We start from the raw sequence: 241957 nt of genomic DNA on the forward strand, positions 1-241957 counted from the left end.
GAAAATATGGAACATAATTCCAACTGTTACTGCTCAGGATAAATCAGTTACAGAGAATGAAATATAAACAGGATCATTCAGACATGCTTTGACTGATGAAACCTCAAGGGCCAAAACAAGTCTTAATATTCTAAATGAGATATACATTATACTCAGTATAAATAATTCTTATTTTTCAAATTGCATACTATATGCTGGAATTCACTAATGTTTTACAGCAAGCCTGTATTATGTAAAAACAACAAACAGCTCGTTGTGATGGTTTCGCTTCTTTTTAACTGAATACATCTTTTTGTCCTCAAAAACTGAATTACGTCTCTGCATGAACTTTAAGAACCGTTTAACCCGGTTATGTACTCTTTATTCATTAACTACGGCTAATTCCGTTGGTTGAACCGGTATTCTTCACTACATAGACCGGAAATGGCTTGTACTAGCGCTGTTCCGCTGTGATTGGCTGAAAGCTGAGCACGTGACCCTAGCAGAGAGTCTAGCTCTTTCTACATTTCCGAGCCCCTCTCTCCCCCTCCGGACACCAGGCTGTGTTTGTCCGTTTTGTTGTAAGCCACTTTCACGCAGTGGGAAATAACCGGCTAAAATCCCGCGCTGACTCACACTGGACTGGACCTGTTTTCATCATCCAGCTGTATTTCCCGAGGAATCGAGCGGAACTGCTGAACTTTGTCTCTGAGGGGAGGCCGAGTTTGCTGAGTTTAGGGAGGCGTCTCTTCAGGGGTGGGACCGTCCCGACTTCACGCATACACTCTATCTCTCTCCTGTCTCTCTTTCTATCCGCCCGTGTAGAAGACTCGGAGCTGAGGCGCTTCTCGTCGTTTCTTGTCCAGCGGTCGCTTTAGGATCGTCCCCCGTGTTTCACCATGTTCAGCTGGTCGAAAAGCAATGCGAAGAAAGACCCAGAGCTCTTCCAGGATGTGGCGGATGGACTGAGGCGTCTCTACCGCAATAAGCTCTTTCCTCTGGAGGACACCTACCGTTTCCACGATTTCCATTCCCCGGCGCTGGAGGACGCCGACTTCGACAACAAGCCCATGGTACTACTGGTGGGTCAGTACTCCACCGGGAAAACCACCTTCATCCGCCACCTGATGGAGCAGGATTTTCCCGGGATGCGCATCGGGCCCGAGCCCACCACCGACTCGTTCATCGCCGTGATGCACGGCGACCAGGAGGGGGTCGTCCCGGGAAACGCGCTGGTGGTCGACCCCAAAAAACCATTCAGAAAACTCAACGCCTTCGGAAACGCTTTCCTCAACAGGTAAAACTCCGACACACGCGGAAAAATATCAGGTATCTTCATGATACGTGTCACTATATGCTGAGAGACCGCACCAACTCAGGGTACAAAGATTTTCGTCCAGTATTACTCTCACAGCACTAAATCCAGCTAAACAGAATCAGTTACTGTCTCTTTATAATCATTTACCCACCTCGGATTAAACGCTATAGGTTTTTAATTTTGACATTCAGTAATGATTCTGAGTGTGTTTCGAAACCATGCCACTCCCATTCTCTTACAGTTTCCAGATGATACATTTCTTCTCCAAGTTGATTTACTCAAGTAGAGGAACAGCCTACACACACTCACACTCGAATAGAACTGTTGTTCTTTTACTTAAATGAAAAAGACTTGCTCAAACAATTATTTTTAACAAATCATTTCAAGGTTGAACAGGTGTTACAGAGAGTTTCTACATCATTATCAAGGACGATTTAAACTTCTAGTAGAAGTTACAAGTACCTCCAGTTCTCATCACATTTAGAAGCCCCTTAAGTTCAGTGAAGCTTCTTAATACATTCAGCAGCTATTAGCAAGGGATTCAAAGCTGCTCAGGCACTTTACTTACTTTTTAGACTCTTTATGCTTTAAAATAAAAAGCCAGAGCTCTAAAGTGAGTAGTGTGGGCAATGATAAATACAGTGAAACCAACAGAACAGGCAGAATTTAGAAGAAATGTAGAGCTTAGTGAGAATAAGATATAATGGTTTTGTGGAATCAGGAAATTTGTTTCCATATATACTTGAGTATAAGTAAAATTAATGTAATTGAAAATCCTCAATGTAGTATAAGTGAGTAAATGGAAGGAGTTACTAATCAGCTCTGGTGGTAACTTCAACTGGCCACCACCCTGCCTGGATTCTTCTGACTTTGAGGCCTATGACACCACCATAAGTCAGCGTTGACTAGTAGATCCACCTGATGTGGTTTTCACACTCCTGAATGTCGAAAGTTATTCAAGTGTGTCTTGTGCAGAATATTTTGATCTTTGATTCTATGTGTAAGAATTGTACAAAAAGTCTAGTTGGCCTTAAGGAATAGGTTTAAAGCACCATTTAGTGAGTAATATTTCACTCATTCATTTGAAACCATGCTGATTTTGTCCTTATAGCAGTCACACCAAGAAGGTCAGTTGATGACGCCCATTATTTGGAGTCACACACACACCGGAGTACTGTCATATCCTTGGAAGGTGTGGCCTATAAATATGGTCAAGTGTAGTAAGTGTGCATATACTATTCAACCTTCACTATAAAAAACTAAGGTTAATCAGTGGTGCTTGGTTGGACTTAGGTGTGTGGGTCCCACTTCTAATTGGTTTAGAACTTTTAGAAGAAATGGCCCTTCTATAAACTCATTTGCATTAACTTTTTTTTTAAAGAATCCTGCATTTAAATATTATGAATGTACTGCATATCAGGTGGTATGTCTATTTAGAAGATTTAATCTGGGCTGAGATTAGAGCCACTGCTTCATTATTTGCTAGTTTAGATTACAAAATATAAGGCTGACAATGCAAAATTTAATTGCGGGTGTCCTAACTCATAGCTGCACATCTAGAACAATGCAAAACACAAGGTGTTTCCTGTTTTCTTTGTCTTCTTACCAGACTTTTTTGGTATATCAGCATAAATTTAATTTCACAGGCTGTCTTAGGGTTTCATACTATAATGGGAACACTTTCCCAATTTAGGTTATGGTTCAAATAACCTCTTCCCTTTTATTTGGTTGCGTACTCAGCTGTTTGTCACGATCCAGAAGTAACTGAATATGACATGCCAAATAATTGTTTGGGAAGTTACACTGTAAAATATTACACGGACCTTCCGGGAAGACATGCTGAAGCTGTATTTCCCAAGCAGAGCAACCTTCATTGCGAGTAGTTGGTTCTTGTTTTCAGTGCTGATTCTCCCTTCCTCTGACCTTGCCGATGGCAGGCAACAAGAAGTCAAAGTAACTGAAAGCCTTTCAGAGGTTAATGGAGGTCAAAGTGAATTTAACAAACAACACTCGCAGTGAAATAAAGAGAAGCTGAAATGGTAGAACTGTACTTTCAGAAAAATTTATCTCCTGTAATTGCTGTTTAGCTGTCTGCCTGTTCCCTCCTGACTTTACCTTTTGCCTGCTACCTGAAGCATGACTGAACAAGAGCTAGCAGGCCTTTTTAATGAACACATACATTCAACCGTGGGAGAGATACTCATGGGCGCACACACACACACACACACACACATTCATCTTGTCATAACGAAATCTCATATGTCAGATAGGTTGACTTTACCGAAGAAAAACTTTCCTTATTTGTATTTATTTGAATGCACCAGAATTTTATTCAGACTATTTATTTGGACCATCAGTTATGAGCTGTTCACCCAACATGGAAGGGCAGTTGATATTTTCAAATGATAAAAGTAAAAAATGTTAAGACCTGAAGGGTTTTGTGTAAATGCCCCACATCTTATTTTCTTGATTTGTTTGTTCATTCTGGAGTTCTGTTTAAGATATTCATATGCGTTTAAGTATCAGAAACCTAAATCACATTTGCACTATTCCCCCAGCATCTGTCATCCCAAACAACCTAACAATGTCTTTGTCTTTTTTAAAAGCATAACTGTTATGACTATTTCAAAAACACTGCACATGTTGAAATACTCATTACTAGATTTGTGGACTATAGGTGGACTTCAGTTACAGGCTGAATAGGCAGAGAGATGATCTGAAATGCTTTTAAAAGCGTTCAGAATGCTTAGTTTACATATATAGATTGCTCAGACTGTTAAGTGTATGTTGTGTCCCGAAACTTTAAAAATGTCTCAGGACATTTGACTTATTTATAATCAAGGGAAATTCTTTTTTATAATTGTAATGGCTGTTCTTGCAGCGATTATGTACGATAAAGAATAACTATACACACAGGTTTGAGGAATAGTTGAAAGCGCCAGAATCAAAGCCTGGTTAGTGTTTTCTGGTCTGTCATGCAAATTTACTGCATATAAGTTGCATGGAATTTGTGAGTGATGTAACTATTGGTCAGGAATTCCCTGCTATGATCTCTGCTGTATAATGGCTGTGCTTTAGGGCTTTCAGTGGTTTCTCTAAAAGAATGCTCTGGCTGAGGTACAGATCTTGTGACTGAGATGATCTTATGCTTTCTGAACTTTAGTTCTTAATGAGTAGAGGGACAGAACACAATGAAAGCAGACATTGAGAGAGAGAGCAAAAGTGAAACGGAAAGTTAAGACTTAACTTGATGACAGCTTTGCCCATCAAGGCCATCTCTGAGTAATCCCACAAAACCTACAAGCAGGTTTTAGACACATGGAGAAAGTAAATTTTTCTAGTTTAAGCTTTACATTTTGGTTTGTTTGTTTTTATATTCTAGTCATGTATTATTTTTTTCATTATTTTATCTGACTTCCTTTTTGAATTTCCTGTAGGTCCAAGCTGACACGTGTTTGCAATGAACAGATGGCAAATGTTTATTGCACCAAGACAAATTCTAAAAAGGCTTTATGTTTCATATTTAAATATTTTCAAAGTTTCAGTCACATGAATCATTGTAAAACAGTTATCCGAAGCAGCTTGGAGGCATAAGCGTACACAATCTGCCCAAACCTGTTTTACATATTCTCTTTGTTCTAAATAGTCTCTCTCTTTCTCTCTAGGTTTATGTGTGCACAGTTGAAGAACCCAGTCTTGGAAAGTATAAGTATCATTGATACTCCAGGGATCCTGTCAGGGGAGAAACAGAGGATCAGCCGAGGTCAGAAACCTTAGGGTCTTTCTACTCTCCCTCATTCATACACTCTCTCACTGCACCCTTCCTTCCCCATCCCCCTTCTCTTCTACATATTTACTACTTGCTAAAGATGTTTTCCATAGACAAATCTATGCCATACCCTATTTCTTTGGAATATCTTAGGCATTAGGGCTGGGCAATAAGGCAGTGTTTTTATGATCATTTTGTATGAGAGAAATTTCACAGGGAATGTAAAGACCTTTTCTGAAAATGACTTTTGATATTTTACTGTCACATCGGACAGAGTTGGTGCTAGTTTAATGGCCTGCATACAGCAATAAAATCTTCCCTTTTTGTTTGGCAAAGTCCACATCATGTGTTTTGCATTTCTGCTTTTAGAAGAGAAAGTTCATTCTGAATTTTGTTACAGCACTGCAATATTTTCACCCCTCTTGGCAAAAATGAAATCCTACGCTAAAATGCAGCTATGCACCAAATAGAGATGAGGAAGTAGAAACAAAAACAAAGCAGAACAGGCCAAGCCCCTGATCCCTGTCAGGCGGCCACATATGACCAGGCTGTTTAACCACATCCTTGATATTTTCCCCAGTTTTATTATAGCTGCCAGTATAGTTTATGAGAAATAAGAGGTTTATTTAAAAGACCATGTTAATATACTGGATGCATTACACAGGTGCTGTCAGTAATTAAGTCTAACTTGGAGAGTTAAGATTACTCAAAGCAACTACATAACTACTTTATCAAATCTGTGTATCTTTTTCATTACAGTATTTTGGATTCATTGAAAGGCTATACATGCTTTATTATTGTTAGGTTCAGTTATTCAGTTAAATTTGTTTTTGATAGTTTCATGTTAATGATACTCAGAAGGAGCTGTTTAACATCTCAGAAATTGCATATTATATTGACAATAATATTAAAGGAAATGACACATTCAGAAGGTTTTGTGCCCCATGCTGTAGCCAATGTGGGATGGGTCCTTTCTTAACAACACTACCTTTGTAGCCAGCAGATCACAGTAACATTTTGTGGCGAGATTATAAGAAGGGATCTGCCTCATCTTTTTATGTTTAAAAAAAAAAAAAAACATTTATTTTACACTAGAGCAGTTCAAGTGCTTTAAAAACAGATGTCACAAAATGACTTTTTTTAATTAATCATATTTTTAATAATTCATATTAAATATGCTTAACTGTAGACCATCAAGGATACATCCTCAAAATCAATACAAGCATAGGTGGCTTTACTTTACAGTACTGGATGAATCCTTCAGGCTGTCACTGCCCTCTATGACTGAGCAACCATGAAGTGTAGCCTAGTCTTTGAGATGCAGCTGATGCACTTCTCACATTTAATCGGCACGTCAAAGCATCTGGGAAAAAGTAATTCGGTGTACATTAGGAGGGTTTATGAAAAGAGGTACAAATGCAGTAGACTCTCATCTAGCTGTGGAAAGTCAGTGATTCTATGGATACAGATTGAAGATTAGGATAATCAAGAATGATTTCAGAGATAAGACCATTAAAAAAAAAAAACCCAGAAACCTCTTATTAAACATAAGCTTCTCTGAAACAAAGTGGCTTTTTCAGAATGTGCAATAAAAAGATACTTCAACAGAAATACTGTGTGGTGAAGTTGATAGGAAAAAGGCATTTTTGCAACCATACTAAGAAACCAAATGGAGCCAAATACCATTGAGACCTCAAGACTTCTGGAAAGTAAGTTTGAGTGATGAGACAAAAATGCAACAATGTTTTTCCAGTCTTAAACTTTATATTTGGTGCAGAACAAAGGCTATGAAAAAAACATCTTAACATGGAGCTTGGAGGTGGATTTGTCTGGAGCTTGTTTGAGCAACAAAAGCACAAGACAGTTTGTCAGTGCTGGCAAGATGAATGCAACAGATCCAAGATGTCAAAGACAGTTGAAAATAAAATCTGGAGTTACCCTCCCTGTCCTGGACCTCAATATACTTATTCCATTTTGAGGTGAATTCAAACTTGTACTACATGCAGAGCAACCAAAGAATGTACAGATCAACGGGCAGGTCTAATGCCTGAAGGAAACAAGGCACTGAACTGAGACTATCTCAAAATTCAACAAGCTGTTGTTAATGCTCAGAGCCTGCACACAATACTGAGAACCAAGGGTATCTACAGTTTCTAATCCATGTGGGGGGGAAGCCCAGTTTCAGTTGCTTACTGGATGTAAGCAATTTGGATTTTATTATAAGGAAAAAAACTTGAAAAACAAGCCAAGACCAAGCCAGAGAAATACTCTGGAGCCCAGAAGGACAAAATCCAGAGGCAAAAATAGAGAAAAAAATAAGCGAGGATTACATGTGAAGACAAAATAGAAGAAAACACTCAGCTGAAGCAAAACATGGCTGTCCTGCGAATCATTACAGCCCTAAAATGAGGTTTAACAGCGCGCCGCCCCTCCTTCACCTACTGCTACGAGCACAGAGCTGCTGTGTGCACCTGCCCCAAGCGCTGTGCTGTTTTCACCTTTAGCCTTTATTCTATTATAATTGTAAGAGCACATAACTGATATTAAATTGACCTCTTCTAGTTTTTATTTCTTTCAAAACACTTATTGCCCATAAATTTGATATGTTCTCATAAATGTATAATTGTGTTTAAAACATGGTTTAGGCCTGGTTATTTGTTTTAGATAGTTTTGTTAAGCTTGCAAATTTCAAGTCAATAAAAAGCAAAAACATGCAAAAATTCAAGCAAGAACCAGGGCCGCACATGTTTTTGTGGAAAAACCCAAGGAGGTTTTGGTTTGATAATGGGTCGTACTTGGTCTAAAAGCTTGAGAACCACTGTCCTGGAGCAAATAAGCACTCATCCTCTACAAAGAACAACTTGTACATATTGAAATGCACAATTATTTACAATATTAACATATTAAAACAAGATATGGCCTTTGCAAAAATTTGGGCACAGTTTTAAAGATATGTAAAATTCTCAGGGAAAAAAACAGATTTAAGTTTTTCTTGTTGTGTGTGTGAAATAACTTTCCACTTAAGCAATAAATAAAACTTTTAAAATGATCAAAACGTGACTGAGATATTACAATAATTTAAAAATTATTAAAAAAAAAAACCAGCCACTCACAAATACAAGCACAGGCATTTTAACTTTTATTTAGTATTATTATTTTTTAAATCTATAGACACTACTAATACATAAAGGTTCCATTGTGTTGATCTTACGATTAATTGTACGTTATTCATGTTCAACCTTATAAATGCGATTAATTTCACAATTCATTTTTAAACTTTTTTTTTTTGGGTTCATGGCACAAGTTCAAATATTTGAAAATGATTGTATATTACTTAATCTGTGCCTGTCTTGTTGCTTCTCTAAGACTACTTTCATGTGTCAGTGTCATTTCCTCATTGCTGACCCTTGCTGACTGAGCTCTTCTTAACTTGGCAGATTGTAGTAGAGGTCATGAAACATGCTGAATGTCTCCTATTTACTGTAAAGTGTAAATGTGTACAGAATTAATCCTAGCTATGCACTCATCTCACTTCCACTCTAAAGGCATTTGTGTTTGTTTCCTGGGGTTATTGTTGATTATATGCTTTTGCTATATACGTATAAATATTGATATATGCTTGGCTCAAATTTTCTTCATTTAATTTTTTTATGAAGCTCTTAAACTCTCTTGATTTATGCTTATAAGAACATAAGAATTGTATAAACAATCTTTATTGGCTCTCTTTATCACAGCTACAGCTTGTACAATCCCAGTGTTCCTATTTACTGGTTCAGATTTGAGTGTTGAGTGTCAGGACCTAAAATTTAGTGGCAGGAATAGTATGTGTGACTATACAGAGGTGAAAGGACTGCACAAGTCCTGTCTTAAATTAAAACAAACGTTTGCAATTATTCACAATTCAGAAATATTATTTTAAAAGATAATATCCAATGTTGAAAATGTTTTCTTTTAAAAACATTACTGCTTTATATGCCTGTGCTGTTTCTTCATAAGTTAAAATTATTTATAGTGAGGACAGGTATTGATGTTAATTCTTTTAATGAAGAATTTGTTCCTTTTTGCTGCACTAACACCTGCAGAGGGTTTAAAGGCCTGCATCAGTTGAGTAAAACTCTCATGGGTGGTTTCCCAGATAGGGTTCAAGCCTAGTCCTAGATTATATCCTCCTTTCAATGGAAAAATCACCATTCAAAATGCTGTGTTAAAAAACGTAATGTCTGTCTGGGAATCCACCCCTCAGATTTATATAATCAAGTAACGTGCCAGTGATGGGGAAATAATGGAGTCTATTATGAGGAATGAGTATATTAGTGGGGACTTTTACACAACTCATGCTTGCACTCTGCAGTACTGGAATCAATCCATAAGTTGTCAAGAAACATTTGCCATTTGGTAGAAAGAATGTCAGCTGTTTCCCTGTGAGCCCTAGCTCTCCCTCCCGGAAAATCCAGTGGCTTTTACCCTTTGTTTTGCTTTTGCTTTCTATTATTTTAAGTTTCTGTTTTGGTAATCTATTGGTCTTCTGAATCAAGTTTTTGTGTCTTGTGTCGTCATAACAGGTTCAGTGTCTTTGTTAAATTCCAAATAGTCATCATTATGGCAAATGGGGGGGGGGGGGGAGTGAGATCCAACAATGAGGGAACCCTTTTTATGGTTTTAAATTTTCTCAGTTCCATATAAAAGTCATATCCTTGAGCTGTTCAAGCTAGAAAACCCCCCACCCCCCACATGCATATTTACAGTAAATGGAATCTCTGACTACGTGGCTGTGTCCTTGGCGTTTAAGGCCAGCTGCAGTCTCTTCAGATCAGATGACACTGCTCCTAATCAAAACCATAATTCCTTCCCTTGCTGTTTCCTTTTTTGTTTTTTACTGCATAGCTTGCTGCCTTCACTCCTGCTGGCTTCCTGTCACTGGTTTATTTTACATGGATTGCTTTGTTTAACAGAGCCCTGTTGGTTTTCTACATTGTACATCATTAAACTGTTCTATAAATATTGTAATTTTTACTCATGATGTTATATGGACTATTCATTGTTATATTGGCATTTAGCATCAAATCTACAGCCCACACTGCACCAGTGTCTGTGCTCGTTGTCATGACACTGCATTTTATGCTAGCTTGAAGAACAGAAAGAACAAAAACAGCTGTGTATGGATGTTTCAGCATCAGTTTTTGCTTTTTAAAATTTGACCAAGTGTTAGGACTGTATCCTCGAGTTATCAGGGTGTCATGCCTTGGATTAAATCTTTATTTTTGTTCTGTGTTCCTGCAGGCTATGATTTTGCAGCTGTGCTAGAGTGGTTTGCTGAACGAGTGGACCGCATTATCCTGCTCTTTGACGCCCACAAACTGGACATCTCTGATGAGTTCTCAGAGGTGATCAAGGCCTTAAAAAACCATGAGGACAAAATGCGAGTGGTGTTGAATAAAGCAGACCAGATCAGCACGCAGCAGTTGATGAGAGTGTACGGTGCCCTCATGTGGTCACTAGGGAAGATCATTAACACCCCAGAGGTCGTGCGGGTCTACATCGGTTCCTTCTGGGCACAGCCCCTTCTTGTGCCGGACAACAGGAAGCTGTTTGAAGCAGAGGAGCAGGACCTCTTCCGAGACATCCAGAGTCTTCCACGAAATGCTGCCCTGAGAAAGCTGAATGATCTGATCAAGAGGGCACGTCTTGCCAAGGTAAAAAAATAACTTTGGGTAATTTCCAAATAAGTGTTGGCATCCGGTTGGGGGATGGGGGACAAGCATTTCCTGTTTTCTTGAAGTGAGATCAGGAAAAGGTGCCAAAATGATTGCTTAAGCGTTCACTGTATTTGTCACTTGAAGTGGTAAAATATCCTGATGTCATTCTGTCCCTCAAATGTTGGCACAGGAAAGAAAATGTGGGTTGTAAAATGTACCTTTAATCTGCTGACATCTCTCTTTCCAGGTTCATGCTTACATTATTACCTCACTGAAGAAGGAAATGCCCAGTGTCTTTGGAAAAGATTCCAAAAAGAAGGAGCTCATTTCTAACCTGGGTGCAATCTATGAAAAGATTGAGAAGGAACACAACATCTCTCCTGGGGACTTCCCTAACCTCAAGAAGATGCAGGTAAAAATATTAAAGATATTCACAGAAGGACTTTTCCAACATAAATGGGAATGTCTTTAATGGAGAAAATTATCACTGGACTAATCTTTAATTGGTTTTTAATTTTGTTTTGATTTTTGTTCTTCAGTAAAAACAAAAACTAGTTCTTACTGAAGAACTTGACTGGACTGGAACTGGTGTTGCCACCTGTCCCGTAAAATACGGAATCAGGCTAAGGCATGCATTCCGTTTTGAACCGATACGAGACGCGTTTTGTTCCATATTATTGAGGTCACACTGATGGCGATGGTTTGAGACAAAAAAAAACTCAGCTCTTTCTCAGCCGGAGCAACGTGCAGATACTCCACAGCTCCTAAACAGAGAACGCGCTTCTCATTGGTCTTCAACGTTATTCAGCCGGTCAGCAGCCAATAGAGTCACAGTCCCTCCTACAGGGTCTTGTTTTGCTGCGGTGCTGAGAGCAGCAGGTCAGTGCTGGAAAACTGGGAACTTAAATTCCACATAAGCATTGCACATAAGTAGAGCTTTATGTGCACCATGTATCCTTTTTGTTTTATATCTTTTTATATTTCTATGAACATTTCTGGTACCAGTTATCATTTCCAAATATACTGGTATGTTTGTATTGGCCTCTTTGACCTCTACATCGAAAAATAAAAGGGAAATTATCATATACTTTCACCATGTTGTATTGAAAATGTATCGTATCATGGAGCAAAAACAGCAATATTCAGTTTTGTCAGATACAGTTTTGACAAGAAAATTTAAATTAATAATTGCTAATGTAATTCAGTGTTGTGCATTCTGTCCTGTTCTGGTATTTAAGTATACATAACATTTAATGGTCAGATACTCAAACAACATGGTGGAAATGATGCAAAAAAAAAAAGATTCAGTGAATGGTGGTATGACTTTCTAGATGATATCAGTGTCTTAATATGTTGAAAAACCTGTAGCACAGAGATTTAGCTGTGTACATGGGGTGAACATATGAAAACATTTAGTTTCCTTGGTAACTTGCATAAGCATTTATATAATGTTAAAAATGTACTATTTTGTTTGAATCAGTCATGCTGAAATATAAATAAAATGTTTTACTGGAATTTTGGCCAAACAGGTATTTAATATTAAAGTTCTGACACTGATATCGCAATTGTCTGTAAAATATGATATAAATATACATGCTTTTTAATGTTTTTGGGGGTTTCTTTTTGCTTCTCAGGAGCTCCTGGCTGGCCAAGACTTCAACAAATTCCCTGCTTTGAAGCCTAAACTCATGGAGTCTGTTGAGGACATGCTGGCTAATGATATCGCCAAGCTCATGACACTTGTGCGCCAGGAGGAGGCGTCCATGCCAGACCAGGTGGTGAAGGGTGGTGCATTTGATGGAACCATGAATGGGCCATTCGGTCACGGCTATGGTGAGGGGGCTGGAGAGGGCATTGATGAGCTGGAGTGGGTGGTGGGCCGTGACAAGCCCTCCTACGACGAGATATTCTACACACTCTCTCCTGTTAATGGTAAGGTGTCGGGTGCTGCGGCCAAGAAAGAGATGTTGAAGTCCAAGCTTCCCAATACGGTGCTCGGCAAGATCTGGACCCTGGCTGATGTGGACAAAGATGGTTTCTTGGATGATGAGGAGTTCGCTCTGGCCAACCATCTGATCAAAGTGAAGTTGGAGGGATATGAGCTGCCTGCGAAGCTGCCTGCTCACCTGGTGCCCCCTTCCAAGCGTGGTCAGGAGCAGCAGTGAGTCGATGGGCTGCTCCAGCAGCTTTAACGCTGTGGCTGTTGCCTTGGGCTTCCACTCTTGCAGCCATTCCACTTATTTGTTTCAAGACCAGCCTCGTCAACCCTCAACATTTCAGCATGCCTTTTACATTGTTAAAGGTACAGTTATGGGTTGTGCGGGGACATTGAAGTAGCTGTAGATTGACTTTTTCCATCTTTCTTTTGTGTAGCAAATTTTCTTCAGTATGTTTTTGGTTTTTGTTAATAGGCTTTATAGCCATTATACACCCGAGAGCTGTTCAGATCTCTCTTTTGAATGGGGGGGGTTGTCTTTTTTTTTTGATGGCACATTGCATATTATCTCTTCACTAGGTTCTCAACATAGTATAAGTAGCAATGAATATCTGGAATGGCTTTAGAGATCCAGTGACTGTAATTAAATCCTGAGCTCTGGGATGGGAATCTAAAAAGATCTTAAGTGCCAGTGAGAGACTGGGTTTGGATTTGTGTAGATGCCACTTTCAACAAAGTTATTCAAAAACTGACTGCAAAGGGACTTTGGGACACAAGGCAGAGGATGAGAATTTACGTGGAGTATAGAAGGAAGTTTGTGTGCTGAGGCGTGACATACGAAAAAAACAAATGTGAAATAAACTCATCGTCCACTTTATTAGAAACACTTACATTGTACATCCACTCACTGGCAACTTTGAGATCCACCTTATCGCTCCACTGTGTAAATGTACAGTTGTAGACAGTAGTCTCTCTATTGTCGTGAACCCTTTATCTGTTACTTTGTACCTTGTTCATCACTTGTCAGTTTCTAACCATCAGCACAGCTGTGACACTGACATGGTAGTGACATGGGTGTGTGTGTCGGGGTGGGCAGTGCTGTAAGTGTATTAAGGACTGTATCGGTGTCACTGCTGCGTAAAGTGATGTCCTCCACCCAGAAACTGACCACTGATAAAGGAATAGAGCAGTGGTCACATGGTCCTGTAGATCTAGATTCTGCAGAAAGATGGTTCCAAATATTACACACCGCCTCTTGCTTCTCCAAAAGACCTTGATTGGCTGGATCATTAGAGTTAGTCCAAGAGAACATCACATGAGATGGAGAGTAGGCTGGAAAGTAGATATCTGGAAGTGAACTGGTGGCTGTTTGGTAAGAAAAAGAACAATATATGTTGCTCACAGATGAGTCACAGTCCCTAACTGTACCCTGACCTACAAGGTAAGTGTTTCTAACAAATTGGCCATTGAGTGTATATGTATATGATAATCCTCAATATATATATATATATATATCTAATCTTTTTTTTTTTTTTTTTTTTTTTGCAAAACTTAATTTATTCTTCTTAAAAATCTGTATTTTTATATCATAGAAATTTGACAGCTATTAATATTTCATGATTTATCAACCTACCTTTTAATGACTGTCATGCCAGATTTCAGTCTTTGCAGAGGTGATGGGATTTCATATACTTTAGCTCTTCTCACAAATTCTGATGTTACTCGTATGGAGAAATAAAAATATTACTGAATAAGCTATGTTATACAGCTTCTGGAACTTGTTTTACAATTGTTTGATGGGGAGGTTGTTTGCCTCGACCACACTTCACCATTCTGTGGAAAAAGCCAAATAACAAACACTACAGGAAAGTTCTTGAAAGAGAAAATACTTTTGTCAGTTCGCTAGAAAAAACAAACTTTCCCTCACACAGATCAAATGTATCCCTACCAATGAACTGGACTTCCCTTTGAGTTTCACCATTGCCTTTTTAAACCTAGACCTGAAACTTTTGCGATACTAGTCCTAAAACTGTACGTTTAAATGATTCTTATTTCAGCTCATTCTTCCTCAAATGCTTATCCTTTTTCACATACAGTGCTGAACTCAACAGGGAAGTGCCACGTCCTCTGCTTCAAAAGCCTCAGAATTAAACTCTTGCTGCACCAAATTACGGAGGCTTCTTTTGTGACCGTAAAAGCTCTCCTTTTGTTAAGACTGCACTTTCTTTGGCTGCTTTGTTCCTTTGAGTATTCCAGTAAGAACAAGGGCTTCTCTTTCTTTCTCGTTTTCTCTTGCTCTCACACTCCCTCACACATGTTGAGTCATGTTTAGATGCTATTCTGCTGTTTCATTAATTCACCTCCTGCATGCTGACTGTTTTTGGCAGCAGCTGAGTGTCACACTGTGACATTAGTTTTTCCCATGCTAGCACTGTTGTTTATTTGACTCTGTTACAATGAAAGAATACTCTACTGAATGGCAATATGCAATTTAACTGGAGTTTTTTTGTCATTTTCTTTCAGAGAATGTTTCGCAAACTATATTATAAACTTTTTTTTTTCTCTCTTTTCCTCACATGACCATCTGTGGAGTTTTACACCATCTACAGGTTGGTCACATGTTCTGGTTGTAATATGACAGGCTCCACTGTATTTAAGTGTCTATGCGGGATCTGATATGAACTCTGGATGCCTGTTTTGTTACAGCTCATTTAAGGCCTCAAAGCTCAAGGTACTGGGACCTAGTTTAAAGTTAATTTTCTGGTTTGTCGAGATCCAGGTGCAGTCACAGAAAATAACCGATTAATAAATCATTTTTTTGGCATATCTGGCTTGATTGTACTTCATGCATATTATTGACATTTTTAGTAGATCTGAAGCGACTTATGGGACTGACTTGTAACTCACTCGAGTGCTATATTACTGGCTTAATCAACAACAAATATAATGTGTGTAAATCAGGTGAATTATCAGCACTACTCATTCAGTTCTGGAGGGTCAAAGTGTTGCAGTTAAACATTGTCCTCACTCTAACAGCTCACTGACAATTATCAGGCCTCATATGGGCTAATGGGAGGGCACCTTGAGTGTGCTGTGCTTTAGCCTCCAGACACAGAGGAACAGAGTACAGATTGTTTTGCCCAATCAGACTGAAATTTTGCATACTAGATCTTTTATGGAAATTCCTGCATGTGCAAGGATGAGCTGACTACATACAAAGGAATTCAGTCAGCCACATTGGACTATCATTTAGCACAGATGGCTAGAGTACTATAAATCTGTGTGCTCATATACATATATTCTGGGTAAAAAATAATGACTTACAAACACAAAAACCAGGAAACATCCTTCAAGCTTACTTGTCACTGTGTATGGGAAATAAAATAAGTGGTTGCTGTGGATAGAAAGTTCCTACCATCACCACTGGGTCAGAAGGTTTATTTCTTTTTTTTTTTTACATGGACTTCTAAATGGAATTTATCTAGCTCTTGGAACCCTGGCCTTACGGTTCCAAGGTCCGTAAAAGCTTAAAACACTTTGTACACTAGCCTGCTCCTTAAAGCTGGGACACTTTCCCATCTTGCATTCAAAGCACTTTGTTGACAGTGATGCATTGTGTCATATTATCACTTTGAGGGAGCAAACCTCACACTCTGTCTAACTGGGTCTTCATGGACCCTGCACTTAGAAGCCTCTCATGACTCTTATGACATTCCAGGATCCTGATTCTAGAACATGGGGGTGGGGGTGGCGCTAGAACTCTCAGGGATGTGCTAAGTGGGAAAGCGAAAGCAAGAATGCATTTTACAGCATTATTAGCCTGCATCTAAACTCCCTTACTCCTTATTGAGTAACATCACACCTGAGCTCAAAGGCTTTCTCAGCCAACCAGCACACTGACCCCTTGGCCCTTATATAACACTCTAAGATTATATAAGGTGTGAGTGTAGGAAGGCGATAGATCTGTCAGTGAGGTGTAATACTGAGGAGTCTATTGGTTGCTGGAGAAGTACTTCAGGCCCTGGGGATTTTTATGTTGGCAACTTTTCAATATAAAATCATCTGAATAGGGTCAGAAAAGGTCAGAGCTTGAGTATATTGAGTTTCAGTGAGCTACATATGAAACTACAAATGCATTTAGATAACCTCCTCAGTAACTAATATATTTATTTGATGTGAATGTATTGTTTTTCTGGTTTATTGGTTCTAATAGTTTATTATTAGAGAACACACCCTCAATAAACAGACTCAGATGCTCAGTAAAATGGTCAGAACAGATTTATTTTTAGCATTTCCAATAACAGTGTAGGTCTGTCCAGTTCACTGTAAACATTCTCACTGTGGTATTTGTATTGGCTCAGTCTCTTCAGGCAAGTTCCATCAGGGCTGTTTCCAAGAGACAAGCGAACAGACTCAACAAAGAAAAACAAAAAAGAAGGAAAATGTTTGCCATCCCGACATGGCCCCTCTTCCTCTCTCCCTCTCTCTCTTCCTGTGACAGCTAGCTGAAGGATATGGAATCCCAGGACATCTTTGTTCAACAGTAGCCCCACAAACTCCAAACATCATGACCAGATGCCTGCATCTCCAAGATAAGTGCTTGTGTGACGTGATTCCTAAGGCATGTTCAACTCATGCTGACTTCTGACAAGGCACATGTCATACCTCCTTTCCATAAATTAGAAAGAACAAAACTGGAAACGAGATCAGAAAGTGGAATGTTCTGGACTAGAACTACATGGTGTGAAAAAGTCTGTTTTGGAGAACTGAGATAATGAAGTGGTCCCTAAAGAAGCTTGGAGGGCTTATCTCAGCCAAACATATCTTGAGAGCTGTAGGTCATATAGAGGAAGCCATCAGTATCTCTGTGCTGTGCGTAGATCTCTGCCATGCTGGCCGTCATACAACACATGTTCTTTCCCGAGATCAGCAGGAACAAAGTCTGAGAAGGCTCTAGTGCTATTTTACTCCTGAGAGGGAGAAAAGAGAGGGAGGATTCAGTAGGTCATATTTATAGAAACTACTATAGGGAATACTAAGGTTCATTAAGGTCCTGTGACATTTTTTTATGTAATTCATATTCAATCTGAATGTGTGTGAGTGAAATGAACATAACAGTGAATCCTGCTTTTGTTCAGAAATTGATGGAACAGGCTGTACAATTGTTGTAAACTAGTATGCCTTCCTTCACACACACTGTGTTTTGTCACTGATCATATAACTAATAGGTGGAGTGACAAATAGAGACTCTTTCAGAAGTGGTTGATCATTAGCAGAGCAAACAGGGCTGGTCAGCAGACACAGTAGTGTTGTGTAACCATTAACACAACACCAGCTACAAATATGGAGCGCATAGAGTTTCAAACATATATAGAGTGTTCATATAATCAAAATGCCAGTAGTAAAGGTACATATTTTAAAGGGACTCAAAACCAGTTTTAAACTGCTAAAGCACAATGTTAATTCAAAAAGTGCTGGACAACACCCACCTGAGTAGACACAGAAACTGACCCATTGTGAGTTCATGAGGGACTAAGAATTTTGTTTTGTCCAGTAGAGGAAGCTGTTTCTCCCTAATGTAACGCTCCACAATGACCTGAGTTCAAAACACAGAGGTCGGTCACAACATTAGTCACACAATTGTTGTTTTCAATTTCAAACAGTTCAGGTACCAAGAAATAGAAAATAACCCACCGGTAATTTATTTGGAAACTTGGAACGTATTGTGCAGACTTCATCTTTTCTTGTGGCTGAAGAAGGGTAGTAGATAATAATGAATAGATGAGCATAACAATCACTAAACGTCTTCAGAGAAACAGGTACACTGAGGAAACCCATGTTAAACACTTTTAAACTTTGCTTGTGGGAATAATAATATTCATGTGAAAGTTAAAAAAAAAAACAAGCAGCGTGAATTCAGGTAACATGTGATAAGCACATAATAAGACTTAACGCTTTACCCTTCTAAATAACAACAGGAAATTACAACAAAAAAATATATGATGTCCCAAACATAACAATATAAAAATGACACCACTAAAGATTGGTAGAGTGGCCTAAAACCTTATTACAAAAAATATGTATTGGCCCTTGGGCAGATTATTTACTACAGTAAAAATAAAACCATAGTTCTGAAAGATATTTGAAGATCAATTATAGCAGCAATGACTGAGGTTTTTAGATGCTGTTGTTCACACTTTGTTTCTTAATGCTTCAAAGGCAATGGTTTGAACAAATGGACAATACAGATATTTTCACATTTAAAGCATTACATTAAACACAAAAAATTAAGTGCAAACTAAATATGAATGATTATAATATAAGTGAAATATCTAAATATTTACTCTTTAATATGAGCAGATTTATATATATTTGGGTTTAAATTCACTCAAGTACATTAGAATTTTACAGTACATGCACTTGAGGAAATGTAACTAGTTCCTACCCATTCTTATAATTATGTTCTCATGAAAGTGAAGAAAAAACAACTTAATACAAATATTAATTCATGTAATAAGCCTTGTCATGCTTTAATTTTCCCTGCTTAAAATGACTTAAACCATGTAATGACAATATTTACCTAAGAATTTTTTTTTTACTTAATTTAGTAAACCATAAAGAGCTAATACCTGAATTCTTTTATACCATAAACAAAGTAATAATTTTACAGATTTTTTGTGACTGAAAAATAAAGAATATTCTTCCTAAGCTGCAGCTTACCAAGGCATTTTCTTTGCTTGAAAGGCATCATTTCCATAGACCTCTCGTAGGGCGCCATGTCTGCAAGTGAAGGCCGGTGCTGTGGTAGTGGCTGAAGTGCAGGAGTACGGGCTGACAATCAGTTCCCTCAGGAAGAAGAGCACTCTAACCCCGCCTAGAGCCAAACAAACTTTGGTTTATATAGGGAATGAGAGATGGATGTGTGAAAAGAGGGAGGAGGAAAGAAGGCTCTAATACGTGTAAATATGCGCATACACACAGACGAGCCAAATTGGTCTGACAAGTGGTAAGGACCAAAGTCAGAAGGCAATATTTTATGTCCAAATGGTTGTAGAGAATATTTATTTATTTATAATTTAGCTTAATTATATGAATTAAGCTACTTTATATTACATCAATTGTGGGCTCAGTGGAGCATGCACAGCTTGTTTAATCTCTGTAGAAAATTATGTAATATATGAGATACTCTGAATCATTTGCACACAAGCCTTATGCCACAATGTTCAATGAAAAACAATGGTGGAAAGGTATAAAGTCCTCCAAAAACATTGGAGTAGCTCAGGCTATGGAGTAGCCGTGTCTTTGGAGATGAGTTGTAGCTCTGAGGTTTGATCTAGTAATAAGTAATCCAAAATCTTCCCAAAAAGACGTCTCTATTGTTCTTATGACTACCATCATATCTTCAGAACTACGTTCCAACATTTAAATCTTAATCAGAAAGATGTTACTGTTAGTGCAGCAACAACTGAACCAAAGGTTAAAAGAGACCAGTTAACTGATTTAAATCTAGGGACATTATTCTATTTACCTTAAGTAAAAATCTCAAGTTTACAGTTTAATGCTAAAAGGTTGGAAAGGCAGGCAGCTACCAGCTAACTTCTGTATCAGCTCTATGTTACTGTTTACAATAGCTGAAAATAGTTAGCAATTTGATTTTTATGTAGCCCAAATGTACGCACAATGCATTGCCCACATCAAAAAAAGATGTGGGGTTGTTGACACCAACCAATAACATATGGATTCCTTAATGGTAGAAACAAAACTGAGAACTGGGTATTTTCTATATTTTTAATACATACCAAATTTTTACATGATAATGCAGACACTGAACTAGGGGTTGTGTATATCCTCCCTGTGCCAGTGCTCCCATTTAAAATAGTTACTAGCTGTGGGCTGATGATACTCTGCGACTAACCTCAGACCAGCATAATTCCCATCTGTAGCTGAACCTGAAACCGGAACCCTTCATTACCTACAGAAAATCCACAGAGATTCATTAACACACTCATTAACACCCAGAGTGATGAACAAACACTAAGTTAAATTAGCACATTCAATATTGAATTAACACCTACTCTGTTCATTTAAATCCCAGCTAGACACAAATGAACACTAAATTAATTCATTTTTATTTACTGCTTGGTTGTGTAGCCAGTAGATATTCTCACCCAGGCCAAACCTTTTTTAGAACTTGAATGCAAGCTGGTGTAGCACATGCCTTCCTCGTAATCAACATATTTCCTTTTAAATAATAAACACAACTTGTACTCATATTCAAGAAGCCTTGAGGTAATGCCCCTGGTAACTTAAATAAATGAGAAATGGAATGACTGTCACTTTCTAGGACATTAGCCTAATTCTGTGGCATATTATGTGGTATGCTGTCTTAGAAAACAAAAGTAATTGTAGCATTTTATAGTGGTGAGACATTCATTCATTCATTGTCTTTCTTATCCAGTTCAGTGCAGAAATAGTGCTAGAGCTGTGCCATGTTGTCTTTGCCTTATTAAACCAATTTGCTACAATGCAATTATCACTAGCTCTGTAAGATCTCACTATAAATAACAGGGTAATGTCCTGCCTGTTATTCAAAAAAGAGGAGAATCTTTTTAGTTTTCTTTTTCGGTTTTACCAGGAAAAACAGAAAAGGGAGTTTAATATTTGTTGGTTAACTTGCATTAACGTGCAAGAAGCTTTATTACTACATATTAAAAATACTTTAGCACCTTGCTGTTGTCGACGTTAGAACATGTTCACAGTACTGTATAATGTCAACATACATATACAGTATGTTGTACTTTTGTAAACATACATACTGTAAACGGCAATACTGGAGAAAACTTTATAATTTTTGCAGTGTAGAGACAAAGGCAGAAAAATGGAGCTCAGTTTAGTGGCTCCACTGTTGCCATGACATCATCACGTGTCCGACAGCGCCCTCTGCTGCCGGTACTCTCTCAGTACAGCCTGTCCGCACGTGTCGCAGAGCGGCGGCTCGCAGAGCAACGGGGTGTTGTTTCTGTGCCTTTATAATTTACTGATAATACTTTGTCTTTAGTTAAACCATGCGATTAATACAATCCAGAACATTAAGAACAGGGGCCGGTCCATATGCCAAATAGCTTTATACTGAGCTTTTGTAAACGTCCGCTCTATTCGAAAACTTCTCCATCCAATCATGCCCGAGTTTTCAGAGGGTGGCCCCGCCCACTGAACTCCTCTCTCCACCTCCAGTGTGCAGTGGGCTTTTTTTTCGCAGAATTGAATCGGCATCATCATGAGCGGCAATGAAAAGCGGACAGTGATCGAGGACGACCGTTCAACCTTCTCCACCGCGTTTCTGAGCGAGACTCAGAGATGTTCACCTTCAGCCAGCCTCTCTCACTCGGGAAAGTTAGCTCCTGAGTGAGCGTTTTGCTCAGGGTTCCGGAGGGAAAAAACAGTCACGGACTGAATTTCAATTAGAGGGTCGCCGATAGCGGGAGAATGTGCAGCGCAGCGCGGCGGTGTTGATGCGGCACTGGCAAGCGGAGCGGCGGAGAACCCGGTACCGTTTCACCATTTGTTTTCCCCGCGGCGCTGTGTGAGTTCTGGAGACGGTTCTGAGGAAAGATGTCGGGGCGCCGGAGCTGCGTGAACTCGCTGTGGACGGGCAGCGAGCGGGTTCGTATCGGAGAGCGGCTGAAAGCCACGCTGGCGGGGATCATGGAGCTGGAGCTGCTCCGGGAGCGGCACACGGAGCTGCTGGACACTGCTCTGGAAGAAATCGGGAAAAGCGCCCCTCCGCGTGGGGCGAGCCACAAGAGCAGCGCCGAAGAGAGCGCCTCTGCAGCCCGCAGGCAACAGGTCAGCTGGGCCGAGGGGGATGGACCACAATACAGGGGGACATTCACGGTCTGTCATAGGGGCGGGCGATTTCGGCCAAAATATTATATCACGATACTTAATGCATGAAATATATCGCGATATTTTCACACAGACACAACGCACATCCTACAACTTGCACTGCATTATCCTTGTAGTAAAAAGCAATTTTCTTTAGGTACAGTAGAAAAATCATAGTGATTATCACAGTATCCACATAAAGCACAGTGATTATCACAGCAACTTAATATACCTTTTTAATTGTCACTTAAATTCTTGAGCAAGAAACACATGTAACGCCTGTAATTGGGGCATTTGGCCAGTCTTTTGGTGACAGTGACGTCAACCAGTCTAACACTGCGCCATGACCTAGCCAGGGCACCACTGTTTACAAAGAGAGGGTGTAAGTTACACACCTTGCCTGTACCCAAACACTTATCCCCAGCCAGCATGTCAAGGTTGAATAAGGGTCCTCTGAGCCACCGTGTGCAGTGCATTCTAAATTTTCACACCTAGAATTATAGGTGTTAAACCACAGTGCTGAAGTTGGTGGACATGTTTATTAGGTTTTGATCAGGACTTTTTTTGTGTGGTCAGGTGCTGGGTGTGGATTATTGAAACATTCCCAAAGACACACATTATATTTTGACTTTGTTGAATGACAAGATTTCCCGCCCATCTTTATTCTTCACTATCAAACAATCTGTTGCTATGCCTTTAAGACTGTAAATTACCCCACCTCTGATTGGCTGCCATACATTCTAAAGGCATTCCAGGCTGAAATATTCAACTTCATTGTGAATGTGTTGGGTGTCTTAACTGCTGTAGACTGAATGTTTGCAAATCACAAAAAGCAATTAACTTAAACCAGCTTCAGTTGTATGTTTTCAAATTCAGTTTGCCATGTTATGGGATCTTCAGAGTATGGATGTAATCAGTGGCTGTGGAAAGGTGAGCTCTTGTTGAGGTTTGAAGGGCTTTTCGCTGGAGGCATAGGCCTATTCCAAGTAGAGTACAGGTATATGTGTGTGTAAGGAGAGAAGATGAGGGGGATGTGCTCGCTTGAATTCACAATAAGGTTAAGGATGGTTTATGCCCATATAATTGTCAGTGAGACACTGAAAATGAAACAGATGTCATATGGAAAAAGGCAGCAACAGTACACAATGAACAGATTCACCAGTGCTGGGCAGTTTCTCTCTCCACTGTCAGAAAATTTGTGTCTGTGGTGGTACCCTCAAGGGTACATATTTATACCTCAAATTAGAGAACATAATTGTACCATAGTCTATTATAATTGTAGATTTTAAAGTTGTTGATTTTATACACTCCATTTCATCTCCAGGACTTATATTATTTTTTGTTTATTTGACACAGTTCTATAATGAAAACTTACAAACATTCACCTCTCCTTCTAGAGAAGAAAATGTAATGTACCTTCAGGGAATACAACTGGACCTTTGAACACTGTTGTACCTTTTTAAAGGTACATTTACACTGTTTGAACCATGAGTGACCAATAATGTACCTCTACCGTACTTTTATTTCTGAGATTGTATAGGAAATATTTCTCCTTTTCCTTACAGTTCTGAAAATACAATAAACTGCAGCAAAACATTATTTTTGACACCATACATTGTTTTAACCCCTTCAGTTGAGAGACCATGCTGTAAACATAAGATGACTCATAGCTATTTCTGTATAAGCCACTAGCAAAATGACTGGTTTGATTTCATGCCTAAATCTAGGGGCATGTGTTTCCTAGTTTAAAAATAAAATTATATGTATCATATTGATCTGCAGGGTGAAATATCTATAGCTGCAAAAATACAGTAAAATAATGAGGCAAAATGTATTAGTCATGGCTCTGTTTGCTGCCTTTCAGCCAACGCATCTGCCATTTGCATAAACAGCACATGTTGACATGATTCTTCTGCTCGCGTCAGAGATATCACCTCTCGCCTGTTAACTGCAGAGAGGGAGAGACGAGACAGAGAGGGTAGGTGAGCTGGATAGAGAGGTGCAGGATGGAGGTGGAGAGCAGAGCACATGGCTCTGCAAGATTCTTAGTGAGTCAACCTTCTTGGAACAACTGGCTGCCATGCAGATATTTCAATTAATGCAGTTCCCTTAAGATTTTGCAATAACTATTGGTCAATGAATCACTAGTTAAAATAATTTTTCAATAGCATATTCCCAGATTACTTATTTTATTGGTTCATAAGACAGTCACTTTTAAAAACATTCTTTGAAAGCTTTAATGTGTTCAGTCTACCAAGGTATTTTGGGTTTCTAAACTTTAGTTTTGTGCTAAAACCAATATATACACTGCACTGTAACCTCTTACCTGATAGAGGACACACAGAAACCTGAGTATGCTGCAGGAAACCTGCACCTACCAGGCTACAACTAAATTTGTAAATTGAAGAGTCAAAAAAGGCTTAAAAAAGATGTATTCAAAACTCAAAAATAAAGTTAAAACCTTAAAACCTGGAGTAGGCGTTTTTCTAGAAAGGAGTAGTTTTTAAAAACCGTCCCTCTTATTTTTAGCCCTACCTAGAAATCCACTTTAACTGTAAACCACAGAAATGACTCACTTTGCAAAACTTTTATTTTGTCAGAGTGAAAAGATTGAATTGCGTTTTACTGTCCTGTGGACTATACAGGGTTAATTTATGTTGTCATATAAATTATTTTACCGATTTCTATAGGGATGTACATTTAAAAATATATAACAAAGTGTTTTTAAAAAATCAGCTACGCTACCTTTTTAATAGGACGTTTTTATTTGGTCACAACCATGAAGTGCTGAAGTTGGCTACTGTAAGTTCTAGCTCTAAAGGTTTTGAGTGATTCTCCACAATGTTTTGGACAAGTCCTCTTAAATGAGTTAATTAATTATATTAATATGTATTAATGTAACAGTACAATGTCACGCCATAATTATAATAAAACACTTAATCTACCAAGATGTGTGTTGTGTCAGAAATTTGCTTCTTTCGTTTTGCACTGAATGAAACTACATGAAACTAATGCGACTAAAAAGTAATGAAAATTTATTTTAGACCTTCTCATTATTCCTTATTAATTTACTTAATAAAACACCTATTCTACATTGGCAAAAGCTAATCCAACATAACCTTATCTAGTTGACTGCTTGTTAATAAATACTGCTAAGATATTTAGGGACTAAGGGTCTGTTTGTAATTGTAGTTCGGTTCCCTTGGTCCCGGTCCCAACAAGATAATGATACATTGCTATAATTTAGTCCTGGTTTGGTTAGCATTTACACTGACAAATGTACAATCAGACCTAAAAAAGTGATATATGATGCATATATGAAGTACATTTTGCGAGCCAGTATTGAGGGATTAATGAACTAATCGGGGCTGTGTACCTGGTGGTATTTTTATCAACTGGAAACACAGCAACAGGTGCTAAAAATAATTCCTGGATAAGGGAGTCAAAACAGTACTAAATTTTCCTCTACTGCACAAACCAAAGAATGTATGCTGTTTGTTTTTCGACACACTCTGCTCTTTTGCCAAGTGTTGTCATATCTTGAGATATCACATCCTCCGTTTGGTTTGTTTACATGCCTTTGGTTAGTTTTTTTTTTGTTAATGCTAGAAACAATCAGCACCAGAATTAGCACCCTTCTACTAGCGTGGTCCTGGTCCACTTGTTTTGGTGTGTTCCACAGGGAACCTTCACAGTTACTCTAATGAACCGCACTAACAGAGCAGTCACACCAGGGTTCACTTTAATGAAACCTAGGCTCTACACCTAACTGAAATCATGTATGTCCTTCACAAATCATAAGGCAATAGCAAAATGTCTGCCACAGTTGACTTAAACTTTACATTTAAGAAATGGTTATTAGCAGCTTATTGCAGCCAGGGTGAAGATGAGTGTTCAGTTTGAGTTGCTTCAGCACAATTAGATTTTGATTGAAGCAACTATCTGTGCTATACCACATGTCTATACCACCCCAATTGTCATGCTAACATATTATAAAAATAACTACCCTCTTGCCTCAGCGCTCAAACCAAGCACATTGTAGACTCTGATGGTCTCTTGATCAAAAACATTTGGGGTGAGGACAAATTTGTTTACATTTGATTTTTGAAGGACATCTTAAACTTTCCACTGAAAAAGGGTTGCTACAACTGTGAAATATCTGTTCCTTTGACACGTTCTGTGGGTGGTGCTTGGAAAAGAGAAGTTGATTCTCAGTGATTGTTTCCTGATTAAAAACATTAATGAGGGAATAAATGTCCACACGTTTCCTGTGGCATTGATATGAGTGTCTGGATAAGTGCCCTATCATTAGACAGGAGAGATCAGACTGAATCACCTCCCACGCCTCCTCCTTATTCTCATTTTCTGTCCATTTTCATCATTAGTCTTATATAATTCTCTTCCCATGCGCCACACTGCTCCATTGTGAATGGATTGGTGGCTGGAGAAGAGCCAGAGCTCTGTGTGACAGTGCTCTCAGACCTGGATCAGGTTCCTCTCACAGGCACAAGCCTGACCCTCATTCCTCCTGTAATCAAATAAAATGTAACTATATACTTTCACAATGCACAGCACATGCATTTCTTATATGGCAGCATAAAAAGACCCTGACTATTTCAAGTTACAATTACGGTGCTTCAGTAATTATATTTAAAGAACATAACTGTACCAAATTTTGTTGTAGTTATATTTTTTTATATAAATTCCAGCCTCTTCTATTTTTCTGGTTAATTAATGCAGCTTACCCCTGGGAAAGTTAGTGAGCCTTTTAAAACATCTTTCTTTCATATGTAACATCTTCTTGAATATTTGAAGGAAGAGTGGAGCTTGAAGGAAAATGAAAGATAGTTAATCTGTTTTGGTGCACTACCAGGTCGTATGCAGTTGTTCCCACTATCTCTGTCTTTTAAAGTATAATCTTCTTAGACCTAATCCTCTCAGATATATCTCCTGAAAAATGAATAACCTATTTTGGTTTTATTTTCTTTACACCCAAAAGATTTCTCCCACTGTAGGATTCATATATGACATATGACCTCACAACAGATAAATGCAAAAAATAAATAAATTTAAAAAAAAAAAAAAAAAAACCTGCAATATTTCTCACAGCAGAAATGTTTCTGTAACTGAGAGAGAGTTAAGTATTGCTGCTGAATCGGTTTGTGTGGGCGAAGTGAGAGAGAGAGAGCAGGAGAGCAGCTACACAGTATTCTGAAGTGGGGGTGGTAGTTATATCTATGAGTGCTCCTGTGTGTGTGTGTGCATGCACTGGGGGTTTAAAATGCCTCCCTCATGCTGTTTCTCTCACTAGGCAACCCATCCCCCGCTCTGTTTCTGTCTAACTTTTTCTCTCTCTCCCACTGACTCACTCTCTCTCTCTGCTATCAATCTCTATCTGTCCCCTCACTAAGTTTTCGACCTTCATCTCTCCCCAGAACTTAATCCCTTAATCACTCTCTCTGTCTCTCAGTTATTGTTTTCTGTGGTGTTTTTTTCCCCCCTTATATATATTTTTAGAGTGGGCAAGATGAATTATGGGTAAACTGCTGAAGCAGAGATAAGCCAGGTCAAAGTTTTCCTTTGAAAACCCCTCAAGTTTCCCCCCCTTCTCTGTCCATTTCTCCTTCACTGTTCTTTGTTTCGTCATCTGTCGCTCTCCATTCTTTCTTCATGAACCCTCCCATCCCCCGGGTTGGGTTCCTCATCGCCGTGAGTCACCTGCATTGTGTGTAAAAGTCAGAACACAGAAGTGGAGGATTGATCAGAGTTTTACGGGATGTAGACTGTGGGCCATTGTTTAAGATGATGTTGAAGGAGTGGCGTTCTTCTAGAAGGAAGCTTGAGCTGTGAAATAGCTCAGTTACATCTCAACAAAAGTGGATTCAAAACTTCGTGCTTCAGGTCAAAATCCCCAGCCCAATCTTAAAACTGTCCACTGAAACTAATCAAATATATATATATAATGGCCATACAAATTATTTTTGTATCATCTTCATCAATTTTTTTTAAAGTGACCATATATTCAGATTAGCTATAATGCCTTGCAGCTGTTGATACCCATGTGGCTAGAGCTAGTATATATCAGGAAACTATAAAGCAATTGTTTGAAAATGTACATTTTCAATGTTTAATGCTCAAATCATTGTTTTAAACACTGAAAATAAAGCATATAAATATTGTACTCATCATTTAATTGTATTTTTAAAACATGGCTTCACTGTTTATTTTCAATATCTTCATTTAGAAATTAGATAAGAAAAAAATCTGGACTCAGAAGTGATACTAAATGTGGCAACCTTTAGAGTACTCAGTTATTATGAGAAAGGCCTCACTTATATCAGTGACTGGCCTGAAGTGCTAGCATTGTCCTTGAACGCAACACTCCCTACATTTAGCAGGTGTAAGTAGTCAGTGATTTGCGGCTGAAGCACTATTTTGGGGCACTGCTGTATAAACATAAACATCTCCAATGTGTGCCCTGTAATTACCACCGCTCACTTGTTTTAACATGTGCTGTATCCCCTGCCATCTGCTTGCTCTCCTCAGACTCCTCCTCCAGTTGACCCAATGTTGCCAGGTCTTGGGAGTGGGGAGGGAATCAGCTCACGCTGGTCCACTCTGTCCTGGGACATCCCATCAGAAATTCTGTCACCTCCTACTCCAGAGCCCACTGGCACAGCTTCAGTGGACTGTGACTCCAGACCCAGCTCAGGTACTGCCTTTTCATTCTGAACTTCAAAAGAGTTCAAAGCCCTAAATGGAGCCCAGTGTTAGCTTCTGCAGGGGAAGCTTCTTAAAAAGGTGTCTCAAAATGTTCTTTGAAAATGGCTCTGTCAAAACAGTCTGTGAAGTATCCCACATGAATGTATAGAGAGGGCACATGGGTTTTTTTCTACTGTGCTGTTCCTCTTTTATTTATGTAGGGATTACCTCTTCACAGCTGGTGCACTCTAGTGTGGCTCTTCACTTAGTGTTGGTGAAAGCAAGTTAATTTAAGTGGTCAAAGGTCAAAAAGGGTAATGTTTGTTCACCTGATATGGAGTAATAATACAGTCCCCAGGTACACAATTGTTTAGCTTGGGGTTGTGTAAAATAAATACTTCTGTGTGTTCTGCAATTCTGTACCTTAGGCAAACATTTCAACTGGCCCTTTTTTTTGCTTATTTCTATATTCATATCCTCTGTCAGCCATGAAACATCTCTTTTGTTCTGTCCATGTTCCTACAAACCCTCCCCCACTTTCTCTACTTTCATTTCCACAGGTTTTTACTCGGTCAGTGGGAGTTCGCTGTCAGACTCCTGTTACTCTGTGGCCAGTGAAGCAGCCGCTGGAGGGCCAGCTAAAATGGGGGGACCATGCAGGCCTCACTCCCTGGACCACAGTACCACCCAGTGGAGGGAGGCCGAACAGCAGAGTGTCCAGGAATCAGGGGGAACTGTTGCAGTACAAAAAGGAGAGAGAAGGCCAGCTTCCACTGGTAAAATAAACTTTGTATACTTCTGCTTTTATAGTTATTAAAATTAATGATATAGTGAATAAAATATAGTACTGACAGTCATTTAAGGTTATGAATTATGTTTAGTTACACTTTAGAGCAAGAAAATTTGGTGATTTTCAAACACATCTGATTTAAGAGGTGATTAATCGCAAGGTTTAGGTAGTATTTTAGGTCAAGGAAATTATGAAATGATGCTGGAATCTGGCACTTAGCCTTTTAACAAGCTCTGTTTCATTCTTTATGAACAGGTGAACTAGAACTTGATGGGCTCATGTTTCTGACTGGCCTATGCTCCAACCTGGGAGGAGCAGAGCAGGGTTCAGTCTTTTCCTCTTCTGCCACCAACTTGCAGGTGCAACTAGATCCAAAATTCTGCTCTGACTTGGTTTCACGCAAAACAAAAGAGGTGTACCCTTATCCTAGCCCCCTCCATGCAGTGGCTTTGCAGAGTCCTCTATTCACCTCCTGCCAGGACCCTTCCCCCACTCGCCGCTCCCCCAGCCCAGGAGAAGATCAGACTGGGGAGCCAGAGTCTGAAGAGCCCCCTGTGAGGACACAACCTCCACCTTCTCCCTCTCTCACACAGCTGGAACAGTACATAACCAGATTAGTCCATCAGTATCACTGCAGGGTGAATGCTGAGAATTCCAGTCGAGCATCTCAAAAGGCAGCTGCATGCTCAAGCCATGAAGGAGTCCATCCAAGGTGTGCTTCATCCTCCAGCTTGACTGGGGGCAGTGTAACACCATGCAAGTCTTTCCCAGGCAACTCTGCTAGAGTTAATTTGAGAAGCATTGGTAAAAACGCCAGTCGGAATTCCATCAATCTTGGGAACTTGCCGTCTGTTACAGGGGAAGACTTCAACATTAGTTTTCACCTCAACTTGAATTTGAACCTGAATCCAAATTTGAATAAAGCACTGAGTGTTGATTCTAAAAATGTCAAAGAGCAGGTGTCTGGATCCTGTGGGCAGCTTAGTACAAACTTAATTACTCCAACTGCCTCCCCATCTTCATCCACAAGCACTGTCACCACCACCCCAAACTGGAGGAGCCGACCACGTATATCCACCTGCCCATCCACTGTCAGCCACCGCGGGTCACTGGAGATCACCGGAAAGTCCTTTGGACCACTACAGTTTTCTAAGTCGCTGGACTGGAGTGGGGCACCCCGAGAGGAGGCTGAAAGGTGTCCCCCCTCCAAAGCTTTAGGAAGTCCAGCTAAACTCAGTGAAGACTCGGCGGTGGTCTGTGAGATCTCACGTGTTTCTGGACTGCCCAAGTCAGTAGTGGTGGGTCTAATGGAGGAAGGTGTTGAGCTGGATGCGGAATGCTTCCGGAGTGAAAGAGAGAGAGGTGAAGGATCAGTATCTCCATGTAATGCTCCTACATCTCGCTCTTCTTGTGCCTCTCTTCAGTCAGGGTATGCAGCAGACCGGACTAGCTTGTATGCATCCTCAGCAGCCTTAAACCCTTGGACAGGAAGTGGCAGCATGGAACTGGACTATGTTTCTCACCAGAACCGGCTACTGGTGGCCCATTCAGATTCCCATTCAACACTTACAACACAGTCAAACAGCCCTCGTTCTGATCACTCCGGTCCAACTCCTTCTCGTACTTCCCCCATTTTGTCAATTCCTCACAGTCAGTCAGACCCTGCCTCTTCTCCTGGTTCTGCTTCCCACACAAGAGTACACTCCCCTCCACGACTGCTCACGAATTCGCCATTCACTCCAGCTCAGCTGTCTGTGTTCCGTCGAGATTCCCCATCCCAGTGCTCTCTCCCGCACTTTCACCCTGGTAGCTCCCCACTGGAAGGCCCCATCAGACCTCGTGGCGGTTCCCTCAGGCAGGATGCTGGAGCTGCGGCTGGGTGGAGGTCTCAGGAGAGAGGCTGGAGGAGGAGTGGGGATGCGGAGAGGCTCTATCAGGGCAAGCATGCCTCTAGAGAACTGGTGCGAGCGTCAACAGTCAGCAGTTACTCGGGTAGAGAGTATGGCAGCTGTTGGGAGGAAGAAGCAAGCACCCGAACACAAAAAAGGCCTGGAAAGTTCTGGAAAGGGTTTGAATCTAAGCTCTGGGGGAAAGAGGAGGACATGGTGAGGTACAGGGACGAAAGGGTTGGGACATTTGGCTGGAGACACACCTCTTTAAAAGAGACTTCATCAAGCAGGGTTCAGGAACCAACAGACAGCAACCCGTCTAGAAAGAAAGGGACAAGTTGGGACAGTCGCAGTTCCAGCCTCCGCTTATCCAGGAGAGCGCTGTTCCGGAGTGAATCTCAAGGGTTCTTGGAGCCACGTTCCCAAAAACGTGAAGCTCGTCTCCACAGCAGTCAGTGGTGCTCCTCCTTAGAAATCAGCCGAGAAGGACGAGGTACTGAATGTGGGCGACGTCTAGTGAGAAAAGAGGAGAAGCATCACTCTTCCACTGCCAGTCTTTTTCATCTCTCTCGCTCACAGAGCCTTGAGGGAAGCAGCCATTCTCTCTCTCCTCTTTCCTCCCCTTCCCTCTCTCCATCTCCTCCTCCATCAGCTCCTCTCACTCGCTCAAGATCATTCCGTGACCTTGGGAGGAAGGTTTTTGGCTCTATGAGGTCTCTCAGTTTCAGTAAGAACCACAAATCAAAAAAGAAAGACTAGTATGCACAGTGGACAATCATTTCACAGTCTATGGACTGCATTCCAGGATGAACATTAAGCCTTGTTTCAGACAAGGGGAGATATTCAAATGGACAGTCACCACTTATGGTGTAACACAACAGGACTACAATTATGGCAAATGTGATAATTGAAAATTGAGAGATACTGTGATAGCAATTATTTAATTCCTGAGTACATTTCTGACAGAAACCTCAGTGGGAACTCTTAAGATGGATCAGTGCACTTCAAGGGCAAATGAAAGTTATTGTAATTTCTTTCAAATGCTCATTTCATGCGCTGTGTATCTGTATCTAGAAAGACTGGTTTGACTAATGCACTATTTGGAGCGTTCAACATGTAATTCATTTGCAAAGAACAAAATCATGGTTCAATCTGATACCCGATTATCCTGCAGCCCCATTACATAGATTAGAACCAGGATTAACTTGTGTTTGCAGACACAATGGGGGTGCCAATACTGCCATGTTACACAATATGTAACAATTAAGAAAAACTCAAAACAGCTATTATTTCTGCACGTTTATGTGCCTCTGCATGCTGCTCTGTGCTGTGTCTCTGTGCACTGTTATATTCAGTGTGTGTCAGTATGCTTTTTATTCTATACATACTTTGCACTATACACAGTATAGTGTGTGTACAGTAGGTATTTAAGTACTTTGTGCATATACTGCACAGATGTTAAAAACATGTAGACCAAAATCAAAGAAAATACAGTATGTTGCATAATATGAACTGTGTGCTCAGGACTTTAAAACATGATTATGTAAAAATTAGAAATGATTAAGTCATTTCAGTGTTAAAAACGGCTCAGTGTTAATAAAGATTTAACATGAAATGTGATCCTCATTGGTTTGCACATTGCTATTACACGAGTTCAGTGAAATGGTTTGTAACACAACAATGGGATTAAATCTTGCAGTCTGCAGGGGCTTAAATCTCTTGCGCAAACATCTGCTTGCAGGGATTTATCATAACAATTGGTCCTAATCTTGTTAATCTAGCCACACATACAATGGGTTAATTTCACAGTTATAAATCACAACAGAATTCTAAACTACTTAGAGGAACGATTTAAAAAAATTGTTTATTAAACAACTGAACTGTGCTGAAAAAAAGAGACACAAACTTCTCAGCTAGAGACAGAAACACTTGAACACAATCCTGAACAGAATCTAACTGATATCAAATGCAGCCTAAAAAGGACTAAAAAAAGGCCTTTAGCTATTGACATTCATTGCTCATCAAACTGCCCACTCATAAGTCTTTCACATTCAGTGTTGGCACGATCGCTGTAATCTCAAACACTTGCTGGCACATTTTCATGAACCTAGTTAAGATTTGCTGAGCCTCTTTATGGTATATGAACTTTTTTGGTTATCATCCATCTCTTCCGTTTTATCTGTCACCTTTTTTGTTCTTTCAGATGGAAGTGTTTTCAGAATTCTTTCAGCTGTTTTCAAGACTCCTCTGTAGCTCCTTTCTCCTCAATTTGCTTCTGCTTACTGAACATGCCTTTGTAGAGGGCTTTTTCCTTCTGGTAGTCTTTGCTCAGCCTCTCCTCCACTCGCTGGAGCTGTTTCTTCACATTAGCATCTGAGGAACGTGCACATTTTGTAATAAATTTACTTTGCAAGCATTCAGCTAATCCTTTGCTAATTATAATAAAATGTATTATAAATTATTAGCTTTACACATTTTGTTACACAGATGCATTAGTAAAATTGGATGATACTCTTAATTTAAAGGGGACATATTACACCCTATTTCCACAAATGAGCAGTTCCCTATGGTTTTAATGGAAAAAGTGTGGCATGCTTTAGTCAAAATACCACTCTACGACTGAACGACTGTTTTAACCACACTGTACCAAGCAGTTAGGGGCAAGTGTCCAAAACACAGGTTATATTTACTTTTACTTTATTCTCATTTGTGGCATATTTCATCCATACTCATATTTCTGTGCAATTGTGTGTTTTGCTCCTTTGTGATCTCACATAAACATGGGACAATTACTGTTATTGCAGGGGCCCATTTAGGAGGCTGTACAAGTCTGAAATGCTTGTTATCATGATAAACAAGCACAAAATCCAAACAATTCCTTTTGGAATTTCCCAATGTTATCTACAGACTTTAAAATTTCCTTTTGACATGGACAAGTTATTAGTAGTGGCCATAATATGTGCATACACGTACATACATACATGCATGCAGTTAATAATTGCACAGTTGTGTATATATATTTTATTTTTTTTAATTTTTAATCTCTGACTCACACACTGAAAGATTACTGTAGGAGCAAGACTTAAACACTGCCAGGTTTTTTTCTTTCCTCTCCACTATCTAAAGTTTGTTCCATATAATGTCTCGTTTCTCAGGTCTATAATATGTGGGGGGAAAAAAGCCTAAGGACTGAAAAGCTGGAGTCCATTTTTTTTTTTTTTACCATTAGGTTTCCCTCTGCTGGCCTGAAGGAGGTACTGGCGGGCAGTCTCAGCATCACCCAGCTCTAGTGTGGCCACTCCAGCTCTGTACAGGGCTTTAACGTCTCCAGGTCTCCAGTGCAGCACTTTCAGACTGTACTCCTTCACACGGTTGAAGTCAACATCTTTACGTTGCAGTAAACATGCTGCGCAGTGAAAAACAAAGAGACAGGTTTGTCACTGCACATGAGACTATCATGTGAGACATAGAGAGTCATTGGGAGACCATGAACATTGACAAAACGGGTATGTTTCAAAACAATCATAAGAATAAGGCTGTGTTTCTATCAACTCCAGACAAAAAACATTAAAATTAATTGCAAAAAAAAAAATTAAGGCAAAATACAAATCAGTAAAATTTTCTTTAGCAGTAAAACAAGGAAAAGTTTTCATCTCTTCATTTGTACCTGCTGTAATGTCATGCTTTGTATTGTGAACTGTACTGTCATTTCTTGGACAGTGTTCAGATAGCTCCGAGGACTGGTAAACCCTGATGGCCATCAAGGCCTATGTATGATCAAATGTGTACTTTGTATGTAGACACACTGATTCCTACATTGTACCCACTGTGAGGTAGACATGAGTTATAAGCTCATTCAAATACCATGTACCTGCCAAGTTGTTGTAGCAGTCAACTTGTGTGCTCCTGAGAAGCTCCTCCTGCTGTGGTGTGAGGGTTGGTGACTGGGACCCTAAACTTTTAAGGACTGATGTCACTTCTGAGTCAAGGCCACGGAGAACCAACAAGGCATGGTGATAACGTCTAATAGCAAAACGCACATTCTTCTCCCGGTAAAATGCATTCCCTTCTGTTTTTAACCGCACAGCATCTGCCAGCTGTGCTTCCACTCGGGAACTGGAGCTGGAGTCAGAGCTCTTGGCCCCTGAGTATGACGCTGAGCAACTTTCTGCCTCTGGGCTTTCCTCTGCAGCAGCACCTTCTGAAACCTGAAAAGCAAACTTGTTAACAATACAGGACTCTGCACTAAAGCAGTGTTTCTCAATCCTGGTCCTGGAGGCACCTAGCATTAACACACCCACTGCAACTCTGAAGGCACTTGTAGAGAATCTGATTAGGTGAATCGTGAAGCGTGTTGGGAGAAAGAAAAGCAATAAATGTGTAGGGCAGGACACCTCCAGGACCAGGGTTCAAAAACACAGTACTCAAGAAACTAAAACCTTCAAATTTATAAGCCAAGCCTCATCTCAATCTATTACAAAAAATCTCTAGTAAATTACGAAATATAAAGTTTGATGAATATTAATGTGTTATCTTCTAATATAAACATTGTGTTGCGACCTGAACACCTCTTTAATGATGAACATGTGCTAAGCGGGGGTTTCAGGTCCTAACAAGACAATGCTTTATTAAGTTGAGGGAATAGTTCTGGCATTTCACTTTAATCACTGGGGAATTACTTTTCTTATAACGGGGTAACTCAATCGTGGAGAATGTTTTAAAAATACTTCAGCTTTACTATCTACCCCACCCTTACTGCTTTAATTCTGGAACATTCCGTTTATTCCGTTGGAGAAGTATCACTAGCTAACAACGTAGCACAAAACAAATCTTTTATAACCTGCCCTTTAAAAAAATATATAACTAGTGATACTATTATATTTCCCTAACATACACTGAGGAATAACACAATATCGTCAGAAGTTCATCCCAACACAGCGCCAATACCAGTCCGAAATAGTAATAAACACGCATGTTTTTGCTTATTAAGTTCTCATGTGCCAAGCTGTCGTTTGCTAACGTTACTTATAGACATTATTCGAGTTCACAAAAAACGTAAAACATCGTCCTTTAAAACATGTATTATGACAGATGTGTGGTGAGTGAATAGGGTTTGAATGACAGAAAGCTTCCTCCTCCAACTCTCCTCACACGCAACACAAAATCAGAGTAGACCACCGTCAACACAGAGTCAGTGCTGTTACACACGGTACCTGATTGTCCATTGGAGAAGAGTTAACGAGCAAGCTCTAAAAATGAACTGTCTCTGATACTTAAACTGCACTGGAGGATGTTTACTCTTCGGTGCTGCTGTAGTTCTGATCTCCCCCGGCTGCAGAGCTCCCCCAAGCGACCGGACTCTTCAATACTCCCTGCCTCAAAAGCAAGGGTTCCGTTCCAAAACACAGACAAGTACACTTTAATAACGAACGGCCGTCTAGTTGTGACATAATGTTTTGACACACTTTTTAGTGTGGCGATGTGTGGTTTGGAACGCACCTTACATCAAAACTAGAGCGTCTTTATCCAAGTTTACGGGATTCACTCCTTCCCTGTTTCTGGCAGCAGTATGCCAAAAACTCTAAAATCTAGAAAGATTGGTTTATTTTCTTTTTATTATCTGGAATGTTTAACTTTCATATATAATCAATGTGAGATTTGTTCAAATAATGAGAAATAAGTTAAAGGGGCAATATGTAATGCATTTCGTTTTTGTGCCAGTCCCAAAGCCGGGATAAATAGGGAGGGTTGTGTCAGGAAGGGCATCTGGAGTAAAACTGTGCCAAATAGATAATGTGGATTGGTTGATCCGCTGTGGCGGCCCCTGATGGGAGCAGCTGAAGGAAGAAGAAGAGGTTAAAGGGTCAATATGTAATATATTTACAGTACTAAATCATAAAATTACCAGGATGTGGCATCAGAGCTAAGGAAAGTAATTTCTGAGAACATATTGCAGTTCAGATGTATAAATGGATTAAAGGTATAAACACCGTGTTTTTTTTTTCAAACCAAGAAAGTGAGGAATAAAAATTGTGTTTCAAATCTAACCTCAGCCTCACAAAGTCACATATTTAAATTAAAACTCTATGGTTGAATAAAATTTGCTGATGAATTATGAGCCCATAGACTGACACTAAACATTTGAAAACGCGAATTGTGAATAAGAATAAAATATTTGCCTCTTAAAATTACATTTAATGTGGAAGGGAAATTTCAGTAAGGAAGATAACATCAGCCACGTCTAAGGAAAATTTAAGGTGGAAATGTAAAGTCAAATATGCAGCTATTAAATAAAGGAAAAATGGTGGTAGCGTGAAAAATTTTTTATGTGTCAATAGGTTGATGATGGCACAATCATTTAAACTATGAAGGTCCAACATTCTTGAACTTGCACTTGTCTTGCACTCATTTGAATAGGTTTCCCCAAACTGTCAACCCATCTGTGGAGGAGGGGGAGGGGAACAGACAACCCTCTCCAATGTTTTGAATTTGGGATGCAGTATACATTATAAATGCTTGTTGTCTGTATTAGAGACTGCACTATTAAAATATTTTTATTACCCAGACTGTACACTATGGGGCCAAGATGGGCTAGCTGGGTTCAAGTGTCAGGGGCTCTGAGTGGCACGTAATATATTAGTGGAACATGGATGGGCAGTCTTGTAAAATATTATCACTATTGGGTGATAAAATTGTTCTGATGTTTTTTGTTTTGTTAATTTATCTGGGGTTTGAAATGTGACATCTTTTGTGATCAATGTGACTCAGTCAAAAGGTTCAGCCCACATGACTCTGGTCCAGCATATTTACTGTTATGGCCTCTGACTCAATTATTTGTGACAGAGCTGATGGCAACAGACATTATTGCTTGATGGATGTCGCAAATGTATGATAAAAAAGCCATTTTACACTTTTGGTAAATAATACCCACTCTTTAAGGCCAGTCTACAGTTCCATCTCTATTTCTTAGCTCTGGCCCAGCTAACAAAATTACGTTCTCAGAACATTCCCCTAACGTTCCATTTTGGTTGTGGTGACGTTGCACTGGAATTTTCCCTCAACGTAAATTTGTCCAGTTTTTTAACGTTATGTTTTAAGTTTAACGTTTAAAGTTACAAAAACGTTCCGGGAACATTATCTCAACCTTACTTACACCAATAATTTATTTCCCAGATTATGACCTCTACCTCATTAACTCTGACAATTTAACATTCTAGGCACATTGTCTTTGAATGTTCTGAGTATGTGCAATTGTAAAAACATTCTCTTAACATTATATTATGGTTGTGGTAATATTGCTTTGGAAATGTTCCCTGAAAGTGAAAAAAGTTAATTTTTCTTAATGTTTCGCGAACATCTTACCTCATATTACCTCAACATTATTTACACTGACAATTTAATGTTCTTTGAAGGTTTATAGTTCCAGTTTTCCTGTTCTTTCTTATTCACTCTTTGGAAGTTAGTAGAATGTATACACTATAACATGTTTTGTGCGCTGCATTAATTATGAGAATTAATTATGAGAGAATCAATTTTGTTGTTTTTGTTTTTTTGCTCCTTGTGTCAGATACAAGGAATAGTCAGCAGTGCAGTGTTAAAACTTGAGATTTCTTAATTCCTTTTAATATTCCATTATTATTATTTTTCTCAGTATGTAGTTATGTTAATCCCACTTAACAGGGCTCAAACATTTCCATTTGTTAACAAATAAAAAACCTTTCTCCAAATAATTCTGATATACTATGGTGGTCTAATTCAATATAATATAAAAATGACATACTGAGGCATAATCAGTATAATGACTTAAAAATAAATTTAAACATGTTTATTTTTAACATCATCACATTTATCAAAATTCCAAACTTTTTAGGGGGTCTCTGTATGTTCCACCTGCAAAATACACAAACAGGTTTATTAAGTATTTCTTCTTATTTATCAGTTCATGTAAAGAATTGTTCCAGTCTACCCAAGCCATTCGGGGCAACTAAAACACAAAGTTTTCTTTAAGTTATATTGCAGTTTTTGACTTACACATAGTCAGATCTTCCATGGCCGATGTGCCCTTGAGCAAGGTACTGAAGCTCCAAACGCTCCCTGGGCACCGGGGATGGCTGCCTGACACTCTAGGTGTGTGTGTGTGTGTGTTTGTGTTTCACTGCCACAGATGGGCTAAATGCAGAAGACACATTTTGTTGTATGTTATACAGTGACAAATGATTGCACATTATTTATAAGTACACATTGACTCAAATCTGGCTCAGTGAAAGATCTGTCTATACTAGACTGCCACTAATATTTTTTTCAAAAATACCAACTAAATCCTTATTTGTCATGTGGAATGATATATATATATATAATGACATAATCTATGAAAAGCAGAGACTTAAAGCTTTAATTTGGTACCTTGACTGTCAATATTGGACCTGCAATACATGAGATATACTGACAGTTACACGCATGTTGAACACAATCAATGAATCAATACCTTTCAATGGTGTACCTTAATTTCAAAAATTGATGTAAAACAGATGACTCTTTCCTAATGTGTGTCTAAAGAATACCACATATATACTCTAGACTATTTATATAAAAACGTTAAAAGAACGTTCTTATAAATTACACCTGAAACGTTTTAGACTAACATTAGGAGAACATTTATCAAGGTTAAGTAACGTTTATGGAACGTTCCATTGACGTCACTGTAAGAATGGTTGCTTCTAACATTAGGGGAACCTTTACATAACGTTAGCCAAAGTTGTGGGAACGTTCCCTGTTAGCTGGAGGGATACCTATTAATTTTGAGAATTCTGATGCGGACTCATTTAAACCAGGAAAGACCAGTGACCACATGACCCACTTTGACTTGAAGCCAGGGTCTCTACTGCTGTGCTTACACAACCACTGAGCTACTGCCCCACTTTTTTTTACAGGAGAGAGAGAGAGAGAGAGAGAGAGAGAGAGAGAGAGAGAGAGAGAGAGAGAGAGAGAGAGAGAGAGAGAGAGAGAGAGAGAGAGAGAGAGAGAGAGAGAGCCCCACCCCTCTGTTAACACATTCTTCTCCAATTGCATTCAGTATGATGAGAAGCAATGACGCAGTTTTGGTTTACATGTAAACCTAGTTTAATTTTCAATATATTTAACATTTCTTGATTTATTGAAAGTTTGTAATCTCATTTAATCAAAGTGTGATACATACAAGATTAAGTGTTAAATGTCACTTTTAGCAATATACTTGGATTGTTTACAAATAGACAGCAGTTATACCAAAGTAAATGCACTATTTCAAATATGATACTTTTAGTTCCTCACAGACATAGAAGCTGATTTGACAAAAAATAATGAAATTTAGGTGTGTAATTATTTTTCATGGACTGCTCCGTGGAATTTTCCACAGCTTATTAAATATTTGAAAGAGCGGAGTGTGGCAGGATGGGCCAATCAGCTGCGAAAACGTCGCTATGGATACATGACGTGAGCTTGAGTGGGTGGAGCCAGTCGTGAGCAGGGAGCAGCTGTGAGAGAGAGATAGTGGACGTGCGGTGCGGGACCCTTCATTCTTGCGTTTATTTGCTTTATTTTCTGGTGGTGAATTAAACCTCAGGAGGCTGTGCCGAGGAGCGCTTTTTCCCGCAGGCGAATTGTGGAGATGGAGCTGGATCGGCGACTGTTGCTCGCGCACTGCGCCGCTCACGCGCTCTCGGTGGTCGCAGGGCTGCTTGTGGTCGTGCCGTTGGCGCTGAACGGCTCGGCGTTTAAAGGCCGCTGCGCGCTGTTTAGCCGCGGGTCCTGGCACATGGAGAAGCGCGCGGGCGAGAAGGGGGAGACGGAGGTGGTCTCTCTTCTTGTGCAGCAGTGGGGACCGCCCGCCGCCTGTCAGTTCGCCACGTTCGTGGGGGTCTTCACGGTTCTGTATGGAGCCACTCAGAGCTGGAGGAGTTTATTCTACCTCCACCGTAAACACGACGAGTGAGTTACTCACACAACTGAACGACACTGGAGTATCAGAGGCTGAGGATCAATGATAATAACACCAAGAATAGCCAAGCCAATAATAAACATAAATCTTGTTCCTAGTATTATTGTATTATTATTATTACTGTTATGTAAAAAAGTGTACGAATACTTTGAATAAAATTACTACTAATAATATTTATGACAACAATAGTCATGTGTGATGGGCTGCAATGGACTGTCACCCCATCTATGGTGCTTTCCTCCCTTGCAAAAATTGATTTCAGGCAGGCTCCAGACCCATCCTGGAAGCGATTACAGAAAATTAATGAATATTATTGCTGACAAAAAAAAAAGTTATTTCTTTAGAAAGTTAATTTAATTTAAGTTATTTCTATTCTTGTTTTACTTGTTGGATAATAAAACATGTTTATATACAAGACATTTATTATGTTTTATTATCATGTTATTTGTCATTATTATGGTTTATATTAGAACAGAAATATTTGTTATATTTATATTGAATCACAGTTCTTGTTATAATCCTCATCAACAGTATGTATCATCACTAGAAGCCAGTGTGCCACCTGTAGATTTATTAAACTAGTCAAAGCAGTTAAACCACCAACACAAGCACAATTAATCAATCCTAAGCGCTCAAGCCAGAGTCAACTTAATCATTTTCATTAGTCGAATTCCAGTTATTTAGTGATTGGTGATTTAGGTGAGGCAGGGAAAGTTGCACCATTATATACTCAACAACATTTTTATTTAGGCTTTTACTCTGATATTTGCCAAAGTATGTTTAGATGGTCCATTGTGTAAAGATAGATTTACACTGACCCAGATGGACCAGTCTCTTTTCATGGAGGCAGCGACATGTAAAGTGTTATTCATAATTCTCTCTGCAGCACCTTGTTCTCTGCATTTCTGACGCTGCTGCTGAGCCTGTGTCTGCTGTTCCTGTCTGGAGGAGCTAGTGTGACCCTCACCCTCGGCCTGGTATCCTGGTGCAACACCGTCACTGACCACAACACACGGCCATACAGGTCAGACAACTGGAAATTTGTACTGATTTCAGCAAGAAGGACTGAAAGTAGTAAACATGCTTTTAGGAATGGTACTTCATATGTGAGTGATAGGTTTAAATGTGGATTGAGTCAGATCAGATTGAGATATAATACGTTTGTAAATGTTGCAGTTTTGGAGCCGCCCTGCTCAGCTTGTGAACAGCAGAGGAAATGTAACTAAGAGCCTCGGCTATGACAAATGTGCATGGTGTTGCGCCAAACACAGCTGCAGAAACACACACAAACGGAGCGTGTTCCTGTTTTATTCCCCTTATATATTTTATTGAGATACTGACCTTGGCATGCCAATGGACGGTGTCATGGTTTGCACTAAAAAACAACTTGTTTGGTTCCAGCTGGCAACAAACTTTTCTGGTTCGTTGGTGGAAAAGCACCATTAGAGTCTGATACTTTAGTTCTGAAAGACTCAAGATGCTCCAGTCATCTTACTGACCATTACTTTTTATTTTTTAAAGGATTACACAATCTAACCAGTCTTTTGTTGCCCCTGTTTAATCTTAATTTAAAATGGGCATGCATACATTTTTCAAAAACTATAACTTTCTCAATTTCAACGGATATTTTCTTTGTGTTGTTTTCATGTAAAAATAGGGTTTAAATCAATGCATCAATTAATATTGTGCAAGAAAAAAATCTTTATGTATAATGAAGCATTTTTGTTGTAAGTAGTTTGGGGCAATATTGTTTTTTGATCAAGAGCTGGTATTTTCAAACAATAACAATTTTTTTTCTGACAGCAATCATTTTTATACAAAAACCTTTTATATTTATTAACATCTGTAATTGACTATCAGTGATAATTTCCTACACCAACCAGTAAAATCTGTTTGTAAAAATCTACTCTGTCGTCCAATGATATTGAATTTCACTGCTAATTATTTTTAGTCTGTATACAGTGTTTTAAAAATCAATGGATCCTGTTTTCATGTGACCCTTTTAAAACCTACCATAAATCTGCTCTATAAAACATGGTTTATTTTAGTTCCGATTTTTAGAACAATGAGATTTTAAGTCGCACAGGGGAATTACAGATAAACTCATGACTGCTAAACCTGTCTCAATGAGCTGCTCATTCCTGAATCATTCTCTCCTCAGTTGTGCTGAGTCCCAGTCTGTGCCTCTCTATCTGGATGTGGAAACGTCTTCCTTCTACGCAGAGCTTATGTGTGCAGAGGTAAAGGACTGCATTACTGCAGTTTCTGTTCTTGTAAAACTGTTAAAAAAAATGGCATAATGCCTTTTTTCATTTATGTTATTTCTATTTTCTAAAATTATGTACATTGTGAAATGAGTACTGATGCTCTCCACTAAACAAAATGTAGAATACAGTATACAGAATCAGATGTTTTTATTCAGTTAAACTCTTTACAGGTAAAGTAAAAAAAAAACTTAGAAATGAAAAACACCCCCTTAGATGTGTCCAATATTTCACTATTTAAATGATGGACATATTATACTTACACAGTTATGTTACATAAAGTTTTGTTGTAAACAATGTCTCAGGAAATGGTAAGTTAAAGATTTCAGCTATTAGTTTAAGGGTTTCTCTGACATCAGGCATCTGGTTCCTCTCCAAAATTATGAATAATTTTGTATTTATTTCTAGAATTTCACCACAAACAGCTCTCAATGAGTTTGTTTACATCTTAGCAAATCAGTTATGTAGATGTTTGGGAAAAGCTCATAGTTACTGGTGTAACCTGAAAGCAGTACTGAGGAACGTCAGTATAGATTTGTTACAGAATCAAAACTGATTTTTTTTTTTGTCATTAATCAAGTGCTTTTTTTCTTTGTAGATCGCTCTGTGGTGTGTGACGGCTTTGTGGTTGACTCACTCCATTCTGTCGTTCCTGAGGCTTTACCACTCCCACAGTCAGCAAATCAGTGGACCCTGTCTGGCCCGAGAAAAAGAGCTCCTCCTCGGTCAGGCTCATGTACATTGTCCACTGCCCTGCCAGCACACACTCCCTCCACAAACACCTGCCATATTCATTTAACTGCAGTGATTGCTTTCGTGCTGTTCTTCTGTTGGTCATTTGTTCTTCAGGTTAGGTTAGCAGCAGAGGGCTCTTCAGGCCAGAGCACACTGACACAACTAATATCATCAGCACCAGACTGTTGCCTCTTTAGAATAGGAGGGTCTGTAAAAGAATGCTAAATCAAATGAACCAGGTTGAAAGGGTGAGGACTTACTAAAATGGTGTAAATGAACCGGAACATTTTAGACAATGTAAATGAAAGGAAAAAACAGAAGAATGTGACAAATGTAGATCATTGTGATTGGGGAGCAGTGGTTAATGGCTAGAACTAAAAATGATAATGATAGAAACTTCCATTTGGTTTTGTTGATGTTAATGCGTCTGTGTGCTCCTGCCTATGGTAAAGTTTAAGCAAGTTTTTTTTACGCACATTGGGAATTCAAAATTTTCAGTATTTCTTTCACTCCCATGTTGCACTTAACTACTTATTTGGCTATGCATGTCTGTGAAGTATAGTGGAAATAACCACATACCCAAAAGAGACCTCATTACAAACAAGCTTTAAATATCCTTTACATGGTGTAGTTTAAACACAGTACATAACACATACATTTGTAATGGTGTTTGTAATCATATTGGCACTGAGTGCATTTACATTCACACCAGTATTGTGATCATGATCAGATTTTGGCAGGTAGGTCAGATTTAAACTGTTTACTGACTAACAGCCCTGGATTTTAGCTCAGTAATCAGATTTTTGGTTTACTCTGATATTTTTTTTTTCTAGATCTGCTCATGTACAGAAAAAGCCTCATAGGAAACGGTACACATGGAACATCCATTTCAACACAGTTGTTTCTGAACTTAGATTATTTAGTGTTAGTTTTAAGTGAACATGACTGCACCAGTCTTTAAAGCTAATACTTTTTACCTGTATTTTTAATATTTTAGTGTAAATGCCATTGAATGACTTCCGGTATTATGATTAGAGAATGAATTTTGCAGCAGTCTTGCAGTGTGCAAGAAAGACATTTTCACCAGTGGTGTATAATGTGAAGGAAATGGGAAGGAAGACTCATGTAATGTTGAGCTCAGACCTGTGCTGCTGTAGATGAACATTCAGCATTCTGCTGAAAGTTCAACTCTGTGAAACCTGCTCTCCATGGCGTGAAGGTTTTTCATATGACGCTGTTTGTGTGGATGCAGTAGCTCTGAATTCCCCTGGCTTCATTTCAGAGGGAGATGTCAAGCAGGGAGGAGTGTGAAAACCCCCGAAAAGGTATTTAAAGTATGACCCCATCCCTCTGACATTTGACCTCTGAGAGCTGTGGGTGGCTGTGGTGACACACAGAAAGCTGAGAGAGAAACTGGAGATAAACGGAGAGCAAAGGTGTGATGTAGGATTGTAAATTCATGCTTTTTCTCATGTTTTTTTTACTGCTATTTGTATCAGTTCTGCACTATTTATATCAGTGTCACCTTTTTATGAAATTAATAAAGCATGCCTTGCTATGTTTGCTTTTTTTCTTTCCTTTCTCCCTTCAGCCACTGTCAAAACTGAAATGTACAGTAAAATCCAGCTACATTTTCTTTTAAGAATGAAAGCCCCTCATGGAACTGGCTTATGACAAACTCACTCATGCTGAGCAACATGCTCCAGAAGTGCTATTTAGGGTTTGACATCAGCGACAGCATGTGTCTCGGCACCTCTTGTCCTGCCTTGTTTTCTACTGCCTGCATAAGTAGCTGTGTAGGTAAGCTGCATTTAATTCCAAATCAAATCAAACCTTTAAGAGAAGGTATGCGGTCACTATTCAGACTGTGATTAAATTATGCAATTAAAAAAAGCATGGAAAAAAGACACGAGTTGCAGCACTTTCTGTGTTTTGACCCTTAAATATATTTAGTAATATTCTGTTAGTAAATTATTAAATGTGTTATTTCATAAGAGGTGCAAAATAAATACAATAGGAAAAATATCACTCATCCTCAATTCACAGTTCTCAGAAAAGGTGATTTTAGACAAACTGGCATTGACATACAATATTAGTTGTAAAATTCACTCATTAATCACATCACAGGATTTTAAAATGCCAAAACCTCTGTTACATGGTTACCATGACTTAGGCATATATCCATATAAAGTTAAAATAAATAAAGGAGACACAAAACTACATTTGATATATTGTGGATAACCAGTACACTGTACAATTATCGACTGCACTGTGTAATCAGAAGAATCACAAATACTTTGTCCAAGTTTTAAAGGCCTGGGTGCACTAAGAAACTCTTATACTGAAATTATTTGGCACTTTTTTTTCAAATATTACTGACCTTTCTCACAAGATTAAGGTTCGATACTTTATAAACCAGCCAAGGCTTCAGAAAGGTCAAGCTATTGTTCAAAAAGCATCAGCATCTATTTTGTTTGATCTTCAGTCTTGATCTTTTTCGTCTTATTCTTTCTCTCATTAATGATGACTCCATATTCATCCACACCCATACGGTTGTACTCTTAAAGTGGAAGGTTGTTATATATTTTTGCATTTTATATATTTTATATAACTGCATTTTATATAATTGCATTTTATATATTTTATATATCTGGGGAAACTCTTGTAATCTGTTATCAGTATGAGGCAACAATGATGTGAGAGTAAAAGGCATAGAACAGCTTTGCTTGCCTCGTATGAATTAGAATTAAATTGGTTGTTGACACTAATGAGTTAATCGCAGTTTATTGCACATATTGAATTTCTAAAACTACTGCAGCTCAGTGTATCCAGGCCTTTAAATTACATCAGTACAAACCCATCTGCATACATTGTTTTTTTTTCCTAAGTGTAAGAAAAGTCATATTGCTAGTTGTGTTGTATAAACATAGTATTTTGAAATTATTTGTAAACAAGCCTATAATAAACTGCAATAAACTTGTGCAAGGTAAGGCCTTGATAAATGTTCATGTTAACACAATTGCAGGATTTACAGTCACTGATTATTAGTCTTAATGGCTTGATAGGTAAGGTAGTAAACGGGAAGTGAGTATTGCTCTGAGACTACAATTTCATTCTCTCTGGAATCCTCCTCTACTTCGTGGCCTTGGGAATGTGTTGACGGCAGCTGCTTAAACAGAATAATTTGCTTTCTGCTTCCCTCCCCTTTTGCTTGTCTCACAGTTCCTTTTTTCTATTTTTCCATCTTTCCATCCCTCCCTCTGTTTGTTTCTCTCTTTCATCACAGACCCTTGTTATAGGTCAGCACTTTGCAATCTGTTGCCATGGCGATTTCCGGCTCAAGGTGAGACGCCTTGATCTGTGTAGTGCAGAAAATTGATTAGCAAGCAGGTCTTCACAAAAACCTTCATTACTCATCTTGAAAATAACCACTCACTCACTCACTCACTCACTCACTCACAAAAATTAATATCAGGTAGGTCAGCTGTGGAAAATTAGCCTTACAGCATCACTGTTTCCTGTTTGTTTTCCGGTTTTAAATGACTTCATGTTGGAGTCGAAAGTGAGCTGAATCAGTGCAGTCAGCAGCAACCTAACACTATTTGAGCTAGGGCTTCAGATAGGGCCATAACTTCTATGCTAAATTTTTGGCCATTCAATGACATAGAAGCTTGTTGTGGAAACCTACAAACCAAAATGTATTTACCGCTTCTGTGTTCAACCAAAACTATGATCAACAGATTGTTTTAAAGTAATGTCTAAAGTAATGTTTTTAATACAACACTCATGATGGCTTAATTCAATAAAAATGAACAAATCCATGTGGAAAAGAAACAGACATTTGATTATGTATGAAACATTGTAACCCTCTATATATAAAGATTCATGGCCATATGGACAGTACCTCAGACATCTGTGGGAAGAGGCTTATAGCGAAAGGGAGAGACAAACCAAACACAACCAGACACACAAGACTGTGAACAGGCAGCAGGAGTCGGCGATGAGCCTGCAACAGAGAGCGTCTGAGAGAGAGGAAGAGATGAACACAACACACAGGTTTTGAAAACAACATTTTTACTTCCTGGACATAAATGTACCATAAAACATACACTACATTATCAAAAGAATTCACCTATACTTTACAGCTACCGAAACATTTATGACATCTCATTCTAAGTCCATATGTATTGATATGGAGTTGGTGCCCCTTTACAGCTTCTACTTTTCTGAGAAGGCTTTCTACAACTTTTGGAGTAGCTGTGTCTGTGGTAATTCCTGTCCACAATGAAGAGCTTTTGTGGGTCAAAACACTGATGTTGGATGAGAGGGCCTGGTTCTATTTCTGTTCTAGTTCAAATCAAAGGTATTGGATGGGGTGAGATCAGGGTTCTGTGTAGCCCAGTCAAGGACATTTCCAAAAAAAAGGGTTTTTTTTTTTTTTTTTTTTTTTTTTTTTTAGTTTTTGACATAAAAATGCTAGCCATTCTTAATATTTGTATAAATGTAAAGATAAATGGACAAATACTTTTCAATTCTTTTTTACTAACTTCTATAAAAAGAAAAATTGTTGTCCTCATACTAAGTATTGTGCTCTCAGATTACCAAGTGCCAAGAAACCCAGACATAGGCTGTAACAATAAATATCACAAATAATAATAATAATATGCTGGTAAAAATTCACTATCATTTCATTTCTAGCTGGATTTATGCATGATTAATAAAAATCTCTTACTTTTCCAGAAAGGCCATGATCACAGGAGGCAGGACAAAGATGGGCAGTGGCAGGACCACTCGTGTAAAGGCTGTCTCTATCAGCGCCTGTAAGGAGAGATAATATGCAGTAGTTATACTGTGCAGAAACAAAGCTAATCAGGGTATGCCTACACATGACCTTATTCCCACAGGTTCAGTGTAGTGCCCTGCATGCAGCAACTTCAAGTTTCACTTTCTGAAAATTTGTGTTTCAAATATTTTTTTCACAGCAATTTTTTAAATCAGTTTTCTAGTTAAACTGATAAATGAAAATAAAGGCCACTAGAATGACTTGATTAGTTAATATTCCTGTATCATTTGATGGTAAGACTTATATATTATATTATATTATATGTAGATGTGTAAATTATGTATATCTTTGCCTCACATGTTTGGCTGCTATCCGTGAAGAGCCCACCACATTCCCATTGTTGTCCAGTACATCAATCCCCTCAGAGAGCTCACTGTGCCTCATCAGCACCACATTACAAATGTTAGCGCTTGCTGTGAGGGAGAGGAGACTAAGTGACAGTGCTGTATTCACAGCCAACACAAAACTGGTTTATTTAGTTCTTGCTCTGGATGACAGAACATATCATATTTTACCTCAGTGCTGCCCTCATAGAGACCCACAAGACCTCACAACTAGATTTGTTTTTATTGCTCATAAAATGTAAATTTACAGAAACATATTGCAAACAGCACAGACAAAAAATCCACATTAGTTAGTATATGACTTGTTGTGGAGATCATATTAAAAATATAAAACAGGATAAGCAACATTTGCACAAAATCCTTTCCAACCTATGTTCATTCTTTTGTACTATGGCAGTGTTTCCAAACACAGGAAATGTATTTAGTCCTGTTTTTCACATTCATTGCTCCCAAATGAATGGATCTGACTAGACAGCTTAAAATCAAACCTATACTGAGCTGGACTGAATGTGTTAGAGCTGGAGAAACAGCAAAATGTGCATGACATGGGATTCTCTGGGCCCTGGGTTGGAAAACACAGTGCTCTGGCACCAGTCAGTCAGCAGAGGGAGCCCAACACAACGTGGAATGTTCTGAGAATAAAAACTGACTTAAATAAAGAAACTTAAATATCTCAGCACTGTACTCACCTACAGCAGGGAAAGGGACAAACCTCTGGATGATGAGTCTGGTGGCTGGATTAAATTTCCTGGATTTCTCAATGAGAACATTCAAACCCACCTACAGTAGAACAGAGGAGTCAAACTATGAACAATATAAGAATTTAGGATTATCGCATGTGTGTTTACATCTATTAAAATAAATACAGTTTGAAAAATATTGCTGTAATAAATTCTATTATATGAGGCTTATCTATCTCTCCTTTTCTCTCCTTCTATCTATCAATACTTTTAACTTAAATAAGAAACAGGCATAAAATTAGAGATTAAATCTGAAAATAAAAATTGCAGTTATTCTCAGAACAATTGACAGGCTGTCCCTTAGAATACTATGTGTTTGGTTGTAGGGGCTGGTTTAGTGTTAAATAGAGCCGACTACAGTGTGGCACACCTGTGTAAGCATGCACACCATACTACACCAATAACAGTCTTTCTAAAAAAACTCATAATGCTACAGTTGTCTACCTTGGTAACATCCTTATACGTCACTCTGGATAAGATCATTCACACGTGTGTGTGTGTGTGTGTGTGCGCACTCCCATATATAAGTCATAATTTATCTGGACCATAAGACTGAAATCACGCACCGCTATTGAGACTGCACTGGTGACTGCTCCCAGGTATCCCTGAATAAACCTGGAGGTTGGTGTGGGCTGTGAAGGGAAACAGTTACATCAGTATTACACTCAGGAGAATTTACACTCCTCCTCACTTTTGAACACACACAGCTCATGAAGGCTTGGGGTCAGGAGCAGATGCAGAACAGATGTCCTGCTCGAAGCGGCAGCTGAAATCCAGTCAAATGGAAACGACACAAAGCAACGCTTCACTGACACTCCATCTGCAATTGCACTAAAACTGCCTTAAAACAAAACACTGACCTGGGGGACGTGAGTAAAACCACCGTACCTTTGTGGCATTGCGGTTGGCGTAGTTCACACAGGCGTTATGACTCTGATTTAACCACTGCAGGATGTAGAAGAGAACATACATGAAACACTGGATTTTAACATTCTTTACAACAGAAAAAATGTGAATCCACACTTCACCCACAGTCTCTAATTAATGAACACATTTTTTTAAACAAGGCCTTTACCTGCCAAAACACAGTGGACAACAGAGTCTGGTTTGGGAGGAGAAGGCCGACCACCTGCAAAAAACGAGTAGAGATATATTTTGTTACTTACTCACTTCCATCATAATGCTTATAAATTCCAGGATTGGAAAATTATTAGAGTACATAGAGACTGTTGAATATGTGAATAGAGACTTGTTTGGTGGAAATAAAATCCTTGTATGGATATGTAACAAAAACATGATCTAGTAGTTTTTTAATGACTCTTAATATAAATAATTTCTTTTTTTCCATGTAATGTCTTTCAGAAATCTCTGTTTAGCTTCTGAGAGTGTCGTGATGTCTGCAGGCATTTGGGACACAGCTAAAACAACTGCTTCCTCATTTTAATCATTTGTAGCCTATCAAACATGATAAAAACTATCACAATGCAATGCAAGTCTATAATTGTGTGGTGGCAGGGCCTTTATTATTTTCCTAAAGAATTTTACATCCATTATCTTGGGCAGGATTTACATCACGGTGACCGGCAGAAGTTACACCCAGAAGCATGCGGGGTTGCTTTCAGCTGTTTTAATAACTAACCTCAATCATTGTCCTGATGTCAAAGTTACAAAAATGTTTCGTAGATTTTTATAGGACGCATTTTAATTTACGTAGAATATATTATTTAGTATTCATCCCTTCAGATATCTCAGTAATGTTTAGTTGATTTTGACTAAGCTAGGTTCTCTGGCCTAGTGCTGTCAAAACAAACAGTGACTTACGATTGGTGTTCCAAATGGGACATAACCTATTGAAAAAAACAGTAACACAAACATAAAGACTGAAGCCCTGTGAAAAACATATATTAAACCCTGTGAGATATATATATATATCAAAAAAAAATCCTATATATAAAGAGCAAAGTTCAAACACAATCCTCACAGTGTGGAGCAATTAACATTCCCTTCTCATCTCACACATGTCTCTAAGGGGATGTGAGGATATTAACATCAGGGTAAATGTAATAAACACATTATATGGAAATGTATTCCAACATTTCTTTTGAAATGAATGGTATTAAAACTATGTATAGCTGTATATATACAGCTTCATAACTCCACAGCCCAAAGCTGATGGGCTGATTGATTACGCCATTTTAGGCAACACTTGACACTGGCCATATTGACTCTATATGCAGAGCATATGTTGGTGATATATTTTCTGTGGAGATTAGCCAAACTGTAGATGTCCAACTGAATATTTGGGTCTAGGGATGAACCTTAAAGTAGCAGAATTCACTAATTACAAAGGGTGTCTATGAATCTTTTTTCCCCCATATATGCTCCAACACTGCACTCTACTAAACTGTCCCTGTCATTCAATTCACTGGGGTGCATCCATCATTGGCGCATGTTCATTAACATTATTTAGAAAACAGAACTGCACTTATGGAGTTATGATTCTTAAATTGACGATGCCATTTATCTTGCCTGACTCCAGACTTTTTATATTATCTTTCTTAGGTTATTAACATGTACTAATATGCCCTTTTTCCCTTGGTAAACCTTTGTTAGCAAACACAATTGGAAATTAAGACCAGTGTTGAAACTTAAGGGTGTAAATTTACATTGTGAACAACAATCTGTAAGCTGCACTGTTTCTGATGGTGAAGAAAACTAATATAATAGTTTTCTCTTGTTTTAGTCGTTAATGAACATGTGAAAGAAGACAGAAAAACTATTTTAAGAAAGACACAAAATATAAAAAATTCAACCCATTTCCCCAAAGTTCATGAAAGTTGATGAATGAAAAGTTCATTCAAAAAGGTAAGTTGTGTGTAAGTGATATAGTGTGATATGGAGTTTTATTTAGTTCTATTTACTAAGGTAGAATTTCACAGTGGTGATAAGAGAAAACATTTCTTCTCCAGAAGTTCAGGTGAATATATGTAAGTCCTAGCGATAAAATGGTAGATACTCTGACCCCTGGTTCCTATCAACATCTCTGCAAGCATAAAACAGCCAAAGAGAGTGCCATTTATTTCACTTGCATATATTCATTTCATTATATTTGTCGCTCATGTATGGAGATCTAAAGCCCGGTCAAACACTGTATAAGGCCATCGTACCTGACATGCGAAAAGGCATGAAGATCTTCTGTCCAGTGTCAGGGTGAATAATAGCCTGCAGTGGGGTGAATAAATCTTGCCTGTTTATTGTGTTGGCCTAGATCCAATTAACCTCAACAGTGAACATACATGTTTTGTCTCACCTGCTTCACTTTCTGAGCCTCCCACAGCTAAAAAAAGATATAAAACACACACTATATCAGTAACAGTAGTGCTTTTCCATTTACAGATATAAGAATATTTTATACACACACTGAAGACTTGTGCATTTCAAATTACTTAAATCAGTACGGCACATCACAAACCATTAGAAATGCAGTTTTTACCCTGCAGCTACAAGCTTTCATTTCATGCCAGTGACACATTAATTTCAGAACAAATCTCGGTTTATCAACCACGATATTAACTGCAGTAAATATGTTGTTAAAAGTAGAATGGTGCCTTTAATGCTTGTTATGTTTCTATTGCTTCACCTGCTGGTCTGTTGTTCCAAGAGGGAGAGTTCCATGTTTAAAATGGTCTAGCAGTGCAACACATTCCTTTAAACGAGCCTGAAACAATGATGAAGAAGTCATGACTAAAAAAAGACATATGATTTTCAGTTAATAAGTAGTGAGCTTTGGAATTTTTGGAATTTGAAAAATTTAACCATTGATCATTTTACGGACATTAAACAGACATTATTTATCGTTTGGAAAATTAAAGCATAATATAAAAGCACACTGTATTTCCAAAGATTTGGGGTCATCAAAAGTTTAACTGACATTTAGTATTTTATTGTACTCTCCAGTAACAGCTTCTAATATTTGGGTAGGCTTTAGTTTAAATGCTGGAACATTTCTGTGAAGATCTGACTGCAATTAGCCATGACAGCATTAAAAGTTAAATATTATACCACTTTCCAGAAGGGGTACAAAATAAATGTCTGCTATATGCTTTGTTCAAAATACCACAGGGTAAACAAAGCAATTGTCTTACCCTGTCTAAACAGCCCTGATCAGAACAACCTGTTTCAGGGTCTGTTCCAGTACTTCACAACAAGCCACTATTCATCTCACCCCTGAGTGAACAGCAGCAAGAAGTGAGCGAGCAGAAGCTCTTGTTCTTGCTATTTTTGTTCAGTTTTCTATTCTCTCATTTTTTATTTTTTTCTTTGAGTTATTTAATAAAATATCCACTTTAAAGAACCCAAGTTAATGATTAATTGTAGGTTACAAACTCTGTGGTACTTTACACCCCTCTGGACCTTACGTGGCATTAATCATGGTAACTATAGGTTCATGTCCCAGAATGTCCCATTTTGTTTTATGCTGCTCTATGCAAAAATTATAAGGGGTGTCTACAAACCTTTGGACATAAAGAATAACACGTTTCAGTGAAAGTATTTTACAGTAGGTATGAAAGTGAGTGTTTTTACCTCTGATACGAAGAGGGTTCTGGGATCTATGATGTCTACAAAATGTCTGAACCTGCCAAGGAATGTGCTCTGAAGGAAAAACAAATTCCATTAAAAAGGGCAATCACAAACTGCTGAGTCTGCACTAACCACCAGCAGAGTGCTAGCTCAGAGTCCACTCACATGCACATACAGCTATGCAGTTGTGTGTGTGTGTGTGTTGCTGTAGTTGTGGCTTTAATATTTCTGCTGTTTCAGGTCCAATCACAAGATGTGAAGTAATTCCTGATGCTTATTCCATTCATCATTCTGTTCAACACTGCATATAAAGCTGTTTCATTACTCTGGTGTATGTAAATTTTCCTGGTTATGATTGTCTGTGCTGTATATTTCCTCATTCAAAAAGCAGTCTGCGTTGACAAAATGTACTCACAGTGCTACTAATTAAATAGGGGGTTTTTGAGCCTTCTTTATTTTATATGGACAGAATGGACTGGGGAGGGGATAACAAGAGTGTAAGATTTCATTCTTAATATCAATTTTCCCGTTATATGCTCTTTTATATATATATCCTACTTTTTCACTTACTGCATTATTTTTAAAACTTTAAAGGCTTTAACGTTTATGGCTGAAATAAAAACAAACTAACAATATATTAATTGGTTGTGCAAAAACAAACTCATAAATTAACCATTTGGTCCACTCTCCACTGTTAAAATGAGGTTAGTCACAGACTCAGCTTGGTTACTGTTGCTACTGCTGTTCTCAACTCTCTGTTCCTGTCTGGTGGGAGAGCTGATGCCAGTGGCATCCTGAGTGCCAACTGTTTGAGAGGCCCGATGGTAGGGCATGCCAAGGGTTTCTTTGGTACAAATCATGAGAAAAGAGTGGCTTCAATCAGCTGAATCTAAGGCCTTTGCTTCTTGTGAGGTATCTGCAGAAGAAACAGAAATAGCTCTCAAGGTCTCGGGAGCCAGGAGTTCTCGCTACCTTTTATCTTTAAATATCAGCCAGCTCCAAAAATGTGCCAAGCTCACTCCCTTCCCTGCAAACACTGCTTCCGAGGTGCATGCGCCTGCATCAAAGCCCTGAATTCTCTTTGCAGTGGTATGTGTGCGGAAGTCTGCTGGAGAAGACGCTTGTTAATAATGCATATGTTTCTGCTCTCCGGAGAATATGCCTCGCAGATCTGAGAGATGCAGCAAGCTGTAGCCCTGCAAGAACAAAAAAATCTTGCTGTATCCTTCAGCTGCCCTCCATCCAACTAAAAACAGCAGCAAAGAGGCAGATCCCTGATACCTGTCCCATTATTACAGAAAATGGGCTACTGTGTGTCCTGCAATACAGAGAAAATCACACATTGATTCATACTGATTTACTGAGCACTAAAGAAAACACTGGCATTAAAAATGAGAACAAGCGCATACGGCTTGTTCCAATTACTCCTGCTAGTCATTAAATGACTATGAGTGCAGAGTCAGTAACTCAGCCAAGGCCATTCTCTATTCACAGTTCAGAACAAATCACCAATAAAGTAGGTAATATTTCATGTTCGAGATGAAGTCTTATCAGATAACAACACAGGGAGTGCAATCAACCTGAACATTGCACCTTGCTCAGTCCAAGAACAAAGTGATGCACACAGCAAATATAGTAAAATAAATTGTAGGACAGGAGATAAGTGACAGACCTGTGCTCTGGATTTAAATGTCTAAAAATAATTTTGTCTAGAGTTGCACATCTATGTCTAAGACACTTTTTACAACTGGTCATCATGTCTTGAGGATGACTGTATCTAGAAAAAAATGCATGTGAGAATGCACCTAAGACCTGCATGAAATTGTTTTAAACATGATCACACAAACCACTACCTGTTATACAAGTGTACATTTCACATTCAGCAACCAAAAACCCTCCATTTAGAACCAAAATCCTTCCAAATCCAACCAATACTTTACCTCTCAAACCTTTCCCAAAACAAATAAAACCCCAAATAGAACCCAACCTAATGCAGCTATACCCTCCCAAAAAATGACAAATCCTCCTGATACATAAAAAACACTACCTTACGCACCCACACCTTTCACAACTAAAGCCTTTCTCAACGTGAACAAACCCCTCCCAAAATAATAATAAAAGTTTCTCTCACTGCAACCAAAACCACAGCTAATTTAATCAAATCCCTCCCAAAACAAAGAAAACTCCTCCCACTGCAACCAAAACCCCACCTAAATTAATCAAACCCCTCCCAAAACAATGAACCCCCCCCCTCCACAGTTCAGTCAAAAACACACCTAAATCAATCAAACCCCTCCCAAAATAAATACCCCTCCCTTGCAACCCAAACACCACCTATATCTAATACATTACTCGGGAAAAAAAAAGCAACTCCCTCCCAATGCAAAGTCCCACCTACAACCAAACCCCTCCCAATGATTGTGATACAAGCTGATTTGAAAAATTCTCACCATACTGAAATCAGATTTCAACCCAAATAATTGGATATCCATTTTTGACAATCCTGTGTAAACACTCTGGTTAAAATCATGTTGTACTAGTCACATGAAATGAGCAGGTGTAGACAGGCTCCAAATATTATGACTTGTATAGCAAAATATCATGTAGTTACAATATTTCACACCATTATTCTTCATCCAGCTGTGAACATGTCTGAGTATGAAGAGAATGATGGGCATGTGTGATCAGGTCTGGCGTGGACTGAGTTTTAATCGGAGACCCCATTAATTAAAGCTGACCGTGGTGTTGCCATGGAGCCTGAGGGATTTAAATAGACAGTCATTCGTTTGTCCGACCACCACGACAGGACTTGAGAAGATGGAGGGTTAAGGAAAGAAGAAGACGAGCAATTACGTTGCATTCTTTGCCCTGATGTGACCCAGATTTCAGGAAACAGCTGAAAAACAAGCATCCACAGCACTGGTAACAGTCTGAAAATAATAACTAACAGATAGGACTTTCAACTCTGAACATGAAGAGAAAGGACCAGCAGCTGTGTGCACAACTTCACCCATCATTTCAGGCAGAAGTTTGAACACCCCTGATGTGAAGATATTTAATGACATTTAAGTGAAATTTAATGCATTCTCTATGAACAAATATGTCAATGTAGTGCAATTATACTAACACATGCAAAATCACACATACACAAAATTACACACTAACAAAAGACAATGAAGCATGCAATGGATAATGTGCATTCATTTCTACAAGGAACCTACTTCGATTACACAATCTGTTTGATTCAGCACAAAAACATGTAACTTTGTGTTTTCTTATTTTCAAAAACACAATCAACTAAACATGTCATGTGACCAGGGGTGTCAAAACTACTACTACACAGCGGTAACTGGAGCAAATAAACGTCCACGGGGGAAACCCAGGGACGGGGGAAAAAGTATTTAAACAATCTCGAAACCCCTCAACTCAATTTGGGGGTAAAGCAAGTGCAACAGGGCTCCGTTAACCCTGAGAACCCTCGCAGACCGGAGAACCCCGACAGCGCGTGGGGAGGCGGCAAACTCGAGTAAAACCGAGCTCGCGCTGATGGACGAACATCGATTAAACAGTTGTTTATCAGCGCCCCACGAGCCGACCGCTGACACAAAGATGCGATTCGCGGAAAATAACGGAACAAAACCTGGCTCCGAGGATTTTTACCTGATCATAGCGGGGTCTCCCCAGCCGGAAAACCGGATACACCGCAGACTCCAGCATTTCACCGCCTCCAACCCGCGTTTAATCACCGACCCGACCCGGAGAGCGAATTTAAAACAAGACTCAACTCTAGCACGAAACTAGTGAAGCAATGAGCCGCACAGGAGTGTGGGAAATGTAGTCTCCCCTCTGGTCAAATGGGACAGAAAACACTACAGGAATCCTGGAGTTAGTGTCTCCGACTTGAGAACAGATTATTGGTCACAAGAAACAGTCATAATTTCTCAAATACCCTTACCAGCCATAACATTTAAACTACCTTCTAGCTACATCAACTTTCTATTTTATCAGTGCCACCCACCATAGGCTATACGAGCTTTACAAGTTCTACAACGAGACTGCTTGTGCATACATTCTTTGACCCCATTCACCCTGTTTTTCAATGGAGAGTGGGTGATTATACCCAGACACTGAAGTGGTGATGACATAGTGTGTGTGTTTGTGTGCACGCGGTGGTATAGAGGGCACTGCCCACAGGACACTGTTAGAGTAATATTTTTGGTTGTTCAATCATTCTCAGACCAGCAGAGAAACCCGACGTTTTCATAACCTGAGAAGCATGAAGGTTTCCTGAGCATCTGAGAACATTTTGAAAGGGCAAGAACAACAGCAGAGCAACAGGACTATACTCCAACTGTAGAACTACAAAGTGCACCTGTAGCAGGGGTGAGAGCTCGCATGTCTTTACTTCAATTACTGTAAAGGGAAGAAGTGTGAAGATGGTGGAATGAATGTGTTTGTTAAATTCAGACTTATTTTTAAGTAAGCCGATACACTGAATAAGTAAATAACTGTGGTGCTTTGCATCAATAAAATCTTGGTCTTAATTTTTTTTACATGATATAAACAAAGAACAAACATATGCTACAGATTATGCAGATGTTAACACATCCAAACCCTGCTAATGTCTTAAAAAACTATTTGGCTTACCATTGTTTTTTACTATAATTTTTGGATACTTTTGTTAATGAATAAAAACCACAAGTAAACAAAGACATTGATATGAAGCACCAAAGCCTCTAATAAGGATCTCCAATAAGAAGGGTACGTTCTTTCGATGCTATCTTCCCATTGTTAAAATGATGGATTTTATTGGAAATCTTGAAATCTTAAAGTTTGTCACTGTGATATTACACTCTAAAAAGAGCTGGTGTAATAACCTGGCCTATCTTAAAACTGTGAGTTCATTTTTGCTTGGATATATGTTCAGAGATAAATGTAATGTTGACTTACATTTAGAGTTCAGTTCACTATAAGACAGTCCAGCTTCCTAATTTGAAAAACAACATTAAAAAGATTAAATAACAGAGACCTTTTTTTTCAGTGTGTATTCTCTACAAGGGAAATTGCCTGTTTTTACCTCTTGTATCACCATTAACAACCAACCTTATTCTTACAGAGTGGGACTGTGAACCAATGAAAGTTCCCTAGTATTTAAAACAACAATTGTTTTGTCAAATCAAATTACTTTAGTGACTTGCAATAACAGTTTATTACATGTGATCATCATAGGTATACCTCAGTATGCCAGTTGTATATATCCTGTTTGTACAGACTGCTGTCCTAATGTCAATACAATGTAAACCCAGAGCATCACACTGGGTTTAATATACTGCGGTTAATGTGTTCAGAAATAAATTAGAGCTCTGTCATGAAAAATCCGCTCTTATACACTCGATATTAGACACCACAGCACTGTTTATTCCTATTAGTGCTATTATACAGGCAGCAGATGGACTACAGCGCCACCATGTGGAAATCTACAGGTCTGTTCCTATTTTATTCCGTTGTAAGTGTCTGTTTCCTGGAAAGGGATTAAACCAGATGTCCCCGAACGGCCCATGGAAATCCCGAGAATCTCCACTGTTTAAATGTGTAATTTAAGGTCATTTCTATTGGATCAGAACAAAACGTTAACAACCTGCAAAGGTAAGTGGAGTAAAAAAAAAACAAAAACAAAACAAAAAAAAAACCCCAACAAGATACAAGTTTAGAAAGGCTGGTGTTCTGAAGTGTTTGTAACAGCTGAAAGTTTCTGTAACATTGTTGTTACATTCTGTAACTCTGCCTTGCCTTATTTACATTCATATTTTGACATTATACTTTACAGTGGAATTCAGTTTTTGTCTTAAAACAAAAATGTAAATCAAAGTGAGAGGGAATGGAAAGTGCCATAAAATAAAGACCCACCCCATGTAATGAGGTATTTACAACTTTATTTTCAAATAATTTTGAAAACGTAACTGCTTGAAATAAATATGACTCAATAAAACAAATGAAAATACCTTGTAAATTATATCTACAAGTGAAGAAACAAAATGCAGAGATTGAAGAATGAAACGAAGAATTTCACAGTGCTATCTGGCATCATTTCTAACACTGGACAAATAAACTTACTGAAGAAAAAAAAAAACACCTTCAACACTTCAACAAATCCTTACTGATATATTTAAAGGGGAAACCAGTCATTTTTTTCAATGGCTTTTTAAACAAAGTGACTGCCCTTATACTGGCATCTAGTGGCCTGGGTGGGTATTCTGTTGTTCTATTTTAAACAGGGCTGCCCTCGTGGGGACCTGTACCATGAACTGATTCACTTTGGGACCAAAAAGCAACTCGAGTTTTCATCCCATGTGAGTTGCAGATTATAGACAAAATGTAAAAGTGATAAATAATAATTTTTATAAATACTTTTTGCTACTTCTTTGGTGCTTAATATGACTGGTCAGTCCTTTAATGAAACCGTTAATCCTTACAGACAATGCCAGAGAAACACGAAGCATTAATTTCAATTTGGGTCATTCTCAAACATAAATAAAACTCGCTCAACCTCCTCAAGGCTCAGCAACACAGATATTGTCACCAACATCATCTCTTGATTCCACCTAAAATAATTTCAACAATTGTAAGGCAACAGAACAATGGTAATACTGCTTCTCAATAAAAAACTAAACAAAACAAACAAAAAACAACAACAACAATAATAATAATAATAATAATAATAATAATAATCTGTCAGACACTGTGTCAAAGTATAAAGTCCTTGGACTAATGCAGCTGTTACATTCAAACAACTAGAACACAGGCTACTGTCATTGCTTAAGAATAACAGCAAAAGCTGGGTTACTGTTTGCAGATCTGCAAAACTGGCTACTTTTGCTGCGACCAGCTGTGGAAGATTTCAGCTATGTGAGAAACACTGAGCAATGTCAGGCACAATGTAGAATATAATACTGCATAGCTTACATTTAGGCCTATTCAGAAAAAGGCTATTCTTTTGTGCAAGTGCTCTAAAGCAATGATTAGCATGCTTTCATCTGGGTTATTATGGCAAAGCTGACAAGTTTAAGCTTCAACCTATTGCATATGGAAGTATAAGGTGTCAAAGTGAATTAAAGCAATATTTACAGACATACAATTGCACACAAACCTTTATAAGTCATGGGTTCATAAGAGAATTCAAGGTTTTTTTTGTTATTACTAGACACTATTGACCAACCTGAGTAGTATTTCTCATGTACTCATATAAATGGAAGCACACCACTTAAGTATTTGAAATACAAGAAGACGTTTTTTCTTGGAATTATTTGTGCATAAGATCTTCAAACCGGATGTTGATAACAGAATTGATTTCTCTAAATTATTTCTGCACAAAGATCTGAGTTACAAGGTACAATACAAATGATTCTTGGTAAGTGTTTCCCAGGCTGGACTGAAAATGTTTATAATAGAAATGAGTGAGAAGTGTGAAATATATGGAGCTGTTCTAATGAGGTTCACTTACGTTTCCTTCGGTAACCCTTTATTTAAACCCTGCTACACAATATAACCTTAAGCAACATTAACTTAAGACACTTTGTTCATTTAAAAGGTTATTGATAATATTGAATTGGGTTAATTTGTCCAAAAAGTAATGTAACCCGTCATTGTACTTTATGATGTGTCCCCTGATATTACACAACACTGAATGTAATCTATCATGGCAACTCTTGACAGCATGAAGCATGTTCTTTGATGTGCATATGGCAAGTTAATGTCACTGTTATGTAGCAGCTTTTTAGTAGTTACTTTTAATTTTATTCAAATAACCCCTCCATTATAAATTCTACACGATATTTGTTCATGTGCTTGTGCCTGCACTGAATTGTATTTGAATGTAGGCAGTGTTTGATGTCTGTGGCAACAGACATTTTTGTAAGTTACACTATGGAAACACTTTTGATTCTACATCTGAACATGTAGACAACACTCCATAGGAAAGTACTCGTTTTAACATTTATGGCATTCTCCCTATGCACATCTCAGTGCAAATAAATATTAAAGATTTTTTACAGCTGTGCAAAAGCAACACAAAGGTGCAGGGTTTCTTTCTTATTTCAGTTTTGCATTAAGCGTGAAATAGAATAAGCTTCTTATGTTTTTGGACCTGTGAGTCTAGCATCATGCATGTGAAGCTTAAAGGAATACTCTAGCATTTTTCAACCTATTCATTATTTACAGCATGTGTAGCATACGGTAGATTTACCACTGTCATTGTCTTAAGCTGTCATTATCAAAGTGCTTAGAAAAGAACTGAAAACTGCCATCTGCCCACAACTATGTATTTTAAGTGAAATTCAAGGGAACAGGCTTTCAGTTCTTTACTAAGTACAATGAAACACATAGAAATTATTGTCTATGGTAATTAAATATCTGTTTGGCCTATGCAAATAAACCCAAAAACAACAACAACAAACCCAATCATTTTTACAGTCACAATTTTGAAATGGATTCTGGCTTTAAAGTTGACACCAAAAAGCTTTTACTTTTTGTAAAATACATAACATTAAAAAAGCATAGTGATAATTGTAGGATATTTGGGACTTTAATTTGGCAAAGGAAGCTGAATTAATCTTGTAATGAAGAACTGCCAATGTCATGTAGATTTTACTGTCTGACGCTGTTTATTTACGAGAGTGATAGCATGTCTTTATTTCCGAGAACTGAAGCATTTTTGCCTAAAACCTGTCTGAAACCTGATGCTGCAGTCTGAAAGGTACTCATAAACTCTAAATCCTACAGTAGGTGGATATTTGTACAGACATCTGCCCAGCACAATGGTTGCTTTCTACATCTACTTATTTTTTGGCAGATACAATAAATATGGTATTCATGCAGGACCTTAATGAACCCAGCATAATTAAGAGGTATGTTAATATGTTGGAATAAGAGTGTTTTACTAAACTGATGCTAAATGGGTTTTACTGTTAATGGGAAATGCTTCCCATTTAACATCACTGGGCATGGGCAGTAATTGAGATTTTTACTGTGAATGGGAGGTGTTACCATGGAATTACTATGAACATTTTCCAGGCCCAAGCCTACTGTATACATCAGATGTGCCAGACAGAGATTAGGCTAAAAATGAATGCTGGAGAATTCCTTTAACGGTGTCTTGGTGAAGAGGGCAGTAAAGTGACCACACTGACAGTTATGTGTTGGAACATAATGTCCACGGAAGCTTGCGTCACTTGGGCCGGGCGCGTACCTGCAGCAGGGTGGGTGTTTGCTCCATGATGCGCACCAGCAGCTTGTCAATATAGTCCTCCAGGTCCCTTACCTGGACCTTCAACTTTTTCAGCTCGGTCTCACGCTTCTCCAGCAAAGTGGCCTGCAGCTCCACCTCCTCCCGTTGCTGCTCCGCATCCATCTCCTGCTGCAGCAGCAGAGCTATCAACTCCATGTTCGTCAGTGTCTGGTAATGAGCCTGAGCCTCTGATACACAGATCTGTCACATGCAGACAAACCAGAGTGGGGCAGAATAAGAATGTAGTTCTACAAGGCACTATGAGCATATGAGTGTGGTATTATTCACCTATTTAGGGCCTGTTTTAGTGTTATTTTCTAATGTGTGAGATTTTCTTGGTTTCTGCTGAGTGTTTCAGCCTGGAGTACTTTATGAATGAGGCACAATACAGGGCACCGGTACCTGAGTTTTGTCAGGTTCAGCTGTGCTTAGCTGACTGGCGCGTCCAGGGTGGATGGAGGAGCGTAGTTTCTCCAACACTGATCGTCCATCTGATCTTTTCTCTCCCTGCACTGCTGCACTGTTCAGAGGCTTCACTGGGTGAGGACTGCATAAACAGCAACAACACTGCAAAATCAAGCACTTAAAAATGCAAGAACCCAAGTATTCTCCTAAAATCAGCAAAAGCAACAGGGTATTAGTAGATGTTTAAGCAAGCAACCTATAATTTGAGTACAGAAATGGAGTAACATTCACTTTTGACTTCATTTCAGTATTTTTAAAGCAGTAACATACAAGGGCCTGCTTTAATGAGGTCTTCTGCAAATCTGATGTCACAGAGTTCTGAAAACACAAGAGTCCCATTTTTCTCATTATGTGCAATAAAGCTGGGGGGACTTATGCCCCTCTTGCTGACTCCTGGTATTCAGCATAGAGACTCATGTGCAGATGCTCCAGAGGGGCCCTTTTTATTTCATGCTTTTCTATAGAGCTTATACAATCTATATGTGCACAAAGTCTGCATTCACAATGAGTGTGTCTTACATATGTTTAGTTCATTTATATGTTAACAAATGTTTGGACACACACGGCGACCCTGAACTGTATAAGCGGTTACAGGTAATGAATGAATGAATGAATGAATGAATGAATGCATGAATGTTTGGACATGTATATGTACCTATATGTACTTTTGTGCTAATTCTGTGTTACAAAAAATAGCCCAGTGTAATACTTATAGTGCAAATAATAAAAATAATAATGTTAATATTTCAAAATTTTTCAAATATCACTCTTTATCCCTTCTTATATTTTCACCATGTATGTTTTTTACCCATCACTTATCCCTTACCTACAATCTAATTGATAACAGTCTTTATAGCAAGTTTTTTTTTAATATGTTTATATATGTGAACAAGTTTTAAAAACTACTGTTGGAATCATTAGATTTAATGCCTGCTATGTTTACAATCCAGAAACCTCATTAAAACATCTCCCTAATGAACACTGAACTGCACATGTAGGTCAAGCTAAACTCTTCTGTTCTGAGGAAATTAAATGGAATGTTTCATCCTGCAGCAAAACAGATGCCTGAGAAGCAGAAAACAAAAGAGTGAAAACACAAAGAAGCAAATAAAAAGAAAATCAGCATCACATGAGTAAAGCAGAAGACAGCACTCTTGACAGGAGATGGACCAGAGTGAACCAGAAAAGAACAGAGCACAGAGAAGTGGCTGAATTCAACATGCTGAAGAAGCAAAAGCTATGTCTTGACACATTATACACCAGCATGTGTATGACCTCTCCTCCTGCACCTGGTCAACAGACTGAAAGTCTCTTTCTCAGGTAACGGAAGAAGGTGTGTAAACACTCTTGGATAGGGGTGGGAATCACTAGAGGCCCCACAATTTAATATTATCAAAATATATATACCATAGTATGATTCTGTTGCAATTACTAAAGAGGATATTGCAATATACTGCAACATTTATTTAAGAGCTAATTATTTATATATACACCGAAGCACTTGTCATTTTGCAATGTACAGTCTAGCCCTAGCACCTGTCACTGCTATGAAAACATACTATTATTATTAAGGATTCTGGTATAATAACATGTTAGTATGTATTATATAACTACATTACATAAATTGTAACAATACAATATTGAGACTTGGGCCTCTTAATATTGATACTATAAGTTCACACTGAATATTGCAATACTATGGATGTTTTTCTCCCACCCCTGCTCCTGGAGGCACTGTGGGCTCACCTGCTCTCCACAAGGGGAGGGGGGCTGCTAGCTGGCTGTGCCTCCTCAGGGGAAAGTGTGTGCCGTGCAGCAACCTGGGGGCGAGCTGTGGAGGTGGACGGGGCCAGGGCCAGGGTTGGAAGGCTTCCCAAGCCAGGTCTCAGGTTTGGGGGAAAGGCGAGGGAGGTCATTTCATTTTCAAAGTCAGGAACAGTGTTGGGCTCAGACAAAGTGCCAGTTGGTAGATAAGAGAATGAACAAGCAGAATCATGCAAAGGTGTGAATGAAACTGTGCTGGTGTTATCTTTGGGTGGGTTTGCATTGGAATATGTTCTAATCCGTGCAGATCTTACTTCAGTTTTGGTTCTGAAGGGACTTTTAGAGCTTCTTGGTGCTACTTGAGCATGTAACTCCTCAAAACTGATGCTATTTTCATGAGTCAATCCTGACTCTACTGTATTTGAAGAAGGAACCTCACAGTTGCTTTCTTTCACATTAAGTTCAGCTGTTTCAGTCTTAAGCTCATCATATGTCAGACAGCCTCCACCTTTGCAATCAACACCTAAGCCTGCATTGTCAGATGCTGCCTCAGGTTTGAATTGTGCCGCTGGGTTGCCGTCATCACTGTTGAGTGTAAAGGCAGACTGTGGACTCACAAAGCTATCTTTGTAAGCAGATTCGTCTGATTCAGCTCTCAGATTCCACTCACGTTCAGTTTGCTTGAAGACAGAAGAAAGATCTTTTAAATTGCTCACACTCTCTCTGGGTTGGGTCACACAAGTGTCATGTCCTTTTAAGCTGTTACAAGGACCCTCGATAAGCAAATCTTTCAAATGGGTACTGTTGGCCTGTTGCGATGTCACGTCTTTATGAACATAATTAGTGTTCAAAGTTTTAACTGGGGAAAACATCTCTAGCTCTGTAGTTATACTTTTTATCACATTTTCTGGGATCCCTGGGGAAGACCTGCAGTTTAAGAACATGTTTCCAGAGAAGTCATAGTCCTGCTGCTGCACTGATGATTTGTTGTTATGTATCGCTGCAAATGTGCCTTGAATTACATCTGAAAGTGAGTTGTCAGAATCAATGAAAGCAAACTGTGTAGGATCATTTGTATTATTATTGGAATCTCGAGTAGTGAGTGCACAGGCAGTGGTAATGTTCTCAACTTGTTGAGCAGAATTTGGTTCAGACTTAGAGTTCACCTCATATGAGGACTTTGGTAGAGTGCATAGTGACTCGCTTATAGTTGTGTCATAGTCTGAGAGGCAAGATGGTGTATTGGACACAGTGTTATCACTTTCTGTAAACACAAAGGTTTCCTGTATGTCTCTATTCATGCCTTTTGGACTCGAGTTTATGGTGACATACTCAGCAAGGCCAAACCTAGTGACATTCTGAACAGGACCACAACCATTGCTTCCTGTTAGATTAGGGCTGAGGCTGCTTTCAGCTAAAACCCTCTCTTCTCTTACTTGAAGAAGGTTGAGATTTCCATCTGTGGGCAGTTGTGCAGTATGTGGACATACATTAATATTCTGCTCCAGAGCAGCACAGTGGAAGTACATAAATGACTCTTTATTTCTGGGAGAGACTTGGGGGCTTCTCTCTCTAACATGCTTCAGTGAGGCTAAGCCTGTCTGGAAGAGCACACTTGCTTCTTTTTGGACAGCTAGCTCTTGTCCTCGGTCTAGCCAGCTGTCTGAGCACACTTCTTGCTCTGGAAATTGAGTCCTTGTTTGCATCCTTGGAGGTAAAGGTGGCAAGTCACAAAGCTTGGGGATTCTCTGGTTAACATTTTCAACCATAATGCCATTATTTGGTTGAGGACCATGTTGCTCCATTTGGTCACAGCTTGGAGGTGAGGGTGGGATTGAGCCTGAAGTTGGTCTAGTTGGAGTCCCCATTGGTGATTTCAGACGGCTAGTGGCAAATGCTTCAAAATCATCCAGTTCCCCTCCACTCTCAGATAAAGGGCGGCTTGCCTTGACATTAGCATTACTGGAATTCACAGTGACTGCCTCTTCTTTCCCAGGCATTAAGGTAGGGAGGGACCTCTGTCGGGCTACACTCCGAGGTCTCTCTCTCTTTATGGAGGCCATTCTGCTTGGTGTGACATTGCTGGCAGGGCTCGAGTGTCCAGGTCTGGCCACGCATGTTGAGTTGTTGCTATAGGGAAAGTTGGGGTAGCAGGACATTTCAGTAGGAGATTTCAAAGCCTCCTCGGCTATGAGCTCCTCAAAAAAGGGGTTCCTCTGCAATCGTGTGAGGAAAGGGTTGGAGGAGATGGAGGTTGCTGAGGGTGAGGACTGGGAGAATGGGTTAGTGTGATGGCTGACACTAGGGGGAGATACATGGCCAGTAGAAGAAGCAAGGGGGAGAGTGCTGGGTGGTGGACTGGGGAAGCAGGGAGGGAGTGGGGAGGATGAATCTGGGCAGTTTTCTACTTTAGGTGAGACTCCCAGCCTGTGGAGGGAAGAAGTAGTCCTCTTAGTCATATCTATGGGCCATTACCCCCTTCTACAGCCCATAATAATGTTCATAGAACATGTCTCCCCAACAGAGGCTTTAGGTTTTAAATGGTTCATACTATTGACTTTAACACAATATTCCTTTACTGGATTCTGACAATGTTTTAGACTAATAAAACTAACAGCAAAAAACGGAATCAGAATGCATCAAAATTTTCCACTGCTTTCTCAGAAACCGTTGACTAGAGAGGGGTGATATCCCGACTGATGAAATGGAGGAGTAAGCTTGAACAAAACAGCAAAAATGTGTCCAGTCTCCAAAAACATGCTGCTACACAAAAGAAAAAGAACATAGCAAAGTAAAAGCAGAATTTGTAAAAAAAAAAAAAAAAAGTGATAAAATTAATTTAATATAAATGATGTTTTAAACAACGGAAAGAATAAGCTTTTACATGATATATATAAACAGGTAGAATACAACAGAAAATATCTAAACAAGGCAATATAATGGAGCCCTTCATCTGTAAAAAAAACATGTGACTGGCAAAGTTTACAAGCCTCGAGCTCTGATCATGAGTAAAACATTGTAAACGGCTGAAATTGCAAAAAGAGAGATGACCAGGAAAGTGTTAGGGTTTTTATTTTTCTATAAGAATTTCATATAAAAACCTAATTACTGACAATTAGAATCTCAGCAGGAAACAGTGATTGGTGAGATCCAAAAAATACATTAAAGCTGTTAATTCTGAAACTTTAAAACAATAAGGGCCTGTATGTAGGGCTAGATCTCCACTGCTCACTGCAATAACATACTAACATATTACTCTAAATGATCACTGGATTAGAAATACTCATATTGTTCATTTTATATAGTCCACCTGTTTCTCTGCATACTTTCTTATCCCCAATTTACCCTGCTCTTTAATGGCCAGACCATCACAGATCAGATTTGATTTGGGTGATGATCATTTTCAGCGCTGCAGTGACACTGACATGCTGGTGTGTTAGTCTGTGTTGTGCTGGTACGAGTGACACTTCAGCAGCACTGCTCTGTCTGATCCACACGTACCAGCAGTGTTGAGAATGATCCACAGCCCAAATCATACCTGCACTGTTATGGTCCTGTCTGTTAAAGAGCAGGTTGAAATGGATATGAGAAAGTATGCAGAGAAACAGGTGGACTTACAGTCTGTAATTTTTGACCTCCTGTGTGGTCAGTGGAGCTGATGAAACGGACAATAAATGTAGCTACAAGGTAGGTGTTCCTAATCCAATGATCCTTTAGTGTTTCATAGTAGTAATTAAATAGATTATGGTAATGACCTATAAACAAGGCTTAATGTATCCTAATAATAATCCTTCAGCCAAAGCCTGGTCACTCACCTGGGCTTGTTCTGGGAGTCGCTAGAAACAAACCAGCCGCGTATACGTCCCTCCTGAGGTGCAGCAGCCTGCTCAGGCTTTGCTGGAAGAGAGTCACTCCTGCTACTGGAAAACAGAGTCTTCCTCGGCCTCTTCCCCTTATCTGACCCCTCTGTACCACCAGAGGTCACCACCAGTGGAGCAGTGGCTAAAATGGGCTTTCCTGCTGATGTGGTGGTTTCTTGAGCATGGTCCTCAGACCCCGCAGTCTCCTTCTTGCTCTTGTCAATGATCCAGCGCTTCCCCTCTGTTTTTTGGGGGTCCTCAGTGCGGCGTGTGAGGTTCTGTAATGATCGAGAGAGAGGAGAGCACTTCTCCAGCAGGCTGCGCCTGACCGGCACACTACTAGGGCCTTTAGAAAGGCTGGGATCAGAAGAATACACATGGCTGCCATTGATGCAGAGAGATGACTTTGACAGCAGCGTGTTCTGCCCTTTAAGATTCTCCACAGCTGGAGAGGGACGCGAGGTGAGCACAACTTTACTGGCCTCATCACTGTATGCACGCTTGTGAGTCATCACTTCAGGAGCAGTGGACACAAAAACACAGGTGAGAGAGGAAGTCACAACACTGGATAAAAAGACACTAAAGAACAAGCAGTGCAAAAAAAAAAAAAAAACAAACAAAAAAAAAACTAACTACTTTAGATAAACTAATGCATAATAGCAAAGCTAGAAAATGTTCATAAATCGCACAGATTAAAAACAAAATTCAGATTGTCCACTGCGATGTGAATAGAAGCCATATTTGTATTATAAACTTTGTATCTCCGTGGCATTTGTATTGGTCTCAGTGTGGACCACCTCCATTGAAAATGTCTTTGTATAACTATGGTCATACTCTCACATGAATCACATACAAATATTATACTTTAGTTTATAGAGAAATCATTGAGTTCACAATGAACAAAACTAAACGTAATCTAATAACTAGATTAATATTCTTATTAAATAAATTTTGAGCTATTCAAACTCTGAATATAAACTGGAATTAAAAACTAAGAAAATTAAGTATAAAGTAATGTGCAGTTAAAAAATATAATATTTCTGCTTGCTACAAAAAAGCCCTTCTACGGTTCACGTTCACTATCTTAATTTACCTATTTAACACAATGTTCCTCCCATATAAAAGCCAATTTTTTGTCTCTATACCATCAGAACAAGCTAAAATAACATCATTTACTGCCCACCTTTCCCTCCTCCATCCAGGTCTGTGTGGAAGGGCTCCATGACTCTGCTGCTGTAGATGGGTGTGCTGCAAATCTCTATGGGGACAAATGGATCTCCAGTTGAGGACGCCATGCTGCTCTCTGAGGCCAGAGAGGAGCAGGATCGTGTGTCTGAGTTCTTCCGCAACTTTCCCTTCAGAAAGAAATCTTTCACTTTGCTCCTGCGGTCCTCACTGTGCTCCTCTGGCCCAGGGTTCCCCTCGCTGCCATTCTCCTGAAGAGACTGAGTGGCCGAGCTGGACAGGGCAGCGTAGCGACCGGGCAGGATGGCTGAGGATGACTCCACATCTCCCCTCTTTTTGCCAGTGACACGATCCTTCAGCTTCCCAAAGGCCGAGCGAGGCTTATCCTTGATGGTGAGGTCATACATGCTGGCGGTCATGTTGTTGCGGGTGAACTGGACAGTGACCTGCAGCTCTCCTCGCTCCTTCTCTTTTCTCCCGGGTTTAGAGCGCAGCTTCAGCCACCTGCACAACACAGACACACACACACACTCTCTCTCTTAAGTACCAGTGCCATTGCTTGAAATTTAAAACCAAAGAGGACAATGCATCTAATTTACTTGATTTAAAGTCAGTAAACTGAAAGATCAAGAGTGAAAAAGACAACCCTTTATTAAAGTACAATGTATTCATTCTTCATCTTCAGGAAGAATAACCAAAAGTATATGTTTTACAGAAAAATATGCTGAACAGTCAACAACTACATTTAATATTTTATACCATTCACCAAACTTCCATAATTTCCAAGAGTCTAGCTTTGTGTTTTTCAAAGAAATCTGCAGAAATATATTTCCAGTTCTCCAAAGTTCTGCTAGTTACAGTCCAAGGAATCCATTGCAAACATTTTAAATGCCCATATTTGAATTCAGGGATGCCGAAGACGTGATCACTTTACTGGTTTAAAAAACAGCTTATTTGCCTGATTTGCTTATTTTCTTTACAAACCTTCCTTACAGCTCCACATCATATCAGATGCATGTTTAGTATATGAAAGAGAATGGTATTCAGTTCAGGCTTTAACTCAGCCTGTTCAACGATGATGCAAGCTAACGATTGTATAAAGTTGTTGTGTTGTTAACAATAACAGTGCTGGTGTTATAACAGTTATAATAAAGTCATTTAGGGCTGTGGTCAGTGTGCTACTGGCCTCAGTGTAATTACTGACTGTACTGCTGACAGCTACATTACTGCAGTGTACTACAGAGCACTTAAATACATCAGTGACTACCTAATTCAAGACAAGTGGAAATTTTTTTTCCTGTCTTCTCCTCAACACAGCGCTTACAATCTGACAGCAAAGAAACATACATGCCGTTCCTGCCCAGGAGCCAGTGAGGGGCTTCTTGGACACTGCCTTTATCCAGTACCAAGCCTTTGTTCAAGAGGGGATCAACATTCAAACAGTTTCCTCCATTTCCGCTCTTTCACTTACATACACCCCTCATAAGGGTATGGCAGACACAAGTGCACAAGGCCAAGGTAAACAACCAAATGAGAGAGGCAGAGCGCTAGGAGGAGAGAAACAGCAAGGCAGAGGGGTGTGTCTGCTGTGAGCAGAATTAAAGCCAGATGTGTTGGGTTGTTGCCTCACTCTGTTCGAGGATTAGGAGTGTATCCATGTGTTTGTGCACGTGACTGAGACTCTCAGAAGCATCACAGGCCTGGACGGATCCGGCTGACCATCCTGGAGCTGAGGCTCACGCATTCCTGCAGCTTCCTTCGAAACACAGCAGTCATTTTCACTATAGCCAACGTGGCATTGTCAGATATAGCGCAAATCACAGTCCAAATCATAACTCACAACTCATGAGAGATCAGACATGTCCAAAACCGCTGTTCCAGCTACTGCCAGAGCTATGCCTGAACTTGCTGCTTCACAAACACAACCCACTTGCACTCTCTAAGGCTTTTGTTTTCAGTCCCAGTTCCAGTGGAAATCCAGAGAGCGAGATAAAGAAAAGCATCTGCAGTTAAATATGACAATAACAATATTATTGTTGCTCAGCCTGGCTTACTGACTTCCTCCCTCGCTTTGTTTTTAAAGGCTTAATCCCAGAGGCCCCAGTGTCCTGTCCAGCTTTCAAGACTTTTCTTTCCTTAAATACATGCTCAGCCATCCTCATGTGGACAAACAACACTTGCATCAAAATGACCAGCACAACTGCACACATCTGTATTGATGAGAAACATATACAGACTTACTCTGATTACACACCAGATCCAATAACAGGAGTTGTCAGGAGTTGTGTGCGCGCGAGTTGTTTAGTCATTGCCTGATGCTGTAATGCTCCTGGAACACACTAGCACTGCCCCCTGCTGTGGCCAGCACTGCACCAGCTGATTTACTACACTCACAGCTGACTGCTTTACTGCGTGGATGTGTCAGAGACTGCACTAGGACGATTTTAAACATGGCCGCCCCCATGTGAGTAACCCATGATATATATATATATATATATATGTTCAGTTAGGGAAAGCAGTCTGAATTTTCATCTCATATGAATTACATTTTATATAAAAAATTTTAACATAAAAATGTATCACTTCTGTGAAAGCTTTTGGTAATAATATTTCTTAATGCTCCTTAAAGATTAATAACAATACAATAAACATGCAATTTAAGAGTTTATAACAAAGATACAAGCCTAGTAAAAATATCCTTTTATTACACATTTACCAAACAACTTTCCTTTTATTTGTGCCTTTCCCAACAAGGCTGTACAGCTCAGAGGATTTGAACCACTCATGTCAAATACCTCACTTCACTACCAGCAAGCCAAACTAGAGCTGCTTTATTCCCTGCTCAGACATGCAGTTCCTTCTGCTTGTTATGGTATTTAAGTCACCAAAACATTGAAAAGAAGTAGTAGCTGGCTCTACGTGTCTGGGAGGAAGCTTGTTTTAGATTTCCTCTCTTTCAGTTGAGTAGAATTATGTAATTTGGGAAAGAGCTAACTAATGTGTGGAACTGGCTATGATCTACATTGGTGAGAATGGGGAAACAAATGGTACATAAATTCAGAGCCCCATTATTATGCCATTCTATACAATTTTACACAACTTGAACATGCTGAAAGTCCAATGCAGCATTGTAAACAGCCACAGATGCTTCCATAATGGGTGTGACTGTTACTATGTAAGAATGAGAGACTGAGGGAGGAAACGTTTCCATGCACAGACTGTTTAATTCTCCAGGTCTAATAAACATGAACACTTACTCGTTTCTAGGACACATTCCATCCTGAAAAGCTTTATCCAGAGGGACCACAGTCTGGCCCAGGAACACGTCCAGTCCAATGAGGACCCTGTGCATGACGGTGAAGACCAGGTCACTGCTGCCGGGTGGGTAGGAGCCCATAAGACCCTCCAGAAGACCGGGTAGCAGCTCGAAACTGCATTCTTCCTTCCACTCTGGCTCTTCTGCCTTCTCCACCAGGCCTGTGGTGTACTTCTCCTTACCCACCTGGATGACTGTGTACACATAGCGGCTCCCTTGCTTGCCCCTGGACCGCAGGCCCCGAGCCCGGAGCACAGTCACATTCACATGAGTGGGAACCCATCGAGGGTCATCATCATCCAGACTGATCAGAGGCATCTCTTACACACTACAATAACCTGGGCATAGGCAATATAACCAAAAAAAAATATTTTAGCACCAAATATGGGTAGAACAGTCTAAATCCACAGTCAGGTAAAAGCCCTATTACTTGAATAGAAAGTTCCATCCAAATAAGACAACTTTACAGAAGAAGTAAAAAGTACCCAATCATATTACTCTAAAAATCCCTGTAGTGAAAATCAACTTTTTACTTTGATTGACCAACATACCAATATGGCGTGCTTTATATGTTAGAAAGTTGTCATGTGCAAAATAAGCAGTCTATCGTGACTGAGCCTCTTTTTGAAACTGCAGTGTTCCTAAGACAGACTCAAATGGATGGGTTCAGACATCTGGGGATATTTGTGTCAACAAACTTAAGGAACCAATCCCATCAACATAAAAGGTGATTTTTTTTAATACAATAACGTGATATTTTAAAATAATTTTTCAGGCAGAACTTAATTCTAAATGTTTATGTTAAAACGAGGTGAATTTTTTGTGGTTAAGTTATAACTGGAGGGGACTTATAATATTGTGTAACTGCAGTAGAATTTCTAAATTTAAACAGCAGAGGAACTGAGGTATGGTCAACTCTATTCCTTTTTTTTGTCACACAAATTTGGTGGTGTGACAAATCAAAGAGAAGAACTTAAATAAAACAGAAGGAAATTCCACACAGATGAATTAGTAATTAAATATGTACGGCTCCTGAAGTATTAGGATTTGAAAATGCTCAGAAATTACAACTTCTTTAGTAAATTCATGTGCTTCTGCATATCACAATACTTAAAGACTTTTTCACCATACTAAATGAATATATTCGGAAGCAAGCGCAACGCTTTATTCGTGCAAAGCTAAAAAAAACAATTAAACGTAAACGTCAGAGTTACTTGATAAGCATATGTTTCATGACGATAACAAATGGATCACGATAATGATAATATATCGTCATATTGCTCACCTCTACACGGACGCACGCAGATCGAAGAGAAATTTCTGGCCCAAGTGTGTGGGCCACTGCAGCCCCAGCTCAGAGTCACCGCGGAGAGCTGAGAAATTAACTCCCGCCTTAACCTCCTCACGGCGCCTACGTGAGCTCCAGTCCCCGCATGGTCTCCACGCACCGGCGGCTCAATTTCACAGAAAGACGTCTGGGTTCAGTTCACGTAAAATATCAACAAAATGAGCACAGATCAACACTGAGTGGACACTGCTCTGAGTCTGCAGCATCCAAACACAGCACGACCCTCCCTCCCTCTGCTCTGTGCTGCAGGGTTGCCAGGTGTTCGGATTCTAGACCCCCAGCCTCTTCTCTACACCAAACGCAAGTTCAAGTTGGTTTATGATTGATAAATAAATAAATAAATAATGTGATAGTAAAGAGTCCAGTAAAGAAATTACGGCAGAGAAGAAAAATTTTGCCAGGGCCTGTTAATGAAACTTCTCAGCTGGTCAATAAAAACATATAAATATCTATTTTTATACTTTATTTTTGTAAAAAAAATATCAGCGCTGATTTCTCAGTGATCTGTTATTGTGGCAAATAAAAGTCCCCTTGATGAATTCTAGGAGCTGAACATTTTAGCAGGATTGTTTAAAATGATCTGTACTAATGATAACAAAGCCCACTCATGTACTATGTGCATATGTGAGTTTAGATTAAAAACTAAATATCTTTACATTAAACATTTTAAAATGTCAACACAGATAACAACGATTTATATCGATCCTGTACATTTATTATTTAATCTATTATTATAATGTGGTGGAAACTGGTGCATAAACGATGCAATTTTACTGTGATTTTTTTCTATGGTAAAAATCTGGCAACCCGGCAGTACAGGCTTACATATAAAACTACTCTGTAGTTTTTTGGGAATGTGTTCACAGTAGGTGCGACCTGAATATTTCAACACACACAGAATATTTTAAATCGTGTTTTTGGATACTTAGCCTCGTTAAATTGGCGGAATTAAACGCATTGCGCACACACTAAGCTCGAGTTTTTTTCCCACCCGTTTTCGAACACGTCAACCGCTCTTGCTCTGTGATTGGTAGACTGCTTGAGGCTATGAACTTCTAGCCAATGGATGCGCTAAACACGGTGAATCTGTCGCCAATCAGAGCGAGAGGGGCCGTCTACCGGAGTAGAGGCGGTGTAAGTGGTGGGGTGGAGACGCAGTGAAGGCCGAGATGGACAAGATTAGTTTCATCTGGATAAGTTTCCTTCGAAATTCCCTACGCAATTCTTCAATTCTTCATTATGCAACATATTTACACGAGAGAAGAAAAGACACTATAACAGACTCTGGCAGTCGGACAAACAGAAAACGTGTTTCAGTTAAGAAATATCATTGAGAGAGACCAGAGGCGACAGAACCACAGCTAGGTCTAGTGACATTCTTTCAAAAATAAATCAAGGCCTGGGAACGGTATAAGATGTCCCTAGAAGAGCACCGTATAGAAACATTGCAGACTACAGTCGTGAATTCAAGCTAATTTTTTTCCATTATTATGATACTTTTTAAGTTAATATTTTTTTTAAAAAATGGATACAGTTCTTTCGGAGACGCGTTTCTTTCAAACAATACATTTCTGTACAATTCAGCATTCAGCATCCAGCACGGACAAGCACTCAACTCCACATTTGTTTTGTACTGCCATCTACTGGACTAGACATATATTTCACCTAAAGGGGAGTTTCACCTAGGTTTCTAAAGTCTGCACATTTCTGCTGAGTAGTTTTTTTTCGGACTCATCGTCTTAGACGAACAGCCATTCAGTAAACAATAAATATGTCACCTTTTATATATATATATATATATATATATATATATTTGTATATTATATACAGACTCACACCAATGATAAGAATAAAATATAAACATTTTGTATTGGCCCTATTTTACTACTTAATGTGAGGAACAAATAATAAAAAAAGAAACGTTTTAAGATGGTTTAAGAAATCTTGAAATTATGAAAACTTTTGAAAAATCTTCCTTTTAAAAGTGAACAGATCATTTTCATGTACTACATTTTGCCACATTTAAATGATAAAACATACTGATTTATATTTTTTGCATTGAAATTATTTTAAAAATTAAATTTACAAATAAAATGCATTCATGAAAGAACAACTGACATTAAGGACAAACAACAGTTTATGTTTTCACAGTGCCCACAGAATTCCTATAAGAGGGTAACTAACTGAGCTACCACAGATATACACAACCACAACAGAGTTGGCTACAGTACACAGCAACACAGGCTTAGTCTTTCGTGGCTAAGATCTCAGAAAGATGATATAGCTCATTGTGTACCCAATTATTTTGATGAGCTCTTTTTTTTAAATCAAAACAAAGTCACCCAGCAGCATCAGCATAGATAGAGTCCAGCAGACTGGCAACAGTCAGAGATTGGCAGTATTTGAAGTTCCAAATGATGGATAGTGTCTCTGTTTAAGGCATCTAAAACTGTTCTTACGCAATGAATGGCCTTTGTTCGCTGACCAACAAAAAAGTTCACATCATGTGTTTAGAATAAAGATCTGTGCAGTTCACCATGAGAAAGCTCAGCAGATATAATCAGTGTCCTCTCCCTCCACCACACATATGTATAACATGTAAGAACCAGCCTAAGTTTTATTGTGGATTTTCCCCTAAGGCTTATGTAAGGGCTGACCTAGCCATCCGAGCACATCAATATCCTAACCTCACTTCCATATTCACAAACATGGACAAACGATTCCATCAAATATTGACCATTAAACTGATTTAACCACAACATTCAACATCCGAGGAGAATAAAAGATGGCACTTTCAGTTTCCTCATCTATGAATAAATCATTGATATGTTATTGTCTATAATGATTTGTTATAATAGCACCTTGTTAATATGTGATGCGTATGCACACATAGACTCTGACACTGGGAAGACTCACTTCCTTATTTACAGTGAACATCATTACAATTAATACATTCATATTTATATTTCTCTATTACATACTTAACTAAAATATATTTTATCATAATATGGCCAATTTATTTAGTAAGAGATATAGCTGTTGTGATTTGATGACTGATGGAATTCTCCCTGTCATGTTCAACTATGTGATATTCAAAATCGCACTGCTCTCAACAATGACCTGCATAAGAAAACTCTTGACTTTTACAGTATGTACAATGCTACTATTAGCACAGCAAGCAGTAAGGAATAACAGAGTTATCACTGCAGACTGTAGAGGACTTGTAATGGTAAAAAAGGGCTACATCTGGAAAAATGAAATGATCAATTGCAGGGTGTGTAGGGAGGGTCTGAAGTAGTGCCATTGTTTTTTGTTTTTCTCCTTGATTTTCTGTCTGTTCAGGGGTTATTATTCACAAAGAAGTATTTCTCAGACAACCAAATAAATGAACCCAAAAGTCAAGTCTATCCTATAGGGCATATTTGATTTGATTTACACAGTGTTTACTTCCATAAGGGAAAAGAAGAAGAAAATAAAATAAAAAATAAAGCAGATTTATGTTTTAATCTTTGGAGAAGGGGGAAATCCCTGCAGATGTAGGTTTGAGCTGAGGTTTGAATGCTTTATTAGTATGTCAATTTCAGTTAAATATATTTCCCAATTTGAATTCATATGTTTCATGTGACCATGCAACAACTGCTTCAAAATGAAAATTAAAATGTTTTTCACTTAATATGAAACTGAACTGTAATTTCCAAACTATCCAGTATTAAATTTGAGTATTACATATTCATTTTGTTACTGATGTGCTTCCATGGTGTTAAGCTTCCATAGTTTGTTATATGTATTAGCCCCTTTTTTTAATAAGTCTAAATAAATATGTTTTAACTGATCAACTACAGTATGTTTGCAGTTAGGGGAAAATTGGGTACGTTTTATTGCTTGCTGAGAAATCATACTTTGTGGATCTTTCAGGTCATTGTTACATGAGTTCATCAATCAGTGACATGGATGAAGCCTTTAGTCCATGAAGCTACAACAGTAAGGCTGTACACTGCATTTCTATTCCTGCTCTGAGCTTCAGTCTCCGAGGCCATTCTGTGAGCTCTTCAGATAAATTTCATCCTGGGACAGTTGTCCATCGTAGCCATCCAAATACAGACTGCCGCTGCTACTGCTGCCACTCCCGCTGCCGCCTCCACCGGGCAGGAAGCTTCCCACAGCTCGTCCCTGACGTGCGTGACCCACCGCATCACTGAACACTTTATTAATCTGCTCCTCAGATGGCATCCACCAGTCTGGGTTAGACGCACAGTGCATTCGGATAAACTCTGGGGACAGACATATTTATATTTACACATCTCTGTTTAACAGATGCCCGCATGCTGGGTCAGTACAAGTAACAGTGAGGAGAGGCGGAATGAGTCAGCAAAGGATAAAAGGAGAGTGGGAGGACGAAGGACAGTGAGAGGGATGAGGGAAAGACAGTGGGCAAAAGAGATGAGGGAGGGGTAGTATAACAGCAAAAGACAGAGGGGGAGTCAGATCAAGAGATGGAAGGACAGAAGGAGCTTGGAATAACAATAATACACAATCTTAAATACATTCGTCAGTGTAGTTTCTAGGACGTAATAATATCTAAACAACTGAAAAACTACACAATTCAAAAACAGCATTAGTAGCCATTTTGAAAATTTTTTTTATTTTTGTGATGCAAGCTGTTAATACGCTTTGCTTGTTAGCTACTAGCTACAATGACCTTGTAGCTCCTAGGAAATGCTAAAGAAAAGTTCACCAAACATTTGAAGTAATTTGATATCCTTTTTTTTGCCAAAACAATCCTTTAAATCAGAGAGTGATCCAAAACCTAATCAAATTAATTAAACAAATGCACATCATTCATGCTGCACTTCCCCATGCATACCTAAAAGCAGTATTTCAGCAGATTTTGACTCAGTCATTGAGTGTGCTTTAACTACCCTGGTGCTGAAGTGCATGTACCTCTGAGGCAGGTGACTTTGATAGGGTTGAGTGGCCGTCTCTCTGGCCCTGTGTCGTTCATGATGGACCGCTTCCTCTTCCCCAAACCACATGAGTATTTCAGCTCGTCTGTAGTGAAGACAAAACGGATGAGGTACCGCAGTAGCCTCCGTCCGTCCTTCTTTGACGAGTTCACAGCCTCATCCCACTGTTTATTTGTGATGAAGAGAGGGTAGTTCCCCAGCAACTGTTTACTGCCCTGAGGAGTGAACATATTTATATTGGTACCTCTATAATAGCCAGGGATCAAAATTAATACCTATGCATATATATTTACATGATTTTCATGATTTTCAAACGTTACAGTAATTCTGATATAATCTATACCACAGTTTAAATAAAAAAATTACACTCAATAAAAGAGATCTTCACATTTCTCAATGAGAACATTATTTGATTGTAAAGCTTCAAAAACAACAGTCAGGCAGCATGCAGCGATGCCTTCATTTGCATAATTTTATGTAACATTGAGTCAAAGTGCTGTTTTCACAGCCTTAATTTAGCCCCGAATTTGAATGTCTGTCTCACTTCTGTTTTCAGTTTCTGGTGACAATTCTTGTAGTTTGAACAGTCCTGCAGAAATCTAGACCTAAGTTTCTTCTCCAAGTAGAAGATGAGACACTGATAGGGGACAGTGATGTGTCTAAAATGTCAAATCGCTATATTTTACACATTTTCTTAATGAAGGACCTGTAAACATTTTTATTCACTGCAGTTAAGACAGTCCTGATAATGCTCTCTTTGTAAAATATCATACAGTTGGTCAAAGTTTTATTCGGACTAGAAAAACTTCACAATGAAATGATGGAATGTAATTGATTATAATATCAATGAAATGCATGTTGTTTCATGTCCTTGATCTCTGTCAGTAATCAGGTTCAAACACTACTAAACACAAAATGGCAATGGCGTCCAGCATTTCCACCTTAAGAGACTGGGCACACAGAAACCCCTGCACACACAGTTGTCAGTTCTGCCTGGTTGCTCAGACTAAATGTGAAGTCAGAGCCTATTAGCCTTATGATTGGTCCGGGTTACACTGACTACTTTTAGGACAGTCCAGTCTACATCGTAACGAGAACAATACTGGTGAAAACAGCAGAAATGTACTGTGGGCCCTGATGAATCAAGTTAACTTCATTAGAAAGGCAACTCGCCCCCTCCAGGGTGTGTTCCCGCCTTGAGCCCAATGATTCCAGGTAGGCTCTGGACCCACCGCAACCCTGAACTGGATAAGCGGCTGCAGATAATGAATGAATGAATGAATGAATGAGAAAGGCAACTCAACATCACTGACACTGCAGTTTAGTCCAAGGCTATCTTTAACCCTCAGGTGTCACTTTTCATTCCACAAAGAAACGGGAAGGAGTTTGGAATCTACTGATTCTTTACTGCAAGCTGATTAAATTGTGGTGGAGGGACAAACTTGCTGGAAGAGAAAGAGAGCGAGCGAGATTGAGAGCAATAGTGAAGGAGAGACACAGAGACGGCTGAAAAAAAAAATCAGCTGTATACAAAAATGGCCAAAATAAGCCAAGACCCCTAAGCTCAACTCATAGACTACCCAGACCCATATTTTGTGCCAGAAGACAGGGCACAATTTAGGTGGAGATATTGGCCGTATGACTGATCATAATACATACAATTTATGAAAATTATGTGGCCTGTTTTGCAAAGAATTTATTTAGCCTGTGCCCGACATGAATTAGTGGTCATGTCTCAAATGTCTTGTTTGGAAACTTTAACAATGCCAACAGTCATAGTGGCTAGCAGCGTAGGCCTTATAGCTACTGGAGGAATGTTTTTCTAAGAGAATAAATGTATTTAAATCAAATGTACCGCACAAATGTTCCTCAATACAGGTGCAAAATCCAAAATACCACGTTCCATATTGCGGTAGAATTACAAAACTGTGAAACGTTTGGTATGCAAGAACCTGGCTAATATTACTACCGGTCAGGCATTGAGTATATATCATGCCACACCAGGTGCGCAAGGTCATATACATTTCAAATATTTTCAACTTTTGTGAGACATTCATCAGCAAAATCTCAACCAATTGCTTTAACCAATGTCTGGTAGTCCCCACATGCAGGAAAGAGAGCGCATCCTACTTTTGCGCCCAACTGGCAAGTGCAGTGCATACTGCAAGTAGTGTTGGCAGCACATACTGTGTTCAGTGTAAAAAAAAACAAAAACCTTATAAGCATAAATTAATTTAGGCTAATTGTAAACATATGGCAATCATATAATATACACATAATTTTAAATATATATTTATCCAAAATCCCTGTCTGCTGCCTGCTCTGAGATGAGAGGGCAGGACGAATCGCAGAATGATGACAAAGGACTCACCATGCCAGCGTAAAAATTACAGCATCAGTAGTGGAGCACTAGCACTAGCCAGGACCTTGGGGAACAACCCTAAGGTTAACCTGGGTCTGGATGCACCTGGATCAGATGAGAAAGGCGGCTGGTAGCAAAACTGTCTATGACATGGACCATAGAAACACACAGTACTGATCACCTGTGGTCTACACTTTCCCAGTGCATCCAATGCTGCCCAGCCAGCTGATACCCATTAGTGCTGGGCAGCGGGAGAGCCCAAGATCCGCTTCTAGAGGCTTGCATGCCGCCATAAGCCAACTCAGTCCCAGCCAACACAAATCTGACAGAACAGCAGGATTGATCATTTTAGAAAGTCTGGGGTAATTCTTTCAGAGCGATATCAGAGCCCATTCATCCCCAAAAGTATAAAAACGAGTATTATATATATAGTACAAATAGGAGTGGACATTGGCTTTAAAGTAATTCATCTTCCCAAGCAGAGTTAGTAGACATATTAACATGCAGTTGGTGTCAAATTGAAAGTGAACACATTATGAGCACATTTTGCAGCAGTTTTAAAGCACATTCTGTGCTGTGCCTTCTAGTTTACGTACTTCAGGCCCGGTGTCTGGTTCTCTAACCTCCGTGAGCTGCTCCTCAACTGGGGGTGGAGCAAACTGATTGTAGTGCTGCAGGACTGTCTTAAAGTAATCCAGCACAGTCTGGCACGGTGCTGCAGACACACACAAACATCCATCACCATCAGAATTCTTCTGTGATCACAATACACACATTCGCCATCATCCTGCTGAGAGGGTAAATAAACACTGACAATTTTTTTTAAAAGTTTAAGCAAAACTTTCGTTAAGAATGAAGAGCTGGTGTTGTTTTATGAATAGGAGACTGAGAGTTTGAATTATTTCCAAATAATATGATGACATCACTTTAAGAATGTTTCAATGAACAGATTCAGATATACAGTAGTTATTATGGAAATTATTCAACAAAACAAAAAACTTGATTTCTCAACAGCTTAATTTAATTTTCAGTTGAATATTTTATTTATTCTTGCATATTTATTTTAGCTGTGGTACCAGAAAAATTCTAGGGCAAACACAAAATAAGGCAAATATATCAATTCAATATAAGGCTGAGGATGCACAGAAACATGACTTGAACAATTTACAAAGCACAGGAAATGCAGACAATTAGTCAAAAATATGTGCATATTTTATGAATTATTATAAACAATTAAAATATTTCAAATCTGATTAAGCTGAAGTACCTGGGAAGGTCTCCAGTTTGTGCCGGAGCTCCTCATTTTCCTGCTGAAGGCTCAGTACCTCCTGCTCCAGCTCAATGCAGCGTGGACAGCAGCCTTCCTCCTCTTCCTCATCCTCAGGAAGTGTGGAGGACGGGTGTCCGTAGGATTCAGATGGTGTGGGGGAGTTCCAGCCCCCCAGGTTGTGCGGGGGGGACCCAGAAACAACAGGCTGACGCTCAGGCTGGAGCCGGGACTCCCCCTGTGAGTGAATATGTCAGTATAGCAGAACATAATTTCTAGAAAAGTTGCGAATTTTTGTATTATGCAAATTAATAAATAAATAGTTTGTACTGAATTCTTTTGAACCTTAAGAACAAACAAAATGTTAGTGTGAAATGTTAATAGATTATTCCAATTTAACATTTTAAAACATTCCACTATAAGCAGGTGCATAAAAAATGTATAAAGGGAGCATCCAACAAAGGTTCAGTCTTTGCAGCAGAGATGAGCTGTGTCTTCCCACTTCATCCCAGACTTGGTGAAAGTATTTTCAAACAATACAAAAAGCATGCCAAATTGCAAAAAAAAAATGCTTTTACCATCTACCATACACAATTACTGTGAAAAATCCAGGAAATCCAGTGAAAACCATGTCTTGTGTAAGGCCCGAATACACTGTTGAATGTGCATAATGTTTGGGTCTTGGACATGGGTAGCTTGCATATGTGTAAAGGTACCATTGATGCATAAGCTTATGTCTCTGTAAAATCCCAATATACGCTTCCACCCAAATAATGCATTTTCAATGGAGACTCATTCTGCTCATGCTAAAACAGCATGGCTTTGTAGACACATATTTTGCATGTATTCTCTGGTGCATCATGACAATGAGAATACAACAGCAACCATGAACTGTTGAGCAGCTAAAGTCTTGTTTTAAGCAAAAATTTGCAAAAATTCCACTTGCAAATATACAACAATTGGTATTGTCATTTCACAATTTAAAAGTGTAATTAAAGGAAAGATGCAGTAACACATCTTTTCCAACAGTTTTGGAATACAAAATACAAGGGCTTTTAGTCCTTTAGGTACATTTAGTCAATTAATATTTATTATTACACATATCATGAATGTGCAAAATGTCATTTCTTTACTGTTACCTGTGTGACCTGTGCTCCGGCAAGCAAGTAGTTCTGCAGGGACTCAGTGAAGACTTGCAGGAGTGAGGACGTCTGCTGCTGGCTGAACTGGTCTCCTCCTCTCTGGGGTGACTGCTGTGCCACTGAGGCTTCCAGATCCTCTGGCCTGGGCTTGGTCTCCAGAGGCTCGCACTCCGACTGGCAACCTACCTCCTGCTTGATGACGGTATTGATGGAGGATGATGGTGGGCTGATAGGTGGTGGAGGAGCCAAGAGCCTGCCATTACTGTTCAGCAGACTCAACACTCGACTACACTGCTGCGCAAATGCATCCAGGATCAGACGGTTTTCTGCAAGAAAAAAAAAATGAAGGCTTATTATTATGTAGTTATTTATTATGTCTGTGAGGAGTTTGGTGTGCTCTCCTTGTGTTTATGTGGGTTTCCTGGTTTCCTCTGTGTGCTCCAGTTTCCTCCCATGGTCCAAAAACACACATTGGTAGGTGCAACTCCAAAATGTCCACAGATGTGAAAGTGAAAGTGTGTGTCGCCCTGTGAAGGACTGGCGCCCTCTCCAGGGTGTATCCCCGCTTTGCGCCCAGTGACCAACTGCAACTCAGGAGTGGATAAGAGGTTACAGAAAATTAATGATTGAATGAATGAATGAATATTTGAAATTATTCAATGATTACAAATAATTTTTCAGCTACTTGGATGAATTGTTCAGGAAATACTATGGAATAAAAGCATAAACATAGAATTGATTTTTATGAGTGGAGGGGCCGGACAGAACATGACCAGACCATATTCTGACCTTTTTTTAAAAGGTCAGCTCTATATAATTAAGTTTTATCCATACATATTTTCTTGGTATTGATTTACTGTTCTACACTTTCTTTTGCAGAACATCATTAATGTACTATGTATGTTGGCTGGCTGTTAGAGAAGGTGCTGTTTTAAAATCAGGCTGTTCTCTACAGTGTCAAAATATCATAGGAGTGTGGGTGCAGATAAAATGCACTGTGTCATAGTGATGGCAATATAGGTTACAGTGAATGACTGCTATGAAATACAAAAATGAACTTCTGTGAAACAATAGCCACATTCATTTAGTGGTTGTGTGGGTGGAGGAAGCGGGTACTGATGACCTATTAAACACACAATCTATGACCCATGACGTAGGTTTTATATAGTTACTGAAATGAAGAGTGGGCACATCTGCAGATCCTGGTTAATAAAACTGATTACATTGAGCATGGCTAACATTCTCGTAGAGCTCTGAAAACACGGCAGTATCTAAATCATTACTGGTTTTCACTTAAGTCAAAGAGATTACATTTTAAATACGTTATGATATAATGAAACATCATATTTCTATTATGTAATACATTATATTGCAATGAACAATTGACAATTTATTAAATGTAGTCAGCAGGCCTCTGTCGCTACACCTGTTTCTCTGATCAAAAAGAGCTCCCTCTGGCCACCTGATGTTCTAAAAGAATTAAACACACAAACAAATTTTTTCACATGTTTTTTGGGAAGAATTTTTAATGAGGGTTTTCTTTTTGGCAGTACAAAAAATTGAATAAAAACAAAAAAACTTTTTTGGATGTTCTCATATGTTCTCATTCTCATATGTAATCATTAATTAATTCATTCATTATCTGTAAGCACTTATCCAGTTCAGAGTCGCGGTGGGTTCAGAGCCTACCTGGAATCATTGGGCGCAAGGCAGGAATACACCCTGGAGGGGGCACCAGTCCTTCACAAGGCAACACACACACACACAGTCACACCTACGGACACTTTTGAGTCACCAGTCCACCTACCAACATGTGTTTTTGGATCGTGGGAGGAAACTGGAGCACCCAGAGAAAACCTACTCGGACACGGGGAGAACACACCTCACTCCTCACAGACAGTCACCCGGAGGAAACCCATGCAGACACAGGGAGAACACACCAAACTCCTCACAGACAGTAAACCGAGTGGGGAACCCATAACTTCCAGGTCCCTGGAGCTGTGTAAATACGACACTACCTGCTGCACCCCTGTGTCACCCCATATGTAATCAATAAACAGCATTTGCATTTTTCTGTGAACAGCAAAAAAAATTTTATTTGGACTTAATACTGGGCTATATTAATATTATATAATATTATAATATTAATATTTGACTGAGAATAGTCCACCTGCCAAAAGTATCCAGTTTCCTGTGGCTGGATGTAGTTGTATCATACAGTGGATTGTGAGTGCTTAAAAACTCTTCACCGTCTAAGCACAACACACAGTAACACATCACTACAATCTGAACGTCACTACAGTGTTAAGAATGATATACTAAACAAATAATATGTGCTCTGTGGTGGACCTGTGAGGGTCCTGGCCGCTGAAGAACAGGGTGAAAGGGAGCTAACCATGTATGCAAATTAACAGATAGACTACTGTCTGAAATTGTTGAACTACAAAGTGCACATATATGGTCCGTGAAGCTAAAATAGTGAACTGTAGAAACAAGGTGGCTTTAATCTTGTGGCTGATTGATGTATAGTGTTACAATTACAGACTGCAGGCCATCTGTTGAAGCACTATTTGTCAGCAGGCCTCTACCCCATTCATCATTGTTCTGTTTCTGACCACAGGGCCACTATTGACCAGATGTTATTTTAGTGGTGGTCCATTTTCAACACAACAGTGACTTCAGTGCCATTGCTATGTTGTGAGCCATCCACAATGTACAGCAAAGAGCAGCTCTGTAAGTAGAAACTGACCAATGATTAAGTACTACAGATAGGGTAACACATATGGAGTATGGAAACATGTGGGTACAGCCTGAGAAACAAGGTGATATATGTGTGTGTGTGTGTGTGTGTGTGAGACAGAGAGAGAGAGAGAGAGAGAGAGAATAACACAGATAATGTGTCCAGAGACATTAGCTTAGGTTAAGAGTTTTTTTTAATATAGCTGGCTGTATGGTGTTTCCTGCAGTTCCAGGAACATGTGCAACCAACACAGCTCAATATCCACACTGCAACAATACAATATTTACTGTCTTAATTGAAGACATCACAAAAGATTCTGTGTCTCTAGCCTGCATAAGTGGTGAACAACAGTGAGCTACTTAAAAAAATAAATAACATAAATAAATAAATAAAAATAAGCCATCTTAAAAGTATGTCACATGGATTAAACCAATTTTGTCATGTTTAGGTAGTTATCCAAGCATGTAATCTAGAGTAGTATACAAAGCATGAATTATGGCTGGTAAGAGATTATTATCTTTTAGTTTCCAGCTTCACGTAACAAATGCATTACCTGCCAAAAGTTTGGACACACCTATAAGAGTGACACTGCCTCTTGTGTTGAGTCCACCACATCTGGCAAGTAATGATCGTTTATTATTAGAAACTGAACTGTGATAAAATGAATAGAGGACAGCTAGTGAACTGCGCATTACAACAGATGGCCTACTGCCTGTATTTGTACACCTCCATAGACAACCCATCAGGAAAGATAGATAACAAAACAAACAAAACCCAGGTGGTGTTTTATGAAGTTTCTAGTGTAAGGCAGGGTGATTCAAAACTGCTTCAAGGCAAAGCCTTTTAACCCTTTTTATTTATTGCATAACTACATAAGTTATGTCATGTTAGACAGTTGCATTATTACTTTACTAGTTCTGTACACTGTCATGTGCTGTATGTACATTGCATTGCCAATGTTATTTGTGGCTTCATGGAGAACCCTGTCTTCATTGGAAACTACACAGTTTCTGCCTCTGTGTTGACTCTTATGACTCTGGCCTCAGACCTGCGTGTAGCCTATCATCACACATGATCAATAATGTTCCACACCCTACTGATGGGTTCTAAATAATCTTAGTTCATTCAGCTAAATATTCCTGTTTAATGTCTCCACTTTCATTGATGGTCCTCATCCACCAACACTGAATTCTGTTCTCTTCACTGCTGCCCAGCACTAGCAATACCTCACGGTGGAAAAATGTGGTGTATGGGTTCATTTCTGTTCATCAAAGGGCAGAAACTATGTAAATGTATCCTCATAGATACAATAATGGTCTGAAGGTCCAGCTGTGTTCCTTAAAGATACATCACATTTCTCTTCTCAGGGGAAAGGGGCACATCTGCTTCCTTGCATAACTAATTTGTTTAGAGTCGTACAGGGTATACAGAATCATTTGCAAATGAATATGGAAAAATTAAGATCTCTAGCTACAAATTCTGAAAATCAATACACTGTCAGAAAAGCTGTCACTGTGGTGTATCTTTTGCTGTCACTGTGGTGGTACCCTCAAAGGTACCTGTCCTGTACATTTGGTTAGGGAACATTAAATTTGCCTTATTCTAAATGTTGATTTTAAAGTTGATTTCCTAAGCCCCTTCAGGAATTATATTATGTTCTTTTATTTTAGAAACATTACAAATATTCAGCTCTCCTTCTGGAGAAGAGAATGTAATGTAGTTCTTCCTGGTGCTGGTGGCTCAAAGGGGAGTCATCCTTTTTCTGTTTGAGACTCAGCGCTTCTCAGGTTTTCCTCCTCGGTTTATCTCACTGTAACACCATCGTCGCCCTTCGTCGCTTGCTCTGAAGGATCAGGTTGAGAATGTGAGCAGGTTGAAGCTGCAGGCGTGCTGTTCAGTTATTAATCTTAAGGCTTAATATTCAGGAACCAAGCTACTATGAATTATTAACTATGATGAATTATTCAGTATCTATGTTGAATTATTTACTACAATGAATTATTCAGTAGGCTTACTACGATGAATTATTCAGTATCTATAATTAATTATTCACCATTTTGAATTATTCAGTGACTATTATAAATTATTTACTAAGATGAGTCATGAGGTAACTATCATAAATTATTCAGTAACTACCGGGAAACTAAAGCACAAGTTTTAATGGTAGAAAAGTGTAGGGCAGACTGCTTATGGACCCTTGCAGAGACAGAGAGAGAGAGAGAGAGAGAGAGAGAGAGAGAGAGACTAAACATGCTTTTTGGCCCTATTCAAAATGAAGATCCACAACCACAACTGATCTGAAATATTAATTGATTCTGTAATCAAAACACTGCGGGTCCTCTACACTCCCCCCATCCCCCATGAACCCCCTCCTTTCCCCGGCCTCCGGCCACACTGCCGTCTCCAGTGTCTCTTGGAAGATGATTATGATTTTGTCGCTCTCACACAAAGGCACAGGGCAGGCAATTATGGGATGCGTGCAGTTGCCGTGGCAGCCGTGTGACAGGCGTCTGCAGTTGCTGAGACGTGTCTATCGGGCGCGAGCAGATGTGGCGATTTATTAATATGCACAGCGTCTCTGTTTACTCCCACCGAGATGTGTTTGATAATACCCTTCCCCTCACACTTCTCTTCTCCCTTCCCTGCTCACTCACTTCTTCCCTCTGCTCCCCCCCCCCCTCTCTCTCGCTCGCTCTTTTTGCCACCTTCTTTTCTTACTTTCTCTTTCCCTCTCCTCTTTCCTCCCTCCATCTCACCCTCTCTCTCCTCTATCCTCCTCCCTCTCCCTCTGTATCACGCCATGCAGAGAGAGCTCCCTGAAATTTCATTAAACACAACATGCTCCACAGAGCGAAATTTATGAGCCTCATTTGTTTTAATCACAATCTCTTGCGAGATTGGGCTCACTCTAAAATGTAATTTTGCTTTATTGCACTGTTTCCAGAGCCTTGTTACTGGCTCGCTGTGTCTCAAAGAAACGTCCGCGATTCTGTCAACATGTCCAAAAACCAGCTACTCCAGATTCACAGCAGAAGTGTTTTCATACATTACTGAACAAACACAAGGTGATTGCCCCATGGCATTTCTCACAGTTCACCAGCGCTGGCTTTCACTTTCATACACCTCTACACAGCTCACTCTCGATAAACTCACTATATCTTTAATTGCCTTGGACACAAACCCAAAGTTTTTTAAATCACCTACATCTACCATCTACAAGAACACACATTTGCATTTGACCTAGGACTTTATATTGCTGTCTCACGTTCTTGTTTTGATAGACATTAATGAGTTTAATCCTGTTGGCTGCTTTGCACAGAAATGCCATTTTGCTTGATCCCAAGTATGTCTGCATTAGAAAGATGCAAATTATTTATAAACAATGAAGTGAAACTGTGCGATGAGGCATGGCAGCATACATGACATTTATTCTTGAATGATCTCAAGGAAGGAGTTCCTCTTAATGCAGGTTTCACCATGATTATGCTGAAGAGGCTGAAACAGAAAACGGATCCAACTGAAGAAATGTAGCTTAGTTTTTATTTATTTACTTTTTACCTCAAAGATGTAATTCAACACACTTCTTTAAAAGCTTTAGTCCCTGGGCAAACGGTTCTTCTGTTGTAACAAACTTGACATCGTAACAATAGAAGAACCCTTTTTGGTGCCATACAGAACCCTTTTTCTAAAAGGTGCTATACAGAACCATCTATTGCACATTCTCCATCAACCTGAAGAACCCTTTCATGTTGCAAAAACACTTTAATCATGCCAAAGGTTCTACAAGTGTTCAGAGTCCTATAGAACCATTTTCTTTACCAAAGAACCTTTGTAGCACCATCATTTGACATTTATAGTTAATGTGTGGATGGGTTTTAAATATTTAGCCAAAAGATACATGTATAATTAATAGTAATAGTCAAAACGCACATGCTTTAGTAATGTCTGAAGTCACTAGGGATGAGTGTACTCATTTCTTCTCTGCTTCTGCCTTTTCTCAATCCTCTGCCAAATGTGCATTTGTGTGAATCATTAATGAGACACATAGGGCCTATCTGGAGACTAGAGAAGAGAAATTACACTGTGAACACTACTGTAAAGGAAAACGACATTGAGTATACTGAATTGAGGCAGTTTTCAGTGCTGTAAACTTCATTCAGGCTGAACGTTATTTCATCTAAACTTGTAAAATAACATGAATTTAGAAATGATATAATTTGCAGAGTTCTATCTGAAATCCTGCATGTGGCTTTAGAGTTTCAACCTATAGCTTATGTTCTAACTGATGCTAATATACTTCCCATACAATCACAAAAGGGGCTAGCTTCTAATAGATTTCATTACATTGTGCTAAATATGCACGGCAGATGGTACGTGACTGCACACAGAGGTTCTGTTGTTTGATTGGAAACCATTTGTCAACTGACACCAAATTTCCTATACTATCTGATTATATCAGTCAAACCAGGACTAATTTCATCCCTATTTTACCTGCTCATATGATTTAAGAAAGTAAATATTTTGGTTTGTTTGAGTGGGTTTTTGAAGTGAACAATAGTGCAAAATCACAATCAACAACCTTGTGTTTGTTTTCTTCCTGTTATAAATAACTGTTGAAAAATATATATATATTTTAATATTATGGAAATTATGTTTGATCAGTAAAATGCAGTACTTTATTTTTTCATTGTGTGTCCTAAATCAGCAGCCTGCCAGGCCTAAGTGAACCCACCTCGAGTTCAGATCTTTGTTTTGTGGAACACATAGCTACTGAGCAGGCGACCTTGTAGTTTATTAAAACAGCCCCTGATGTCAAGCTCGTAGCTTCAGATCTTTTATAGAACCTGCACTAAAAGTACAGACCATCAGCACTGCATGTAGTTATGAGGTGTAGCTCTTAATGGAAAATTTCCCCTATTCATTTATCTGGTTAATATAGCGGCAGTTAGGTTGGCTACAGATCTCACAGTAAACTCTGCTTGCCTCCATTACCGCTAGCTGTTTTGCCACACTGTAACAACTGCTTGCTCGTGTCATTTCCTCAAACTGACACATTTCTCACATCTATCGCTGTACGATATCTGAGAGCAGCTGTGTATACTTGCAGAAGAAACAACTAGCAGTAACTAATTCTGCTACCTCTCGCTTTCACACACACACACACACACATACACACACCATATGAGGCATATCTTTAAATACAGATATTACAAACCTGTATTTAAAATAAAAATTCCACTTGTCCTAAAAAAGTAAATAAAAAGTAAAATTAATTTAAAAATTAGCTTATTTGATTCAGTCATACACCATATTTCTAATACATGGCTTCTTAAATGCATTTACATGACTTAAAAATGTTACACTTCTACCCCAAACATTATATAAAAAATAAAGAATGTAAATTTAATACCCAGTTGTCCAGCAAAAACCACTCCACTCAGGCTAGAATACAGCTGCTGGACCTCTAAAATCAGCTATTACAATATCAGCCTAGGCGTATTTAAATTACTGTAAATACCAGTTACTACATTCACCGTAATCAAACCAGAAATCCTAAATGGTCTGTCCCTGCTAAACCTGAGAATATACCTCCTATGACCAGAAAGAAAAGAAGCAACATTTCTGCCATAATAGGAGCAGTCTGTGTATCTTTCACTAGATCAGGTTTTCTGCCAATGCTAGGCAATCGGATGTGCTAACAATCTGCTTGGTCTGTAGTGCTAACAAATAATTCATAGCAGCCTTTATAGCAGCAGTTGGTCCATATGTAGAAGAAACAAAATTGTATGTGTTCATGAAACCAAAAAACAAAACAGACAACAAAAAGCCACAGAAACAGGGCCTACATTCCTGTGAAATCAACCTGGGCCCTGAATTACTTAGCATCATAATGCATACCTAAGGCCTGCATTAGTTTGAATCCTTCTAAATAATAATCCTTAAGGCAGGGCGGCCCAGCCCTGCTGGAGAGTTTCCAAAGATCCTACAGAATATATTTCTAACTGTTTCTTAAAATATATACACCTGAACTTTTTATATTCTTAAACAGTCCTATTAGGAGGATTGAGGGAGTTTGAACTGTGAAAAGCCAGTGAACCTCTATTGTTTTTTATTGGCTCTCTTCTTCAGAATAATTTTATCATATTTAAAACATGGAATAAATCAGTGTTAGGACTCTCACCCAAACATGCTTTTGGTACAGCACGGTGTTCCTGCTAATGATGGGAATCAAACATTCGTCTGCTTTTTGGATGGCAGCAGTGTTGGTCACTACACTGAACTGGAAGTGTGTGAAGAAAATCTGAAGCAGGGTCAAGCAAACCTTATTTACTTTATTAGGACAAACGTTTATTAAGACAAACCCTGGCTTAATTTCAGCTTCAGTGTTATGCTAAATAACCAAGAACTCAATGTGAACATTTCTTAACAGCGTGACAACTCTTACCGCCAAAAGAATATGCAGCAATGCAATAGACTTCTCTTTTAAATTGAGGAAAATTGTAATAATTTCTGGGCACTTCAAATACAGAGTGACTGCAAATATAGACATGATGCAGGACAGGTCTCTTCCATATAACAGTCTGAGAACTTCTAGAAGCCGGAATGTTAGCCTTTGCTTTTAGAATGCATACGATTGTTCTTTTTCCACCTACAACGCAGCATCTTCCTGATGTCTACAGGCTCCTGCTATATCACTTTTTAAACCTCCAACACACCTCTAATGTCACTGAGCCACATGCTGCATGTGCAATTTCTATCTGCCACTATCCAGTCGCCCCTGCTTCAGCCCTGCACTTAACCTCTTCACCCCTATATGACTCACTCTGATTCAACCACATGTCTGTGAAGATCTCCACATCACACCGTCTCATTATTCTGGTAAACATTTCTGGCCAGAATCACTTGTCTCACTCGTACTTTAACAAGACATGATTCTGTGCAGAACATTATAGACTTTGCTTGAGTAGTTTTGAATAAGTGAGTTTGTCAATACTCTGATATAATGTTGCTCCATCAAAAATATGCTGCTGATTTTTTTAAACAGGTAAAGATCAGTTGATACGTCTGCTCAGCATCCTAGACACTGTTCTAAGTCCAAATCGCTTGCATTTGGCCCCATAGCATTTTTTGTAAATATTTTGTAAACAGAACCAAAAGACATGTGATGAACACATGCTATAACATGCTTAAGTGACCTGTAATTAGCTTGATTTGATTAAAATAAGTTTCCTTGAGTTAGACTTAACTTGCTTTGCTGGTGAACGAGAAACAGGATCCAAGACTTTGAAAGCTGCGTCAGGCTCACTTATACAAAGTACATTTTTTGTGTGGGAATAAATAATGGCAGTATTAAAGATTGTTCTTGACCCAGAACACATCTTACTTGCTAATTTGCTTTGCTAGCTGGGTAACTATGGTTCTGTGTGAGCAGTAGGAATATTTGTTATAAACCTTTTCAAAGTCTGTGAAACTGGTCTGATGTTCATAAATGTTTATTATCTACAGAAAAGGTTAGCTAACTAGTTGTCAATATCCAGTCCCTGTCTAACCATAAATATAAAACCTTTAAATCACCAAACCAAAACCCAGACACTTAAACCAAAAACAATTCAGACAGCAGAGACGTTTTAGACAGCGATGAACAAGTTCCTCGAGCACTTGCAACGCCATTATAAGGTAATTTTCACTTTGGGTTTATGACACACCAATTGTGTGAATAATATTTGTCATCAGCTCTGGTTTTGTAGCTGTGTCATGAACACTTACTGAATCTCTGATGAAAAGCAATAGACTAAATTATAAAATCAAAAGCTGAAATGGTGTTAGAGCTATAAAATTGTTATCAACTGTGTTGTTCAGTTGATTGATTCATAGACACTGCATAATGATCTTGTTGTAGCGCCTTTCACATTACTCTATAATAACTATTCCGAATATATTCGATGCTTATGTAGAAACAGGTTTCACACTGATGAATAACAACTACCGCCGTTCCTTTTAGGTTTGGCGCGAGTTTCTGCTGATGTATCTTTTCCATGTGAAATAAACGCGATTCCCGTGAATCTATTTCAACACTTGTGGAACTTGGAAATACACACTTTGAGTTTCACTGCCTCTGTTTTCATACTCATAGTTTTGTGGAAAACTGACTTGCAAACAGCAGATGGCACTTCCAGTGGGCATCCTCGAGGATTCAAAGCAGGCAACTCGACAAAGCCCAGGTATCGAAGTGCAGTGTGCTCCAGCGTTCCCTAACGGTCACTAACCCAAACTTCCCCGCGCACACCGGCTCTTTACCTGCGCTGATGCCGTAGCTGCAGTCCGGAGCTTGGCGGCTGAGCTCGGGGCGGGCCGCGGTGTGAGTGGTGCTCCTGCGGCCGCAGAAGAGCGGAGGGGGCACGGGGCTTCCCGGAGCTCCGCCGGCGCTGCTGGGCCTCTGGTCACAGGGGACCCGCTGCTGTAGCTGGTGTTGTGTGTACGACGGGCCACCGGTGAGCTGCTGCGGGAGCTCCACCATTGTGGGTCTGTCTCGCCTAGCCTTCATTATCGCGCGCTTGCTCGCGAGCGTCCTGAGCGCGCTGTACGGGCTCCGCTGCCGCGAACACACACCGAGACCCTCGTCCGCCGACAGCATCTCGTCATCCATGCCTTCAACTCTGGGCTCTGTAACTCTAGTCTGCTGAAGGCTGCTCGCGGTCCGGACGGATTGAACGCGTCTCTGTTTCTCACACACAAAAACAGACTCGCACGCACTCCTCAGGAGGAGGAGGGACTTTACTGACAGGTCACTGCTCCAATCCCCTGGCGGGATGGGTGGAGGGTGGTGAGGGGGGCTTTTTGTCTGCACACATAGGGAATTTGGGGGAGGTGGGGGCGGCAGCTGCTCGCGCCGTCTGGAACCAGTGTGGGGGTGTGTGGAGGGGGGCTGTTGGAGGGCATCTGCACCACAGTGGGAGTGTCGAACACAGGAGGAGGGGGGTTATGATATTAAGAGCAAGACTGGAGGGCGTCCATGTTTTGTCACATAGCCTTGAGACTCCTGCACTCGTCACCGAGTCCAACACCAAAAAGTCGCAATGTGTAGGGGCCCAGGCACCCCACCGCGCTCACTGTAACACACATGCACTCTCCATTCCATTAAACCCACCTACTGTATAAATACAGGTCATAGATTTACAAATTCAGCATTCAGTCCCTCTGTTTCATCAGGGGTTGATCAATCAGTGGTCAGGACCCCCGCTGGCTGGATATTCTTTGGGTGGTTATCATTCTCAGCACTGCAGAGGCACTGACATGGTGTGGTACTGGTTCAAGTACACACTCAGACCCAGCAGTGTTAAACACTCTGTTAAACACCTGCAAATCAGAGGCTGTATGTCATTTTAAGGTGCCCTATGAGAAGATTTTGCATTTGGACATTTGCAACAGAAATGTTAACCACAGTTTTAACTACAGTAAAGTAAATAACTGTAAAAAAAAAAACCATCAAAACTGCATTCATTCATTATCTGTAAGCACTTATCCAGTTCAGGGTCGCAGTGGGTACAGAGCCTACCTGGAATCATTGGGCGCAAGGAAGGAATACACCCTGGAGGGGGCGCCAGTCCTTCACAGGGCAACACACACCTTTACTCACACACTCACACCTACGGACACTTTTGAGTCAACAATCCTCTTACTAGTGTGTATTTGTGGACTGTGAGAGGAAACCAGAGCACCCGGAGGAAACCCACGCGGACACGGGGAGAACACACCAACTCCTCACAGACAGTCACCCGGAGCAGGACTCAAACCCACAACCACCAAGTCCCTGGAGCTGTGTGACTACAAGTTCCACACTTGCTTTAGATCTAGATAAATCTACAGGTGCATGGGCCAACAATGGACAGGCCACAACAGAACTCTTAACATTTTGGGATTACTTGGATTGTGTACCAAAATACAACTAACAGGTAAAGCATTTTAGATGCATTTTAAATTGTCGGCGTCCAAATGAAGAGGGGAGACCAGTCTGTATGCAATGAATTTCTTTATTGAGCGCTCAGGTTCCAGGATGTGGTCTTGGAGACCTAGAAGGTCTCAGAACTCTCAAAGTTCTCAAAGATGTCAAAGGTCTGCATTGAAAACTAGGAGGCATCTACTTAAATACCCAATTCTATTACCTTACATGGAAACAGTCATAAAACAAAGGCAAAGACAGGAACTGAAATAGATTCACCTGTTGTAAGACATATGATGTCTTAGAGTTGACCATATTTGTCTGAATATGTTTAGAGGTTAGGGAGCATGTGACCCTTCAAACTGTGTTAGATGTTAAGAAGAGTGGTTTAATTCAACTAAAGAGAAAAGTAATTAACAACACTATCCAAAGAAAAACATGTATCTCCATTTTGGTTGATTTTTACTTTACTGCAGCATTTGAAACTAGCAGCTGCCCTTCACATTGTGTGAACATTTCACGATGAATGAGCCAATAGAAATGTTCCAAAATGATGTGGAATTTGTTTTTACACTGATTTCCATTTAAAAGTTAAGACGTTTTTTCCTTCTCCTGTAAAGTTAATATTTTGAAGATACGTGTTTTTTCCTTGGACAGTGATCAAATCTATTTTGATTTATACTTAACACCTGAGGTAAGGTTTAATACCTGATTGCCAGGTATCAGCTGGAAGGAGCACCCAGTGGCCGCTGCCTGTGTGTCACTTGCATCTCTCAATGTTCAGTTTGTTATGTGGAAGCTCTCACTGACCAAGCAGTGGCAGCTACCAGTTTGACAGTAGCAGCACTGACCAGCAACTACCAGCTTACACTTACTGGCCGACTGGTGGCTACCACTGACCAACTATGCAGATAAACATACGGACTGCATTGATCTGAAATTGTAGAACTGCATGGCGGAACAAAGAAAGAAGACCTGTGTGCCTAATGAAGTGGCCAACAAGTGTCCTTAACAATAATATTTCACAACTGTAGCATTTTAATTGACATCTTGCACATTACAACTCGACTAGATGAACACGTTTATACTCTAGCAATACTTTTATAAAAGAATATAAAAATTGCCAAAGACCTCCCAGAACACCCAGTTAAAGTCTGAACAAGTGTTAAACTCAATCCAGTGTGCATGATGTAGGCTGGAGTGCCAAAATTTAGGCTACATAATAAGTGTCCTTGTCATACCACAAAGTCTAATGACGAATACTATAAAAATAAACGAATACTGCTACGATAACTAAATGCTGCTGAACACATAGCTATCGTAGACTGATTTTGTACGATCATTAGTTTACTGTGCTGTACTGATGCAAACAGCGAAGCGACCACCAGAGGGCGACAAAGCAACAACAATAGTAGGACTACAATAACACACTGCAGAAAGATCATTTTCTTATTTGTGTTTTCCTGCTGCAGCACAAGGACTACAACTTATGAAGGGCTGGTTATTTATTGAATCATTGGAGGAGGAGTGATGAGAAATAGAGAAATATAGAAAATGTTACACCTAATAGCACATTACGCCATATGTTCATAATATACATGAAAACATTAATATCGGAAATATTATAACCACATACTTGTTTCTACATTCCCTGTCCATTCTCTCAGCTCTACTGACCATACAGGAGCACTTTAGATTTCTACAATAACAGAAAGTAGTCATCCTGTTGCATTGTTGTGTCACTCATTCATTCATTCATTATCTGTAAGCGCTTATCCTATTCAGGGTCACGGTGGGTCCAGAGCCTACCTGGAATCATTGGGCGCAAGGCGGGAATACACCCTGGAGGGGGCGCCAGTCCTTCACAGGGCAACACAGACACACACACACACATTCACTCACACACTCACACCTACGGACACTTTTGAGTCACCAATCCACCTACCAACGTGTGTTTTTGGACTGTGGGAGGAAACCGGAGCACCCGGAGGAAACCCACACGGACACGGGGAGAACACACCAACTCCTCACAGACAGTCACCCGGAGCGGAAATCAAACCCACAACCTCCAGGTCCCTGGAGCTGTGTGACTGCGATACTACCTGCTGCGCCACCGTGCCGCCCTGTTGTGTCACTCTTTCACCTTATTTTTCAGTAGTCAGTACTCCCACATGACCACCATAGGGCAGTGACACTGAGATTTTAAAGCCTTTTGTCATTGCTGCACTGAGGCTGTGTCTGAAGGTAGCAGCATTTATGTCTTGATGCCTGCGCTGTCTTGTACAGTCATATGACTTTCTGTTGTGAAAAGGGCTACGCAAATAAGAATGACTGACGGATTGATTGATAGAATGATTGATTGACCCATGGGATTATGGGAAATGTAAGACAGTGAAGGACACATACATTGCCTCAGTACACTTGACTCAGACATGACTTGCTGCCTTTCTCCCTGGCTGAGAACATTAGAAGAGCCCTGACTTTAGACATTTTAAAATTAAGACTCCTGTTTGCGCAGCCTTACAGCTCAGTTTAAAGTACCCTTCACTTTTTATTCTGTAACAACACTTTAGTTTTTTCTTTCATTGTATCATTTTAATAGTTTAAATCATTTTCATTTACTTTTTATGTACATTATTTATTGCACTATTTTAATTATTTTAAATAACTTTTATGATTTTTATTCTATCTCTAAATTTAATTTTTTACTGTTTCATTTGACTCTGTAAAGCACTTTGAGTTGCACTTGTATGAAAGGTGCTTTATAAATAAATTTGCCTTGCCTCAAAATACTGCCTCAGCAGACAGCAGTAAATCATTATGTTTCAGACACAGTCAGTGATTGTGGGAGCAGTCACATGGAAGAGGTGCAAGAGGAGCAAAACTAAGCAACATGGAGCGCCAGGTCTACCCCAGAGAAAGGGAAAGTGTGATTTGGTGCTACATGTGTTTCTCAATGCCTTGCGACAGGAGGCCCTCCAGCATCAAGTGTGACTGACTGTGCCAAAGATGCTTGAGCAGGCATTTGTACAACCCCGATTCCACTGAAGCTGGGACGTTGAGTAAAACATAAATAAAAACAGAAAAGTGATGTGCAAATGTTTTCAGTCTATATTCAATTGAATTCACTACAAAGAGATGACATTTAATGTTCAAACGGATAAACTTAATTGTTTTTTTTTGCAAATATTCACTCATTTTGAATTTGAGGCCTGAAACATGTTCCAAAAAAGTAGGGACAGGGAGATGTTTACCACTGTGTTACATCACCTTTCCTTTTAACAACACTCAATAAGCATTTGGGAACTGAGGACACTGATTGCTGAAGCTTTGTAGGTGGAATTCTTTCCCATTCTTGCTTGATGTACAACTAAAGTTGCTCAACAGTCCAGGGTCTCTGTTGTCGTATATTGGCAGCATGTTTCTCCAAAACCTGTATGTACGTTTCAGTATTAATGATGCCTTCACAGATGTGCAAGTTATCCATGCCATGGGCCCTAACACACCCCCATACCATCAGAGATTTTGGCTTTTGAACTTTGCGCTGATAACAGTCTGGACAGCCCATGATTTCCAAAATAAATTTGAACGCAGTTGTTCACAAAATGGTGAACCTCGCACCATCCTTGCTTGTGAAAGTCTGAGTCCTTCGGGAATGCTCCCTTTATACCCAATTATGACACTCACCTGTTTCCAATTAACCTGTTCACCTGTGGAATGTTCCAAACAGGTGTATTTTGAGCTTTTCTCAACTTTCCCAGTCTTTTGTTGCCCCTGTCCCAGCTCTTTTGAAATGTGTTGCAGGCTGCAAATTCAAAATGAGTGAATATTTGCAAATAAAGAAAAACAAACAAACAAACAAACAAACAAAAATAATAATAAAGTTTATCCATTTGAACATTAAGTATATTGTCGTTGTAGTGTATTCAATTGTATATAGGTTGAAAATGATTTGCAAATCATCATATTCTGTTTTTATTTATTTTTTACACAACGTCCCAACTTCACTGGAATTGGGGTTGTAGATCAGGAATGTGTGGTGCTCATCCTGTGCAGGGTCATCATGTTGAATTGCCCTAGGTTGCATAGTCGGGGAGACTGCACACTGTGTGGACTGTTTGTTTTAACATTCTTTGTTGCATATGTGTGTTAATCACTGGACTGATTTTGAATTGCCATTCCCAGTAAAAGCATTCTGCATGAGTATGTTGTCCTCACATGCTGCAGTGCCTTTGCTGCAATATTTTGACACAGTAATACATGGTTTGATATGCAGCCTAAATGTCAACAGGAAGCAGGAGATAGACTGACCAGTCAGTGGAAGCTTTCACTGACATTATAACTGACCACAGGCCTGCACTAATGAGCTGATTGGTTCTTGACAAAAATCAAGTATGTAAAGAAGCTGTGTTGGGGTGTGTTGGGTCTGTGACTAAGAACAATGGATGGAAACTCCCCATTGAAAAAAAATGCAGAAATAGTCTTAAATTAAAACAAATGATGACTATTTTGGTTTCTCAGTACAGACAGAAGGACGTGTTTCCATGTTGACATATTTTTGTTAATGTATACGAAAAATGAATCTTAATGTCCAGCGCTACAGAAATACACAGATGAAAAATGATTCCTGGCGGAAAGTTTTAGAGTCTCACGTCGCTAAGCGACTCAGAGAGGCGTTACCCCCCGCCCCCCGCCACCACCCCGTTTTCCGAGTCAATCCCAGCGCAGGAGGCAGGGCCTACTGTGTCTGAAAACGGGTGAGGAAAAAAAGGCCTCTTTAACTACGTCGCCTAGCAACGAGCGATGCTCATGTCGGACTCATCAATTTCTTTAACTTCTGAGCTGTGTTCTTAACGGCTCCTTCCACACTATTCCATACATTCACTATGTAGTGCACTGAATTCAGGAGGGCAGTGAATGATTTCGGACACAACCTCACGCAGGCATTTTAACTGACATTACTCAAAGTGCAATATCACATATGGAGCTGAATTCAGGATGGTAGTGAACTACATGCGGGTTTTTACCAAACAAAGAATACAGGTATCTTACATCCACTGATGTACATGGGCCGTACACTACTTGTTGCAGTGTTTGTACTGTTTGAGCGCACTGAAAATGGTCTGTACTTTTTGACGCTATTATCAGACTACTTTACAAAATGGTGGAACGCCAAAATAGTGCACTGTAAAGTGAATCGCTTAGTTGCAGACACAGCACTGGACATGCAGTATTTAATAAATATGTGTACTGTCTGGTTGTGGTAAGTATAGTATCATATCCCCTTTTCCATATCTGTTGGCTGATTTTCCACTGAAAGCAGCACCATGTTTACCGGGGAGACAAGTTTGTGGTAGTTCTAAAGGGAAAGGCGGGGCTTTTGCTGAAAAGGGGTGGGAAATAAAGGCTCCAGAGCTCCCACGCGATGACGAACCCGCAGAACACACAAAAGCCACAGAACCGGAGAACGAGCACAGTCCAGCTGCAGCGAGCCGGAGAGCAGAGTGGTTTATACTCACTGGAAAAGTTCTGGAGCTGGAAACGGGTTAGGTTTGCGGTTAACTCGGACTGTGATGCATTTCGGAGCCTAAAACTGACCCACAGCAGATCATGAACCACTAAAGAGACTTGGACTTTAAGACCGAGGCCGCTAAAAATCACCATTATTATTTGTTCTTTTCTTTTTATTCGTTTTTTTTTTCAACCTGTTCGGACCCATTTTTAGTTTGATGCTTTTCCCCGTCTGTTTCGCGCAGCGGTGTGTTTCCATTCCCCGCGCGGCGGCCGGAGCTCGAGGCTGAAGTCTGGTGAAGGGGTTTCTTGACTGCGCGTTGCAGCCGAGGATGTAAAAGAGACAGACACCACGGTGCACCGCTCTGCGCGTGTTTAGTAACTCGACCTACTGTGTTATTATTACATCAGTGATGTCTCTCGTGCTGCAGTGTCTCGTGCTGGGCTCCGTGTGCTGGACCCTCGGTGTGTCCGGCGCGCGCGGGGAGTTCTGTCACGGCTGGCTGGACTCCAGCGGAGTTTACCACGAGGGCTTTCAGTGCCCCGAGCAGATGGACACGGCAGCCGCGCGCGTGTGCTGCGGGACGTGCGCGCTCAGATACTGCTGCGCTGCCGCGGGAGCGCGCCTAGACCAAGGCGCGTGCACGAACGACCGCGAGGTCGAGAACAGCGGATACACAGCACGTAAGAGACGTAAACTATTAAAGTCACGTGAAAACGGTTGGAATATCTCCAACATCTCTGTTGACATGAGTTTTGTTGATGTAAAGAAGTTAACACAGAGCACACCTCTCCACACCGGAATAGACAACACAACCCACTGTTTATTGGCTCAGTGTAACATACTGGAAATATATACTTCTGTTTCAGTGGAAGAATGAATCAGAGCAAAAGCAGCAATATTTTCAGGTTAAAAACCTCTGGAATTTCTCAGAATCTACTCAGAAAAAGAGTCAGAGCTGTCAGTGCTGTAGCTACCCGCAGGACCTCGGAAACACAGTATTCTGACACATTTATATATTTAAGTTACATTTACTAAAGTTTTTAACCGTTAGTCTATGAAAAAGTTTATGAAAAATCATCTCCTCTGAGAAAGTTGATGCAGTAAAATTAATAATAAAAAAAAGTTCATCCTGAACCTTTGAGAGAACCCAGTAAACAAGGAATGTCCCTGGACGTTCAAAATAGGTCTAAAAGTAGTCTGTCCGTCAAGGACATATTTTAAACGTCAATGGACGTCCAAAATCCATCTTAATAAGTTAGTTAAGTGGTGACCAATCGATAACGTCAGTGGACGTCCAAAACGCGTTTTATACAAGTAATTTATTTCGTCGTCTTTTCAATGTCTGTGTTTGAACGTCTTTTGAACTTTCATTTTCAACCTTAAGAGAACGTTGTTTAGACGGCAGTCATTACGTTATTTCAACGGCTAATTGTTTACTGGGTATATTTACATCGTTTCAGTTTTGTGAACGGGGCTTCTGAACAAAGTGAGAGGAGAATAGGTGCTGAACCAACAAAACGAAAAAGGAACACAACCACAAAATTAATTTGGAGCAGATAAAATAATCTCACCGATAAACAGCAGCAGACGGAGCACGTTCTTCAGAAAATGTGCTGAAAAACGCTTGGTTCAGAGAGGAACCATGGGTTCCTCTTCAGCTCAATATTCAACATTATCACAACTGTTTTTTAATATTTTAATCATATTTTAAAATAGTTATATTTTATAATCCATTGTTTTTAACATTTAAAAGACAACTTCGAAAAAAAATGATAAATCCTTGTATTTTAAACTTTTTAAACATTCCTTGCTAAAATAAAGACAATGTGGTGTCATTTATAGAAACAGAGATAGGAAATAACTTTTTAAACGGTGCAGTGCAGTTTAGAAACATTGAGATCCTATGCACAGAGGACTGGGCTTTATTCAGAATTCAGCACATGTGCAGAATTAATACTCATTATATCATTATCATAATTAAGTCATTTTAAACAGGCAGTGGACAAAACGTTCACCACCACTGACCTCGTGCTAAGTGCAGGCCTGTTAAAGTTTTTTTTACATTTTTTTCTGTATGTATTATTAAAAAATAAAAAGAAATGTGCACATATCTCTTTAGCTTACTGTTAAATGTTAAGAACAAACAAAAGACTAAACCATATGACTAGCCTCAAAAACTCATAAAGTACATTAATTCATTACGTATTGTCAAGTGGTGTTAAGTAGCTTGTAAATTGGAATAGATTTAAACATTTCACACACAACAGACTTGAGTAAATTCTAATTAAGTGAACTGATCAGTTTTAGCATGGTTATGTGTAGCTATGGATGATACAGAAAAAAAACACCTTTTTGGCTTTTTTGAGCTTATTAGGTTTTCTACTGGGTCTCGGGAAGACATTCAGCAGCAGGGATAAAAATCACTGAATATTATAGCCACCACTAACAAGGTTAAGCATTGAACGTGTATTGAAAATGCACATTACTGTAAAATGAGATGACAGTGGATCAACTGGACTGCTTCTCATTAACACTTATCTATGAGAATCAAAATCAGAGTTCTAATATGTTAGTATATCAGAATGTACTATATCAGCTAAATGAGTATCAGATATAAGACCATTTTAGGAACTTATTCACTTTTCACTTTAAATAAAGCTCTGAAAGGTCCAGCTCATAACTCATCAATCTGCCCTGTCCCTTCAGTCTCAGAGCAGATTAGAGCCCAGAACTCCACACCGACCCTCAGTGATACCAGACACTGGGACATAAACAAAAGGAGAGACAGAGGGAGAGATTCTGTTTGTTCTGGCGAGTCTTGTGCAGTAACCAAACTCCAGTCTGGGTCCTGGGCCTAAAGCAGAACATTATTCCCTCTGTATTAATGTAAACACTTCAGCAAAATGTCTGACAGATGAGTTAATAATATCTTCAAAAAACTGGCACCAATTCAAGCCCCATAAAGGGGTAATGAACACAGTTTATTGGTATGTATTAAAAAATGATAACATTGAAGTCTTTCTCTGGTATCACACACATTTTAGTCCCCCAAGCTACAAACTGTGTAAAGGTACTCTCCAAGGCATGGGGCCCTAAAGCTGTGTTCCTTCATTGAGTTTTACACGTTCCTCAATATATCACCTTTTAAATGATCCTGTTTTATAATTTAATATACCATTTCAAAATACCCATCATTTATATAAATTGAGATATTTTAAGAATTACCTATATATATATATACATATATTATCTAGATTAATATGCACGTCAATTAATAACAAATTATATTTTTTGTTTTTGCATTTTGAAATGTTGGAGTCTTCATTTTTTTTAAATTTATTTTAAAAATGCCTTCTAATTTTAAAAGCTTATTTCAGACCCACAAGTGTTAATTTGTTTTTTCAAAGAGGACAGATATACAAAAATACCTGTGTTTTTTTCCCCCATGTGAAACTACATTGAAATTTTTAACTCTATTTTTTTCTCTTCTTCTTTCTCAGAACCTATCTACATGCCGTTCCTGATGGTGGGCTCCATCTTTGTGGCATTTGTAGTGGTTGCCTCTTTAGTGGCTGTGTACTGCTGCACATGTTTGAGGCCCAAGCAGCCAGCTCAGCAGCCCATGCGTTTCTCTCTGCGGAGCTGCCAGGGCGAGACCATCCCCATGATCCTGACCCCCGGAGCAACGGTGGCGAGTAGCATGCGTACACCCTCGCGCCAATCCAGCACGGCCACCACCAGTTCTAGCAGCGCAGGAGGAGGCAGCTCACTGCGGCGCTTCTCACTGACCAGAGCTGAGCCCGGCCTCCAGCAGAATCCCCAGCAGCAGATCCTGTTGACCTCGTCCTCGTCCACCGTCACAGCCACCTCCCTGACCTCAGCGCAGCCAATACTGTCCCCACCCCCTCCACCACCTTACTTCTCTCCACAGTGCTTACAGACCAGCATCTCACACGCCCACACACACTCTCACCCACACTCACAATCGCACACACACTCACATGGCCACGGGCAGCTACAGCAGCATCACCAGGACTCCAGCTTCATCCTGTCCCAGCAGTACTTCTTTCCCCTGCAGCAGGAACCCTTCAGCGGGAGCAAGAACTTTGCTGATTTCAGTCAGAGTTGAACCAGAGCTGGGGTCCAGCTCCACTGTGAACAGAAACGAGCTGGACACTGGATTGTCCCTCTTTCAGCCAGTGCCTGGATTCAATTAAAATGCACCACGATGCTTCTTTCAGCAGTTCAAATATGCATCAGAATTATGGATCAAAAGAAAAGTGGTGACCCAACTGACCTGTGTTTCACCTACAAATAAGTTCTTTTTGTTGCACTTGTTGCAAGGTTGGACAGGTTTTACAGAAAATTGGCAAGTCTTCTATTCAATCTAATGAGGAAGTATAGGATGAAACAGGTTTTTGCCAATTTTCTGTAAATCAAGTCAAACCTCGACTCAGTTACAGGGAAAGAATGCATTTGTTGGAGGAGCGTAGATGGGTCAGCTGTTGACACGTCAGTAACTGAATCGCCACTTTTACCCCGTTACAGGATTTAAAGCTTTGCAGACTTCGACGACTGCCAGCCAACACAGAGCGATGCTTCCTTTGGCAAATAACAGTGTCGCTCTCTCACGCATCGGGACTTGAAGAAAAACGATGATGTGATTGTTGTTGACAGATCTGCTGAGAGCTGCTGAAATGGGCGGGACACAGAGAACTCAACACAGTTGATTTTTGGCTTCAGTCTAGAAGACCAGCTAACACTCCTGTCCGGTGCCAATTTTAAGTACACAGAACCCTTTTGCACCTCTTAATAACTTGTAGTAAATCAATGCACTTTCATGTGTTTTATATAGGCCTAAAATGTTTTCTATCTTATGTGTCAGAATGCAAAGTCTTTTGCCATTGTTGGGAAAGTTAGAAAAGACTGAAGAAAGAATGTAAGAGTAAAGAAGAAGATGGTCTGGACAATTATTTTCTTTGAATCTGAATGAAAAGGAAGCCAGGGATCAAATTCTCTTGACAATCGAAGGGGAAGTAGAAGTGAGCAGGGCTTTGTGGGAAAGAGGACCAGTTTTGTTTGGGTGGGGTGGGGACAGTAGGAGTGTTGTTATGCTACATAAGATTTCACATTTGCGTAAATTACGACATATTTTACATGATATTACATTTGTATATTTGCTCTGTCAAATAACTACTAATGTTGAGCCATATTTCCTAACCTTCCTCACTCAACTTCAACTAAGACACACAGCTACCTCTGGGATGGCTTTTTTTTTTGGAGTTTGGAGAACTGTCTCCTACTGTTTATTTTTCCATGACCTAGTTTGGGTTTTTATTTCATTTAGCATAATTCATAGAAAATGGAATAACTGCCATAATTGCTATGGTTTCATGTTACATTAACAGCTCATGTGTTACTGAAATATCTGACCAGCTGGAGCAGTGTGATGAGCCAGAGAACAGTTTGCAGCTTGTACACTTGCACACCACAGTTGGGTATTTAAGCACTATTTTCTGCAGTGTTTCCAATAAAAGTCAATGACATTCCGTTAAAGGCCATGGTTATATTATTTCACATCAGTGCAAACAACAGTCGCTTTTTGTCCGCCAATTGTCAATGGATTAACATTAGAAAACATGAATATATCTAAGTATGAATGATCCAGTCAGAATCATTTTGGAATCATATGTGCAGAACAGCATAAAAAATATTATCACTGTAAAAATGTTCAGGTTTGAGAGAAACCTCTGACCAATATTTGATGATTCACTGTAGGAGAGGATCAAGTCAGAATTTATCAGTGATTATAACAGGAAATGTCTCACACCTTTAATGATTACTAAGTTAAAAATAATATTCTAATGGATGAAATATATTTTATGATCAAGTCCAAGGTTTTCAATAAGGTTTAGACATTTTAAGAAGTCATACATACACGGCCCTGGCACTTCTTTCAGATCTATTTTATCTGTTTAGTTTGTCCTCTTGGCTCATAGATAAAATGGCTGTATTTTGTGGTGTATTCACGGCAACACCTGCTTTTTTTAAACACTATTGTAAAGAAACCTATCCATAATAAATCTCTGGTATAGAACACTTCATAAAACTATCCTAAATGACTTTTTAGATTGTCATCATAGAATAATGCAAATATCTGTGGAATTTCCCTTTAGTACAAAGCTGAAGAAACAGAATGATGGGATGGAAGGTGTGGGAAAGTCAAGTGAACAAGACTTACAGATTTACAGCAGAATCTCCAAACAGGAATAAATTGTTTTTAAAGCACTACTAAGAAAACAGCTTGGCCAGCCCCAGATGACCCCAGCGGGAGCTGAAACGGTCAGTAAAAACCAGAAATCTGATCATCAGATGGCATCTGTTTATTATGCGTGAAGTAGGCTGATGTGCTCAGAGTCTTCTCCACCTTTTCCTGTTTGGCTTCTCATAGCAGTGTGTTTGTGTGTGTGTGTATATATGGGTATGTGCGTGTCCTATTCTCTGTCACCTCAAGGGAAATGTGACCTATTGCGCCAAATGGGTTTTGAAGCAACAAGTTACAATTTACAGGTTTACAGATAAACAGTTTCATTTATTAGCCTTTAGACTTACAGTTAATGTATGTATTTGTATTAGGAGGCCAAATAAACACATTGAAAAATAAAAGTTTCTGTTATACTGAATGATTATGCATAATAACTCCATGAATTCTTGTAATTACTTGTGTGATGGAAATGTTTTTCATTTTCACTGCAGTATGTAATACGTGCAGATCCCTCAGGACTGTGTTTAGATGATGGAGCCGAGCGCAGAAACCAGGGCCAAACTCCAGTCAACATGATTCAATTCCAAATCTTCTCATAAACAGATTTAGTGTGGGACAGGGCTGAGGCTTGGGGAGGAAACACAGAGGAAACATAGAGTAACATCCTGCTCAAGAACACAGAACAGGCAAATAAAACAAGTGCAGACCAGAGAGGGTGGGACGTCCAGATGGATAGCATTTTTAAAAAGGAGCTGGAATCTGCAATATCTTCATCAGTGATAAACATGACAGGGTTCTGATGTTTAAGCTTGCGCATCTGGGGGTTTATTACATGAAATAATTTAGTGGTTTTGAAGTAATTGGTTGACACGTGCTGGTCTAGACAGGAAATGGGCCGCTGGAGAATAACTGTTCGGAATCAATGAAGATTAATGATAAATAATAGCTTTGAGTTCAAAGTGTCATTACGGTAACTTCTCTAATTTGTGCTGGAAGACCTTGAGTTGAACTTTTCTACAAAGTGTCAGTAGATCTGCAAGAATTAAACCACATGATAAGCAGAGAAATTAGTCATGGAGGAATAAAAGATACATGTGACATTTTTTTAAAAGATTTTTTTTAAAGAATTAATAAAGCTTTTGTTTCCATGTTCAAGTTGTAAAGTTTTATTTCCGTAGTCTTTTATGGCAGTAAAAGACAGAACACTTGAAATTTTGCAGTCCCAACATGCTGAACAATCATTGAACAATGAAGACAGAAAAAGAAAGAAAGAACAAAAAAAGAGTTAATACAAATAAAAAAAATAAAAGTGCAATTTTGTTTTTCAAAGTGACCAATACTAAAGGAAACGACTAACATTTAAATCATTCATGCAGTCAACCACTTCCACAGACGCTGAAACAACAGTCCAGTCTTCCACTGTGCTGAGATCAGTGTTTAGTTCAGCAACAACCAACAACAGCAAACGTTCACAACAGAAACGAGCCACAGAAAGCGATCAGGAGACAAATGCACAGAGGCTGTACTCTACACTAGCCCCAAAATAAAAACACAGATTTCCGTTCAGAGAAGAGGTACATCGATTGAAATTTTAAACAAAAGTACAAGCGTGTATGTACACCCAGATAAATAATACTGCAAACATAATAATACACAGTCCAGAAAGATTAGCAACCACTGGAGAGATTAACAGTGCAATGTGCAACATCAGTCAAGCTTTAGCTCAGCGTTACCAACACGGACTCTTCTGCCCAGTTAAAGGACTATACACTCTCTCTCTCTCTCTCTCTCTCTCTCTCTCTCTCTCTCTCTCTCTCTCTCTCTCTCTCTCTCACACACACACACACACACACACTTCTGCACAATCACTCTACACATGTACAGGGCCATGCAGCATCACAGATCACTGTGATTATGTGATTATACCTGGAGTCATGCAGACAAGAGGCAAGCAGCATTACAAAGCCACGGACATGGGGGTCACACACACACACACACACACACACACACACACACACACACACACACACACAGTAGGGATGCCACCCATTCAGGTTGTCTGCCCCCATAAATAATGAGAATATTCTATTCCTGGACACAAAATGATCAGAATCCAGTTGTTTTCACAGCTAAGCATTTATAAACATTAGATGACTTGTTTTCTACACATTCCTTTGTTTGACTTTTTCCAGTGAAACCAGTTCAAAAAACAGATTCAGATATATATGACCATTTATATGATCAATAAAAAGTATGCTGTTTTTGTCACTGTTTCTTTAAAACTAATGTATGTAAATGAGCTAAATTCTGATTGACGTGTCTAGAAGGCGACTCATTAAAAAAAACACTCACGGCTAAACGGACAGACCGAACAGACAGATACATATCAGTGGGTTGGTTTCATTCAAAAGAGAGTAAATGAAGGTTTTGTTCAGAGTAGGGGTTTTATATTTTTTCTTTCAATCCAGTAAAACAACTGGCAAACAAAGGCAGGATACCTATTAGATTCACCATAGTGACAACATTTTGAGAAAGGTACTGTGTTGGTAACATTTTTAGGCACTAGGCAGCACTGTGATGTACAAAATAAAGATGATTATGTTCTGCAGCTGAACTGATATCCATCTACCTCAGACCACATCCTGAAAATTATTTACTTATTAAAATTTCCAAGAGTTTAACAGAAGCAACCCTGACCCAAACACACTAGACTCATGCACAAAGGATTCCACAAATTAAATAGCAGTCTCCCAGAGGTCAGTTAACATACACACGCTCACACACATGCACACACACTCACAAATACATACAAAAGACCAGTTAGACCCACTCATATATACACTAACTCACATCCACTCAAGCATACAAACACATGCACATGCAGACAACACTCACCACACAACGTACAAAACTCACTCTCCCACAGGGAGAAAAAAAAAAAAATCCAAAGCTTCATTACATTAACAAGACAAGTTTTAGTCACAGGTTTAATTAGGCTCATTCTCCACCATTAGTTTGCTGAAGATAGACGACAAAAAAAAAGAAAAAACAAAACAAAACAAAACAAAAAAAAACGACGTCTCATTACAAAGCAGATCAATCCAAAAAGTGGTAGTTCTCCAATATAAAAATACAAACTCACAAAATAACTATGGAGACAAAGTCATTTTGATACTGGGTGGACCTCCAGGTTAAATCTTTTTTCCCACATACCCTCTAAGCTAATGGCACTTCAAGTTTTGAGAAATCAACTCTCTGTCTCTCCAAGAGAATGATCAAAATCAACCATTCGCATCATCTGAAAGACTTGCACAAAGCATCCAGAAATGTTTGACACAACAGCAGAAGTTGACAAAGAGCTCAAAACAAGCAGCCAGGCACTGCAGAGAAAACAACAGCTACTAGCTCCAATTTGTCAGCACACTAATCCTGTCTAAATAAGGAATCTGATCTACTCTCTAATGGGGACAAAAAAGTTCCTATTAGGCACCTTTGTGATCATTGCAACTGTGTATGATGAGGAATGCAAAAACTGACTGAAGGGACGTTTAAAACATCAAACAAATACCGGCCACATGTGACGTTAAAAAACCAGGCACAATAAACGGATTACATTTGAAACAAAATAAAATAAAACAATTTTAAAAATGATGAATGGTCTATGGCTGAAGGCATAGATGTAAAATCTAAGAGCATGGATAAAATGGGGGAAACATTTTAACTCTTGAAAGGCCAAATTAGATGGGAGACGCTTAGAAGAAATTTTTTGAATAACAATGGACTTTCCAAATTAAATTATTTTCTTTCTTTCAACAATAATTGTGTTGATGGCTGTGTTCTTTGGCGATCTCCATTTCCACAAGATCTGAGTAGAACTGCTCAATACTGCTGCTGCTACACACACAAAGGTTATTCAGAGCATTGCTCTTATTTCAAGAGGTTAAAACACTATCAATTTTAGGGAGATGCAATCAAAGACCATTACCACAAAGGGTTAACATCATCTATACCACCTCCTCCTACAATCGTCATTATCACCACCATATTTTTGGCTTTAACAGTAGAAGTTGTGATGACAGAAGAGAGATAAATCAAAGCGTGTTTTCAGCTTTTCACCTTGATGGTAAGTCATAGATCAGTCCTAACAGCAGTCCAGCTAAAGCCACTGGAACCAGAGTGACCACACAGCTACAGTGTTGCAGTGTGCCTGATTCAAATCTACAAAACTGCAAAATCTTAATTTTCTTCCTTAGTTTTTTTCCCCCTTTGGAAATATGACTCTCTCTTTCTCTCTCTTTCTCTTTTCTTTACCACAGTTCCAGTCAGACATCTCTGAGCTGGAGAAAGACAAACTGACAGGATTCAGCTTCTGCCAGTTACAAATGGTTCACTGACAGCTGAGGCTCAGAGGGACCGGGCCTGAGGGGCCGGATCTCACCACTCATTGGTCCGCTGCTTGGTGGTGTCGTAGGCTCTAATGACCTCTGACTGGGAGACCACTCCGTTCTCATCCTGAGAGAAGGCGTAGCCGTCTGGAGGAGAAGCACAGAGAAGAAATGTCAGAAAAAACAGTCCAAATATTGATAAATTAAACTACAGAAAAAACAGGGTAGGGACAAACAAACTGAAACATGCTGAATTATTCAGAGATGTGCTAAGGCAAGGAGCACATGAACACTGCCATGAATACACTTGTACTCTAAGACAGTGTTTCTATGAGTTTCTTTGACTATATCTATAATAAAATGTATATAGATTCAAATAAAGGGATGATGACATTTGTCCTAAAGAATAACACTCCTAAGATTATCCTAGTGCTCATAGCACTTCAGGACACTAAAGTTTCTACTGCACTGCACACTGGGGCTGACTTTCCACCCCTGACTCACCTTTATGTATCAACTGACTCGGCCTCTACCTGCTGATCTGGGGACGCATGCAAGAGGCCGAGGAGAACAGTGCATTGTGGGAGCAACAATGGAACATGAAAATGATTAAATGTGACTTTAGCCATAGGGCAACAGAGCAGCACAGTGGAACACACAAAGGCATACACACACACACATGCAGATGGGGAAAGGGCAAAAGCTGTGGGACATGGCACCATACGGTGTTGGGTTAAACTGTAGGTCAGCGATGTAAGGTTTTAAAAAAAAATAATAAAAAAAAGAAAAAAAGGCAAATAATATGTTTTTTTTTTCAGGGTAGAAATGCTTAAGGTAAAATCAGACTATGACCAAGCGCCTCCCATCCCCACCTAAAAACAAACAACAAAACAATGTGATAAGCAGATGAAGAGAAAGCAAAGAAAAAAAAAGCAAACAGAAAACAAGCAAACATCAACATAAATAAACTTGCAAACGCAAAACGGGACACAAACGTATGAAGCGTACGGATGCTTGAGCTCCAATGCCCCAGCTCTTCAGAGGGATATGTGTGTTAGTGATTAGTGATGCCTGGCATGTCTGTGTGTATGAGAGAACTGAAAGATTAAATGTCAGATGACAGCTATTACCAGCAGGTGTTTACATTGTGCCAGACACTAACATATGCCACTGCTTTGACTGAGAACAAACTGCCTCTCATGTTACTCTTTTGGCCACACAGTCCTAAATTCAGGCAAACGTCATATGCTCTCGTTTGCCCAACGGCTGCATGATGTCACTGCTTTGATTTCTGTTGTTTTATAGTGGGTCGATTTCTTCCCAACACGAAGAGTGCACTCAGGTTCTCTGGTCAATGAGTTTGTGCAAATGGGCATCAATGTGTGCTTGTGTGTATGTGTGCACCTGCATGTTTATTGAGCAGATGGGAATAGTGGGATGTACATTCATCAGACAGTCTTCCCGCGAGTGTGAATGTATATGTTCTGAACGTGTGCGTGTGTGTGTGTCTGTTGCGGAGCAGAGGTGAGTTGCTGACGTACGGAGTAGATTCTGCTGCATGGAGTCGGAGCGGTACAAGCTGACCGTGCTCTTCTTGAACACGTTCTTCAGAAGCTGGGCTCTCTCTGTCAGACTGTACACACACACACACCCACACACAAAACAGGGAAAAGGAGAGAAAGAGAGATAGGACAGTGAGATGCAGAGGTTACTCATAGAGCTCCGTCTCTCTATGGAAGAGTCAGCTCAGCTGACAAGATTGTTTGAAGTCTGTCTCCTGTTAAAAGCTTGGAAAACCCTGTGCAGATACAGGAGAGACATAAGCCCTTTTCACATGTGAACCCAGGGTATTATAAAGCCACTTCCACCAGGTTTTGCATCATTCACACATGCAGTTTTTAACCACATTGAAACATGTTCACATGTCACGAAATTCCCCAATAAATAGGATGTGACGTCCTCTGCATAAAAGCCAACAGCTCTTTCATATCTGGATCATGTGTAAAAATGAACTCACATACAAAGGCAAGAAGAGACTTCTACTGCCTCTCTCTAAAATCAAGTACAAAATATAGAGTGGTTTAAGTAATCATGAAATTAATGAAAAATTTCAATTTAAACTAAACAAAAAAATATATACAAAATGTCCAGAATTTTTTCAGCAGTAATTTAGACATCACTGCACTTCCCAGTGATGTACTGCTTCTGTTCACACATGAGCTCTCCTGGTTATTTCCTAGGCAGTGTGCTGGCTCTAGTGTGTGGTGTTAAATTTATCAGGATTTCCACTTTTGTCACATTCTTGAACTGTTGAATTACTGTTAAAAACCTGGGTGAACGTGCATGTGTGAAAGGGGCTGGAGAAAGAAGAGCAGATGTCCAGAATATAGAAAACGTCGAGGAGTCACGCATGCACTTACTGATTTTTTTTTGTGTAAATACCATCAGGATTGAGTAAAACAAAACTATTATTTGAGAACATGTGTCAGCTGACTCTTTATTAGAATATGGACTTCTGCCCACCTGCTGCAAATTTGCTCTCTCACTTACATAAAGTTCACGTGGCAGCAGCAAGGACCATGTTGACCTCTACAAAACAGAATCTTCAACAGAGCATGGGTTCAGGTCACACTGACCAGTTGGAAATAGGCATGAGCAAAATCTGAATGACCACAACTCATTGATCCACCCTCACTTTTCAAATCATTAAGACATTTCTTTTGACCCAAATTTCAGAAAGGGAGACGACAGAGCAGAGAGCTTGCCTCTCTCATATTTCACAGTAGACGTGCACTCATGCCTACTAATCAAACAGTGGAGTTTGTTTTACTCTGAGCTGAACTCTGAGAAGGTGGATCAGGGTGTGAATACTTCTCACCTCTTTCCATGAACCACAGCTCCAGGGTCCTTACACAGAGCCTCCAGTTCCTGCACCTCATCCACTAGAGTCTTAAAGCACACCTTCTTTATACTGACAACACACACACACACAAAGAAAGTGTTAGAAATATAGCAATACAGTCAGGCACATTATGGAGTAAATCCAAGTATCTACTTGACTGTACAACAATGTGTTGTTTACATTTTATAAATAAACATTAAATACTGTAATAATTCATTAATGTAAAGAAGCTACTTAACTACACTAAACTAAAGTTACTAACACAAACAATACATAAACAATATCCATGTGATCTATAAATGAAGTTACTCATATTGTCTATCTTATATTAAACATCAAGAGTGTCAAAATACAAAAATGAACAAATAATGTAAAGGCTAAGAGTTCCCCTTGTTCTCCACCACAGGTCACTAATTCTAAAACAATTCAAAAGCCATGAAACTCAGTCTTCACTCCAGTGTTCAATAACAAGTTCTTATTTTTAAAATAACTACTTTTTCTGCCATTCTCATTCAACAGCATATTTAAAAGTAAATGTATACCCATTCTACAGTGCGAACAGTGACCGGTATTTTGTTCATTATGAAATCTGACTTCTGTTTAGCTAAAATTTTCATTTTGGACGATTTCTGTGTTTAGCATTCCCTTATAAAGAGAAAGACACAAAATAAGACAGACTACTGTGCAGAGCATGAGGGAAAACAACAGTTTGATTTGTTTTTTTTTTAACTTGGATTGCTGGAGCATCCCCGGGATTGAACCAGTGATCTCCTGATGACAGGGACAATGCCTAGCTTAATTACTGTTAACACACTTAACACATAAGAATTGTCTAAGCCTAGAGATAAGCTGATAAAAAACTCACACTTTGTAAGCCACATCAAACACCAGAGAGGTGACAGGAATGAAGAACAGCCCCATCCAGAACACTCCAGAACTGAACATCATGTCTGCCTGAAACACATAATCATCAAGGGGTGATATGGGGTAACACAGTAAAGGAACATTATAATGCAAATAACAGAAACATATGTTTCTCATAATGCTCCAGGGTCCGGAGCCTACCCGGAATCATTGGGCGCAAGGTGGGAACACACCCTGGAGGGTAGCACCAGTCCTTCACAGGGCAACACACACACATTCACACCAACAAACACTTTTGAGTCTCCAATTCACCTACCAAGGTGTGTTTTTGGACTGTGGGAGGAAACTGGAGCACCCAGAGGAAACCCACACGGACACAGAGAGAACACACCAAACTCCTCACAGACAGTCACCCGGAGCAGGACTCGAACCGACAGCCTCCAGGTCCCTGGAGCTGTGCGACTGTGACACTACCTGCTGCACCACAATGCCGCCCTAATCCACTGCAGTGTTCACTATTTTACACAACACTTCAGTAAAGACAGTAACAAGGGAGTGATGGTGCATTGAATCATATTGTGATAAAAAGAAAAGGTTTGTGTGAAGAAACTGCGGAAAGGTGCTTGAACAAAGGTACCTGGAATTTTAGCATGTCATGCATAAATATGCCTAAAAGTTTGGTGTAGATGTAGTATCAGTAGATAAAGCATGAGTGTCCTTCTCTGACTGATTATTTACAACATAAAATCTAAATAATAAAGTGTCATATTACTTGTTTGGAGCTAAAATCTGTATACTGCCATCTTAGTCCATTTCAAACCAAAAGGTTCACTCCCCAAAAATACTAGGAAAAATGGGGGTTGGGGGAGTTCTCCAATATTGACTGCTGAAGTGCCCTTGAGCAAGGCACATAATCCCCAAGTACTCCATCGGCACAAAGGTGGCGGCCCACTTCTCATTGCCATAATCTCTATTGTGTGCATGTGTGTTCACTGCCATACATGGCTTATTTTATTTGTGTGTAAAGGTGTTTGTGTGTGAGAATTATACGACATGAAATGATACTGAACTACAGGTGGGAACTGCTTCTCTAGTAGACTACAGATGCAGTTAAGCACAATGCCACACTATTAGTCACAGAGAGTTTTTCAAATAGACCTCAAACCCACTAACCTCACCTGCTCCCACATACCTGTACACTCAACTGATCTCTGTTTATGCATATGTATGTGTGTATAACTAAGTGTGTGTGTGTGTGTGTGTGTGTGCACAAGAGAGGGGGAAATGCACTCCAGCCAGAGAAACCAAAGGACAAACAGTAGTATGAAGGCTTGTCTGTGTATTAGGTAAATGTTTGCACCACACTTTTCCAACTCAAAACTGTGGCTGGGAATTAGCAAGAAAAAGAATTACTCAGTCATCTCTAGTTTTTCAGCCTTCCTTTAATATTTTATACCTGTAGGTTTGGCACGTGATGAATTTTTACAGAAAAACTCAAAAGGCAATTTGTCTTTTACACTAAATTGCATGCCATAGTGCATGCTCACAATGCACGTTTAATTCAAATGTCTGTACGACGTTTAACGGTTAAACACTGGCAGACTTGGTGGAAAACTTTGTAAAAGTCCAAGCTGAAAAAGGAGTAACTTTTTATCTAAAAAAAATTAACTACAACATATTATCACATCGCTTTCAAATGATGGCCAAGGAAACGCTAGCATTAGGCACACGAGCCAAAGTACACCCATGAATTAAATCAACACAGACTGTGAAGGCACTGATGTGTTTGGATTGGGTGAGAAAAGGAGCAACAAAGCATTTCACTAATGAAGTAATTATATTTAAAATCCTCAAACCTCACAAATCTTTATTAGAACTAAAACAATATTTCATGATGAGAAACACTTTTCTGCTAAAAAATCCTGCATTACCCTGGATCAGTCCTGCTGATGGGCAAGGGAACAGTTGTTTTAACGCTGCAGAGAGATGAAAAACTCTTAAAATTAACAAAGTTATTTAAAGAACTCTTAAGTTATTCTAAAGAGTTATAGGAAAAAAAGACCAAAAATGTAGTAATAGTGTAAGAGAGAGAAAGAATGAGAAGAAAGTCAGAGAAAGGGAGAGAGCAATATTTGTGTGGTTCCATAGGGTCTAAGCAAGAAGAACAGAGATTGTGCTATAGGGTGGGCCGATGCGCTCGCCCTGTTTGCTTTGGCTCTGCTGCACTGAAACTATCTGTCATTAAATGTCAAAGAGCACCAGGCCGCCCCCTCACATCGCAATTCACACACTACATGCCTGTGCCACTTGTCCAAACTCGACAGCCCAGACAATGTTCTTCCTGTAACTGAAACCAGGCGAGGGCCTAAAACGGCGCCGTGAGGAACGCCTGCACACACCAATCAGTGTCAAAACTATCAAAGAATTCAGGTGTTCCCAAATTAGCTAAGCTGCTTGCTATTACAACCCAATACACTTTGATGTCTGACAAAGCATACGGGCGAAAAGGAAATCTCAAATGACTGGAAATCAAAATGGCCTTTTCCCTCCTAACATCTCTGCTGATCCCGACTCAACAACCGGCTCTGTGTTGCTAAGCGACACCTGAGAAAACTGCACTTGAAAATGTGTTGCTAAGCGACATCTGAGAAAATTGCACCAGACATTTTCATGTCATGTGGAAATTGAGCAGCCCCTAAGGAAATATTGTTTTCTCACCAGTAATGACACTTTAATCACTTCCATTTTTGTCTAATGTATCAGGAAATCAAATGCACTCTACTGACTCATAGCTATTTGAAATATAAACAAAACTAATACTGTGAATATTAGATCAAAGTCAGCAATCATAAAAATGACCTTGTAACAATAAACTTCTGAAATATTTTCCTGGAATTTTTCATTAGAGGAACGCTCCTACAAAGCAAACAAAAGAGGTGGAAAATTTACAAATTACTGCGGCAATAAATTTCTAGGTGAACGTAGAAATTTTTCACAAGCTAACCACATTTTCCCCCTGCCTTTGTTTTTAGAGTTATAAACGTATTGCTTAACGGGGATTTAATGGTGTGTTTATCTATGGAGAACTGTGGGTATACAGACAGTAAATCATTGCCTCTGAGAGTTTTGCGGTCTGTAGGTCTGCAGGCCACGGTGAGACCACAGCGAGCAGGCTGAGGGTTTGTCTTTTAGATTAGACCAATAAACAGCCCTCGATAGTCACACCATCAGTGTGTTTTGACAGAGCATCAGCGTACTCTATATGTAATACACACACACACACACACACATCAACAAACCCAAACATACATACATGCACATCGTTCAGGCAGATGAACTGTATCCTCATGGTTTCATCTGAACATTCTTATACACACATTAAAACCACACTTGGACAACACACCATTTGTTAATCATATTTAATACAAATATTACATGGAGCTGTGAAATACTAAGCCTCTAAACTTATAAATTAAATGTTAATTAAATGTTATTTATTATTAATATTTTCTTGTGTTCAGAGCAACCAGAACATTAATTAATTAATTAATTGTCTGTAACTGTTTAACCAGTTAAGGGTTGTGGTGGGTCTGGAGCCTACCCGGAATGCAAGAAGACCAATTGCTATAAATATTTTAATATTTATTTACATTTATTTTAGATGCTTAATAAGCATTAAGGCATTCATGTGATCTAACAATTGAAAATAAATCTGAAATTTGCATGTTCATACAGTAATCTGACAATAAGATATATTTAGTCTTTATTAATATATTATAAAGGCAACTAAAATTGTTAATGCAATTTAACAGCAGGAAAACAAAGTTTCTGGTGTGAAAAGTCTCCAGCTGTAAATGGGTGAGGGTTGAGCAGTCTTCCTGTGGACTGCATGCCAAAGCTAACAGAGGTTAACTCAAGTGTTTCATTCTGTACAATTCAACAGCTCAAACAACAGCTCAACAGTGAAGCCTTTTCTCTCTTCACACAGTCCACTGACATTAGATTGTGTAACATTACTGGACAATTAACTTGGCAAAATGTATACAACCTGGTCAAAAGCTTTTGATTAACCTTCCAGCATAACCTCATAACCTTGTAAATATAATAGATGACAATCTGTATAACATAATGGGTAGTATCACTGCTCTCCACACAGCAAACTAGGGTTTGATTTCAGGCTAGGGAAGATAATTATACTAAACCAATTCATCTCTCTGGGCTATATGTTTAACACTAAATTAGCCACTTTACCAGTGTAACAAGTGTAAAACTGCAAGGCAATCAGAACACCTGCCAAATACAATAAATGTACATATAAATGACTAATGAAGAGTTATTTAGGAATAGCTGTAGTTGAACAATGTTCACAGAAATGTTCTATTCTAACAGTCTAACAGTTTTAGCAAAACATTTTTGATGTTATTGGTCAAAATTAAGCATTTAAACTAGTCAGTGTCTGAATGTTTGTTAAGCTGTGCAGTGAGTGACTTTACTGCCGAATGACTGAATGTGTGGATTAGTTATGCCTTGCTGCACTAATCAGTAATACTGTGGAACAGCAGCATTTGGTTGCTCATGCCTGGCAGTGATAATGTAGGTCTAGGAATGTTAATGCAGGCCATTGAGATGGTAAATATAAGGCAAAATAAGACAGGCCTAACCTCTCCCCATTCGTCTGGCCCTGGAGATTCAACATTGATGACTGACACACACGTGTACACCCCTCCCTTCAGACTTGTCAAACACACACATGCTATGTATACAGAATGCTTAAGAAAAACAAGCTTTTATTCCAAGTAACTGGATAATTTCTATATGTTCATTCATCATGACATTTCAACACTTCAACACAATGTAAAAAGCAGCCGGTGTCTTTAAATTAAATGCAAAATAAAGACATGTGTTTATTCTAACTGCACTGATATACATGCATTGTTAATTGTAGGGAAATGTATGCATTTATTAGAGGGATAATTCAAATAATTTTTATACTGTAATATAATATAATAAAATAACAACCTTTTTACACCAAATATTACATCTAAATGACAGTTACCTGTACCTCTCTCTGTGTGTTTGTGTGTGTGATTATTAGTGAGTAGTACAAAAGGGAACAGAATTATCCAGAGGAGCTGACTGAGATTTTACAGACTGCTGTATCACTTAATGCCTGCTGTGCATCTGTGTGTGTGTGTGAGGGAGCGACAAAGAGAGAGAGAGAGATGGTGAAAGAAAGAACAGAATAGGCTAATTCCAAACAGAGCTTCTACAAATTCACCAATTCCCTGATGCTGTCATTGCGAGGCAAGAGAAAAGAGGCCTCTGACCCTTCATAACTTCCACAATGAAAAACAAACACTCGTTTTCTCTCATCCCTCCATCCCTCTGCACGCAGCATGTAGCCTTTGCACGCAGGGAGACAAAGTGCTGGACAAGAAACTGTGCAAAAACACAGATAACTCAACTAAACTATCTGTGACATACACACACTGCTCACAATGGAGTTATTGACTCTGTTGGAGGTGTGTGACAAGAGTACATAGTCAACACTTCTAAACTTAAACACACACACGCACAAGCACACACACACACACACACACATACACACACACACACACACACACACACACACACACACACAAAGCAGAGACCGCACACTTTTGGATATACACACACAATAATCAATGCTGAGGCTCTCTCCCTCTTTGATTTACAGAAGTCAAGAAAATACAGACAAGGGGCTCCCTATCTGTCTCTCGGGTGGAATGTTGTTGCTGTGCACACTCTATGAAGTCACAGAAGATGTAAATTTGAGTCAAATATTAGAGGGGTTGAACACGTAGTCATAGAAAAAACATGGCAAAAGCTATTAAATAGCTTTCAGATATATCAAAGAATTAAATGCATCATAAGACATTCTAACTGACTGAGCAAGATTTTTAAAAGTAAATTACTGTTAAGAGATCTAACTCTCTTAATGGTTACAGAAAACAAAATCAATGAATTAGTACAAGTACCAGCATTAACAATACTAATTAACATATAACAGAAAAAATGTGCCACATTAAATGATCATATAATTAATCAGCAATTCTTTTTTTATTTTTGGTGAATTATACAGATTATTATATGGCCGAGTAATAATTATTCCCACTTTACCCTTCTGAATATAACATATGGTATGCAGGCCACATACCAAACTGAGTCTGTCAAAAGTTTGACAGTGAAGTAAGCTTTAAAACCAGGCAGCAAATTCTTTTTTAATTTGTGTTTAACACTAGGATAAACACAACAATTCAAGTTTCTTGGCCGTTTTTAACCTTCACCCAGCACCCAGGGTACTTGTCATATTAATTTGGGTTTGAGCGTTAAAAACTAAATGAAAGTTGAAAAATATTATCCATTGATTATTAAAGTGCAATTGCTTATTTAGTGTAAAATATTTTCTGTCTGTAATATTTGATCACCGCTTCTAGAATATTAGGCATCATTTATTTTAACTACATTCTCAATATTATTATGTATTCTCTGTCAATTTAGAATTTTTTCCAGCTCTTTTCGAGAAACCTTTCTTCTCTTAATGAGTACTGGACTCTGTGACATTACACTGGACTAGCGTTTATATGGTTGAAAATACTGATATCAAACTTGTGTAATGCATTGTTTATTTAAGACCCACTAAAACGATCTTGGCCCTGCAAACCACAGCTTAATCAGAGGATACTTTACAGCAGAAAGCAATTCTGTCTGAACACAGCCGAAAATGTGAGTTGACAGCTTTTACGTGCAAACTAAGACTTCTAACTGCAGTTCTCACAGCAAAAAGCTATTTGATATACTTTATCTTTACATCATAATCCATTCCATCAGAGGACCATTCCTTTTTCTTTTCCTTTTCTTACCATGACTGTGCCTGATCTTAGCCTTTCTTCTTTTCATGGCTATCAAACGTAGAGAGTCAGGTAGAGCGATGAAGGGGAGCTGAATCGTGTCTCTTTGGAGGTGAACTGAGTGGACATGTTCAGAGAGGGTGTGTGTGTGTTTGTATGAGTGTGTGTATGTATGTATGTATATGTATATATGTATATATATCAGGTTTATTGGAGCAGTGATTCAGTGGCTTTTGAGATAGTACAGCACATCACCTCACTAAAGCCCTTAATATTCTTTCAATTCATACCTAATGTGTTTGTAAAATGTGTAGTAGTAGTGGAGATATTTTCTTCATGATTTAAGTCTAAATGGAAAAAAAAATCTTTAAAAGAATCCTTAATTTGTTGATCATAACTTACTGAAGAATGTTTTAATGGACATGAATACATAATACATTTAAATAATTTTATCAGGTGTGTGCTCTCAAAAAATTACACTCCTCTGTGGCCTTGTGTACTTCTGTTACCATGGCAATTGCCAGAATTATGTTACAGTGTTCCTGGGGGCATCATCTATTACAATGCTGTACACGCAGGCAAATACAGGGAGAAATGAACACACATACACAGTTTGGCATAAAGAACAAACACAAAACAAGACCAGACATCTGCAAGGTAGAGAAAATCAGAAAGAAAACATGAGAGGGAGAGCAAAAGAGGAAATGGAAGAAAGAGGTGTGGTGTTTCTGCAATGCCAGCTCAAACATAGCTGTGGTTGAATGAAACAATTTCAAGGATTAGCCAAACAGGCTGAAGTTGAGATGGTTTCCCTGGGTCTAATTTAAAGTGAGTGACCTTTAAGCAACAGTGAAGGTGTGCATTGTCAACCTCTGATTCAGCTCAACAAGAGCATGCAAGATAATATAGCGAAACTTTAGGCTGGATGCTTGTGATGCATTCCTAGAAGTTGATAGCACATTTTTATTTCTAAACACACTTCACCATGTGCTCCTGAAACCCTGCTGGAATGTGGAGATGCAGCAGATAACTCTTAAATTGTTCTTGTCCACACAGGTGACACTAACAAGGCTTCAGGGGATCCATTAGGTAACTGCGAGGTGAGAGTGTGGTGTAAAACCAGCACGACCTGGGGCCTAACGGAGGTATGCAGTTACCAAATCTCCTATTAGTCCTGATAAGCAGAAGTCTCACAACACCCTGATTAGTGTAAAGACAGTGTTAGGCCTGAGGGGACAGAGAGGGTGGTCTTTATGTGAATGTGTGGGCCATACCTCTTACAGGAGCCGGATGATGGCACCAGGAAAGACAGACAGTGTATGTTTAGGTGTGTGTGTGTGTGTGTGTGTGTGTGTGTGTCTTACCTCTCCTGACATATCTGGAGCCAGAGGGATGAGAGGCCATAGAGAGGAGTAGATGCCAAAGAACACTACCCACAATCCAATGCTGCCCCAAATGGCTATATGACTGAACTATTTGTGGAGAGAAAGAACAAAACACAAAGAGCAAAAACCTCAGTGTCTCTGAAGTTATTCCTCAAAGACACACCATTCATAAGACTATAAATACATATGATAAATTGCTTGCTTATGTTAAATGGGAATTCAATGGTTTTCAATATTTCTGCACAATATTTCAGATGTAAACAAAGTAATTCAGAGTGGTTAGATCTGAATGCTTCATTCTGGAAAAGCATTCAAGAAATATCAGAAGTCCTTACAGCAGTGGTTCATTTTAGCGTATTTAATACTCTCTTAGTCTCTATTATTTATTACATTAAATATTTAGAAATTAGGCTGAAATTTTTTACAGTTGTATTGAGATACAGTTTCAGTTGAAAGGTTTGTATATAATTCATTTTACAGGGTACATTAAATGGAATATATTATACTCTTTGCACTGGTCTCTGGGGTTATAATTACATGTCTGTGACATGGTTTGGTCAAAATACCACAAGTGTCCAACATCATAGCACCTTTCTTATCCTGTCTGAACAGCCCTATTCAGACCAACCGGTTTCTGTTGGGAACAAGACTCTGTTTACCTCAAATGCAAGGCACCCAGCAGTGAGGAACAAAGAGCAGAAACCATGATTTGTTTAGCCTCCATCACTTTGTTCTTAGTCCTCATTCTCGTGTCGCCATATTTGAACATATTTTGTTATGTTTGATAAACCTTGTCTTTGCACTCAAACATTAAATCAGGTGCAACACCAAGACTTCAGACACTGAGACAAGGAGGTGAGACAACCTTTAAATGTCTGCTACCTCTGTAATATGTAGCAGAATCAGTATGACTCATTTTATCCTCGCACTTAGACTCATAACACATCAAACCATTCTGTGACGTAAGCAAAGTCATGACTGACTTTGCTTACATCTTAACAATCAAAAATATTGAGGGCTGGCAGGGGTAGGAGAAGATATAAAGTCAAATAAGAGAGCGAAAATAGGAGAGAAAGAGGGAATACAGAGACATCCTTACCATGGTCCAAGAGGAAGTTTCTAACCCTGCCTTCAGACATACAGTGATCACCACAAACTGAAACACACACACACACACACACACACACACACACACACACACACACACACACACACACACACACACAAAGTCTTTCATTGTTACAAGATTGTCATATCTGTGTCAACATTTTCTTTGCAAAAAGAAAAACCCATATAAATGGTGAGTAATGTGAAATGTTAAAAATGATAATATCACAATATTTGATTTTTTCAGTCTACATGATAAAAATGGTGTCAGAACTGACTGAGATCCAAAGCTCTACTTGTTGCTATGCAGCTCATGCAGATACTACAATCGTTGTTGTTTACATGCCCTATATAATAGTTTTTATTTGATATATGCCAATGTTCAGAATAACGTACTGATAATACCTGTCATATATTTGGAAAAGGGTATCAGGATGCATTTTATCATAATAAGGGTATCTAATTGCCCTTCCATAATACTTAGAAATGTGTTTGTAAATGAAGTCAGATGCTGATGGCTGACATCTTTTCTGTTACATAAGATAAAGATAAACTTGTGTCTCACAATGCTGTAATACACAGGAACATTCCACAGTTAGAGACTGAGAACAGGTTGGACACAGAGTTGTTTTGTGAGGACTAGTGTTCTCTCCTCTGAGGTGTACAAGAAAATACAGGATACACACAGCCCCCTTCAATCCACACACACTTACTGTGTACACCATGTTCCCCAGCAGCAGATAGTCTGGAGTCTTTCCGTTCCCAAAGACTGTATCTGTGAGGAGGAACAACATGAAAGATTTTATTGCTCAATACAAGAAATTCAAACATGAACAATAAATATCATTTTACGATCAAAACAAAATGCCAGAACTCAATTTTAGGTTTTATAGCTTCATTGTCAGTTCCGATATGATTGTCAGTTCCCAAATGTATGCTCAGACAACATAAACGTAATCCAAGATTGTAGAATTTCACAAGTTTCACTAAACTATAAAACAGAAGCTTTATAAAATTTGTGTCTTAGCCCCAAGTTAGTAAACCAAGGTGACAGCTCCATCAGAATATGGCAAAGAAGCAACCAAAATTCAAACAGGGGACCATCCTCTTTCACACAATCTTATACCCACAGTTTAATATAAGACAGCATAAAAACTACTCAAGATGAACTCTTCACACTGAGTCAACTGTTGGAGGAAAAGAGGCTAAATAACAGGGTTGATGGACCATTCTTAAAGCCTTGTGTGGTATGTATGTGTGTCATATGTGTATGGAAGTGTGACTATAAATACATAAGGCTTAAACAATTCTGAGTCAGAAATTTACAATTCAGAGCCAGTAATGGCTCCATTAACAACACTGCCACCCTGGTGTTTAGATGAATCCTGTTATTAAACACATAAAAGATTAGACTGCTGCTTTCAGGGAGAAGAGGCTACTGCAGAAAGGAGAAAAGCAGACAATAGTCAGTGGGGTTTTACTCTCCACAGACATGCCTTATTGTTGTTGTGAAAATGTTTAAATATAATAATGTCAAAAAAACAAAAACAAAAACAAAGAAAATAAACAAACAAACAACCAAAAACATTTCCATAAACAGGGGATTTACTGGAGAAAGCAACAATATCCTTTACCTTTAATACAATTTAATTTTATTCCAAGTTTTTGGACAATTTCTAATGGCCCATTGAGCCTAATGAGCAGCTGATATGTTTAATGTTGTTTTGGACAGCTGCATATTTTTGAAAAAATAATAATGCAATAGTTTCTTGACAGAACTGTTAAATAATACAGATGTCTAGTCTTGTATGACTTTAAATCCTGCCCAAGGTGTTGATAAGGTGAGTGGAAAGATCTAAGGGCAGAAACACCAACAAGAGCCACCACTGTAACACTCTCACTGATTTCACTATTATACATAGCACAAACACACAGAGTGTACACTTTTTTAAACAGCAAGGTCTGCAGCATGCATTAATTTTTGTGTGACTTAATGACTATGATGTTGTTGCATTGATGTGATTGAATATTTCTGTGTATAAGCATGTGAAGTGCATAAATATTTGTGAGTATGTATGTGTGTTGAAAGGCTGTCAGTCAGACAGTGAGCACTCTGTTGCTTTGTTTAGAAAGAAGCTGATTCTGTGTGGTCCAGCAGCTTGTCGGCCAAACCAACCTCTCATCAACTTCATTCTCTCACACTCACATACACACTTATAGCATATTTATGCATGTGGGAAATAAGGAGAGTGAAAAACGTGTGGCTGCATCACATGAATAAGTGCAGATATGAACATAAAACTGTGAGTATGTGTGTGCTGTGTGTCACACACCCAGACACACACTACTACAAAGAAAAAACAGTTCAAATGATGTATATGTAAAATTTCATTTACTGACTGTATCTGAAAGATATTTTTATTATTTCAGTTCATGAAATATGTAGTAAGCCAAGCAATTTTCCTCTTTGGATTTATGCTGGGGTTTTGTGCATAAAGATTGATGGAAGCATTATCTCAACACGGTCAAGTTTATCTCAACAAGATTTCAAGTAACAAAACATGAGTTCTGATCATGAATGAAATTATTTTTTCCATGAATACGAACACAGTGGACCAAATCTGAATTGCAAGGTCAGAGTGTAGTCACATTTGCCACATTAACCACACTGGTTGTCACAGTAAGCGTGAGAGGGCAACAAGCAATCACAGTGCTGAATGATGGGGAAAAAAACAATACATCCGATCTGGCTGGTCAAACTGAATCTAGGTTTAAATGTGTTTTGTGTGTTTTTTTTTTGTGTGTTATGTGTGTTTTTTTTTACCAGTCAAACTGAAGAAAATCTGTCCTAATTCGCCCATTCAAAAAAAAATCAGATTTCAAATGCCTGTCTGAACAAGGCCATAAGCAAGTCTAATTGGGATTGCTTAACAACTTGACTCAGGTTGTTGAGGATGATTTTGGCAGGCCACATGCTAATTGGGAGGTTTTAGGTTTCCATTACATGTTAACAGCATCAGCCTCATAGCTCCAGTGCAAAATTAAATAAACAAACTTCAGACTGGATGACTTGGTTCACAGAGTATAATTAAAGTGAGAAGGAAACTGTAAACCACTGCTAGCAGACTGAGGACAGACATATGTGTGAGGTAGTGTATAATTATTTTAGTTAACAAGCAAGCTGAGGAGTGTGTCTTTGTGTGTATTTGTGTGCTCACCGTGCTGGAAGGCTTTCAGCGGGAACCAGAAGAGGATGACTGAGTGAAAGAGTCCGTTCAGACAATGAGCCCAAAAAACCTGCATTAGAGTGGAGGAGGGGAAAGAGAAAGAGAGACCGAGGGAAAGAGAGGGAGAGGCATGAGAAAAGCTGGGCTGGTGGCCACTGTAACCCTGTTGCTGACCCCTGGCCCACAGGCTTTGTGTACTCTCAGCACTGGGCTAAGTGGAGGGTTTGTTAGGCCTGTGTGTTCAATAGCCACCCTGCTGACAGACGCAGCGTATACCCTATATCCTGTGAGAGGAGGGGGAGAGGGGGAGAGAGAGAGAGAGAGAGCAAGAGAGAGAGACTCTGATAGGTTTCAGAAAAGAGATATTTCACTTTTCTCCCCTTTCGTTTTCTCCTCCACTTTGTTTCCTTATTAAATTACCACAAGCAGTCCTCTGTGAACTAAAGAGAGTGAAAAACAAGCCTAAGAGTATGCTTTTAATACAAACACAAAGAGGTTACCATAATTAAGATGGATTTACTTGTTTCTCCAGCACATAAGGCATGTGAAATTATGGAAAAAGTACTGCACATATTTTGCATAGGTGCATAGGTTTGTGTGTGTATGTGTGTATTTTTGGTGTTCTACTTGAATAAGTGATCCTCTCCAAAAGTACCTTGTTCTAAATTTACATTATGCACAAATGGAGGCAAACAAAGGGCTAATGGCGATGTAGCATGAAACAGGCATGAAATTAATCATGCCAGAAGACTTGAGAATGTTTTCTGACTGCCCTTTCCTTAGATGACCTCTGACCAGTCCTGTAAAATCCATCACAATGTTAGCACTCAAACATTACCCCAATACTATCTAAACTGCATATAAACATATTAGCCAAACATCACTAACACCCACAGAAAGGACATAATCTTGGGAAAACGTCACTTAAAAGCAAAAGGTAATGGATGTTGATGATGAAGCAAGCATGATATGATGACCATGTTTCGTGTTAAACAAAAGAATAAAAAAATTGGAAATGTTTAAAGTTTAATAGCAAATGTTCCATTGTTTGCAAAGAGTCAAGAAGCTTAAGTTTTCTTTTTCAGTAATTCAAAAATGAAACAGGATTAAATGGAGTAGAAATATGCTAGATGGATAGTCATATAGATCTTGCTTGACTATTCTCAGAATTTATTTATTTATTTATTGGCCATAAAGCTTAGATATCTGGTGATATTTATTTATTTGTTATTTTTTAAGCCAATGAGAACACCATCCAGAACTGAATCAAAAATCATCCACACCAACCCAAACCTTGCCAAATCAGATACAAATGATTAATGATCAGCATTTGTTGAAGTGGGAGGCAAGTGTATTTTTATGGGTGCTGGATGGAGAAAATTGAAAAACAGCAGTGAGAGTAACAGAGAAGAAAAGAGAGAAAAGGGAGGAGGATCCAGAGATTGTTTTCTTCAGTGTTGTTTCGATCTGGCCGTGTGTTCCAGCTTGCCCTCTGCAGCCTGACCCCTCTCACCTTTGCTACCGCCTAAGAAAACAATGCCAGAGATTCAGGCACCCCCACCCAACACACACACACCCCATCATCATCACTAGGGGTGGCTTAAAGCCCCCACTGTGTCTCTAACCAGCTCACACAGGGCAAATCATCTGCAATGCTTCAATTACACATTTAACCCAATTAGCCTCCCACCAGCTAAAGGTGCTCCCTCAAACTATGTCTCTCTCTCACACCCTCTCTACAAAAACATGTGCGCACACACATACACACACTTAGTACAACATAGAAAAATAAAACTGCCTGAATGGGCAGTCACTATGCAATGGTGCCCTCCAAATAATGAATGCTAATTAAATCAATAAACGTTCATAACACTTTGTCACTGAGAGGCCCCTCTCCTCAGGCTAGGGGCAGGTTGCTAAGCATCACGATGCAAGTGTGTGTGTTGTCCAGATGAGGGACTGAAGGGTTGCTCCTGATATTGTGTGTGTGTGTGTGTGTTTGTATGTGAAAAGGACTCTCTACAGATTTCTACTAAAATATTCTCAACCTCCTTTACCTCCCACAACAACAGTGGGCTAGTGATAAAGAAAGAGATGATAAAATAGGAACTCGAGCTAATGAGAGTGAGAATGAGAACGACACTCTGGTCTTATTTACTGCAGTCTATCCTTGTATTATTGTGGCTTACATTCGGTTGTTTTTCGGTGTTTAAAAACCTCTGCATAAATACTATTAATATCATATATAATATCATTAATATACGAAAACACATCAGGTTACAGACACACACACACACACACACACACACCTCAACAGTGGGCAGACCTGTGTTGCATAAACAAGCAGAGTAATCATTTTCCAGACTAAATACTGCAGATTTCCTGGCAACATTCTCAGTCTCTCAAACTTTCACTTCAAATCTGTCCACAGAATGCTGCACTCTTCTTCTGTCTTGAAAGATTTCTCTTTTTCCCTGGTCCTTTTTTTTATCAATTAGTAAAAAACATTTCTCTGTCTCTGGCTGTGTGTGTGTGTGTGTGTGTGTGTGTGTGTGTGTGTGTCTGTGTTGTGTTTAATCCATGTCTGTGGTGTATTCAACAGGTCTCCATGCCTGTGGAGCTGGAGTGTAGGGGGTACACAGGCCCACACTCTCAGGCTGGAGAAGAGACAGCTTCATTAACAGCAGGGACAAGCTAACACACAGGCAGACAGAGAGATACCCTGACACACACACACCACACAAACATATTAATGAACAGCACAGACTTGTGGAGACTAGGAGAGAGCTCTGGCCACTGATTAATGCAGCAGACAGTTCCAAAGGCTACTGAGAGAGACATGAGGTCAGACAGATACAGACACAAACAACTTCTACAATAAACTATTCATTTCTTCTCCAGACATTCAAGACATGGACTGAAAATCTGACATTGAATGACTGATGGTTTTTAAAGAAATTACATTACAGATAAACATTTATATAAATTTTTTATTTTTCCCTTGTAGTATACAGGTCTATCATTGCACATATTAGAGGGTGCACATGATCTACTTCTACTAATGGCTTGGAAGGTACCAACACAAAGTGTATTCATTATTTCTAATGATTTCAAATTGTTTTATGAACCCCACAATGGAAAGACTATAAGAACATGAGGAAAACAAAACTGTACGACTGAGGAATGCAAGGAACTGTCTATCCAAATTATACCTGAGCATATTAATATAGGTTACTTTTATAAAATTACTGAGGGCTTTTCTAATGTGTTGTGAAGTGTAGAAAAATCACAGTCTAGGAAAGTGTAAACAGAAAAAGAGGGTTTACCTTGGTGTTAAAGCCCATGGCATTCTGAGAGGTCTTGTACAGTTCTGGGTATTTGAGCATGTTCTCTTTCCTACAGGAGCGCTCAAAAATGCCCAGGGTCAGGGGTGGTAGAGCTGTAAAGATCTACAGAAAATAAAACCACAAAAAAAAAACATAAAGTTAACAATTACAAAAACACTGTATAAGTAATTACTTGGTTTGCAATGGAGCTATGAACCAACCATATTGAAGCAAAGCTAGTATTACTTTAGATGTGAATCTCTGCAATTTGGTGGACACTGGTGTTACCCATGAAATTATAGTTAAATAGATTATCATCCTGAAGCTATGTACAGTAAGCTGTATACAGAAAAAAAACATTAAATGATTAGTATAAACACTGTTTTAAAAACTGTGATAAATAACTTGAGAAAGCATCATACAGTGGTGATCTACTGTGGACAAGTAAATTGCACTGATTAATTCCTCGAAAACAAATTCCAATTATGATACAAATAAAATACACTACTGTACACTACTGTTATACAAATACATGCTGACATGTTATTTTCTATCTGTTATGTTTGAGACATACAGGACCATTTCACATTTCAAAATGAGGGGATTCAGAACATTAAGACGAATCTTTATAATTGGTAAACGTCCTCAGCAGAAGAGAGCCAGTCCTGTTCCAGACAGCTCACCCCACTTCATTTCCCTGTGTCTCCTCGCTCGCTGCACTCCAATGAGCATGAAACTTTCTGGCAAATAACTTATTTGGATACTCTCGCGCCATGTGCAAAAGTTATCTCACATGAACATCTGCCACGATGCCCGCAGCTCGTTAGCGGAGCCACTGTACAGTTTGTAGTATTTTTTTTTCCCTCTGTAAGGTTTGTGTGTGAGCAGCTGCTGAAAGAGAGAAGTGGTATAATGAAGCAGAGAGGGTCACAGGGTCAGTGTGGAATCTTTCCCACTGGCCCAGCTGCAGCTTTCTGGCTTTGGCCTGTAGGGTTGAAGGATATGCTCTGCTGGACTCTTCTCTCAGAGAGACGGATCCTTCATTCAGGGGTGGATTTGGGCCGCTGCGTCCAATAGACCCCCTCCAAAGCTGCGGAATTCCTCCTCTTTCAGATAAAGAGAGATTGCATCATGCCAAGTCGTTACTGCCTCACCATGCTATTCAACCATAACAGAGAGGCGATGTTAAGAGACTTTTTATATGCTGGTTTTTTTTTTTTTATTCAGGAATAAAAACAGGATTTAAATGAATAGAAGTCGACAGTGGATAATTTGTTTCTGTTCATTTTTGTTCCCCTGGAAACATGTCATTGTAACAAACAAACAGTAAAACCAAAAGTTTAACCTACACATAATACTAAGTAAGAATTTCATGGCACTCAATGTGACACATTAATTAATCTCACATGTGCCAGTATTGGTCCCTAAGGCAACCCAGAGTCATCAGCACTACATTCATACAGTTTGTATGTGTATATATTTGAGTGTGTTTTTGTGTATAAGAGGGAGTGTGTGTGTGGACAGCATCTAGTGCATATGAGAATGTGTGAATGTTACTGTGTGTGTGTGTGTGTGTGTGTGTGTGTGCACAAATTGAACCTGCTCCTTTATCATCCACTGCTGACCACTTTAAGGCAGCTCTTTCGGGGCACGAGCGGCTGTTGTTCTTGCACATTCAGGACATAGTTCTAGGCACTGGGGGAATATGGACTTGACAAGGGCTCATAAATAAGAGGGAGATTTTCAGGATGTCGATGACACAGGCCTGCAGTAAAGGAGTCGCCGGGGCTGCCGCGGCTAATGAGTTTCTTGCCTCAGCACGACAGGGGAGACGCTTTAACACATTTGCTCTCACAGTAAATTACACACACATGCAGTTAGACATAGACATACACACACACACACACACACACACACACACACACACACACACACACACACACACTTACCACATTATACAGGCCGATACACCACCGCTCAAACAGAATCTGACCAGAGAAGCCATTCACAAAGGCAAACCAGATCTGAAAGGCAGAGAAGACACATATCAATGGGAGTTGAACAAACAACAAATATTTACCTCATATTTTTTATTCCACAAGTGATCAATCAGAAATATATAGAAAACCTTAGATCTTGCAAAATCTGAAACATAAGTTATTTTTCAAGTGTTTGGAATCACATTATCTTAATTTGTGTTATTTTATATAAAATAGCAACATATACAAGACAACAAAATGTCATCTTTTGAGGCCATATGCAATCCAATAATCCAATGTAACACAATCTTAACACAATGTATCAGGCAGGGCAGTAATTTTTATTATACATTTTCTAATCTGTATAACTTTGAAAAAGCAACAAAATTATATTCAGCATGATACATGCAAAACATTTCATAGTAAAATTCTGCTTACACCACAAAGGAAAACAGAAATCTGATAAGGTCATTTTCTTTATTTTCATTATCTGAGGTCCGTGAGTAGACATGAGTGTGTGTGTGTGTTACATAAAAATGCGTAGTGAGATGACCTCTAGTCCCAGCAGCCCACTCTCTCATCACTGGTAATAGAGGACAGTGGTGTGGGCAGAGATAAAATCAGAGAGGCAGTATAGCTCTTTACTTGGACTTTGGTCAGATCATTTGTGAGCTTCAGCTTCATTTTAAGCAATCATTGTAAATTACAATTATTTGGCCAATTACGCCAACGCTAAATAGATTTTATATATAGAAAGTGAAACTAAAATAAAACAGAGTGAGCAGCAATTAGGTAATGATATGAGCTTTTAAATTTTTAGTAAAAGCTGCAACAGATGTTCAGAAGGTTCAAGAAGTGGCTGCTTTAGAAGATACAAAGACCTTGCTTCCTGTATCAAATCACTCATTAGGTCTTGAGCCTTAAGATTCGATTGAAGTTACAGCACAAGCTCAGCAGATCATCACTCAAAGAAGCAGTTCCATGCCAGAGGGAAGAAGGTGGAGAACATATATCCCAGAACGGGTTGCACTCAAGTGGGGTGTGGGGATGGGAAAGCAGGCTCTACACAGAAACTGTTCCCATGGCATTACACAGGAGGGAAAAGATCAGAAGAGCAGATCACTAGAGTTTCCCTCTAAGATCCAAATTATGAGGTCCTGAGTTAGGAACAGACTTCCCTGGAGGAGTGTTTCTTAAAAGAAACCACAAATACTGATCTCCTACCAGTGGAACATCTACTCCCAGTACACCAGTGGAGAGTTATGGGGTTGTAGAGAGGGGAATGTTTAAGGGATCAGAGAAAGCCTTGAATGAGCTGAGGTCCAGAAGACACTGGGAAAGATAAGGTGTATCTAAACCATATGCCACACAGACTAGGGTTACCACCTCATATGTCCATTAGAAAAGGCAAGCCATGACACTCCACTTCTTTAAGTAAAAGCTAGAGGCCGGAGACGCTGAAGGAAATCTGCTGAGTTTACTATTACATCTGTAATATAGTGTGTCAGGGATTAAATTGAATATATGATCTATGAAGCAACTGTGTAAACAGCTGTTTATGAAATGGTGCAGTACAAATATTTTGTGACCAGGCAACAACAGCCTTGTCATTTTTGGCATACTTTGAGAAAGAAGAAAACAAACAGCAGCAATTTCATGATTAATTTAAAAAAGAACTGCTTCAAGTTTACTTTTGGAAAACAAGTCTTGCTGCTGTAACTTCCATTCAATCAAACAAATCCTGAAGTTGCCATTTTGGAGATTTTGATCAGACAGCAATGATGTGTGTGCTCCATGATAAAATGAGGATTTAATAAGTGAAAACAATTCCAGCTTCAAATTTAATGTTATCAAGTGTCATTTCTGTAAAACTGGCTAGTAGTGTAGTAGGAGTGAAATGCCACAAGCTTCTCCACAGCTTCAAAACTACATCCACCCTGTGAAGCAAAGGGTGCATCCTAATAGACCATGCATGTGTGTGTCTGTGTGTGAGTGTATTGGCGTGAGTGTGTAAGGCACGGCTGTTGAGCAGACACCAGACTTGCTGTGTAGGGCCAGAGCCAGGCGGACATTTCTTCGCTTCATTTAACTCCATTATGAAAGCATGAATTGCTACAAATTCTTGATTTTGACAGAACACCCAACTGAGGCCCCAGCATGCAACAGCAGCCCCCTACACAGACACACATACATACAGGCCCTTTTCTTTCATTGGTGTGAGCCAATGCGTGAAAACGTTCCCAAAACAAATGTCTGTCGCCCCTTCTCTTCACAGCCTTGGGTGAGAGTGGGAGAGAGAAAGGACCCCCCTCAAACCACGCCCACCCATTCCAGCTCCACATCAGGTGCATTCTACCGTGATATTGTTTTTAAAAGAGAGCTGCTGTCCCTCAATCCTTTCTGCACTTTCCCTTTCACACATAAAATGCACACACAGATATATGTAAATCAGTCTAATGTTTTCTGATCAAAAATAAGCACCAAAACAATATTCTATCTATTCTAATGTTACATTTCTTTCTGAAAATACAAAAGGTATTGTTCCATTATTTTCCTTATAGATAATGAGCATGAATATGAGAATGAAAATTAAAGCTTAAGTTTATGTGGATATGTGTGTGTGTGTGTGTGTGTGTGTGTGTGTGTGTGTGTGTGTGTGTGTGTGTGTGCGCATGTGTGTGTGCGCGTGTGTGTGTGTGCATGTTGGAAATGAATTTGCAAATATCAGAGACTTCACATAATTCAGTTTAATTTCCAGTCAAAAAATAAATTTACTACAAGGTTACTACAACTAAACAATGGCAATAGGCAATTTAGAGAAAACTCCTAGCAACTTTGCAAGAACTGAGAGAGCACTGCAATTGTCAGTATACTCACAGCATGTAGTAAAGTGTCATCTTCATGCAGGCCTGATCACTAAAGTTCAAACACACCCCTGCAGATGCTGTAAAAAGGAGAGGCCTGGTGTGGGGAGGTGTTTGTTCATCAGCCAGTGGCCAGCAGGCTGCTGTGAAACCAGTCCTGGCCACCGGCCTACAGCGTATTGTTGTGCTAAATAAAAATCTCTCTATTCATAGGCAGCAGTTAAATACGTTTGTGTGACTGAGTGTTTTGGCCTGCTGCTCACTCTCTCTCTCTCTCTCTCTCTCTCTCTCTCTCTTGTTTTCTGGAGAGAGGCACACATTGATTTGCTCATTATGGTTGCAGCTTTTTCCTCTTTTTTTCCTTCCTTCTCTTATTCAGCTCAGCTCAGCGCTGGGGTGTGGCTGGCCTCTCCCCCACTGCACAATCCCTAAAGCCAAGTGTATGTATGTATATATATATATATATATATATGTGTGTGTGTGTGTGTGTGTGTGTGTGTCTCACATAAGATCTTTCCAGAACTGCTCCCGGAATATCTATCAGCATATCAAAAACCAACTGCTCTAAAGTCAAATCTCATTCAAAGGATCTGACCCTGGGACAGAGTTAAAAAAAGCCCAGAAGATAAAGTGAAAAAATAAAAAGAAAGACCGAAAGCAATCGGGGGAAAGGGATTTGTCCTCTGCTCCCCATCAGGCCCCTGTGCTCTTTCCCCGTGTTCCTTAAAATGCAGACGGGGCCCTATGCCTTTCTCCTGTACATAAAGAGTTTGAAAGAAAGAAAGCAGCCAAACAAGCCAAGGCTGGAGAAAGAGGGGCACTAAATGCTTTGGCAGAGTGTAGAGGAGCAGTGGAGAGAAGGAGGCTGAGACTGAAAGGTTGAGGAGTTGGATAATGAGGGCACCAGGCAGCCTCTCTCTGTGGGCCGTCCACTCAGGCTTAACCAGCCTCTTGTAATTACCTAATAAATGCCACTTGTCCATCAGCCTGAACCAGGTCTACTGACCACCTGTCAATCAAAGGCTCAACAGCCCTGCTCAACAATACTGACTGTGAGAGAAGACGCTTTTGTTTGTTAAAAGCAGACAATCTCAGACCATTCCTTTCACTGTTGTTGCTACAGCAATACAATCTATGTTTATACTTGATGTCTTATTAATCGTAGGTATTTTGTCATGAGATGAAAATATGGTAACAATCCAGTCATTTAAATGCCTTAATTACTGTCCATTCAATATATATGTTTTAGCAAGTGTAATCATATTGAATCTATTCTATTTTCAACGCAGTATATCAAGAAAAATGACAAATAATCGTAATCTTTTTAGTATAAGCCTTCAATGGCCAATTTTAGAGTTGCTCACTTGTCAATATAATTTTTTTGCAATCTAAGCATGATTATATGAGCGTCTATAGTTTCATAGCTTATTGGTATTAAAAGCATCGTCTTGGATATTTCTCATTCAAAATATATATAAGCAGGATATATCTAGCATCAAAACAATGGTTAATCAGGTTGATCTTGATTGGCAGTTTTAGATACTAGGCCTGGTTAGATGATGTTTGTAGATCAGACACTGATCTGTATTTTAGCTTTGAAAAACATCCTGATTGGAATATGAAAGACATTTCGGCTTAGCAACAGACCCTGAAATTTCCTTGGCATCATTTATTTCTTGATAAATGTTGCACAAAGACTTAATTTAGTGAGTAAATGCTCCCACAGCTTGTACTACTGTGTCACGCCTTCGTCCTGTCAGTCTGTTGTCCCCGCCATGTGCTTTATTTGCACATGGCTCTGTTTTGTTTATGTCCTGGTCTCCGCCTCCTCGTCCGTGTCATCTGTTAACCCGTCCTTCTCGTTATCTGTCTCAGGTGCGTCTCGTTTGTGTGAGTATTTAAGCCCTCTTGTCTCTCATCCGTTTGTCGTACATTTCCCCTTTATCCTGTGTTTAGTTGGTCATGTTATTTAGTCTGTCCGTCTGTCTCTAGAGTTTCCCCGTTTCTTCTCCTTTTTCGTCGTGTCGCTTTTCGTCCGTCTGTCCTGTTTTCCCTGTCCAGTTTCCTTTGTTTTATTTAGCTTGTTTGGCTCCTTGTTTGTTTGTGTCCTGTTTTAGTATCGTTGTTTTGTTTATATTAAATTATCCCGTGTTTTAGCGAATGCGTCCGCCTCCCTCAATTCGCCCCTCGCTCCTGACAGAATGTACGACCCTCAGGACGCAGCTAGCACGGACTATTACATCAAAGGTTGTGCCGTTCGCCGGACTCCATTCCGCACAGGCCACAAAGATCCTGTGGAGGAGGCTTTGAAAGCGGCCTCGGAATGGAGTCGCCGGCTCCAGCTCCTGCCTGGCGCTGTTCCGGATCCTATAGCGGTGGAGTCGACTCGGGAATCGAGTCGTTGCGCCAGCGGGAGTCGAAAGAGTCGGCGGAAGAACCGTGCTGGAGTTCCCCCCTCGCTGGAGGATTACCCCCTCAGGTCCGGGGAAATTTTTGGGGGGGCGTTAAGGGTAGGGGCTGTTAGCCTCACCTCCGTACCTCTGAGGCCTGAGGCTAACAGGGGCGCACCTCGAGGTGATCTAATGGGTGCGCCTGTGAAACCCCCTAAACCCTTTACAGCTCCAGCGCGAGCCCGGCGAGCAGCACAAACCCCTGTCCTCGAGAGCGCGGCGCGCGGCTCTCCTGTCTTCGTGAGCGCGACGCGCGCCTCTCCTGCCTCCTTGGACGTCGTCGCAGGTCCCCCTGCCTCCTTGGACGTCGTCGCAGGTCCCCCTGCCTCCTTGGACGTCGTCGCAGGTCCCCCTGCCTCCTTGGACGACGTCGCAGGTTCCCCTGCCTCCGTGGACGACGTCGCAGGTTCCCCTGCCTCCGTGGACGACGTCGCAGGTTCCCCTGCCTCCGTGGACGACGTCGCTGCAGGTTCCCCTGCCTCCGAGGACGACGTCGCTGCAGGTTCCCCTGCCTCCGAGGACGACGTCGCTGCAGGTTCCCCTGCCTCCGAGGACGACGTCGCTGCAGGTTCCCCTGCCTCCGAGGACGACGTCGCTGCAGGTTCCCCTGCCTCCGAGGACGACGTCGCTGCAGGTTCCCCTGCCTCCGAGGACGACGTCGCTGCAGGTTCCCCTGCCTCCGAGGACGACGTCGCTGCAGGTTCCCCTGCCTCCGAGGACGACGTCGCTGCAGGTTCCCCTGCCTCCGAGGACGACGTCGCTGCAGGTTCCCCTGCCTCCGAGGACGACGTCGCTGCAGGTTCCCCTGCCTCCGAGGACGACGTCGCTGCAGGTTCCCCTGCCTCCGAGGACGACGTCGCTGCAGGTTCCCCTGTCTCGGTGATGGCGGCACCCGCCGCTCCAGTGTCCGTGATGGCGGCACCCGCCGCTCCTGTCCCCGTGACTATGGCGGCTCCCGCCGCTCCTGTCCCCGTGACTATGGCGGCTCCCGCCGCTCCTGTCCCCGTGACTATGGCGGCTCCCGCCGCTCCTGTCCCCGTGACTATGGCGGCTCCCGCCGCTCCTGTCCCCGTGACGATGGCGGCACCCGCCGCTCCTGTCCATGTCCGTAGGTCGGCCCGTAGGACTTCAGGGCCGATCCCCAGAACTGTGCCCAGGCTGGTTCCTCAGACTACCCCACAGACATTAGCCAGTCCTGGGCACCCCCCTGTTATTTTGGTTCCCTTGTCTGTCCCTGTCCTGGTTCCCGTCTCTGTCCTTGTCCCTGTACCCGTGTCTGCCTTTGTGTCTGTCCCGGTCCCGGTCACTGTGTTGGTGTCAGTCCCTGTAAATGTTCTTGTACCTGTTCCCCTACCAAGTCCAGTCCAGTTTCCTGTTAGTCCTGTCCAGGCCCCATTTCAACCCTATGTCCCGTCTCCTGTCCAGTCCTTGTTTCAACCCCCTGTGCAGTCTCAAGTCTCGTCTCCTCTCCAGTCACCGTTTCAACCATCGGTCCTGTCTCAAGTCCCGTCTCCTGTCAAGTCCCCTGTTAGTCCTGTTCAGTCCCCGTTCCAACCCTCTGTCCTGTCTCATGTCCAGTCCCCAGTTGGTCATGTCCAGTCTCCGTATCAGTCTAGTGTAATGTCACCTGTCCTGTCTTCTGTCCAGTCTAATGTTCCTATCCTGTCCAGTGTCTTGTCACCAGTCTCTGCTCCCGTTCAGTCTCAGCACTCAGTCCTGTCATCAGTCCCGTCTCCATTCCAGTCCCCTGTCCTGTCACCTGTCCATGTCCAGTCTTCTGTCCCCAAACGTGTCCAGTCTCCGTATCCGTCCCACGTTCAGTCCCCTGTCTTGTCTCCAGTCCAGTCTCCCGTCAATTCCCATGTGTCCACTCCTGTCCTGTCCAGTCCGTTCTCGTCTCTTGTGGCTCCCCTTTGTCAGTCTCCTGTCATGTCCCATGTCCCGTCTAGTATATTCGGTCCTGTCGTGTCCCCAGCTCCTGTGTCTGTTCCCGTCCTGTCCTGAGTTCTGTCACCCGTTGGTTTGTTGTCTTGTTTTTCGTGCCCTCTCCTGTGCCAGCTCCTGGGGGGTTTAGGAGTACGCGCCCAGGAGTTGCGCGTTCTTGGGGGGGGCATCTGTCACGCCTTCGTCCTGTCAGTCTGTTGTCCCCGCCATGTGCTTTATTTGCACATGGCTCTGTTTTGTTTATGTCCTGGTCTCCGCCTCCTCGTCCGTGTCATCTGTTAACCCGTCCTTCTCGTTATCTGTCTCAGGTGCGTCTCGTTTGTGTGAGTATTTAAGCCCTCTTGTCTCTCATCCGTTTGTCGTACATTTCCCCTTTATCCTGTGTTTAGTTGGTCATGTTATTTAGTCTGTCCGTCTGTCTCTAGAGTTTCCCCGTTTCTTCTCCTTTTTCGTCGTGTCGCTTTTCGTCCGTCTGTCCTGTTTTCCCTGTCCAGTTTCCTTTGTTTTATTTAGCTTGTTTGGCTCCTTGTTTGTTTGTGTCCTGTTTTAGTATCGTTGTTTTGTTTATATTAAATTATCCCGTGTTTTAGCGAATGCGTCCGCCTCCCTCAATTCGCCCCTCGCTCCTGACATACTGTGTAATGCTAAGTTGTGTATTGGTCTGACTGGACATACAAAGACACAGACACACAGTAACTATGTTATTCCTGTAAGGTTAAATTTCAAATAAACATCCTCATTCTTGTGCTTCCAGGTTACAGCCTGTGAAATAAGGCAAAGAAAAAAAACACATGCATTCAAAGGTAAACCTATTAGTGCAACAAATGTATCTGTCTGGGCACCCCCTGGGAAGCGTGTGTCTTGGGTGTCAGGCTTTCACAAAGGCGAGGTGCTGGATACAGCAGGGGGCTGAGAAAGAGAACTGTGAGCCTCCATTATACTTACACACCCCCTGCAGCAGGCTGGGGCATACATTTCTCAACCACAACAAAAGGTGAGCTCAGAACAGGCTCGCCTCGCCATCAGCAGCCTCACAACACTCGACACGTTGTCATTCTTTCACTCTACAATTCAAGAGGAGGCTTGAAGCAGAAAAAAATGAAACATTCAGCGAGTCTGTGTAAAAGAGTGTGAGTTTGAGTATTTATATGGAAAGTGGGAAAAAGACAATTCAGAAAAAAATAACAAATTAAGACCAAGCTAGACATACCTGACTATTTAGAGCAAACTCTATATGATTACAAGATAAAAGATGAGAAAACATTACACGCCGGGCCCCATGCCGGTAGGAAGGGAGTGGGGCCCTATGTGAAGCTCTAATGAATTGGCATAGGGTATTTTACATCTTATCTTGTGTATGATTATAATTAAAAATAATATTTTTATAGCTTAAAGTTACAATTTACTCTTTTGTCTTAGAACTTAACAAAAAATAATAATAATAATAATAATGTTACAATACAGTTTTCCAAGCATACGTTATTTATAGTCAGTGCTGTCTTTATCTTTTTTCCATGTGATCTAATGGGGGCTAAAAAAGTACAGTGACAGGACAATTAGTTCCAACTTTATACAGGACATGTCCATGACACACATTTTCCCAGATATTTATACGAATGCTTTGTACCACTTATGAAGAACAGTGAAGTCAGTCTGTCCTAAGACTTACTCCAAATCAGTCAAAAAAAGAGGACAAAGCCAATCATTTTCTGACCACAAGCTTTCAGAGTAACATCCAAATTCAGTTCTGAGGAATTTCCAACTGCAGTTATAAAGAATTTAGCTTTCATTGCGAGGAACAACTGTAGCCATGGATGAACAGAAACCCATGAATCCTTTGAGAGATTTACTAGCACCCATAAAACAAAAAGAGAGAGAATAGAGGGAGACAAGGTTCAGAGGTCAAGTGGCATGCAAGAGCAAGATGGATGGAGAAAAAGGGGATTTTTCAGAAGCTCATGTTTCTTAGCTCTATGGCTAAATATCATTCTTTGTCTAAAGTGAATGATGTTTCTTCCCTGACAGAAGATCTGTGTATGAGATCAGCGCAGGTCAACCCTGGCATGGTGCATGGTGCAGTGCAGTGTCCAGTGTCTCTGGAGGCCAGTATTACAGTGCAACTGGAAATATGGTCAGTGGAGCGCACAGGTGTCTGCTTCTCTTTAACCTTTACCCGACAACCATGTGCTGGAGATTGCAGGAGGGCCTTAAAGTCCCTGTCTCGTAAGCATTTACTAGTACTTGCTAAACCAGAACACCTGGCACAATGCAAAAATAAAAAGTGCTGAGCTGTCTTTTACAGTACACTGATCTATGACCCCGCACCTCCCCAACCCCCAACATTGTCTCCCTAATTTAATCATTTTATACATACATATCTACCAAAACTGCTGTTAATTCAGTGGCATTAGAAAGCTCAAAAACGACAGAAACACTGTTCATTGAAACACCTGCTGACTGAAACATCCGTAAAATAAACATTGGGCAGTTCCTGAATGCAAGTAAAAATTGATCTGAATCTTAAACTTCAGCAGTTAATTCTTCACTAAATGTATATACTTCTTTCTTCTTCCGAGATGGGCATACTTTTGCATATTATTTATATGGTAATATGTTACTAGCAAAGTGTTTTACAGTTTTTACAAGCACACCACAAATAACACAAAACTTTCCAATATGCAACACTGTATAAACTTTCATTAGAACAGCTTTGGTAATAAATACTTTTCCAAAATGACTGTTTATGGTAGACGGAACTATTCAGATTCAACAGATACGGGTTTTTACTTTCAATGGATTTAGAAGAGCCTGATCCAAAACACCAGTTCAAAGTCTCCATATTTTCCTTGCCGAAAAGCCACACCATTTTCCTGAAGGCGTGATTCCTCTAAAACCTGTGTGTATAGAGCCACAGATCAAACCTCTCCAGCACTTTAGACTGATAAAGCTGCTGCTGATAGCAGCTCTTTCACTTGTCAGGTCACTCTTGGTTAAGCTTCTGAAGCTATTATCAGCACCGGTTCTGCAGAGTGTCAAATGCCATCAGAGATGGATCACCTATGAGCTTAACACCCAAAGACAGATGCATTCTCGCCTGTCCTGATACAGGTTACCCAATGCCCAGTGTAATTTGTGATATGAAGTAAAGCATAGCTACCTTTAAATTAGTTTTGAAAAAACTGATTACATAATTTGCCACAGCCTGCAGACTTTGTGGTTTACATTCACAGTCCTTTCTCATCCTTTCTTACCTCAATGATGTACAAAACAATGTTTTTGTAGAAGCAATAGAGGATGCATTTAGCAACACGGTTATAGTTCCAGGCGCCATGGACCAGCAGGAGGTTCTTCAAGTACTTGAACTGGAGCAGAGAGAGAGAGAGAGCAAGAGAGAGAGACAGACAGACAAAGGGGTTGAGCAAGGTAAACAATAATACAGTTTAAGGAACACTGCAACTGCAAATAATAATAAAAAAAAAGCCTTACAACTGATGAGGTGTTTCCATTTTTGCTTTATCATAGAAAAAAGCAACACATCTAGTGGGCTTATAAAAGAAATTTAAAAGTACCATTACAGCATTAAATGAAGAGTGGAAAGAAAAGAGGACATACGATTCCTGTACCTGATCTTTCCTGAACAGACTTCCAATGGAAATCAATGTAATCCTTTAACAGTGAAATTAAATAAAACTAAAAAGAGTTGCTCAGCATGTAAAGATTTTTGTGACATTTGAGTTGTTCATAAAACGAAGCAGCACATAAATGTAATGTACTTTCTGTTTTTCTGGGATGTAAAGGCTACTGTATGGATAACTAGCCATCTGCTGTAGCTTCCTGAATAGCGTATAGCAAACTATTTTATCTACAGATGAGTGCAAATGTCTGTGTGAGGACTCCTGTTGTATTAGTACAACAGTAATATTTATGCACCTTGATTCATTACATTTATTACACCTTTTAGGGCCTTTTTGCCGCTATGCTTCAGGTTATTCTAATTGGTGAATAAGACATTTAGAAGATCAGTAAGTCTCTGTACTCTATAATCATAAATTTCTAAACAATTACTCTTACCCTTGTCAGAACAGAGCCAGGGAGTGAATCTGAGTTCTTGCTTTCTAAATAAAGAAATAATCTTATCATTGTTTGCTTGTAGGATGCCAGAAACTGCAGAAAAGTATAGCATGGGGCCTTCCTGCACACATTCCAGAGCTTTTCAGGCCCTAAGAGACTGGTTGGGTCTTCATTTGAGCTAGGAGGTGTTGAAAAGCAGAGGAAGAAGGGCAGACTTTACTGCTCTCTGGGGGTGATGTGGACTGCAACAGGGGAGCTGATGATCCCTGTTTATGAACCAAGCTGTTCCCTTTCTATGTGGTTTTATGATACGCTGATAGTACTGAGGAAGTTGTGCAGGTGCAGGAGGCTCACTGAGATTAGTGACTGTAATGACCCTGGTTTGGAACATGGGAAGCCAATACGGTGCATGTGAGTAGAACCTAAGCATGAACAAAGACATTAGTCATTGGCTAAATAGCAGGGAAACAAGGGGAAAGGCTCTGTTTCTCCTTCTATTTCCAATACAACTTAAAATGTCAACAAGCAGTAAACATAGCTTGTGGCAAGCAAACAGAAGGCCAGCTGGACAGAGCCTGGATCAGCGGGGTCAGATGTACAGGGGAGAAAGGAAAATGGTTTTTGGGGAGAAAGAATTGGCTGGCTGACCTTTGGAAATCTTGGAAAAGAGCTGATGACAGACACAGAGCAGCAGAGCACAAGTGTACAACCTTGAGCTTAAATTGTGCTGATCTCTGTAGGGAAACAGAACAGGGTTGAAGTAGGAATTTCCACTGCTTCTACATTGATCTAGAACCTGATCAGCATAGCTAAAACTTTCTATCAAATATTGCAGGAGAAATAGCACTTCAGTTCTCAGACCATAAACAAGACTCTTACCATAACAAACTTGGGACAAAAACACCTTTGTAATATGGACGTGTGAACCCATATTGCTATACACCATACCCTTTAAAATAACCCTTTCTCTCACTACAAACAGACACAGCACAGCTCTGTAGATTGGAAATATGAGAAGCAGAGGCGGCCATTCAACTGTTTCAAATACAATGTTTGACTTGGGTACCTGATACCCATGTGCCACAAGCTCCTGCAATTGGGCTCCATAGTGAAGTAGAAAGTTAAAATGTGAATAAATGGATTAAAATAAACTTAATGCAAAATAATGCAGACGAATGGTACATTAAATGGAAAGGAACCTTAAGAGTTCCTCTGATCCATTACATCATGTAAAGTCATGAAGCCAGGCCAGATGAGCTGTGACCTAGCATCCACTATTTAGGACCCATTTTCATCTGCATGAGGAAATCAGCAGGACCCCTCCTAGAGTAATATGATGCACTGAGTTCACAAAAATACTATAGCATGACCTGTGACTAGACACACCGCTGGAGTCTGAGCATGAAACAAGAAATGAGGGGCAGAGTTTGAGAACAGTGTCGACAGATAGCTCTCTACGTTTGTTACGAGAATATCACCGCTTGCACAGTATCAAATTTGCATTATAAATTACAGCACATTGAGAGTAACTGTTAATGGATGCATTTCCTGTGAAGTTTTGATAATGGATAAAGGAGCTATGTAAACTGACCTCTTTGACCTCTTACAGCCTCCCAGATTCTCCCCACCTGTTCACCTCTGACCCCAAGATTTTAACCTTTGACCTAAACTATGGAATCAAGAATCTAGTCTCTGTCAAGAGGGATTTGTGTCATGTCAGCACAGATAAACGTGTGATAGACAGAGGGCAGATAGTTGAACAGGGACAAATCAAGTATATGGTTTGCCACGTCTAAATCACTAGTCCACATACAATTGGGAGATTTTTCTAGAAATTGTAAAACTTCTTGTTCTACTGTTCCAGTGTACAAGTTTGTACCCTACCTGTGCAATTGAGTAGTCAGAAGAGTTGGCAGCCTGCAGTCCCTCATTGCCTGAGATACCGACCCCCACATGAGCGGTTTGGATCATGCCCACATCGTTGGCGCCATCGCCAATGGCCAGAGTGATGACCTTCACCTGCTTCTTCACCATCTCCACCACCTCAGACTTCTGCAGAGGGGATACCCTGCACAAACACACACCCACACAGATAAAAAAACTGTACGTTAGACATTGCATTGCATTCAAGTCAGATTTGGCTAACCCTTAAACAGCCAGTACCTCACCCCTCTTTTAAATAATACTCATCACACAGCTACTGAGAAAAAGCCTTAGGATGTGTTAAATCTCATCATTTAAGTTAAGAATAATCAGAAGCGAATTTGAATCAAATGTGATGTGCACAAAAGAGTGATCCACTGTTGAGGTTAAAGGTGGCTGGAACACAATACAGGTTGGCCCAGCACTGTGGAGACTGGTGAGTAACAACATTTGATTTAAAGTTTAATACCCAAGTGAAACCTTCCTATGGCAATGCATAATGCTTAAATCCCTTTAAATTTCATTGTGATTATTACAAATTTACAAATATTTGCAATTGTACCTCCAATTAAGGTCAAATATGCTGTATGAAAAGACTGCATGTTTAGGTTACCGGAAAGACGTTTATATCAAGGGTTTCACAAATAAACTTAATGTTAACAACCAGAATATACTCCAAAATAAGAGCATGATATTTCTAGAAGCCACTTAATAAACTCTGAAAAGGGGATACATTTGAATGCACAAATGTTCCTTTGTATGTTTAAATGTTGGCTAACACTAACCCAAACCTTATTATTGGCATAAAGTAAATGTCTTATTCCCTTTTGGTGCTAAATAGATCCTTTTTATTAACATTTATATATTTAGCACCAAAAGAGTGTAGGACATTTACTCTATGCCCAGGTTCACATTTGCACCTTAATTGCAAAAGTTTCTTTAAATATGCATCCACTGAAATGTTTTCCTTATGTAAGTCAAAGTGGTTCTTAAATGGTATCTCACCAAATAAACAATACTTTACTTTTAAACGTTTATATTTAAGAGAGTAAAGAAACGTTTGCCTGGTATGTGAGGTTCATTAAAAGGTTGCACAGTAGCGATAGAGTTCAGACTTCAAAAGGAATTCTGCCCTCTTGCAGTCCATGAGCCTGGGGTTCCACTAGGTGTGGCTGAAATGACGATGGGGGGTTTGAACCCAACTCTTATAGAAGTCTTTGGGGTCACAGATGGGGGATGGGTTGTACAGTGGTGTCAGATTTGTGTTGGTGCTGGTGAAGAAGACTCAGCTTCGTGTTTCTTTTTATGCTGAGGACACAGGCCATCCTTCACATTGGGATCTGACTGCTGCTTCTCTGGCTGCCACTCTAATCCCTGCTGACAGCCATTTTGATTTCTCTGCAGTGTTTGGCTTTGGTCCCTGGAGAAGACTCTGGTCTATGACATGATGGATCTGTCTCATCCTCTAAGAGCTCCTGGATCTTTTACTGCACAAGTTCAAGTTAACCATGACTTATCTGCCATATAATCACTGATACATTCTGAGACTTTGACTTTGTTCCCTTAAACTTATTTAAACCTGATCCCACACTAGTGACCTCAGGTGTCAAGACATGTGCATCATTAAAGCATATGAAACTGGATTTTTTAAAATTTTTATTTTGTTTGTTTTTGAGCTACCTTAATTTAAATAGTTATAGTAAATAATAGCATTGTGTGGAATAAAATACCCAGAGGTTATTGTGTTTAATGTGAAATAACTATCACTAGTAACTTAATCTTCCATGGTATTCAACTTAAAACACCAGCAAATTAGTTCTGTGCAAAAGCTAGAAGAGTGCTAGTCTTCTTTTCTAGAAGAGATAAGTTAATAGAGCCTGTTTAGAGAACATGCATGTACTTATATACTGAATGTAACATTTGAAAATTAATTTTGCAGAAATGATTCATATAAACTAAACTCTCTGAGGAGGACTTAGAAAAGCAACAAAACATGGAATTTGAGCAGAGGGCATCCAAATCTTTACATAAGGTTTTTGTGTCTGCATATGGAGCTAAGACTACACTTGCAGCAAGGTTTATATATTTTTATTTCATGCCCACAAAAATGAAACACATTTTTCAGAATAAAAATCTGGTTTTGACCTAAAACATCCATTGCAACCCACTTAGTTTTGGCACCCTGGCCTGCTTACACAACCCCAGGAATGACATCACTTACAACTGCTGGGTGAGTCAGGGTTGCTGATGTCCTTGGGCAGTGTGAGTGTATGTGCCTGTGTGTGTGTGTGTGTGTGTGTGCGTGTGCATGTGTGCATTTGTGCATTTGTGTGCGTATAGAGTGAGTAAAAGCAGATCAGCATGATTACATCATGGGCCACATAATGACAGTGGCACCTGTGGTCTGTGTGCTGTTGTTGGAGAATGACACTGATTTTTGGCAGGAGCTTTTTTATGCTTGGCTGGTTACCTGAGTGCTTCCCGCTCAGTTTCTAATTCTCTGTCTCTTACTCACACACACACACACACACACACACACACACACACAATGTACCATCTATAGCTGTCTGATTCTGGGGTTAAACTACTGTTGTAAAAATAGTGCCTGCTGCTAAATATCTGCTTTGAGGGACTGTGTGGTTCTTGTGAGGTTCTCTGTGTTGTAAAGGTTGTGACCTGAAGTGGAGGTGATTTGTTCTTTAAATAAGGGGGCGACATTTCCCACTAATTGTCTGCCAGTCACTTGTTGTTTTTCCAGGCTGGAGTAATGGAGGCTGATGCAGTCAGCTCTCTGTGGAGCAATAAGGATTATTACCGTACAAAGCCCTGCCTCAATCACAGGTCTTTTAAACCCAGCCTGTAATTTTAACACCACTCACAACTCACTGGATGTGAGGGGAAGAAAGTGTGGTTATGATGGAAAAGCTTTTGCTACTTTAGGCTATTGCTGTGTGTCACAGTTTATTTTAAGCTAATGGAAATATGTTTATTATACATAAGAATTTAAAGAATGTATTGTGTTTTGCTGCTACAATTCTGAGCTCAAATATAATAAATATATTTTAAAAATCAAACATAAGACTTTGGCAATAATGTCTCTCATTCTTTCACTTTCAGTCTAAATCTTGAATTCTGGCATGAAGGATTAGCATGAGGGAAGGATCTAGTGAACCATTGGCTAAAGAACACATTATAGAAAATCAAACTAATGAGACCCACAACATTTTTTCAGCGTCTAACATCTGAGGGACAGCTTCAATTGAATTGCCTTAATAAATGACTGCATTTCAAACAGTATCCAAATCTATGTCAGTTATGTATGAGGCTAGTCTGAGTGTAAATCCACACAGTCTTTACTGTGGCCTTCAGAGGAGTTATTCACCTGCAGCATATGACAGCCTTGCAAGACAACGCCAGGTCTAGGAAGTACTGTCGTGCTCCAAAGGTCAGTGCATATTTCAGCGTCTTTCCATCGATGATCAGTGCACAGTCATTCTCCTTATGCAGAGCATCTCCAAGCATGCTGCAGTGGTGGCTCAGAGTCTCCCTCGTCCCCTGTACAAGCACATACACATATACAAAAACACCTCTTATTTCCAGCCACAGTAAAAATCCCTTTCAAATACATACAAAGTGTCACCAAATCTACAGTGTATATGTCATGCTTTCTGCAAGTTTCTTTGAAACTGAAACTTGGCTAGTCATGGATCCAGTGCCTACTTATGGTCTTAATGCCATAAATCTTGGTATATTGATGTGGTAGGTGTTTTTATGACTGCAAATCATGATTTTACTCTGTCTTGATGACAAAGCACAAATAAACATCAGACTAAGAGAGGGATCATTTACAGTTTTGCCCTATGCCAGTGTAATCAACCTAACTGCAAACATGAAGGTCATCTCATGTAGCCTAACGTCATTTTAGCAAGAGGCTGAGTTGGGTTTATTATTAATGTAATTATGTTCAAAGAGAGAGACTGATGAGAGGAAAGGATAAACATACATATGGCATGCTTCATTTGGCAGAAAGCAGCACTGAACCTTGGAGTGATGGTTCGTTTGAAAAAGCCCAACACTCAGAATGGCTCACACCATGAATTACAACAGCATGGGAATTTACCCTGAACAATTACACAGCTGAGAAATGTTCCCACTTTCTTACTTCCTTTAATCTATTCTTTCTATTTATGTGTGTGAGTATGCTCACAGCAAGCTGAAATGCACAGCTCTGGGTTTTTCATTAACTAAACTTGCTCAAATTAAGAAACAACAATTTCCCATATAGACACAATTCAGTTCTGATCCTCTGATAAAACATGCTCACAGGGTAATATATAAGACCAGTAGTATACACTTTAATTTGTCACACCTAAAATAAGAGTGTGTGACTGGTAAGAGTACTTTCATAGTAAAGAAAAAAGAATTTTCAACAGAATTAGAATTATCTGCAATATTATAATATTATACAGTATTGCAGGACATTACAAAAATACAGTCCAAAAATGTAATGTGCCTATTCTAAAATACAAAAATACAAACATGGGATTAGACTTCACAATCAAGATTTCTTTCACTGGCATGCAGAAAACATGCCTCAAATCCATTGCTGGTCTAGGGCTTAAATATCAAAAAGTGGTACTTTAGTGTTATTTGCCTTGAAGCATAAGCATGTGTCTCGAATTGTCTAGGAGCATGGTGCTTTGTTAGGTAGTGCCGCTACACTTTATTTACTTTCACACAAAAGAGACACATGATTCCTGCTCTTCACACTCTCAAATAATGAAATGCTCATAAATCAGGGAAAAAACTGGTAGAAGGAGAAGAACTGACAAAAATCTGATACAGTACAGAGACCCACAGAAAGAGAGAGAGAGAGAGAGAGAGAGAGAGAGAGAGAGAGAGACAGGGAGAGAGAGAATTCTTTTAATGCATGTGCAGGGAGTCAGTCACTAATAACACAGTAATACCTAACAGTTTCAGCAGACATCTCTGTTCAGCTCCTTCTACAAAGCAGTCAAAATAGAGCTCTCTTTATATCCCCCTCCATCCCTCTTCTCTCTTCCCCTATGAATGTGTGTGTGTGTTGGGGGACAGATGCCTTGGGGCAGTAAGATTGTGCCTCAGGGACTAACTGAGCCCCTCCTGGCATAACAAGACCCTGAAACCCAAGCACAAAGGAAATATTTGGAGAGAGCAGCTTCAAGTTTCAGAGAAAGAGAGAAAGAGAGAGAGAGAGAGAGAGAGAGAAAGATAACTGAATCTTGAATCTTAATAGAGTCAGTCACTGGTGCAGCTGTAAAGATTTCTCTACAAGAGTGCAGTCATTTCTGATGTAGGCCATAAAACACTGTGTGTGTGTGTGTGTGTGTGTGTGTGTATGTTGGGAGTAAATACCTTAGATTAATATATTAAATTTGATTCAATTTTGATACAATTCAGAATTGTTTTGAAAAAAAAATGCAGTAAATGCAGCAGGAAACACACAATAAATATTTTAAGAGGTATGTTTACATTAGGAAATAAATGACACATTCAACACATTGAGGACAGAGATTTACACTGTGTGTGTGTGTGTGTGTGTGTGTGTGTGTGCGTGCATGTGTCCTCTGAAGCAATGTGCTTGAATACAGATTCCAGACTCCATTTATGTATATTATTAAGTGTGTCAGGGTAAATTTAACAGGCGTAGAAAGATAACTATGCAGCGATGAAGACTGATAAGCAGCCAGATTAAACTATGCTTCCATTAGCTTAAGTATTCTGAGCACATTTCCTCAGTGAGGCTGTATATGCGCACGTGTGTATATCCTCCTAAGTGTCTGGGGGCTGTGCTCTAATGTCATCTGTCTCCTCCTCAGACCTCTTCACTGGTTTGTTTGGTTTGTGAGTGTGTGGAAGGCGTCTGTTGGAATACATAGACATGAGCTATAGAGTCACTGTCAGGATGTCTTTTACAGGTTGTTGATACTTGAGTGAGACATTTGGACTCGTGAAACATGACATTATATACAGTATGGACTACATGAGCTTATTAACGTGTATACAAATAAAATAGAAGGTAGCTAATGGAGTACAGGACAATTTTGTCATTGTTTCTCAATCAAGGCACTGTAATTCAGCAGGACAGTCACAGCCAATTAGTGGGTGATAAACTAGATTTTGGTGGGAGACAACTACAGACTTTACAGATATATTTTATCCTCAATATTGCTTGTTGTGCAGGGGTTATGTCAGGGTTTCCTGCGGTGCTTTACTCTTAGGGCGGCCGCCTTGACAAAGTCGTCCACCCACCTCCCCCACCCCCACAATTCATTTTGTGCAATTTGTTCATTTTCTTATCAAGGCTTCCATGTGTTTGCACGTGGTTTCTGCTATGTCCAGTGAAACACTCAATAATAAGAGAGCCTTCAAAATTCTAAAGTACTTTTGGTGAGTCGTTTAATGCGTTTTTCCTCAGTGTTCAGTCACAAATATGTGTTCTGAAGTATATTCATTCCATTGTTTAAAGTGAGCTGTGTGTCGTCTCTGAATTTCCCCACGGCTGTGTGTACACGAGGTCAGAGCATGTGCAACCCATGCTTGTAAACAGTGTTCTGAATGATTGATTTGGATTTGCACTGGATTGACATGTGAACTGATTCACTCAATGAGTCGACACTACACTCAACCCATCGTGTAAGTTCCTCAAAGCGCCCAAACACCACACAGAGCACATAATTCACAAAATATCAGTGGATTTTTATAACACTGAACGATGACTCGGTTCGTTTCTTGAGCTTTGATTCCCAACAGGAGTGCGCGTGGAGGCAGTTACAAGGTTGTTGCCCTGTTGTCCACCACCACCACCCAGTCACAAAAAAGAACCAGTGAATCACAACCACCACAACAACCAACCACCTTGACTAACCGATTTTCTGCGGGAAACCCTGGGTGCTCTAAGGTCAGTATTACACGCCCTGATGCAGAATGCTCTAACAAACTGCAAATGGGAATGTGAACATTAAGTTTGTCAATATAGACTTATCCGTTTATGTAGATCACTCACATATATCCCATTATTCAGCAATGCAGCTGCAGGCACTGAAGTCTTAGCAGTACTGAAGGGGGAGTGAATCAAGTTTCTGCTGCTGTGAGTGCTGCTGACCCACTGCTCAGACCTCCACAGCAGGGGGAGAATTTCTGCTTGTTTGCTTTAACAGCAGTGAAGAACCATGTGCCCCTGCCCAGAAAAGCGCAAGGCCACTGACGTTTCAGCCAGTGGCTCAAGGCTTCACAGGCTTCCCCCTCTTCTCTCTCCTCTTTTTCTCTCCTTCACTCCATCCATCATGCTAAATGACTGTTTGACAGACTGAGAGGCATCTGTCATCACTCAGGGTTCACTGCATGTATGTGTACGTGTGGATGTGTAATGTTTTCCTCCATTATGACTGTGCAGCCTTAGCATCCACAGAGAACAGAGAACACACGCAGCCCACCCTACAGGATAGACTAACCTATGCGTGTGTATGCGTGCCTGCGTGTGTGTCACGAATTTGAGGGTGTGAGCATATACGAGTGTTTAATTTTTGCTCTCTACCACTTCAATGGCCATTGGACAACATTTTCATTCAACACTCTGCAATGTGTAAATGGACCAAAGGGGATCAAAAAAGTTAATGTAATGAAAGGCAGAAACATCCAGATAGAAGAAGCTTAAGAAGAAACATAATGGTAACATCTAAGCAATGAAAAACGCACACTGGTAGGCCACAATTTTTTCACAGGTATTTTCCCCATGATAAAGGTTATTTAAAGCTTTTATCCTTGAGAGAAAGGACTAAAACAAGCTTCAATCTTGCTTCACACTGAAAACAAAGCCAGTAATGTTTTTTTGTTTTCCATTCTTACACATTTTTCATTCATTCATTGTCTGTAACTGTCCTGCTCCTCACACTCAATCACCCAGGGTGGGGCTCAAACCCACTACCCCAGGACCCTGTAGCTGTGTGACAGTGTCACTACTTGTTGTGCCACCGTGCCGCCCCATCCTATAGTCCCATAGTAAGACAATATCTCAATACTGGGACTGAAATATTACATCTTTACTGCTGTATTTTTCCGCTGTATTTAATAAACCAATTTATTTATTGCTTTAATCATCCATGAATGTTAAACCTTTAGAGCATTTGTGTTTTTAATTTTGCTAATAAGGCAACACTTTTTGTGGGATGTTTAAACTGCTTGTTTAAAATGTTGGGTATTAATTAGATGAGGGCAGCATGCTGGTGTAAAAATTAGTGTCACAGTTACACAGCACCAGGATTCTGACGTTTATGAATTCTCCCTGTGTCTGTGTGGGTTTCCTCTCACAATACCTAAACACATGACAATAGGTGGACTGGCTGTTCAAAAGTGTCCCCAAGTATAAATGAATGTGTGAGTGTGTAATGCCCTGTGATGGACTGGAGCCCTGTCCAGGGTGTTTCTGCCTTGGCCCAGTGATTGTGGGCAGGCTCAGACCCACTGTGACCCTGAACTGCATAAGTGGTTACAAAAAGCAAAAGAATGAATAATTAGAGGAGAAAAGAAGAATTGAGCATGTGACTCAAATGGAACACTAAACTATTCTTAAAAACCCACACAAAACCCCAGTTGTACGATTTATAAGGAATTGCATATTGTGCCACAGATATCTATTTGCTGAGTCAAAAGGCCAGCTGCAGTTGACTTCAATAGTTTGATTCACTGAACTACACCAGGCTATGATTTCTACTGTAGCTGCCACTGCAGACAACTCATAAAGACAGAACACCCCAGTACTCATCCTTACATCCAGCGTCTCCTCATTAATCACCAGCAGGCCCATGTTCTTGGTGAGCAGCTTGCAGGAGTGTCCTACAAAAGAAGAGAAAGCACAAGACAAATACATCAGTCCTTCACTCTTCACCTTAAACTTAATGTCTTGCAGAAATAGCAACGTGATAACAAAAAGAAGTGCATCACCTTCTACAATGACTAATGCACCAACAAAAACTGAAACAGGTTTTAATAATAAATACAATACTGTGGAAAGACAAATACGCAACTTCCAGAGATATTGGTTTGTAGGGGTCAGTAACCAAACAAGATCAACCAGGACATGACTAACAAGCTTACGGCCACAGGATTGCACTGGTCAAACAGCATACCTAAATCATATACTTGCCTCAAGCTACATCAAGTTGTTAAGAATTTTAAACTTAATTGTTTTCTGACAAACTTCATGGACAAACAACATTGCAAAACTAAAAACTGTAGCAAGCATCTTGAAGCAACTATTTTATTTCTGCTTTTGTCTGAGGAGTGTGTCATCGACATCCTGTAGCATCACAAAACATTTCTTGCATAGATTACTCTTGCATCAGCAGTGCAAATGTCAGACTATAAGCATACTTGGATTGAGCAACTAGATTTTGATTAATGAGAAAATGATTTAAGTTTGAATTTTGTCCGAATAATTATGGAGAACCAGACTGCACGGAGCCGTTTCAGTGCACGTGTGAGACTGGTTGTCCTCATTCTTCACCCTGTCACATTCCTCTTTACATCAGAATGAGAATCCCAGACCACAGCAAGAAGTGTGTTCTCTCTAAAAAAGCATGACTAATGCTGTGCTTTTATCAGGAGGAGTGTGAAGAGCTTAATGAGCAGAAGAAAATATCCGTCTACTGTTATACAGTCAATGACAGTTTTTAGAGCAGAGGAGTATCCATCAGAGACTGCTGGACTCGGAAAGTGTGAAGGTGTGTTTGTGCATGGGGACAAAGGGTGCTCCCAAAGGGACTATTGAAGTGAAAGGGCTCCTTCAGGTCAGCAGAGGTGAGGGGAAGAGGGAGATTAGAGCAGTGTGGCCTGCTTCCTTAGAGGTCAGCTATGTAAACATCCAACAGTATACTAATGTTGCCCCAAGGATTATAAAGTATGTAGTTTCACTGCAATTTCACTGTGTATTTAATGTAAACTGAGACCAAGAGATAAGAGTACAGTGTGTGTTATGTGTTTTTTTTTCCACAGGGCTCAAATCAGAAATGAGCAGGTTTAAAGTTGCAGATTTTGTAAAGCTTAGTTTTGGCTGGGCAAGTGCACTGATTCTAAATCGGTTTAACCTTAAAAAAGCTAGTCTTAAGAAGCCACAAGCAGGGTTATGACAAACTATATGTTGTATACCCATATTTATTTCTCTCTAAATCACTTTCACACAGGTGGAACTAAATGACACTTGCCTCAGAGAAATTAGGATTATTTTCATAAAGACACCTATGCAATTCAGCATGCCTTTTGTATGAGCAAGGGAAGGGGGAATGTAATTACGGTTACACACATGGTCACATTAGCTGCCCTGCTCAGCAGAGAGGATTAAACTGCCTGTAAATGCTGCAGTGTTGAGCTAGCGGAGGGCATGGAGAACTGTTTGTCTTGGCTGGAGGCTGTTTGTTTGCGCTTTTGCGTCTAAGAGGGCTTCAGTGGCAGCAAGGCCAAGAGCAACAGGCCCGCAGAGGCAAAGGGCAGCTAACTCACCCAGTCTCTCTCTCCCTCATCCAACACGGGGCTATTAATCCTGCAGTGAATGAGCATGCAGAACAACCTGAGCTCAGACTGAAAAAGCCAAACTGCTCTTAGCACCCACTAACCACAGTCAGATTGAAATCATAGACACAAGTCAGGCTCAATCACACCGCAAATACTAAACACTTACACCACTGGTTGGGCTCCTAATATTTGGAAGCAGTGTTTTTAATAATGTAAGATATTTCTGGCGGCAGAAATTTTTTAAAAAGTAATTCTAATATTATAGTCATATCCATTTTCACAAATATCAAAATGAATATTGTGAATCGATAATTGCAAAACATTATCAGCCATACAGCAGCATTATGTAACAGATGTACTTGCTTTGATAAAAATGAATATTCAACTAGTTATTTAAACTGATGTCTTTAAATAGTTTACTATAAACTGCTAGTTAAACAAGTGAATACGTTATACATGAGTGGGTGGCAAATCATAAATGTGGCGTTATCTGCCAGAGCAGAGAGAAATATTGGTTTTAAATCTACACTTACAACTTGAAAGCCTTGAATTGTATGGTGTTTGATGCATTTGCATTTATTATTCATTCATTCATTAATTGTCTGTGATAAACACTTATCCAGTTCAGGGTCATGGTGGGTCCGGAGCCTACCCAGAATCACTGGGTGCAAGGTGGGAACACACCTTGGAGGGGGTGCCAGTCCTTCACAGGGCGACAAACACTCAAACCTACGGACACGTTTGTGTCATCAACCAACATGTGATTGTGGACCATGGGAGGAAACCAGAGCACCCAGATGAAACCCACAAGAACATGTGGAGAACACACCAAACTTCTCTTAGTCACCCGGATTGGGGCTCAAACCTACAACCCCAGGACCTGGGATCTGTGTGACAGCAACACTACCTGTTGTGCCACTGTGCCACCTATTTATGTTAATAAAATGAATGGCAAAAATGTGTAGGTACCGGACCCACTATGACAATGAACAGGATAAAGTAGTCACAGAAAATGAACAAACTATTCATTCATTCACTGTAACCGCTTATCCAGTTCAGGGTCCAGAGCCTACCTGGAATCATTGGGCACAAGGCTGGAATACACCCTGGAGGGGGCGCCAGTCCTTCACAGACACACACACACATTCGCACCTACAGACAATTTTGAGTCGCCAATCCACCTAGCAACATGTGTTTTTGGACTGTGGGAGGAAACCCACAGAGCGCCCAGCGGAAACCCACGCGGACACGGGGAGAACACACCAACTCCTCACAGACAGTCACCCGGAGCGGGAATTGAACCCACAACCTCCAGGTCCCTGGAGCTGTGTGACTGCGACACTACCTGCTGCGCCACCGTGCCACCCATGAACAAACTAATGAATTAATAAATAATTTGAATTGTATTGTAGCATTCACAGCTGCCCATTTAACATGTGTCTTCTGATTTAGTTAACAGACATTCAGCTTTAATGCAAGCAATTCAGAAATTTCCCTCCTGGTTCTTCAGCCAAAACCAAAAGCTGTATTATTTGCATACATTTAAGTCAGTTGAAAGGCTTAAGTATCATGCCTGAAAGCTACTGGGTATAACAATGTCAGGATTTGTAAGGATCAGCATGAAGTGAAAGATGAGCGTCCACAGAAGAAATTTCTTCTGGCTACAAAATAGTAAAAAAGTTAAAATTACAGAGGGACACCTCGTGTAGGTTAGTGTTCTTTACAGAGCGTCTGAGGTGAGTGGAGAAGCTGTGAAAATACTCCTCAGAAGAGCAGTGTGTGAGAGGTAAAGAGCAACAGCTTACAGATGCCCAACATAAAGGACTGATTGAGGTCCAGCCTGCTAGGTGGTCACAGGGTGCACTCTGTTAGGGCTACTCTCAAGCCACTGGTTACTGGCAGAGGGAGGTTTGAAGCCCAAACTAACAGCAGGTCGCTGTTTAGGCTAATCACACTAGCCACATCAGAGAGAAAAGGGTCAGCCACTGTGGTTGAGAAGAGATGAGGGAAAGTAGGAGTGTCTGTTGTCTGACTCTTCAGGATCTGAATGAGGAAGTAAATAGTGTATATTTGTGGTTGATTTATTATTTGATAATAATTAAAATATGTTATCGTTATCGGGCTGATACCGAATTGATCATTTTTATAAGAATAGATATGCATTGACAGTACTGTGACACATATATTGACATTAATGTTCAATAACCAATGCATTTATTAACAAACCCCACCACTCTAAACAGTAGCCACGTTTAAATGCAACCTGATATTCCTTTAATAATCTGACTAAAAGCACAATCAGAATAGGATAACTCCATGAATATACCTAAAACCAAATAAGAGTAGTGTGATTGAGGTCATTCAGATTATAATTTCTATCCGATTGAATGAGGTGGGTAATCTTTGAAATAATCAGTTAAATAGAATTATAATAGCCATGTAAATACCTGTTTCTGATTACACACATAATTATCCAATCAGAATGCTTATGTACATTCTGCGCATGAGGTGAGCTTGTTCAAGGCATCAGCAGCACACATTATTACTGGACTAGGGATCTTATAGTGTGTTCTGCAGGGAGCTAAGATAATCGTATAACTTGCATTAAATCAAGAAAGACTGCCGTGTCATATGGAAATTCTGCTTCAGCTCAGAGTCTGTGATTTCCTTCAGTGCTCCTTTTTTCCACCGGTCTTATCTTTGAAGGGGTTTCAAGTCACAGAGGCGAAATTAATTTGTATAACTACAAAGGAGGGAAACTTTATTTTAGTGAAGAAGAAACACTAAACTGTTCACTGCCTGATACACATGCATAAGACCAGTCTCTCTCTCTCAGCCTTCTCTTAAAGGGCCAGGACACTCTGCAGGTCTGACTGCGTGTCCCTGTTTGAATTAGGCATGATGACTTCCTCTCATGGACAGTAAATTCCAGAAACACACTGCTGCTCCTCTCACTCTGACTGGACCCCTGCAGAGGCTTGTTGTCATGGTAACATGTACACTGGTACAGCACATTGTCATTTAGCTCAGATTACTTGTAGCATGCATATATAAACTGCAATTTTAATCAGATTGGTGAGTTGAGTATACATATAAAAAATAAATTCAACAGGTGAAATTCTTTGCACGTAAATACAGCCAGTGTCAGTAAGTACACAAGATAGGATAATGTTAGGTTTTTCTTATTGTATTATATTAACAACTCTGTCGACTTTGCTTACTGAATTACCGATATTTATGGCAGTCTCCTGTTTGTCGCCGGTCAATATCCAGATTTTAATGTCGGCTTTCATCAGAGTCTCGATGGTCTCAGGAACACGGTCCTGCAGCTTGTCCTCGATTGCTGTGGCACCCAACAGTTGCAGATTCTGCAACAGAGATTACAGAAATAACTTACCACATGAGAAGGAGTTGTCTGACCATTGGCTGATCATTAAATGTATCAGTTGAATATGAAGCCCTATATACAGTGGGTCAGGTATCTTAGACCAGGAAAACCACAACCTTTCTGGATTTTACTGCGAGGAGCTGTATGTGTGACTGCAAATATGTGTAGAAACGTGCCCCTATCCTGCCAGCCCCTAGCATTAAGTCTGGGTAAGTCAGAGTTAGCCCATGTTTGAATGGAGCTGGTAATTTTACGGTGAAGTCACATTGAATTCATGCCATGTCTCTTGCATGCGCTGCACAGGTGCCGCCCAATAACTAAGGCACGCAGAACATTTTCAACTTTGAGAACGTGTCCAATACGGAAAATTTCTGAATAATACCCTATGTGGGAAAGGGCAACTCCGGAATTCTGTAGTCCACAATAATTAGAAAACACCTCTTTAAATGTGTTTGTATTTCAATTTAAGCAGTACATGCTTTTTACAATAAATTTACAATGCATGAAAACAAGTAGTGTGCTAGTCAAATTATGCTACATGTTATCGACTAATTGGTCCCAAATATTGGCCACATTAGCGTATATGACTATTGAATGTATTTACATGAATGATTTAATACATGAACCAAGTACTAAAACAAAAATGAGTCGCTCACTCTCAGAGAAAATGTGTAGTGGTACAGATACTGTGATTTTTTTTTTTTTTTAGCAGTTTCCAAGTGGGATTTCACTTATTCCATTTAGGAAATGCCACCCACTGCTATGCTATGCATTAGCCAGCAGCGTTTCTCCTTTATTAGAATATGAAAGCCGTCCTTCCCCTCATACAGGGACGGAAAGCCTTCCCGTAATGAACAGTGCAGTGGGAACTAGGAGTGGGTGAGATTCAGAACCTAAGAAAAAACAGCTGCAACAGCCAATGCTGTAGTGTGTTTTTCTCTGGTCAGCTGAACCTGCGAACCCACATGAACTGGCTGAGGATGCAGGAGCAGGGAGAGAGGAGGACATTCTGACCACAAAGTGTATGTGTGTGTGTGTGTGTGTGTGTGAGAGAGAGAGAGAGAGAGAGAGAGAGAGAGAGAGAGAGAGAGAGAGAGAGAGAGAGAGAGAGACTGAGAGAGAGAGAGAGAGAGAGAGAGAGAAAGAGAGAGAGAGAGAGAGAGAGAGAGAGAGACTGAGAGAGAGAGAGAGAGAGAGAGAGAGAGAAAGAGAGAGAGAGAGAGAGAGAGAGAGAGAAAGAGAGAGAGAGAGAAAGAGAGAGAGAGAGAGAGAGAGAGAGAGAGAGAGAGAGAGAGACATGTGGTTGAAATTCCCCCAGTCTCTGGTCTTCTAACTGGCCAAAACTTTGAAATAGTCACAGCATATATATATATCACATTAAAATGGAGAGTAACTTACCACGTAAATGAGACAGTCAGAGACCTAAAGAGTCAAGCACTGACTCACATTCAGAAAATCATGAGCCCCAAGTAATGATTCTCATGATCAAATAAAAATTATCAAATTAAAATTCCGAACGTACAGTAACTGTACAACTCCCGATAGTGATCTAGTGGTTCTCAACACAACTCCCTAAACTTAGCAGCTGCTACCGCCCTCTGCTGGTCAAACTTTGGAAATACACAATGAGTCTCATGATTGATTACACCCATTTGCTGTGGGCAGCTCAACAGGTTTGGCAGTTGATTCTTCAGAGCATGATTAATGGTCAGCCATGTTTGTCTAGCCCTTACAGCCCTCCAGTCCTTAGGCATCTGGGCATCTGAGACTGAGAGTCTAATCTACATTAATCAAACTAAAGCTCAGAATAAGAGATCTGAAGGCCATTCTACAATATCGGACTGATCAAACAATATAGAACAGAGATTTATAAAAACCTGTGATGGTTACAGGTATTGTAAATAATAATAATAATAAAAAAAGTAAAATATTGGGCTACCAGGTTAGTTTAGATTCTGTTCATCAAGAAAAAAATAAGCTTAGCAGAGATTAAGATCCGTTAGTTATTCATTTTTTTCGGTATCACTTTTAAATTAAACTACACTTACAAAGGCTTGTAAATGGTGAATATCGGTTTAATACATGGTTATTAATTAGGTGGTAAACTCCTTAAAGATCATTAATAATCATTTGTAACACAGATTAAAATGGAAACAGTGACCTCTTTTACATCTAATAGTGAAAGTGTCAGAACTTAAACATATCAAGATAAAGAATAAGCCAATAATGACTTTTCATACATTTACAATGTAATTAATAACCACTTATAAACAAACAGATAGGAGACTACTTCTAACCTGTGCCTATGATCTTGGTGCGCTTGCAGATTCTTACAGTGAAACAACTTGGTCAGTGTGTGTAGTACACATCAGTAATTTTCAACTTCAACCGCGGAGAAAAAATTATGAGAACAAAAAAACCCCAGAGGTGCGTACTTAGAAATAGCCATTAAATTCGCAATTTTTAATTTGAACAAGCAACTGATTTAAGTTTCAACATTCAACAGTGAGAGCTAGAGCTGAATAAATCTGGAGTATTATTTTAACCTAGCTGGTGAAAAAAGTTGTTCAAAGCCATTTTTTTCAGAACAGCAAGCCAGGACCCAATATCCAGTCACTAGATCAGTTACAGTATGACCGCTGGGCCCACAGCCATCAGATCTGACTCACATTCACTGTGGTGTGTGTGTGTGTGTGTGTGTGTGTCTGTGTGTGTTTGTGCAGTACTGACCTTCTCGATGAGCTCGTAGCTCTCCTCCAGTTTGAGAGCTCTGTTTTGTAGAGAGGTGCAGGCTCGATGATGTACTTCCTGCCACTGCTGATAGAATGACTCTGATATGTCAGCTACAGCAAAACACAGCGTACGCAGACCTACGGAAAACATATCCCACAGTCCTTTCACTCATATATAAATGGCATTCATTAAGAAGGAACACAATGACATACCACCACAACAGCAGAAAGTCTTGTATTACTCACTTGGTGACTAACGAATACCATGTGTTTTATTAATGCCCTAACAGAGATGATGCTGCTCTTAAACAGTGTGTAAAATCATGGTGATTGGAAGCATTTACTCTCTGTTTCCATTTTTGTGTTAATTTTTTTTTGCACTATTAGACGCTGTGGTTACTCCTTGCAATTTAGTGAAATATTAAGAACTGTACAAAAACATTGCAATATGGCCTTGTCCCACAAGATGGCAGACTATTCACATTATTGTTATGTGCTATTCACTCAGAGGCCTTTACTGTTTAACTGGACATTTTAGACTATTCATACAGCTGTTCCTGATAACCAGCACTGATTTTTAACTCTTGCAAAAGAGATGTCAACTTTTATTGCATGTTCTAGAAAAAGCAAAAATCATATTGATGTTGTCTGCCCACTTATATCTCTAGGAAGAAAAAGACCAAAAATAGCTGAAAAGACGACAAAAAAAATCAAGTGTGTTCTCACCTTCTGTAGCAAACTGCTCCAGATGTTTGAGTGTGATATCTTTATATCTGGAATTGTCTGCCAAGCGGTCATAGACCACAGTGTCCTGTAAAAGAGATTTCACTCTCAGTTCCACTGACTATTTCTGTGTACAAATCACAAGGCATGGTTTAAAAAGAAAATATAACGCAAAAATAATTAGTGCAAGGTCCCACTCTTACTACAATTTCAAACTGGTTCACTGGTCATTTATGTACAGTTTGACCAGCATGACAAGTAAATAGTTAATGATGTTGTTAAATCAAAGGGAAGCACATTTTTCCTCTGGGAAACTTCCATAGCAAACAGCTGTTAATTAGCTATGGCTTTTGATTGCCTAAAATTTATATAGCAGCTTTAATATCAGGAGCTTTGAGCAATCTTATTGGGTTCCATGCCCTGCAACATCACTTTTGTCACAGCCTGCTTTATTGACATATACACAGTTTTTAACTGGCATCTAATTCTTTTATTTGGTGCTATTTTTGTACAATAATTAATAATAAGATCTGAATGAATCAGAATGAATTACAATCATATTTATAATATAGACTGGTGTTCAACACAGCTTTGGAGCTGAACTGACTGAAAGCACTCAGTGCTCATCTGGCTAATTTAAGTATTCTCAGACAGTTCATTCATTCATTCATTCATTGTCTGTAACCATTTATCCGCAGGGGACGCCAATCCTTCACAGGGCGACACACACTCAAATACTCAAACCTATGGACACTTTTGAGTCGCCAATCCATCTACCAATATGTGTTTTTGAACAATGGGGGAGGAAACCCACACGGATGCAGGGAGAACACAGTCACCTAGAGCAGGAATTGAACACACAAACCCATGTGTGACATCTCTGCTTTTAAAGGAGAAGAATAGATCAAAATTCACTCAGCATTATAGAGCGAAGAACACGCCACTAACAGTGTAAATTTCCAAGTTTATGAATGCAGAAAGCGATATTAAAGCATGCTATAATTGCCCAGACACAAAATAGACTGCTAACAAACAGTGAAACCCTTGAGAATAAATATCCATCATTAGAGAATCAAAAAAAAGTGTGAGTAGGTACGGCTATGAGTATGCGTGTATGTGTGAGTGTCCCTGTGATTGTACTGCTGACAGAAAGGTTGAAGAAAACACTCAAAACCTCCTCTACCACAGTCTCCACCATTTGGCACCACTCTGTTGCTATGGTGACAGACTGACAAGACACTTACGGCGCCTTTGCAGTAGAGGCGGATCTTTCCGGATGGAGTGCGCATGATGACTGACATCCTCTTCCTGGCACTGTGGGAGAAAATGACAGTCATCATCATCACCATCATCATCATCACTATAATGAGAAAAATGCTACATCAACAGCCAAACAGAGACATGCTTTTTTTAGTCACCCCTAAAATATTAACACAGTAATAGAGTTTAAAGGTCCAGAAATCAAATCAGTCACCTCAGATATATCAAAACAACCACCCACACATTTAAAATGTAAACATAAGAACTGTACCTTGTAAACTCCAAAACATGCAGTAGTTCATATCTCTCCTCTTCACCAAGCTGAGAAATAGGAAAAGAATAAAAAGTAAAATCAGAAAAAAATTCAGAAGGGTCTGCAGTTAATTAATGCAGGGTTATAGAGTTCATCACTGGCAGAGGAGTTTTGAAAGTTTTAATGAATTTGTTTTACATAGTCCACAACCTACAAACCACCAGGTACAACAGAAGAAACTAGACTTGAGGGAGAGGATATCCAATAAGCCTCCAAGGGGTGAAGAGTGAGGGTTTTCTTTAAAAGAGTGCCTTCTTGAAGTACTATTTGAGTCTGGCACTGATAGGTTAGTCTCTCTTTAGAACAACACTGTATCTCTGATCTTATAAAAGTAATTTAGTTCAGTCTGCACACATTAACAGCCTTGTGTGGAAAAGAGGCTAGAGCATATTAGCCTGATTCCATCCGCTGACTAACCATGGTTGTCGTCACACACAGAAAATTATATCAACTAGATACATCTGCAGGAATCAACGGATTGAAAGCAGGAAAGAAAAACTAAAATCAATGACACAAAGTAAGAAAATCTGAAAAGCCAGAGGAATGAAAGAGAGAGATAAAAAATTACAGTTTCAAAAATCTTCATTTATTCCATGTGGCATGGTAATAAAGGGGAATCCATCACTGTATAATTATAACTGTCTGTGTAGTACAGTAAAATTGCTTTTAATGAACAGTGGCAGAGATAAGAGAACTTGTTAGACAGACAGTAGCTGTATTCCGGTCCACAGGGTCCCTAAGCAATGCCCTTAGTCTTCCTACACACTAATCACATAATGTTGGCTAAGAGAATTTCAGATAAATCTCATTTAGTTGAATCTCCTCATTCAGAAGACCCTCCAATTTCACGTAGCAGAAATTATACATTGTGCATTTTTTTTGTGGACTGAAAATGATCAATAATTTAAAATCTGATCACACCAACACATCAATAAAATGTAATAAACACTGATTGCAATTTTTTTAAATAAACTTTTAAATAAACAAATTTTAACCAAACAGGCTGCTAGTCAATTTTTTAAAATAAAAATAAGTATCATCTGCTAGGCAAAAGTTAATGTTCTAAATTTATTATATTTGGCACTTTTTCTGGTCATTCATTTCTTACCTCATGGTTTTACATCTGAAAAATTTAAATTATTAATTTAATTGTACACATACTATATGTAAACTTCAGCATATTTCAGAATATATCATTTTTTGCTCTCAGAAAAACAATCTTCTAGCTCTTCCAACCCACAAGAGGTGCAGTCACTGATGGATAAACTTTCCAGTCAATTATCTGCATAGGGACAAACCAGCAATGCCTAGTTCATTGTGAAGATCCCTTAAACTGAATACTTTAATTTCCTGTGGTTTAAAATCACCTTATCAATGAAATTACTGATGTAGTGGGATCACAGGGGACTATTAGGGCAACTAGAATGAACCTAGTGTAAGGAGCAGTGAGCAGAGAAATAGAAGATGCATTGGATGTGTATTACTCTTGCTGTGTACTTACAGACTCCACGATGACGCTGTCCGGGGTCCTGGCTGAAAAAATAAAGCCAAGGTTTCTTGCTGCACGCACCAGAGCACCTTCATCTGCAGAGACAAGAGAGTAGGTTAGTAAAGAGCTTCTGAAATTCAGATTAAATACGATAAGATCAGACTTTCAGTTTCAGTTTTGATGTTATTTTCAAATTATTTTTGTGCTAATGTCACTGCCCACCACACACTATTTTATATTTTACATTTTATCTGGCATTTTTCTCAAATTTTTTCTTCTTTATTCTACCTTTATACATCCAATTTTCTCTCAACACTTTTTAACCCATCAGTTTAAACCAACAATTTTTAGTCACCCAGAGCGGGGCTCAAACCCAAATCCTTGTAGAATATGATAGAATAATAGGTCACTTTAACAGCTCTGAATTTTACCAGAGAGAATTTAAATATATCTTTTTTTTTTATCTTGGAGCTTGGAGATTTAACAATTATTTCAGTAAAGCAAGAACACATTAAAAAACATTCATAAGCCTTACACACATGCAGAAAAGATACAGGTAACCAATGAAGGGATTTAGGAGACACTGTATCATATCACTCATTCTAGTGTGTGTCAGAATTCTGCCAACAGCATTCTGAACAGAGCTCTTGTGTCAGACAGATAAGAGAGTATTACAGTAATCCAGTCTAGTTGACACAAAAGCAGGCGTAAGTTTCTTCTTGTCAGCAGGGGAGAGAATGTCACAGACCTTAGAGATATTATGGAGTTGATAGTAGCCTTTTTGCACACATTAGTTTTGGGCCTTTCTGACATTAGAAACCTAAAAATGCAAGCACGATTTTTGCTCTGCTTTATTTCTAATAACATTTATTTTACAGCAAAGAAATATGAAAGCAAACGCATCTATGAACACAAGCTAATGTCATCAGGTGCTAAGGGCTGTAGTGTTATATTCATGAAGATTAAAGCAAATGTTAATTCATTTTTCTGGTCAGAGGAAGCATACATATACATGTTAAATAGAAATAGGCCAAAAATGGAACCTTTGGGTACTCCGCAAGGTACTGTGAATTACGGGAACCAAAGTAATATTTATAATCTAGTAGGATGTGAATTGTAGTCTAAGAATCATTGCCTGAGTCATTCAAATCATAGCCATAAATGATAAGGTTAGAAATCTTGTAAATAGTTATTATGAAGAGTCAAACATAGATTGACAACATCTCTTTATAAAAGTAGGATGATTAATTCAATTTAATAGTAAAAACAGCTAATAATGTGGCACTGACGTCAGATACATAAAGCAAAATTGGAAAAATCCACAGTACTAGGATTTATGGGTACATCTGTATGAATATTAAAATCTCTTAGTCATTAGAATATAATTAAAATGGGAATCACCCATTAGAATGGACAAGAAAAACCTGATCCATGATCCCTAATTTTAATCCACAAAGAGAACACTTTCAGTATCAGAAAAAGAATACACCCATGATCATAAATGAACCCCTTTATTCTGAGCAAATCTTAGTCACATGAGAACTTAAAGACACCAGGTCACAACAGATCACAAATGTGCCATTTGCAAGATCTATGATGAATGCAGAAAATCAGATGAGTAAGCTCTGAATTATTCATAAGCTTGTGTTTATACATTTTTAAAAAGTCTAGTCTCTTCAAACCTCTCAAATTGATGGGTTTTACAAAGTTCAATTTTTCAACCTGCTTATCTGCTGTGGTGGTGAATTGTGATTAAGAATACTACTATAACAGTAGTGCAGCCTCTCCCTTCACAGTTCTGTGATGTCTGAGAGAGATGCTGATATGTCTGCTCTCTCAATCACTGAAATGAAAGCTACAGGAAATTACAGCAGCATTCAGAAAGAAGAAGATAAGAACTCATAAACCCACCAAGGAAACAAAACTCAGATGTGATTTGGGCTCCTTAATATTCTTGATATTTATTAAAGAATGTTCTACCTGTATCTATAGATATATTATATTTCTAGAGGGTTTTAGAAAATTTTGATATTTCTATAAGAATTCTGCTACAAAAACATTCTTCAAGAAAGTTGTAGAAATTACTAACAATAGCTTGATATTTTTAGAAAACAAATTTATTAACCAAGTGACAAACACTATACTAAAACGTTTATTAATTCCTATAAATACATTGTATGTGTCTCTGCAGATGTTACTGCTGACTTATTAGAAATGATCAGCTTATTAATTACACTTCTCAAACACATTATTGAACTCATACAATAATGTGTTTACAGCACTGATTGATTCAATATCTAACTGACTGATGGACTGTACTTTTTCTGAATATGTGAGATATGTATGCGTTTACAGACCTGGAGAAGCAGCCTGGTAAGTGATAGTGTCCTCACTCCGTTCAGGCACGGCTGTGTGACAGATTGCCATCATGTTCATAAACTCCATGATGACTGGGGCTGTGGGCTGTGAGAAACAGAAATGAAAACAATAAGACAATTAAATTCTGTATTCTAGGACCCTGAATTCCAAATAAAACAATAACTGAGAAACTCAGCTTTGAGAATATTTACAGCTGGAATGCTCTTAAAAATAAAGGTGGTATAATGGGTTGAGTGATGCAGAGATGTTTGGAAAAACCTTTTAAAGGTTTACAAATCCAGCACTTGGTTTTAAGGTTCTTTACTTATTTTAATTTATTAGTAAAAATGGTTCATTATGGACCCAAAGTGGTTCTGTTGAATTGCTCAAAAAACATTTTGAAGCACATTATTTTTGAGAGAATACCAATTACAAAGTTAGAGAAAACCTTTCACTTACTGAAATGTCAACATAGTTGGTAAAATGTGCAAGTTATTCATTTTCAGGAAATATTGTTAAGGATAGTTGTTAAGAAATTAGTGATTAGGAATGAGAAAGACAATGGAATATTAGTCAGTAAAATGGAGTTGCAGAAAGTTCTAAAATAGGGATTTCAAAAATTACTAAACCCTAACATTTTAATGCAAAATCGCAAAGAATTTAGGTCTTTCACTACATCAAATTTTGAAAAGATTCAGGGACTCTGGAGAAATCTCCATCAGTGTACGACACGGCCTGAAATCACTACTGAATATGCATAACATTTAAGCCCTCCCTTCACATAAAATATTTCAACAATTTGTCTCCTCAGTTGCTGAATGTCTATCAAGATCAAGTTTAAGAATAGATGACGTAACACAATGGTAAACATGCTTCTGTCCCAACTTTGTGCTGCAGGCATCCAATTCTAGGTGTGTTCATATTTAAAAAATACAATCAAGTTCATCAGTGAAAACACTGGAAATATTTTCTTTGTAGTTTTGTCAGTTAAAGTTTATTTGTCGGGATAGACGTGATATTAATGGCTCAGTACCTCATTTTCATATTTGAACCGGTTTTCAAGGTCTGCAAATCTGCAAGTTCAACTAAATGAATTGATACAAGAAGCAAATAGCTTTTTATGTAACTCTGTGTTTATTCCTGTTCAAACCTAAGGGTGTATTCTCAAGGCAGGTTTTGAGTCTGACCACAGTTTTACAAAGGCACCAGGGCATTATACAACACCATAATTCAAAGTGACAGTGAATAGAAAGTTCCACACTGAGTATCTCTGTGATAACTCTTGAGACTTCTGAGGTCTTTGAAACTGGTGAAGAGGGAGGTGGAACATGAATACATGGTAGATGCACTCCCATTCCCATACCCAAAACAAAAACAAACAAACAAACAAACAAAAACCTACAAATAAACAATAAATCACACAAGCAGTAAAAAAAGATATGAATGTCCTGGAGGGGAGGATTATTTCTGTCTACAATCCAATGTGATTTATCAATAAATTCATTCATTTATTGTCTGAAACCACTTTTCCAGTTCATGGTCACGGTGGGTACGGGGTCTACCCGGAATCACTGGGCGCAAGGTGGGAACACACCCTGGAGGGGGCACCAGTCCTTCGCAGGATGATACACACTCACACATTCACTTACACACTCACACCTATGGACACTTTTGAGTTGCCAATCCACGTACCAATGTGTGTTTTTTGAAAGTGGGAGAAAACCCACAAGGACACTGGGAGAATACTCCAAACTCCTCATAGTCACTCAGAGCGGGACTAGAACCCACAACCTCCAGGTTACTGGAGCTGTGTGACTGCGCCACTATCGGCCGCCCATTAATCAATACAATATATTCAAAATACATCCAGGGTTGCTATTCTGAACAGTTTTAATACAGGTCACCGCACTGTACCACTTACCCTAGGAAGAGCAGACTGCAGATAAAAAGATATTATTAAAGTTTGACAGAGGCATAGCTTGGGGTCTAGAATGGCCTCAGTCACCTCACTTGGAAAGTAGGCACACAAAAGTTGCTAACACCAGAGAATGACAACAGACTAATCTAGCATACATGTATATAATGTATAATTTCAATTTCATGTGATGAACTAAAATCAAAGCCTAGAAACATTCCATCATAATTAATGTCTATGACATCAATCTTAAAAAAAACATTATCCTGCTTAAACACTTTTCTGTCATTGTAGTTTCAGGAGAATAAATGGCTTTTTGACAGGATGCAAAATTCATGTTCATGTAAATGCTTCCTACACTACACTTCTATTTCTAACCTGATGTTCTTTTTCCTCTTTGTTTAATCACTTTCTTTCTTACTCCTCTGTAAGATAGAAAGACAGACAGATAAGACGCAAGATAGAGAGATGCAGACAAAGCAAGAGAGGGAGAGAAACTGAGAGATGGAACAGGAGTGAGAGAGGGAGTGGTGTTGTCAGTAATGAACAGTAGCGAATATGAAGAGGTATTAGTGCTGGGCAGCAGCTCGCTGGGCTTGGCCAAACCTCTGGCTCATTGAGCACAGCTAAGCAGCCGTGAGGCCCTTACAGTACTTACATGATTGCTTTGGAGGTTTTCCAGTAAGCTGGGGTCATTAAATCCAGCCTCTTCCATCGAGTGAGTGCTGTGACTGCAGGGAAGTGGGGGGGGGGGGGGGGGTGGTCAAGATAGAGAGAGAGAGAGAGAGAGAGAGAGAGAAAATTAAAGGGAGATAAGTCAGCTACAAATAAAATACAATTATAATGGCAACATTAATATTTCTCCCAAGACATACCCATTTTAGAGTTTAAATTATTAGTAAGCAGATTTATATAAGAGGTCATGCACTTGTTGGATTTTATAAACAAGCTGAATAGAAGATGAAGTTGTGAGGATTATTTGTTACAAAAGGCAAGCTTCAGTCAAGCTTCCACTGATCATCAGCCTTTAAACAGACCCCTCACCTGCGAATGCATTTTCAGAAAGAAGGCATTCAACACAGACAACACTTCCTGAAAAAAGCTTGCATTATTTCAGGACTTATTCCTTTGTACCTTATTAGTAACAAGTTCCAAAACGCCAGCAGGGCTATTTTCACCCACAATGCACAAGTAAACTAGATGTACACACTGCAGGCTGAATCTGTGTTGAAACAATATTGATCTTTACTGAATGAGGTTATTTTACAGGGTCATCAACACTCTGTATATAGCACTGATCATCTCACTTCAACGGACTACGTATAAGGTCTTAAAAGGTGGTCCGTGTAATTCAGCTGAAGTTAGAGGTATCAAAATCTGAGACTATACTTGCTATATGCGCACTTCATTGACATTTCATGAAAAAGAAGAATACAATTTGTTAGAGATGTTCTAATAAGTGTAAATAGTTTGTTAAATTTAACTAGTGTTTATTTAGTTAAAGGGTCCAAAGGATATGATATGGGTACAACACTATCTAGCATTATATGTAGGAAATCTGTCTGATGTGTAGTGATGTGTCAGAGTACTGTTGGAGTAAGAGTAGTAAGACAGCAGGTGAGACAGAAAGCAAATCCAAAATATTAACACTTAGAAAATCACATTGCAAATCTACACCAGAAGAATCCAATTTCCTAAGTAGAATACGTGCAGAAATATTCGGTTTTCACCAACATCTTACAATCAGATCTCTCTCTCTCTCTCTCTCTCTCTCTCACACACACACACACACACACACACATACACGCACACACACACACCCAAGGGCAAAAGCTGCACTCACTAACATCAACAGACTGCAATTAGAAGAGTATTCTGCATGCAGTGAACAGTTAAAAAGCTTCAAAGGTCAGGAACATGCTTCGCAATCACAGCACAACCATTCCAGCCTCACAGCACATATAGCCAATGTAACACATGTATATGTTTACACCACTACAAGCATAATGTACATAATGAATTCAGTCATTCCCACCAAGTATTTTCTAGATTGGATTCATATCCAGCTTGATCTAAAGGGAAATCCCATTGATTTTTTCAGTTTCTGAATAACAGAGAAATCTCTCCAATACAGGGTTGATGCCACCACCGTGTGTACAAATATAACACCAACAATAAAATAAATAGATAAACCAAAAATAATTTTTTTTAATACAAATACAAACATTCTGTTCCACCTTAAAAAATTACAGTAGTTACATTCGTGTACATAAGCTCTAGAATTTTACTGTCAGGCTGTCCAGAGACCAAATTATTCATTTTGTGCATAAAAGTTGCCATTTTTATGGTAATGTATAGTCATTTTTCTGAGGCATTTATAACTTCAGATATTTGGTTCCCATCATGACCACTGTGATTGCTGATTTTTGATTGGCGTATTCCATTTCAAACCATACTTAAAGTCTTATGCAGACATTTTGAATGAACCATTTTTAAATTGCACTGGAATTTTTTCTGGGTATTACTATTACATTAATCATTATCAGTCTATAGATCACATAAATTAGACAGCAGAATTTGCTGCTGGATGCTTACATGACTACAGGGAACTGCAGAGCTGTTTTCTATTTGTAATGCAGGAGGACAGAGCCTCTTGTTCTGCTCTAGAGAGAACAGTGCCGTTATTGAATCTGTGGAGTGACTCAGAAATCCACACTGACCAGCCCATGATCACGCTATTGACCATCTGCAGCCAAGCAGGGCAGCCGTCGCCACGGAAACTGTCCCGGCCACTGATGTGCTTAGCAGACCTTGATGACCTCGAGTCTGCTCTCCCAGTTACAAGCTTAGCACAATCTGCCTCAAGAACTCATACAGCACACAGGTACACCACATAAGCCAAGACAGAACTGGATTCAAGCCATTGCACACGTTCACACTTATTTGTCAACAGGCACTCTCAAAGGTGATCCCACTATGTAATAAAAATCGAATTTGAAAGTGTACCATATTCTTTCGAGTATACATAATGTACACTGCATTGCCCACTGAATATATAGCCACTGCAGCAATGTCCAACTTATTCCATTGACAGTAGAATGAACAGTCTCAGGGCAGCAGAGCAACAGCCGAGTTATAGTGAATGATGGGGACAAGAGCAGTAGTGAGGAGAGGAGTCAGGAGAGAAGAGTAATGGTCTTTCATCCCTCTTGAGACGAAGACACAAACACACATGTCTGCAATGGGCAAGAAGACATATGAATTCTGCCCTGGGACTTCAGCCTGCTAATCAGCTTCTATTACATTGTCATTATTCTATTACATTGACATTACATTGATCAGTCATATAATAATGGCCCTAGTCTTGTTTCTCTTTTTGCATGCAGACAAACCATATAACAACATGCTATACTACTCACAAGCTGTATTCTAATATGTTCTCCAACAAACAAAAGGGTCAGGATTGTCTGTGTCCAGTGTATAGCTCATTAAAATCAATTGCAGTTCTTCTTGTTCTGGGAACACAACTTGAGTGACATTTATGGTACTGTGGTTTCTTACTCTTTAGATATCAGAGATGTAGTTATTGAGTGTCATGAAATAAAACAAACAAACAAAAAAATTGACAGGTCTCAAAACATTATCTTGTCTTTTGGGGGACTCTGGGCACAAACACAAAAATCTAAGATCACAGAACTCATACAAGTTCTCGGCAGTGGACTTAATGTTTATGGAATAATTGATTGATTTCATTCTTTACACAGCTGCTTATCTAACAGCTGTATATCTAAACTGCTTGAGTAAGATTAACCATATCCCTAGCTAGTTTAGATTGAATTATACATATCATTCATATATAAAGCAAACATGTGATTAGTACCATGATGTTTGAAAAACGTGTTCTCAAAATTTCTGTCACTGTTGTTGTCCAAAAGAATAATTTCTACTGATGTAAAATTGTTTGCAGCGTTTTTGAACAACACCAGATTTGTTTCACCATAATTCGGCAAAAGGTTCCTCCACCTGGAAGTGTTGGGTTGCTATTCATTTTTTCAGAACAAACCAAAATAAGAGTCAGTAGTGGACAGATCTGAAACTGCCTGGAACTGAAAGTCAGAGGAAAAGTTCACTCTAACCTAATATAAAAATATATTTACAATTTATTAACTGTGTTTAAAAATGTACCTAGAATAAGCATAAAAATTAATCATCCATGTTTAATCAGTAAAATTAACCACAGCCTTTCCTATTTTTCCTAGGCCTTTGATGCAGCCATAAATCATTTCAGGCATTTTGAAAGAGCCTGTGTGATACCATGCCCAAGAAGCCCAACGAAGAACACAGATACATCACAAGCACAGGGTATTTAACATTTCAAACACATTTCCCACAGAGCACCACGCCAGGAGCACATCACAGAAGCAGAAGCACAGAGCCACCCATAGCAAACGCTTACCCATCCTCTTCTGCAAAACTACCATCCTCCACTTCAGATGAGTGACTGTTGGGTGAAGTAAAAAGAATTATAGACATAGTACAAAACAGTCAGGGCCTGGTTTACTGAGAATTCCTACCAAAACAATGACCGCACCATCATTTCACATTATTTGTTTTGAACAAATCGGTGTGGATGAGTGAAAATTTAAAAGTACAATTACAAAATTACAAAACTTAAAATTTGATCCTAACAGAAATGTTTCGTAAACTTGGCCATTGTCATTTGGGTGTTTGCTCCTAAAAACTACACCAAAAAAGGTTTACAAAATATGGGTATATTCAGTCCTTAGAAGCATTCTAAGGATCTAGCAAAAATGAAAATGGACCACTACTCACAATATGGTCCTTTTACAAAAACAAAAAACAATCCCAATTGGATACATGCATAAGACTGGAAAAATATGTAAGCAGTTCTAGACTACAACACGTAAAATATCTTCATTCTGCCTCTGAAAAAATAAAATTACTCTAAATACTGATAGTGTCTGTTTTACTTTCTACTAAGAAACAACTTTTGGAGAAAAAAAGTCATAATAACTTATACGAAAACAACATAATTTCAAAAGCAGTAAGGTTGGGGTTACTATTGTCTATAACAGCCACATAAACGCATATTTCACTTACAATGTTGCACTCTTGTATATGTAATAAAAATTTAATTGTAAAACATTCTAAATGTGGTCAGATTTGTTATATTTGAATAATTTCTTTAGAATGTAAGAACTGTAATTTAGCTAGTGAAAGATGAGTCTCTCTTAGCTGCTCCATGTTATTTGGGCATCTTTACTAGGGTCCATGCCTAGCTGTAGGAGCAGAGAGGGGGCTTGGGAAAAGGTAATGCAAGTGGACACTGGCCTGACCGAGTGTTTAAGAGACCAGACACAGGCCCTGTTGTGTCTTATTTAGGTGAGGGGGAAGAGATGCAGCTTTGATGTTATGAGACATGAAAGACTCAGCCAGTAGGGGAGGAACAGGACGGCAAATGGAAACACACCGAGGCGCAATCACTTTTTTCTGCGTCACAGTTTTTGATGTCCCACTCATGCAACATGAGTGTTTGTTCAGAATAAAGCAATAAATCAGTTCTGCACAGTCTCAGGATGTCAGGAGGAGAAAGTGATAGGGCCAGGGTCGCGGTGGGTCCAGAGCCTACCTGGAATCATTGGGCACAAGGCGGGAATACACCCTGGAGGGGGCGCCAGTCCTTCATTGGGCAACACAGACACACACACACATTCACTCACACCTATGGACACTTTTGAGTCGCCAATCCACCTACCAACGTGTGTTTCTGGACTGTGGGAGGAAACCGGAGCACCTGGAGGAAACCCACGCGGAGAACACACCAAGCTCCTCACAGTCACCCAGAGCGGGAATCAAACCCAACATGCAAAACACTTATGCTAAATTTACACAAATTGTAAATTTACACTGTCCACTTAAACATAATTGATCAACCACTACATTATTTGTTTCTTAAGATTTTTAGTTTGTTAATTTTTATACTTAGCATTGTAGCTAACAAACAATAGAAACATACTAGAAATATACAGCATAGATATATACTTATAAGCATGCAATAATCCACAAGCCTGCTTCAAAATGCGTGATGTTTTTAAGGAATGTGAAGCATAGTGACAAACTATGACAACACAAATCCTGAGAACCTTAAAATGGACATAAAATCCTCCCAGATAAACAACAACACCAATACAACCCAGGACTCACACTAGCACCTGACCCAAAAAAGACTCAGGGGTTCACGGAAATTTAGCTTAGCAGCTTCAATTTTATGCAAATAACTCCAAGCTTGTCTGAACGCTGCTGAGGCAGGGGCTGTGAGGGTGCAGCTGCAAATTGTCAAACAACGCAGCACAAACAAAACAAAAGCACCGTGAACAACACTGAAGACGTTGCCATAAGAGGAATCTCTCTCTCTTTCTCTCTCTAATTGGCACACATAGTCACATCAGTCTATTTGGGTGAATAAAGTGGAGCATGCTGCACAGATGAGGCTGTTATTGGCTAATGTGCTTGGCTACATATACTAATGTGTTCCTAAATAGTCAAAGCACAAGAGGACACACTAGAGTAAGAAAAAAAGAAAAGAAAAAGATTAGAAAATAGTATTTTCAGCAAATAAAGAAGAGTTAACCACTTTCTTAAACAAAAAGTTATTTTAATCAACAAAAAGTCATTTTTATGAACTCTAATAAAATGAAAAAAAAAAACAGAGTCCATGAATGATCCAGTTAATCTCCCTGTCCTTCCTGAAGGCTACTTTGTGTAATGGCAGTTTCATTTTATGTATTGCCCTTCTAAAAAAGAAGCCATTTATCATTTAACTAAATTGAAAAAAGGTAAACCTGAAAATGAATTGGTCATTTACAGTGGAATTTACATAAACACTGCTAAACATGATGCATAAACAAATATGTGCTTAAAATGAAGTAGTAGTGTTGAAGAATCTTATTTAGCAGCTGCTGGCTAGATTAGCCTAAATATGGCCATTTGAAATGTGTTAATATATAGTAATAAATAATTAACACTACAAATAACTCATGATGCACTGCCAGGGAAAAACCAGTGTAAAGTGTTTATCTCTTAACATCTACAGGCAAAATTAAGGAAAGAAATATTAATAGTTTTATCCACAAATATTCTCATGCAATTGTATCTCAGAGACAGCACACATGTCACCCTTAGTTAAATTAATTACCATTTTCACCCACAGGGATTATCTTCATTAATTACTGTTCTACATAATTAGTTGTGTGTGGGAACATGTGTGTGTATGTGTGCGTGTCTAAGTGTGTGTGATGTAACATGTCACTTAAGTTGGTGTGAAAAATGTTACGAAGGTTAACATGGTAAATGGTCAGTAATCTTGTAAGGGTCTGTGAACAGGTATTAGGACAAAAACATTTAGCAGTGGCTTCTCTACTTAGCAGTGTAAGCTGTTGATCATAATACACTTGTGCACTAAATGCAGCGTTGCTTCTGAGAAGCAATCTTAAGTTGCTGTTAAGACAATTAAGAGAAGGATTGGAATAAGCTGGACACGAGTGTAAAAGGTTCTTGTTTAGGTTCAACCTGCAGTGGAACTTGTCAGTCCATAATACGATGCTCAAAATTAAAAGGAAATGGTGATTTCTACAGATAATTAATAAAATGTCAACGTTAAGTAGGACATGGTTTAGCTCACACAATCTAGATATGGATGGACAGAAGAAACTCAAGGAAGCGTGCATCAGGTAGTTAGTTATGAGGAGACTGAATTCACATACAGACCAAATAAAGTTTAAAAAAGTACCTATGATGTTTATTTTATCAGCGCAGAGAGAACATGATACTGTTCCTAATTAATAGAATCTTATTTTGTTTTGATTTCCCTTAAGGAAGCTAAATCTAGGCCAATCCTTGCAACTTACACATAACTATGACTTTTTTTTACTCTTTCAAAAAGGAAAATAAGATGTTGAGGTTGAGATGCTTATTACCCTGCTATTCTCCCTCTCCTTCTAGACCAACAGAGGGAAGACTGCATCAAAAGAGGCATTGCTCATTTGAAGCTGATGAAAGGAGGGCACAAATACACAAAGATTCTCAAGCCTGCTTACGGTTACTTAAGTCCCTTAACCTGCTCATCCCAATTACATTTTTAAAGTTATCACAACATTAACAAAAGGGATGTAATTGAAGCATATTTCACAATAAAAAAATATTAAAAAAACATACATTCAACTATGTTTGTACAGCTTCAGTGACCCCAGCTATAACATAAGTCCATCAGAAATGAACACTCTCTGAGATTAACAGAATTTTCTTATCCAGTGTACAAGCTTTAAAAAAACAACAACAAAAAAAACAAAGCTGTTTGAGAGTTGTGATTCTCTCTGGGCTGTGAAAGAGACCTTAATTAGCTCTACAAAACTGCTACTTCAAGCTGTCATTGAAATAAACTGAGGAAAAAAAAATCAAACATGGTGTCATTGTGACTTCTTACAAATAATAGTGATTAACAGATTTATCAGAAAATACAATTAACTGTCAAGACTTATTTTCAAAAAAACAAATGCTTTTTGGTAGCAGGCCTTTTGAAACTCTGTTTTCCGATGGGCATTATTGTGCTGAAATCTTGTTCTGGCTGTATGAACAGATCAGCCTGAGTGAGTGAGCACACAGCTGCAGCACTCCCCAATAAAACTCAGTGTAGTGCCACTCTGCCCCTGTCTGTTTCAAGCTTTTCTAATCGATGCATAACAGGATTAATAATGGGCTGTTACAGCTGCACTGCTTTTGAAGCTGCAATTGGACCTTGTCTGATACAATGCCTATATGCTTCACCTCTATGTTACCACTACAAAAAACTTCATAACAGTTTCAGTGTTTCCAGTATAAAACTTCAATAAGGAGAGATTCCTGACCCTTGTGCGACCTCTGTGTGATAACTTAGTACCTAGAATATACAGCACCTCTAAGTGTGCTGAGTGGAAAGGAAAACATCACATCAACTGAGAACATCACTGTGAAACAAGACAGCATATGTCCTGTTTTTCAATTTGTCTCATGCTGTGTGTAGTGATGAAGGTGTTTACACACACACACACACACACACACACACACACACACACACACACCAATAGCTGCATCAATGAGGAATCATTTTTACTCTCTCTCAAATAGACACATATGTACACACAGATGTGCCCCCACACAAAAACACACACCTGGGTATGACACCTCAAAATAAAGGTTCTTCATAAGCCACACACATAACACAACTGTGTCCAATGCAGCACAATGCTCGAAGGCCCTCCAATACAATCACGGAGGAGCTGGACTCTATAGAGAGACCGTAAAGCTTTCAGTTTAAATAAATAAATAAATAAACACAGTAACCCAATGTTAAATCCCCCCGAGTAAAAGAATGCAGGACAAAAGGCTGTGAAAACACGTCTGTGTGTCTATGTGCGTTATTTATAGCACACTATTAGCTATGTGCAGGGAGGCAGAGAAGCAGCAGCTAATGAGAGCGTCTAGGACAAGACAGAGTAAAACACACACACTACTGATGATCCAGATGGTACCGGGTGGTGTGTTTGTGTGAGCCTTTGTAAAAAAATGGCAGGATTCTCACCCGTAAGCTACGCCAGCTATAGTGCACTTCTTAAACTGCATCACATTGCAGGTCAATGTTCCGGTTTTGTCTGAAAAGATGTACTTCACCTAAAGGATTTAAAAAAATGGAGATCAGACACAAATGCCTGAACAAAAATGATGTGCATTTGGATGCTTTTTTACCAGCTCTTTGGAGTGTATGACTACTGTGGGCAACATACTGTTTGAGAAAAAGCAAAATGCTGGTGAAAACAAGAATACAAATTTAAAAAATATGATACTGCTGACAAAGAGACACGAGAGAATTGAATCGTATATTTTAGATGAACATTAAATGTGACACAACACATGTTTAATACAGCTAGCACAGTGTATAAATCTGTCAATTGTTTTGCTTATTTTCTTGAGTGTGGGAATCTACTGATGCAGTACCTGGCCCAGCTCTTCATTCAGGTTGGACGTTCTAGCCATGGCTGGTGTGTTGGTAGCTTCATACAGCATGTCAGTGTCCTAAAATCAGTCATGTGACACAAACAGGTTCACATTTGGATCAGGTATATTGTGACTCTCTGGAATACAGCCAGCAGAAGTTGGCACCTTGCATTTCAAAGCAACAAGCCAGAACAGGACACAAACATATCGGTCAAAATATTCTGGGAACTTCTAAAAAAGCACTTCACTGTGTCAAAATTTTTTCTTCATTTTGATTAAGCTATTTTGAAGAAATTCATTTTTTTTTCTCAAGCTTTCATAGAGCTGCTATATGCTTTGACATCAGTGGATTCCACATCCACAACATATTTGTATAGTATCAGGACTGTGACTGTCAATACTAGTTAAGAATTAAGGAACTATAATTTGTGCAGCACTGGAATGTGACTTTTGAACAGTGACTCTTTTGAACTGTGAGAACACACCTAAGAAATAACACAAGCAGAGCATTTTCCTGTTTTTAATTCATTGCAATTTTCTTTCCATATCAGAAATTGGATTCGCTGGGTTTCTACGCAGCACACCTTCAAAGACAATATGCAACTTTGCATATGACCCAGTCTAGCTCCACTGCACACTTAAGGCTTTGTGCTGTTGCTAGAGCTTATTTAGTTTGTCACACTTTCGAATATCATCATAGTTTGTGCCGAAGAAACTACTATTAAGTTTCTGGTTCCAAAACCTATTTGTGTGGGTGGAAAATGTGCTGAACAATTAAAATTTAGGTTTATGAAAGGGACCTGAAAAAAAAAAATGTCCATGTTTATGTAAAAGGGCTATGTGAGGACAAGCTTACTTTGAAGTAAAATAATATTTCAATAGTCTGTAAGTCATCTCTTCTATCAATTACCTATTATCAATTATGAAACCAATTACGAAATCAGATCACTGGATATAAATGCATTGTGCTTGAATGATATAAGCCGTTCATCAATTATAACAATACAGGAGGGCGGGATAAGGATTATTTTGCATGTATTCAGAGCCTCACACTCACCCAGTTGATGAAGTATGCCTGGATGAACTTGATCACCTCCAGTGTCACCAGCAGACTGATGGGAATCAGATTGTTGAAGAGGATGATGAAGGTGAGGAAGTTCAGGCCAAAGTTAGCTGCTCCGCCGTCTGCCACAGTCCAGAGAAGAGAAAGAGTGGAGAAAAAAAGAAGTACAGAGAGGAAAGAGGATAATAAGGAAGATCAAGTTAATATAGATAGCCAGAAAATGTGTGTAGGAGGGGAGGGAAAAAATGCAATAATGCCAGAAGCTCACCCAACTAATGAACAACGTTTCCACAACGTTCTGGCTGTGCAGTGCAGAGAATGTTGTGCAAATGCTGGACCATTAGCTGAGATTTTACATTGCTTCCACCCCACCTCTCCCATCAGCCTCTAGCCACTGGATTTAAATCCCCTCCAATTAGTGACCCATAATTCAGTTAGCTGAGCCCACTTCCAACCCATTCAGTGACAACATAGCAGCAGCCTGGGCAAAATAAGCATGGTTCCAAGCAATGAGTCCCACAAAGTACTAATGTGAAAAGGACTAAAACTTATCCCACCTTAAATCCCACCATGAACATGGAAACAGGAGGGCAAAGAGCAAATAAAATAAGAGGCTGCACTGACATGTCACAGCTAACACAGAAACTAAATGTGAGTATACTGAGATTCATCTGTTCCAGTCTCACATGGTTGGAGCAGATAGGAGAGGGAACCCTTCCCAATGACACAAAATAACACATTCAGGAATGGACACTATGCACAAAGGTGGGCGATGAAGAAGACTACTGCTATGGAGGCTGACTCTGAACACAGCGAGAGAAAGAGTGAAAAAGATAGAGGTGGGAGGGACCATGATCAATTCAGATGTTTCAGTGCAAAGGAGGGGGACTTGGCCCAAAGCTCATTACCCTCTTCACGAGGGGGTGAAAAGAGAGTGGTGACATTTAGAATCCTTTCAGGGAGTGGAGACCACAGGTTAGAATCACATATTAAAATATAAACACTACGAAATGCTAGAAATTTCAACAAGTTTATGAATAAAACAGTGCTACATTTCATTTAATATATTGTTACTTACAAACCCCATTTCCATAAATGTTGGGACAATTTGTAAAAAACATAAAACTGTGATATGTAAATTTTCTTGAAGGTTTCCTGCCCTCCTCCAAAAGTTACATAGTGCAGTCTCTTCAGTGCTGAGCCTGGAGTTACAACAACAGAAGCTCTATTCTCCCTATTACAGGTCTGTTAATGTCACAATGATTGTGACGTTGTAATTATAAGATAACACTATTACCTAGTGTATTTTTAACTGACAAAATCACAAATAAAAGTCTTACGATGTTTTTATTGAACAGTCTATATTGCAAATATTTACAATTTGACACCTGCCACACGCTCCAAAAAGCTGGGACAATGGCATGTTAACCACTGTTTCATTTTAATTATACAATTTAATTATTTGGGAAATGAGTGCATTCTTACTTTATACAGGTTTTTATGATGCAGTGTAGGAGACAGACCTGGACAACAGGCAGATTAGTCAAACAAATGCACCCTGTGTCTATGAAGCCATTTTGTTGTACCATGTACAGAATGATGCCTGGTTTTGTTTTGCTAAAATAACAATGGACCTCCCAGTATAAGACATATATCTCTCTAAAAACTCAATGTTCACCTCTACATCAACAGAAACCTCTTACATACGCAAGTCATACCACAAGAGTGTGGACTTTTGCATCTATCACAGATAATATTCTGGATGGTCCCTTTTGTTATTAGCACAGAAAACACAGCGTTTGTTTCTTATAAAAAAAAAACAAGCTGAAACACTGCTTTTCTGATCAGAGCACAACTTTTGGTCTTTTGGACCATTTAAGATGAGCTTGTGCCTAGAGAACTCATTAGTTTTTCCACAAAAATTGACGTGTGGCTCTCTCCTTGGGTAACCGAGCAACAGGTTGCATTTCTTGATGTAGTGGTGAATACTGTTATGTGACAAGGGTTTTCAAAGTGCTCCCAAGTCCATTTGGCTATATTTACTATGTAGGACAACAGTTTCTTATGCCATGCCGTCTGAGGGCTCAAAGCACTCAACAAGCACTTTAGCAATGTTGCCCTACACCAGGGGTCAGCAACCTTTACCACTCAAAGAGCCATTTGGACCCGTTTCACATAGTAAAGAAAACACTGGGAGCCACAAAATCCCTTTGACATTTTATATGAAATAACACTGCACATAACAGGGTTTTTTTTTTTTTTTGCCTTTGTGCTATGTATAAACAAACTATGAAAAATGAAATAACATTTCTTCATGCAACAAAAAATTTTTAACTCAGAAAAAAAGACTTTGGGTTGACGGTTAAGTAAAATACTCAATGTCTATTTGAGTCCTTGTAGTAATGGGGAAAAAAACGCCGAACTTAATTTATCCACTGGCAGCAAACAAAAATGCTGTCCTCTCTCTGCGTGCCGTCATCCTTTTACTGGCGCCGTGCAGTCAGCTGTCAAAAAGTTCAAGAAACCGCACACTGGCGGGTGTCGCACGTTGGAAGTTGTGACGTGTATTAAGAGCGACAAAATATTTTAAATATTAAAATATATTAGATGTTACAAGATCGCCATAATCTTCATAGAGTTACATTTCGAAAATGAACAAACAAAAATAAAATACATTTTAATTAAATACTCAGTAATTATTTTCAAAAGCTGAGCCGCATCAGAGGGATCAAAGGGCCGCATGCGGCTCTGGAGTCGCGGGTTGCCGAGCCCTGCCCTACACAGACAGCTTTGGACTATCTCAATATTAAAGAAATATAAATACCATAAAAATACCATCTTTGTTGGATTCTTTGGTGATTCCTATTGTAACCAATCATGATGCCTTTGCCTTTTACATATTTCCCTGCTTATTATGGAAACATGGTCATACTTAATTTGCCTTTGTCTGAACATTTTTGAAGTGTGTTTCCAGCAAATAAAGTCTAAATTGTTTAATATTTACAAAATAAAATTCCTTTGTTCATTGAAAACTTCAGTTGTATAACAACTTCAAGATAATTAACACATCACATATTCTGTTTTTTTTATTGCATTTTACTAAATGCCCCATCTTATGGAAACTTTTTTGGGGTTTGTCCTACTATTCTCACTGATTTGTTGAAGACGGAGACATTCAACAATCATGGAATGCCCAAGAGGCAAGAGGCATTTACTGCCCTCTGCACAAGTTCAGCAATGTCAGTGTTGTTAAGGAAGCTACAGTAAAAGTCACCATGGCCACACATTCATTGTGTAATGGACAATAAAGCTGTATTATGTATTTATGCAAGATCATTGCAGTGAATGCTATACACTAAGGATGCAACCAAAAGACCAACAGTGCTACTTTCTAAAGCAGAACACTAATTACAAAGAAGGATATGATTAAAGTCATTAGAGTGATGGTTTACCCAAAAATGTAATACACTTACCCCAAATTTATTAGGTTATTTTAACTGTTAAGTTATTAACTCATCAGTTTCAAACTGTTGTGTTGTTCATTGTCAGAATCAATACAAGCTAGAATAATTGAGATTATTTAAAAACTCAGTACAGTTTGAGGCAAGCATGTGATTTCTTAGATGTGCAGTTGTACTAATGACAAGGGGCTACTGGCTTCAGTTCAGTATTTCATTTTAGTGTATAATTTTAATTTTACTTTAAGATAAAGACTGCGGGATACAATAGGAGCTGGCTCGGAACGGAAGACAAAAGCAGCAGCAGAGCTCCAGCTCTGACCCTGGGGTTAGAAAGAAGAGTTAACAACGTCACTGTGGGTCAGCATTTTTCATGACACTTATCAACATTTATGGCCAGTGTGCTGAATAAAATGCTACCTGTTATTTTCATGACTTGGCCTTCAACATGGAGGGGGTCAGTGCTGGAGGTTGCATGAATGCATGCTAATTAATAGCTGCATAAAGCAGCATGAGTTCATTAGGAGACGCCTGGGAAAAACGTCAGGGGCAAGACTGATGACAGGAATAACACAGGGCTGAAGGTCAAATGAATAATTTATGATGAATAATTGCTCATCCTCCTGCTGTATGAGCTAATTCCTCTATGGTAAAAGCAGTGTGAATATCTACACTTTAAGCATCCTGTGCACTTCTCACTTAAACAAAAAAGGGGATTATTCTAAAAGTCAATGGTGAAAACTGTACACAAATGAATCAAAACTAAATCCAAACTAAATACCTAACTAATGCCATGTCTCTCATAAATAAACATGCAGATATTAACAATGTGCATCTTAAGTCATGTTGCCAGTATATTTTACATAATACGTAATGCCACCCCTCTCTTTTCTGGTCAGGATATTGAAAATAAACAGGATTAGACAAAGTCTCACTCCTTTAAACGAATACAATCACTCTTCAAATGGAGGCTTGAATTATGACTGCACCATTCCCTTCCAAGCTATGATCACTACATTAGACTCAGGCTGTTGACTTGACTTCATAAAGCACAGCAGCAAATCAGAAAAGCAAGGCGGTGCTCAGAAAGCTGAGCTGAGTGAGAAGTCTCTCCTCCTCTCACTTCGCACCACAGATGGGCAGGGAACAGCACAGGTCATAAAACAAGCTACAGTTGATTTGAACACAAACAACCTTTCTCATACAGGCCCAAAGAAATAAAGAGTAATGAATGCGGTGACGCGTTAATCAATTTGCAAGCAGCTCAGTGTCTGCACTGTGGCAAGCTGTGTAACTGATATGTTCCTTTAACACTTTTTTGTTGTTTAACAAATACAGGCATTAGTCTTCTAAACTATAGTCAGCCTACTGTCTTTGAAAAGTGTTCATACAGCTTCAAAATGCAGCAATTCAACCAGGTCAGTCAGTGGCAGTAAAACAAAAGGCATTCCAGCACACAGGAGCAGTAGCTGCAGGAGGAAGAGGAGGAAGAGCAGGACGAGGCATTTACAAAATGTCAGTGTTCGTCCCTTAGGCTCTTCTGCTAAGTAGGAAAAATGTATCATGACTACTCTTAGAAAAGGCCCTGCAAGTGCTGCTTACTCCTCTACCTCATGTGAATGTTTGAGGGAGGAAAAGGCATCACAAACATGGAGGATAGAAAGAGAGACAGAGAGAGAGAGAGAGAGAGAGAGAGAGAAAGAGAGAGAGAGAGACAGAGTAAAACAACAGGCAAAAGGTTAGGGCCAAATACTTGCAAAAAGCTTAACGCGTCACAAGGATGGTGATAGAGGGATAAACATGGCTCAGATCAGGCACTATGAGGGTCTATACAGTCACAGAGCTGGAGGGCAAAAACCTATCACTTGGTCCCTGGTGTGTGCCGTCTTCTGCAATCACCCTCACAAAGTAGGGCAACCGCATTACGGCCTGGGTTTGCTCAGCAAAGCCTGAGCCTCAGCTAGGGATTAGTAAGAAGGGCTGATTCACACATGGCCAGGGCTTTTAAATGGTTGTTACCTGGAGCTGTTAAAAAACAAAAACAAAACACGACAAACAAAGAAAAGAAACAAAAGAAACCAAACAGAACATTAGAAAGGAAACAGATAACAAAAACTTCAGCAGCGTTGCGATACTCAACCATTTTCACATACAAAACAGGTGTGTATGCATGTCAACAGGTTTTTTATCTTACAGGGAAATACTCTATTTCCCACTTTTTAACAAATATTCACATGTGTTGCCAATGCATATTTGTTTACATATAGCGAACACAAAGGAAACACTGACATTAATGCAGGTAAATAAAATGCAACCAATGATCAAGCAGAGACAGAAACAGGTGGAGGGTACAGCATTAGGAGGATGACCGGTGAGACCCTTACAGTTGAGGTCCATGTACCAGGCGTCATTTCCATACTGGTACTTCCAGATGGTCTGCCCGATAGAGCACACCAATGAGATGGCCAGCAGGCAGCCGAACAGAACCAGGATCTGAAAGTTAGTGATGCGCTCCACGTTGGACAGCTTTAAGGGAGGTCTTGTAGAGTTCTGCAGAAAGGACACGTGACAATTTAATAAAGTATGTATGCTGCTTGTACATAGGTTAGAGTCTGGCTAGTGAAGCATAGCATTCATGGCTTTAACACTTTGGAGCTGTAGGTTGGATAAGCTATAACCAAAGTAAGCTAACACTTGATATTAACTGTTTAACTGATATTAGAATTTTCTTATCCAAGATTACTTTGTTGTGTAGATAGAAGAAGTTTTTGTGGGGAGCCATGGCCTTGAGGTTAGAAACACGAGCTTGAGGCCAGAGGGTTGCCAGTTCAACTCCCAGGACTGACAAGAAAAAAGTTCATTCTTGGCTGAATTTAACTTGCTCAAGGCACCTAAACTTCAAACTGCTCCCAGAACACAGAGGTGGTTGGCAGCCCTCTGCTGCAGTTGCATGTGTTCACTGCCCCTAGTGTGTGTGAAGAATTGCTCATTAGTGCATGCGTGTGTTTTCACTGACACGGATGGGTTAAATACAGAGACGCAATTCCCCTAAGGGGATCAATAAACATGTTTCTTCTTCTTCTTATCTTGTTGTTGTATGTTTTTAAGTGCCAGTTTGCTTAATGGGCAATAAAATTTTATCTATTATGAAATTAAATCTGAAAAATTCTGAAAAGTACAAGATTGTTGTGAACCTGTTGCTCTGCATACTTTGTTTGCTCCTGATGAGTGTGAAACAAGGAGGTCATTTTAAATGTTATATTTATAGACAGATGTATATATGTTGCACATGCACAAAGACAAAATCTAAGCAGTTAACTACTCCCTGCTTTAGCATCAACTGCCTTTAAGAAGAACTAGCTTAACTTTTGCTCACAAAATCTCATGCTTTTCAGGCAGTGAAGATGCTTAAATCCCATTTGAAGATTAGACTCACCTGCATAAGCTTAGTGTCATGTCCAGTGTAAACCACAATGCCATGCACCCACTGTGTGTTCCTCAGCTGGGCTCCTCTCAGCAGGATCTGATCTGGACCTAGTGGCACTGTGCTGGATTAAAAAAATACACATTAATTATTATAGAATCTTGACAAATTCTACAGTTTATCATCAGAAGTATGGCTGCTTATCAAAAGGCAAATCATTAAATGTTCTAGCATGGCATGTTTCATTCATTCATTCAATCATTAATAACCAGTTTTCAGTGCAGAGCCAACAAGGAATCACTGGGTGCAAGGCAGGAAAACACCCAGGGCACAAGTGACAAGTCCATCACAGGGCATCACATATTCATGCACACACTCACACATTCATTGTGGGCTGTTTCACACAGCCAAACAAGTGTATTTGGATCACGGGGGGAAACTGAAGCACCTCAAGAATTTCACACAGACACAGGGAGAACACAACAAATTCCTCACCAACAGTGACACGAGGTGAGAACTCGGAAGGAGAGTTGCATATTTGTAAATTTTCATAAAACAACAGTTTTAAACAGGAAAACTAAATGAAAAGTCTTAAAATATGGTACATATTATTAATACAATGAGGTCATTAATGTTTGTAGTGGGTTGTTTTTGGGGGTGTGTTCTTGTGTAAGTGTGTTATGTTCAGGATTCAAATGTAAAATTCTGAAATTAGGAGTTTTGTTTGTGAACACCAAGGATATACTTGTGTAACATTCTGGGAACAAAACCCAAATTCACTGCACAAAGAAGCAATACCTCATGCTGAAACATGTCAGCAAAAAAAACACACACAAAAACACCTGCAAGCATCTTTACAAGTATCACAAGTGCACAAATATAGTACAGTGTTTTTTGTTCATAATTCATAGTAAAAAATATGCCGCACCTACTGCATTTCTCTTCTTAACCAAACATTTACAGTCTGATGTTGGAGGGCTAGTTTTGGATGTTTTGATGACCAGTGCCCCTCCAACTCATAGCAAATGGTCTGTTATTAATCAACAGTTCACAGTTCTTCTGTCCCACAGCATAATGCTTTTAGACATGTAGTGTTGACACAATCATTTTGTGACCTCACCTATGCCCATCCAGTCGAATATTGCCCACAAACTCATACAGATGTCTGTTAGGACTCTCACACTCCATTCTGCCAGACAGACGCGTCAGGCTCTCAATGTCTTTGATCTCAGAGGTGATCTGCAGGCCCTAAAAACAGCACACATGTGTTATATATCTGTGTAACATAAAACTACATAATATGTAGCAATTTGCTCACCATAGATCACCAAGTTGTCCATTTAAAATCACAACACAAATCAGAAGCTTTGCATTAATGCAATAAATGTAAATGCATCTGTAAATCCTGATCCAATTTAGTAAGAGGCAATATGTAACAGCAAGCCAATACTTACCTGTCTAATTTTTAAATTTGTTTCTCCATCCAGGTTTGAGGTTTCTATGTAACACATGCCTTGAGGTTCACTACGGTGAAATAAACAGCAAAATTAGAAAAATATACATTTTTCCAACATTCATTAAAAACACACACACATGATTTACTGATATGATTCCATATCTTTTGGGTGTGTTAGAGAAAAATAGAGTAGTAACATATCACAGAGATTTGAAAATTGTCTAGAGCTTAAAAAGAACAATTTTAAAATTGAATGGTATAAAATGTGGGTTAGTCAAACAGATCAATACAAGCCTAACAACCAAAGATGCCATTTTCTGATACACACAGAGCTTCATATTCCACCCATAAGAATGTACAGACAGCTCATTTCTAATTTACACACATTTCTAGCTTATTGCTTTCTTAATGTGTAATTTCAAACGTCTCCATACATCTGAGGACAATATTACCTTGTTTAAACAGAATGCTGACATCTTTGTTTATTTTAATGTTTTGTATTGAGCTGTTTTTTTCTTGATGCAACATAGGGAAAGTGGAGCACACTGGCACAGCACACAGATGGGGAGTTAACAGTGAAACAGTACATGCAAAAGAAGAGAAAAAACTACAGAACAATCAAACTGCTTTTGTTTTCTGCCCAACAAGCTAACAAATAATGTCACACTCAACTAATACTCTATTTAACTTCCTAAAACCCTGCTTAAATAGAACATTAAAGGACATCAATAACAATTGATCTCTCCTGTTTCTATAGCTCATGAACATATCTACTTTACAAAGTGTATATGATGGTTTAGTATATATATTCACATCATTTACAGTTATCTACTTTGTGTCAAGACAATATGCAACAGCATTAAGAATGCTGCTCAGTGTGTTAATTGAGTGATGTAACAACATGCAGTGTGTCACTCAAAGTGCTCCAGCTGAAGCCATGCACTGATCCAGTTCATACCATTTACAGACTTCATTCATTCACAGGCCCCTTCTGTAGCTGTGAAGTACTCTGAGCTAAAGGCTCATACATATAAAACACACAAGCCAAAAACACACTAAAAAAAACCCCTTTGTTTTCATTTAAGCCAAGATTTTTGAGTCTACATAAAAAATCCTAATTAAAAGCAGACCCAAACTAATCCAACCATGCTCTGTCCAGATTTTTTCATAGCAACGTTTGCCAGGTTGAAAAAATCTTTACAGGATTTTTGAAAAAATCATATTAAACCTGTAGGACAAAATACACACACTTGCTTTGCATATATAAGGTCATCTGTGTTTAGGATGTGTTGTTTTCTGTTTCAGAAACAAACTAACACAAGTGGCAAAAAGTTATTGTAATTTCAAATCGAACTAGTTACAATTTGCCACAACATTTATCGGCTTTGTAAACTTTTACCAAATTTTAAAACACAGAGCTACAATCTGACTGAATGGGAATTTCTCCAACATTCTGTCAAGATTTTCTGATCTGGTCATTTCTGTACCATGTGTGAGTGGAGCATGTATAGTTCAATTTCTCTCTACACAATATCCAGATGCTAAACTAAATAAACTGACTAAACACTGACAGATCTGCAGTAGCGGCAAGGCAATACTAGCACAGGAAGCTCAAGGCCAAAAGTAAAGAACAAAGTGAAAACAGCCTCCACCTGTGCACTGCTCACACCCCACCCCTTGCTCATGCAGCCCACTGCTGTTCCTGACCTGGATGACAGTATGATGAGGTCAGCCGGGAGGTGATCTCCGTTGGAAGCTTTGACTACCTCCCCTATCGCCACCTTAAAATTACCCAGCAGTCCCAACGCACAGGGGCGAGGGCGTAGTGGATGTGGAGGTGTTGACCAAACACAGAGGGAGCAGGGGAAGGATGAAGGGAGGGTAATAAAATAAAGAGGGAAAAAATGGACCAAAGGGAAAGAGCACATAGACCCAAACCAGGAAGAGAGACACACAGAAACACACACACATTTAAGTTCTACACAGGAAGAAACACAATGTCAGACCCCATGTTCAATACACAAAAGCCATCTGTGCCAGGCCAATCAAAACAAACACGTGCCAGTCTAATGGAGAAAAGCTGTTATACAGCTACTGAAAATGAATCACAGATGCTAATATGAAGCTGTACAAGATCATTTTCACACTGGAGCTAGCAGCAATAACTAACTTGGCCAGATTTACACCTGGTTGACAGATGAATTTTGTGAATGAAAAGGAGAAACTCAGAACAGAGGTAAAACCTGAAAGTATTAATCAGTGTCAGAGCACCATCTGAAGGAAGTGGGGCTTTAAACAGTGCAGTCTGCACTTGTTTATTAACTGCAGTTAATTAAACATTTTATAACTTTACCTTATGTTGAAGTTCACGATAAATGAACCAATAAAGATAGTCTAAAAGTTCTCGGCTTATAGTTTTATTATTTTAAACTTAGGAGTGTTTTTCCTCTCCTACAGCACATTTAAAAAAATATATTTTCTAGATGTTTTGCTGTAACAGGTAAACTGCACTATTAACAGATTTATTTCTCTGCTATTTTCACTGAATTTCAGCTTTACATTTTGATGTTCTGTGCCTCACTTCCTTTTGTGCGGTGTGAGAGTATGAAAGAGGGGAGCTCAAATTTCTTATTATGCCAGTGAAGTGTTCATCTCTACCTGGAGGACAGCAGTATAGCATCTGCAGGAACGTAATCTTTGCCATTTATTTTAACTATATCCCCCACCACTACCTGTAAGAAGCAGACTAGTTATCAATTCAGTGTTATATTAAACTGTTGAGTGAATTTAATGTTGCCTAAAAAGGAAAAAAAATATCAGAAATATTAAAATTCATAATGCAGCCTGGCTAATGTCAGACAAAATCTGAGTTTGTTCCTAACACTGAAGGGAGTACCTGGAATTTTTGTGCTGACTGCCATATAAAACAGAAGTAGGGTGTTTTTCATGACATTGTGAATAAATATATTTCTCAGGTAAGATTTACAGCCAATCATTTCATTTAACAGCTGGGGAAAGAAAAAACAAAGCTGCTACCCAGCTTCTGAAGTATGAATCAAACAAAGGATGGATATAATATGCCTTCTGTGTTTAATAAAAAACAGCTGCACTGTTTATCCTGTCACAGTTCAGTGTTTTACTTTGTGGTTAAATTGAGAAGTAAGTAATGGGAAGTTCAGCTCTACAGATTGGTACATTTACACCAAAGCTTGAATGCAGACACAAAGGTAGCCAAGCTGAAGTAAAACACATTTCAATCTTTTTTCCTTCCACAGCCTAGAACAGAATCACACTAGAGGCAAAGTAGCAAAGCTCAGATTAGATTCCTGAATCTCATTCTGGGATTCACACTACTTTTCATCATTTCACATTGTTCTCTCCTCTAATCTATATTATCAATATACTGCTTCAGCTAATATGATGTTATAAAGGACACACTTAATGTTTAACAGAACAGACCATGACAGTAAATTCGGACAATACAAATAAAATGCCAGTCAAATCACTAGTCAATGGTATTCAGATCCTCTCACTTGCACTTAATTATTTAGAGCAATGCATTTTCAATACATTAATTACACTGCTCTTTATGAATAATCAAGTAAGATATTGCATTTCCAGGTACATCACTGTCTGTTTGGCCACCACATACAAGTAGATGCATCATTAATATTGTACAACCTGAGCAAAAGAAGAATTGAAGAAGGACAGAGTGAGATTACAGAGATTAATATACTACCTCTGCAATATTAAATTACAATCTTAAGTCAAATAGTAAATACATTTAAAATATAAGTTATAAGAACATGATTAGATTAGATTTTGACATACACTTTTGAGTATTTAAAGCAACTGTATTAGTCCAACAAAGTACTTGCTACTTTGTTGCAACAAAAATAAATTCACCACATGAGACCAAGTGTTCCCAGGTCACTCCATCTGAAGCAGCATGCAGACTGAGGGGAACTCTGTATGACCAATTTTCATTCTTGACTTCTGTTTCAAACCTGACCAGATGCAGGTTTCTCCTACTACAACTGACTCACTCTTCTTTCTTTGCAGGCCATCAGGCCCATGAAGCTCACCTACAAATCCAAGAATGGACCAGCCCCTCCTTACAGGATGGCAATTGTCAAAAACAAATTCATACCTTGAGTGCTTCAGGCTTCAAGTATGACTCAAGAATGGCTTGAAGAATCATCTTTCAACTGGTGTGGAAAACAATTCTGTTGTGGATTCCAGACAGAGGAACAAACTTCCAATGGCTGTCCAACCTGCAGCTTTATGCATATACCTTATATAAAAACAATCATTCACCTTGCACTCATCTAAACACCTTGAATTGGCTAAATGTACTGAAATGTGTTTTTCTTCCCAAGGTACAGGCATTTATTGTGGTCTGGTATTGCATGCTTATTTGGTATTTCTCTTCAGGGTACGACACAGACTCTTACATTTATCTGTGCATTAGTTCAAAGATATTTGGACTCTAATCTTATTTCTACTGTTGAGGCTGCATTCTCTGAAGAAGATGACAAAGCACTTTTGTAAGTTGCTCTGGATTAATGAGCCAGAAGCCATAAATGTAAAATTAGATAAAAATGTAAATGTAAAGGGGTACTCCTGCCAAAATGAAAAGGTAACCATTACTAACACGCCCATAATGGTGCCACACTGAGCAAGATTTGCTAGATTTAAGCCTAGGAATACTTTGACTTAAAATGTGTCTTGAAGATGTGAAGATATACTGAAAATCTATAAGTCACTAGAGGCTGATACTGGAGCACTGGCTGCTCCAGTATCAGAAAGAAGGCAAACAGCCATGTACAGGAAGCTATATATTTTGTGTACATTCCTTAGTGTCCACATCTGTAGATTTCTTTAGCACCCATGGTTTGTAAAACAGAATGATGGGCATGATAGGTCTTTTAGTGAGTGAATATTTATTGATGAACTCAATAAAATTTATTGATTAACTCACTAAAAGAATATAAAAATTTGAATTATGTCATGATTAGTCTGGAATGATATTACTATACTTCTAACCAGACAAATACAGAGGAGAATGATCCCTCTCTCTTTCTCTCTGAAATTCTTCCCATTCTTCTGCTTCCTGTCTCTCTGACTTGCTATTTAACAGAAGGGTTGCTGGTGTGATGTACTATCTGCTGAGATGCTGTACCTTCTCCCAGTGTACAATCTCCCAGGCACCATTTCTCAGCACTGAGAGAGTGAGAGAGAGGGAAAGAAAGAGAGAGAGAGAGAGAGAGAGAGAGAGAGAAGGAGAGAGAGAGACAGAGAGAGAGAGAAGGAGAGAGAGAGACAGAGAGAGAGAGAGAGAGAGAGAGAGAAAGAGAGAGAGAGAGAGAGAGAGAGAGAGATATGGAGGAAGACATGTTTAGTATATATCTCCTTAGTACTGACTCCCAGTAAAATAACAAGCAATTACATCACCTAGTGACACTAAAATAAAATTCATTACCTTGGGTCTCTTTCTTGTTGACAACACTATCAGCTTTATGGCGTTTCTGGAAACACAAGATAAGAACAGGTCTAAATACAACCAAAGTATTTTATATAGAGCAATTATGAACAAAAAAAGAGGGAGAGAAACAAAATATATTGGCTGCCTCTTTAGCTTATTATCTTGAGGCTGCGTACTTGTGTAACTTCACCTATGCTGGGAGTGACGTAAAAGTCACATGAATTCCAATTTGGCTGTTCAGACAGAGTCGCGTTGCCACAGATCATATATGGATCAGATTTCAATACCACATACGAAAGTGGTCCAAACCTGATTTCAATAAGTCAGATTAAATATGATTTGTGCTGGACACAACTGTGTCACATTTGACAAAACAATCGGATTTGGGCCACTTTTACCTGCTGTGTGTTATAAGTTTTTTATAAATGCATTATGGTTAATTAGTTGACATGTAGATCATGGTAGAAAGAGATGATAAAATAATAACTCCAAAAGCAGCAGGTATCAATGCTTTAAATTGGGTAACTTTTGTGAACTGTAACAATATAATACATTTTCTAGATAAGAGAATACAATGTGATACAATGCACTGTCAGAAATCCCATGAATGAGCATACTGAGATCATTAAACAACAATTTGTTTTTTGAGGTGGGGTGTGTGATAATTTACTATGGCAGTTTGCATGATTCCATTATTTATTAGCTACAGCAGCCTTCTCTGGTGCAGAGAAAACTAAGCAAACACATTTATTATTTCTCCTTTAAACACCATTCAGGAGCACTTTTCTTTGAGAAGTGAAGGCTGGTAGCTATAGCTTTGTTAAGGTGTTTGTTTGGTTGGTATGGTTTTGGCCTCACAGTGAGCTCCACACTCTCTCCCCCTCACTCTCTGTTTCTCTAGGATTTGAGAGGTTTCTAATTACCACAGGTTGCCATGGGAGCATCTTTCTCTCGCTCTCTGTCTCACTCTTCAGACTCTCTCTCCTTCTCAGTGGTATGGACTCTCAGCCCCCTGACTGTTACTGCAGGGCTTAATGAATTGCTAGCTCTCATCACGTGGTGTCTCCACTGACTGCACAAGAGAAGCTAAAAAGTTAGCCACACTTTCATAGTCCATTCATCTTTTCCCAACACCATTGCAGTGCTGAAATCTCTCTTTCTCCCTTCCACTTTTTCCTTCTTTTAGTCACTTGTTTCCCTGTTTTTAATCTCTCTCACTGCATATATTATTTTTCAATGCTGCGCTCTGTGCTCCTTGTCCTCCACTATCCAGCTCCCTCTTTCGAACTAAAATTAGGATGTGTGTTCACACCTAACAAGACAATTTATCCAGCTATCCTATCGCTCTTAATGTTCTTAAACTCAGATTCATGAAAAAGTTGTAAGTAACAAAAAATACAGAAAAGAAAAATGACAAGACATGCTTCTATTTCACTTCCACAGAAACAGAGATTAGAGGGATACAACGGACCAACATCTTCCAGGCATATGCTTATACATAAGCCTATTCTAAACCTCCATTAGTAACAAAATGCAATGTCTTCTTTTGACTCAATCTTATGGAAACACAGGATTGCAGCAATCTTTATTATGAACCATGAAAAAAAAAATCATGGTTTTAACAAAAGTTGAGTATGTAATATTCATCCAAATTAGAGTTAGAGATGGAACCAATCTAATAATAATTATTGGGCTGACACAAGCATAACAAATTTAACACAAGAAGAAAGTGGGTGGCTAAACCCTGGTTTACTCCCTAATGCCCTTTAGTGCCAGTAAGACATGACCTAATAGGCCCATCCTGCCCATCAGAGGAGGCTAAAAAGAGCTGTGTTGGCACACTGACCACAGGATCCGGAAGGGAGTTATCGAATATCCATCCAGAGGGATCCAGAGCAGAGAAAGGCTCAGCTCAGTGTCACTTTGCTACTGAAGATCCTCAGGGGTCAGATGCCTCACCCTGAACATGCTATTTTATGAAAATTTTACAAGAGCCTTGAATGTATTGGCAACACTAATGAGATGAAAATATACACTGATCGTTGCCTTGTAGTCCCTCACAGTCTTCTCCAAGCAAATCGAGAAGATCAAAAAGATGGTATTAAGGCTTTAGTACAAAAGGCCTTGTACTTTTTCATTTGCTGGCTATCAAAGAGTGAAGCGATGTCTTCAAAAGTCAAAGCCTAAAACCTTGGTCACAATAAGTGCATTTGAACAATCTGTTAGATGTTTGGTTTTTGTAGAAATAAATATGCCAACAATTAAAACATTATATTAAAATATATATCATTATATAAATAATGGAGCAGCATTTGTATTTACTTAACACACCATATGCTTTACAATCAGAATATTATGGCAATAGAAAAATAACTTTTCTTATCTCAACCCTACAATACACCCAGAAGTGATTAAAGTCAGACAGAAACATGCTAAGGGAATGACCTAATGCTTTGTGTTAGTGTATTCTATCTTAAGATAAAGTATAGCCTCACCAGGTCTTCTATCACCTCCTTCACTGCTGCCACCACAAGGATGAAGAGCAGCGGCACCAGAGTGGTCCATCGACCCGTTGGAGAAACATCTGGAATTTGCTAAAATAAAACACAGAAACGCATACATACTTGCTCATTATACAGTACTTTGTTTCTGGTAGGTTGGGAGCTGAAGATAAATGTCTAGTTTGAGATCCAATGCAAGAAGTATAAAGAAAAGATATCAAAGTTTGTAACCACTTTCTTGCTCCTGTAATTCATATGGAAATCCAGGAACAGAGAATGATCCAACATGCTAGGCTATCTTTTGTATATAGATGCCCATTTTGCATACAGACATCCCTCTGTGAGGTGTCTTGTGTACATTTCTAGTCTTCAGGTCCTTGAAGGGGAATGACAGATTGTGTTCTTCATGATGGACTTCAGGAGCTTCTCCATGCTTCTCCTTGAGGCTGTGTGTGTTTGTGTCTGTGTGTGATGATTTGTCAATAGGAGGCTAGAAGAATACCCAAGGGCAGGCCGTTAACCATTAAACTGGCAGACAGGAGCAAAGATGTGTGAGTAAGAGTCAGCAATAAGCACATATAACATCACTCTTCTCCTCCACACAGCTGAGCTTTTCTGGACTCTTCTCTAAATTGTTCAACAGTACACTATGCTCTGCTTTAATACGCTGTAGTCTACAGGTTGTTTAGTAAAATTTGATTTGAACAATTGGACTTTTTTAAATGCATTGATCTAAGTCTGAAATGTTTCAAATTTCCAAAGGAATCAACTATTCACATCAGGTTACATTTGGTTCAGACAGATTTCTAAAATATTTCATTCTCTATGCCGTTTCCTATGACAAATATCTTTTACTGACAAACCACTTCATCATTCCATTTTCTTCAGTCCTGTTGGTCTCTGTGCATCACATTCGGGCATCTAATGTAGATGATGGTTCTTTTCCCTCCTACAAACAGGCATTCACTTCTAATACTGTGCCACATACTAAGAGTACATTTAACTCTGTTTTAGATTTCCTAGACTATTGTTAGAAGGGAGTTCCCTATGGCCAGGCCAGCATGAGAAATAGGAATCAGGCAATGTTTATTTACAATGAAGACATTGTTTATTAGCAACTACTCATTGAAGTGTAATTTAAACATTAATTTGGATACCTAATTTTGCACATGTTGATCAATAATCTTAAGAAGTACAAGATCAATGTGATATAATCAGCAATGTGGGGTTTTTCATTTGTCATTAATTGACGGTGGTTAAGTTTGGTTTGACCTTGTTAGGCTTCCATTTCCATGTTGTGGCTCATGTTAAATTTGGCCAGAGGTTTCAGGTACAAACCTGATTTTTTAATATTCTACACACTGCTGTAGATATTTAAATTAAATATATCCAAAGGACTTTATATAACTGTGATCTCATTTACACCAACAGAGAGACATTTTCTATTGTCGGCTAGCTGATTACCTAGTTAAAATAAAACTGCAGTGTAAAAGAGAACATGAGCATAGTCTTAACAACCCCTGAAATATGCACCTCTAATGTGCCCTGAAATACTGAGAGATGGCTGATAACATCAGCTGGGAGCACAGGCAGCAGTGGCTCATGTCTGTGGAAGGACATTCAATAGCGGATGGGAAACAGAATCCCCTTCAATCTGGAGTTGACTTACTCTGCTTTCTTACATCTCACAGCAGTGACAGCACAGAGACTTGGAGCCAGCAAACCACACTGGACCTCACTGTTGTGTTTTTCCTCGGTAGTGTATCAAAATATCAAAGCATGTCAGGAAAAAACAACACTGGCTTGGCTTTCCATTTGCAATAATGGTTTATGTAAATGGTTTTACCCATCTTGTAAGCCACACCTTCCCTGCAGTCATTTCTGTGCCCACAGTGCTCTTTGCAACACAGAATCTTATTCAAGGTCGCTGCGGTGACAGCTGGGTAATGAAGACACAGACCACCTGTGCTTCAAAGTCCTCTATCCACTTTTTTCTCCTTTCTCTCTGTTTCTCTCAAGGTCATCAGTTCAGGTAAGTGAACACACCGTAAAAGCTCATGTTTAACAGGATGGCAGCTGCAAGCAAGATAAATAGAGACTTGTCTTCTTTGCTTATTTCATAAACAATAAAGTATTCTTTATGTTCTGCATTCTCTTGCTCATTTTCTCTACATTCCATATAAAAGTAACAATATCTATAAGTACATTACATTTTGAACTACAGTTTAATGCTACTACAGCATTACATGCAAAAATCTAAGCTCTGTAAATGCAGACAGATTAAACTTGAGTATAATGAAGTAAGAAAAAGTGATATTTCTAAAGATAAAAGTTTTCACACTCAAACTACAATTCAAATTTAATCAAGGGAAAGGGGATGCCCTGGAAGTCTGCGGGGGTTATCTAAAGTTCATCCAGGCATTAGAGTAATCTGAGCCAGACAGATGTGTATCTATAGCAGTGAGAGCTGTTGTGATCATGGATTTGGCACTGTCTCTTACCTGCAAGAGGGCAATGAACAGGAAGAACGAGTTGGCTGCTCTTCTGAACTGAGAGTAAAGGAACCGTGGGAGGAAGGTCAGTACATTGTACTTCGCAGTGCTGGAGAAAGAAACAAATGGTAGGGGAGAATAAAGTTACAGTGCCAGGCATTTCAACCAAAGGACCATGTACTAAATACAACACATAAACACCTAAACTTAACCTTACCAAACCCTACAACTATTTCAAAGCTCCATCCAACCACCTGTAAGACAATGCCACACCATCTAATCCAACGATATACATTCAGATTCCCGCTATAGCAACTACACCCAACAGTGGTACCATTAAGAGCAATACAGCACTATAAAAATGTCTGTGAAGATGACATAACAGAGAGAGAGAGAGAGAGAGAGAGAGAGAGAGATAGAGAGAGATAGAGAGAGAGAGAGAGAGAGAGAGAGAGAGAGAGATAGAGAGAGAGAGAGAGAGAGAGAGAGAGAGAGAGATCAGGGAAAGAGCAAGAGATAATCTGATCAAGTCAGTGAGTGAGCAAGAGAGAGAGAAAATAGACAGAGAGACACTGGGTAATAAAGCATTGCGCTATAGTGACAGGCTCTTGTCTGATATACACACACATTAGTGCACAGCCTGGGAGCACATGCACTTTGGGGTGATGTATGACTGGTAATGTATTGGGGTGATAAAATGAGGTGTATAGAATATACACACACAGGCACACACACGGGTGATAATAACCAACTTCGTACAAAATTAAAATCATGGTATATAAGATTTATTAATCTTACTTTAGCAGAAGCTTGTATGTAAACACATACAGATGCCAGATGCATATTCAATCATATAGCTGGATAAAGGCTAATAATGGTAAAGAAATATCTATGCGGCACAACGTGTCATTCAGAATTACTCAATTCTGACACCTTTTCCTTAGAAAAATAACTATTAAAACCTGGTTTCAAACAGATTTTAATTGTGTGCCCATGCATACAGCTACAAAGCATCAACTTAAAAAATAAATTCAACTGTTTAAAAATGGATAGCAGTCATTAAAAATAAAGTAATACTAAAAGAATAGTTGCTTTGCTATTCCTTTAAGTGTTAGACTGAAAAAAGTCTTCACACTGACTTCACACAGGCACACACACACACACACACACAGCCTTACAGCCACTATGGAGAACAGAGACAGTCAGTGAAAGTGATAGCACCCCTCTTATTGTGAGTGTGCCTCACTGATCCTCCTTTCAGAGATCACTATCAGACAATAGCACACTGCAGGCAATTAGCAGCACAGTGCGAGATGGAAAGTTCTGGCAGGAGCTTGCTTTACTCCCATCTCTCTCTCCTCAATCTGGCGCTTCTCCAGCATTTGATCAGTAGAGGAGTGCAATGTGTCTGTAAGCTTTCACAGCTACTGCTCAAAAACACTTTTTTCCCCCTCCTGGGATCCATCCTTTTTTTTCCCTTCATCTTTGTCTGTCTTCAGTCTGATTTTAAACAATTAGTTGAATGTCGCATGGCATTAATGCAGTGCCATTCACAACCAAGCCTAACATTAACACTGACCCGACATCAGCCTGGTTCTCTCCCATCGCGTTTAATTAGAGGACAACAAGGACTATCCATTACTGATTATCATCCATTAACATTGCTGGCTTCTTGATTAGCCAGCAAGAATTTGTTTGTTTAAATATATGTCGAAATAATTAGTTGGCAAAATAATATGCAGATTGCTCAATTATGAATACAACTGATGGTGACAGCCAACACAGTGGGTTTTACCACTATTCTAAGAACAGTCACATCAAAAATAGAGGATAGAGATAGACAAAGCTCAGAAAGCAGAGGTCCTATAGGTTTTCACAACTAGCACTAACATTCATTTTTTTGTAATCAGTTCATGTTTGTAACCACATTTATGGTGGTTTCTCAAAAACAAAGGTGTTTATATAATCAATGCCAATGAAAGTAAAAAAGCCAAGTTTGCTTAAAAATATCACAAACCAGCAAAACCAGAAGTGAAAAGGAAAATGACATTGAGGTTGATGTGTAATTTACACAAGAAAGGATCTCACCTGGAATTAATGGGGACACTTTTAGTCAAAACTATAGGCTGGTTATGATCGGAACTTAAAACAAAACATAAGACAAGGTGTTAACTACCTTATAGATTATGCCATCTCTATAGCTTAGCCCCATGATGACTTTAGGCTTTCGTGTTTCTGTCGGTGTTGGAACAGACAGTGATAAATGCACTGTTTGTGTGAGGACAGAATAAGTAGAGCATGACTACATTTTATTGCATTGTTACACATGCGTGTAAAACACATGAGCCACAAATTCAGTGTGCTGTAAGGAGTGTTATGACAGAACCACCTTAATTGCTGGTCATTTTGCACTCACATGGGTTATATACAAAGAGCTGCATTATTTAAAAGAGAGAAAGCCTTGGCCTGCTCCTGATGTGCACATACAAAACAGACTGATGTTTAACCTTAAGACCCCGTGTGTGTAGAGTGTAAGACTGAATGTTGTTTTGTGGTAGGTGAAGTTTTACTGGTTATGCCCTGCTAGTGTTTATAGGGGTTGTGTGTTTATATGCTGCGCATGATGAAAGTAGAGTTACTCCAAACATGTCCTTCCCTGTGTAAAGCACTATGGTCAGCACTCTTGAGGCAACAGCTTGGACTGGACACTGCACTAGGGAACGTCCAAGACCTCGACAACCTTTCCAGTTCACATTAGCATTCCAATGAGATCCAGCATGACAAGCAGCCAGCTGACCACAGCACACCTAACACACATACAGACCCACACTGAACACAAACTCACAACAATACACAACAAACATCAGTCAATGTCTCTGTAAGTCAGACAGTCCTAAAGACACTGCCAGTGGCGCAGTAGATTTACTCCGGAATCACTGCAAGCTTACAAGCCTTTTAAGGTGGGTTTCAAAATTTCTGGGCTGCATACAGAAACCACAAGACTTCCTCCACAACTCCTCTAAAGCAGCTTCAAGATACAAGTTCATGAAACTAGATAAGATATTTGAGAGTGATATCACTGCACACATTTGAAGGCAAAATGAGCGCATTGCTGGTCGTATAATAACTGCAGGATAACTGTTTAAGGCATGTTTTGCAAAAACAACCAACATTTAGAAAATTAGGAATTGGTCACAATAAACCAAATGTTTTAATCAGTGAGACTGACACAAAATCAAGTAAATAAAAGAACACAGTGAACAAATCTACTAAGATTTGTCTTGCATGATAATAAAATAAGCAGCAAGTAATGTTTGTTTATTTGAGCTGTGTCTGTAAGTTGGTCACTTGTGGGCAGATTATCAGCCAATTTCCTCAGTTAAGGCTCGTACCCAAAATAAATAACCGTATTGCGTGCCATGTACCAAGCGTATATTGGTAGCATTTTTCCCATCCCTTTTCATACCTATCTAACAGAGACACTGTGCCAAAACACACAATAGTTGCCTGAGGCCAGACTGTAAGCTCTCCCCTCTCCCAGTTGACTTAAGTTTAATACTTAACTACAATAGGGGGCACTTCTAAATTAAGTCCATTCATGTGTGTTAGTTTGTGTGCTGTAAAATAAATATATAAATAAGTAAACATTTAAATAAATAAACAAACAAATAGAAGGCAAAAGGAGATCCCCAAACGCTCATGCTGCAGGAATACTGACGCTAACCTGGTCTGACAGAGAATGCCCATCCAGAGTTGACCTGTTAATGCTACTGCTTTATCTGCTCATGGGGGAAGAGGAAGTGAGTGAGTGAGAGAGAGAGAGAGAGAGAGAGAGAGAGAGAGAGAGAAAGAGAGAGAGAGAGAGAGAGAGAGAAAGAGAGAGAGAGAGAGAGAGAAACAGAGAGACAGAGAGACAGATCCATCTTTCTTGCTAGCTCTGATACTGCTTGAAGTTACTCTAGCATTATCATTGTCAAACAGCACCAAACCAGTGTGTGGAGTAACTAACACAGAATACAAACAGAAACTATGCAATAATGCTGTAAGAAGTGTACAGAGATTGCGAAAACTGTTTGTCATGGTATTTCTCAGATTCCAGTGCATCTATAGGGAACATCTTTTAAATACAACACTAAAGGGACTCAATTTGTTTAATAAAACATTTCTATACAGTACTGAAGAACTGGGATAAATGTTAAATAGAGTGCAGTGAAACAGTTGAATAATTCTGAAATGACTCCTTAAACGCTTATGAATGATTCTTGTTTGTCAATTTTCATGGATTTCTTTGGCTCAAACTAGGTATTTGTTATTTATTTAACTAATATATTTATGCCTTGTTAACACACAAAATGCAGATGGTTCTCACCTAAAAAAATCCAGAAGGAGGTGAGATGGTGAAAATTGAATAAAGCAGCAATTAACTTTTACAGTTTCTGCTTTTATTTTCAGTTTAGCATGCCATCAATGTTATGTGTATGATAACACTTTTCTGAATTTGTATATGTATATGACTGTGTCTAGTGCAGTATATGTGTGTACCATAATGACCCAGCACTGTAAACAATGGTGTGTCAAAACACTGGTGTGTCTGCTTGCCATCCATTAGTCTGAGCTCATATTTAGTTTGGACAGTAAGCTGCTGCAGGGGTCTGAACTTTACTGCATTCTCAGCAATAATTCCTCCACACCTTCAGCAACACTAATGTTCCCTCATTCATTTTCCCTCCATCCATTCCTTCTTTTCCTCTATGCAGGCCTCCTCCATTTTCTCACTCTCATTCACGTACTGTTCATTTCTTTTTCTTTCTCCCACTTTCACGCCATAATTTATATCACTTGTTTTCAGCATCACTCCCTTCTGTTAGTCCCTCTTTTTCTCACAGCTCGTCTATATGAGCCTTAGTCTTTCCAACTCACTTTCATTTTCTCTTTACCCCTTTCGTTTGTTTTTCTCTCTCTCCCTCTTTTTGTGCCAGGTGGAAGAGGTACTTGCTGCAGTGCGTCTGTGACACACCTACTGCCCCAGAGGCTCTCTCTCTCTCTCTCACACACACACACACACACACACACACACACACACACACACACACACACACACACACACACACACACACATTGTAATCATGCTCTACCACCTACACTTCATTCAGCTACAGAAGATAAACTATAGAAGGTAAGATAGACAAATATAAGCCACACCTGCATGTGTAAAAAAGACTTGGATTAAAAACATAGCTAGGGTTGTGTGAATGTTGTACTTTAGAAAGTCAGATATTTTTTCTTTTTCAACATAAAGATTAAACTGCCATGAACAACACTGACTGGTGCCTCTGCACTTAAAGCATCATGATGAAAAACACCAGCCACCTTTATCTGTAAGCCTGAAAAAACTAAATATATATTTGCAAAAAAACTATATATATGCAAGTTGGGCACTTCGAGTTACAACTATAAAACAAAGCAGTGTCAGCTGTCAAAAATACACTCAGTAGTACACAGTGAACACGGCTACAAGTCTTTGTTTGCTGAGTCTTACCTGACTCGGTTGCTGCAGAATTTTGTAAACTGGGGCTGATTGATGAATATTAGTCTAGCATCCTCTTGGTCAGCTAGGGAGGTCTTTTCTGAGGCATCTTCTGTTTTTTCATACCCTGAAACAACACAAAAAGAGAAATGGAACTAGTGTCAGTATCTGAAGGCAACACTCAGATTTACCCACCGCGACCCTGAAATGGATAAGCAGTTACAGACAATGATTGAATGAATGATTCTGAAGATTGTGCAACAAAATTCAGTTAAAATGTCCCATAATTTTCATTCAAGAGATTTTCTTTGGTTGCAGTAATTAAAATATTATTTAGTCAATTTCAGTTCATTCTGATTAAACAGATGGGTTCTTCTCAATGTCATGCTATATTCTTGAAGAGGGATGTTCAATAGAAAAGACAAACAGGTTGTATTAATAATAGGCACTGCTTAAATGGAGCGAAGAGGCCTTTTTATCATACCAGTTACAGACATACTCAAGCATGCTTCAGCCCTGCCCATGACTTATATTATAAATTTGTTTTGTGTTATTTTATATTTTAAGCACAAGGTAATTAATCAGTATTAGTCTGTGGAAAGCAATATGTTTGACTATGTCTTTAATGGATACTTTAATTTTTAAAAAAGGTCTAGAAAAAATCTTTTTGCCTTTACTCATCTAGCCTGTTCAGTCAGCTCACTGACACAGATAATCACATAAATGACTTGATGGACCACAGCCTTCATTCCTCTCCAGTGTAAAATATAAAAGATGTTCTGTATGTCAGGGTAATTCATGATCTCAGGCACTCCCTTTGTACTCCAACCATAACAGAACAACTATAAAACTGTAACAGAAACCTTCTTGGAATGTTTGATGATATTTTTTTCACTTCTTATGATTGATGCACTCAGGTGCCATGTGTATATACATGTGTCTTAACCTAAATTCCACGGTGCACATATATTTTCAGGCAACTTCACCTGATGTAAGGCCTCGTTTACACCTGGCTTTAACATGCATCCTAGGTGACCCAATCATAAGTGGCCAGTAAAAAGTACAGGTGTGAAAAAGTTACAATACATCTAGAGGACACGTTGCAATCCTGTCACTCAAACCACATTCAGATGTGTCAGAGATGCATATGTCCATGTAATTTTGTATTATGAACACCAAAGAGACAGCAATAAGCACCGCCCACATTAACCACAACACTGCCCCAGCAAGCAATTAAATAATGAAGTTTCAAAGATCTAAATATAATAATTCATTTCAACCTATATAGAGTATATTTTAAAAGGTGTATATTAAGTTTCTAGAACAAAATATGTGTTTTTTAAGCATTTTTACAAACATTTCTACTATCCACGGGAATGAAGACTCCAAGAGTTAATGTGCGCCACTCATCCAGCTGAAATTATGCGAGAAATCCAACCGCAAGAGACATATAAATGCCAGGTGTGAACGGGCTAAGTATTTTGGCAGTTATTTGTGATCAGATCACCCCAGATACACATTAACGCCAGGTGTGAACAGGGCCTAAGATGCTTATCAAATTTAATCAGTGATCTTACTCATTCCACTGGAAAAGAAATTGCCCTCAGGCTCAATTATACTTTATTTTTTGTCAAAAACACAGCAGACATCCTCTGAGAGTAAGTGAATTCACACACACAACTTTTGTATCTTTTTGTGAGAAGAATAAAAACTGACCAAAACCAAATCATGGGGTAAACAACAGCCTGAGTGTTCAGTGAGAAAGCTAATTTTCACAAAGGCAGTGGATGTTATTTTAACATGCACTGTCAACACCTTCGTCTACAATATTGTACCAGCCCTTAGCCAAAGCTAGTGCAGCTTACCTTCAGACATTAAGATGGTACTAGCACAAACACAGGACAAAGAAAATATCCAAGATGCGGAAATTAATCCAGACTGTGATACCGACGAACAGATTTTTTAATCAGATTTTCCGAAAGACTATGCAATCACCATCGGCAGCAGCATGAGGAAGTAGTGACGATACAAACAAAAGCACAGAGAGATTACGAGAGACAAGCAGATTCCCCTGCAGGCAACTATCACTTTCTCTCTTACACACACACACACACACACACACACACAAAACACCCGCACACCTTACCCTATCCATAACACAAGCCCAGTCTGCAGTATAACTGGCTTTGGCTTATAAAGACTAGCACCAATTCAGCTAGAGTTTATTAAGAAAAGTCACCCTCATAGCTGTCACACTTCAGAGAACAGACCCATCTATTTTGAAGCCCAGGAACTGTTTAATCTCTAAACTGATACTATCCCAAAACACACCCTTTAGTTATAAAACATAGGCTGAAGGCTGAAAGTTAAAGACAAGAAACACACACACACACACACACACACATATATATATATATATATATATATATATATATATATATATATATATAGTGCAGTATTAAAATGTAGGATTAATATTCAAGTTGATGCTTGGTGCATCTTCCTACAGTGTTCCCCACACACAGCTTTTCCTGTTTAAAACCAGTACATTAAGCTTGGATTACACTATATGGGCAAAAGTATTAGGACACACCTCATAATCAATGGATTCAGATATATTTTGGTCACAACCCCACAAGGATCAAACCACTCAGCACTCGTCTTAAACTTTCTAAACCGCCCTGTTCAGAACGACCAGTTTCAGTGCCTGTCTCTCTAAATGAGAATGGGCCCGTCTGCTCCAAATACGCAGCAGTGAGGCCCAAGGAGAAGAGCTGTTTTTTTTTTTTTTAGCCATTTTCACTTTCTTCTCTTTTTTCTTCATTGTCATTTTTGCTACGTTCAATCCTTACACTTTCTTCTCTATGCTTGTTGTGTTTGTTTTGTGATGTTTAACCTACCTTTTGCACCCTCACATAAACGTGGGTCCAGCACTGTGATCAGAGATACTCACGAGAGAAGAGGTACGCAAGACAATGCAGTAAAATATTACAACAGCTCTTTTGTCCTATGTGTTCAGTTTTTCAGACAGATCACAAAAAACCTGGGTTGGTAGGGGTCGCATAAATGTGTTCATTCACCAAAAAAAAAAGTGATTTTTTTTTCTTCAAAATATATCCTATTTAAGAAAAATTTTGTTATGACTAAAATGAGTGTTGGGCGGCATGGTGGCGCAGCAGGTAGTGTCGCAGTCACACAGCTCCAGGAACCGCGTGGGTTTCCTCTGGTTGCTCCGATTTCCTCCCACAGTTCAAAAACACACGTTGGTGGGTGGATTGGCGACTCAAAAGTGTCCGGGTGTGTGAGTGAATGTGTGAGTGTGTGTTGCCCTGTGAAGGACTGGCGCCCTCTCCAGGGAGTATTCCCGCCCTGTGCCCAATGATTCCAGTTAGGCTCTGGACACACCGTGACCCTGAACTGGATAAGCACTTACAGATAATGAATGAATGAATGAATAAAATGAGTGTTGGGTATCATTGACAAAATTCAGTATCATTCTCAGTTCCACTATCCGTATTTGATAGTGCTAAGATAAATAATAATTAATATCAGTTATAAAGCTCTAGACATTAAAAGCACTTGACATTATTTTGTGACATTACAGAGTAATCTAAACAACGATCAACACACGCAGCTTCCACCAGGATAATTTGACAGCAGCCAAATCTGCACCAGTATGTCACAAATCAGGCAGAGAGAAGGCAAGACAAAATGTTTAAACAAAAATGAGGATGATTAGAGGGCAAGAAATGACCACAGTGGCAGATTTAGCAGAAAACTGTGGTAAACTTACTCCTTTCCAGAAATGCTCAATTTTTATGACCTCAGATAATTAGGATTTCATTTGTACGTCTCATCTAAAGAACATCACCACTTATTCAGTTTAGTTGCACCATCACTCAGGCACACACTCCACTGGAACAGCGCCCCTGTTGGCCCCAACAACACCACCTTCAACAGACACCCAAGCTTTTCTTGGAGGTCTCCTATCCAAGTGTTGGCCAGGCACAGTGTTCAGGGTTCCAGTGTTCAGGTGAAAAGGCTGCTGGCCATACCACCAGAACATCAGGTGTTGATAACAAAGATTTCAGCTGATAACAAGTTAATGTGAACTTAATAAGTTAATGTGAACACAGTGTATTACTGCTGATTACTATCATAAATGTACATTAAAAAACCGACATCCCATTTTTAAAATGAATTATATTTTCAATATGCTTAATCCATTTTCTTTTGCTTCTCTTTTTAATCATGACCATATTGTTAAAGTATGAATACATAAAATATATTATATAACATATAATTAAAAACTAAAATCTTACACAGATGTGTAATAGCAGAACTTGCACCGCACTAGCCTGGATTACTTTATTTGAGAGGGGATTCTATAATCTGTATAACGAACAGCAGCCACATGTCTAAAGAGAAGTTACAGAGTTAATGAGGAAGCAAGAAGGCAACAAATACAGCAGCACTGATGCACTGAGTAATCTGAGCCTGATGCACAAAAGGCCTTTAAGATCACTTCAGCATGTAACATGCTCATGCGCCTGCAGTTTTCACCCACTGTATATGTAGCAATGTTATTACATTAAGACGTTGAAGCAATATCCTCCTTAAGGAGGATATCAGTTGTTTTCACTCTTAATAAGGAAGCTAGCTTCAGGTCCACACAGCTATTTGTGGGCATTCCGTTATGACAATCAAGCTCATCAGCAAACACTAATTTCAAGATTTACAGGATGGGTGAAAATTTGTAGAGGGCAATAGAAGGAGAAAATATTACCATATTAAACCTTTCCTATAAAACCCAGCACACATTACTAATAACTATAGCATTAAGATAGAAGAGAAATAGCTGTGTTACAGGGGATACAGGGCAGAGAAGCAGAGCCAGTCACAGCTTGACCTCATCATCAGCCAAACAAACAATGCTCCTTTAGTGACAGCATTTCTGCATAAAAAAACAGACCTATCCGTTATATCAAGCACTAAATAATTAATCAGACTACTCATCAATAATGTAGGGATCTGCTCCCTAATTAGAAACGGATGGGGAAAGCCATTCTCAGAGCTGTCATATTCAAACCAGCAGTATGCAGCTTGTGTTTTCCTTGAACACACAGTGCTAAAAAAAACATGAATGATATAGGTCATTACGTAATGACTGTTCTATTGACCTAAAAACAATAACAAATACAATGGGTCCTGCAGTATGCCACTCCCTCAGATCTGTACAGAGCTCCACTACCTCCCCATACATATACAGCATTAGGTTCCTTAGCTAATATTATGAGCACATGACAGTTAGCAAGGTTTAGCACTGAAGCCATAAGGGAAGGGAATTAACACTGATTTAACTGTCAGGCCTGCAGAGGGGGGACAGAACGTCAGCGACTAAGCCGTTTGTTTTTTGAACAGCCAGAGAGGTGCCACCCAGAGTGCCTGTCCTTGTCTGGCATCCATCAATTATTTTGCTGAATAAATGCGGCAAGTGGGAGCATGCAAACAATAATGCGTTATTTAAGATTATACCAAACTTAGTATAGTTAGTTAGTTAGTTTTTGCAATGGTACAAAAGGATACAGTACACAATCACAATCACAATAGCTAATAGAACAGAGTCGGTAAGCCAAAGTACAGGACAGGTTAGACCTGATTAAAAAAGTATGCCAGGACTCAAGTAAAAAAAAAAGTTATGTGAGCTTCATTGTCTAAATTAATCTATGAGCTATGGACATTAATTACGTGTGTAAACACACACAGTGTAAACCAAATAAAGACTGGCAAGTCAGGCCACCTATTTAACATATCTTTTTTCCAAAAGAAATTATTTGTAGCCAAGATTATAGAATGATGTTTATTAATTTGTTGAATGTCAAACATGTTGAACAAAGTTTATTCAAAAGGCAGTCAGGCCTTGTGAATGGAAACACACACAGACAAACTCAGCCCAAAGCAAACCCCACAGCTCATTAAATATACACATATGTGCCATATTTCCTGACTGATCACCCTAACAGCATATCAGAAAGTTTGGTGAAAGAAAATATGTTCTAAAATGGGACATAAATCATTGACTTTGATCTGAAAGCCTTTACACTAAGCCCTGGCTAGCCTCCAAATCAGAAACAGCACTGATTGAATGAGAGATCATTTGTGCATGGCACTTCATCAATGACTCCAAAGACATTTTCATGATAGTAATCAAAAACGCTTTTGATAAAATTCAGATGATGTCTCCACATAATTTGCTAGCTCTCCAATTTGTTTGTATGCTGGAGATCAGTCTAATGTTTTACAAAGCCTCAGTGTCAGTAAAAGAGAAAAAACCAAGGCGGCTCGTTCAGATATGCTAGAATTCCTCTCTCTCTTTGCTCATGACAGAAAAATGGCAAAGAGCCCTGCAAAGGTTGAAAATCATAAAAAAAGATGAGGATATTGCTTTGTCCCTGCTCCACGGGTGGGTAATATTAACTTTCATAGTCTCAGATTATTTAGGTAGGAACTAAAACTTACTCTTAAATTTCAGTCACATACAAACAACTAAATTATTTTCCTCAAACACACCATTCTGCCAAGATGCAGCGCTTCTGGACATAATCAAACCAGAGAGAACTGTAGAATCCCACAATCATAGACGTTCCCCTTAATAGAGCAGCACACTTCTTCTCTTATGTAAATGAAGCAATGTTTACAAACAGCTGAATACATTAAATAATTTTGGAAAAGTTATCATTAATTATTATTAGTATTATTGGATAAGATATTCTATGACATCTATAAAAGATTTTGCAGTAAACTGGTAGAAACTGGTAGGAGAAAAGTGGTACAAGATAATCAGTAGTGCAATCTCAGTATGCATTAAAAATACAATAATATTCTATGTGTAGACAGTTTGAGTTTTGCCGTACAGCAGTGGTAATTAAAATACATTAAGGTCCAATTACAGAAAATTTTCTCAAGCCAAGTTTCAGAACATAATGTATAACTTGCATTATGATCAGTGCCATATCCTGCATGTTGAAGTAGTCTTTTAGTTATAGTAACATTTTATTTAATTAACAACTGAATGTCAAATCAAATGACACTTTCAATTACATTTCAACATATTTCAACACGATTTATAAATAATTTAAAAAAACAAATACTCCTTTTCTTATGTCAATTACAATTTACAATTTAAAAATAATGTTGAATATTTTGTTCCCTTCTTATTAAAGTTTCTGGATTTACATTAAAACTCGTCCTGAAAGTTTTTTTTTTTATTGCCCCATGACCGCAGTGTCTGGAGCCCTGCCCTGTGTGTGTTACTCATTTCAGTCACAGCACGCATCATAATGCGCAGATTTGATTGGCTGAGTAGCCTCATGTGTAGTATGCAGAAATGCATGCGATTAGTCTGGTAGTTTCCTGGACCGCTAAACCTGAAACATAATGACTAGAAGAGTCACACTACTTAAAACAGACCATCTGTTCAAAATTAGACATTAACTGATTATCAGTTACAGGTCCAGGTCTACCGCAGTTTGCCTATTTGTGACCCCTGCCGTACAGTTTTGCACTAAATTTTGCACAATTTATCAGCAGGTTGAGTATTATTGGCATTCTTTAAACCTCAACCAGCTTCAACAGTTGCTTCAGAAAGATGCATTTTTGAACAGTGCATGCGTCTGAGCATCTGAGTGTCTGAATTGAAGCAGTTGATTTCCTATCAACCTACCCACTCAACATAACACCACTCCAGCCCAGCTCGCACTGTCGTCTATCAAGTTGTCCCTACGAACAGATCATGAGAGCATAGAAAAAATATAGGCATGAATCATTAATCTAAATGCAGTGATTCAAAATGTGCACAGTGACATGTGCAGAGGGCAAAAGCCTGAGGGGAGAGGCAGCCATCAGCCCTGAGAGCCTCCATTTAATTACACTTAAGGGATTATCAACTTAAGTAAAAATAAATAAATAAATAAATAATACACAGAGTTAGTAATGTGAGGGCTCCATTCTAAAAGAGGAGGGTTTTCCCTGTTAAGAGCCACAGTGGGAGCCCTCAGGAGGGTGCTGGTTATGAGAAAAGGACAGCACACAGACATGAGATTCCTGCATAATTACAGCCCAGCATAGCAGGACAGGGCAGCAATAGTGAACATTGTTTCCTGTGTCATTTTGTTGGATTAAAGCAAGCTGGGAGGAAGTACCATTCTAAAATGAGAAAGACATTTGGCATGTGTTTTGGCCAACCATAAATGTCAACAACAAAATGCAGTGTCTGAAGTGACCACAAGAGGAGGCCAGACAGGAAATGCCCTAGTTTAATCTTAAGCCAATACCCCCACCAATCCGCCTTGGCTGAGCCAGATACTGGGGAAATGGAGTGGAAGTCTGACACAGATTCACCCCTTAACACCCACTACAGGCCTCTACAACACGCTCCAACACCAGCCCTTCCCCCAACTTCAACAATTTGCAACGTCATACAGAAATCAAATCCATTTTATACTCTTATTCTCACACTCATTTTCCAGTTTTTTCACACTGTTCCCTCACTCTCTTACTCCCAACGCTAAATATAGCTCGACCCCCAGTGCATTCCAGTGCAAGCCACTGTGCATTCCATGTTTAGGACATCCAAGCCCCCTTATGCAATGGCCCACCAAGATGACGGTGGAAGATGAGAGGCTTACAGGATTCCCTGGCTCAAGGCTCAGGAGAAAATTCCAACAATTAGGGCTTATAGGTGTCCCAGCTAGAGCTTGATACCTTATCATCTGCCTGCATACTAGAAATCCTAAAAACTACTTGTAAGCTTGACTGGCTGCTTGTCAGCAAACAACACTAGTTTAAACATACAAAATTGGGAATAATACAGGACCAACAAGCCTAACCTTGTTCAATCCATAAATGTTCTTTTGTAGCAGTTGCAGCTTGGCCAGGCCTTAGATAATGGCAAAAATCCCATTTAACCTATTTAGAATCTGTAGCAGTTGTGGTTTAGAACCAATCAATATCATTATCCATGGAATCCGTGAAAATCGGTAGGTTTGAAAAGACAATGATGAATTTGACAATAAGCTAAAATCAGCTTTTATATAAAACTAGTAATTAATTACTTACTACTCATTTGTACTAAGTGCCTTATGATTTCCACAAGTGTGGAGATCGTGGATGGAATTGCAAAATTAAGGTATAAAACAGACTTCAGATATAAAGCATAAAATGCACATAATTTGAACATTTTATAACAACAACAACAGCAACAACAACAACCTGTTTGTCCAGCTTTTTCTCTAGAGATCAGACATTTGTGAGCAATAGGCCAGGAAGTAGGCTGCTTAGCTACTTGGGACACCCACTCACCTTTCCCACTTCTGTTCATTTTGGCATGCCACTCATCTATATCTTTCAGTCTTAGGCGAGGCCACAATGACTAATGTGGAATCAGCAAAGGTTATGCCGAATGTTAAGTCTTTACAATTATATGTCCTGAATCTTTTCTAGTTTATTTTTATATCTTAAATTTAGGTCCTTTTTTGCTATTGCTAATTTATAGAAGCAATTTCAATAAACACTAAAGGTCCCACTTCCTATAGTTTGATTTATTTGACTTATTTTGATAAAGAAGGAAAACATAATTGTAATTATAAATATATTAATTAATTTTCTGTAATCACTGCGTCCTGTTTAGGGACAATGAGCGTCCCAAGCTTATCTGAAATCATTGAGCCAGAAGGCACGGTCCTTAACAGGGTGTCACATACTCATCCAATCACTCACACCTATGGACACTTTTGAATGATCCATTCAACTTACATATAGTTGCTGTCCAACAAAAACATGCACATCATTTGAAAATACACACACGCTTATTCTACAGTGTCTATTTTAGCTCAGAATTAATTCAACATACTTTTAATAAGCATGAGCTACAATGCTGGAGTGCAAATTATGTTCAACTTTCTCTGGCTTTGTCACCCCTTGGCCATCTGTGTACAGTAAGCAGCAGGCTGGATGCTAATTTGAGGCTGCAGGAGCAGATCTGCAGTAATTGGAGGGGTCTGGGCTAGGGTGTGGAGGATGCTGCATACAGAGCTCACCTGAACATAAGCAGGGACATCAAGCAAGCAGGATCACAGAGAAGGGTCTGGAGGTCAGGACAAGGGTAAAACACTAGGTTAGATTTGGTATTTTCACTCCAGGGCTGCCCCAAGAGTTGCAGAGTGTAATTCACATTTACAGTCCTGTGCCTTGGGCAGCAATGACAGAGGCTCTATTTTCCCTATTACAGGTCAGTGAAATATCACAGTGATTTCAAACAGTAATTTTAAGGTTCAAAAATACTATCTAGATTTGGTTTAATATTCCTATAAAAAGCACAATATTTTTAGCAGCGTACTACATCTAGCCCTCTGTAAGCAAGGTAAAGTCAGATGCATGAGTGACTTTTCCATCTACACTCAGCCTCCCTGCTAAATTAAGGAGCAGAACTTCCATAATTAATGGCTGAGCAGGGAGCATAGTGGGATGGGACATGATTTCAGGAAGACGAGACGATGATTGATTAAGTGTCTCTGTAGAACACACCCTACTGAGAGCTAACAGGAGGACAGAGAGAGCCAGACGGAGGGGAGGGCTATGACGTTAAACAAAGGACTCCAGAACCTTCACAATGTCCCAGAATAGATTGTTCAGTTACACCAGAATCAATTAGTGTCCACAGTGCTCATTTTCTTCATGGGAGCGTAGTTGTTAAAGGGGCCCTTTCCTACATACCACCCCTAAATGTACACTTGTGATATTGGTGTAGGTTTCAAAATCATTCATTTTACGTTTCCACGTTCTATATATCCTTAGAATCAAACGGTTTTTGTTGTGGTTTTTTATTATTTTAAATGTTATTGTGTCTTTAAAGACTTCACTTGAATTTAGAGGAGACCTATCTCTCTATTACTACAGCTTGTACTCTGGGCTTTGTGTGAATTGCACTCTGTGTGTGTCCATTTCACACACTGTGGCCAGCCTAAGATAAAGGGCTCAAGGTTTGACACACATTTCCAAGCATGAGCTGCTCTTAACACACTGCAAACCCCCAACAGCAATTGCCCTGCCCCTAAGGACTTACTGTCTCGACTCACCACTTATTTCATTAGCCATAGGCTAGTCATGCCTCAGCTAGCCACGCAAAACATGAAACAAAACAAAACACCTGACCCCCATGCTCACCAAGCAATACTTACAATACTTATTCACTTTGTCTTTACTCTGAGAGAGAGAGAGAGAGAGAGAGAGAGAGAGAGAGAGAGAGAGAGAGAGAGAGAGAGAGAAAGAGGAAAGAGTGGAGTGTCACTGGAGGGGAAGCCTCTGGAGGCTGGGGCAGAGGTGGCACTCTGTAGAGAAGCTGGACATGAGCCAGATGTCAGGATTATTGCTTGTGTCAGCCAACAGACAGAACAAAGGCACACAGGGCACACAATCCAGAGGGGAGCCCACTGGAAGTGAAGAGACCTGTCCACACAAACACACACTTCCTCACACACTTTGAGATATGGAACTCTGATGTGTAGTGGATATCTATTCATTAGGTTTATTCTCCTAATACCTTCTTTATATGAACCAATGACAGAAAAAATGCCAGTAAGAGTTAAATGTGTGGGAATTTAATGAATGATTTCATTGTGGATGGAGACGTTACACTATTGTCTATTGTCTGTAATGTAACCCAGTGCAAGTTTAAATGTGTCTATAGTTTACTTCTTGTACAAAAGACAGCTAACCACAGCAACACATCAACCACTTGACTACATGTCAAAATTATATCAAAGATCTACCCTCCCTAAAGAAATTAATGTTTCAGAATGAGCGGGTTTTAGCCACAGGAAATGGCTTAGGCCCTGAGGTGGGGGAGGTTGCAACTGATACAAAAAAACCCCCAGTAAAATCCAGCATGTCAGGAAGGATGTAAATTCAATAATCAGCCACTCTTTCAACTCCATTTAATGTTACATTTAGCATCTAGAAATCCAAAGACGCTTTACAATCATCACTCAACAATCAATCCACACACACTGGCAAGAAGCGATAGCCAAACCTGCACAGCGTACTCTCGACCAGGACAGAGCACCAATCCATATCTGGGCACACACACATATAGACATTCATTCACATAACCAACCAAGACAGTTATTAGAGAAGCCAAGTCACATAACCTCCATGTTTTTTGGACTGTGGGAGCAAACCGGAGACCCCGGAGGAAACCCACACAGACACAGGAGAAACGCCACCCAGATGGGACTTGAACCCAAGATGCCAGGGCTGAGAGGGGAAAATGTTAACCACTAAGCCACTGTGCCGCCCAATGAATTCCTAATTAATTCTCTCAATCCGGTTGAGCAGTGACTTGAGTCCGTTCAATGCTTCTTTTAACCCACAACATTCCATAACTATGCAGTTTAACCTGATTGTTTTGTGAACTGTTGAACTGAACTGAACGTATGAATTGTTCTACTGTATTAATACAAATGTGGCTTTATCAGTAATTGTAATATTTTTAAATAAAACTTTAGGCAGATATTCTGAATAATAGAGAAATCTGATCAATTCTGACACTGTAAAACAGTTCTGTAAATTTTATGATAAAAAAACTGTAAAACCATGAGAGTAAATGGCTATAAACTCTATAAAGGTTGAAAACAGTTTCTGTAACAGTGAAATACTGTAAAAACTTTTATCAGCAAAAACACAATCCCTTTACTGTAAAAAATAATTTCCATGTTAAATGCACAAACCATTATCTTTATAAAAATACTGTAATGTCATATACATTTTGACCGTTTTTTACAGTGAAATTTTGGCAACCACAGCTACTGTTTTTTTACCGTTATTTTTATGGATTTTCTTTTTTTTTTTTGCACAATGGGGCGGAGATTACAGTCTTGTAGGAGTTGATGGCAGAAAGATTAAATAGATGCAGTGGCAGACTGACAGGAACAATAGACCTCTCACTAAGACACTACCATGCCTGATCTGGCCTGACACCTTGATAACTCTGTGGGTAAAAAAAGACATCACAGCAGGTCAGTCAGCTGACAGACAGAGAAGTAGTCAGAGAAAACAAATAACAGTCATGCATTATCCTATTTTTAAACATGCTAGCTGTATGTTTACAGTATGTCAAAGAGGCAAAGAACCATTTCTTTCATTAAGTACATCGTAAAAATGATGTCTAGATTGTTTCTTCATTTGGGGGATCACAACTCCCATGTAATTGTTTAAATTGTCAAGTTGTTGCAATTTGTTATTACAAATTGATGTTATATATCTTAAATCAACCTGTGTTCTTTAATACAGTGCAGATTGTTCTATTGCAGGACATGATTACCTGACGTCAGCAAATCATAAACACATCAAATTATTTCAGTTCACTCTAGAGTCAGGAGATTTTTGCCTTCTCCAGTTTAACTTCAGTGTCGTAGTGCCACTGTCTAATTACTTTTTATTGCTGAGAAAAAAGGAAAAAAGTAAATGTTCAATGGATACGTCACTCCAGCTAATCAAAGCACACCGACAATAAACAAGAGGTTTTTATTGTTGTAGTATCATATGGAAAAATAAGAGAGGCTGGTTTGTTATTTAAATAATTTTGGATAGAAAGATAAACAAACAGAAAGACGCAGAAAGGAAAAAATAATAGTACACAATTGCCAATAGGTTTAGTCTTGGTAAGTGAGTCAGAGGTAGAGAAACAGGCAGAGAGAGATGCAAGAAAATGAAAACAGCTAATTTGTTGTCTGACATCGATGGTATCATGTGTTATTGGCCAGACATCTCAAAACCAAAGTAGGGAACTGAAATCATTGCCACATTCTATCACATAAGTTTCAACAGTTTTTCAGTTGCCTGGAAAACAAGACTATAGAATCAAAAATATGCCTATAACAGCTGCATTTAATAGTCCTTCCAATATAAGCCCACAATATGTACCATTACAGACATCTGATAGTGGGGCCAGGCGGAACAGCAGGCTGGTAATACAATACCTCTTTAAATGTCATGCAAGCCCACCGCAATAGCGGGAGACTGAAGGTGTAATCAGGAGACTTGCATAGAAGCTCAGGGGCACTGAAAGCACTGAGCCGAAGCGGATGAGAACGGGCAGAAAGGGCTTGAGAGTGTGTCGATAGTGCAGCATGAAAAGAGGCATGCAGTCCCCACAGAGCCACTGGCTGACCAGCCATTCAATTAAAGCAGAAGGGTAAAATACAGCTGCAGGGCTTAAGCTATCGATTTCTGAATGCACGACTCAGAGAAAATGAACATAGAAAAAATTACCCAACTTAAAGTTGCAAAGAATTAAAAAAAACAAAGGACATAAAAATAGATAATATCACTTAACTGTGCATTCATTTTAATGCTGACACCAATTCCAGCCTCTTAATTCCCAAATCACCTGGTGGCCAATTAGTTTAGCTGGTTTAAATGAGCTAAATACGGAATACCATAGAAAGTTATCTTAATATACCGATATTAAATACACAGATCAATATCTAGGCCCAAGACAAACACCCACCAGTATTCAAATGTCATAAAAACATGAGAACAATCCTGCCAAATTTCCATTATGCACATTATTGACAAATTACAAATCACATTATTGTTGACAAATTAAATACATTATGAGAACCCACAAGCTATTTGGTGCTGTAGTGTCTATGTCTGTATTCTTAAGTATTTTTGCATCTCAGTTTCCAATAATGGGTTTATTGCAGAGGAATGTTCTCTTAAATCACATATTGCTTCCTGAATAGTGATTTTTTTCCCTTCAGGTTGCAATAAATTATAGATTAAAATATAACTATCTAGTAATTAATAAAAAATCCTGTAATTAACAAAAAATATAATAATAATAATAATAGTAATAACAATAATAATAATAATTTGGGGCAATTACATGGCCTTAAGGTTAGAGAAGCAAGCTTTTGTTGTGTGTTAGCTGTGCCTAGTGCGTGAGAAGAATTGCTCACTTGTGTGTGTTTGTGTGTTCACTACCACAGATAAGTTAAATGCAGAGAAACCTATTTCATATTGCTCTTAGTCACATTTATTTCCAAAAATAAATAAAAGTGAGCTGGTAAGTTTGCTATCTGGAGCAGTAGGAAATGTACATGGTGTTAAGATTAATGCCACAGACTTCATCATGTGCTTCAGTAGAAAGCTAAATATAAGCAGCTTAAAACCTTGATATACCCTTATATAATTGTTATGTCAACTGTTATGTCTATATACTGTCAAATGTTATAGTGCTTGTCAGAGAGTGGGTAGTGTGCTCAGCCCTCCTGTCAGTGTGTTTTCACATGTATTAAGAGTCTTTGGTATCTGACCGATGGCCTACTCCTTCTAAGATTAACCAAGCTTCCATATGCATCATTCATTTATGTTGTATTAATATTTCAGCAAGCACAAGCCTAATTTGTATTCATGACGCAAGTTCATGGACACACATTACTGTGGGAATGTACGGACCATGCCCATGAGTGGAAATTCACTGATTATTTCAGAAACCCAGACTTTTTATTTTTTTTTGAGGGAATAAATATCTACAAAGTTGCAATGTACAGAAAGAAAAGCCTGGTGGTGCTGTGTGATTCATAGGCTTCTCTGAAACATCCTAGGATGTGGAAACTGCTGCTGGTTGGGGGTGAGGGTAAATCTAGATAGGCTGCCAGATGAAGAGTGTGGGATTAAAAAACAAACAATCAGTAGAGTGACTACGTGTATTATATGTTAAAGAAACAGAAAAAATACTGATACAAGAAAGAGAACTGACATACATCTTATACGGTAGAGAGAGACCTAGAGAAAGTGTGTGTGTGTGTGTGTGTGTGTGTGTGTGAGAGAGAGAGAGAGAGAGAGAGAGAGAGAGAGAGAGAGATGGGGGTCGGAGAGAGCTAGGTCTTTCATGTTTCATGAATGATACAGCTGATCTAATCCAGCATGTGTCTGATCCATTCATAAGCGAAGAAAACACACACTCACACACATACACAAACACACATTCAAAAAATAATCTACCATTCAATTAATTTCTTATCTCTGATCTAAGATGATTCCAGAGTGTCAGAAAAATAAATGAAGAGAAAAGATAGCATGCATAAATAAATAATAAATAAATTAACATAAAATAAAATAAAATAAAACAGTGAACCTACTGATTTTTGCTCCACTATATGCGCCAGAGTTTTTTATTGTCTATGAAATACAGCAACCTGATAAGCATTCCTGCACTTTACCTCACACTGTGACCCCGGACTATTGTTGCATACATATCTTGCACATTCTAAATTTTACACATTAACTCTTGTACATTTTTTTATTACAAATTATCTCCTAGATATTGTAAAACTCTATAATTTGCACATTACTTCCTATACTCTTACTGCTCTGTGGCTGCTACCAGGAAGACTGCTGTGCAGATCTTCTACATAAAACACAGGTAACAATTTTTGTCTGTATTGTGTTGTACTGTCTGTCTGTCTGCACTAGTACTTGTGTTGCACTTGTGTTTATCTGCACACATATTTTGTGTTGCACAATTGTCCCGGAGGAATGTTGTCTCGTTTCATTGTGTACTCTGTATATATAATACTCTCTTGAATCGCCTGAATCTCTCTTAAAGTAACATTGGGACACCACAACTCTGCTCCTCTTGAATACCACAGCCTCATTAATATTGTCTGTGGTATTCAAGAGGAACAGGGACCATGAAGCCAATATTTTTTAATGTACATATCGACAAAGTCAATAACAAGACCATATGGAAACATTAAGACATTTTAGAAACTGCTTAAGACTTTTATTTATATAACATTTATTAATAAAGTGTCACTGTGAAGGTACACAAACACTGACCTTGTTAGCCAAATTAAGGAGGAAAACGAATCCACTGTGTATTGGTTGTGTGTAATTAAGTTGGTGGAACTGCAAAAAAACCTTTTATAGAGCACTGCCCCGTCTACAGGCGCAAAACAAACGACTGCTCTTCTACCTCTTGGAGTAGAAGTAGAATGATGGCTCACAGATACAGACAGCAAAAAGCACCCCTAAATTCTACCTTATATACCACACATACCTGCTGTGAAAGATGTATGACTAAACATGAAACATTGCATACCTACCTCTGCTCTTGAAGAGAAAAAATTTGAGAAATGACCATGATGTTGATGCTTTAGAAAACTGAGACTAGTCATATCTTGATAGAAACAATCACATTAAATCCAAACAGTGCTAATCTAATATCATACCATTATAAACCTCATACCATGAGCATACACGCGGAATTAAACAAAGACTTCTGTGGAAACCATAAAATAGGCCATAATCCAAATAGATAAGATGAAAATGGAACATCATTTGTACTGCTACCAAAAAACCTCCATTGCTCAGATTAAAATCAGCCACAGTAATGGAGAAAATATACAAAACACACCAATACACAATACCCTGTACACACAAACATTACCCCAAAGAAACTGAACACCAGTGCTGTAGTACTGAAAGACAGACAGACAGACAGAGAGAGAGAGAGAGAGAGAGAGAGAGAGAGAGAGAGAGCTAAAGAGTGAGGAAGAGAGAAAGGCAGAGGGGGTAGGTCTTTCTTTCATCTTTCTTGAATGATAGAGCAGGTTCGATCAAGCACATGTCAACCTCCATCATAACCTCTATTTAGCTCTGTAATTTCACATTTATCTCAGTGTTTTACAGCTGTAGTCAAGTGAAATAATAGACCAATTGTAACAATATTTACATTTTTTTTAATTTACAAAATTATATATTTCCTTAAAGTCTCAGACCATAAAAATGGATTTATAAGGATTTTTATTAAATTTGAAACTGAGTTTAGTCATGTAATCATAACAGCTTTAAAGTAAACGTGTGAGGAATCAGTTCTAACCCTAACCCTGTTCACTCCACAGGTTTCAGTTTCCACAAACACTGGCATCAACAGGGACAAAGGGCTATTTGGCAAATGCTGAAAAGGTTACAAGTGTAGCTATCAGTACCACTGCAATGCACTGCAACAGCCAATTGGATATATGGTCCAGTTTGATTTGGGAATAAAGTGGTTGATTGCCATTAAAATGTAAGAGTACATACACTGAATACAGTGCATTAACTGAAGAGTCCCAAGAGTCATGACAGTAAGGATTAAATATGTAGTCTGAATATATCTGTACTTTTTCGCATTCATGCCTGAGATGAAAAGCATTTACATCCTAAACACCCGATTCCTTAGCAGCAATTTAGACACAAGCTTTGAATTACTTTTAAATTAAATGTATGCAGTGTGTTGATAATGATAGACATAGATTACCTACCTCTTATGTATGTCATGTCCCACATAACCTGCTGCATATATATATATATATATATATATATATAACTTGTGGCTACTTTGTTAGTGCAATACACTGCTGTTGTTTTATTGGATGTGAAAGCCTCTATTTAAACTGTCCACGTGCAAATGAATAGAAATGACAAATTTAAACTGTTCCATGTAGGGGACATGTTAGTATATGACTTAGTTTCACTTAGAAAACCAACAGAAGTTGTTATGTGGACATGGTGTCAAATTATAATTGCTTACATATGACAGTAATGACAAACATTGACAGTTTTTATTATCATCTGTGTGTGTGTGTGTGTGTGTGTGTGTCTGTATGATGAGAGAGCGGGAGGAAACACTGGCCTGTCAGTGGTGGGGAGGGAGGGAGGCAAGCAGCTCTCTTGGCTCCTGCCTAGGGATTTAACGCCACTCAGGTTTTGTGCAATCACAACAGCTGGACACAGTGCCTACAGCCATATCTGCCAGCAGGGAGCAACCTGTTGGACTACACACAGGGCACAGGCTATTCCTACATTAAAGCAGGGGTTGAAGAGAATTAAGGAGTCATTCCTATCTACAGCCACCTTCTTAAAAAGGGCTCAATTGAAAAGGGTTTAATTTAATGTGTAATGTGATATTGGAATTTGGCATTTAAGCAGAAGACTAGGGTGAATTTGCCACCATGTTCATGTTAATGTTAATGTGATTATGCAAAAAAACTGCATACAATATTCCGACAGTGTGACCTTTCACATGGATACAAAATGAACATAATTTCAATTATGACACACTCAGCCGTGTGTCTCAGTTACTCATTAATTTGTTTTCCAGAATGCAGTGACATAAAGTAACAGCCACTACAAAAGATTTCAGGGCGTAGATCAGTTTGTTAGTCATGTTAATCTTATGGGCTGTGGCTTGATTCAGATATTTGCTAAGGTGGAGCTACTGTAAATGCCACAAAACAAAGGCAAATGTTGAGAATTACCTCATCTCTGGCTTCAAGTTAGATCAGCTTGTCAGAAAGAATAGCACATCCTCATCAGTGTTTGTATCTGTAGAGCCTTCATATACAGGAGCAGTCAAAGGTTTGGACGCTTGTTCTCATTAGGGCTATTCACTGTATAGAACTGTGTACCGGCCCTACCTCTGCAAAACTCAAGTTTTGGTCTCAAACACATTAAGAAGCAGAAAAAAGCCCAAAACAAAGGAAACCCTCTGTGAGTGGGTCTGTCCAAACATTTGACTGGTACTGTACATCTGCACATTCTCTGCTTCCTTTCTGTATGTAACCAGAGCCAATAGGACGATAACACTGCCTTGCATCGCTCATCAGCTCCAAGTAAGTGTTAGATATAACAAATAAACTTAAATCTGAAACTTTCCTGAATATTACATTGCCTGCTGCTTTCCAGTGGTGAAGAGTGGGGGAGGAAAGCAGACAGTCACGACATCAGTTCAGATCCAGTCCAAGCTGGACCAAAAAAATATCAGATCTTGATGCTATTTTGTGAAAGCATTTGGGCGGCACATGAAAACCCAATCTCCCTGCGGTCCCTGCAAGACCGACCTTCGTGTCATCATTGGCCTCAGTGTGGGCAACTCATCAGATCCCAATCTCTGATCTCCTTCACCTGCACCCACACCACCTCCTCATACACAAATGCACCCACACCCTGTCAAACCGATAAGGCTGTTTTGGAAAGTGCCCTGGCCTGTCCTGCTGAAATTCTGCACACATGTTTCCAATGCAGAAAGGCAGATGCGGCAGTAGAGGTTCATTTAATTTCTCTAGCAGCACAACGCGGTCCAGTAATCCACTTAATGTATTAACTGATACAGGAATGCAACTGACCCCTGGAAATATCACTTCAAGTTTCTTATCAGTGTTATTTCATTCATTCATTATCTGTAACCCTTATCCAATTCAGAGTCGCAGTGGGTCCAGAGCCTACCTGGAATCATTGTGCGCAAGATGGAAATACACCCTGGAGGGGGTGCCAGTCCTTCACAGGGCAACACAGACACACACACACACATATTCACACCTACAGACACTTTCGAGTGTGTTTTTGGACTGTGGGAGGAAACCGGAGCACCCGGAGGAAACCCACACAGAGACTGGGAGAACACACCACACTCCTCACAGACAGTCACCCAGAGGAAACCCACGCAGAGACTGGGAGAACACACCAAACTCCTCACAGTCACCCAGAGTAGGACTCGAACCCACAACCTCCAGGTCCCTGGAGCTGTGCGACACTACCTGCTGCACTACCATGCCGCCCCAGTGTTATTACAGTATTATCCAAATACTGTTAAAACATGACATGTGTTAATGCCTTTGAGAAATAGGCAATATCTGAAAAAAACTGGGCAACAATATGGTGGAATATTCATCAAAAAATAACATTACAACATTTTTTAAAAATGTACAAAAGACAATATTTCTCATTTAGCTTTTTAATGTTTAGAACAAATGCACCAGCAAAAACAGTACATGCACATTTAATAGATGCTTTAAAAAAACTATAGAAATGTATTTGTTAATTCAGTGTTTGCAAAATGTAACAACTAAATTATCTAAACCTCTTTTATGATTCAAAGAACTGTTCAGTGCCCTAGAAGTACTGACTAGACACACAATATACTCAGAAAAGCATACAATGACTATTATATTAATCATAACTATAGCATAAATAAGTTATGATAACATTGATAACATAATAAAGGAGGCAAAAAAAACCTGCTGTCCACTGAGCCCAGAGTTTAACACAGGTCACCCAACTTGATAGGGCACAATGTGATGAAGTAAAGGGATGAGGGGAAAGGACTGTGTTTTGGCCTGACTGACTGAGCTGGTCTTCATTACGTAATCATTTCCCAGGGTCCTGCCCTCTTGCAAAAAGAGCTACACTGATGCGCCACAGTGATTAAACCTCAAGCAGGAGGCCAAAGAATAGAGAAACTCCCCAAAACAGCTCCAGCAGCACTAACTAATACAGTTGAAAACATCTTCTCTCAGGACAGAGTAGGTCACAGTCCTGATCAGACACTTAGGTCTCTATCGATCGCAACATGCTTAGAAATGCTTGCACAGACAAATTGGATCCTTTTCCAACAAGGTACTGAGGGAGCAAAGGATGGGCCTGGTCCAGAGCCACAGCCAAGAAGAAAACAGAGAGCTTACCGTTTGAGGCGGGAAAGCTGGAAAATTGGGATAATGGAGAAAGTTACTGAATTATTGATGATTTTAATCACATGAGGACAGCAGCAGTCAACATTCTCCTGAAACTATGCTTTGCTGAATTATTTAGAGGTCCATGAACACAGTCTCATTCGGTTTTTGGCACAAATCCATAGAGCAAATGCATTAGGTGACAAATTGCATTTCATATGGTAAATGAAAAAATCATAAATCATTCTTGTTTACAATCCACCAACTGCAATATATTTCCACAATGCTAAGGTCCTTAATCAGACAAATAAGCTAGACATAACCTATTCCTGGTACAAACTACAAAGAAGTGCATCCTCAGCAGTAAACTTTACAAATGAAACTTGATATATGTCTGGGAGTCAGCCCTTTAGAGAGTGGGCAGTGCGGTCATTATGGCAATGCCATTTCAACTGAAGTGCAGACAAACAGTGGCAGTTTGCTGGCAAGATCAATACAAATTCAGCCATCTGCATCTAGCCCAAGGCTGCCATTTAACATTCAGCCCTACATCTCCTTTCTAAATACATTAGTGATCTGATCCAAGCATATGTCTTGGTCATACATTTAAACTGAATAGGGGAATTTAACAGGATAATTCTCACAAATGATAAATTGAACAGATGCAAATGAAATGAAGCAACCTGTGGAGCTCTCTGCATGAGACTCAGTAATGCTACAAACATGATCTTCATCACCTCTAATACTAATATGAATATTTACAAGTCACTAGATTCTCCCAAATTATTTAATCAGAGTAGCACTATATGGAGTTGTGGGATAATGATGAAGGGTTCTTTTGGGGAAAAAAAACATTATTATCATGTAAAGAGCAAGATATCTGTGTATATAGTGGTTTTTAAAGCAACTTTATATGAAGTCATTTCATGAAGTGGTTGCAAATATATTGTCTGATACATGACAGAGATATGAGGTGTATACTATAATCATATTTTTCATTAACTAGCATACATTACATACTGAAGACATGTAATGAAGACATACTGGGTCATTCTGAGCAATAAACAAAAGGGTTGCATTGTTGACACTGAAGCTCCTGGTTACTGTTAGCCACACTGTAAACAATCTAAAGTCTTTCAGTTTTGTTACAGCTCACCAACTGACATCATCACACATTGAATGCTGTTGTGCACAACTCAATAAGCCAACTGTTTTAAAATGTCAATGGGGTTTCCTTTAAGCAGAAGAATAACATTTAAACGAATGCCTGTCGACGCTCGGCTATAATAATAATATGGCAGTGCAATGTGCTGTATCTGCTCTGGGATCAGTGTCCTGCCAGTTAAGCAGCTGTTGTGTCTCTAAGCCCCACAGACTGGACCGTTACAGCGGAGCTAAGCCTATCAACAACTTCACTAGCAGCTTCCAGGCCTCTTCTCTCCCTTCCCTCAACAGTTCGTCGACCACAAAAAAAGAAAGAAATGCTACACACACAGAAGCTACAAAGACCTTAGTGTAAACATTTTCCGAGATTGTATTTATGGGGTAGCAGGACGGTTGTTGGAAAAAGTACACCGCCTACATTATCTGTTTCATTCAGCGTACATTGTTCGCCTAGTTGGGTGTGTGATATCTGCAACTTTTATGTAGAGATAGGCTATGACGCTTCCATGTTGGGTTCCTCCGCTTCTCAGACGATTTCTAAACCTTGGTTGCTGGGTTATTTCTTACCTTCAGCTCTGGAGCGGAGGTCTGACATAGTTCTCTGAACCGGAGGCATCTTGACTCAGTTTGAACCGAGTAACGGCACCTGTCAGCCGCCTCTTTCTCCTCCTCCCTCCGCCGGTCTGTCCAGGAATTTAAGCGCTGCTCGTCGTCAAAAGACGGTCTGCCAGCGGCTTATTTCTCACAGGTTTTCATTGTTCATGAACGAACCTCATTAGTCCGTTTCGACCCGCCGCTTTCGCCTGCATCCGTTTTTTCCGCCCAAAAACATACAACAGTCGCGCACATGCACGCAGCGATAAAGCGCTCGCAACGGAACAGTGGGAAACCAGTGCCGCTTCACAAGTTGGAGCGTACCATCGTCAGTGCCGGGGGAAGATTTTCTCAACACGGCGAGTGACTCATAGTTTCCACCCTAAAAATAAGTCATCCCATATATGAAGTGTGTCAGATTTAATAAAAATATTTACTTTGACTATTCAAAGGGGGATATTAAATTTCTGTAAAACCAAACGTGACCAGTATCGCGAGCTCCCCCTGTCGTGAAGCAAGATTGGACGGCTCCAGTGGAGATTCCCCTCTGCAGTTACTCATTGTTTCGAGAGGGGGATTGCAGAGAGAAACAGTGACAACAGCAGCACACACTGCTTCTTTATTTCTTTATTTCTTTATCTCAGCGCCTGCAGCTATCACGACCACACCGCTCCTCTTCTTATACTGCTCATCAAATAATCATAGAACAATTTCACAAATTCCTCTTCAGTCTGCCTCTAACAGGCTGGGTTTTCAGTAGCAATGTGTTTTGCCTGTTGTCAGTTTGCACCCACTAATGGATTAAAGTATTGACAAAAGACCGTTGCAGGGAAAATCAAGGTTTTTTTTTAACCTTGTTAATATGTCATGTGATATTGTATAAGCTAGAAGACATATCATAGGCAAAATAAACAGTCGACGCTATGGCCGAGCACTTCAGCTTTGAAGCTGCAGTGTTCAAAAGCCATTCTCAAACGGGCAGATTCAGAGGCAGGGCTTGTTACATCATAAACCCAAGGAACCAATCTTGTCATCTTGCTGCTTGCACGAGGTAAAGGAAGTAAAGGCAGGGATTCGTTGCAGATTGATAAATCCATGCATTCTGATTAAAGATAACACTGCAGGCCTATTTAAGGCACAAAATTTAATCATTTATATCTTGGGATTAACTTCTACATATGTATTTCTGATGAATAGAAGTGCGTTTTTAGGAATTTAAAGGTAATGTCTATGATTGTAATAAAAAACAGTTTATGAAATTTAGATGATGTTCCTCACCATTTGCTAGCTCTCCAGTCTGAGAGCAGGAAAACGGTCTAACATGTTTATAAAACCCCAGTGTCTGTAACAAAAAACAAAACAAAAAACAAAACAAAGCTCAGTGCTAGGCGTTCTCCCTCTGCTCATAGCAAAGAGACCTCCAAACATTGAAAATCATGAAAAGAGATGAGGATATTTCTTTATTCCTGCTTCATATGTAGATAATATTGACTTATTTTTGCTGTTTCAGATTATTTAGGTAGGAACCCACTCTAAATTCAGGAGGTTGCCAAATGCATGAAAGTAATCACAGACCAAAAGTGCTAAAAAACTTAATAATTCGATCTTCTCCGATCTTCTCCAGATTCTGCAACTGATAAAGCCTGAAAATACTTGACATACCCACTCCATTCAAATTGTGTTTAAAGGTCTCATCAGTGAGAGGTGTGCTATATCGTTTTGAAGTCAAAAGTATTTGTCATTTTTAATAAATTTATATTTCATAGGAATGAAAAACACTTCTCACTCTTCTCTCTCCCTCTCACTCCTCTTTCCCACTCGCCTTTCACTCCTCTCTTCCTCTTACTCCTCATTCTTATTCTTATTCTCCCAAAATTTTTCAGACATGCCTGCCAAAAACTCTACCCACCCAATCCCACACACACACACACACACACACACACACACTTACACACACACACTTTCAACTCTTTTCAAGCACTTTGTATTTCCTTCAGGTCAAATTTAGTTTCATTGGCACCCCAGTCATTATGGACAATCCATTTTGAATTCAGGGGTTTTCTACTGCCTCTATATTACTACATTTATCCAAATGACAGACAGTGTAATGTGTGATAGTTATATCTCAGATGTTATTGCATTGTTTTTATTGCACCTCACAAGTGTCTTTTAAGAAATGTTAACTGATATTTCATTCAGTAATTCTGTAAGACATTTCATTCTTTCTGCTGGGTTTTCCCTATGCTACAATGGAAGCTCGTATTACAGATATCTAATGGTGTTTGAAAAACCTGATTAGATTTTAATGTCATATTTATGAAGCAAATGAAAGATATGATAAATGACATTCATAATGCACTATATAATATTGTATTTTCATGTTACATAGAAAAATAGTTGTAATCTCAAGGGGCCTTAATGGTGTGATCTAATTTCAGTGGTTTTCTTTCTGTCTCCCCCTCCAAGTCGGTGTTCACACGTCTGCGCAGAGATTTTGGGTCTATGGCTCCTGCCGTTGCCTAGCAACAGTGACAAGAAGCCTGCCTCTTTGATTATGTGTGTGCTGGTTTTATGTTTGGGCTCATATCAGTCTAAATAATGACTCATGCTCCAAATCCACATGCACATCCACATAGATGCAGTGCTATGGGGAGGAACATTTTTACTAGGTTTTGTTCTTTGTTGTTCATGGAAACCAGTATTGATTTTTGTGGCCATATTGAATGGATAACCCTGGATACAGGGTTTTTGGCTATTAATGTACATTTTAGAATTAATGTTGCTCCTCATAATACTGTATTAATGTTGTACACTTTTTCCACAATTTAGTTTATGTCAATTTGGCACAGTTTAATTTATCCCATGTTTACTCATGTAGGCAGACCACAAAAAACAGACTGGGTTGTTTTACTTCAGGTTTGTGCTCCAAGGAGCTCCAGATACACACATTAATGTTTTTCATAACATGTCCTCTTTAAAGTCAATAGAGTCAAAGACAGACGATTGCATTGTCTGGTGATTCTAGAAATAAACCTAGAACAATTAACATTATGTTGCTTCTCTCCAAAGCATTACAGACATGATCTGTGGGCTTGACAGTATTTCCCAGGTTTGATGTGAGGACTGCAGGACATACAGACACTGATGCATTGATTCCTTTGTCTCTGTCCACAAGGCTGCTCAGAGAGGAATTGTATTGACAGTAAGGGAGCCCTCCCTCCAGGAACATAATCACCACTGACAGATTAACAAGCTGTAAATAAGCAGTGCACAGCTCTGAACCATACATATCATTTATTTTCTGAAACATGTCATTATCAAGCTTTTTAACATTGCAACAAACTACTGAAGCTCAATGCTGTCTGAATGTGAACCGAGTTTTTCACAAATTTCACGAGGTGAATTCTAGCATTTTATGCGTTTTCATATGAGATTCATTTAGCTTCTTATGTATCATCTGATATATCTTTATGTCAGATGAACGTTAGCATTCCATTGAATCAGTTGACGATAGAATTTGACTGAAATGAATACCATACAAATAAAATCAACATTAATGTCAAGGATTGCCAAATATACTTTTACTAGGGGTTATCCATTCAGGATGCTCTCAGAAATTAATACTGATTCCAGAAAGAATAAACCAGGACTCCTATGAAAACTGTTAATCCCCATAGCATTTATGTATTTATATGGAATGGGGATTTGCAGCATTATAGAAGCATTTTATGTAGTAGGGTCTAATATCTGGTTAAAGTGGAGCTACAGGCTGTGACTGTGGTATATCATACTGCTCAACCCACTAACCACCAGGCTGTTTTACTCAAGACTTACCCTGTCTGCAAGTGCACAGCTGATGCAGCACTGCAGTAGCAGACTAATAGCAGCAGTGAAAGAGTGCGTGCTGCATCCACATCCTCCTACATGGGTCAGGATCTATCTAATTGCACATGCAAATGTATGCAAATCTCCTGGTGTAATTGTTAGAATTGTGGAAATCATGAATATGCACTTGAATCCTGAATACAGCTAACGATAACAGGTATTACATACCACAGCTTATTCTAGTTCTAATAAAAATAAAATAAAAAAAGTTCTAGCACCTTGTTCTAGTAAAACTTTCTTCAGCCCCCAGAGAGCTAATGCTAAATTTAAAATGTAATATGGCTTTGCTGCCTTTTGTGCAGTTCTCTCCCATCTTGAATTAAACAAGGAAGTTATTGATGACACTGGTGTACCTCAGACTCTACATACAAAAGTTTCATTCCAAATGCTGTATATCTTTTTTATATAAATTATATATAAATGTAATGGAAAAGACTATACTTTTCTCCAAACCATTAGAAACCAAATAGAAAAAAGAAACCATAACACACCACCACAAAGCAGCCCACAGCCTCATAGCCTAGACTCTTGGTCTCCACAGAGCATCAGGGTGTTACATTAGCGCCTGTCAGTCAGCAGTCTAATGTCAGCACCTGTCCTGCTACAATTGCAACCTTTCCACACAACCCGATCACCAACACCTTTATCCGAAGAACAACAGCTGGGCATTTGCTGGGATAATAAAGCCCGAGGGTTAGGGGACAGTGAACTTAGCAGATATTGATCTTGGAGGCTAATTAAAACACAGACACCCTCCATCTTTATTTAGTTCATAAGCTCCAGGCGTGTGGGTGAAAACTGCATTTTACTGACTGATGGATTCTCAGAAGGAGCCAAAAGACTGCACCGGCTGTAGACATCAGTGGAGTGTGATATTTTATGCTGTGAATATGAAAATATATCATGCAAATATAATGTGCATATCACACTATAAATTCAAAGTGCTACAAGCCTAGTGTTGCGATACCATCTGTATGGCCATATTTAGTGCCACTGCATAGAAAATATATACGTACAATATGTGTAGAGTACAGAATTAAGCCTGCCAATGAGTAAAAAAGAAAAACTACACCAACAGATGAGTCAGCTACTTTATGTGACTGAGCTACTTAAACATAGGGTAAGAGGAAGTTCTATAAGAGGACTTTCAAGAGCAAAGCTGTACAGACTTCCCTGTTTAATATTGCCTCAGTAATGTGTCTTATTGGGATGTGCAGGGTTTATTAATGGAATATAATGCTAGTAGTGCTATATCCTAAGAGTTTAGAACCAATAAAATAAACATTCAAAGTGACACATGACCAACAGACTTCCATACATACACAATACTTTTATACATTCCAAGTCTGAAATCTGAAGAACAAAAATATAAGATTTCATATTTCCTGTGACTAGATTTACTATCTTTCTTCCTTGTTATGAATTTCACGCATTCAGACTCCTGCCAACATCAGGGTGACACTTGCTGATGCTCAAAGACCTGCTGCTAGATCACAGTCTGCCCCCTGCTGGACTGAACAGGTCAGAGAGGTTTTCAAAATGTCTGTTAAATTGTAACTAATTCAAATTCTTTCTACTAGTTTTTTAGAATTTAAATACACCATTTTGTTGTCTATATTTCTTACAAAGTCCTTACTACTTTTTATTAAGGTTTTATGTTGTCAAAATATTATTTCAGAATATGAAAATATTTGTACTAATTAATTATATATTTGAGTGTTCCATATTTTCAAATTTAGTATTATATAATACAGCCTCGTTACTTTTGACAGGATATATGGTTTTATTATGTTTTTATTTGTTTACTACACAGCAGGCATTGTAAACACACATCTCTGCCACTGCTATCGGCATTACCTCAGTTATCTGTCAAAATCATTAGAAAAATAGATAATATATCTTTTATTTATTTATTTATTTATTTATTTTAAACAAAATGGAAGTCAGGACAGGTTTTTACCTTTTTAGAGAACCAGAGCCAACCTGAGGTAAATTAAATGTGTCACAAGTACACAACATTTAACTTTTAGTCTATTTGTTTTTGTTATCCATTCTATCTATTGGAAAGAAATTGAAAAACATTTAAAATAATTATAAATACAAAAATATATTCGGTTAACTAGCTTTATGCTGTGAGCTCTTTTTCTTCTGCATTCACCAGGTGAAAAAGCAACAAACAAAAAAAGCCTCAAAAACCCACTGGTTTCCTCCTACCATCTAGAAACATATTACTACATTCCAGAGTATGAGTATAAGATGTATCTGCAGATTAGATTAACTTTGAAACTGGATATGATTTTGACAGAGACATGAGAGGAAGGGAATGCTTATAAATGCAGAGGTATTTCCCTTAAACATTAATTTGTTTATTACATGATATATTTGGGTGGGCTCTGGACCCGCCTGGTACTGATCAGGTTAAAGCAATTATTGTTAACACTTTACAATAAGGATATATTAATTAATGGTACTTATAGCAGTTTTAAATATTAAGACAGTAATAATCATTACTTAACAATTAAGTAAAGTCACAATGGATCATTAAGTAATGACAGAAACAAGAAATAGCATTATTGTAGGATTTTATTAAATCCTCTAAGAATGCTAGTTAATTATTGTTCTTGCTTATTATCATTAATGATTAATTGAGACATTACCTAACCATTTAGTAAGGCTTATTACTGCTTGAGGTATTGTGTGTTATGTACACTGTGTTACAGAATTTGTCATATCATATATATATATATATATATATATATATATATATATATATATATATATATATATATATATATATATATATATGATTATGTATAGGATAATGTACATGATAATGTATAAAATAGAGCCATTTAACAGTGCAAATAATTATTTATGCATTTTAATCATTCTATTCCGTTTTCTGTGTAGAATAACTTTAAGGTCCATAGTTAAGTTGAACACTTTTGACAGAAATCATCACATCAGTTGGTGCCATGTGAAAATTCTTTGCAATAAAGAGGCAAAACCCAGGAGTTATCTTGAGATAACTTATCCTAAGAACTTTATCAAGTTCATTGTCATTGACCTGAGGGCTTGAGGCTCTGACACTGACACTGACAATAAAGAGAAGCAACAGAAACAGGAGCAGGGCACTCTGTAATGGAGACAACAGAGAATCATCGTAGCAATAATGAGAGATTAAACTACATGATCATCATTAGTACGGACAGCTAAGATGGCCTGGCCAGATCACGGCTTACAATGGCTCTGTGACTGAATCAGTTTTAATGAGATGCAATTGGCAAAACCCATCTCTGAGTCAGCACAGCCACTCTGTCTGGCTTTACTCCATTCGACAGGGAAAGAATGATTTGTGGAGCTTCATAATGAAATGCAGAGACATGCAAATCTTTCTGCCTATGGAGGCAGCTTCCGTGAGGGGATATTTGTGTGTCTGTGTGTTCCTGTTTAAGCTGGTTAGAGTATATCAGCTAACCGCCTGTGGTTATGGCCAACTCAGATAAGCTTCTTCACAGAGGCTGCTTAACAGAGAGGTGCTTTGGGTGAGACTGATGCAAGACATGATAACATTTGCTTTGAGCAGATGCAAACCACTGGAGTTTTGTTCGGCTTGCGTTTTGTCACAGTTTGCAATTACATGGGAAAACCAGTGCCAGATTTCAGATGGGAAATGGAAAGTACAGCAGCTGAAGCTCAGAAATCAAACATATTCACTTTCTAACCTGCTATGAAGGTGTACTGACAGTGGGACAGACTTTCTGTGTGCCGGTTCTGTAAAGCAATAATTATATAAATATTCAGTTTATAAAATTTCCACTTTACCCTAAATAATATTTGGTCAGCCAAGTTTAATGGCCAAGTAGCTTTCCTCTTTAGCTTTGTACTGGAACCTCTAATGTCATGGAAGCACATGGCCTAGACCAGACTTTCATATGTGGTTTCTAATGTCAAAAGGCCTAATGAAACTTAAATGTGATTTGAGCCATGTGTATTAAACACTAGTTAGGTTTATTAACACTACACTTCAGACATGTCTTGGGATGTGCTGGAGATAAATAAAATAAACATACATAATTCATCAATGATATATTTCAACACACTATTGCACTATTATTACACTATTGTAATAGTGTACTATTACACTATGATTATAATCCCTGCTGCTCTCATTGGAGAGAGCCTGGCTCAGCAGCAATGCTTTTGCATTTCCTGAAAAACCTAGCTGATCACAAGTGGCTTTGTTCCTTTTGTGATAAGTGTATCACATGTCTAGAGAGCTATTTCATCACCTGTGAGAAAAATGAGTTGTTGGTATTAAGTGGCCTGGAAGTGGTCTGCTGGGCAGAGTAAAGTCAGACAGCAGCTGCCTCACCACTCTGCCCTGACTGCTAA

The 241957-nt window shown here is 39.2% G+C and overlaps 10 protein-coding genes across 17 annotated transcripts; 4 read left to right on the plus strand and 6 right to left on the minus strand.

Annotated features, from left to right (window-relative positions):
* The first annotated feature begins 414 nt into the window (after window positions 1–414).
* ehd1a (EH-domain containing 1a) lies at window positions 415–15611 on the plus strand. Its single transcript, XM_066648744.1, has 5 exons — window positions 415–1276; window positions 4963–5060; window positions 10347–10759; window positions 11010–11174; window positions 12397–15611. Exons 1-5 carry the CDS (start codon window positions 879–881, stop codon window positions 12925–12927), a joined length of 1605 nt encoding a protein of 534 aa, XP_066504841.1. The 5' UTR covers window positions 415–878; the 3' UTR covers window positions 12928–15611.
* A 1360-nt stretch (window positions 15612–16971) lies between these two features.
* map1lc3cl (microtubule-associated protein 1 light chain 3 gamma, like) lies at window positions 16972–21642 on the minus strand. The gene is made up of 6 exons (XM_066648745.1): window positions 21425–21642; window positions 20614–20670; window positions 19419–19572; window positions 18393–18448; window positions 18188–18294; window positions 16972–17668 (listed from the first exon to the last, which is right to left on the minus strand). Exons 3-6 carry the CDS (start codon window positions 19474–19476, stop codon window positions 17509–17511), a joined length of 381 nt encoding a protein of 126 aa, XP_066504842.1. The 5' UTR covers window positions 19477–19572; window positions 20614–20670; window positions 21425–21642; the 3' UTR covers window positions 16972–17508.
* A 351-nt stretch (window positions 21643–21993) lies between these two features.
* si:ch211-168f7.5 (uncharacterized) lies at window positions 21994–33545 on the plus strand. The gene is made up of 4 exons (XM_066649861.1): window positions 21994–22544; window positions 29130–29295; window positions 29846–30061; window positions 30331–33545. Exons 1-4 carry the CDS (start codon window positions 22311–22313, stop codon window positions 32721–32723), a joined length of 3009 nt encoding a protein of 1002 aa, XP_066505958.1. The 5' UTR covers window positions 21994–22310; the 3' UTR covers window positions 32724–33545.
* On the minus strand, window positions 33402–37330 carry ttc9c (tetratricopeptide repeat domain 9C). The gene is made up of 4 exons (XM_066649862.1): window positions 37178–37330; window positions 35836–36172; window positions 35188–35370; window positions 33402–34337 (listed from the first exon to the last, which is right to left on the minus strand). The coding sequence occupies exons 1-4, from the start codon at window positions 37187–37189 to the stop codon at window positions 34201–34203; spliced, it is 669 nt and encodes a 222-aa protein (XP_066505959.1). The 5' UTR covers window positions 37190–37330; the 3' UTR covers window positions 33402–34200.
* Window positions 37331–41435: 4105 nt separating this feature from the next.
* On the plus strand, window positions 41436–49281 carry zgc:153018 (Transmembrane protein 179-like). Of its 2 annotated transcripts, XM_066648846.1 has the most exons (8): window positions 41436–41930; window positions 42827–42964; window positions 44102–44180; window positions 44803–44929; window positions 45773–46739; window positions 48226–48282; window positions 48821–48995; window positions 49155–49281. In XM_066648846.1, exons 1-5 carry the CDS (start codon window positions 41611–41613, stop codon window positions 45898–45900), a joined length of 792 nt encoding a protein of 263 aa, XP_066504943.1. In that variant the 5' UTR covers window positions 41436–41610; the 3' UTR covers window positions 45901–46739; window positions 48226–48282; window positions 48821–48995; window positions 49155–49281. The 2 variants fall into 2 exon arrangements, with proteins under 2 accessions (XP_066504943.1, XP_066504944.1); XM_066648847.1 differs by having other exon boundaries at window positions 41437–41930; window positions 44803–46739; window positions 49155–49279.
* sfxn5b (sideroflexin 5b) lies at window positions 46852–59255 on the minus strand. 2 transcript variants are annotated; one of them, XM_066648844.1, is made up of 14 exons: window positions 59108–59255; window positions 55451–55519; window positions 54507–54584; window positions 54177–54203; window positions 54034–54088; window positions 52688–52713; window positions 51942–51995; window positions 51755–51811; window positions 51433–51498; window positions 50816–50906; window positions 50080–50195; window positions 49672–49757; window positions 48844–48945; window positions 46852–48297 (listed from the first exon to the last, which is right to left on the minus strand). In XM_066648844.1, the coding sequence occupies exons 1-13, from the start codon at window positions 59162–59164 to the stop codon at window positions 48867–48869; spliced, it is 861 nt and encodes a 286-aa protein (XP_066504941.1). In that variant the 5' UTR covers window positions 59165–59255; the 3' UTR covers window positions 46852–48297; window positions 48844–48866. The 2 variants fall into 2 exon arrangements, with proteins under 2 accessions (XP_066504941.1, XP_066504940.1); XM_066648843.1 differs by having other exon boundaries at window positions 46854–48297; window positions 48844–48961.
* A 2117-nt stretch (window positions 59256–61372) lies between these two features.
* On the minus strand, window positions 61373–76964 carry rab11fip5b (RAB11 family interacting protein 5b (class I)). Its single transcript, XM_066649557.1, has 7 exons — window positions 76606–76964; window positions 75262–75658; window positions 72003–72508; window positions 70775–71333; window positions 66942–69386; window positions 65133–65277; window positions 61373–64931 (listed from the first exon to the last, which is right to left on the minus strand). Exons 2-7 carry the CDS (start codon window positions 75636–75638, stop codon window positions 64671–64673), a joined length of 4293 nt encoding a protein of 1430 aa, XP_066505654.1. The 5' UTR covers window positions 75639–75658; window positions 76606–76964; the 3' UTR covers window positions 61373–64670.
* A 1708-nt stretch (window positions 76965–78672) lies between these two features.
* LOC136673149 (BEN domain-containing protein 4) lies at window positions 78673–97928 on the minus strand. Its single transcript, XM_066648459.1, has 6 exons — window positions 97442–97928; window positions 86401–86729; window positions 85262–85499; window positions 84591–84709; window positions 81610–81847; window positions 78673–80939 (listed from the first exon to the last, which is right to left on the minus strand). The coding sequence occupies exons 1-6, from the start codon at window positions 97788–97790 to the stop codon at window positions 80689–80691; spliced, it is 1524 nt and encodes a 507-aa protein (XP_066504556.1). The 5' UTR covers window positions 97791–97928; the 3' UTR covers window positions 78673–80688.
* A 6648-nt stretch (window positions 97929–104576) lies between these two features.
* Window positions 104577–111193, plus strand: shisa3 (shisa family member 3). The gene is made up of 2 exons (XM_066649660.1): window positions 104577–105278; window positions 108099–111193. Exons 1-2 carry the CDS (start codon window positions 105008–105010, stop codon window positions 108725–108727), a joined length of 900 nt encoding a protein of 299 aa, XP_066505757.1. The 5' UTR covers window positions 104577–105007; the 3' UTR covers window positions 108728–111193.
* An 821-nt stretch (window positions 111194–112014) lies between these two features.
* On the minus strand, window positions 112015–233943 carry atp8a1 (ATPase phospholipid transporting 8A1). Of its 6 annotated transcripts, none has more exons than XM_066648819.1 (37): window positions 233651–233943; window positions 210375–210489; window positions 204845–204944; window positions 202338–202436; window positions 199840–199885; window positions 199540–199580; window positions 196065–196138; window positions 194356–194425; window positions 194022–194149; window positions 192914–193025; window positions 191862–192027; window positions 186014–186141; window positions 184957–185034; window positions 184544–184632; window positions 179363–179407; window positions 175565–175637; window positions 172991–173096; window positions 170646–170728; window positions 169103–169152; window positions 168816–168885; window positions 167575–167659; window positions 166847–166986; window positions 163958–164096; window positions 158990–159054; window positions 153563–153735; window positions 150142–150325; window positions 147438–147548; window positions 136899–136973; window positions 134950–135072; window positions 131615–131693; window positions 129110–129171; window positions 128389–128445; window positions 127269–127376; window positions 119016–119104; window positions 118127–118219; window positions 116790–116881; window positions 112015–115395 (listed from the first exon to the last, which is right to left on the minus strand). In XM_066648819.1, exons 1-37 carry the CDS (start codon window positions 233697–233699, stop codon window positions 115298–115300), a joined length of 3495 nt encoding a protein of 1164 aa, XP_066504916.1. In that variant the 5' UTR covers window positions 233700–233943; the 3' UTR covers window positions 112015–115297. The 6 variants fall into 6 exon arrangements, with proteins under 6 accessions (XP_066504916.1, XP_066504917.1, XP_066504919.1 ...); XM_066648820.1 differs by lacking the exon at window positions 196065–196138 and adding an exon at window positions 197016–197089; XM_066648822.1 differs by lacking the exon at window positions 179363–179407.
* Between the last annotated feature and the right edge of the window lie 8014 nt (window positions 233944–241957).

Source organism: Hoplias malabaricus, chromosome 17 (genome assembly GCF_029633855.1).
Source record: "Hoplias malabaricus isolate fHopMal1 chromosome 17, fHopMal1.hap1, whole genome shotgun sequence".
Taxonomy (NCBI): Eukaryota; Metazoa; Chordata; class Actinopteri; order Characiformes; family Erythrinidae; genus Hoplias; species Hoplias malabaricus.

Excerpts from the sequence above, each read along its gene's own strand:
- ehd1a (XM_066648744.1), top strand. The coding sequence starts at position 879 with ATGTTCAGCTGGTCGAAAAGCAATGCGAAGAAAGACCCAGAGCTCTTC. Across the intron at positions 5,061-10,346 it reads GAAACAGAGGATCAGCCGAG|GCTATGATTTTGCAGCTGTG; the intron begins GTCAGAAACCTT and ends GTGTTCCTGCAG. Across the intron at positions 10,760-11,009 it reads AGAGGGCACGTCTTGCCAAG|GTTCATGCTTACATTATTAC; the intron begins GTAAAAAAATAA and ends CTCTCTTTCCAG.
- map1lc3cl (XM_066648745.1), bottom strand. The coding sequence starts at position 19,476 with ATGGCGCCCTACGAGAGGTCTATGGAAATGATGCCTTTCAAGCAAAGA. Across the intron at positions 18,449-19,418 it reads CAAGCAAAGAAAATGCCTTG|CCACAAGAAAAGATGAAGTC; the intron begins GTAAGCTGCAGC and ends ACCCTTCTTCAG. Across the intron at positions 18,295-18,392 it reads AGTTTCCAAATAAATTACCG|GTCATTGTGGAGCGTTACAT; the intron begins GTGGGTTATTTT and ends TTTTGAACTCAG.
- si:ch211-168f7.5 (XM_066649861.1), top strand. The coding sequence starts at position 22,311 with ATGTCGGGGCGCCGGAGCTGCGTGAACTCGCTGTGGACGGGCAGCGAG. Across the intron at positions 29,296-29,845 it reads TGACTCCAGACCCAGCTCAG|GTTTTTACTCGGTCAGTGGG; the intron begins GTACTGCCTTTT and ends TCATTTCCACAG. Across the intron at positions 30,062-30,330 it reads GAGAAGGCCAGCTTCCACTG|GTGAACTAGAACTTGATGGG; the intron begins GTAAAATAAACT and ends CTTTATGAACAG.
- ttc9c (XM_066649862.1), bottom strand. Across the intron at positions 35,371-35,835 it reads CTGCTACAACAACTTGGCAG|CATGTTTACTGCAACGTAAA; the intron begins GTACATGGTATT and ends TTCACTGCGCAG. Across the intron at positions 34,338-35,187 it reads CAGCAGAGGGAAACCTAATG|ATGCTAATGTGAAGAAACAG; the intron begins GTAAAAAAAAAA and ends CACGTTCCTCAG.
- zgc:153018 (XM_066648846.1), top strand. The coding sequence starts at position 41,611 with ATGGAGCTGGATCGGCGACTGTTGCTCGCGCACTGCGCCGCTCACGCG. Across the intron at positions 41,931-42,826 it reads CTCCACCGTAAACACGACGA|CACCTTGTTCTCTGCATTTC; the intron begins GTGAGTTACTCA and ends TTCTCTCTGCAG. Across the intron at positions 42,965-44,101 it reads CACAACACACGGCCATACAG|TTGTGCTGAGTCCCAGTCTG; the intron begins GTCAGACAACTG and ends TTCTCTCCTCAG.
- sfxn5b (XM_066648843.1), bottom strand. The coding sequence starts at position 59,164 with ATGCTGGAGTCTGCGGTGTATCCGGTTTTCCGGCTGGGGAGACCCCGC. Across the intron at positions 55,520-59,107 it reads GGAGACCCCGCTATGATCAG|AGCACATTCCTTGGCAGGTT; the intron begins GTAAAAATCCTC and ends TTTTTCCTTCAG. Across the intron at positions 48,962-49,671 it reads ATCATGGCCTTTCTGGAAAA|ACGCTCTCTGTTGCAGGCTC; the intron begins GTAAGAGATTTT and ends CCTCTCTCTCAG.
- rab11fip5b (XM_066649557.1), bottom strand. The coding sequence starts at position 75,638 with ATGCCTCTGATCAGTCTGGATGATGATGACCCTCGATGGGTTCCCACT. Across the intron at positions 71,334-72,002 it reads CCTGGATGGAGGAGGGAAAG|TGATGACTCACAAGCGTGCA; the intron begins GTGGGCAGTAAA and ends CTGCTCCTGAAG. Across the intron at positions 64,932-65,132 it reads CTGAACCTGACAAAACTCAG|ATCTGTGTATCAGAGGCTCA; the intron begins GTACCGGTGCCC and ends TGCATGTGACAG.
- LOC136673149 (XM_066648459.1), bottom strand. The coding sequence starts at position 97,790 with ATGGATGACGAGATGCTGTCGGCGGACGAGGGTCTCGGTGTGTGTTCG. Across the intron at positions 85,500-86,400 it reads CCGGAGCACAGGTCACACAG|GGGGAGTCCCGGCTCCAGCC; the intron begins GTAACAGTAAAG and ends ATTCACTCACAG. Across the intron at positions 81,848-84,590 it reads AACCAGACACCGGGCCTGAA|GGCAGTAAACAGTTGCTGGG; the intron begins GTACGTAAACTA and ends TTCACTCCTCAG.
- shisa3 (XM_066649660.1), top strand. The coding sequence starts at position 105,008 with ATGTCTCTCGTGCTGCAGTGTCTCGTGCTGGGCTCCGTGTGCTGGACC. Across the intron at positions 105,279-108,098 it reads GAACAGCGGATACACAGCAC|AACCTATCTACATGCCGTTC; the intron begins GTAAGAGACGTA and ends CTTCTTTCTCAG.
- atp8a1 (XM_066648819.1), bottom strand. The coding sequence starts at position 233,699 with ATGCCTCCGGTTCAGAGAACTATGTCAGACCTCCGCTCCAGAGCTGAA. Across the intron at positions 210,490-233,650 it reads CCTCCGCTCCAGAGCTGAAG|GGTATGAAAAAACAGAAGAT; the intron begins GTAAGAAATAAC and ends GTGTTGTTTCAG. Across the intron at positions 136,974-147,437 it reads TTGTTTTGTACATCATTGAG|ATCTGGTTTGCCTTTGTGAA; the intron begins GTAAGAAAGGAT and ends TCTGCCTTTCAG.